Source organism: Neofelis nebulosa, chromosome 10 (assembly GCF_028018385.1).
Source record: "Neofelis nebulosa isolate mNeoNeb1 chromosome 10, mNeoNeb1.pri, whole genome shotgun sequence".
NCBI lineage: Eukaryota > Metazoa > Chordata > Mammalia > Carnivora > Felidae > Neofelis > Neofelis nebulosa.
Genome location: NC_080791.1, coordinates 37,875,482 through 38,163,839, shown reverse-complemented (window position 1 = coordinate 38,163,839; position 288,358 = coordinate 37,875,482). Strand labels below are relative to the sequence as shown.

General features: G+C 38.3%; 3 protein-coding genes across 7 annotated transcripts; 1 reads left to right on the top strand and 2 right to left on the bottom strand.

Moving 5' to 3' along the window:
- Positions 1–106,902: 106,902 nt before the first annotated feature.
- FAM76B (family with sequence similarity 76 member B) lies at positions 106,903–125,445 on the bottom strand. Of its 2 annotated transcripts, none has more exons than XM_058687407.1 (10): positions 124,967–125,445; positions 124,082–124,146; positions 123,160–123,214; positions 121,970–122,125; positions 120,000–120,199; positions 116,443–116,490; positions 116,172–116,252; positions 115,374–115,506; positions 112,580–112,681; positions 106,903–108,071 (listed from the first exon to the last, which is right to left on the bottom strand). In XM_058687407.1, the coding sequence occupies exons 1-10, from the start codon at positions 125,051–125,053 to the stop codon at positions 107,982–107,984; spliced, it is 1,017 nt and encodes a 338-aa protein (XP_058543390.1). In that variant the 5' UTR covers positions 125,054–125,445; the 3' UTR covers positions 106,903–107,981. The 2 variants fall into 2 exon arrangements, with proteins under 2 accessions (XP_058543390.1, XP_058543389.1); XM_058687406.1 differs by having other exon boundaries at positions 115,374–115,509; positions 124,967–125,441.
- A 552-nt stretch (positions 125,446–125,997) lies between these two features.
- CEP57 (centrosomal protein 57) lies at positions 125,998–164,089 on the top strand. The gene is made up of 11 exons (XM_058687405.1): positions 125,998–126,334; positions 141,400–141,556; positions 150,560–150,739; positions 151,120–151,241; positions 152,580–152,696; positions 153,279–153,356; positions 156,624–156,731; positions 157,295–157,372; positions 159,653–159,894; positions 160,476–160,620; positions 162,265–164,089. The coding sequence occupies exons 1-11, from the start codon at positions 126,290–126,292 to the stop codon at positions 162,496–162,498; spliced, it is 1,506 nt and encodes a 501-aa protein (XP_058543388.1). The 5' UTR covers positions 125,998–126,289; the 3' UTR covers positions 162,499–164,089.
- Positions 164,090–171,295: 7,206 nt separating this feature from the next.
- On the bottom strand, positions 171,296–287,366 carry MTMR2 (myotubularin related protein 2). 4 transcript variants are annotated; one of them, XM_058687402.1, is made up of 16 exons: positions 287,146–287,366; positions 276,965–277,035; positions 246,208–246,313; positions 223,095–223,170; positions 218,084–218,178; positions 217,822–217,932; positions 214,576–214,677; positions 213,146–213,229; positions 201,347–201,496; positions 200,409–200,597; positions 184,618–184,803; positions 183,024–183,230; positions 176,613–176,705; positions 175,298–175,411; positions 173,380–173,556; positions 171,296–172,659 (listed from the first exon to the last, which is right to left on the bottom strand). In XM_058687402.1, exons 4-16 carry the CDS (start codon positions 223,138–223,140, stop codon positions 172,498–172,500), a joined length of 1,716 nt encoding a protein of 571 aa, XP_058543385.1. In that variant the 5' UTR covers positions 223,141–223,170; positions 246,208–246,313; positions 276,965–277,035; positions 287,146–287,366; the 3' UTR covers positions 171,296–172,497. The 4 variants fall into 4 exon arrangements, with proteins under 4 accessions (XP_058543385.1, XP_058543384.1, XP_058543386.1 ...); XM_058687401.1 differs by lacking the exon at positions 276,965–277,035 and having other exon boundaries at positions 287,146–287,361; XM_058687403.1 differs by lacking the exons at positions 276,965–277,035; positions 287,146–287,366 and adding an exon at positions 271,085–271,345.
- Between the last annotated feature and the right edge of the window lie 992 nt (positions 287,367–288,358).

Here is a 288,358-nt window from a genome sequence, read left to right as displayed (position 1 = left end):
CATGAGATCATGACCCGAGCTGAAGTTGGACGCTTAACCAACTGAGCCACCCAGGTGCCCCTAAATGTATATATTCTTTTTTTTTTTTTTTAATTTTTTTTTCAACGTTTTTTATTTATTTTTGGACAGAGAGAGACAGAGCATGAATGGGGGAGGGGCAGAGAGAGAGGGAGACACAGAATCGGAAACAGGCTCCAGGCTCCGAGCCATCAGCCCAGAGCCTGACGCGGGGCTCGAACTCACGGACCACGAGATCGTGACCTGGCTGAAGTCGGACGCTTAACCGACTGCGCCACCCAGGCGCCCCAATGTATATATTCTTAGGAAGGCATATAAGCTTTTGACATTAGACAACAGTGATTCCCCAAGACACAGTAAATAAATGAGGATAAACCTATAGCTGCCCAGGCTTACTTCCTGGAGATCATTTCCAGGTGGAGGACCAGGTAAACCTAGGCAGAGTCCATTGGTCTCCCTGAGATAAGTGATGAAGCTGAGAGTCTGAGGAAGACAAGATAGGTACAGTTCTCAGAACTCAGGAAAGTCAAGGACAGAGTTGCACAGGAAGGAGCTCCAGAGATCTACAGAGCCTCCTCTAGTACTCAGCACAGTGCTTTCTTTAAGTGCATGTGAAGAATCCATCCAAAGCTGAAGAAAGAACCATTAAGAAGGTTTAGAGGAAATTGCCTGGGAATTGTACCTGTTCTTACCAGCAAGGCTGGAAAAACTCATAATTCATGGGGTACTGAGTAAAGTACTCAGGAAGGTGTTTCCTCAGTAGTGGGGAATAATTAGCTTTTGACCAATCTCTGCTCCTGACCCACCTACCAAATCATACAAGCAAGATTCCAAAAGATCAGATTCTTTACAAGTAACTTAACTACATCTCAAAGTAAAACTTCGGCTCAGGTCATGATTTCATGGTTTTCAGTTCGAGCCCCATATCGGGATCTGTGCTAACAGCTCAGAGCCTGGAGCCTGCTTCGGATTCTGTGTCTCCCTCTCTCTCTGCCCCTCCCCTGCTCATGCTCTGTCTCTCTCTGTATCTCAATAGTAAATAAACATTAAACAAATTTTTTTGAGGGGGAGCCTGGGTGGCTCAGTCTGTAAGCGCCTGACTTTGGCTCAGGTCAATGATCTCGCAGTTCGGGAGTTCGAGCCCCACATCAGGCTCTGGGCTGACAGCTCAGAGCCCGGAGCCTGCTTCAGACTGTGTCTCCCTCTCTCTCTGGCCCTTCCTCTCTCTCTCTCTCTCTCTCTCTCTCTCTCTCTCAAAAATAAACATTAAAAAATAATAATAAAAATTTTTTTTTTTAAATAATGAGACTCCAACAAGACAACATTCATAATATCTGGCATCTAATCAGAGATCACCAGCCATACAAAGGAGGAAAATATGATCCATGATTTGAAGAAAATGCAATCAAAACCGATCTAAAATGATTCAGATATTAGAATTATCAGAGAAAGACATTAAAGAGATTATTATAACTCTATTCCATATGTTTAAAACTTAATATGTTAAAAAGATCCCAATTAAACTTTTTTTAAAATCAAGACGTTTTTTAGAGCAAGTCACTTATGGACTGATTGACATGGCGTAAGTTATTTGCTTTCACTGAGCCTATGTATAATGTTTTTTATCTAAAAAAAGTAGCGGTTTTATTTATAATTGCCCAAAAAACTAGTAACAATTCAAATATCTACACACAGGTGAATGAATAAACAAATGAAGGTATTTCCATACAATGGAATACTACTTCAAAGTGAAAAGAAATAAACTATTCATAATTGGAACATTATGGATGAATTTCAAAATGATTATGCGAAGTGAGTGAAACCCATACAAAAAGAGCACTTACTACATAATTCTACTAATATAAAATTCTAGCAAATGTAAACTAATCTACAGTAACTAAAAGCAGACTGGTGGTTGGTGATGGGAGGTAGGTAGGAAGGGGGAGGAAAAGAGGTGACCAAGGGTCACAGGAAAGTTTTGGGGGTGATAAATGTCTTCATGGTCTTGATTGTGATGATGTTTTTGTGGGTTTAACATGTCAAAACATGTCAAATAATACATGAGCATACTTAAAACATGAGCAATTTATGCTACGTATATCTCAATAAAGCTATTTTAAAAAGGAAGATTAATCTCAACAAAGTGCGTTTAGAAAGAACATACCCCAACATAATAAAAACCATATATGACAAACCCACAGCTAACATCATACTCAGTGGTAAAAAAACTGAGAGCTTTTTCTCTAAGATCAGGAACAAGACAAGGATGTTTACTCTTGCCACTTTTATTCAACAGTACTGGAAATCTTACAGCAATCAGACAAGTAAAAGAAACAAAAAACATGGAAATTGGTAAGGAACAAGTAAAACTGTCATTATATACAATTTACATAATACTACCCATAGAAAATCCTAAACATTCCACACAAAAAAACCCAAAAAACTATTAGAAGTAATAAGTCAGTAAAGTTGCAGGATACAAAATTAATATACAAAATCTGTTGTATTTCTTTTAAAAAATATTTTTAAATGTTTACTTATATTTGATAGAGACAAAGCATGAGTGGGGGAGGGGCAGAGAAAGAGGGAGACAGAATCCAAAGCAGACTCCAGGCTCCTATCCATCAGCGCAGAGCCCGATGGAGGGCTTGAACCTACGAACTGTGAGATCATGACCTGAGCCAAAGTCGGATGCTTAACCAACTGAGCCACCCAGGCATCCCTGTTATATTTATATACACTAATGACAAAGTGGCAGAAAGAGAAATTAAGAAAACAATTCCATTTTAAACTGCACCAAAAAGAATGAAATACCTAGGAATAAACTTAACTAAGAAGGCGAAAAACCTGTACTCTGAAAACTATTAAACATTGATGGAAGAAATCGAAGATGATGCAATCAAATGGAAAAGTCATACCTGCTCATGGATTGGAAGAATTAATATTGTTAAAATGTCCATACTACCCAAAGCAATCTACAGAATCAGTGCAATCCCTATCAAAATGCCAATAGTATTTTTCACAGAACTAGAACAAATAATCCTAAAATTTGTATGGAATCACAGAAGACCCTTCATAGCCAAAGCAATCTTGAGAAAGAGAAACAAAGCTGGAGGTATCACAATCCCAGATTTCAAGATATACTGCAAAGCTGTCGTAATCAAAACAGTATGGTACTCACATAAAAATATACATCTGTCAATGCAGCAGAATAGAGAGCCCAGAAGAAAACTGGCACATATATGGTCAATTAATCTATGATAAAGGAAGCAAGAATGTACAATGGAGAAGAGAGTCTCTACAATAAATGGTACTGGGAAAACCAAGCAGCTAGCTACACGCAAAAGAATGAAACCAGATCAGTTTCTTACACCTTACACAAAATAAACACAAAATGGATGAATGATCTAAATGGGAGACCTGAAACCATTAAACTGCTAGAAGAAAACATAGGCAGTAATCTCTTGGAAGCTGGCCTTAGCAACATTTTCCTATAAATGTCTCCTCAGGCAAGGGAAACAAAAGCAAAAAAAAAAAAAAAAATTATCAGGACTATACCAAATAAAAAGCTTTTGCATAGTGAAGGAAACCATCAACAAAATGAAAAGGCAACCTACTAAATGGGATAAAATATTTGCAAATGATATATCTGATAAGGGATTAACAGCCAAAATATATAAAGAACTTAAGCAAGTCAACACCAAAAAACCCCAAACAATTTGATTAAAAAATGGGCAGAGAACTCAGATAGACATTTTCTCAAATAAGACATACAGATGGCCAATAGATACATGAAAAGACGCTCAACATTACTCAACATTAGGGAAATGCAAATCAAAATCACAATGAAATATTACTTTACTCCTGTCAGAATGGCTCAAGTCAAGAAGACAAGAAATAACAAGTGTTGATGAGGACATGGAGAAAAAGGAACATTTGTGCACTGTTGATAGGAATGTAAATTGGAGCAGCCACTGTAGAAAACAGTATGAAGGGTCCTCAGAAAATTAAAAACAGAAATACCATACTATCCAGTAATTCCACTTCTGGATATTTGCCCAAGGAAAATGAAAACACTAATTTGAAAAGATACATGCACCCCTATGTTTATTGCAGCATTATTTATAATAGCCATGATATGGAAGCAACCTAATGTCCATTGGTAGATAAAATGGATAAAGATGTGGAATATATATATATATATATATATATATATATATATATATATAAAATGGAATATTATTCAGCCATAAAAAGAATGAGCTCTTGCCATTTGCGACAACATGGACGGGCCTAGAGGGTAGTATGCTAAGTGAAATAAGTCAAAGAAAGACAAGTATCATAGGATTTCACTGATATGTGGAATCTAAAAACCAAAACAAATGAACAAACGAACAGAAAGCAGAAACAGACCCATAGATACAGAGAACAAACTGATGGTTTGCCAGAGGGGAGGGGGATGGGAGATGGGCAAAACAGATGAAGGAAAGTAGGAGGTACAAGCTCCAGTTACTAAATAAATAAGTCACAGAGATGAAAGGTGCAGCATAGGGATTATAGCAAATGGTATTGTAATAGCTTGTATGGTAGTCCTAGCATATGTATAGCATTGTCCAATCACTATGTTATACACCTGAAACTAATGTAACATTTTGTGTGGACCCTACTTCAATAAAAGAAAAGAGGCTTGGGGCACCTGGGTGGCTCAGTTGGTTAGGTGCCCTACTTCAGCTCAGGTCATGTTCTCACGGTTGGTGGTTCAAACCCCACATCGGGCTCTGTGCTGACAGCTCAGAGCCTGGAGCTTGCTTCCGATTCTGTGTCTCCCTCTCTCTGGCCCTCCCCCGCTCATGCTCTGTCTATCTCTCTCAAAAATAAATAAACATTAAAAAAAAATTTTTTTAATAAAAAAAGGAAAAGAGGCTTATATCAAAAGTAAGATTATAGGTATCATGCACATACACAAAATTAAACTGAATATCTTTGGATTTTGCATCTTTAATCAGAGAAAATATGTGTGCAGTGAATATATCTAATTTACAAAAAAAGCAGCCATTGTCTTTGGCTCCTTAATATTTGGAAGGTTGAAGTTTTAATATATTTCTTCTTAAATGGTTTTAAGCAGCATGCAATGTTTGGTATTTTTTAAATCACCACTGCTTTTAGACTTTCTAAAACTGATTCATGATATTTTCTTATTTCATTCTTAAAATTTAGCAGTGGCTTGCATTTATTATTATTGTCCTTTAACATTTGTTAATGATTAATTGCTTGTGTAGATTTCTGCAAAAGATATTTCAATGAGTTAATATTTAAAAATATTTAATATTGTCACTGTGTTAGGAGACAACGTCAAACAAGACAATATTCTCATTTGAAAACAAAATAAGTGTAGAAGTATATGTTAAATACATTATAAGATATTTGTCTTAACTGAAAACTAGAAAAGTAGAATTATAATAAATTGTGATTTTGACACCCTTAAAATATTGAAACTTAAATGTGTCTTCATTAACATCCTTTTCATGTATCCAATATTTTTTCAGATACTTTCACTTTATAAGAAAGATTAACCATTAAAAATTAATGAAACTCTGTATATAAATTTAAAGTTTTTCTCTTATACCTTGGGGTTCTGTATGTCCTGGCCAGGCATGTCCTATGTCCCCCAACTCATCGGACTGGATGGTCCCCATATCCTGTCTAATCCCTTTCACTATTGTTCACATGTTTCTCTCTCTGCGAATCTGTGCAGGAATTTCTTGCACAAAACAACAGTTCGTAACAAACAAGACAGCACAATTTCCATCCACCAAGCACCTTAAAGATCAGATCCTGTTGTAAAATAATCCTTGTTAAAATATTACCTGGGGAGGTAGAGAAGAAACCAAAAGGGAATGGTCCAGAAAATGAAGATTCTGTGCTGATTATTTATGGATAAGTTCCCTGAGGCCCTGCAACACAGGCCCCTCCTCAGCCATTGGGGCAAGGACAGAGACCCTTCTCCTGTGGACTGGGGCCTCCCAAAGCCAAAGCCAAGGGGCGCCTCCTAGGTCAAGTCCTGAGGGAGTGAAGCCCCTAAGCTCTTTTCCTCACTAAGGGTGAGCTGACAGCTGCAGAAGGAACAGGTCTGAGCAGCCTTAAAAAAAAAAAAAAAAAAAAAAAAAAAAAGAAGAAGAAGGTTAAAATAAGACACGTAGAAGAATAGTTCATAGAAATAGACTGGAGGAAGGTTCCTAATTGATTCAGTCCTTGTGGTCTAGTTAGAATGTTTTCCCTGGGTGAGTTGAACATTTTTGCTTTCCTGAAACATACTATTTTTAGCTTGAGAGGATTAATAGGTAACCTGGTTTAAAGGGGCAAATAATTATAAATGGTTAACGCATGTCATTCTTACCCAAGTAAGAACCATTTTAATATGATCAATTTTCCTGATTCTTGGGAAATAGGAAATGCGCACTACAGCAAATGCTACTATTCCTGAGTCCTTATCATCACAGGAGCACTAACAATAAATTGCATTTATTGAGAATTTACCAGAGATCAAACGCTGTGCTAAGCACTTCATGCAGAGTATCATATTTGATTCTGGAAACCCTCTGAACCAGGCACATTTACCAACCCCATCTGAAAGGGGGTTAGAAAGTAAAGCCTGGAAGAAATACCAAGTAACATACACAAAGTCAAATGGCTGGTAAGTTACAGGGCAAGTACTTCAATCGTATGTCCGTTTCATTCTTTCCACCACTCTGTCACAAACCCTGCGGTGATTCCAATCTCCCTCAACGTAAAAGTCAAGATCTTAAGGTCAAGACATACATGCCTCTCTGCCCGCATCACCTCTCTTCCCATTTCCTCTTGACCACACTCCCTCTCGTTCACTCTGCTCCAACTCACAGAGCTTGGCTGTTTTTCAGACAGGCTAGTGAAATTCCTCAGGGCCTTTACAGAGGCTATCCCCTTGGGTGCCGGCATCACAGACACTCGTGCAGTGTGGGCTCTGCAAGGCTCTCAGGGTTGCTGTTCTGAGCCCTGACTCTATCTTCCTGCAGTGCTTCTCTCTCAGATATACAGATCACTTGCTCCTTCACCTCCTGGGGGTCTTAGCTCAATGTCTCACTGAAGCTCACATCCTAATCTCAGCCCCTCTTTGCTCTTTTTCTCCCTAGCAATTAATGCCATTCTAAATAAAGATTTTAGATTTTAAATTTTAAATTAATAGCATATGTGTGTGTGTGTGTGTGTGTGTGTGTGTGTGTATGGCAAAGCAGGTTTAAAGTACAGAATAAAAGCATTTAACTTGTATGCAAAATCACCAAAATTAAACAGTTCATAGTTCATAGTTTATACGTATGTATTTCATTCTTATCAGGATAGTGGAAACATTGCACAAAGCTAACTCAGCTGTTTTTATTTCATTTCTTGATACGTGCACATTCTGCCAGTGCTCTCTACCTTTCGTTTACTGATGAGTAAGGAGGAATGGAAAAGAGAAGGAACCGTGGACTGCCGCATCTTCTCTGTTTCTTTGTCATCATTTTCAGTGTAAGTGTTTGGCTAATACCAGGAAGTAACACAATTAAGAGAGGATATAATAGAGTTCCTTGATAGTTCATGTTTCTTAGAACACCGCTGCCTTCTCTCTTCCTTTGAAGTAACTTCTGGCTCAAATGGAAAGCTTGGTTCAAACAGAAAGCTTTGTAGTCAGCGCCCCAGCTTACTCAGTCTTAGATGTGACATACTTACCCTGTATTTGCTCTGAGTCTTGCTGAACTCCCATGTATTGTGAGCCCACCAGAATTTTGTGCTCATGGACTACGGCAAATTCGGTAGGCAAATGCAACAGCAAACAGTGATGGACACACATAGGGCATGTATCTCCTCTGCTCATGTGCGTGGTCCATTGTCCCATTAAACTTTCACTTATAAAAGTCAAGTTCAAAGATAAAGTACGAAGAATTTCAAGATGTCAGTATCAGAACTTCTACCTTGGTCCAGGTTACCATCAGTCTCTTCCTGGAAAACTGCAAGAGCCTCTAAACGGGTCTGTTTCCACTCTTCCCAGCCCAAACCTTCATTCAAGTCTTCACATAGCTATTGGATTGGTTGGAAATGAAATAAATAAACATATCATGCCATTCTTTCCCTCAGTATCTTCTGTCCTCTGTTATGTTCTCCTTACCCAGGACTCACACTAGCTCTCTTCTGGTCCCCTGAAAGAGTTCATTCCCATATTACAGCATCAAAAATTGCTATTCTTTCTGCTTTTAGCTTCATGTGACAGCCTCTTTTTCACCATGTAGGAATCGGCTCAAAACTATACCCTCACTGTTAGTTAAATAAATTATGAAACATCCATAAAAGTGAATATTATACAGAAATTTCAAACGAATACTCACAGCATATTAATAAGCGTAAGGAACAGTTTGTAAAACATTATATGTACTATATCCTATATGCATATTGTACCCTATATATAAATATACAGTGTCCTATTTTTTAAATAAATAACAATCAACAAGTACACAGATACACACAAAATCTGAAAGCATGTAGAGCAAAACATTAATAGGAATTATTTTTTAGAAGTGATGTTTCACATGACTTTTCTTCCTTCCTTGTTTTATATTTTATGATTTTTCTACAATGAATGTGCATATTTCATGTAATTTTGAAGACATAAATGAGTGGAAATTTAATATGATGAGAAGTAACCCTTTGAAGAGCCTTTCTTGAACCACTTCAGTTAAACTGATTAATCTCCTCTCCCATAGCTCTTCTTTCCAGAGGGAGTAATCATATATTGATTGCAATAACAACAATAGTTGTTAATATTAATGAGCATCTACTTGGTCCCGGGCATCTTGTTAGGTACTTTAAACTGATTATTTAATCCTCACAACTAATCTATAAGTTAGTTACTGTCATCATCATCATTTTTGTCATTATTGTTTTCCTTTTACAGTGAAATATTCAGGATATCCAAGGCCTAGATTATTTAGATAATTGGCCCAAAGTTGCACAGGCCATAAATTGCAGAATGGGAATCAAACTTCTATCTGTGTCAAAAATCTATCCTACATCATCTGTCCCCATTTCAAGACAGTGTTCTTGATTTGGGTTAGCACATATTCTCTTAATAAATTGATATGAAATGGAGCAGTTATAAAACTTTAACCCATGAAATTCAGTCCCCAAATTTTGTTGTAGTCCAAGGAATAAAGTCAAGCAAAATTATATCAGACCTTTATTAGAATTTCTTGAATAGCATAAATAAGATTTAAGTCTGAAGCTGTACTTCTTAAACATTTTTTAGTCCTTGCATCCACTACTCTTATCCTTCCAAATACACACTTTCCTCCTCCAAGACCTAGGCTAAGTGCCCTTATTTCTTACCCTCTCCTCTCTTCCTCTGGATTTGAAAAAGCCCAGAAGAACTTATCTGGCAACTTGGAGAGTTGGGGAGAGAAAGTGTTCAAACAAAGTCACAATTCTTCTGGATAGATACAAGAATGTAAAAGACTAGGAACATTCATTCTATGAATTTTTTCCATCACATAATTTACAATCATTATACTGTGAGAGTTTCTGACTTTTTATATTACCTAAAAGTATCATTTTACTCAGAAATGCAGGGGACCATGGAACATCCTTGAACACTGTGTTTGGACTGTAAAAGGAATATAGATACATAAAAGACAGGTACAGAATTGCCTTCACAGGGGAAGTACAATTGGAGTTAGATCTTGGCAGTTAAGTGGCATTTAGAAGGACCCCAGAGTGAAATGAGGACCCCTAAAAGAAGAACAAAGGTACCAACATAAAAACAGATGGGCACAAACAGGTGCTAGGTTACCTGCCTTAGAGGAGTTTCTACAAAAAGAAAAGACAGGAGATGGGGTTCATTCTTTTTTCTGGACATAGAACTGAGGGACCCATTAAGCATTATCTTGGAAAAAGACGAATGTGTCTTTCACATTTAACTTTCTTCTAAATTTGTTCTCATTTTAGAAAACTAAAACTGGCACTAAGCCCATTGATTTTCACTTAGGAAAATAATAATTAGATACTTACCCAGACTTCTGGTCACAGTTAGACAGCCAAATGGACAGTGGATAGAGAAAATATTTTTAAAATGGCCCTCAAAGCTCCTTTGGGAACAAATGAGTCTCCTTAAAATGAATGAGCAGTCCATGTGGCTTTATTTAACAGTAATTTTTTAACCATGGCTTTTCCCCTTCCTTTTTCAGAGTAATTTTCAAGTTGACACTAACATAGTGAATAAACCACTCTTTGAGATTGTTCAAAAGAACTACAATCAATAGAAATACTCCTGTCTGCCTGCTGTTGAACGGCTCCCTTTCGAAATATTTTTAATCTCTGTAATGCTCATAGGTTACCACTAAGTAAGGTTACCTCTCAGTCTTCCTTGGCTAATATATTTATAATTATTTTTCCAACGAACCCAAAATTGTTTTCACAAACTATAAGTACAACGGCCCCAATGTCATTGCTTTCTTTCTTGTTCTTTGACTTTCCCCTTTCTTGACCAGTAATTCTCCCAACCCATTTCATGCCTGAGGCTTCAGTACTTTTGTTATGCCTTAGAGTCTTTATCTTTTTATTATTTAGGACTCTGTTATCTTTCTTTTTTTTTTTTTTTCAACGTTTTTTTTTTATTTTTGGGACAGAGAGAGACAGAGCATGAACGGGGGAGGGGCAGAGAGAGAGGGAGACACAGAATCGGAAACAGGCTCCAGGCTCTGAGCCATCAGCCCAGAGCCTGACGCGGGGCTCGAACTCACGGACCGCGAGATCGTGACCTGGCTGAAGTCGGACGCTTAACCGACTGCGCCAGCCAGGCGCCCCGGACTCTGTTATTTTTCTTGATTGACACAGCTTACTCACTGTTTTCCCAAGATTTCCTGTTTCCCTTCTTCAGAAATGTCACCCCATATTTGCATTTGTGTCATTAATGGGTGGTTTCTTCTCCTATCAGCTTGCATTGAGCCCTTCGCTTTTAGCTATAGGCCAAGAGTAGGACTTGGAGGAGAAATAGCAAAGAAGGATAACCTTAGAGTTTTGGAGGAGGGAATGAGAACAAGCACTTGTAGCCACCAATGCTGCAAGGAAAAGACTCATAAATGTGGTCTTTCCAGGATGAGCTGACCTTAGCCCCATGAGCAGCACTTATCAAACCTTAGTGGAAGCTTGATTCAGGATTTCCAGGACTATTTTAATTCAGAGGGGGACAATTCTATGAAAGTAGACAGTAGGTGACCCAAGATGCAGCAGAATGTGAATACGTTACTTAGGACTGAATAAAATCAATGAGGAAATCCTGTGTGTGGTTATTTGTTTTAAAATGTTTTTGGTATGTCTTCTCTAAGGGGCACCTGGGCTGCTCAGTTGGTTGAGCACTTGACTCCTAATTTTGCCTCTGGTCATGATCTCATGGTTCGTGGGATAGAGCCCCACATTGGGCTCTGTGCTGACAATGCAGACCCTGCTTGGGATTCTCTGTTTCCCTCTTTCTCTGCCCCTCCCTCTCAATCTCTCTTTCTCTCTCTCTCAACATAAATAAATGAACTTAAAAGTGTTATTGGTAGTATTTTTAAGGTTGTGTTTTGTGATGGACTTACAAGATTTCCCTTTTCCTTGCTTCTTTTTCTGTCACAAATGCTCAGTTTAATAGGCTATACTTGCAAAAACTAAAAGGAAACACTTTCTGAATGTACTTATTCCCAATTATCCTTCAAAATTAAGCAAAAGTATTCTCTGGGAAATTCCAATATAGGTTGTAAACTAATGAGTCATCAAGGGAACTGAAGGATGATGATGCATCTGATTATCAGAATCCAAAAGAATGTTTTTATGTTTAGTTATGCTTATAAAGATCGCAAGTGACCTTTGAAAAGAAAAAAATAAGACCCTACTAAGTTCAGATTGTACTATTTCTAATTATAATTCACATATAAATATGTAAACTATACTTACAGATGTTATCTCTGGCATAATCTATGATGATTCTATGGAAAATATATAAGATAGTGATTGCCTTGTTTACAAAATACTTAGGATAGTGAACAGCTATTATTACAATTACTGGAACTGAGACTCTTCACCTTTAATGGCGTTGTAATTATTTATGCACAATTTTTAAGAATCAGTCCTTATGCAAGGATATAGTGGACAGATCTATTGTGCAACCAAAGCCATGCTGGTGATGTCATGTTGAAGAATAAATTCCACTTAATCATGCATGAAAGGGCCCACCATTAAGGAGCAAGAGTTGTACTTCCTATGTGGAATCAATATCTCTGAAGCCCTCTTAGGACATCTAAGGCTTGCAGCTGGTAGTAAAGACGACCTCTTCCTGGTAGACCAGGAGTCTCGTTGAACTGGGGAAAGCCTGAAGCAGGAGGAACTCATTTGCAATTATAGGTACTGCAGGTGAAACCTGATGAAGATTAATTTCTTAGTTTCAGTTTCTTAGCCTTTGAATAGATAGGCTAATAAAAGTGGTAGAAAAAAAAATCTCTGAAATAATAATGGCTGCGGAAACTAACTCTATGCTCTAGATAACTTCCAGACAAAAATTAATTAGGTGAGCTTCTCTCTAGTTTTCCTGACAAGTCAACAAAAAGACTATGATACAACACTTCTTGCTTCACTTATTTAAGTGAATCAGGCCAAGTAGAACAGAATTTACACAGTGTGAAGACATAGTTTCTGAGACTATATGTAATAAGTCCCACTGAGTTGGTATAGTATTATAAATTATTGTGCCATTAAGGTATGAGTCATGGCTCTACATGTATGCTATATATTAAGTCTATGTCTAATTTCAATTACCTTAAAAAACTACAGAAGGCAGTTAACTATGCAACAAGTACAATTAATCTTAGCACAAAAATATGAAATCAGCTTTTTTGTGTGTGTGAGGACATGTGTGTGCATGCATTAGAAGAATAACTTTCAGTCTATTCCTGATGGCAGAGGCAATGTTGAGGAAAATGTATCCAGAACTTGAAAATAAGGCAAAAAGATGATTGTGTGATTTTTTAATGTCATATGAAGACCCATCTGAGACTCATGTGAGCCTCTTGACAAATGTCACTTTGGCTAACAATTGATTAGCCAAACAGATGTTTTTCACTTAACTTTAGTAACCTTATCTCACTATTCTTTTTTTCCACTGACTATGTAAGTTTGAGTTTCTCATACCCTCATTGAACTAGCTTTGTCATTCTGATGATCCCTCCATTAATTACTTAAATGAAACTTTGACACGTGCCAAAGTTTCTTTGTTTGTTTTTGTTTTATTGTACTAAGAGGGTCCAACATGAAATCTACCCTCAACAATATTTAAATGTACAATATAGTGTGTTGTTAACTATAGACATAATGTTTCACAACAGATCTCTAGAATTTATTCATCTTGGACAACTGAAACTATATGCCAGTTGAATAGCCACTACACATTGTCCCCTCCACTCAGTCCCTGGCAACCACCATTCTACTCTCTGCTTCTTTAAGTCTGACTATTTTAGAGATCTCACATCACATAAGTGGAATTATGCAATACTCACACTTCTGTGACTGGCTTGTTTCACTTAGCATAACTTTCTCCAGGTACATTCATGTTGTCACATATAGCAGGATTTCCTTCTCTTTCAAGGCTGACTAATATTCCAGTGTATATATGTACCACATTTTTAAGTCCACTGATGGACACTTAGGTTATTTCCACATATTGGCTATTATGAATGATGCTTCAGTGAACATGGGAGGGCAAATATTCCTTCAAGATTCTAATTTCAACTCTTCTGGATAAATGCCCAGAAGAGAGAGAGAGAGAGAGAGAGAGAGAGAGAGAGAGAGAGAAGGGCAGAGGAAAAGGGAGAGAGAATCCCAAGCAGTCTCCACCCCCAGTGTAGAGCCCGATGCAGGACTTATTCTCAGCACTGTGAGATCATGACCTGAGCCAAAACCAAGAGTCAGATGCTTAACCCACTGAGTCACCTAGTTTTAATTTCTCAAGGAACCTCCATACTATTTTCCACAGTGGCTGCACCATTTTACCTTCCAACAACAGTGCACAGGATCTGGTTTCTCCACATCCTCAGCAACCCTTATGTTTTTATCTAGGCATTTCATAGTTTCAGGTCTTAAGTTTAGGTGTTCAATCCATTTTGAGTCAATTTTTGCATATGGTATAACATGAGGGTCCAATTTCATTCTTTTGCAGTTTTCTCAACACCATTTGTTGAAGAGACTGTCCTTCCTCTATTGTATATTCATAGCACCCTGTTGAATTTCAGTTAATCATATATGCATGGGTTTATTTATGGGTTCTCTATTTCATTCTATTGGTCTATATGTCTATCTTTATGCTAGTACCATATGGTTTTAATTATTGTTGTTATGTAATATATTTTGAAGTCAAAAAGTGTGATGCCTCTAGTCCTGTTCTTTCTTAAGGTTGTTTTGGCTATTCAGGGTCCTTTCTGGTTCCATACAAATTGTAAGTTTTTTTTTTTTTCCTATCTCCATAAAACATGTCCTTGGGATTTGATAGGAATTGCATTGAATCTGTGAATTGTTTTGGGTCGTTTGGACATTTTAACAACATTAAATCATAAAACCATAAACACAGGATGTTTTCTCATTTGCATATTTTAAAATCTCATTCATCATTGTTTTATAGTTTTCAGCGTACAAGTCTTTAATCTTCTTGGTTAAATTTTTTCCTAAGTAGTTTTATGCTATTAGAAATGGGATTTTTTATTAAATTCCTTTTCAGAACTCCCATAAGACTACCAGCACATTCCTCAGCAGAAGCCTTACAGGCCAGAAGGAAGTTGTATAATATATTTAAAGTTCTGACAGAAAAAAAACAAAAACAAAACAAATAAAAACCTTACACCAATAGTACTATACCCAGCAAAACTCTCCTTCAAAAATTAAAGATATATAAAGACTTTCCCAGGCAAACAAAAGCTGAGGGAGTTCCTCACCACTAGAACTGTCTCAGAAGAAATGTTAAGAGTTCTCCAACTTGAAATAAAAGGATGCTGAACAGAATCATGAAGCATATGAAAGCATTAAACTCACTGGTAAATGTAAATATATATACAATTATACAATACTGTTAATACTGTTATGGTGGTGTGAAAATCACTTTTAATTCTATAAAAGCTAGTAGAAAATTATTTAAAATAACTGTAAGTATTAAAATATGCTAAATGCATACACAGTATGAAAAGATGTCAATTGTGACATTAATAACACAGAGAGTGGGGAGAAGTAAAAGTGGAGCATTATTATTGTGCAATTGAAGTTATCAGCTTAAAATAGACTGTTGCAAATGTTTTATGTAAATCCCATGGTAACTACAAAGAAAATATCTGTTTTTAAGAGAAGTTTGTATTTAATAATCTAAAAATTATGATTTGCCACCTTTGAATTCATATACCATTTGCTAGCTGTACTTATAACTTGGTATTTAGAATGTAGCACATGTCATTGCCAGTTTGCTTACTTGATTTATTTCTGATGGCCCATTTGCAATTTATACCCTAAGCTTCTTAAAAGCAGGACCATGTCTTCTATGTCCCCATACACCTCAGCTTCATGTGAGCTTTAAGTCTTGTAGCCATTTGCTTTAGTTACACCCTATAGGTCAAGAGGAACGAAGTTTTGCTCAAAGCAAAGATTAAGGGAATGCAGTTAATTAGAGAAATACGTGTGTCTTCATCCTAGAAAACTGCTGACATCTCACTACCAAGTCTTTTCGTATATTTTCTCAGTAGTTTGAAATATTCTTTCACTATCTCTGTTTTCTCATCAGAATTACCCCTACTTGTCCATAGGCCACACTTGATTTTAAATTGCAAGTTTCCATTTTTGCTTTGTTTTGTTTTTGAGAGACAGAGAGAGAGGGAGAGAGAGGGAGTGCATGTGCATGCCCATGCAAGGGAGGGGTAGAGGAAGAGAGAGAGGATTTTAAGCAGGCTCTACACTCAGTGTGGAGCCCAACTCAGGACTTGACCCCAAGACCCTGGGATCATGACCTGAGCTGAAATCAAGAGTCAGACGCTTAACTGACTGAGCTACCCAGGAACCCCTAGGAAATCTTTCTTGAACTGCCCAGACAAACTTAGTGCTCCTACTGTACCCCCATTTATTCTCTGTCAGAGTACTTAGGGCATCTTTTTTTAAAAATAATTGTTCAGGGGGCGCCTGGGTGGCGCAGTCGGTTAAGCGTCCGACTTCAGCCAGGTCACGATCTCGCGGTCCGTGAGTTCGAGCCCCGCATCAGGCTCTGGGCCGATGGCTCGGAGCCTGGAGCCTGTTTCCGATTCTGTGTCTCCCTCTCTCTCTGCCCCTCCCCCGTTCATGCTCTGTCTCTCTCTGTCCCAAAAATAAATAAAAAAACGTTGGAAAAAAAAAAATTAAAAAAAAAATAATAATAAAAAAATAAAAAAAAATAATTGTTCAGTTGTTGGCTCCATGAAGACAGAACTGTGTCTGGGTTGCTAGTGGATTCCAATGCCCAGCATTGCACAATAGGCACCCAGCTAAGTTTTGCTGGGTAAGTGGTATCTCCTGGTTTCCATTTCCCTCTGCAACATACACTATTTTCCTCTTGCTACCAAGTTAACCTTTTCATCCTTTCCCTGTAGTTTTTACTGAACTCAGTATGTACTGCCTTATAAAATTGACTTTACCATTATCCTGATTCTTCCTCTGCTGCTTGCAACCCCCACAGTCTCCTTTGGCTCTGATCCCACCTCATGACTATTCTCTACCTATACTCTCAGTTTTGGATCCTAACTCTAACAATTTTCCAAGGAAAATTCCAGATAAAGAGAATCTGATTTGTCTATCTCCTCTTCTGATCAGGCTGGATCATAGAATTTTTACATGTAGCTGCTAATGGCAGGGGCAGGGTGACAGAGCATTAAATATGGCTACCTATGTTCCCTCTTTAGCAGGAGGCATATTTTCTTAGAAGCGTTGTGAGTCTAGCAACCATCATAATTGAAATATATTGCACAACTGATTATGAGACATAACTATATTATATGTTTTGCTAGTTGGTTTCTAAAAATGCATGGTCTGAGATACTAAGAAATCATATATTTTATCCTCACAATGTACACTCTGCCTTGCACTTCCTTCCTTTCAGCACTTTAGGAAACTGGCACAGAGAATGTGACTGACTAGCTACAGATGACACAGTCAAGAACCAGTTTACCATGATGGGGCAGGGATCCTAATCCAGGGCTCTTGCCATCTGGGGCCTCTTTCATGTTCTCAGTCAGGTTCTTTTTCACTTCTTGGTACCCAGAATACCTATCCAAGTGAGCCCCAGAAGAGTTCCATTATCATGCACTTTAAGGAGAGGATAAGGAACAAATGGGGAAGAATGGAGATTGCTGATTGGGAGTCTTAAATATTTGGCTTCAGATGTCTGTGGTTAGCCTCAAGTAATACAATACAATTCTTCCTACTCCCTTTGCTCTCAATAATGAATAACCAGGGCTATTAAAATTGAACAGAAATTTCTTTGCATTTATTTTTCTTTTGACCATGAAAAGTCTCATTGGGGTGTTGCCATGGAGACGATGATGTCATAAGCAACACAATGTACTGCACTGAAACCCCAGAGAATCAAACACAGAGCTTGATGGAAGCAATTTCTGGGCTGGTTTATTGCACTTAACAAGAAAATGGAAACTTGACTTGAGAGAGAAAAACATTTCTAAACACTGCACACTGCTGGAGATCAGTTGATGTGGTCACTGAAAACTCCACAAAAGAAAGTGTCTCTACAGTCCAGACACACTAAGAGGTCAGAGTGAGGGGGTGAACAGAGTGTGTGAGCAAGCTGGCTACACTTTGGACAGACTGTGCCCAAGCCGAGAATGGTCCAGTTCCGGCTTGTGTACCAAGATCTCTGTACTGGATTTTTCAGTCACGTTGAAAATTCACTGTGGGATTTAATAGAAATAAAGAGCTCTTAGACTAAGTAAATCAGAATAGGTGGTGCTTAGCAGAGTTTTATAGGCATAGGACCACCTGAGCTATGGCCTTCTTCAATGTCAAGTGTTGGACACTGTTCCACGTGCTTTCCAACTCCAATTCCCTTCCTTTTACTCAGGCCTCTCCACCCAAGCTATTTTCTGGCTCACCATCAGAGGTGTTTTTGTTTGGTTGGTTGATTTGGTGGGTTTTGTTTTGTTTTGTTTTGTTTTGTTTTTTGCTCCAGTCATCATACAAACCACAACTTTCCACAGAAGGAAAATACAAACCAACCCAAACAAAAAATGTAACCCTGAAGGAAAAAGAAGGATGAAGAAATGAAAGGGAACTGAAGACACACCACAGGGAGTGATAGAATTGAAGAGCTGCGGGCTTGGTTACAAAAATAGTGTTGAAAATGATAGATGTATATGATGGGTGGGTATGTACCTGTCAAGGAATCAGCACGTCCCTGATATATTCTGAGATTATCTCAGATATATGGAGTGGTGCTTTCAGTTTAAGAGTTTCAACATCTTTTGAGTTCCTGAAATTCTACCATCGAAGGGATTTTAAAGCATGTGAGATGATATCAAAGCAGGCTTGCTATACTAAAGAACTCCCTGTTTGAAGACATGTTCATTTCTTACCTGTTTTTTGGGGGGAGGGGAGAGGTGAAATTCATATAACATAAAATTTATCATTTTTAAGTGAACAGTTCAGCAGCATTTAGTACATTCACAATGTTGTATAGACACCACCCCTACTTATTTCCAAAACGTTTTTATTGTCCCCAAATAAAGCCTTGTATCTTTTAAGCCGTTACTCCCCAATCCTCCCTCCCTCCAGCCCCTGGAAACTACCAATCTGTTTTCTGTTTCTATGTATTTACTTTTTCTGGATATTTCACATAAATGGAAGCATACAGTATGTAACCTTTTCTTTGCAACTTCTACTTTGCATAATGTTTTTGAGGTTCTTCCTCATTGTAGCATAATATCAACACTTCATTCTTTCTGTGGCTGAATAATATTTCATTGTAGGTATAAACCACAATTTGTCCAGCCATTCACTCATTTATGAACATTTGGTTTGTTTCTACTTTTTAGCTATTATGAATAGTGGTGTTATGAACATTCATGTACAAGTATTTGTTTGAGTATCTGTTTTTTGTTCTATGGATATATACCTAGAAGTGGAATTGCAGGGTCATATGATAATTCTTTCTGAAAAATTGCCAAACTGTTTTTCACAGTGATTCCCAACAGCAATGTATGAAGGAAGATGCCAGTGTATCCTTCTCTCCACCAACATTTGCTATTTTCCACTTTTTATACCCATCCAAGTGGGTGTGGAATAGGAATTCATTGTAGTTTTGATTTGCATATCCCTAATGAGTAATGATGTTGACCATTTTTCATGGGTTTGTTAGCCATTTATATATCTTTTTTGGAGAAATGTCTATTCATATTCTCTTATCTTATTGAAGTTCTACCTTAATTGCTTGTTTTGTTTTTTTTTTTAATCTCTATTAAACATCCAGAGTAAGAGATTTCCTTGTCATCTCCTCTTCCCACATCCTTTTAGCTTTATTCCTTAATAACTTAGTAACTGGTCTCAAACTGTGCAAAAGGTAGGGAGCAATCAGCAAAATAATTCTTGGGTGTGCCCTTGGCAAGGAAAGAAATGACTTTACCACTGTCTCCTGTTTTGTTTCCTGTGCAAACCATTCAGCCATGTTCAAATCCCTTCTATCTGGGCATCTTTCTTATTGGATGAGGTCACCTAAACTCCGTTTCAGTTTCTACACCATTGAATATTGGTGCTGGTTCTAATAGAAAAATTCTCCCATTGGACAATGAGGTAATGGAGGTCAGAGAATCAATAGTTATTTTCCTAAAATTATATAACTGTTGCAAGCAAGCTAGGACTAGAATCCAGGCCTCCTAATTGCTTTATCTGTGTTTATTTTACTGCACATCTCTGCCTCCACCCTGCATCAGGAAGGGCAGGAAAAGTCTTCACTGGGGAGTGTTGGTAAAAAGTGAGAAAAACTCTAAACAAGAAATATCTTTCATGTCATTATTTCTCATGAGTTACTGGCAGGGGCAAAGAGGTGACAGTGAGGATTAAACAGAATTTTTGCAGTTTTGTGGGTTTTGTCTTGGAATGCCTTGATGAACTCCAGCTGTTTCATCATCTGAACATGTTGAGATTATTTTTTTTTCTTTTCTGCTCACTGTTCATTGCATGCATACAATATAGAAAGGGATGTTGTATTCTGTTGCCTCACTGCCTTCACTGGAGTTAAACTAATAATTTCTCATTGCAAATACAGTACACATGGGTTATACTTTCTGCCAGCAGAAACTTGTAGCTAAAAAACACAGGACAGGCCACAGGGAAGCATTCAGAAACATGTTTCCCTTCTCTTTTCTGCACTGCAGAAGGCAAGATGGCTACCTGCTGAGGGGGCGGGGCCTATGCAATTGCTGCCTGGGAGGCCCTTGTCCCCTCAGCATCCACTCTGAGGAAGGCCTAAGAAGAGCACAGGCTTAGGAGTAAGATAAGTGACGTCAGTGTTTGAATCTCAACTGTGCTAGTGACTAGGCATTTGACCTGGGACAAGTCACTCAAACTCCATGATCTTCACTTTTCTGACCTATAAAAAGAGAATGGCATTATGTGTCATCTCTTGTAAAAGTAAGATGAGATATTGTAAGTAAAATATTAACCATACATTGTACTGTGTCTAGAACATAGTATATCCACCATAAGTGGTAATTTTGCTTTCACTTCCTTTCATTTCAGCCCCTGACTGCCTGACCAACTTGAGTGGAGAGCACACCTGAGCTCTAAGTATGCAACATGAAGGGCTCACAAGGCATGGCCTGCGTTGTTTGAGCCACAGGAGAGCAGCCTCTCCCCAGGATGGCCTGGGTCCTGGGCAACTACTTCCTAGTTCTCAGCTGCCATCACCCATCAGGAAAATTGACTAAACCAACCCTTCCCCTGCCCAGACTCACTTTATTCAGAGTCCCATTGGACTAGTGAACTGTCTTTCATGCCACTGGTCATGGAAAACATTTGCTTTTGCCAGAAAAGTGAAAACCTACCTCCCAATAATAAGGTCAGGAGAGTTCCCCCAATTGCATTCCATGGTTTAGTATTTTAGTCTAGACTTTATACTATTCTGTATCTTAACTTCAGGGTTCCCATCTCATCACCTTCAATTAGACTGTAAACCCCCCAGAAGGAAGAGGTGCCTTATGTTACAATATGCTCACTTTGTGCCTAGCACAGTGTATTCAAGAATTGATCTTTTACTTCACTGAGAGCCAGCTTGGCTCAAACTAAAACCCAAACTAAAGAATTCATTGGATAGTAGCAAAAACTTGAAGGTGAAGCTGTAAGGATAGGCTTGATCCAAATAGGTAAGATTGGATAGGTTTTTAACTTATAGGTGATGGAAATAACTTTAAGGAGTTAAATGAGAAGAAACAGTAGCTTATCTTTACTGAAATCTTGGCAACCCACAAGTTTCCTCCACAGAACTTCAGTGCTTCCTGTCTATGGCCCTGATTTGGCATAAGCTCATTAGACCAGTTATCATTTTAGGCATATGCACCTTAGCTTTAAGTTGTTGGAAACCAAGAACCATATCCTTTTGATCTTTGCACCTTGTATGTCTAGCCCAGTACTGGCTACATTCAAAGTGCTCAATAAATGTGGTAGTTGATGGTGATTGGCATGTTCTATCCTCAAGGTTGAGGTGACATTGAGATGTCCACTAGAGCTTGGAAATAAGGCTTCTCTCTGAAGGTTACAGCAATAAATTAATTTTTAATGGGTATGATCTGTTATCTCTAAAAAACACTTTGTAAAACATTATGTTCTGCAGGCAAAAGATCAGGAACAAGAAAGTGAATGACTACATTCACAGAAGAAAAGAAAAAACCTGAAGTCTAATCAATGCTATTATTTTTATTTGTTTTAAAGAGAGAGAATGTATAGACACAAGATGGTGCATGGGGAGCCTAGAAAGAGGAAGGCCACAGTGAGACCTTGTCAGTGTTAGTCCCACATTGTTCTGAGTGGAGAAACTGACAGGGCCACTAGAATATTCTTTGACACGGTGGTGTCACTGTTCTTTGAGCTGCCCCAGGGCCTGGAATAGAGTATCTCAGTTTTTACCACTTGGCTGTCAGTTCCATGCAGGAAGAGGCTGTCTAGTTTATCATGGTGTCCTCAGTATCTATCATGATGCCTGGCATGTGACAGGTACTCAAATATTTATTGAATTAATAAATATTTCTTATTTTTTAAATATTAAAACTTCACTCTCTTTTAGGGTAATTTGCAATTAAAACTAAATTTTATATGACTAGAATTGAATCTAAATAATTATAAATTGAATATGTTCTTTCAATAGTAGGCATCCTACCTCTTCCTGGAAAGTCTTACCTGCTGTCTCAGGAGGGCCGGCCTCTCCTTCCCCTTTCCAAATGCCACTACAGCTCCTTTGATTTGGGAACCACCTTTGAGTTTATATGTCTGCCTGCTTTCCTCTGAACCTCTATTCGTAAGGAAGCTCTGGATCGTTACAGTATTTCGTCATTTCTAACAGGTGATGTATGTATTTCCACACTTTTATGACATTTGTAAGTGTCTTCTTATGTGCATATTTAATGTGCTACTGGTTGTTCAAAATACGGCTGTTTTCCCCCAAAATGGTAATCAATCCGTGGCTTAATTTAATTATCAGTAACATTAAAAAATTACAGCAATATAATAATTCAGCTTCTTTTGTACTACCAGGAACAGGGGGCATAGATGATAGTTCTATAAAATCCAGAAATTGGAAAGAAATCGTTACTTTATAAATGAATAATTAAAATTCCGATTTACATATCCACCTCTGAGAATTCTGTTATCTTTAATGTTTATTTATTTTTGAGAGAGAGAGAGACAGAGCGTGAGCAGGGGAGGGTCAGAGAGAGAGGGAGACACAGAATCCAAGCAAGCTCTAGGCTCTGAGCTGTCAGCACGGAGCTGACATGGGGCTCGAACACACAAGCCACAAGATCTGAGGCGAAGTCTGAGGCGAAGTCTGAGGTGAGGCCTGATGCTTAACCAACTGAGCCACCCAGGTGCCCCTTGAGAGTTCTGTTATCTTGATTAGGCCCCTGAGAGCTGGTCCAATCTGACTGAGACACTGAGCAAACTGAATTCCTAGTGACACAGTCTGTCCCCCCACTGACCCTCTCCAGGCACTCAGGCTTCTTCCTTCCTCCCTTGTACCTGCCTTCTCTAACCAAAGCATGGTAATTTGATTTGGGCCTAAAACTCTTCTATCATAAGTAGACAAAGTAATAGGTATTCCCAGGGCCATCATTCTGGAGTACAAGTGGTGTCATAAAATCAACAATATCGTATTTTTTCCCCAAAATATGTTCAATGAATATCCAAACCACACCCTCCTACTCAAAATAAACCATCTCCAAATATGCCGCCATCTGCCACCTGCTTCTTCTACATTTCCACCTGGTTCCTGATGCCAGCTCACCAAGGTTATACCTCCAACTGCTCCTATGTTATCTAGATGCCAATACTGTCCCATGGAGAATGCACATGCCACTTTCACTAGGAAATGCTTCCTCCGCATCCAGAGACCACAGAGCAATACATAGTAACTTGCATCCTTTTAGGTTCATACTGTGACTCTCAGTGTCACAGATTTTATTTCACTCACTCCTTGTTCTTGAATCCCTCTTCTAAAAACTGTCAAACTCACCTGAAAAGTACAGTCCTGGGATTCTGTCTCCTCATCCCCTGAAGCTCCCTGTCTTAGTTTGGATGCAGCCTGCACTCATCGAGAAACAAATGGTGGCTTAAATAGGATAAAAGTTTATTCCTGTCATTGCACAGTGAAATAGGCAGTTCTGCCATCTTGAAATCCCGGGTTCATATCAGGGTCCCAGGCATTTGTTCCAGTTGTTACCATCAACTAACCATTGGGGAGAAGTGCCAGTAGAGTGATGGTGGCCAGTCCCTTTCCTCCTTCTCAGTACAAAGCTTATGCATCCTGACTTTGTATCCAATCAGGCAAGTTCCCTCCCCATCCAGTATATCACCAAAATAGTTAAATGTCAGCTATTGTTCTCTAAGGAGTGGAGATATTTTTCTAGTTTTGTCCCTGATGTCACTGCCCTCTACCCCTTCCAGTTCTCATTCCTTAAGCAAAGAGATTCCTGGAAGGCCCAGATACTTAAAGGTGCTCAGACTAACCTGAATTAGGCAAATCTCCATAGCATCCACTTAAAAGTAGTGAGAATTGGAGAGACAAAGTGGAATAAGACACATACTAGGAAACAAATCCACTTTATTTATTATTCATTTATTTGTATGACAGAGGTTCTGCCCTTGGCACTGGGCATACTGGTGAATTAGGCAGGCATGGGTTCTGTGTTGGACATCCCTATTCACTCTCCACTTTTCTCCACACTTCCCTTGCCAGATGACATCATGAGTATCCTCATCCTTGGATTCCCAGCAGAAATTTGGAGGGAGAAAGGAGAGAGAAGTAGGGGACGTCTATGACCCTGGTTCTCTTCCTGTTGAGTTGGTGTATCCTTCAATCAAAGTGGACTTCTGCTCAGGGGGTTCCCCTGCACATGATTCTTTCCTCCAGCTGCAGTGACTTCTCCCTTCTCTGAAGGGGTGAGAGAAGGGAACCCCAGGCTCTAATGTATAAATAAGGTGATTGCATCATCTAAGATCTCTAAGATTCCTTCCAGCTCAAATACTTCCCAGCTCTAATGTTCTGATTCTACACAAGAAAAATATCATGAATATATTGTATTTCCTGAGAAGCAACAGAGCACATTTTGGTAAAACAAAATAGTCACTATTTGTACAGCCCTGTGTGGTCTTCGAAGGCATTTCTTCCTATTGTTACTCAACTCACATGACCCTGAGACACAGCAATATTTATTGTGTTTCTTTTACAGGTGAGGAAAGCTTCTAACAAGCTTCCCAAGACAGTGCTCCTTTCAGAGTGTTTTCTACATGTCATCAGAGTGACCTTTCTAAAAATAAAGTCAGCCCCAATCTATCTCTTACTCAAAACTTTCAATGGCTCCCCATTGCTTACATAATAAGGTACAAGGACCTTACCAAGTCATGCAAGGCCCTACTGCCTCCCCAGCCTCATTACCCACTGCTCCCTCCTTATACTCTCTGGTTCAGCAACCCTGACCCATTTGTAACTGCCCCCAACACATTCTGTTGTAGGAGGAGAGAGAGAAAAGAGAGTTGTTACTGCAAACAGAAGTAAAAAACATTTGCGATTGAGGAAGACTTCAGCAGGGTCAAGAAAGATCTGAAAATGCTTTCATAGTTAGGGGGCACCAAGGGCTTTAGAGAGAGCAACTCTGGGAGGAATGGGACAGAAGTGAGGAGTGGGGACAGCTGGACAGACGGCTCTGTCAAGGAACTTGATCTTTAGAGGAAAAGAGGCAATACAAACACAGTCAAAGAGAAAGCCAGGGTAGACAGCAGACCTTTTTAAGTTACAGATTTAGGATCGATCATATTGACAGGTTGATAGGGAAAAACAACAGAGAAAGGTACACTGACAATACAGGCAAGAGAAAAGGCACCTTTATGAGCAAGCTCACTGCCCCCATAAAGCCATCTTTGAACAGCCCTGCCACGTAACCCCAGACTAGGCGAGGGGCATTGCTTCTTCCCCAGGACACTGTGTACACCCTGTTGTAGCTCTATCATACCAAATTAAAATTCTCTGTGGATTTCCTCATCTCATACCCTGTAAGCCACTTCAATGAGTTGACTGTTGCTGCCCCGTAAACTTGGGGCGCTGGGTGGCTCAGTGGTTTGAGTGTCTGACTTCAGCTCAGGTCATGATCTCTTGGTTTTTGAGCTCAAACCTGTGTTGGGCTCTGTGCTGACAGTTCAGAGACTGGAGCCTGCTTGGATTCTGTGTCTCCCTCTCTGTCTCTCCCCCACTTGTACTCTCTGTCTCAAAAATAAATAAACATTTAAAAAAATTTAATAAATGCCCACAAACTTCGTGGCTTAAAACAAAAATGTATTATCTCAGAGTGCTGGATATCAGAAGTTTAATATGGGTCTTATGGGTCTAAAATCAAGGTGTTGGTAAAACTGTGTCCCTTCTGGAGGCTCTAGGGGTGAATCCATTTCCTTCCCTTTTCCGGCTTCTAGAGGCTGCCCGCTTTTCTTGAGTTAAGGCTCCTTCTTCAAATCACTCAGACCTCTGCTTCCATTATCACATCACCTTCTCTCTGACTCGGATTTTACTGCCTCCCTCTTTCTCTTATAAGGACCCTTGTAATTACAGTAGACATACCAGATAATTCATGATAACCTTCTTATCTTAAGATCCTTAACTTAACCACACCTACAAAATCTCTTGCCAGGCAAGGTAACATATTCACAGATTGGAAGGATTAGGATGTAGACTTTGGGGGGACCTTCAATCTGTTTATCACACCCTTCAAGGGCAGGTCCTCTATTAGTCATTCCTATATCCCAAATGCCTGGATAGTGGTATATTCTCAATAAATGTCAGTCATCTTTTCTGTCTACACTTTATACAGTGTTTTCATGTATTCTTTTATTCAGTTTGTACAGCTACCCTATTGGAGAGAAAATATTGTTATTTAGGAAAAAGTACACCGGATTAGAAATAAGGGATCTAGGTTATTAGTCCCAGGTCCCCATTTCCAAATGGGCAAACTGAGGCTCAGACCGTTAAATTACTATGTCATACCCAAGTGGTAAAGCTAGAATTGAAGCCCACTTTTTGTCATCTTAGTGCACTATTTTATAAGCCTAGAAGCAGGCTGTTTTACTATGCTGTGAAGGCAGGTCAAGATCCTGATCAGCATCTTATGCCAATTAAGGGGGTTAGATGGAGTGGGTATTCGTAACAGTCTTAACTTCTCCAGAGGTTAGGTATGCATTTACTTAATCAGTAACCCTAAAGAAGTTATGCTTTGTTCTTACTGAGTAATTTTCCTTTTACCTCATTTGATTTCCAACTGTTTATTTCCAAAGGAAAGAATAATCCATGAACTTTTGGACCTTATGGTGCCAAACATAGGCCACACTTCCCTGTATTGTACTGTTTGTGTGATTCCTGACATTGGCACAAGCCTCCATCCAGATGAAGCTGTTTTATATCCTCTCTGGAAATTTCCTCTGGTGCTCAGGCTGCCTGGGGTTGGCTGTGTTGGTTTGCAGACAGGAATTCTGGCTGAGGTCACCATTGCACTTTCCAGCTCTTTAAAGCTTTGAAGGCATATCTGCATACCTTCTCATATCCACATATCTTCCCAGACAAAACTCCCACCTTTGCTCCTTCTTTCTTTCTCACTGCAAATCCACTTTGAGGTTTGAGTCTTCCAGGAAATCCACTCAATGCAATCCTAAACCAACAAGTAGATGACATTTAAACCGGTGAGACCACTTATTTATGTCAATATCCATTACTCTAGTCCTCAAACATTTCCAAACTTCAGTTTATCCTACTTTTAATAGCACACTCTACTATTAACTATTCTTCAATACCTAAAACTTTCAAATGTTTAGGATGATCTTCAAATATTTTTGTCATTGTGATCATTGTTTTTAATTTCATTTCCTCTCTACCAATTTGTCCTTTTCCTCCTGCATTTCTTGCCTTATTATTCTACTTTGCATCTACTCCCTCTCCAAAGTTGGGAAAGGATTTCATTCTTTTTTTCATCTCTATAGTGAATGTTAGTTGTTTTGCCTGCTAAATATCTCTTGTCTTTTTTTTTCCTTTTACAGGTAACTGTTTCTTTGGACGTAACTGCTTTTACCTCCCTCAAAAAACAGTGTGATCTGGGGAGCTGCCAATATAGTTCCCCACACACGCAAACACACACATATGTATACACACACCACCTGCCACAGGAGTGGACAAGTGACAAGGGCTGGTCCAGGTATAGTCCAGTAACAGCAATGTGATAGGCTTGTGACCTTAGCTGAGCAAATCTGATTCTTTCACTGTGATTTATATGCATTGAAGCAGGGTGGAAAAGGTCCATCTGTTCCTCCATGGTCACTGAGCTGGGAAGATTTTCCTTAAGCCTGGAACAATGAATAAATCATGTGAGCTACCTTGGCCATTTGCATGGAGAAAATATATCTACCATAGGACAAAAGAGTACCACCAGGCAAAGGAGAGCAGAGACAGTAGAGATGCAAAGAGAGACTCCTGGTATCCAGCTGACCTGAAAGCCAGTTGTACTTCATTCTTTCTAGCTTCATGAACCAATGAATCCCATTTCTTTAAGTTAATTTTGTTACTTACAATCAAAAAGTTCCCAATTAATACAGTGGTTTTTCCCCACTGCTTCTTTTTTTCTTTTATTATATTTAGAATCTTTTATACAAACTTTATTTCTTCTTTACAGCTAATCTTATATCCTAAATCATTGTTAACCAACTCACAGTCCCCTAAAACCAATAATGGATAGAATAAAACTTCATCTTGCTGGAGCATCAATAACCCAAAGATATACCCTTTCCCAAGATTGAGATGTGCCTTCCTGGAATACTCAACCTCTGATTCAGTTCTGAACATTATGGTATGCAGCATACATTGAATACTAAAGAATGTTACAATAATTTATGTACATAAAAACCCTGGCTCTCCTAACTGGAGTCCTCTGGAGCCATTAGACTTTTGGAATAGCTCCAAGTGCAAAAAGCCCCGGGAAACTTCAACAGAGCAAAGCAAAAAGTTCTCAGTGGTAGAGAAGCAATTTCTAAAACCCAAAATCAAATGAAGGAAACACAGAATTCTGAGGAGTTAAAGTCCTCCCATGGCTGTGGGAAATGGAGGAAAAGACTCTCATTAGATGGCAATATCTATATATTTCATTATCCAAGAAATGTGAATAAAAAGAGAGAAAATGTAAGAGGCTAGAAAGAAGGAAAGTAGAAAAAAAGGAAAGAGGGTGACAAATGTGAATTAATATGGAGGTCATGGAAGAGATGGACTTTAGGGACAGTGACACCACAGGTGAGAAGTTGCTTTTCTGGCACCATGAGAATGCCCACTGGGGGAAGATAGTTAAGAACTTGGCCAAGGGGAAAGAAGTCAAAGGAGAGTGCCAGCAGAACATAGGAGATCATAGGAGATGGGATTGGAAAAGAGGAGAAGCCACAGCCACCTGCCCTGTACCCCATACTCATTGAGACATCCAGGGACCTCATCAAAGGCACAACACCTGGCATATGGCTTAGTAGTCAGGGGAGTTATTTTCTGTTCACTGCATCAAGGCAGAACTAAGTCTTAACAGTTACTTTGCTGGCACCATATTGTAAGCAAAAGTTTGGCATCTCAGTGAAACTATTCCTCGATTCAAATTTCATTTTTTTTTTTTTTTTTTTTTTTTTTTTTTTTTCAACATTTTTTATTTTATTTTTGGGACAGAGAGAGACAGAGCATGAACGGGGGAGGGGCAGAGAGAGAGGGAGACACAGAATCGGAAACAGGCTCCAGGCTCCGAGCCATCAGCCCAGAGCCTGACGCGGGGCTCAAACTCACGGACCGCGAGATCGTGACCTGGCTGAAGTCGGACGCTTAACCGACTGCGCCACCCAGGCGCCCCCTTTTTTTTTTTTTTTTTTTTCAACATTTTTTCAAATTTCATTATTTTTTAATGAAAGGCAAAGTGCACAAATTTACAACATATTTGATGATCTTAAAAAAGAAAATAGACTATGTTCCCAGCTGCCCTAACGAGTACTGGATCATAGTGTTTGCTTGTTTGGTTGTCTGCACAGCTTCTGGGAGTAGGGAGTAGGGGAAGGAGGATAGGAATGGGGATCAGGGGCATGGGCAAAGGCACTGTTATGAGCAAAAGGTAACTCCTAAAGTCCTGTTGAGAAAATTACCCAAGACAGGATTTCCCTTCTGACAGGCAATGAACGGTGGATGGGGGGGGGGGGGGGGTGGGGGTGGGGGGGGAGGGGGAGGAGGGGTCCAGGAAGAGCAATATATGGTGAAAAAGTTTAAGCTTTCCCTTTCTCCCTTCTGTTTGTATTTCCCAAGCCATCAGTCACTTTTGTTAACCTCATCAATGCTTTGGGAAATTAAGGACAGGGCCTGGGTCCATACAGGGACATATCAGTTCAAGGAAAACAGCACCAACCTCGAGACTGTTATGGCAAGAGATGCTCAGAGCACAGAGAAATCACCGGGAACAGAATGACCAGCTGAAGGGAAAGCCACACAAGGATAGATTTGTGGGGCATGTAGACATTCTTTGGGGATTCTCAGGAATATGTGGGGATGAGTGATGATGAAATACAGCATTTTCTGGTCCTATGGAGAGGATGCTTACATCATCATCATCATCATCATCATCATTAATTATTCAGAGTCAGGGACCCTTAAAAACTAGAGAATTTGAGGACACAGTTTTCACTGAAAAGCAAGAAGAATGCTATAAAACATATATGTTGTTGAGGCATCTGGGTGGCTCAGTCGGTTAAGCATCCAACTTTGGCTTAGGTCATGATCTTGCGGTGCATGGTTCGAGCCCCACATTAGGCTCTGCTGACAGCTCAGAGCCTGGGGCCTGCTTTGGATTCTGTGTCTCCCTCTCTCTCTGTTCCTCCCCTACTCACTTTCTCTCTCTCTCTCTCTCTCTCAAAAATAAATAAAAACATTTAAAAATTTTTTTTAAAAAATACAAGTTGGGGGCACCTGAGTGGCTCAGTCGGTTGAGCATCTGACTTTGGCTCGGGTCATGATCTCGCAGTTGAAGAGTTCGAGCCCTGCGTCGGGCTCTGTGCTGACAGTTCAGAGCCTGGAGCCTGCTTCAGATTCTGTGTCTCCCTCTCTCTCTGCCCCTTCCCTGCTCATGCTCTGTCTCTCTTTGTCTCAAAAATAAATAAACATTAAAAAAATTTTTTTAAAACATGCAAGTTGGTCAGAACAACATTGTTTATTTACCTGCTGTGATGTTGGTAATATGAAGAGGCAACTTTAGCCATTCATCCAAGCTTGCAGAGATATAGTAAAGATGCACTTTTCATAAACCAAAGAGTTCACACACTTTCTCTAGTTTCCAGCCATACAACTCCCTAATTATCCTATTTCTGGTTTAATGTTCAATAAAAAATCATAATGTTTTATGAATAATTGAAGCTGATGTAATCGTGTACATTTATACAAGGCTAATTTTCATGTCTCCAACCAAGGTATGGCAAACCAAAGTTAAATATAGTTGGAGAAAAAGATTCATTAAATCGCATCTCACCAGAGAAGCTGCAAGTGGAAAAAAAATATTTTGAAGATGTTTTCACTATCAGTGATGAAGAAACCAGAGAAAAAAATTAATTGCACTCACACAAGAAAACATCTCACCATACCCCACTAAAGTATATGATGATTTTTTACCATATGGAGGTTATTGTGATAATATAAGGCATTGCATGACTAATTAGACTTGTATGAGTGGCTGGTCACACCTGAAGTGTATGATGTCATTCCTAAACTCAGTCACATAGGAAAGAGGCAAGTCTGGAAATATGGAATCCAGAACAAATCTGAAGATTCTTGTACAACAAGAGGATATCAGACTTTTTCCCTTTTAAAAAAACTATTAAAGAACCCATTTATTTTTGGTAGAGCTTGTGGGTTCCAGGAATGAAGATTACATTTCTTAGTCACCTTTGTGACTAGGTATAACCAACCATACGACCAAGTTTTGGCCAATGGGATGCAAATAAATCTGGAAAGTGTCCCACAAGGGAGAAGGGATGATTTTCTCTTCTCTTTTCCCCTTTTTGTTGACTGGTATATTCTGTTTATGTTGTGTGGGTATAATTGGGGCTCCAGCAGACATCTTGGAATACACACAGTGCCCCTAAGGGACAGCACAGAGGTTAACCAGAGGAAGCCAGAGGGTCTAATGTACTTGGAGGATGTAGATTTCTAAGAAAGTGTTTATTGGGTGGCACATTTAAAAACTGATAATCAACTCACGGAGTCGAGCCGGAACCTAGAAAGTTACAGACCGAGGTCAATCGTTTTTACATCTCTGGGGTACAGATGGAATGGGACAGATCCTACAAGACCCAGAAGCAATTATACCTTGGAGGCCAGATTGTTCAGATTCATTCTACATAGGATCCTTCCAAGTCTCCATGATTATTTCCCTACTTTTTTCCTTTACCAGGTAACAGAGTTTGGTTTGATTTGTTTTCCTTTTCCTCAAGCCTGAGCCTGGCCTGAGAGGACTTGAGGAAAGGAGCTTTATCCACGCTTAGGACAAAATGTAAAGAAGGAGGACATCCTGATGCTTTCAGACCCGTGTGGAGGTGGTAGCCGAAATAAGTAAGAAACACCTAAATGAGTGGTTCTACTCACCCCTCCCAAACCAGCAACATCTTTTTGGAACAAATATGTTGTAACCCTCTCTCCATTACCCTAAGACAAAATTCAGAGGGAATACAACTGATCTACATGTATGAATAAAGAAGTTAACATAATTCCCAAACTATAGTATGATAGAAAAATGAAATATAAAGCATGTGCGTTTTTTTCTATGTAAATGTACAAGTACGATCACAATAGAAAAGCGTCCCCACCTTTTTTAGTGTTCCCCGGGGAAATGCTCCCTTGGAAGGTGATAAAACTCTGGGGTCAGAATAATGTCTCATTCATCCCTACAGGAGTTTCTCCTTCCAGGAACAACACTGAAGGTGTTGATGGTTTTATTTTATTCAGAAACGTAGCATTTTCTTATAGCAATATTACTTCAAATGTGTTCCTTAGCAAAAAAATTTTCTATTAATAGGTGTTATGTTTAAAAACATAAAATCTAATAGTTTTACAAACATTAGTTTAAGCAAATTGGAATGTGTTTTTCTGGCTCTAGGACATTTCTAGTGACATTTCCTGAAGATGTCACTGTGCGCTGTGAGTCTAATTCCCAAACGTATTTCATCACAGAATCCTTTTTCACTGAAACATCTCATAAGTCCAGTTTTTCATGGAAAAGACTTATGGAAACATTGCCTTACAGCCTGTCAAAGAGCACATCACCAGAGAGAAAGGAGGCCCTTCTGGAGGATCCAAACTCCACACATGAACAGCCTTTACTGAACTAATTCATTTTGCAGGAAGTGGCCAGAGCAGACTGTCTTGGAAGCCACAAATTTGCCATGTTCACCTGAATTTCATGAGAGGCAAATAAATGAGTAAAACTAATCTGACATCAGAGTCAATTTCAGGAAAGCACAATGTTAATGCTGTAGTGGTATTGACAGGTATCTACACCCAGATTTCCTACTGCATGCACCTATCAATTTTAACAAGACATCACAGAAATTATCTATTTGTAACGTTGGCAATGAGGCATTCCTATGTGGCTTTATATCTTTAAAGAGTGTGTTTCACAAGTAATATAATATTTATCATTTCGGAAATTCCTATTTTGTGTGGGAATGTTTTTATAATCATTGTTTCATTTCACACACAGAACACACTTACGAGCTACCATTGGTCCTATCTTACACATAAAGAATCTGCAGCTCAGGCTTGCTAAGTCCCAACGTCACAGAATTTTTTAAGGTTTATTTATTTTTGAGAGAGAGAGAGAGAGCAGGGGAGGGGCAGAGAGAGACAGAGACATAGAATCCAAAGCAGGCTCCAGGCTCTGAGCTGTCAGCACAGAGCCCGACACGGGGCTTGAACCCACGAACTGTGAGCTCATGCCCTGAGTCAAAGTCAGACGCTTAACTGACAGAGCCACCCAGGAATCCCGGCAGAGCTTTTTAGTTGCAAAACTTGGACTCAGCCTGGGTCTAGCCTGCTCTAAAGCCCTTGTTTTTTTCCATCACCTCCCTTAATTAAGGGAAAATTTCAGAACGTTTTCCATTTTGAAAACAATCAGTTACAGCAATTACAAGTCAGCCATTAACTACCAGGAAAAAAAGCCGTCATGATTACCAGGATCACTCATTCCTTGAGGATGCCGTAGCCTGTGTTTTAGTGCACATATTTTAACTGATGAACCTCCACAGAACTGCTAAAAGTTTATAAGGGCTAAAAGATGATCATGTTTTTCTTCCTCCCTTGGTGTCACCTGTTTTAACTTCAAGGTGTGTTCTTTGAAAACCACTTGTTTCCAGTGACTCATTTTGAAATCACTGATTTCATCTTCCTGGTTCTGTGCAAAGCCAGGAAGAGAGATCAACACCACATTGTTTTCACCTTCAAACACATTTACCCTGTAACCGGAAGAATCCAGAACTGTTATTGTTAATTCGTTGAATAATATGCTTTTCTTTCATCTTTTCAGAAGAGCAGAAATTCATCCTGAAAACAGCGTGTCTTGCTTGCCATCTGTTTCACCCAATGGCAACATAAAGGATTCACCTACTTAGTCAACACATATTTACTGAACACCTGCTTTGTTCCAGACATTGTTCTGCATTGTGAGAGCGCCATAGCAAGACAGACTAGATCTTTTCTCTTTGGGGTTTATACTCTAACGACAAACATACAGACAAAAATTGGCCTTTCCAGATGGTGAAAGGACCTATGAAGGAAATAAAAGGGGGTGGTGTACCACAGTGGGCCTGAGGTGAAAGCTTTCCTTAGATTTAGGCAGCCTTCCTGAGGAGGTAACATTTGAGCTGAGATCAGAATAATAATAAGACAGAAATGAGGTGATTTGGAGGAAGAGAGTTGGAGGTGGAAAGAAGAGCCTTAAAACAAGAACAAAACTTGGAAGCTTGAGGAATAGAAAGGAGTCAGGTGCACCTAGAAAGTGGTAAGAGAAAAGAAAAATGGTAGGTGAGATCAGAAACGTTAACGGCATCCAGAGCCCATGATAGAGAACGTGGGTTTTATGCCAAGTGCAGCAAAAAGACATTAAAGGATTTTGAGGCTGAATTATTGACTCTAGTTTGGCAAAAATGGAGCAGCAAGGCCAGATAGGCCACAGACACATGAAAAGTGATTTATATCACTAATCATCAGGGAAATGCAAATCAAAACTACAATGAAATATCACCTCCCAGCTGTCAGAATGGCTAAAGTCAACAACACTGGAAACAACAAGTGTTGGAGAGGATACAGAGAAAGAACCTTCTTGCACTGCTGGTGGGAATGCAAACTGGGGCAGCCAGTCTGGAAAACAGTATGGAGATTCCTCAAAAAGTTAAAAATAGAACTACCCTATGATTCAGCAATCTCACTAGTAGGTGTTAATTATCCAAAGAATACAAAAAATAAAAATTCAAAGGGAGACATGCACCCCAATGTTTATAGCAACATTTTCTAGAATAGCCAAATTAGGGAAACATCTCAAATGTCTATGGACTGATGAAAGGATAAAGGAGAAGTGGTGTATATATACATAATGGAATGGAATGTTACTCAGCCATAAAAAAGAATGAAATCTTAACATTTGCAATGACATGGATGGATCCAGAGAGTATTAGGCTAAGCAAAATAAGTCTGTCAGAGGAAGACAAATACCATATGATTTCACTTATATGTGGAGTTTAAGAAACAAAACAAACAAGGAAAGACAAAAAAAAAAAAAAAAAGGAGACACCAATGAAGAAACAGAGTCTTTTCTTTCTTTCTTTTAGTGAGACGGAGGGAGGGACAGAGGGAGAGAGAGAGAGAGAGAGAATCTTAAGCAGGCTCCACACTGAGGGGGCTTGACCCCACAAGCCATTGGTCATGACCTGAGCCAAAATCAAGAGTTGGACTCTCAGTCGACTAAGCCACCCAGGCGCCCCAGCCAGCTCTTAACTATAGAGAACAAACTAATGGTGACTAGAGGGACAGTGGGTGGGGGAGATGGGAGAAATACAGGACGGGAATTAAAGAGGGCATTGTCATGTTGAGCACCGGGTGTTGTATGGAAGTGTTGAATCACTATATTGTACCCCTGAAACTAATATTACACTTTATGTTAACTAACTGGAGTTTAAATAAAAACTTTAAGAAAAAAAAAGAAAAAGACCAGTCAGGCCAGTTGCAGATTTCAGGTGAGAAATAATAATGCTTGAACTGGATAGTTCAGTGAAGATGGGAAGAGGGAAATGACTCTCAGGGCGGAACTACCAGAATTGGCTGATAGATTGAGGAAAGTGAGAAGGGTTTCTAGAACCTTGCCTAGACAACTGGATTGATAATTGGTGATGCTTTCTGAACTGGCAAAGAGTAGAAGAGGCATGGATTTAGGGAAGGGATAGAAAATGCCACATGCATTTGCACATGTTAACTCTGAGATCCCTTTTAGTCATCTAATAGAGATGTCAAGGAGGCAACTGAGTATACAAGAGGTCAGAGGAGGGGTCATAGCTAGAGATAGAGTCTCTTAAGGCCCTGATGGCTGAACTCTTTGCAAAGTGCTACCCCAGCTTTCCAACACAGTTTCCAACCCAATTCTCCAGGTGTAACTGACAGGCCTGGAGAAAAATTTCTCCACAGAAGTATCAGTTTCAGTCTGATTTCCCACTCCCCCGGGGCTCTTTCTGGGCTCTCTCCCCTTATCGTGAGTGTCTTCTCTAAACGCAAACAGTATTGGTAGCCAACTAAACTAAAATTAAAAAAAAAAAAAAAAGAAACTGAAAATCTTCTTCAGTAAGGTTGTAACTTGCATTCTAAGACAATCTATATGACTTTTGTAGGTTTCTTAAGAAGGATGGCTTCTGACCACCAGTCTGACCCTTGTCCTTTTCACCAGCCTTCACCTCTTCTTCATTCACTCCTGCACTCTTTACTTCCCCTTTCCAGGTACCTACCTGCCTTCCCCATTCATATAGGTCCTAGAGTTTGGCCAATCAAAACTAATCAACCCTTGGATGTTTAAAAAACATTTTTTTTTACATTTGTTTATTTTTGAGAGACAGAGAGACAGAGAACAAATGGGGAGGGGCAGAGAGAGAAGGAGACACAGAATCCGAAGCAGGCTCCAGGCTCTGAGCTGTCAGCACAAAGCCCAACGCGGGGCTCCGGCTCACAAACCGCGAGATCATGACCTGAGCCGAAGTTGGAGGCTCAACCAACTGAGCCACCCAGGAGCCCCAATCTTTGGATGTTTAAAGTCCTACTTATCTCCAGGTATATTTGCTTTTTACCTGAGAGATGGAAAGAACAAAAGATCTTGGGGATCAAATAAATGGCCCTCAGATGGTTGGAATTTAAGCAGAATTTTCCAATCTTAACTGTGGCCTGCTCTGTCCATTGTTTTCTCGTATTTTCCATCTTGAAAATTCCCTTCCCCATGAAATTCTGACATATGCTATAACATGGATGAACCTTAAGGACATTATACTAAGTGAAATAAGCCATCACAAAAAGACAAATACTGTATGATTCCACTTATATGAGGTATCTAGAGTAGTCAAATTCATAGAAACAGAAAGTAGAATGGTGGTTTCCAGGGACTGAGGAGAGAGAAATGGAGAGTTGTTACTTAATAAGGTAGAGAGTTTCAGTTTTGCAAGATGAAGAAGTTCTGAATATTGGTTGCACAACAATGTGAATATACCTAACACTACTGAATTGTATACTTAAAATGGTTAAGATGGCAAATTTTATGTTATGTGTGTTTTACGACAATTAAAAAATTCTTTTTAATTTTTTAAGTTTATTTGTTTTTGAGAAAGAGCACAAATGGAGAGGAACGGGGAGTGGGGGGCGGGGGGAGACACAAAATCTGAAGCAGGCTTCAGGCTCCGAGATGTAAGCACAGGGCCCAATGCGGGACTTGAACCCATGAACTATGAGATCATGACCTGAGCCAGAATTGGATGCTTAACTGACTGAGCCACCCAGGTTCCCCTAAATTTTTTTTAAATACAAGCTAGTAGCTAAAAAAAAAGAAAAGAAAAGAAAGGAAAGGAAAGGAAAGAAAAGAAAAAAAGAAAGGAAAGGAAAGAAAAGAAAAGAAAAGAAAAGAAAAGAAAAGAAAAGAAAAGAAAAGAAAGGAAAGGAAAGGAAAGGAAAGGAAAAGAAAAGAAAAGAAAAGAAAAGAAAAGAAAAGAAAAGAAAAGAAAAGAAAAGAAAAGAAAAGAAAAGAAAAGAAAAGAAAAAGAAAGATTTGCAGCATGAAAGGATTCATTTCACTGTGGCTTTGAAGATGGAGGGGACCACATGGTGAGGAATTCGGGTGCTACAACCATAAGAAACTTAATTCTGCTAACAACCTAAAAGAACTTGGAAGTAGATTCTTCCTTAGATTCTCCCCATAAGAGCCAACCTGACACCTTGATTTTAGCCTTGGGAGACCCTGAGGAGGAAACCCAGTTAAGTCATGACAGACTTCTCATATACATATCTGTATGATAAATATGAGATAATAAGTGGGTGTTTAAGCCACTAAAAAAAATCTGTTCCTTAACCTCAAGCCCTTTTTTCCATAAGCTCCCATTCCACCTCTTCTTTCCTTTACAGCCACATTATTTGTCATTCAATTTCTCCTTCAGCTCTTCCAATGACTCTACCTTCCCCCTAAAATGTCAGTAACTTCCTTTAGTTTCCAGTTCCAGTGGACATTCCAAAAGTTTTCTCTTACTTGACCTCCGTGACATTTGATGCTCTGGGCTACTTTATTTTTTATGTAATGACTTTACTTTCTCCTTTGGATTCTGTAACCCAGTTCTCATCTGGTTTCCCTCTTACCATTCTTGCTGCTTCTTCCCAATCTCCTTGTAGATTCTGCAATCACTAATTAATTCTTAAATGTTTTGTCCTCCAGAGCTGTGTTATTACCCTAGCTTTCCCACGCCATGTATTCTCCTTGAAGAATGCACCTACATACACAGTTTCAATTCTTAATTATGTGTGTATTATTGACTCCAAACATATTTCTTTGGCTTGTATCTCTTGGCCAAGCTTGAGATCTACATACGTAATTTCTTATGAGACAGTTACTCCTGGAAACCCCAAAGGGCTTCCAAGTCACTACATCCAATCAATCTTTCCTTACCAGATCTGCACATTTTCTTACAGTTGCAACCTTGATAAATATCGGTCTTTCTAACTCAGTCACCCAAAGTAGAAGAAAATAAGTGTTGGCCATATTCCCCTTCACCCATCACCACCTTCGCCACAATCCAACTGCTTAGCCAAGTTTAGTAGATTCTACCTCCTAAATATCTCTTAAATCTGCCCCTATCTATATGTACTGTCAGTCCTTAGTTTGTGCTCTTTCACTTTATGCTTGATTATAATAATAGTTTCCTAACTCTTTTCCTAACAATTTCCTAATTAGTCATCTGATTTTCATTTTATTCCATTACAATTCATTCTCCATACCAGAGTGACCTTTCTAAAATGCAAAGCTGATAATATCACTTCTCTTGATTAAACTTCCATAATAATTCTTCGTTTTTTTTTTTTTTTTCAAATCTTGTTCTTAGCATGCAACACCCTACAAAGTCTGGCACTAGCCAAACTCCCTAACTCATCCTCTCTCTATGGACCATTTGCTTGGGACGTAAGAAATTACTACGAATTTAATAATACGTCAAGCTATTTCTTATCTTTATTCCTTTGGACATGTTGTTCCTTCTGTCCATAATTCACCAATGCATTCTTCAAATCTTAGCCTCTTTGCAACTAATGACAGTTGCATGCAAATGCAACTAATGACAGTTGCATTTACGTGTCCTCGTTATATCCTTTAACATTGTACCCTGTGTAAATTGATAGCACTATGTCCTTCACAGCTCCATTAATAGTGGTCTTCTCTGGCTCTGCCATTAGAACGTACACTCTTTGAGGATAGAGGATGGGCCTTATTGACCTTGTACACCTAATATCTAACAGGGCCTGGCACCAATCAGTGAAACAAGTATATTTTAATACATGCATGCATGGATTGTTCTTTACTCATTGCTTATTGAGAGCTGGCCATAGTTGAAAAGTGACACCAAGACAAAGATATTATTTTTGCCAGCCTAGTAATAATAATAATAATAATAGCTAATACTTACTATGGGCTGGGTACTATGCCACTTTACCTTTGTGATTTCATTTTACTTAGAACATTTTTAAAAGACGTAAGTACTATAGTTATCCCATATTTTATTTTTTTCATATGAAATTTATTGTCAAATTGGTTTCCATACAACACCCAGTGCTCATCCCAACAGGTGCCCTCCTCAATGCCCATCACCCACCCTCCCCTCCCTCCCGCGCCCCATCAACCCTCAGTTTGTTCTCAGTTTTTAAGGGTCTCTTATGGTTTGGCTCCCTCCCTCTCTAACTTTTTTTTTTCCCTTATTTTAGATGAGAAAACTGAGGCATAGGGAAATCAAGTAATTTGCCCTAAATCCTCAAATATGAAATCAAGATTCAAAACTCGATCTTTCTGCCTCCATATATAAACTGCCAACCATATATAATAAGCTATATAGACAGTCTAGGCTTTGAAATACTCTTTTCCATTATCAGACAATGTACCAGACCAAAATTTTAGTTCAGAAAATTGAACGTATCAGTATGTGGTGAATATATGAAAATGAGATAATAAAAACAATGTTTTTTTCTTTTTTTCCCAAAACTATTGATCCACATGTAAGCAAACAGCTGTCCTCATAGTTGTTCATCTGATATGTGTTGTGTGTGTGTTCAAATAACTCACCACAAAGCAAGTTTCACACTGGCTACATTTTGAAAAGTAGTCCTTTCTTTTATTTATTTATTTTTAATGTTTTTTTAATGTTTATTATTTTTGAGAGACAGAGAGAGACAGAGCACAAGTGGGGGAGGGTCAGAGGGAGACACAGAATCTGAAGCAGGCTCCAGGCTCTGAGTCGGCACAGAGCCCGACGTGGGGCTGGAACTCATGGACCTGTGAGATCATGGCCTGAGCTGATGTCGGACACTCAACTGACTGAGCCATCCAGGCATCCCTATTTATTTGTTTTTTAATTTTTAATGTTTACTTATTTTTGAAAGAGAGAGAGACAGACATACAAAGCACGAGTAGGGGGAGGGGCAGAGAGAGACACACAGAATCCGAAGCAGGCTCCAGGCTGTGAGTTGCCAGCACAGAGCCTGACGTGGGGCCTGAACTCATGAGCCTTGAGGTCATAACCTGAGCCGAAGTCGAATGCTTCATCAACTGAGCCACCCAGAAGCCCCAGGAGCCCTCTTTTTTAAATAACATTTGAACTTTGGAAGTGCCTGAGTGGCTTAGTCAGTTGCGTGTCCAACTCTTGATTTCAGCCAAGGTCATGATCCCAGGGCTGTGAAATCGAGCCCCATGATGGGCTTCACACTGGGCATGGAGCCTACTTGAGATTTTCTCTCTCTCCGACTTGCACACACATGCACTCTCTCTAAAATAATAACAACAGTAATAATAATGATGCTTGGACTGTTTACATTTTGTAGTAGAATGTAACCAAGTTCCTGCTGCACAGAAAAGGTATGATGAAATTGCCCAAAGCTCCATAGGGCCCATCTGTTCCTCAGTGATGTGGGTGCAGTTGAAAAGAGGACTGGGCAACACGTAGACTGATGAGCATTTCAGACTCTGAGTCCTCGTAGTGGTTTCCACCTCTGTGGCTTCACTTTGACCTGTCTTACTTTACTAGACTGCTTTGCAAGATTTTATTTGAGAAAAAAGAAGTTTTATTTTAAATAAAGCTGGATAACCATTCAGATTATGAAAGCAAATTTTCTATGACTGTGTAGTAGTGGATTTTCCCAGGAAAGAATTTTTTGGCTGGGGGTGTGCGGCGGCTTTCCTTTAGGATGCTCCTTGCGTATCTGCCACTTAAAACACGTTTTTCTCCTTTTGGTCAATGGGTTCTCCTCTAGATATGCTGAAGACTATAGGCCTGAAGCATAAAATAGACTTATCCCACTCGATTATAATACAACAGTTTGAATTTAGAGTTGTGTTTGAATTGCATATGTAAGATCATCGAGTGTAAATTTCAGGTGCACCTGAAATTCACATCCTACCTCTGCTACTTGCCAGTTGTGTGACCTTAGACAAGTCACTTAACCTCTCTGCACCTCCGTGTCTTCACCTGTAAAACAAAGTTAATAATACAAGCTACTTTACAGTGCCGTGGTTAGGATCAAACAAGTTAAAATATGTAAAGCTCTTCAAAGAGCCTGGCATACAGTATGAGCTCAATAATTGATCATTCTACTGCTCTTATTACTTGTGCATGAGCATCCAATCCCTGAGGGCCACAGGGGCCAGCACTACTCCTGGCCAGCTCCATAAGAACGACACTGTGGTTTTCATTTAAAGGCAACCTAAACCAACATAGCATTCATCTAGTCCTCACCCCTATGAAGACCCATTGATAAGTCTGCAAATTCTACCTCTCAGGGGAGGACCCGGTTGCTTAGGAACCCAGAAGCTTCCAAACTGATGCTCATCCATGTTCTTCACGGTGGGTGTGCTATTCCCTGCCTGAGAATGTGGAACCAGATACGTTGTTACCTCTGGGAGGAATTTGTTGTTATAAGTAGAATGCAGAGAAGGAGCCACTGTTCAGCTTTTGTAAGAGAGGATATTGAAGCCCATGGCAAAACAGGAGGGATGAAAATCAGAGTTTGCTCAGAAATAAAGGTGTTCCTAAAGTTCAATAGCTTGGTTTTTTACCCTAGGAGCAAAACTTGAAAATTTGAAACAAAATTTTATTATAAACTCTAGATAGAGAGAAATAGTAGGGATTACAATTTAAAGGAAGGTGCCACCCACCTAAGCAATGAGAAGGAGGCGGAAGGAACTTCTGACTTGAGGGACAGTGGTCAGATAGGGAGATCTAAAAAAGACCAGAGAGTGGAGAGAATGACAGGAGGTTCCTGAGTGTATCCCCAGTACAGCAGCCAGGTGTGTGTGGAGAGAGGAAGATGTTGCCAGAATAGAGATTGCCACGATAACCCGCGACTTGATGTGGAAATCAAGAACATTGGTGCCAGCGCCCTGTTCCCCAAGCTGTCCAGGCTGGCCTTGCAGCAGTAAAGCAGGGAAGAGTGGAGGAAGCATCTGCAGAGGGGATCCAAGGACGGCATGCCTGACTCTGGTATGGCACATTTGGTGTGGTGCTTATATTGTTTGGAAGGAACCCAGAAACTTCTGGATGCCTCACGGAATGTGGACCATAAGTGCTGGCTGTGAACTTGCCAGAGGCAAAGATAGGCCGAGCAGGGGATGGAACAGAGTCACCGGGGAGCTGAAGCAGTAACAAGAGTCAAGATGGGCCTCATTGACAGGAGGCAACGGCCAGGCTCTTTGGCAGCAAGCACTCTGTGCCGTCCATCCTGGAAGAACCAAACTGAGTCATAACTGCTGATGCTCCACAGCAGTTTTAATGTGAATAGAGGCTGACTCCCAAAGACCAGGTGCGAGATGCTAAAGCAGAGGCCCAGAAGGAAGTAAAGGAGGACAACATTTAAATGATTCTTCACCTCTAGTTCATGCAAATATTCCCCCACTCAGACTCCATCAAGTCTCTTGAGAGAGAGAACCTTTGCAGCTTCTGGTTATCCAAAAGAGATAGAGTTACCTTGAAAGGGGCAAGTTTAAGGTTTTCCAGCATTGCCAGAGACGAAGACACCAGAGCAAGATGAAGTCAGTCACCAAAAAAAATTGAAAAGTACATACTTTGGCCCATCTAAGTGGTAAGTTATCAAATCCGACCCGTTGATACTATTACCGAGTATTCATAGTGTGATGGGAACTAAGAAAGTCAGTTTTTTCAACTATGGAGTTAGAAAAAGCTTTCTAGAGCAGTAACATGGAAAGCAATTTTTGAAGGGCAAGCAGGCGTTATCCAGCTATGAGGAAGAAGTACATTTCAAGAAATGCAAAAAAGATGACTCAAGGTACACTGGTAAAATTAAGAACAGCATGTTCAAGGAAAGCAAAGTTGTCTGAGAGGTGGCCTGAGCTTAGGAGCAAAGAGAAAGGAGGTTGAACAGGTAGGCTGCAGGACCCTGCCAATGGCTGTAGAGGTTGTGACCTACAAGGGCCTCCGAGTGGTTGGAGGCTGGAAAACAGCCTGTGCTCTGCCCCACAAGGACACTGTGTACCCCACAGGGGAGAGGATGCACCCTGAGGATGCAACCACCCTTTACAGTTCACGCAGACTTGCTTCGCCCTCCAAGTAGCCCACAGGGGGCGCCGTCTCAATTTTGCACATTAGCAGGGATCCTTTACATAGGGTCAGAATATGGAAGACCTTGCAAGTTACTTTAAAGAATTTGGACTATAAAGAAGAGAGCAGCCACTGAAGGTTTTCGGACAGCACTGTGACATGACAAAAGAAATTATTCCATAGCAGCTGTATGCAGGGTAGATTGGAGTCGAGAGATTGAGGAAGTTACTGCAGTGGTCCAGGCATGAAGCAAAAAAAGAGATTCACTGGTATCCATGGTAACAGAAAGGGAAAGATATGGAAATTATTTTGAAGGCAGAAACAACAGGACTTGATTACTGATTGGATATGAGTGTATGGAAGAGGCGGTGGTAATAAATGACTCAGGGGTTTTGAGCTTAGAAAGCTATTAGAGTAAATCTGAAATAGGGATGCTGATCAGGAGGGCTGCTTTGAGAGGGAAAATAGAGAGTCTGGTTTCAAGCATGTTGAATTTCACATAATGATGCAATGTATAAGTGGAAATGCTCTCCATACACTAAAAAGGGCAAGTCTGGCATTCTTCCTTTTCTTTCTTTCTTTCCTTCTTTCTTTCTTTTTCTTTCTCCTTCCTTCCTTTTCTTTCTTCCTTCTCTTTCTTTCTTCCTTTCTTTCTTTTCTTTCTTTCTTCTTCCTTTCTCTTTCTACTATTTTTGCTTTCTCTCTATAATTCTGACTGTGTCTGAAGCTTTTTCTGAGGGCTTTTGGGAACAAATTTACTGCTCTCCTTACTATTCGTAAACTCTGAAGGACGTTGTCATCATTATCCTCACCAACCTTGCTTTCAGGGTATCACAAAGTATTTTCCAACACCTATTTGTGTTTGTCACTTTTGTAGACACAGCTCACAGTTACAGATTCCATGCCCTTGAGAGATTTCCGCTCTATGACAGCCGATATTTACAGGATCATTGCTTAGAAAACACACAGAGTGGAATAATCATTGAAACGAAATCTACACAAGATTAGAAGTAGTATTTTTGCTCTACAAACGGAAATAGGAAAGAAGAGGAGCAAAAAGACAAGAGGAATGGCATCGTGCTAGATAAGACCAGTGGTGGGATGTTGGTGGTTGGAGATAAAAAGAAAATTAGCTAGAATTTCTTTTCTGGACAGGGCTCATATAAGTCATCATCTCCTTAGGAAAGAAAGATGGATTTGGGATGCTGCTTAGATAATAACAATGATTATTTTCATTCATCTAGGACTTGACACTCTCTTTCCATTATCTCATCCTCTCCATGGATTCCAGGATTTGTACAAGAGCATGTAACTATTTTTCAGGGAATCTGGGTCTCAAGCTCAACAAATTTCCAGTACAGCAGGCTGAATCACTTGAATGATGATAAGAGAGACCACTGTACTTTGTAAGGACTTTCAGCTACTTGAAAAAATTTAGAATGTAAGAACCCAAAAATATTGTTAAGGGCAGCTACTGTGGAAAGCTTTTTCTCTACCTTTTACAAACCGAGGTCCTTCTGGAAGAAAGATCCCAAGGGTGGGCTGCTCATCTCTGCCCATTTGAAGAGCACATCCCTTTCACTCATTTGCCCGTTTGCCTTTGCTGCCATTCCATGTATGGAGCATTCTGTGGGTTTGTGGGAAATCGGCTACCTGTTATGTGCTCTCCCACTACCTTAGAGAGGAGGGTCAACTCTGAGCAAAGAGAGAGGAAGAAATAACATGTTTTCTTCCTTTTCTACTTTATTAGTTTCCATTGAAGTTTAACATTGTGGGTCAAAATCTGGGCTCAGAGTCCAGTGACTCAGTTCATGTTTTTGGTCCACTGATGAGCAAATTGTTTAACTTCTGTGCCAGTGTTTCCTCTGCTGCTAAAGAGGTTCACTAAAGCCTTGGATGGACGTTGAGAAAATTAAGAAGTTCAATCAAGACGATGCCTTCTGGATACAGGTACCATTCACAATCAAAGTCAGCTGGTGCTGATAGAGTCCCATTTCCACCTATACAAAACTCTGGGATTAATTTAAGTTTCCTTGTAAGTTGTAACTATCAAACATTCACCTTTTACTTACACAATGTGTTTTCTTCAAGTTTCCCTTGAATTGTTCGCTATACTAAATAGAGGGACTTTTTCTCAAGTATCTTTATCTTTTGCAGCTAGTTCAATATATGAAAGCTTGATTTCTCTGCTACCCACACAGTTTCCTCTGGGGCCTTAGCCTTACCAGTATTCTATGACTCATTGCTTTACTTTTCATAAATAGATGCTAAATAACTGTCCCTGGGTCTGTTGGAAATGTCAAATAGAAATACTCAAGGAAAAATCTTAATTAACAAAGTTAGATATTCCCCTTCTCCTTTTTTTTTGTCTCCTTCTCTCTCTTTTTTTCCCCCTGCTCTCAGGTTGCTTGTCATAAACAGTGGTTGCCAAGCTCTGTCAGATAACTGTTCACTGTATTTCTCCTTCCCCACAATACCCAGCCTTTTATTAGAAGGGGAAGTGGGAGTCTTTGGTCTTCCTCTCTCTTTCCTCTTATCGTTCATTTGTCCAGCCCCCCTCCCCCCCCCACACACACACTATGTCCTTTCCTCTCCTTTTTATTCACTCCTCCTTGTACCTAGGTCAATCATATGTCACTATTTACCCCAGAAAAAATTACTTCCTCCTACCAGTGACCTACTTGATTAGTCACCTTTCTTGGTTGCAAAGATCCCTAGGAATCCTTACTGGTTCCAACTCAAGGAAAATAAAGATACCCAGCGTAATTCCAAACCCAGCTTGAGAGCAGAAACTGGAGGTAGTGAGAACAATTGTATTCCAATTAAGAAGGTGGTCTAGAAATAGCAGTGGAAGAGAGAGAACACGTGTTGGGCATGGATACCACATTCTTTCAAGACAGTGTCTCCATGGGACTCTCATGTTTCTGAACATCTCATGAGTAGAGGCAATGACTTCCTTTGTTTTGGACTATCTTATCAAGGATATTTTTATAGAAAGTACCTTGGGAGATAGAGTGTTCCTTCCAGAGCAAAGGACTGAGCTACTTACTGTCCATTGTAGTGGATTTGGGATCCCCAAGCTCAGGGTTCCTCTCCTGCCATGCAACCTACTGCAAGTGCAGGTGTCACCTGGTCCTTTTTGTGGCACTTTGTAGGAACTGGGGCTCAGTGAACTGCCACAGAAAAATTTTGATACTCTGCTCCTTCTCTGAGTAATAAAGTTATCTGTCTCTGACCCAGGAGTCTTGTGTCTTCTGCCAGGATCCATGCAGCTGTAGCAGGCTAATGTATTAGCTTACAAGTAGGGTAGAATCTCAACCCTTCACAGTTCTTGACAGTTTTCAGACATTATGAGGTTTTAGGCTGTCGGTAAGAATATTAGACAGATCATAACATAGAGGCAAACTTTTTTTTTTGCTATCAATATCTTGAAATAGTTAAATACTTCTCCCCCTCCCCTTCGTCTCCCGCCTCCATCTCTAATGTACTTTCTTAACCTTGATAATGATGGGCTTTAATGGCCATTTATTCAGTGGAGTGGATTTCTAAAACCCATTTCCAGATTACAGTTTGTGTGCCAGGATTACATTTGTTTTCATTAATAGAGAAAGGAGTCGGGCAGCAGATTAGGGCTGACTTTTCAATCACTTAGTCAGCAAATGCATCCTGAGCAACTTTGTGCTGTTGTGTTAAGTGCTGCACAAAGCAGCCTCAGTTCTCAGGGCATTTTAACTTCCTTCACTCCAATGAAGAAAAACTTCCCTATAAAAAGAACCCAAATGTCCAAGCAATTCATACAGGCAGTAACCTGGAGAAACGTTTCTAGAAGAGGGCTTTTAATAGTATTCTCCCTCATCTATCCTTCTCCTAAGCAGGAAAGCAATCTCAGGACCCAGAGTCAATACGCCTTTTTTTTTCCTTTTTTTTTTTTTTAAGAGAGCCAGCACTCACACAAGGGGGAGAGAGGGGCAGAGGGAGGGAGAGGGAGAGGGAGAGGGAGAGGGAGAGGGAGAGGGAGATATGCACCCTTAAAAAAAAAAAAAAAAAACACCTCTGACTTTTAGGGAACTCAAAGACTAAAATGCCCAGACCTACCAAGGCAACATATTCTGGTACTACTGATTTATAGTAATAATAAAATAAAACCTTGCCATCCATCATTTCCAGTGAATTCAATACAGCATGATAATTGTTGGGGGAAAGAAGGCAGTGAATCATGGTAAGGCTCTGATAGCTGATAAAAGAGCCACGTGAACACAGATACACATAGACATACACGGACAGTCACAGACTAACAGACATACACGTACACACACACATCTTCACATCAGCTTGAATCATGGCATTTCTTTAACAATTGTACTCAAAGGATAAACACATTCAGCCAAAACTATAACCTGTCCTCAGTCCTTCTAAGTCTCTGTGATCCCTAATTCAGTCCAGAAATTAGCCTCCAACCCAAAACAGTCCTGACCACTTTAGTTTCAACCACTGTCTTCAGAAAGACAAAGCTAGCTAACTGGTGCAGCTTGGTTATATGTGAAGATGAGGTAAGTCTGAAACCTCACTGAGTTCTATTACCAGGATACCTAGCAACCAGCCACTAAGCTAGTGAAGGGTTTATAAAGGATGGAATATTCTCAGGCCTTGCGTTCTTTCTATGGGAAAAAGCTGTTCTCCTCTCTCTGACCTACCCAACTATTCACAGCTGATTGCTTTTAGCAACACTGCCTGTTTTCTTTGTACTGGTTTCCCTTTAGAAAAAGGACTACAGCATTCATCAGAGTGTGCCACAGACACTGCTTCTGTTGTGGCCCCAAGACAAGAATGAGAACAAGTACCCAAGGGTGAAGAAAGATCCTTTCTAGGGTTGCATAACTGAATGGACAAAAAATGGTTAAAGACCTCCACCTACACCAAGAAGTTCGAGGAATTAGCCTAAAGTTAATGACACTTTCATGACAACAAAGACTGCTGGGTCGTTCTACTTGGATGTTGTTTTCTCCTCAATTAAAAGCCAGAGTTATATATATATAACTATACACATGCCTCCACTAAGTGAGAGGGCTGAAAAAAATTAAAACGTGAGGCATAGGAGTTAAGTCATTCTTAGGTGACCAATGCTGTGAGCTGACTGAAAAAAAAAATTAACCACAAGTTCCAGCCTTACACAGAGCCAACAGTAGTACTTAGGGAGAGGGGTAATTAGAGCTAAAGAAACACAGCTGACAGAAACTCATCTTAAAGTGTGAACTCCATGGGGCGCCTGGGTGGCGCAGTCAGTTGAGCGTCCGACTTCAGCCAGGTCACGATCTCGCGGTCCGTGAGTTCGAGCCCCGCGTCGGGCTCTGGGCTGATGGCTCGGAGCCTGGAGCCTGTTTCCGATTCTGTGTCTCCCTCTCTCTCTGCCCCTCCCCCGTTCATGCTCTGTCTCTCTCTGTCCCAAAAATAAATAAAAAACATTGAAAAAAAAAAATTTTTTTTTTAAATAAAAAGTGTGAACTCCAACCAGCTGCAAACAGAGAGCCTAAGAAATCTCCATAGTCTAAGAACTCTGATTCGAGAAGTCACTGTTCCAAGACAGACCTATTAGAAACATGGAACAGCATGTCACATAGATGATAATAAAATCATGTCCTAGAATTTGACAAAAAGTGGGAGGAAAGATGGAGACCTATATGTGGATTGAGCATAGACATTTCTCTTAGGCATTCCTGGCTAAATCTTTTACCAGTTCCCTGATGAGTTAAGATCCTGTGATTGCTTGAGTATACACTATTTGTAGTTTCATGTGCGCATGCGCACGTGTGCATTTACTTGTTAACTATTCAGAATTGGATGTAGTACATTCTTTGATATGTGTTTAATTATCCTCATTTAATCCTTTCTGTGTTCATTATACCAACCGATGTGAAACTCTCCCACAAATACTGTGAGGGATAAATGAGCTGGACTGGATGTGCCCAATGGACAATCATAACCAAGATTCTGGTGATTAGAGTAAACATTAGCAATAGCCCTTCCAGAATATTGCTTCAGCAGGATTATTTCTATCTGGGTAAGCCACACTACATACTGGCAGATCACAGGGCTGCAGAAGAAGGGTCCCAAGGGATTTGGTTGCTATATATAACTCTTCTCAAAGACGGTGTGATTTGACAGAGCTAAACGACCTACCTACCCCCAAATCATCTCCTTCACTAGCCTGACATGTGCCTAAAATTCTTCACTCCCTTTGTTAAAGCAAGCATAATGTTAAAATGTAATTGGGAGAAAGGAATGATTAACACTTTTAGCTCTTAACGTTACAAACACTGAAAAGGCCATTTCTTCATATTAACAAGCAAGGGGTCTTGAATACAGTGAACATAGTTTAAACTTGACCCAAATCTAGAATTGGTTGCACAAGTAAAAATGTAATTATGAACTTTAAAAAATGTTGAAGTGACAACAGTACTAGGAGAACAAATTTTAGGTTATCATAGGCATGAAATGAGGTTGTTTTCATGGAGAAAGAGGATGATGAGGCAACAGATCCGGGTGGAATGGAAGAGTGTGGGGCCATCGTCACCAGGGAGCCTCACAGCATTTGCAAGAAGAATAGGAAAACGGGAAGGGAAAGGGAATCAGCTGGTTCTAAAAAACAAAATGTCACAAGACTGCCCTAGGTGGGACTTTATGCTTCCACTTAGCCCTCAATATTTTTGCTGCAGGCTTCAAGGGAATAAAAAGTAAAGGAAAAGTGAGCAAATATAAAATATCTTACTTTCTTCAACACAAAATATGGAGAAAGTGGATGCTCAACTCACTATTTTCTGAGTCCCTATTCTGAGTCAAGTCCTGAGCCCAGCACTCTTCTTCCATCGGGCCAAGGACCAAGCCATAGAACACATGTTACCATAGCAACCAGTGAAACCACCTCACGTCCCACCAACACTGAACTTTCTAAACATTCCTAATATTCATCTCCAATAGAAATAGACTTTTCCTCACACTTCTGAGAAAGAGCTGCAATTATTTATTGTTTATTAATTAATTTATTTATTGCCATAAAGTTTGGCAACATCACGCAGAACCTAAGCCCTGGAAAAGAAATAAAATAGACCTTCAATGGGCATGCAAGTTGTTTTTCTTTGAAACACTACCATCTACTTGACATCTGGGCAGGATATTAAGAGCTCTTAGCGCAACTCTCAATTCCATCTGCCAAAATGAGCTTTAATAATATCTTTACGAAATAAATTTCCCAGCCCCTACCCCTCAAAATGTCACAAAAGAGTTAAAGAGTTAAAATTAAAGTTGTAAGAAATACTCGAACAAAGGCATGATGATACTTTTATCCAGTTGGGAGGCTCCTTACTTCAGATTTAAGGAAGGGTGGAGCGGGAGTCTGACCTTGCCTGGTCACCTAGTGCTGGCTCTTCCTGTCTTGGTTGGAGGGCGCCACCTACTGCATCTGCCCCACTACTTTCCTCACAACCATCCCTTCCTCAAGGCCAAGCATCCCAAATGCCCATGGCTTTGCAAGCCCAGAGCCATCTCTACTATTTATAAGCATCAGTTGGACAAGTGTGTCTTGAACTGTAGGATAAAGAAAGGGGTAAGAACGGCCAGCTTTGAAGCTTGGAAAGAGTCGTATATTGGAAATTTGGAAGGAGGGTTTTAGATTTCTTCTTACCACCTAGCAGCCTGGTCTGACACACTCTGCTCCAGTCCACTTTTTCAGCCTCATCTGCCACCAGGTCTCTGCACCAGACTGGATTGCTCATGTCCTATATTTTTTTCTCATGTCTTTGCCCATTTCATTCCCATTGCCTTGGCCTCACCACTTAGCCCAAACCTGTCTATCTTTCAAGGACTAGTTAAGAGTATTTTCCTCCCTTCATGAAAGCTGTCTTGTCAGTCTTTACAGTTCTTCATACTACACGTGGTCGGTAACAGTTACTTATCAGTGAAACTGTCTAGTGGCACCTCTTATAAGTTTTATTATGTAACTCTTTCCTGGTCCTATAAGTAGGACCATGTTTTGGGGTGCCATTGCCAACAGGTTTTTAAGTTCCTGGAGGGCAGCAGTGACATGAGATATTTATCCATCTCACACAGCACCAAAAATAGGGCCTTGGACCAGTAACTTTTTCTTTATCTCATCATTTCTTTTTCAAAACTTCTTTCATTGTGTTCTGTGTAATTCTTCAAAGGAGCTTATCTTTGTAAGAGGTTTCTGAATTCAGTTGTTAACCACATACCCTACATTCCCTTATCCACACAGCACAGCGGACAGAAGGATGGAGTGAGTATAGGCAAAGCCAAAGAATGAGTAATTTTTTCTTTGCTTCTAGGGATTCCTCACTATCCAATAAGCCAATGTACTTAATTTTAATTACCCAGTGATGCTATGGAAATTCTTGAAGTCCTTGTTTTCATTAATATTTAGCAACAGGTTAAGGATATAGCCAGCTCTAAAGTATAATAGCTAAGACTATAAATTTTAGAGAAAGAGAAAAAATTGAGTTTTTTCCATTCCCATCTCTACCATTTAAATCCCATATAACCTTGGGCATGTTTCCTGACAACATTAAACTTGTTTCTTCATATATAAAATAAAGATAACATTCACTTAATGGGATATTTGTGAGGAAAAAATGACTAATGTGTGCAAAGTGCTTATCACGGTGCTTAATAGTAAGCATTATTGGTGGTAGTATTTATATTCACAAGGACTAGCATGGAGCCTACCCCATAGGAAGTACTCAAAACACACACACACACACACACACACACACACACACACACGGAAAATAGAAAATAGACAATAGACAAGAATAGACTCATCCCAACCCAGGCCCAATGAACAGATCTAGCCAACCAAGCAATGGGCAGCAGGAATATGTAAAGTTCCAACTCCAGGCCCCAACCCTCAATTCCTATCATTTGTCCCCAAAACTCATTGATGACAATCTGCTCCTCTCACTCTCATCTTCTCTGTCTGAACTTTTCTCCCAACTTCTACTTCTGGCCACTTCTTATTTGTGGACACAGTAGGACATTCTCCTGTAGCCTGGCTGGTGTGTTCTTAGGCCAAGTTGAGCAGCCATAGTCTGGGGCCACATACTCTCCTCTGAGAAGAGGTTTTCTTTCCTTCTCATCCTGTCCAGGGAAGACTTCTGATCTCTCCAAAAAGGGGGAGGGGCCACAAATATCCAAATGGGCAATTAGCTAACAAAAACAAAAATATCCATCATCTACTTGAGAGATGACTGCACATCCAACTGCGTGATCATATTTGCACTTGTTGCTGAAAAATAAAGTATTCCACATTCTAACATGTATACTAGTCTATTATTAGAGACTAATATTCACTACTGTTAATTTTTAACACAGCCTATAGTGTGTGTCCTACGATTGGATGTGCCAAAGCCTCTTGCAATGGGATGCTGAATATCTACATATAGAGGACCCAAAAGGTGTGAGCTTGTCAAAGGCTGCCCTGCTTTGTTTGCTGTGTTTTGTTTTGTTTTGTTTTGTTTTGTTTTGTTTTCTTTTAGCACCATTCCCTGGCAAACTGATTCTGAGAATCACTGCTTTTCCTATTATTTTGCTTTTAGCCAGTTGTCAACGAATTATCCCTCAGTTATGGACTGACATTGACTCAAGGTGTTTTAAGTGCAAAAAAGTATAAGGCTTAAAATACCATACCTTCCAATGGTGTTTACACTTCTGTATGGGAGTCTTGAAGAGAGTCCCAAAAGAATGAATCTCTCAGGGTAAGATCTCAGATATCTTGACAGGGGTTGAAAATTACATCTGTTCCTGAAATTATATCATTTTGGGTCCCACTTACTCCACCATCCGCCAATGTTAGAACTCTGCACAGACTGAAAGTAATAGAAAGATGGAGATTAACATGTAAAATATGAAGCTCTTTCCTTTCACTTAATTTCTGAGTTTAGAAGAGTCATCTGTTCCAACAAGAGTTTTAGAATAAGTAAGGCCAGTTGTGAAAAGTCTTCCCATGGTTTGGCTTCTGCGGCTGCCTTTGTATGAAAAGTAACAGCTCCTTTCCCTCAGGTAAAAAACCTGCAAAGCCTGTTCCAATAATTTTTAAAGAATATAATTTTGATACTGAAACTACCAGCACAGAAAGAAAGCAGAAACGTCCCTTTTAAGTGGGATAGAGACAGAGAGGAGTGGGAGAGGGAGAGCGAGATCGGCAAAATGAGTCCTAAAGACTGGACATAAAGCTATATAATTCAGCCTACTTGATATTATTTTCAGGGGGCTCAGGGCACCATTTAGTCCGCTCCATGGCCCTAACGCTAGCATGTTGTGTTGTCCCTATGCCAAGTTCAATATCACAAAAGTCACCAATTCATTTTGCTAACAAGAAAAACAAGTATACCTTGGAGGAGATGGTGAAGAAAGACTAAAGCAACCAGTACAACACACAATAGGATATTAAGAATGCATATAGTTTGGCTGAGATGTCAGAGGACCAAAGAGGAGGGGTGAAAATGGTAGTCAATGCTGAGCATGGCTCAGGTGGAGAGCCTCAAGGACAACTAGACACAACTCTGGCCAGAAAATAAAGGACCTGCAGGTAAGGTATGGTGAAAGGAATTAAATCCCCATTCTGGAAGCATATATGAGCTTTGTGTATCAGAGTGAGCTTAAGTGGAATAATTCCTAGTCATTAAGTCATGACCTTGAACTTGGGCAAGGTCAAAGAATTTTACTACATGAGAATGTAGTAAATGCAAAGATGTGACAGAGGAGAGATTTCTAGCTTCATATAGTAACCTCTGAATTGATATTTTATCCTAATTAAACTTCAGTCTAACTCTATGGCAGGAGATCCTTGCCTCATATAATCCAAGATTTATTTCTGGGAGAAGGAAATATGCTAACCCAGAAATATTCCATGAAACTAATTGCCTGGTAAATTTGCGGCGCGGGGTGGGGGGGCGCTTTCTACAAAGTTATTAAATGGAAAAGCTGAAAGAAATTCTACTCTAAGGTCAATAGACTAAAATCAACCCATCAATGTACAGTGTAGGATAATGCAGAGAATGTCTATTGGGGTGGATGGTAGGGAAGTAGAATTATCTCTGGCATCTTTTCCAAACTACACATATCGCCCCACACATAGATTGTGTTGGAGGAGAAAACTCCCACCTTCTCCCCCCACAGATGGGTGAGAAGGACAGAAATCATCAGATTCACTGAGTGAGAAAAGGATGAGAAAAGAGCAAAATGAGAAAAACCATGGCCTACAGTCAGATGAAACCAGAATTAAATTTAGGTTCCTATACATATGAAGTATGTATTGTCGGGGGCTATTATTTAATTTCTCTCTGCATCTATTTCCTTATCTTCAGGAAAAGGAGAGAATCGTAAGAGTTACCTTACAAGTGTAATGTAAACATTAAATGAGATATATGATAATGATATTAAATAAATGTTAGTGGAATCCAAATTATATTGTGCCATTTATAACTATGATATTTTATTAAATAAATATGTCAGACTCTGCCCACTGTTTTCACTTTGCCTTATTTTTATTCATATCAATTTGCCCTGGTTTGTACTAAGAGGATTTCCTGTATTGTATAATTTTAATCAGTTTGTGGGAAAGGAAGTTCTCAAAGGAAAGACTCTTTGCTCTACATCCGATGGAATCACTGCTGTAGAATTTAGAAAGTTAAGAAATAACTCATTTGTAATTATTTGATTTCACATGGAAATTTCCTTTGCGTTTGGATTTCTTTTTGTTGATGTCACCGGCACAAAGCGAACTGCTGAATGTGAAGGTATGAAGCCAGTATTAATAGAACAAAGTCGTGAAACTGTACCAACAAGCCCGAATTTTATTCTCATTGATGTTATCAATTAACTAGAAGTTGAACAATTTTCTCATATTATAAGGGGGTCTGCCCAAAAGTCTAAGGAATGCCACTTATCCATCGAAATAAATAAATATGGCATAATTCTAACATAGAATACCACCACATAACTAGGCTTCTGTAAGTCAATGCTCTTATGAATATAGTCTTATTTACCCTTTTCTATTTATATATCACTAATATTTATGTGTTATTAATATTTACCACAGTCAACACTGTGTATATACTAGGAGCACCATAAAATTTGCAGTTTAGTGGATCAAATGAGAAGATTATGCTGAGATTGACATACTCCTTTCTTTACCTCATGGTTTATTTGCCTAACTGAAGGTTACTGTGCTCTTTGGGAATTCATAAGGGCCCTTGGTGAAACTGACAAAATAATTCATTTTCCTAGAGTTAATATTCATGTTGGAACCTTCAGAACCCCAGAAAAGATCCAGGAGTAAAAGGAAACTCCAAAGTATTTTTAAGACCCCCCCCCACCACCAAAGAATTTTCCTCTTTTCCCCATCACATACCTCTGTCCTTGATCTACCTAAAATTCTGAGAAAACAAATCAAGAGAGTTAAATTAATAGAAGTGTGAGTTTATCATTATCTCTCTAAGTAAAATTATGCCCAGGCTTTACAAGCTGCATTCCTTCAGCTTCTTTGCTGTCATAAACTGCAGTTTCATTTAGCTGAGGTTGAGAATATTGGGGAGAGTCAAGGTGAACATCTAGCAAAGAGCTTTGGAAACACTCCAGGGAGAAAGCTGAAGCCATTAGTCACCGGAACAACAAACGAAATGAAATCGTTCTAGAGTTTGCTCCTTCACCTCTCCCCCACCTCTACTTTCACTTGGTAACCAGTGAAAAAACCATTAAGTACTGGTCCTATGGCTGTCCATGAACTAATATGCCTTTTCATCTTGAACCAAGAAAATGGGATGTTTCTAATACTTCCTCTCAAAGATGATTTTAAATGTAGCTATAGAAAACATCTGAGAGGGGCGCCTGGGTGGCGCAGTCGGTTGAGCGTCCGACTTCAGCCAGGTCACGATCTCGCGGTCCGTGAGTTCGAGCCCCGCGACGGGCTCTGGGCTGATGGCTCGGAGCCTGGAGCCTGTTTCCGATTCTGTGTCTCCCTCTTTCTCTGCCCCTCTCCCGTTCATGCTCTGTCTCTCTCTGTCCCAAAAATAAATAAAAAACGTTGAAAAAAAAAATTAAAAAAAAAAAAAAAAGAAAACATCTGAGAGTTTTTTTAAATCATGTTATTAATAAGAAATAATTCTTAGATACAGAAATCTTGCCTAAAGAACCTCATTCTCTGGAGTTCTGATAGTACAGAACAGATACTCACAAATGTTTAATTACAAAGTTTCACTCATAAAACAGGTATCTTACAAATGAAGAAACTAAGATTCAGGAACCGCAAATGGTTATGCCATGCAGCTAGTTAATGAAAAGCAAGTTGTTTCCTACGCTAATTATCTTACTTTTTTATTACTCATTTATACAGAAATTCTATGATATCCACAGTATTATTGAAGGGCTGTGAATGATACAAACCCAAATGAGTCATAGTTCCTGATCCCAAAGTTACTCTTATTAGATACTTTACACAGAGCAATAATAATAATTGCTGTTTATCAAAATTCATCATGTGAGGAAAACTAGATCAATGGCAGGGTCACGGACATATCCTTTAGATAGGAGAGTTATGTTCCTCAGTTTACAGATGGGGAAGCTACGATACAAAATAGTCATGTAAATGGTCTCAAATTATACAATTCATCTAAAGCAGAGGTCAAACTTGAACCCAGACCTTAGTTCTTAACTATATCAAATCCTACAATGGAAACTTAACCCATATCCCCAGAGGCAATGGGAGCTACTTCAGCTAAATGTAAAAGGAATTTTTGAAAACAGGTTTATTAACTCTGGAAGAACTTATCATAGGAACCTACAAAATTTCATCTCCCCTCACCCCCAGGTGATGTAGAAATGAGAAGATACTATATTAGAGGTTTCATGTAAGAGTGGGCTCCCTGATTGCTTAGTAGGAAGTGATACCAAAGGACATTTCAAGCTTTCTTCCATCCTAGGGCTCTAAGGGAAAACAATAATAATCAAAACAACAGAACAAAACAAAACACTCTTCTGTGTTTTCCCTTAACATTCAAGAGGGCTTAAAAGTGATATATTACAAATAAAGTAGCGACACAATACTCTTGAGAAATACTCTTGAAAAAATATGCTTGGTGTATGAAGTTTTAAGGTGGTCCCAAGGAGATTTTTCAGTCTTTCATAGTAAAGCCTGATACCGGAATTTGGGCAAAGGTGTGTGTTTGTGTGCAGTGACTAAGCCTGTGTGTGTGGGAGGCAAACATTGCAGATGGCTGAAAAATATGCTAAAGCTCGAAGACCCATGTGATGGCTGGCATCCTGAAAGAGAGACAGATGTTTCCTCAAAAGAAGAATTTTAGAACAAGTTGTTTGCTGTACTGTTTGGGCTTGGTTCTTTTGCTGCATCTCAAGGTCATATCCACATGAGAAAAATTCCAGCAGCAACTACGCTTCTCCCTCTGTATCCTGAGAAAGAGACAGAGCACCAGGAAAGATCCAGCTAATTAATCAAGGTCTTTATCGATACTGCCTTTCATTTGAAATACTTTTTTTTTCAAGTTTTCAAGATGTTTTCATGTTCTGTAACACTTGCTTTGGGAATATTGCCTTTGTTCTCACGCTGTGGCCCCCTGCAGTGCACCGTGATGTTCTGTACTTTCTTTTTCATTAAAACCAATCCTCTACTATTTATAATACAATATCTCTCTTCTCTGCTACAGTATGTGCTCATTTCATGGCAGGCAGCATGACAATCTTGTTAACCCTAAAATTCCAAGGGCCCAACACAATGCCAGATGCATAATAACCTCTCAAAAACATTTTTGAGTTTCTCTACTCCTGAAAATAGAGATTCTCAGATATTCTAGAGTGGCAGAGCCTAGATCGGCTCTTTCACTAGACTGCTGGAACCAGATCATTGATTTATTTGTTCATTCATTTCTTCAACAAATATTTTTGAGTCTACACAATGTGCCAGGCACCGCTGTGAGTGATTGGGATTTTGCAGTGAAGAGAACAGACAAAAACTTTTGCCCTCATGGAGCTTGTGTGTCAGCCCAACTACTTTTGAAAAAGAAATGTAAAAATCTAACTGTTTTACTACAAAATAATTTAGTCTTCAGAGTAGATAACATCGCTAGGTATTGTACAAATTTTCAATCTCAATCAGGGGGGATATATCTCTAGAAAACCAATAGAGTTTGAACCTGAGAAATATAACTTAAAGTTGGAGGACTCTATCATAATGAATATCACGCTAGCTGCATACTACTCCATGCCCCCCTTTCCATGTGTGACTTCAGAAGCTCCCAAAAGCTTTAAACATGAATACATGTGTCTTATTTTTTATTGTCACCTACCAGGATTCTGGATGGTAGGCACTAGGTTCTGATAGAAATAGAAATGTGTGGAATGTGGGAGTATTCATATGGGAGTATCCAGAGAAGGAAAGTATAACTAACATATACAGAGCTGTTTGCATGTGCTAAGTTATGACTGAAATTTTCACACGCATTTCCTCAGTTGATCTTGATGTTCAACAAAAAAATACACTAAATCGTACGACCTCCCTTTTATTTTCTATCAACTGAGGAAATAGGAATAGAGCTAGAGATGTGCCTTCACATACCAATGGAAATTACAGTTTTTGCAATGGCCGGAGTTCCTAAACCACAAATTAACTTCCTCACTAAGGGATTTCTGGACTTGCTTAAAGGGGGAATAAATGAATGATCTCAGCAGACACTAAGAAAGTTTGTTGTTCGTGACCCTGTGCCAAAAAAGAAATAGAAAATCATCAGACCAGAGAGAATGGCTATCTACCTTCTATTCAGCCAGGCAAGATTTTATAGGAAAGATAACAACTGGCTAGAGTTGACCCCATTTAAAGAAATCCTGACTTTTTAATTTCTCCACTCCCTTTCTTAATGGCATCCTTTTTTCCCCTGTCCTTAAGGTCACAAACTTTTCTCCAGCCGAAAACACAGCTGCCTCACAGAAAATCTGCATAAGAAAATTAATAACAATAAAACCCAGAGGAATCAGGAATGTAGTGATAAGGCTGCTTTATACTTTTCCCTTATCCAACTGGGAACTTCCTGAGGGCCTCATTGCTGAGTGCTAGAAGGCCAAAGGAGAATGCTGGAACACATACATAGAAGAGTGCAAAGGAGGGGGGACAGGAGGGGCCAGGGGGAGGAGCATACAGAAGAGGGAGCAAAGGGAATCTTAAAAAAAAAAAAAAAAGAAAGGTCTGCAGCTGGGGCTGGCCCAAGAACAAATGGAAGGTCAGTAGAAGGGGCTTAACCCAATCCTCTCCATCTCTCTTTCTTCTCTACAACGTTCTCATCTCTTCCAGTCCCCACCCCTTCCCAGCTGTGCTGCTTCCCACCCTCTCAACCACCTGAAACAACAAATGCTCCAAATCAGGAGTTAGTTTTGTGCGTACAGTGGAGCCCCACTTTGAACAAATTTATTTTATATTCTGACCCTAGAACCTAGGCTTGCCACTATTTTGTTTTAATCTTCAACCACAAACAAATTCATTGTTATGTATTAAGATTGCAGTGGCTTAAAGGTAAAAACCAGAATGGAATATGCCTTGCAGGCAAGCTTTAGAATTTACACCTGTCCCCCATTCTCCTCTAGAGATTTAACAGATTCTTCAAAGGCGGAATGTTGTGAAGGGCCAGACAGCAGAATATATGTACTCTTTCTATTCCAACTTTGATCGACATCAATGGTAATCAAATTTCAATATGCTTAACAATTATCGAACAGCAAAATATTTTAAAACCACGTATAGGATATCTCCTAGGCTATCTAAGGGCTTTTCAGGCAAAATTGTTTCTCTATCAAGTTTTTATATAGTTCTGACTTTTGAATATGCCTGGCTACAAAAGGCACTTCTACAGTATGTACACTTTTTCGGGGGGGAAGGTCTATAGCTTTTGAAATATTCTCTAAGGAGTCCACAACCACCAAGGGTGAGAAGCACTGCTCTTCCCACATCAGCTCCCCCATCTCCACATTCTGCTCCTTGAGGAATATCCTATTTTCTTGCTAAACTATTGTGGCTTAACTGATAAATGAATCTGAGTTAAATTTGCTTACGGCTCCTGCCCCTAAATGGCACAAACGGCTATAGTGCCTGAACCCAAGGGATTAGATACACTGGGGGAACTCCAAGAACGTTGACAGAATCAGGAAGGGAAATGCTTGGGTAAAGGAGTCAAAAGGGTTTATAGAGCCTCTTAAAAACTTATCTTGTATGTAAGCTCTTCCTCCTCCTCCCAGAACTTTCTTCCCGCACCTACATCATGGCTGCTCCGTGGTGATATGAGGGGAACTCTAAATAACCTGATTCTGAGGGTCTTCAGAGGAGTAACATAGAAAGGGAAGCTGAAGAGAATAAAATCAGAAAATCCTGTAGCTAGGCTTTTGAGATCCATCACATGTCTTCAGGTCACACAAGTACACAGGAATTACAGATCCCAAAGCAGTTCAGCAGAGTGAGCATACTTTTCCTTTAGAAAGTATTGCCCTTACGTGGAGGCTGACACCAGGGTTACCAGCCACCAATTCTAGATGGAGAGAAATAACACAGGCAACACCAATTCCAACTGGCACACCGGGAAATTGATCAATCTAAAGAATCCACAAGTTCTGTGCCTTTGGGGAACATTTTCAGGGCATACCTACTTGGGCCAAGTTCTCTTCCCTTCACAAAGCAAAACCCCATACCCTGGCCATCACGACAACTTAGATCAGATCATGCATGGCGTAGAGAAATACAGAGAGATGAATCCAGGATCTTTCTGAGCTTTGATTGTAGCTGAGCAACTACATGAAAAAGATGGCTAGAGATAACAAACATCTTTGCACTCCAAACATTGCATCTGAACCTTGGGCAATCACAAATAGAAATACACACACACACACACACACACACACACACACACACAAATGCAATTCAGTGTAAAACCCATGAAGAAAGTAATCTATCTTCAAAGAGAGTCTGGGGTGTAAGTATTATGAGGCACAGCAGACTAGCAAGTGAGGCCCTGGATAAAGGATAAAGTAATATATATAATATATATAATATTATATATATATAATATATATAGTATTACTATTATATATTATATATAATATATATAACTATATATAATAGTAATAATATATATTATTAATTATATAATAATTAATAAATAATTATTAATTATTATTAATTATTATAATAATAATAGTAATTATTGTTATTATTACTCAACTAACTAGTAAAGTTCATATCATTTAATTTCATAATATAGATTTGTTAACTATCAATTAATTCTTTTATTATCTTAATAAAATACAAGACAAAGAATTCCCCCAGATACTGGTAAAAAAAGGATTTCTGGACTGGGATGAAACTTCACTGGATTTTGCGGTCAACATTCTCATCCAGACAAAAAGGTTAGGTAAAGAGCAAATGTTCTTATTCCGTCTCTTTGTTTTACACACAGTAAATGTAGTAGATAGGCCAGTATACTTCTCCCTCCAGTGTCCCGTACAATTGATTTAATCTGTGTAGGTTTTTAAAAAGATACAAGTTCAGGGTCAGGAAGTAGCATTGCTCTTACTACAAAGCTAACAGGACTGGACATAAAGTGACTTTTTGCCTCAGCTGCATAAACGTGGCCCCATATTACCTCATCTGTCTTAGTGCCTGGCTTCAAAGATTTGCTCATTCCCATAGTTCCTGCCTGTATTTCTGTCGTCTCATAATTTTCTTAAAAATATCCCTTGCCAGGGGCGCCTGGGTGGCGCAGTCGGTTAAGCGTCCGACTTCAGCCAGGTCACGATCTCGCGGTCCGTGAGTTCGAGCCCCGCGTCGGGCTCTGGGCTGATGGCTCGGAGCCTGGAGCCTGTTTCCGATTCTGTGTCTCCCTCTCTCTCTGTCCCTCCCCCGTTCATGCTCTGTCTCTCTCTGTCCCAAAAATAAATAAAAAACATTAAAAAAAAAATTTTTTTTTTAAAAAAATATCCCTTGCCAGTGGGAGTTCTTCCAATTCTACCCACAAAAGCTAGCATCATTATCGTAAAAAAGAAAAAAAAAATGATCACGCTGATGGCCTTGGTATGATCTCCCTTCTGCCAAACTTCATTGGGAATTTACCAAGTCACTGGTCCTCAACTCACTGACTTAAAACAAGGGTTTGGTCCAGAAGATGATCTGTAAGTTACACATTCACAGGAAATGTGAGTGCATGACTTTTCTATAAAAAATACATCCACTTAACAACAAAGAAATACTACTACACAACTACTGAAGTTGAACTAAGAAAAAAATTCATTTGCTGTTGGTGAAAATGCAAATGGTATCACTACTTTGAAAGGCAGTTTGGCAGTTTCTTATAAAACTAATATAGTTTTAGCAGCAATGGTGCTCATGGCTATTTACCCAACTGACTTGGAAACATACATCCACAGAAAAATCTTCACATGAATATTTATAGCCGCTTTATTCATAATTGCCAAAAACCGGAAGCACCCAAGATGCTCTTCTATAGGTGAATGGATAAACAGAACTTGGTACGTCCAGACAATGCAATACTATTCAGCGATAGAAACAAATGTGCTACCAAGCCACAAAAGGACATGAATGAATATTTTTTTAAATCTTTTATTTATTTATTTATTTGTTTATTTATTTATTTACTTATTTACTTATTTACTTATTTACTTACTTACTTACTTACTTACTTTACATCCAAGTTGGTATATAGTGCTATAATGATTTCAGGAGTAGATGCCAGTGATTCATCCTTTGTGTATAATACCCAGTGCTCATCCCAACAAGTATCCTCCCTAATACTCCTTACCCATTTAGCCCATTCCCCCACCCACAAACCCTCCAGCAACCCTCAGTTTATTCTCTGTATTTAAGAGTCTTTTATGTTTTGTCCCCCTCCTTGTTTTTATATTGTTTTGGCTTCTCTTCCCTTACGTTCATCTGTTTTGTATCTTCAATTCTTCATATGAGTGAAGTTGTTTGATATTTGTTTTTCTCTGACTAATTTTGCTTAGCGTTATACCCTCTAGTTCCATCCACGTACCTGCAAATGGCAAGATTTCATTCTTTTTGATTGCTGAGTAATACTCCACTGTGTATATACCACTTCTTCTTTATCCACTCCTCTGTCAATGGACATTTGGGCTCCTTCCATACTTTGGCTATTGTCGATAGTGCTGCTATAAAAATTAGAGTGCACGTGCCCCTTTAAAACAGCACACCTGTATCCCTTGGATATATACCTAGTAGTGCAATTGCTGGGTTGCAGGGTATTTTTGTTTTGCTTTCCAGAGTGGCTGCACCAGCTGGCATTGCCACCAATAATGCAAAAGAGATTCTCTTTCTCCATGTCTTCGCCAATATCTGTTGTTACCTGAGTTGTTAATGTTAGCCATTCTGACAGGTGTGAGGTGGTATCTCATTGTAGTTTTGATTTGTATTTCCCTGATGATAAGTGATGTTGAGCATTTTTTCGTGTGTCAATTGGCCATCTGGATGTCTTCTTTGGTGAAGTGTCTATTCATGTCTTTTGCCCATTTCTTCACTGGATTATTTGTTTTTTGGGTGTTGAGTTTGAGAAGTTCTTTATAGATTTTGGATACTAACCCTTTATCCGATATGTCATTTGCAAATATCTTTTCCTATCCTGTCGGTTGTCTTTTAGTTTTGTTGATTGTTTCCTTTGCAGTGCATAAGTTTTTTTTATCTTGATGAGGTCCCATTTTTGCTTTTAATTCCCTTGCCTTTGGAGATGTGTCGAGCAAGAAATTGCTGCGGCTGAGGTCAAAGAGGATGTTGCCTGTTTTCTCCTCTAGGGTTTTGATGGTTTCCTGTCTCACATTTATGTCTTTCATCCATTTTGAGCCGGTCTGAAAAAGCTACATACCATATGATTCCAATTATATAACATTCTGGGAAGACAAAACAATAGAAACGGTAAACAGATCAGTGGCTGCCAGATGTTCAGGTAGGGGGTATGGTGGGTAGTAAGTAGTTTGAACAGGTGAACTGCAGGGCTTTTTTAGGGTGGCAAAACTCTTCTGTATGATACTGTAATGGTGGATACATGACAGTATACCTTTGTCAAAGCGTACAGAATATTACCATACAAAGTGCTACCTTAATACATGTAAATGTTTAAAAATCATTTTGGAAGTCAGGGGTTCCCAGTAGTGAAAGCAGAATGTGACAAAAGAATCAAACTGTATTATAAATGTATGGACAACCTCACTGAGCGGGTTGGAGGGCTAAGGTGCTGACCTAAATAACTTTAGAGATCAGTGGAATCTGTAAGTCTAAAGGCAAAGGGACTGTATATGTACTCCAGTTGATAAAGTTGCTTCCCACAAAGTCTAGGTTAACAATTCTGAAACCACTTTACATGGATACTGGAATTCAACAATTAAGTAAATGGATAGCAGATGGTGGGAACCAGGTTTCTCACGATTAGTATGGGAGATTACATATAAGCAGTGGGAGGAGCCTACAATATCTAGGAGTTAGAGTAGGAGGCATCAGAATAAACTACATACATAGCTTCATACATATACAGATGACTACCTATGGAAATGTTTATGGATATGTGTATAAATTCCAGTAAGAATATACATGTATATCTCCTTGCTCTGTCATCTGAGAGGATTTTGAAGCAATGATACCCCCCGTAGCAATGTGCATATCTGCTGCCCAGAGCTTAGTTTCTAATACCATTCTTCAATAAAAGAAACTATGTCCCCTCAGAGAAATAGCTGATTCTAGGACTCGGGCAGAAAAGATACAAGATGACACTAAAGCATCCTATAATGCCAGAAAGTAAGAAACTGTTTAAAACAAAATCTAGCAAAAACCCTGCTCGGGTGGGGCTATGTCAAAGGCATATAGGAGCCAGCTGAAAGAGTTGAATGGCAAAGGTTGGAATAACTTGAGTAAACAAAATAATGGAGCATTGGATTCTAACTGAAGACATAAAGTAAATATCCGTGCGTTGACACTGATATGATTGAATACAGAAATGGGGGACAAGAAACAAACGCGTACAGAAGAATTCCAAATAATTTATGTTAGTCCTCCACTCTAAAGCAGATGGAGCACAGTGCTCCACAAGTGACTTTCTTCCAAAGAGTACAATGGCAAGGAGAAAAACAGAGTAACTTTACAGTGGAGAAAGCTGACAAATACCACCTCACAGCAGGTGACCAAGGTGAATATCAACAGCCAGAGGTCATACTGATAGTATGTACCCTTGATATAATGTAATGGCAATGGCATTTTACCTCTGTGGTTATTCTCCCAGACACGTTACCCAGTCTAACCATGAGAAAAAAATCAGACACATGCCAATTAGGGGACATTCTATAAAATATCTGACTAGTGCTCCACAAAACCATCAGGGTCCTCAAAACAGGGGAAATTTGAGAAATTGTCACAGGTAAAAGGAGGCATTACTACTAAATGCAACATATCTTTGCTAGGATTCTGAACAGAAAAAGGACATTTGGTAAAAAAAAAAAAAAAAAAAAAAAAACAGCAAAAGGAACAAACAAATGGATAAACAAAAAACATCAAGCTAAAGATATCACAGGAAATCTGCATAAAGAATGGAGTTAGTTAACAATAACATATCAATACTGGTTCATAATCGGACAAATGTTCCATACTAATGTAAATATTAATAATAGAGGAAGCTGGATGTGGAGTATATGGGAAGACTGCTATCTTTACAAGTCTGTAAATCTAAAACTGCTCTAAAAAGAAAGTTTATTTTAAAAATTATGCATTCAAGGGGCACCTGGGTGGATCAGTCGGTTAAGCATCCGACTCTTGGTTTCAGGTCAGGTCATGATCTCAAGGTTTCATGAGTTTGAGCCCCTCGTTGAACTCTGTGCTGACAGCACAGAGCCTGTTTGGGATTCTCTCTGTCTCTCCCTCTCTCTGTACCTCCCCCGTTCATGCTGTCTCTGTCTCTCTCAAATAAATAAATAGACTTAAAAAAATAAAATAAAAATTATCCATGCTATCTTGAGCAAATGTTGCCATACTTTTGCATTGGACTGTGCTGCACTGCATATAAAGCAGTGAGCAAAACAAAACTGGCCCATGCCTTTGGGGAGCTTATAGTCTAATTTGAAGCAGTGACATTCAGCACACACACAAAGAGAGAGAGCACCTATATTGTGAGGATTTCATTAAGTCTAATGGCCACAGGGTGTGTAAAGATGTCGTGAGACTGCTCCCAAAGGGAGAAGTGACATATCCTTTATTCTGGGCCCCACAGCCGCGGACTGCCTTTTAATCCAGCCAACGAGCGCTTTGTTGATGACAAAGGGGACTCTGGAGAGGGTGGGGGTGAGCGGGACATGAATGGACCTATTGGAATCAGAAGACCTGGGATCACATTCCACATTTCAATTCCTTGAGCTACAGATTCTTAACCAGTAAAACTTTAGATAATAATACTTACTCTTCAGAGTTGGTATGAAGATTAGATGTAATTGCATAAATTGCCGAGCACATTTACTGTCTACTTCCAGCAGCTTTGCTGGAACCTCACACAAGTCTCCTCCCTTAGTCCAGACCACGTTCTACTCCAACACGTTGTCTTCCCTTTTGTTGGAGAGATCCCAACTACAGGTTTGCTGAGTATGGTTTCCCCTTTCTCCCCTAATTTGCCTCTCTCTTCTTGAGAACTCTTGTCTCTCCACACCTGCCTTTTTTTTTTTTCTGTAAAAGCCTGCTGTGCAATGACGCCATAGCTCAACAGAGCTGCCCAAAATGGAAAAAGTATATATATTTTTCTAGTTGCTTTGCTTTCACATAAGGAAATGCAATTTATCTTGCAGAGGGTGAAAGGAAGCTTTATCCAGTTTATTTCTGGAAGCAGGGAATATGCAATAGAGAAAGGAAACACTAGACAGTCCATTTGAACTTAACATCTAAGCAACTTTATCTCATTAATTTGTACATCACTAATTGAGAATTTTTGACAATTCATAAAGAATTCATGTGCTTCTGTTGAATGAAAATGAAAGCAGCTACAGTGTTAGGTATCTTGTGGTATATTCTATTTACATTAACTGACTTGATAGAAACACAACCATGTTAAGTTATATTAAACATCCAGGAGCACACCCTTTTAGATTTTTTTATGTACTGGATAATTTAGTCACAATCATTCAGGATATGTGATGTAATATTAGTGTCACCATGGCTACTTGTAACTGAACCCAAGGGCTCAACAAACATACAAATTTGTAAAATAATGCTGTAAAATAATTGTAAAATTTGTAAAATAATGCTGGAAATGATGTTAGGATGGAAATGAAAGGAGAAAGCAATGTGAAACTTCAAATTAGAGGATGTCCTGGGGTGAACTGTCACCAGAAGTCATACAAATCTATTTAAGCCCGAATTCATTGTCTGGTTAATTTTAACTTTAACCTAGTTCGATTTTAATTTTAACCTAGTTCAGGTGACGATATCTAGCACCTATTGAAGAATTGGCTCTCTCACCATCGTTACCAGCCCTGAAGCAAACACAGAATTAAACACTGTCCTTGCCTCCATTCCCCCATCCTAAAATCTGGAAGTGTTAATGACTATTTAACTAGGTTGATGGTAGTATATCTAGAGAAGAAGATATGACCTGTATCAAACACTAAAAATACTACAAAGAAGATTCTGATGCAAATACGTATTTCATATCCACCTATGATTTCATAAATATATACTTTATCCTACCAAAAATCTTTACTCATTCAAATATATTATTATTTCTCTACCAGTTTTAGCTTGAATACTATTTGAAATATTTTTCTTACAGTACTTCCAAAAGTATTATGAGACAAGTTCATATATGAAAAGTTTGCATGCCTGACTTCTATACAGAAACCGAGATAAAAGTCTCAATGTCCTTTTGTTTACAATTTTCATTATTCATACTCCACATTTTCTAGGCTTCATATTTTTCAATGCCTTGTTTGTAAAACGTATGTCATTCATAAATGACATATGTCATAGATGACGTATGTCTGTTTCATAGATGATGACATACTTTCAGAGGTACTAAGGGCCTGGATTAAAGTCATACAGCAAATAAGAGAAGGACCCAGGACCAAACTGCAGGTTTCCTGGACTTTACGAGTCCATACTATTTGCAGGACAGCTACAGTGAGAGTTGTTTATCAAAAGAACTTATTATGGCGATCACTTTGTAGTGTATACAAATTCCAAATTATTATGTAGTACATATGAAACTAATATAATGTTGTATACCATTTTTACTTCAGTAAAAAAGAACAATTTTCAGTTTAGTGGTTTATAGACAGAAATACACAAGACCGAGAATGTTAAACAGTGCAGTATCAGAAGAAAATGAAATCACCTAACAATCTGTTCAATTAATCAATGAAGACAACAAATCACATCAGAAAAAGAGTGGAGTCCAGAACATTAATTAATTGAAGAGAGCCTCCTTCATTCACTGAGATATAATTAGTGATGGGGTATTTTGGATAATCTTGAGAATTCTGAAAAACCGGAATGATTTACAACAGGAAACGTAGCACACAATGTTCAGAGACAAACATACCGCCCTTCCTTCCACACTTGTATCATTCGAGATTCTGTCAGAAGTGACAGACACTAACTTCAACCTGCTTAAAGCAAAACATAGGAATTTATTACAAGGACACTGTGCTGCTTCAGAATCTAAGATCATGTGTCTAGGGCTCATGATCCCAAAGACTCTTTTCAAACATTCTTTGCAAGAAGGCTTTCTTTATCGTCTGAAGGAAAGGAAAAGAGACTGGAGTAGGAAGAGACATCTCCACAGAGGATGCAGCCGGTAGAAAAATCTGAACAGACCTGTTTCTGCATGCTCAAGATGGTCACTAAGGATTCCGCCACTTAAGTGGAGAGACTTGGGCAAGGATAGGATTGGTAAATTCCTACAGTTTTATAAACGAGGGCTAAGAAGCCAGTGAATTCTGGACATTATGCTAATGTGATTGCATTTCTGCCCACAGACTGGAGAAGCCAGAGGACATGAGTCACACATATACCAGAGATGTGATACAAAGAGGGAGAGAGGGTTTCTCCACAGACCAGTGGAGAGCACAGCATGAGATTTCTGCACTAAAGCTTCCCCCATCAGTGGCTCTGGCACAATCAAAGAGCTTTAGTACTGAGGAAAGCAGGAGGTGGGAGGTAGAGGGGAACCAAGGCAAGCGCCCTGGGCAGTAACATCTGCTCTTTGGCGTTGGGAAATCTGGCAGCAGACCTTACCCTAGGCAGCAGAGTTGGGGCTGGAAAGAAGTAAAAGGATGGTGTTTGGATGGATGCATTATGGTGAAACACTCTAAGGATAACTCAGAAGTAATCTGTAAAGGTTTTAAAGGAGTCTGGGGGGAATTAGGCAGAGCCAGAGAAATAATACATTCACATTGCTATTCTGACCTTCTCCTTTTATCTCTTACTTAGTGTGGGTTGGGAAACATGGTGTATACATCACTAGAAATATGTGAAAATCCCTCTATCTCTGTATCTGTAGAATTCTCAGTGTTGCCTCTGAACCATACTATTTCATGGTACTTCGTGGTATAGAAGTTTTGTGCATGTGTTTGCCCTTGCCTGAATGCCTTCTGACACACTGTAGGAACTCAATAAACCTTTGTCATTTGTGTCCTGATGCAAAAAATTCTCCCTATGGTATTAGTCAGGATGTTAGGAAGTGATACATATGGACTATAGCAACAAAGATCTTTTGAAGCCCAGACAAACCTACAATTTTCATTTTAAAAGACATGTCTATATCATGTAATACTTACATTTCTGAAAAGTCTATATGTTATAATGAATTACATAAAAGGCAAATGACATTTTAAATACTGATCAATGAAAAATTCTAGAGTGAATTCATTTGGAAAGGAAATAATCAATCATCTTTCTTTCATTTCTTTGTAGATTGGTAGTTCCTCCTCTCTAGTAGGTTTGCAGAAAGGGGATAGCACAGCAGAGTGAAAAAAGTAGGACTTAAAATCAAAAAGACTAAGAATCAATCTCTATCTGCCATTAACTAGCTCTATGTCTTGAAACTGCTTTCTTAGATTTATTGAGCATTAGTTTCCTCATCTGTAAAGTAGGACTGTTATTGATCTCACAACTTACTCCGAGAAACCATGTAAACAACTTATACATAGCAGTTGATCATATGCAATATGGCATGCTTTATATTATGTCTCTCTCTCTCTCTCTCTCTCTCTCTCTCTCTATATATATATATATATATATATATACATATATATATGTGTGTGTGTGTGTGTGTGTGTACACATACATACATTACTATATTACTAAACTTATATACTATCCATATATGTATCATACCCACATTTTTTATTTCCAAAGAAAATAGTATTTCTAGAATTTTTAGTGTGTATATAGGAAGTAAAAATTAGAAAAAATATGTAACACAGGTAAACAATTACAACTTCTCAATATTCTGGGTAAGAACGATTAAATTTACATTTTTTACCAATTTTTTAATTTTACTGAAATTAACATATTAGCATACTATTTTATTACTGCCTAGATAAAGTCGACAGTTTCACCTCAGTTCCTACTAAATGAAAAAATAAGTGAATTAGATGCATCTTTTCTACATTTGATGCCTCCATCTGTATGAAAACCCCAATCAACTGATAGTCAGTAACTGCCTTGGGCACAGGACTGTTTGGAGTATATCTGATAAGATCTTACTAAGTTTTTTTTTCCATTAGAATGATGTACCCAGCTTCCCGCAAATCTTATTTTTGGTAATTTTATTGATCCTTTAAATTTTGGGAAAATAGCAATGCATTCCAAAAGTCAACTTCAGATGGTTTTTCTTGTTTTGTAACAGACATAGTCACAGAGATACCATGACCATTAGCTGCTGTTTAAGCTTCAATATTTGCAGATTACAGTCGCAAAACGAGCCTCAAATATGTTCAAAACCAATGTGTTTCAATTGCAAAGTTTTTCCCAAGAGAGAAATTAGAATAAATTTTGTATGGTAAAATCACTGCTTTGCATTCTGTGGCCTTAGCTGATTTCTATACTAATGTGGAAGAATTATAGGAATCATTTCTGCAACACATCCGTCATTAAGTTTGCTGGAAGATGGCTGTTTGAAGGCTTAAAGAGGCCAAAACATGAGTTGGAATGATGTGTGCCTCAATGTTGGGAACTCTTTGTGTCAAACAAATCTGTCAGTGTGTTTATTTTCCACAAAGGACATTAGTTCTTATTTTTAGACTCTCATTAAACCCAGTAAAGCAGGTGTCTGCATAAACTGAAATTTTGTTGATACGCTTGCTCTGCATACAGATAGAAATTACATTGCCCCTTATTATTGGTAGTGCTTGCCTTAAAAGCAGAATCCTAAAAGTATTTTAATAACTGAATTTTAAAAAAGCTCTTTCGTTTCTCTGTCACTCACTTGGTCAAACCCTGTTGTCACAAATGTAGTTTCAAAGAAAAAGAAATCACTATTTAGCAAACTGTTGGCTTAGTACCAGCCAGTGTGCTATGACTAATCTTAAGCGTTTCAAATCAAGTGATACAATTTGATATTTGGCAATGACCCTGTAGATTATCATATTGCCCAACTTACTTATTTTATGGGTGAGCAATTAATGCCCAGAGCTCTCTCTCACACAGATCTCATAGTGTCAAATGCTGATGTACCCAATTTTGTGAGCCATCTTGACTCACAGGATATAAACATGAAAAACCTGAAAGGTTTTTTAACCCCAATAACCAATAATAGTTATGCTCTGGTGAACACCCCACACCGTTTCCAGCCCATATCATTTTCCAGGCTGTGTAGCAGGCTCCCTGAAGGTAATTTATTCTGGTTCCACAGCTTTGTAGACTCTTTCAGTTATTTAAAAAAAATCACATTTTGGATCCTAAAACCGTGCTATTCACTTAGCTTAAATCTCAAATTTGATTCAAAGTCCTTTTCTTCTTCTCCCCAGCACAAGCTAAACACCTGACTCTTGAAGTTTGAGAGGAAGGTGAAGACAACAGGGTTATTGACCCCTCCCCTCTTCACCCTTCCTCATCCTGTCATCTAATCCTCCTGTGATGTGGAGCCAGGGAGGAGGGAAAGGGAGAAGAAACTGTGTCTTCTGTACCCTGCTTTGATGAGGTTTCCATCCCTTTCCTGTGGTCGTATATCCTTTCCAGCCTAACATGGGCCAGCAATCCCTTGACTGTTGTTGACATCCAAATAATTTCAGATCTCTTTTTTCTCTTCACACTTGATTCCTTGCTGATCTCACCCAGTCTGGTGGCTTTTAGTAACTTCTGTATGTGAAGATCCCAATATCCAACTGCCTAATCATCGTTTCTACTTGGGTGGTCAGTTGGCAGCCCACACTTAACCTGGCCACAAAACGTGCTCCAGGCTTCCCCATCTCAGCCAATAGCAACTTCATCTTTCTAGTTGCTCAAGCCAAAACTTGGAACAAAATCATTCCTTTCTTCCTCTTGAATCCCACATCCAATCTTTCCACAAATTCCATCATCTCTATCTCCAGAATTATATCCGACATCCACATTTGTCTGTTTCCATTGCTGCCCCCCGTCCAAGCCATCATTGGCTCTAGCCCAGATTATTGCAATGCTCTTCGAATGGATCTGCCTGGCTTTCCATAGTCTTTCTTAACACAGCAACCAGAGTGATCCTGTTAAAACCTATATCAGATCGTTTTATGCCTCTGCTCCAAATCTGACAGAAGGTCCCTATTTCATCTAGAACGAAAGCCAGGGGCGTTACAATGGCCTAGCTGGCCTTATATGATTAGCTTCATCCCCTATTCTACTTTGGCCTCCTCTCCTGCTACATTCCTCCTCACTCACTCCACACCAAACACCCTCATTCCCTGCTTATCCTTAACAAACACTCTAGGCACTTTTTAAAAATTGAAGTATAATTTGCATACTATAGAACGTGTAAATCTTAAGTGTACAGTTCATAGGGTTTTGATAGTTATAAATATCCATGTAAATTCCACCCAAATCAAGATCTAGAACATTTTTGTCTCCTCAGAAAGTTTCCTCAGGACCTTTTCCAGTCAATTCCTTCCCATGCCCTTAAGCAACAACTTAAATTTCTGTCATCGCAGATTTCGTTTCACCTGTTCTTAGCCTTAATGTAAACAGAATCAAATAGTATATATTCTTCTGTGTCTGGATTCTTTGATTCAACACAATGGTTTTGAGATTCATTACTGTTGTAGCAGTATTCATAGCTCTTTATTTTTAATTTATGAGTAGTATTCCGTTGTATCCATTGTATGGCTATACCCCAATTTATTTACCCATTCTCCTCTTAGATACAAGGGATGTTTTCCATTTGGGGCTAATATGAATAAAGCCCATATAAATATTAGTACACAGTCTTTGTGTGGACATTTGTTTTTGCTTCTTTTGACTGGAGACCTAAGAGTGGGATTACTGGGTCCTAGGGTAAATGTATGTTTAACTTTATAAGGCAACTCTTGCCTCTTGGCCTTTGCTTTTGCTGTTCCCTTTATCTAGAATGCTCTTCCTTCACTTCCTCAGCTCTTTGCCAAAAGTCACCTTCTCCACAAACTCTACACTAACCGTTCCAACCCTCTCCTCTACCCCACCCTAACACTCTCGCTAGCTCTTGTTTTTCCATAGCACTTTTCCCTTGTAGCATACCATGCAATTATAACTTATTATATTGATCGACTGTTTTCCTTGTTTTCTTTGAAGACAAGGGATTTTTTTGGTCTGTTTTTATTTATTAATGTGTCACCATTGCCTAGCACAGAGATTGATACTTAAGGAGACACTCATATGTGGCACCTGGGTGGTTCAGTTGGTTAAGCGTCTGACTCTTGATTTCGGCTCAGGTTGTGATCTCACGGTTCATGAGTTCGGGCCCGGCATCAGGCCCTGCACTGTCAGTGCAGAGCCTTGCCTGCCTGGGGTTCTCTCTGTCCCTCTCTCTCCGTCCCTCCTCTGCTCGCTCTCTCTCTCTCTCTCTCTCTCCCTCTCTCTCTCTCTCAGAATAAATAAATAAGCGTAAATTTTTTTTTTTAATAATTGTTAAATGGAAGGAAGGGAGGGAGGGAGGAAGGGAGAGAGGAGGGAAGGAAAGAAGGAGTCAGAAACAAGGGGACAATGTCTGAGATGTCTCTCAAAATGCCAGGACATCTCTACTCTATGTGACTTCTAAGGTCTCCGAAGCTGCTGAGACATTGTCAAATTCTTCCCAGTGAATTGCAGCACTCACTCCCGTTCTATCTGAGCTATTCGTGGAAATCCCAACTTTTCTCTTCAACACGTGCAACCTGTTCTCTTGTGCAAAAAGCCTCAATGGCTTCAGGTGGAGTTACTAAAATGTTTCACCCGTCAGGAGATAGTCGACTTCACTTCTGCTTTCTGTGTCTCAATGTATCCATATAGGCTCCCTCCTTATCCCTTCCTGCCCCCCGCCCCCAGCATATACCACCTGTTTGTGAGAGAGGTCTCAGACTTCCTTGCCCTCTCTTATGAGCAGCACCTAACCTCATCTCCACTCTGTCCCCATTTTCTCTGACCCAGTAGGCACTCCTATACTCCACTTCCAGAATTCCTTCAGCTGAATAGATTCATGGCTTGTGTTTCCTTTCGGGGCATTCACTACATGGAAGTAGCTGTTATTTACCATATTACCTGGCAGAAAATTCTAAGAAGCTACATTTCTTTTGCCTTCTCAATATAAGCCCTCACGACAGTACTAGGATTTATTTATTTAGGCTTCTTCTTTTGAGAAAATAAAACAGTGATGGTCATGTGTGGGGAAAGGAGATACATGGGAACTCTGAACCTTAGACTCAATTTTGCCATGAACCTAAAACTTTTCTAAAAAATAAAGTTTATTAATTAAAAAAACGAAGTGATAGCTTTGCCTTGTATATAACAGTGAATTTATGTAAGAATCACTGCCCATTCATTTTCTACTGGTCCAGTAAAGGAAACGTGAACTCATTCAGAATGTAAGCAAATTCTGTCATCATGTAAGTCAATATCTGTTACTATTACAGTTTAACAAAGCGGTTTGTCTCAGAAATCTTAAAATGATTATCAGTGCCCATTTCGGCCAGGGTATAGCCCGGAAAACACAACTCACTTAAAGGATTTAAAACAGAGATACTTAATGCAGGAAGTTGTTTGCACAGGTGGCAAAGGAGCGGAGAAGCCAAATGGAATAGTGGGAGGGAATCCAGAAATTACTAATATCATGGAACCATTGCTATCCTTAGGCTGGAAAGATAAAGAGAAGAAACAAAGTTACTACCAGAGCCCTGATGTCAGGGTCACCAAGCAGAAGCCAGTTTCATGGCAGGCCTGTCAGACAGGAATTAGTTCCATGGAAAATACATAGTTCATCCAGAGATACCCACAAGAAAGAGAGGGACAGAGAGAAATGCCCTGGCATCTTCAATTCTCTCACCCTCCAATCTCCTGCATGGCTTCCTGTTGGCCACCCTGACCCAGAAGCCAGCTGACGCATGAACCTGGGAAACAGCCCACAGGAATCAGCCCAGTCAGGCAGGGGAAGGACAAGGAATAGAGCTGAGGGCAGCAATCAACTCTGGGCCAAAGCTAGAATAAACACATATTGCAGAATTTGGAAAATGTTCAAAAATTTCTGTCAGAGTGGATGATTCCCTATATAGTGCTATTCTGGAACATTTCAAATTGCATGTATCAACATGAAGGAGCTTATGCTTCTTCAAAATGCCAAAAGTCCTGGCATTCTGAGAGAGAGAGAGAGAGAGAGAGAGAGAGAGAGAGAGAAAGAGAGAGAGAGAGAGAAAGAAAGAAAGGGAGGAAGGAAGAAAGACAACCTAGTGATGAAACATTATTAGAATAAATCAATATCCCAGGAGAACTTCCCAGTGGGGGTCTTGTTGGAGTCCATCACACAACAACCCTATTCTTTTGGCCTCTCGTGGCATAGAGATTGGTGGTAATGAGGCAAAAAAAAGGGGGGGGAGGGGAGGTTGGAAGTTTTCGTGTTATTTCTGGCTCTTCCAGTTGCAGCATAGGAAGAAAAAAAAAGAAGGAGTAATGGTTCAAATCTTATCTTGACATTAATCTCAAAGGTTGGTATATTTTTAGACAAATGAAACTAGTCAATAAAATTGGAAGATATGGTTTCCTTTTCATCTTTTTGACACTGTGAAGTTATTTCGAAAATTAAAACAAATTATGTCTGAAAAAAGATTATGACCCTAAAGTCCAAGGAATTCATGTACTTCTTAAGTCTGTAATTTTCTAGGCAGACTGCTATGACAAGACGAACAATTAAGCCATTGTTGTAGAAGGACTTTGATAACTCGGGAGCAGTAAAGAGTGCCCAGGATTTTGAGTTCCAAGACATGGTAGCTGCACATCTTTGGACAAACAACTTGACAACTCTGAGCCTCAGGTTATTTGAAATAAAACCATCACAGGCGTGGTATCACGCCACAGGGTCATTGTAACAACCTAACAAAGCCGAGTCTGTGATCGTTACTGCACAAATGTTAGCTATTGTTGTTTTCCTTTTTATTTCAGGGACCCAGGAATGAGCCTTCCTTTTCGCAGATGAAAATACATGGGCACAAACATTATGTAGTCAGAAGCAACCTAAAATAGCCACTGTATAATTAACCCAGTCTTCAGAAGAGAAAACAAGTACAGGATGAGGCAAGGAAACACACAGACGATTTTCGATCCCTCTCCAGTTGCAGCAGCTGAAGGAAGACCCTCAAAGCCACTTAGGCACCCAGCTGTGCTACTGAATCTTTACAGCCCTCAATATTCCAGATGCGTACTGCTCACCCATGGTTGGTAAGCCACTGAGCAAGCAAACTGATGATTTTCCATAAAAACAGTGGGCCAAATCACCATCAGAAGAAACAAAGGCTACCTGGACATTTTTTTATCTGAAAATGATTGCCAGAAGGGATGGGGAAAAATTAGTTTTGTAAGTCCAAGTTTCTTGTAGTAGTTCTCTTATCTAAGTACCTGCTGGGAAGCAGCTTGTTGTAACCAAATCACCAAGCTCTGGTTTCCCCTTCAGGGCTGTGTCTTCCTCTCTAAGTCAGAACCTGAGTATGATCTATTATAGCCCACTCACTCTCCTTCTCAAATGACACTTTTCCTTCATGAACCACTTTCCCTTGTTTTCATAGAGTGACTACCTCCATTTTGGTTCCTTGGAGGAAGTTGGCAAAGAGTTCATCGTGCGAGGAGTATTTAAAGACCTAGAGTTGCATGTACTCTGCTAGGCACTTGGGTATACATTAAGGAATAAATGAAGTGCTCTGTCCTTGTAAGGGAGATGAACAACAAATAAAAAATGTAATAAAGAGGCAAATTATATCATGTGTTAAGGACAACTGTTATAGATTTTAAAATGAACTGTGGGGGCACCTGGATTGCACTGCTGGTTACACACCTGACTTCAGCTCAGGTCATGATTTCACAGTCTGTGGCTTCGAGCTCTGCATCCGGCTTGCTGCTGTCAGTGCAGAGCTTGCTACAGATCCTCTGTCTCCCTCTCTGTGTCGCTCTCCTGCTTGTGCACTCTCTCTCTCTCAAAAAAAAAAAAAAACAAAAAACAACCCAACAACAACAACAAAAAACCGTGGAACAGAGTCAGCAGGATTACAACTGCTGAGTCGGGGTTGGGGAGAGGAGTAGAAAGCTCTCTTCTGTCTGTTCAACAGTCGTTATTCAGAACAGTGAAGGCTCTGTGAAGACATTCATCCTTTCCTCTGGAACAGGGTTTCGTACTGGCAAGGAATAGCTTTGTTCCCTTCCCATTTAAGCAAGCAAGTCATGGAATTTTGCAAAGTCCTTTTGACTTTTTTAATTTCCAGATCTGATTTTGTGGAAGGACATATTAGGATACCCTGGTATCCTAATTATCTATGTCCGTTATATTTCATTAGAACTAATTTGGCTTCTCTATCTCTAAGTACTCAATCTTTCCATCTTCCCTTCACGAACAGAATAATTACTGGTTCGTGTCCTTTGACGTCAGAACAGTACAACCACTGTCAGACTTCTAGAAGTTCAACCCTAGAGCTTTCATTTGACTCCCTGGACCTCATGTGAACTTCCACAGGCACAAGACTATCCTAATAAAAGACATACTCACTCTGGGCGAAGTAGTGAAGCAAATGAAGGCTGGGAGGGAGCCCTGCACAGCTCATTTCCGAGACTCTCAACTCATTTATTACCACACTTCCCTTCCTCTCTTCCCTTCCAATGTACAGTGTTCTGATGATGGCCCTGACTTGTGCATATCTCCACTACTCAAAGCTTACCCCCTGTGTGGCATTACCTTGAAGACTTTCCACATAAAAGATAAACCAGTTGGTTGGGAATGAATTAGTTGACACACAGTTACTTAATCCAAGTAAAGTGATTTTTTAAGTTTATTTATTTATTTTAGAGACAGAAAGAGAGAGCAGAGAAGGGGCAGAGAGAGAGAATCCTAAGCAGGCTCAGCACTGTCAGTGCAGAGCCCAATATGAGGCTCACACTCATGAACCATGAGATCATGACCTGAGCTGAAATCAGGGGTCAGACACTTAACCGATTGAGTCACCCAGCACCCAGTAAAGTGATTTTTTTAAAGGGGGAGGACAGCTTCTGGCTTCATCTTAGTCAGTGTTGTATCTACAGAGCTCAATACATGTTAGTACTCACCATATGTTTGATGAATCAATGAATGAACAACATTAATACAGGACAATGTAATCTGACAGAAAAAAAAACCAACAACGTGAATTTTGTTCAAGTGGTTGAAATTGAAACCGTATTTCTTCTATAACCTTCTGCTTTATACCCTCTTCATGAATACTTTCATCTCACAGTGTTTCATGTGTGTCTGCCTGTCTCTCCCACTGGACTCTGAGCTCTCTGAGAGACTCTGTGTGTTTAGCTGTGTTATCTCCTGTCACTAACGTCCAGGGTGGGAGAACACTTGTTTCCCCACTTATTTTCCCCACTTGCCAGAGAGGAATGTCTACTCCCCTCCTCTGAAGAGAAAAACATGGAGGAACTGATGCTGGATGGGCTGAGGCTTGAGAGGGAGGGCCTCAGGTTCATCACCAAGACAGTTCTTGGCTTTGTGCTAGGAAGAATTCAAGAGCAAGCCATTTAGAAAATGGGACAAAGATTTATTGAGTATAGAAGTAAGGAAGGAGCTACTCCATAGACAAAGTAGCAGTCTCTCCTCCCAGATAAAGGGTTTTATAAATTCTTGTAAAAATTGGCCAACCATACAGGGAGGGGCTTACTGTATCTTTGGGTTTATCACTTACATTGGGCGGTTAGTTTTTCCATTGTCTTAGGGTTGTGCAATTACCCACAGGGAGCAATTTTAAGCATGTCCAGGCTTTACGACTTTTACTGTGGGAGGAAGTAGGGTCTTGTGGTCTTCCATGAGTCAGATCTTGTGCCTCTTTTTATGACCTGATGACTTTTAGGTTAAGGGTCACCCTAAGACCAAAATGACTTTCCTTTGGTCACCTTGTCTCCCCAGCCTTCCTTCCCTCCTGCTTCAGAACTTCTAGTATCTCTCTAAGCCTTCTTTCCCTCCTCTCTGGATGCTTACTTCATTGTGAAATGTAGGAGAGGAAATCAGACAGACCCATCCACGTCCCCTTTCGAGCCAGCCTGCTCTTCCAGGAACTGGGTGGGTAAGTCAGCCTCGCTCAGGAATAAAGTCTTAGATGGCTTACTGCAGATGCCATTTCTAAACCACAGTGTATAGTCAGCCTCACCAGAAAACCAGTTTTGCATCTATCTTCGATTCCCACATATATGGCTAAATCAGCTCTGAATGCCACTGTTAAGCAAGGGCCTGATACACGCTCAAAAATGAGTAAGCTTAATGAAAGGATATTGGCAGGGATTTTGTGATGCTTGAATAGAAATGTGAAGAATGACCCAGATAAGCAGAAGGCAATTCTAACGCTCAGGAAAATGGGGAGTCAGCTCTCACTCAAAAGTCCAGGAGTCATTAATTTATTTAGAACTCTGAGGAATAGGGATCAGGCTAGGCGGAGTGGAAAAATGTCTAAACTTGACTCTGTGTTTCCTTGTCTCCACTCTGGTCTGGGGCAGTTCCCAGCAATACCTGATATCTGTAGCCCTAGAAATGTCCTTCTTGAAGGGTGATATGTGGGATTCTGCCTGAACAAGATAGTCTTTAGAAAAAATAAAAAGTGAAAAAGGAAGAAAATAGAGCATTATGGTCAAGAGTATGGGCTCTGCAGAAAACTGCTTGGGTTCAAATCCCAGTAAAGCTGCTGCTCATTATGACCTTAGCAAGTTTTTTGAGCACTCCAGGCCTCAGTGCCATCATTCCAGAAAATAAAGACACGTCATAGAATAGTTATGTGGATTAATCGAAATAATCTATATAAAATATTTAGTACACATTACATTTAATGTAATAAATACATAGGTGCCTAATGAATGCTGGCTTCCTTGTAAACTTTTGACAATTTTATTACCTCCTTGCTCTTAAGAGATTTGCAATGAATATATATATGCTTGTGGGTCTGAAATACCCTGCACTGAAGAAACACATGAACTCTGTTCAGCACAGGACTTCCTAAATCTATTTCACCATGAACTCTTTTTTGGTAGGTTTTAAAGCTATTCTAAACATCCATGCAAAACTTTAGGCAATATTGCCATTAGACTGTGAATATAACTGATGGACACACACACCCCTACTGACCATCAAACCCTAACAAAAAGGAGATGTAATTCATAAATACCCACCCATTTGGCCAGTGACTCATTTCTGAAGCTGAACAGTTTAGCTTCCCTTCACCATCTGCCTTTTCATGACCAGTGCTGTGCACGGACCTTAGTTAATTGAACATGCAAAGTACCACCCGCAGGCAGTGATCTCAGTATATATTTTGACTCATCATCCAACGAAATCAGAGATGAAAGCAACATCTAATGGCTTAGAATACATAAATAGCCATTTCCATTCACTTTTGATTACCCTGCAGAGGAATCCGGTCACAGATGAGCTCAGTAAATTCACAATATGTTATCCTCAATAGCCAAGCTGAGCGAAATCACCTAATTTGTTAGCACATTAATCCTCTAAAAGTGTGCCAACCCTAATCCTTTTATGGCTTCAGATTGCTTAATGGTAAAGCTAAGAGGACCCCCAGGGATGCCCAGGTGTGACCTTCAGTTAGTCAAGTGCAGACAGTCTCCTGGTAACATGGATACAAGTTGTGCTGCCTCAATCCCTGGATTATGCTGGTGTGGCAGGTGCTCCAAACTCCTGTTGGCATGATGGGTCTTTCTCCAAGTCATCTTGGAAAAACGTCCTGTCTTTTGACAGCTACTATGACATCGTGCTTACTTCTGAATCCCCAGTGATAGGCATAATACCAGGCACATAGAGGTCGCTTGACGTGTATCTATTAAACAAAAGATAAGATAATTGATTGGCAGTTACCCTCAGCAAAGAAGAAAGAGAAAAAGAGAGAGAGAGAGAAATGGAAAAAGGATTTTTTAAACTTCTCAATCTGAAGGTCGAGGTGAAGACTCTCTTTGCTTGATTCTATCTGTGAGGAATAGTTCTGAAATGCTGATAACTTCAGAGTACAACTGGTAGAATAATGTAACAATCGAAAAGCACAGACTCCACGCCATGCTATATGGGGTTTAATCTTGGATCTGTCTCTTAGTAGAGGCGAGTTAGTTAGCCTCTCTGTGCCTTAGTTACTAAACTATGAGACAGGGATAATAATAAGGATTGTCATGAATACATAGATTTTATATATCTATATCTATCTATCTATCTCTGTATTTATATCTATCTATCTATCTATCTATCTATCCATCCATCCATCTGTATATCTGGTACAGAGCGAACACTATGTAAACTTGGGCCATTACTATGTGAAGGACAAGGAACAGAGAAGTAACAAGTTTATGAACACTTGTTCCCATGTAAATTGCCCTCTCTTCATGCTCTGTTCCCTTTTCTGCATCTCTTAGTACCCACTTCTCACAAGGCTGATACAACATGTGGGTCCAAAAGCCCGGCAGGGAATAGTATATATTTGTTTGGCCTTGCCCTCTACTTAGATCTCTCTAGAACCTAGTTGAAGTGATGTGTGGTCAAGGACACCATTAACCACGTGGCAGACTTGTGCACTTCGGGCTTCCCTTTTCTTTACCTTTGGCATTTCTCACTCATACCTTCCACCATCCAGATCTCATGATAAATTCTAGCCATGCAAAACCCCCACAACTGTACCAACGAAGCTATATTCACATCCTAGCTTGGATATCAAGTTAGTATAACACAAATTCTATAATTAAAGGATGATTATTACTGGCTGACCAGTGGTCATCTCAGGGAATCAATCATGCTTCATAGCAGCCTTCCTTTCTCCTGATGCAAATGTGTCTTAAAAAAAATTTTTTTTGGGGCGCCTGGGTGGCGCAGTCGGTTAAGCGTCCGACTTCAGCCAGGTCACGATCTCGCGGTCTGTGAGTTCGAGCCCCGCGTCAGGCTCTGGGCTGATGGCTCGGAGCCTGGAGCCTGTTTCCGATTCTGTGTCTCCCTCTCTCTCTGCCCCTCCCCCGTTCATGCTCTGTCTCTCTCTGTCCCAAAAGTAAATTAAAAAAAAAAAAAGTTGAAAAAAAAAATTAAAAAAAAAAAAATTTTTTTTAATGATGATTTTTTCTTGAGGGAGAGAGAGACGAAGTGTGAGTGGGGGGAGGGGCAGAGAGCGAGGGAGACACAGAATCCGAAGCAGGCTCCAGGCTCTGAGCTGTCAGCACAGAGCCCAACACAGGGCTTGAACACATGAGCTGTGAAATCACGACCTGAGTCAAAGTCAGATGCTTAACAGACTGAGCCACCCAGGCACCCCGAAAATGTCTTTTTAAAAATCAACCTAATTGAGAAATAAATGATATATAATAAAATGCTCCCATTTTAAAATATTTAATTTAACGAGATTGGACAAATATATTCACCTGCACAACTGTCTTTAATACATTTCCATCACCCCTAAAAGTTCCCTTTCGCCCCTTCGTAGTAATTGATCTCCACCCCAGTCCCAGGCAACAACTCATCTGCCACTACAGATGAGTTTTGCCATTGCAAGAATTTTCTATAAATTCACTCTGTGTATTTTCTCATCTGCAACGTGTTTATTTTTATTTATTTTTATTTTTTTAACATGAAATTTATTGTCAAATTGGTTTCTATACAACACCCAGTGCTCATCCCAATAGGCACCCTCCTCAATGTCCATCACCCACCCTCCTCTTCCTCCCACCCCCCCCCCCCCCATCAACCCCCAGTTTATTCTGTTTTTAAGAGTCTCTTATGGTTTGGCTCCCTCTCTCTCTTTTTTTTTTCTCCTTTCCCTCCCCCATGGTCTTCTGTTAAGTTCTCAGGATCCACATAAGATGAAAACATATGGTATCTTTCTCTGTATGACTTATTTCACTTAGCATAACACTCTTCAGTTCCATCCACGTTGCTACAAAAGGCCATATTTCATTCTTTCTCATTGCCAAGTAGTATTCCATTGTGTATATAAACCACAATTTCTTTGTCCATTTATCAGTTGGATATTTAGGCTCTCTTGCACTGTTGCTGGGAATGCAAACTGGTGCAGCCACTCTGGAAAACAGCGTGGAGTTTCCTCAAAAAATTACAAATAGATCTCCCCTATGACCCAGCAATAACACTGCTAGGAATTTACCCAAGGGATACATGAGTGCTGATGCATAGGGGCACTTGTATGCCAATGTTTATAGCAGCACTTTCAACAACAGCCAAATTATGGAAAGAGCCTAAATGTCCATCAACTGATGAATGCAACATGTTTTAAGGGTTACCCATGTTGTTACATGTTTCAATGGTTTTTTGTTTTGTTTTTTGCTAAGTAATATTCTGTGTGTGGTTAGACTATAATTTTTTTATTCATTTATTTGTTGATGGACATTTAAATTGTTTTCAGTTTTTGACTATTATGCATAAAGCTTCTATGAACATTCATGGACAGCTTGTCATGTGGACATATGCTTTTATTTCTCTAAGTAGATTCCTAGGCATGATTGCTAGTCCTATAGGAATTTTGTGTTGATCTTTGTAAGAATCTGCCAGACTTTTTTCCAAAATGTTTTACCATTTTATAGTCCCATAAGTAATTTATAAGAGTTCCAGTTATTCTACATTCTTGCCAATATTTGCCCTTGCCAATCTTTCTAATGTTAGTAATTTTAGTGGGTGTGTGATTGTATCTCATTGTATTTTCAGTCCCTGATGATTAGTGATGTTGAGCATCTTCTCATGTGCTTATTGGCAATTCGTATGTCTTATTTGCTGGAATATCTGTTCAAATCTTTTGCCTATATTAAGCTTGGCTTTATCTTATTAAATTCTGAGAGTTCTTTATATGTTCAGGATACAAGTTCTTTGTCAGATACATGTTTTAAAAATATTTTCTCCTAAGTTTGACTTTTCATTTCCTTAATGGTATCTCAGGAAGAGCTGAACATCTTAATTAAGATAAAGTTCAATTTTTCAAATTTTTCTTCATATTTCTTCATATTTCATATTTTGTGTTTCTAAGAAATCTGTGCCAGCACGAGGTCAAAAAGATTATCTCATGTTTTCCTGAAAAAAAATGTCATAGTTTGGCCTCTACATTTAGGTCTATGAGCCATTTCAAATTACTGCAGGAGAATGAGGTGAAGTCATGGATGTTTGAATTACTTTTTTTCTAAATGAATACCCAGTTTCTTGTAATGTCTTAGTCTGGCTTTGTCATCAGAATAAGGCTGGCCTCATAAAATGAATTAAGAAGCATTTCTTTCTCTACTGCTTTCAAAAAAGTTTGTGTAGACTTTGTATTATTTCTTCCCTAAGTGTTTAATGGAATTCACCAATGAAGTAATCAAGAAATCTATAGTTTTCTTTGTAGGACATCTTTTAACATTAAATGCAATGTCTTCTATTGATACAAGCTATTTAAGTGTTCTGCTTTTACGTATGTTAGTCTTGGTAAATTGTGCTATTCAAGAAATGCTTGTTTCATCCAAGTTGTCAATTTTTTAGAACAAATTATACATAATACTTCCTTATGTTCCTTTTAATTTATAGTGATAAATACTGTTTTATTCTTGATATTTGTATGTTATGTCTTTTTTTTTAAATCAGCCTGGCTACAAGCTTATCAATTTTATTCATCTTTTCAAAGAATCAGCTTTTGGTTTTATTGATTTTCTGTTAGTCTACTTTCTTTTTAATTACTTTCTGTTTTTACCTTTATTATTTTCATTTGTTTATGTTAGGAGTTTATTTCCTCTGTGGTCTTCAATACCATCTTCTTTTTTTTTTTTTAATATTTATTTTTGAGATAGAGTGAGTGAGTGAGCAGAGACAGAGGGAGACACAGCATCCGAAGCAGGTTCCAGGCCCTGAGCTGTCAGCACATAGCCCGACGGGAGGCTCAAACTCACGAGCCCCTGAGATCATGACTTGAGCCGAAGTTAGAAGCTTAACCCACGGAGACACCCAGGAGCCCCATCAATAGCATCTTCTTAAAGTGGGAACCTTGATAATGTTCTTGTTTATCCTGATAGTAATTCCGTGTTCTGAGTCTAGTGGAGTCACTCTTTCTTTTAATTTGTTTTTTCTTGGTAATTTCTCATTCTTTTACTTCTAATCTGGGTTTTGATATTTAAGGTGGGTTTCTCATAGGTATCATAGAATTGAGTATTGCTTTTTTTAATCCAATTTGACTGGCCTGGTCTTTTATTTAGTGCCTTTAGTCAATCTACATTTCATGAATTCTTTATATGGTTGGGTTTAAATCCACAATATTACAATGTGCTGTTTATGTATGTCTGAATAAACCTTTTTCTTACCTCAGTTTCTGAAAGATATTTTTGCTTAATATAGAATTCTATTTTTGTTTCTTTTTTTCAGTAGCTCATATCTGTTTTTCCAGTATGTATTGGCTTGTATTGTTTCTCAAAAGAAATTTGACATCTTTATCTGTGTTCTTTTTTTGCATTATAGGATAATTCTCTTTTCCTTTAGCTGTTTTAGGATCTTCTCTGTATCACTGATTTTCAGCAATTTGATTAAGTGATGCCTTGGTGGGGTTTTTTAATGTTTATCTGACTACTAATTTTGATTAGGATTTGCTGAGTTTCTTGGATTTATGAGTTTGTGGGTTTTATCAAATTTAGAAATGTTTTCCCTTTATTTCATCAAATACTTATTCTAGCACCTTCCTTCCTTCATGGATTCCAGTTATATGTATGTAGAGTACTTGACATCATTGCAAAGATTGCTGAGGCTGTATTCAATTATTTCAGTCCTTTTTCTTTCTGTTTCCATTTGGATAGTTTCTATTCCTACATCTTTAGCTTCACTAATCTTTTCTTCTACAACATCCAGTCTTTTGTTATCTTTATCCTGTAACATGTTTATTGTAGACATTGATTTCTCATTCGTGGAGTCCCATTTGTTTCCTTTTAGACATTTTTTTATTTCTCTCCTCACTAATTTCATGGTTTTCTTTAATTCCTTTAGCACATTTATTTAGAGCAATTTTAAAGCGATTATATGTTAATTCCATCATCATTTCTAGGTTTTTACCACTGACTTATTTTTTTTCCTGGTTATGCCTCATGTTTTCTTGTTTGTTTACATGTCTAATAATTTTTTAAGTCTATTTCTTTATTTTGAGAGAGAGAAAGTATATGAGCAGGGGAAGGGCAGACAGAGAGGAAGAGAGGGAGAATCCCAAGCAGGCCCTGTGGTGTCAGGGCAAGCCCAATGCGCAGGGATAGATCTCACCAACTGTGAGATCATGACATGAGCAGAAATGAAGAGTCAAATGCTTAACCAACCGAGCCACCCAGGCGTCCCCATGTCTAGTAATATTTATTGTATGCTGGGAACCTTGACTTGTTACAATCTGCATGCCTGGATTTTGTCATCTTCCATGAAAGTGTGTTTGTTTTGGCAAGCGATCAAAGGTGAGCATGATCATTTTGAAGTTTGTTTTTAAGGTTTTAGGGATGTCTAGAGTAGCCTTTACTCTAGAGTTAGTCTAGCCCCACTACTGATGTGTGAACCTTCTGGGGTCCTTATTTAATATTAAATGAAGCCTCACTACTTTGACTACTTGCAATAGTTTTTAGTCAAGTATGATCTCTGAAAATTATTGATTTTACAGCTCCCTAGTGGTTCGTTGCTTGGCTGGGAGGAGTTTTCATGCTCTGCATAGATTAGTATTTAATAATAGACTCCAGTGGACCTCTATGCAAGTTTCTGGTCTTTGTTCTCTGCTTTCTACTCTCCAATTCACTGACCTACAAATGCCAACCACTTTAGCCTCCTCAGCTTCTGGTTTCTGGGTCCTCCACGCAACGAGACCACTGAGCTCTACTCGGCTGTCCCTCTACAATTCTCCATCCAGAAAGTACAGAAAACTGGAATAATTGAAAGAGTGACTTCACAATGCCTTTTTACCTTCTCTCAAGGATTACAGGCTGGCATTGTCTGTTGTCCAAAGTCTGAAGACAGTTTATTGTATTTCTGTCCAATTTTCTAGTGTTTTTGGTGGAAGATAAAATCCAATCTCAGTTACTCCATCATATTTAGAGGTGGAAGTCAAACATTTTGTTTTAATTGCTGTTACACTGCAGACAAAATGCTTTTCTGATTTAAGTAAAAATCACATTAATCTACAAAAGACTTAACCTTCCCCCTCCAAAGACTACAGTAATCCCTTTCCATCATTAAACAGATTTAAGGAAAAGCCAAGCATAAATGGTCAAAGAAATCCTGCTTTGGTCGAGTTGGCAGCATTTCCATTTAAAAGGCTATGTGTCCTTTTCCCTCAGCAACACTCCCTGACTCACCGCTGTTCCTCAGCCACGTTCTTGGTTCTGGATTCCCCATGAAGTACCTCATGCTCCTCATTCATTCCAAAATGTCTCTCAACAGAATTTCCTGCCCAATTAGCCATCTGTTCAGAGTCCAACTCCCCATTCAGGGACCATATTTGTGGGCCACACTTCGGTGGTGGTGGGAGACTAGCTCAAGGTTTATTGCTTTTGACCAAGGTAACATCTGTTCTTTTTAGCAGATACCTTCTGGAGACAACAGTTCTGCCTTTGTTGTTTAACCCAAAAGAGTACATCTAATCAATCCAGGTAAGAACAAAGGCCTCTTGGCCAGTCATTGGGAGTGAACATCTTAATTAGATCAAGTCTTTAAGTAATCTCCAGGTTGATAGTTAATAAAACTGAGACCTTTTAATAATATTAAATCAAATTTTATCTCTTGACTTCCAGTCTCCAGAAGAGCAATAGAAGGAAGCATTCAAAACAATTCCTACTTAATTGACTTCCATGGGATAATATACCTGACAAGTTTTTATAGGTTAGTTTGTTGTTGTTCTTGTTATTTTATTTTGTTTAATTTTTAATTAATGCATTTCACTATTTTAAGTAATTTGTTAAATAGGGTATCTGCAGTAATTTGCTTATTAATTCAGAAACATTTCGTGCTTATCATGTGTCATGCCCTGTGTTAGCCATTCCCTAGGTATGAGTGATATGGTTACCAGTCTCAAGGAGCTCACAGTCTCCTGGAGGAGCAGGAGACTAGATCATTATAATATAGATACAATATAGATCATTATAATATAATATTGTCGGAGACTTGCTCAGAGTACTATAGGAACACAGAAGAGGGAATAATCTTCATGCCATAGGAAAAACTACCCAGAGAAGGTACCATTTCAGTAGTAGATTATGGTCAATATAACTGAGTGTCTCAGGATTGAGAGTTTTGAACTAGAGACATCGTAGAAATACAGGGAGCACAAAGTTAAACACTACAAAGCAAAATAGCTTTTTCCGGGACTGCTGATTTAAGGCTGAGCAAAGATACCCGCATGGTCAGTGCAAAGATGGAAGGAGAGAAAGCAAGAGAACAGGTCTGATGCAGCTAATTGCATGAAGACAGAAGCTAGAACTCTGTTCAAAGGCTGGGTAATGACAGCAAATAAAGGAGAAATGTACTTGACTAACAAGCATGTTCTTCTTAGGAGCCATGAACCTCTCCATCTCTGAAAATTCTTACCACATTTTTGGATGTGTGCGCATATACATTTTTCTGGGAAGAAGTTTTTTAGATTTGATCAGGTTATCAATTTGGATCAAGATCACATAACCACTACATGCTATGAACCACTGCTGTACAAGTAAATCATCATGTTGTGGCAATAAGTTACAAAGCCAAAACCTCAAGTTACCTGTGTGACCTTAACTACATCCCTTTATCTCTCTACACCTAAGTTCACCTTGTGGAATTGTTGTGAAAGTCCAAGAGGCTAATAAAACATGAAGTGCTACGCTATTGCCATCTATAAAGATAAAAACTAACTTCAATAAATACAAATTTACCAATAAATTAATGTTAGAAGTTCCTCATTGCTCTTTTAAATATGGCATATGCAGGGGCACCTTGCTGGCTCAGTTAATGGAGCATCGAACTCTTGATGTCAGGGTTGTACGTTTGAGCCCCATGCTGGGTGTGGAGATTGCTTAAAGGTAAAACATTTAAATAAAAAAACATAAATAAACAAGTTAATAAATAAATGAAATGAGGCAAATCCGATTTAGAGGTTAATTCCTATTTATATGTGAATGTGTGTCAATTTTTAAAAATTTTTCAACGTGGGGGCACCTGGGTGACTCAGTTGGTTAAGCCTCTAACTCTTGATTTCGGTTCAGGTCATGATCTCATGGTTCGTGGGTTTGAGCCCCATGTCAGCCTCATGCTGACAGTGAGGAGCCTGCTTGGGATTCTCTCTCTCTCTCTGTCTCTCTCTCTCAAAATAAATAAAAAACTTAAAACATTTTTTTTCTAGTGTGAAAGTTTTCAAACATATGAAAAGAAGAGAAAAAAGTATAAAACCTCCCATGTACCCATTTCTGTAATTATATAGCCAATGTTGTTTCATCTATACTCCCATCTCTTCCTCCTTCCCTCACTGGATTATTTGGAAGTAAATCTAATACTTCATAATATTTTATCTGTATTTACTTTAGCACATTGTTAAAGAATAAGGACTGTCTTTTTTAAAAAACAAAATGATATCATTTTTAACCTAGCAATAATGTCATTATCATACCCCAAAATTACAGTTAATCTTCCGTATCATCAAAGGTTCAAATTTCCCCGGTTATCTTCCTGAGTCGGGGTCCAAACAAGGTCCCCCTGAGCCTTTGGTTGATAGGACTCCAGAGGTTCACCCCATACTGACCTTCCCTGATCTTCCCAGCACCCCCAGAGCCCTGGATGCCCTTCCCCTGAACTCCAGAGCTAGAGCTGATCAGGCCAGCTTCAGGTGGATCGGAAAGTTATTTTTGTTGCCATAATCCTTATCAACCAGGGGCTAGTCAGATTTTTCTTTGGGCTTCTGCTTTGATTTCCCTGATAAGCCAGTGACCGTTTGTCGACTGCTTTCATGAGTAACTGTGGTGGCTTTAAAACGTGGCTACTAATTCTTTGACACGGCTTCTGTTGAGAAATGATGCCCATGCCCACTGGAATCTGGGTGAGTTTTGACTTCTTTGACTAATAAAGTACAGCAGAAGTGACACAATATGACTTGCACACTGGATCATAAATGGCCAGGGAGCTCCCATTGGTTTTGCTGGACTGGTCCACCATGCTGTTAGGAAACTCATACTACATGGGGACTGCGTGTGGGCATTCTAGTTGACAGTCCTGGTTGAACCCAGTCTGTACCACCCCACCAAGCACCAAACCCACAGTTGAAGAAGTTTCTAGGTGATTCCAGTCCCTATTCATTTGAGTCACTCCAGGTGGTTGAGTGTTCCCAGTTGAGACGCTGAGGTAAGGGACAAACATCCCCACTTAAGTTTTATTAGAGAATAGCCTGTCTGAAATCCTGATCCACAGAACCATTAGCGTAACAAATGGTTTATGTTGTATGCCACTAAATTTTGTGCTGGTTTCTTACTAATAACCACAGTAATAACCACCCTAGTTCTTGTCATGCCTGTTTCCTTTAGAGAGCTAAATCCTCTCAAACTCTTGTCTCTGTGCAATACACTGAGTGCCCGTGATTTGAAAGGCCAGCTAGAGAAACAGAGAGATCTTATGATTCCCTATAAAGAATTCAATGGAATTGCTATTGTTAATAAAGTGACTCATTCTGACCCCAGGCTATGCCCATCATCACTAAGTCCCGAGTGACTTGCTCCAATTTTTCTGGAAAATAAACCTTTATTTTTTTAAGTTTTTTTTTTAATGTTTATTTATTTTTTTTGAGACAGAGAGAGACAGAGCATGAACGGGGGAGGGTCAGAGAGAGAGGGACACACAGAATCTGAAACAGGCTCCAGGCTCTGAGCTGTCAGCACAGAGCCTGACGCGGGGCTCGAACTCACGGACCGCAAGATCATGACCTGAGCCGAAGTCGGACGCTTAACCGACTGAGCCACCCAGGTGCCCCTGGAAGATAAACCTTTAGATGCCTGGGTTTATGATGGTGGGAGAAGGGTTCGAATAGTCTAAATTTCAATCAATCTTCATTAAGCTGTCCTCGCCCTGCCTCCAATTCCCCAGTCTTTGCTGGGTCCTGCGGAGTGAAGCCTCATTGTGGCATCCTTTCTGCAGACACTTATGTTTCAGCTGTTTTCACTTGGCTAAGTTGGCGTCCACCAGGTTTCTCCCTTCAACGGTATCTGTTGGCATATCATACCTGCTGTGGTTTCCTATCCCCTTTACTCCATCCTTGCATATTTGTATCCTATTTTATTCATTCTCGGGCTTCTGATATCCTGGCCAGGGAGAGTGGCTGGAGAGCTAGCTGGTCTTATTTTCTGAATGTGGACTTGCACCCATTCCCTGCTTTCTCGTCTGCCTCTCACCTTAGCCACACATGATGCCTGATACTGCTGATTTCTGAACTCAAGCTTTCTTTTGTTGGCTACACCCTTCAAACAATCTTATTTTCAGCTCCGTGCCTCATTCCCAACTTCCACAGGACCTGACACCTCCAAGTTCTGAGCCTCGTAAGCTCTCTGTGGGGTGGGCTGTCTCACTGCAGGGAAGTCTCTTCTTTTGCAGACTCCACTTTTGTGAAGTTCTATCCGGCTTTCATAAAGATCTTAATTTTAACAGGTGAAAAATTAGGAACATTTGAACACTGATAATACTACTAAGAGATTATAACTGAAAAAATTTTTTAATGTTTTTATTTATTTTTGAGACAGAGAGAGAGACAGAGCATGAGCAGGGGAGGGGCAGAGAGAGGGAGACACAGACTCCGAAGCAGGCTCCAGGCTCTGAGCGGTCAGCACAGAGCCCCACGCGGGGCTTGAACTCACAGACTGAGATCATGACCTGAGCGGAAGTCGTACGCTTAAGGGACTGAGCCACCCAGGCGCCCCAAGAAATTACAACTTTTAAGTGATAATGGGATTAAGAGGTATGTTTTCAGACCCTTTTTCATTTAGATATACATACTATTCACGAGTGAAATTATATGATGATTAGGATTTGCTTCAAGATAAATGGCGGAAATTGGGTATATAGATATAGATGAAATAAGATTCACCTTAAACTTGAGTGAAACAGCTGGTCTCCTTTCCTTCTCCATGTAGTCTCAGACTTTCCTTTCCAGGTGGTCTCTTTAGCAGTGTAACTGGCCTTCTTGCATGAAAGATTCCCCAAGAACCCAACACTGGAAATGGCCAGACCTTCTTTTTTCTTTTTTTTTTTTTTTTTTTTTTTTTTTTTTTTTTTTATTTACTTTTGGGACAGAGAGAGACAGAGCATGAACGGGGGAGGGACAGAGAGAGAGGGAGACACAGAATCGGAAACAGGCTCCAGGCTCTGAGCCATCAGCCCAGAGCCTGACGCGGGGCTCGAACTCACGGACCGCGAGATCGTGACCTGGCTGAAGTCGGACGCTTAACCGACTGCGCCACCCAGGCGCCCCCAGACCTTCTTATAGCTTAGGCCCAGAACTGGCACAGAATCACTTCCTTTGCATTATATTGGTTAAAAGAAGACACAGGGCCATCCCAGATTCAGTGTAGGAGGGAACTACACGAGGGTGTGATTACTGGAAGGTGTGATTGGCGGGCTACGTTTTGGAGACAGCTATCACACCCACATATTAATGGAAACTTTACAATTTTAAAGTTAACATGTCTTCTCTTCTTCAAAGGAGGATGCAGTGGACCAGCTACTTGCAGTCAGTAGAGAGATCATGATCCTTCTTTCCTCCTACTGAGGATTTGTCCTCTTCTGTGGCTTGCCTGTGTTTCTGACCCAACTAGCATCAAAGCAGGGACATGCGAGGGGAGTTAGCAGAGTGGGAGTTCTTAATGATACTATTATAAGATGGCCTCACTCTCTGGTTTTGGCAAATGTTTAGAGCTGATGCCTTGTGATGGGACAGGTGGCACTGGTACCTTCTTTTGAGATCTTCCTCCATGCCACTGGGAACTTTTTATTGGACTTCCCATGACTTGGACGAGATACTTTCCTATGGCTCACTGTGTGGCCTTAAAGCCCAGGTTTTCCTCTTGACTATTCAATGAAGATTTTTTTTTCCAGTTTATTTATTTATTTTCAGAGAGAGAGAGAGAAAGAGAGAGATGGAGGAAAAGAGAGAGGGAGAGACAGAATACCAAGCAGGCTCCTCCCTGTCAGTGCAGAGCCTGACATGGGGCTCCAACTCATGAACTGTGAGATCATGACCTGAGCTGAACCCAAGAGTCAGATGCTTAACCGACTTAGTCACCCCAGTGCCCTATTCAGTGAAGATTCCTTGCTGGACTCTCCTCACTGCTCATCTCCTACCCACCCAAAGCAGCAATCTTGGGCGAAATTTGGAATAACTCCAAGCCGGCTGAATCACATTTCCCACATTTGGAAAAACTACTCAGACGTCCTTGACCCAATAATCTCTAGGAATGGAAATTAATCTTGATATGGCAACATTTCCTTTGTTAGGGCCATCAGAGAAGCTAGTCAAGCCAGCCATATCTAGTAGATGTGCGATATTCCAGGGAGAAGTCAGACACCAGTCCATTCTGTCCACACAGTGGCAGGAAACATATCAAGTTCTTCAAGTGAACTCATTGAAGATCCCCTTTTTGAAGGGCTACACCCCACAAATACTTCCTTCTGAGAAGATGAAGGGCTTGTAGCTCAGCTGTTTAAAAAAAAAAAAATCTTCTCCTAGGTAACACTCTCAACCTTCTTAGACCCTTAGTGTTGGGGAAGGGTTGAAGAATTATGTCCTGTGTTTTCAGTGACCTCCTTTCTACAGGTCTTCAAGGATGGCCCATCTCACTTTGGAATCTGCTGTCTGTTGAGTCTTAGTGTCTCAGTCATGACTTTTCATCGCATGTCCTGTCACAAATGATCTGGATGCACAAGGCTGAATTCATCACCCAATTCCTAATTCAAATGTTTGTTTTGCACTCTTCATATGCTCCCAAAAGGTACTCTGAGACAGGTGGATTGAGAACAGTTACTTAAAAACCACAGACAACATATATTGCTTTATGTTTTAAAAATAATTTGTATCACAACATCCTCATATTTATTTACCCAAAGGAGAGAATAAATACTGACAAATGCCCTTTTGTCCCTCTACTCTGTACAGCCACACAGATATTTATAGTCTAGGAATCAGGCCACTTTACTGACATAGATGATCAGGCATTGTGGGCCCATCTTGGTAACCATAGGAGCAGGCAGCCAATGACAACAGAAGCCTGCGTGTGGCTTCTGTTTGCTCAGTGCTGTTATGTTGAAGGAATCACAAGGTGATGTAAAGAAAACATTCTATAAAATGCCTTTCATTCCTTGGAAATGATTTCTAAAAGATTCATCTGAATTCCTGCAGCCATTTTTAAACTGTCAACTTGTATTAATAAAATTTATATTAGAAAAGACTGTAAGATAATTTGAAAATGATGGAAAGTGATAAGAATGCAGACTCTATTAGCAGTTTGGTTGTCCCATAGGCAAGGGAGAAATGATTTTTCTAGTTGCATTGACAATTAAGAAATAAAAAGAGGAGCTTCGAATAGAAGCTGAATGCCCCAGCCCATGTGAGTTCCTGATACTTGGCAGATCTGAGCCATTACTAATGAATTAGGGAGGTCTTAACCCTCTCAAAGAAAAATCCACGTCACATGAAATGTGCAAAAATTGAGCAAAACCTACAGGGAAATGATCATTTAGGAGCCATCCAATACATTCAATAGCTTGACTCAGAGCATACTATTCAGCCCAGTGGGCCCTCCAAATCCCAGGCCACCATCATTCACGGCGACACAGGCTGTGCATTATATAACCCCAGGACTCCACCGTGCTGTTGAAATAGACAAATACGTCTCTGTTGTGTCCCTGTCAAATCTTTCTGAGAAACATTTCTTAGTCGGCCATGGTAGGCTTCTGACTTAGATCCGTTGATGCCTTGACCTATTATGTTGTCCTTGTACTGGGTGCAGGAACTCCCTCACAGGTAAAAGGAGGGAGGACCTAAAAAAGGTTGCATTTAGTGCAAAAGTGGTACTGGCTTTAGGGAGAAAGAGAAATGTGCCCAAAAATTCAAGACAGAAATTTTTAAAGCAACTCTTTTAAAAATAATACTTCTGAATTCAAAAAGAATCTGTTTGAAGACAAACTCTTTGTGAGCTAATCCGTTGACTGAATTGAAAAATTGTACGGTGGTAATGTGAAAAAAACAATTGCTTCTTACCATATATAACAAAATCTGTTTTAAAAAGGAGCTTTATGGGAATGCTTGCTCTTATCCCAGAAATGCTGTGGCCTTTCCGCCAATGCAACTGGCAGTGGTATTATTTAGCAGTGAAGCGCTCCACCTTGTGGGCATAAGTAGGAATTTAGGCAAAAACAGTACAATCTTAAATACATTTCATTTCCTCTTTAATATTTAAATCATGGAATTAAGAAGAAGTAATAGCTGCTTCCCTGATGGGCCTTAAAAGCTATGGTGTAGTAGAAGACTTGTGTTAAGTTCAAAGCTTTTTAAGCCATTGTAAGAGTTGAGATGTAAAAACCACTTTAGGGTTTTGAGTGGCACAAGGTTTCTCAAGCTCAGCACTATTGGCATTTGGGGCTGGATAATTCTTTGTTTGGGAGGCGGGTTGTTATGTGAATTGTACGATGTTTAGCAGTATCTCTGACCTATACTTAGTTGACGTCAGTAGCACCCCACCCCCACCAACCACCAGTCTTAACGGAGAAAAATGTCTGCAGACATTGCCAAATGTCCCCAAGAAAGCAAAATAGCACACAGTTGAGAACCATTGGAATAGAGTGATGACATGGTAAAACATCATTTAACAGGCTCACTGTCTGCTTCTCTGTTGAGAATGGCCTGCGGGCAAGAGAGATACCAGCTAGGAATGGAGATAGTGAAAAGCGGTCAAATTCTGGATATATTTCGAAGTGAAAAGCTGACCGAAAATTTGAAGGAACAAATACGGAGAGAGAGAAGAGTCAAGAATGACATCAGGGATGTTAACCTGAACAATTAGAATCGAGTTGCCATCAACTGAGGTAGGAAGACAGTAAGAGGAGCTGGCTAGGGATTTGTTTGGACTTGGGGGTATAGATCAGGAACACACAGTTGCAGGCATGTTACATTTGAGAGGCTTTTTAGACACCCAAATGGAGATGTCAAGCTACATTGGATATATAGTCTGGAAATTAGGAGAAAGGGTCAGGCTGTTGATATAAATTTGGGACTCTTAAGACTCTTAAGACTCTCTATCTTATAGAGAATATTTAATGAGCTTATCTAGAAAGTGAAGAGTGGAAGCAGGAATCAAAATTATACTGTAATATGATCATAGCCATAAATGTACAAAACAGATTTTGGTAGAATTAAAGGTGGCCTTTTTTTCACCTTTATTTCTACTCAATTTTTTTTAATATGAAATTTATTGCCAAATTTGTTTCCATACAATACCCAGTGCTCATCCCAACAGGTGCCCTCCTCAGTGCCCATCACCCACCCTCCCCTCCCTCCCAGCCCCCATCAACCCTCAGTTTATCTTCAATTTTTAAGAGTCTCTTATGGTTTGCCTCCTTCCCTCTCTGTAACTTTTTTTTTCTCCTTCCCTTCCCCCATGGTCTTCTGCTAAGTTTCTTAGGATCCATATAAGAGTGAAAATATATGGTATCTGTCTTTCTCTGTGTGACTTATTTTACTTAGCATAACGCTTTCCAGTTCCATCCACATTGCTACAAAAGGCCATATTTCATTCTTTCTCATTGCCAAGTAGTATTCCATTATATATATAAACCACAACTTCTTTATCCATTCATCAATTGATGGGCATTTAGGCTCTTTCCATAATTTGGCTATTGTTGAAAGTGCTGCTATAAACATTGGGGTACAAGTGCCCCTATGCATCAGCACTCCTGTATCCGTTGGGTAAATTTCCTAGCGGTGCTATTGCTGGGTCATAGCGTACATCTAGTTCTAATTTTCTGAGGAACCTCCACACTGTTTTCCAGAGCGGCTGCACCAGTTTGCATTCCCACTGACAGTGCAAGAGGGTTCCCGTTTCTCCACCTCCTCTCCAGCATCTATAGTCTTCTGATTTGTTCATTTTAGACACTCTGACTGGCGTAAGGTGATACCTCAGTGTGGTTTTGATTTGTATTTCCCTGTTGAGGAGTGAGGTTGAACATCTTTTCATGTGCCTGTTGGCCATCTGGATGTCTTCTTTAGAGAAGTGTCTATTCATGTCTTCTTCCCATTTGTTCACTGGATTATTTGTTTTTCGGGTGTGGACTTAGTTTGGTGAGTTCTTTATAGATTTTGGATACCAGCCCTTTGTCCGATATGTCATTTGCATATATCTTTTCCTATTCCTGTGGTTGCCTTTTAGTTTTGTTGATTGTTTCCTTTGCAGTGCAGACGATTTTTATCTTCACAAGGTCCCAATAGTTCATTTTTGCTTTTAATTCCCTTGCCTTTGGAGATGTGTTGCATAAGAAATTGCTATGGCTGAGGTCAGAGAGGTTTTTTCCTGCTTTCTCCTCTCGCGTTTTGATGGTTTCCTGTCTCACATTCAGGTCCTTCATCCATTTTGAGTTTATTTTTGTGAATGGTGTAAGAAAGTGGTCTAGATTCATTCTTCTGCATGTTGCTGTCCAGTTCTCCCAGCACCATTTGTTAAAGAGACTTTTTTCCATTGGATATGCTTTCCTGCTTTGTCAAAGATTAGTTGGCCATACTTTTGTGGGTCCAATTCTGGAGTCTATTCTATCCCATTGGTCTCTGTGTCTGTTTTTGTGCCAATACCATGCTGTCTTGATAATGACAGCTTTGTAGTAGAGGCTAATGTCTGGGATTGTGATGCCTCCTGCTTTGGTTTTCTTTTTCAAAATTACTTTGGCTATTCGGGGTCTTTTGGAGTTCCATACAAATTTTAGGATTGCTTGTTCTAGCTTCTCTACTCATTTTTTGTATTGTTATCCCCCCCCCCTTTTTTTTTTCTGTGAGTATGTGTTTATAAAGTGAGCTATAATTTGGCAGGAGTGATGGTGGTGGTGATTGCGTTACTTTTTATTATGAAAAAAAACCTTAAACTTACATAAAGTGAATAGTTTAATGAATTGCCAGAACCCAATTACTCATTTCCCATAATTAACAACTCACAGACAATCCTGTTTCATTTATATTCCCATCCACCTCGCTCCCTGTATTATTTTGAAGAGTACTAAACATCATGATATTTCACTGTAAGTAGTTTAGTAGGTGTCTCTAGAAAGACTATTTAAAAAATTAAACGTATTTGGGGCACCTGGATGGTTCACTCAGTTAAGCGCCGAACTTCGGCTCAGGTCATGATCTCACAGTCCATGGGTTCAAGCCCCTCTTTGGGCTCTGTGCTGACAGCTTAGAGCCTGGAGCCTGCTTCAGAGTCTGTGTCTCCCTCTCTTTCTGTCCCTCCCCCGCTTGCACTCTCTCTCTTTCAAAAATAAATAAACATTTACAAAACTTTTAAAAATTAAACATATTTGCAAATTATACAAATATCAAATTATTATGTTGTATGCCTGAAACTGTTACGTGTTAATTATATCTCAATAAAAAATTAAACTAGCTACAAAAATACCATTATCACACTTAAGGAGTTAATAAAGTTAATAATTCCTTAATGTCATTAAACATCATTTAAATTTCCAGTTGCATAAGTGATTAATTTTTTTTTTCAATTTTTAAGTTTTCTTTGATTCAAGGTCCACACATTGTGATTGGTTGGGATCACCTAAGTACCTCTCACTCTACAGGCTCCTCTCCATCACTTTCTTGAAACAATATCCCAATTGCATCCCTTTGCTGTCATTCACCACAATCTCTGCCCTATTTCCTGAAAATTGGCACATGTCTGATCATATGTACATTTGATTCTTTTCTGGAAAAAGTATGGGTAGAGTATGTTCCTCAATAAGAAAACACGTGATGTTAGAAATGGGTCTCTGTGTATTTTGAGCAGCGGACCTAAATATAAACAATGTTTATTTTCTCCATCAATTCATTAGAAGTTGCAAAGTGTTAATATTGCAATTTTAACCATTCCTTTTTCACTTATTAACTGGAATGCCTCTTCAAAAGAGATTGTACCCCTGTTTATTACTTACCTACCCAGATGTACAGTTTGTATGAGAACTGTAGGAAATATTGTTTCTTTTCTATTTATTTACCAATTTTTGAAATAATGAGTTAGCTCTCTAGCATCCCCTAGTGGTGAGCAATTAGTGCTTTGTTTTTTGTATGGTGTATTTATCTAGTATCATTCTGAATCATGTATTTAAAACTTATGCAGTGTTTGGGGTGCCTGGGTGGCTCAGTTGGTTAAGCGTCCGATTTCAGCTCAGGTCATGATCTTGCGGTCCGTGAGTTCGAGCCCCGCGTCGGGCTCTGTGCTGACAGCTCAGAGCCCGGAGCCTGTTTCAGGTTCTGTGTCTCCCTCTCTCTCTGACCCTCCCTCGTTCAAGCTCTCTCTTTGTCTCAAAAACAAGTAAACGTTAAAAAAAAATGTTTAAAAAAAACTTATTCAGTGTTTCAACGCATTGTGGCTATAATTTTCTATATTGATGTGCAAATTGTACAATCTTCCAATTGGCTTCTGAGTCTTTTTGAGAGCATACTAAATAGTCCTTGATAGTTTTTTATCTATCTGGCATGACAAGATGATGCATACTTTTCCTACCAAATATCTCTGTTTTTTCTTAGATAAAATATCTTGAGTTTATACTGGTAATTCTAATTAAAAACATGACCACACAGATTTTGCTGAATTTGTATCTCTTACCTCTTTAGTCAAGAACACCAGTCCTGAGCCAACAAGTGGAATAATAGAATATCCCATAATTATTGCTTTATTCCACAAAATCTTATCCCACGCAATAATTTCAGAATAACAATACTGACACTGTCATCAACAATAGGATTTTGGTCAACAGTGTAAAACTATTTTTGCAGTTCCTCTTTTACCTTAGAACATATTCCCACTAAGAAGGCACAAGTTATTGCATTTTATAGCAATTAGAATAATCTTCTGTGTGGTTATGGTACCAACTGGCTATATATTTAGGTACAATTGTTTTGTTTTTTTTTTTAAGATAGTTTTACTTTTTTTTAACGTTTTTTTTTTTTTATTTTTTTTTTTATTTTTGGGACAGAGAGAGACAGAGCATGAACGGGGGAGGGGCAGAGAGAGAGGGAGACACAGAATCGGAAACAGGCTCCAGGCTCTGAGCCATCAGCCCAGAGCCTGACGCGGGGCTCGAACTCACGGACCGCGAGATCGTGACCTGGCTGAAGTCGGACGCTTAACCGACTGCGCCACCCAGGCGCCCCAGATAGTTTTACTTTATGGGTGAAGGGGAGTCGGAGATACAGGCTTCCAGTTATGGAATGAATTAGTCATGGGAATAAAAGGTCCAGCACCAGGAGTGTAGTCAATGATACTGTAATAGTGTTGTATGGTGACAGATGGAAGCTACACTTGTGAGCATAGATACCGTAATGCATCAACTTGTCTAATCGCCAGGCTATATACCTGAAACTAATGTGTCCAATATACTCAAATAAAAAAACTTAAAAACTTTAAAGATGGTTTTACTTTATAACCTTGCAAAAGTATTCAAGTGACTCCAAAGTCAAATCAACGAAACATGGTACGTTCAAAGAACTCCAGACTCTAACCGTGTCTCCTCCAACATTTCTGCCCCATGCCTAATTGGTAACCATTTTAAACAATTATGGTTAAGGTTTCAATTTTTGAAAAATATAAGCAGATACTTTTGTGTATGTGTGTACAGCCCTCCCCTTCTCAGCATGCTACAACACCCTTTCCTCTAGTTTGCCTTTCTCACTTAACAACCTACTGAGTAGTAGCTGAGTAAATTTTACAGTTACATAGATTCCGTTATATGGATATACAGTTTTTTTTTTCTTTTTAAGCAATCCCTTAATTTCTTTTTTTTTTTTTTAAATTGTTCTTTAACGTTTATTTATTTTTGAGACAGAGAGAGACAGAGCATGAACGGGGGAGGGGCAGAGAGAGAGGGAGACACGGAATCGGAAGCAGGCTCCAGGCTCTGAGCCGTCAGCCCAGAGCCCGACGCGGGGCTCGAACTCGCGGACCGCGAGATCGTGACCTGAGCTGAAGTCGGACACTTAACCGACTGAGCCACCCAGGCGCCCCAGCAATCCCTTAATTTCAATTGTTTTCTGTTACTGCTACTGCAAATAACTGAGTTGCACATATGCCTCTTCATTTTTGTAAGACTGTGTTTGGGATAGATGCCTAGAAATTGGATTGCTAGGTCAAAGCATAACTATATATGTAATGCTGCCAGCTCTTAAAACTCCATAGGACTATTTTGCAATGACCATCAGGAATGTCGGAGAGTGTGTTTCCCTACAATTTTGTTAACAAAGTATGTTGTCGGGTTTGGAATATTGCAAACCTATAGGTGAGAAATGGTTAACTCACAAACTTTTATTTTTGATTTTTTTTTTCTTATTATGAATAAGGTCATCTTTTCACATGGTTAAAAAGCATTTGCAGTTTCCCTTTGAATAGTCTACTCATTTCTCTGGCTCAGTTTCTATAGGGCTGTTGGTCTTTATTTTAGAAACAAGTCAATTATTATAGTCAAAATACAGTTCTCAACCCTCTAATCATGTAACTTCTCAGCGTGTATTTTTTTCTTGAAAAGTAGTGACTAGCACAAAAATTCCAACACAGTTATACCAGAATCAAACAGGAGAGAAAAAAACACTGGGCTTGTCATCTACTATCCTCTTGTCAATTAAAAAACAAATTCTGCACCTTACATGCTGAGACATTGCTTAGAATTGAGACTTTTCTCTGCCCATAAGCTTGTCTTCTCCATCTGACATCCAATGGATGATGTTCATCCAATGGATAACCTCTTAGCTCTGTCTCACAGGACAACTATACACGTATCTCTGTAATACTGGTTTTCAGTTGTGTGGCAAACTGTCTAGGTACAAGTCACTTAAGCCAAGCTACCTCAAATTCTTTTTGGAAAATGGCAAGGCATTCATAAAAGTCAGTACTCAAGTCATTTACCACTTCCTGCTCCACTTCCCTGGCTATAAAATAAAGCAGTTGGAGAAAATGATACCTACAGTCTTTTTAAAGCATTAAATTATCTGGTCTTACATCACTTCCTTTCCAACTCTAGTAGAGACTACCCAAACTGCCTTGAAAATGTAGTTCCAAGTAATTTTTCCAAGTTCATTCCCCAATTCTTTTCAAAATTTCCTCTACTCGTTATCCCTGAAAACTTTTCGTGCTTTGTTTTATATACCACTTGTTTTCAGAGTGTGGGCATTAAGCCGGAAACATCAGCATTACCTGGGAGCTTAGAAGTGTAAATTCTCGGGACCGATCCCAGATTTATGGACTCAAGAAATTGGGGCAGAGGCCCAGCAACACATGCCTCACAACTCCCCCCCCCCCCCCACCACCAATCCCTCCCTGTGACTGATACATGCTCAAGTTTGAGAAAGCAGTGACTTAGACTAACCTTAACCACAATTCTTACATTGCCCTTGCTAAAGCTATTAGCTTCTTATTACACTTTATAATACCAAGGTTAAGTTCCAGATATTTTTTCATGTTTATGGTCTCCCCAACTGGACTATAAAGAATCAGATCCTTAACTCAGTTCTATCAAATAACATTGCCTGGTTTTAGTCATGTTCCAAAGTTTGCAAAACCGTAACTACCTATGGCTTTATTTGCTTTATTGTTACCTTGAAAATATCTCAGTATCTCAGTAAGAGTTCCCTGAAAGCAGTCTTACTGAACATGCAGCAAAACTAAATGTTTGCCTCAGCCAGTTCTCTCAAATCTGCTGTTGTAAAGCCTCATTCTGGGAAAATGTAGATGGAAGCTTACAGGTAGGCTCAGTAATGGTCCTCTAAGATGTCCATGTTCTAACCTCTGTGAATATGTTACCTTATGTGACAATAAGGAGTGCAGAAATGACTAAGGATTTGAGATAGGAAGACTCCTGATCATCCAGATGGACTCAATGATGTCCTTGAGAGGGATAATAAGAGACAGCAAAGGGAGAGAGCATGACTGAAGAGAAAAGACATAATGACAGAGGTAGAGGGACTTGAAGATGCTACACTTTTTGGCTTTGCAGATGGAGGAAGGGGCAAAGAGCCAAGGAATGCAAAGAACACAGTTCCCAGAAGCTGGAAAAGGCATGCAAACAGGTTATCCCCTTGAGCCTCCAGAAGGAACCGTCCTGCCAACTGTGAAAGAGAATCCATCTTTCCTATTTTAAGCCACTAAGTTTATGGTATTTTATTACAGAAGCAATAGGAAACTAATACAAAACTTTTTTGACACGTTTTTATTGTGAAATATTGGATTTAGAAAAAAGTACAAAATGTCAACAGTCAGATGTGTACAAGTACAGTATTTCAATAGTCTATACATGTGAACAGCTTACCAGGTTCACCGCAGAATGCATCTTGAGACCAATACAATCTAAAAAGGACTGCAATATTCACAGGCTATTAATACATAAATAACTTGGGCCAAAACGACCCTCACTGGTAAATGCTAATTAATTGCGGAAAACGGGCTAAAAAGCACAATACGGCACACCATAGTATCTCCTTACAGGTCCACATTTAAAGATTATCAGCTCATTATGTCAATACACTACAGATCCAGGACTGGGACTCAATTACTAGTTTATACAATTTGCAAAAAAAATTAAGTTATAAAATACGGTCATGGAATAGAGAGATGGTATTTAATTAGGACTAAATACTGTGAAGCCCCTAAGAGGCTTTAGCCTTGGAATTTACAAAGCTTAATCATTTAGACTGATTTTCAATTTTTAATCTGTTTTGTAAAAAAAGGGGAAAGGGGCACCTTGTTTTTTAGTAGCAGCTCCAACAAGTTATAAGAACTATTACATAATTTATTTTTAAAATCATAATGACCTCTGTGGACTGATAAATGGCTATGAAACCAGAATATAAAACGTTATAAATTTTAAAGAAAGGTAATGAGTATCTTACGAATTTAGCAAATCCTGCAAACATTAAAATCTGTGTTAAGAAGGCATTACCTACCATTGTTGAGAGTACTAAATTTAGGAAGATTATTGCATGAAGAGCTCATAAAAATAAACTGATTTAATTTTTCCAAGTCCGACTGATTCAATCTTTTTGCTATTACTTCAAAATTACCCTAGATTACATGTTTTCAAATTGGACAAAGAATTAATCTGGTATCAATGTATAATGACAAGCTATAGGAATAATCTCCTAAAACACCAGTTATCTTAAAAACAATTATAATCATCCTGTGTTCTGAGGAAAGATGATCTTTGATGTGACATTCATAATCATTGTTTGTTTAAAAACAACTTAAAACTAATAAATTTAATAACAGTTTAACTAAAACAAATTTAGCCTTGCCCATAAATTCCTAAGAGAAGGCACTCTCTTCCACTCTATACAGTATATCTAGCAATGCCTGTTGCTTTAAAATTGAACTAAACGTCTGAACTGGCATTTATTAAGGAGGAGATCAATTCCATTAAAGACTGGAAACCACCGGATCAGAAAATAATTAGTCAATAACTTTACATAACCTATCCCAACCTACCTTAACCTTTAATAGACAATTTTAAAGACTCTGATATAATTTTTTTATAAATAGTGCCTGTATCTTACAGTAGATTCCAATTTATTCAAAGATAATCATGGATTGATTTAAGTTATTTAAATTTTTCCAGATTTGCTTTAAACTTACAAATCAAGTACGGTGTACATAAATATTAACTTAGATAACCACATATTATAGGGAAAGCAGATATATGGACCACTGCAGAAAAATTATAAATTTTTAAAAAACTTTTATAAAACAAAAAGAAAGCAAAATATGTAACTCACAAAATATGAACATGAAGCCATAGGACATAAAAAATAAAATTACTCTATCAGAAACAATTTAAAATTAAATCTTTGGGGAAGTATTTTTACATAATTCAATGAATTCAGTGACCAACAGCTTCTCATATCACACACAAACCACAAAATCATCTAGAGTCTATATGCATTATTAGTTCTTAATGCAAACTCAAACATTTTACTAACAACTTTGATTTCCTTTTGAAATAGGCTTCTGTACATATGCATTTATATACAAACATTTATTAAACATGATTTTAAAACAAACTGTATGTACAAAAGATCGGCATTCCTATAAATAAAAACATTAGGTGGCAAAAAGGCACTTGTAAGTAAAAATCTACAGTAGTTTGTACAAAACAGAACACATTTTACCTTGGATACTGTACAATAAACATTAATTCCTATACGAATAATGAAAATACCAGTTTACTAACTAATGTTAATGATGTAACTTTTAAAAACATATTTACATATATTCTGAAGTTCATTTAATAAAAGCACCATGATTTTCTCCTAAGTTCATGTTGATGCAAAGTAAAAACACAATTACCAAAAAACCAGTGTTCACCATTTTCCTTGTTTAAAAGTTTTTGTATTTCTAAATTGCAAACTTTTATCTGAAATTAGCATAGTGTAAAACACAAAACAAAACCAACCCAAACCCTGCTGCTCTGACTTCTGAAAACCGTAATCTATTATTGCCTGTTGCATTTTATAAAGAGCACTACTCATGCACTCCTTTACAAGTGTTTAATACTATTGCTGGCAAAAAAGTTCCTGGATATCAAATAATTAAAAAGTAACTTCAAACCAGTTGAAGTTTTATTTGAACGTTTTACAACTTAAAAAATGCTGTGTATCAGTTACAAAAGTGAATAGGAAACACGCCAATTCATTTGGTGTGCAAAAATATTTCTCCACTACACAGAATTTAAGGGCTTCACAGAATTTTTTTTCAAATGTACATTTTCAGCAGAAACACTACATGAAAAACTACTTTCTCAAGGGGATGTTAGTACGCTTCCACTTTTGTCAAACTTTTTACCCTTTGACAATGCTGCGACCTGTTTGAGTAGTTCTCTGTTTTTGGCCTGTGGGAGACAAAAACATTTAAGATGAAAAATGCTTGAAATATTAAGTCACACTGAAGATTACTACTTATTTAATGCTGTTCTTTTCACTTATAGAACAAGATTTCATTGAAGCACTTAAAATAAATGAAAGAATTAGTATATTTAGGTTCATCTCTTTAATGTTGGATATGGAGAAGGAAAATTTTAGATTGGTTTATCACCCCCCTTTGTAAAATGTCAATGTAAATGTCAAAGATACAATCAGTTAGAAAAAAGGCAACTCAGAGTGAATCCATTTAAAAGAGGACCAAATTTTAAATAAGGAAAACATATTCAGTTCTTTATCTTAAAGATGTAAAATGCAAATACATTTTATAATGACTCAAGTGATGATTTGGGAGGAATACTGCCCAAAAACTGTACAAAATCTTTCATATATTTACCTATTTATAGAATAAGCATAAGAGGTCCTTTTTGCAAAAATATTCACTCTTTATCACTTTGCCAATTTTCTCAACCTAATGCTCTTCAAACAATTTTTTTGAAGCACCCTGTCTGATCTTATTTGTGTTCCTTTAATTGCCGTAACAGTCATTTGGTACTGGTTTTGACGTAATTTGAACATTTACACACCATCACTGTTTTCAGATTTGTGAAAGGTTGAAGCTTTTTTTTCAAAGATTCAAAATTTCACTTTGCCCTCAATCTGAACTGTTTGTGCACATCATGCAAACGTTCCACGGACCACTGACAAAGACACTGTCCTTGAAACAACGCACTATGACAATCACCAGTGTTTAGTGAGGAGGAATGTGTAAGGAGGGACGACCTTCAAGTGAATATTTTCACATTGACTGCCTTTGCCTCTCTTAACTGTGGAAGCACAGGTAATAAGGGCCCTCCATATCTACAAATACATTCATAATCAAATACCTTTGGAGTTTTTCAGCCCAAGTGTGGAGAGTGTTGACAGTGGACTAGAGTCTGAGCACTGCCCTAAGAACAAATTTTTTTCTCTGGTTTAGGGAAGAATACCATTTATTTTCCTTCACAGATCTCAAGATTTTTTATTACCTAGATATACTTTTTAACCCCGGTGCTTCATCTTCTCTAATTTGGCCTCTGTAGGGCAAGAGAACACCCTGCCCCCTTCTCTGTGTCCCATCTTAAACCAGTTTCATGAAAACATACACCTTTTCCAAGCTTTGTACCTCCACTCCCCGACTTTTCTTCAACCAAACTCTCCCCAATTAATACCTATTACCTCTTAAATGCAAATATTCATAGAACTATCTCGTATTTGTGCATCTAATCATTTTTATGTTCAACTGCATATATAGCATTTCTCTAACAGTTGTTAAATAAGATGGTAATTAAGAGTTTCAATTTCAAATTCAATTTCAATATGAAATCTAGAAAATCATAAAGAATTTAAAAGGATTTTTGTTTTTCCTTTAAAATTAAACAGTGTGAGAAACTCAGAAGACAAATAATGAGAATGTCTGGTAGTTAGTGGTAAGTCAAGTGAGTATACCAATGATCAACTGGTTTATTACTCGGCTGACCAGCCTTAGCCACTGTTATTAGTTTCAAATTGTTTTCTTTTTATTGTTAGCTACATGTTATGTAACTTATAATTATAATAGACTCTTGCTAAGAACAGAAATCTTAACAGAAAATTTAAAATACAGATTAGTGAAGGACATAAAGAAAATTATGTTTGCAGATGTGCCTCAAAGAGATTGCCATCAGATCTAAGTTTTCTTTATGCAAAGCCTTTTATATTGACATACCAAATCATTAAAAAGTTAATATTTGAATTATCTTTCCTCAGTCATCAATTAGAAGCAAACACAAAAATTAAAGAGTTCATAATTTTCATATTCTAAGTATGAAACACAAGAACATTAAGTGTTGAAAGCAGTTCTTCCTTTTAATTTTTTAGCAGCTAATTTTCACTTTGCCTTTATTCAGTCTCCTAATCACATCACTAATAAACTTAGTTGCTGATAAGTTATGCAAGAAAAAAGCCTTTAAGAAAAATAAATAGTGCATCAGTTGTTAAATGGAGACAAGCCCAAATGTGTATTATTCTAATTTAGGTACATTAAAACATTTTATAATGCAACACTTAAATATGTATGCATTTAAAATTTTTATCCTAATGTTATTTCTTTATTATGCACCCTGAAAAAAATCATTTAAGACTCAACAAGTTAAGCTAAAAATGTTTAGAAACACTAGCCTAAAGGAAAGACTATCTGAAATCATACAGATTTTGTTACAAAAACTCGCAGTCTATTTTCTCATATGTAAAACAGAAATGTCACCACCCTGAGAGGAGTTGAAATAACTAACCAAATATATAAAACACTGAGCCTAACACAGAGTCTGATACATAGTAGGCACTCAAAGCTTGTTCCCTTTCTCCCTTTATTAGCTCCTCAACAAAAGGTAGAATTTTTTATTTGGTAGTCTTTTTAGACAACTTAGGTTGTTTATTTTGGTATTTTGCATAATTTTGCCTTGTGATGCTCACTGATTTATTTCCCAGGTTTGATAATTAAAAATGTTTTGAGAATTATTAAAACAAAGTAAGTCTTCTGCTACAGGTTCAGTATTTTATCACAAAAAGATAAGAAAAATAGTTAACTATATTTACACACCTAGGCAGAAAACCCTACTCGTACATGGTTGAAGGGAGTACAGTTAAAAAAGGGCATACAACTGTAACAGAATGTCTCCAGCAGTAACACAAAAGATATAGGGAAGTGGTCTGATAACAAGGATTAAACAGAAACCTGAGTGACCTGAGTTGGTGGGAACACAGGAGAAAGTACAGTTTAATCTGAATCAGAAGATGTACGTTTCTACGTCAGTTCTGATTAATTATATGACTACCATTTCATCTGTAAAATGGGAACTCAAAGTTACTGTAAAGAGCAAACAAGACAGCCTATGTAAAATCATGTTAGAAACTTCATGCTTCTATATAAACATCAGTTGCTCTTCTATTATATAAACCTCAGCAACCGACCAAGAAAAGTTAGGCTTAAGATACCAATCAGACTAAGATGTCAAAAAGAAGGTCCTCTGTGCTTACAGCAGGAAAATAAAACAACAAATTGCTATTTTGAACACTGAGAAGTACTAAGTTTTATCATTTTATCATTTATCAACAGCTTCTGTTGCCAGGTAATCATTCAGTATTAATAAATGAATGAGAAAAATAAGAATACCATAAAGCAAATATTTGCTGGTGGATGATAATGTACGAGAACCCTAATCATATGGGTAATTTCTCAGGACAGAGGGCAGATGGACATTTCCATAAATCAACACTCATTCAACAAATTATTTGAGTGCCTACTATGTGCTAGGTTCCACACAAGGTTTCCCTTTAAAACTCTTTGTAAGATCATTAATGTAAGCATTAAGACTAGGGCTATCACTCAAATTTCAGCAGGTTCCTAGATGCACTTTACAATTTTATTCAATTTAAGCTACCTTCAAAGAAGTATGAAGAATTACAAACCAAAAGGTAGGAACAGCACATTTACCCTGATGCTACAATGACTGAAAACCCAGGGCAGTATTAATCCTTTCCTTCTGAAGCTGCACTTTTCCATCTGCAGTCTATGAACTGGCACGCATCCTCTATGCTTTTATGACTTAAAACTACTGAACTTTAAAAACCCTGTTACCCAAAGATTAATTCTAGAAACATCAGAATCTATAAATCAACAGAACATGTAATTAATTTAGTGTGGTCTGATTTCTAAATTTACAAAACCTAGGTGCAAAAAGGCTTAAAAAAGGCTTAATAATCCGTGTCCCTGCTGGATGCTCTCCATCTCTGCATGCCGGATATCAGATACTGCCGTCTTTGTCACTATGGGGACCCTTGGCTTCACCATTCAGTTGTACATACACTGAAATCCTCCTGAGTATGCTTATCTTGAGGCTGGCCTTGGCCTAGATCACTAGAAGCTGCCCACTGCGGCACACAGCAGAATCCTACTGAACACCTTGAACATCAGTATGAAGGTTAAAGTGCACTCTTTTGCCTTTCATCACTGCATGTGGCATAAATTTCCTCCACTTGAGGTCCCTAAGAATTGGTTTTGTATGCCCACCTCCCATTATCTGGGAGAAAACGGGAAGAATGCTTATAAAACGTACTAAAGACCTTATTTTCACCTTAGTTTCATGAATCCAATTTTTAATTTTTTGCTTTCACCCAATGATCAATTGAACATACTCCATCGGTATCCTCCTCTGAAAACCCTGTATCAAGTTTAGACAGAAGTTTTCAGAATTAACAGACTGAATCCCCTATCAAGTGATTTCAAGCAATAACACTTAAGGGGAGCAGGATTAAGAAGTATTATAAAACCAAGATTAAAGTTGAAAAAGCACCAAATACACCTAAAATAGGGACACCAATACCAGTCCAAGATAATACACTATTAATTATAAGCAAGGTTAGCCCTCCTTGCCTAACAGTTTACATAAATGTTATTTACCTGAAGTTGTTCCACAGTTTCTTTGTGAGCTTTTTCCATACTGTTCATCTTTGTTCTCAAATTTGACTCTTGATACTGAAAGTCCGCCTTTAGTTCGGTTAGCTGAGAGATAAACAAGCATATATACATAAATATGTGTGTATGAAAGTGTAATATATATACATGCACAAACACATTTTCAACATACTTCATTATAAAATCACAATTCATTACAGAAGTGGAAAATGTTAGCAGTTTCCTGAGTCTTATAACCTATTTAGAATTTGTTTTGTGAAATGAAAGCTAGTACAGTGTATTTTAATGGTAAGATAATACCAAACTGTCAGTAAAACTTTTGAGAAGATGCCTCTTTTGTTTCAATTTAAAGATGGTTTCACTGGACATACAGTTTGGCACCTACTATGCCAACAAAAAAGTTTAATGGCCAATACCGGGGAAAAATGCTTCAATGACAACATACTTCATATTATACATAAGCAAACTAAATGTTAAAAGTGGTTTCAGGTTAAAATATTCTTTCATGAACAAAAAGGAAGGTTTCACACTGGGTGAAGTACAAAGAGGAATGGTTCTATCAACCATAAGCTATACTGCTTTTACTTTAAAATTTATGTCCAGAATTATGTATCTAATACCACCTAAGACTTGAAGTAAAATTAAGAACAAAGCACAGAAATACAACTAACACGGAATGAGAAAGAAAAGGGAGTTACTTTAAAATTTTGGCTAAATTAGACAAATTCAAGAAAAAAGTCAGTGGTTTGAGAAAGCTACATTCTTTTCTTAAGTATCAGTGGCATACATAAAAATACAAGATATTTATGAGCTCAAACTAAAAAAATAAGTCCATATTTTATCATTTTGTTATCAGAACCATGGAGAAGAAAACTTCTGGTTATTTTCAAATGGTTTTCATTACATGAGCTTTAAAGATTTGCACTTCTGTTTTGTAATTAGCCAGTAACCTCAAAGATGTATAACAGCAAAAAGAGAAAGGAATCATGGTGTATTATATTCTTATTGTCTGAATAAAAGCCCTTGCTTTTGCCAAATTCAAAGAATAACTGAATTCTCTCCCTGTTTTCTACATTAACAAAGGAATTCCTGTTCTGAAATGTCAATTCACATCAGATCAGCTAAGATAATTATTCTTGTCACTCCACTGTGTGTTGCCTTCAGATTATGAATTTCTGGAAGAATCAGGTCTTATTTATTTATTCATCTTTGAATCCTCATGATCTAGTACATGGGTAGCTCTAGAAGTCACTGAATAAAGTGAAATAAATTCAAGAAAACACCTTGGTTATCTTACATTTACATCATAAGAAAAAATAGCAAATATGTAGTTATTTTAGGCTAAGAATTATTATGTTTCTTAGGACACTATTATTTCCTTTCCTGTTAGTGTTTTTGTAAAAAAAGGAATGCTAACAAAAGCAGAAAACTTCCAACAAACTGCACTTACATACAAGAGTCATGCTACGGAAAAAAAATTTCAAACAGTCAAAATTCCACAATTCATTTGGAATGTTTTATAGTCAACTTACTGTTTCATTCAACTTTTACCTAGATTAATACAGATAAATCTTTATGCAATAGCAATGTCTCTAAGATTTTGTGCATAAAATAAATTTCCATAAAAGCTCAGTAATTCATAAAATTTTGCTAATTAAAAGAACCATAAAAAATATGACAATCATTACTGTCCTATTTTTAATCTTACATCAATTCTAAATTTCATATACTGAATTTGCTTGAAGTAAGGTCCAAATGTATTAAGATAAACTTAAAACTACTAACCATCACAGCATAGGAAAACTGTTACACAAAAGTTGTGAAATGCCAAAGGAAAAAGTTCAGATTCAAGCAACACTATGGATACTCAGAGACCGATAATTCATACACATATTTATAATCGTGTCTTGTTCACAATTTTAAAAGGAATACGTTTAATGTTTTCCTATTGCATAAGATGTTTGAAGTAAGTCAAACTAGATAGTCTAAGAGTATAAACAAGTACAAAAATAGGTTCTGCCCTCAAAGATGACCCAGCATCAATAACAGCAGCTATGAACACTCAACATGTGGCAGGAGCTGTTAGTACTTCATACTTTCATGTAATTGTAACAACTATCTCATGAGATGGTATCAATATTCCCATTTTTAAAATGAAGAAAAAAAAAAAAAACTGAGCACCAAAGATGTGAAACCATTCTGTTCAAGTTCACACAAAAAAAGTGTTATAACTTTTCACTAACCTGACAATATATTTGATATTCTTAATCTAACTGATAAACAAAGTCCTAATAAATACATTTACTTCTTATAAAATGATCTTAGACACCTAACTCTAATCACTGACCACCACACAGGAAATTCCCTTTGGACTACTTTTCACCAGTTATTTGATCTGGAGTGAAATACATATATGATTAGTATGTCAAAGACTCAACTACCCTCTTAAATCGTAAGAATTCACATAATATTTCATTTACATGTCATTTCCAAATGAAGACATCAGGCCTGTTTCTACACTACAGGTTTAATAAAAACTAATGTTCAAATATTACAATTCTAATTAGCCCTCAGTTAATTCTTACAACTAAAATTCTGAAAGACCATTTTTACCTATCTTCACTAGATGGCTTATGTTCCAATTTGGCTTCTGTAATGTGTCTCGTAAGAATCATACACAATAAACATTACCAAGTTATTGAAGTCTAATAAAATTTGCAATTACCCAGCAAAAGTCAAGATGTAAATCTTACCAGGCTTCAATGAACCATGTCCTTACCTTTTTATCTTTTTCTAAAATGGTCTGGTCTCTCTGCTGTAAGAGACGTTTAAGTGACATCACTTCTTCTTTCAGTTGACTTATAAGGACAAAATTGTCTGTTCCCCCACTATCTGCTGACTGATTTATAGAGCTACTAAAAAGAAAAAAGTAAAACACAGTTAAATGAAGTAGAAGGAAAATTAGCAGGTGTTCAAATTGCATAAATTAGACAATTCCACAAACATCCTTAAGGCTAATGCAAAAAAATATGTACCTGACAGAAATGGATGCAACTGGCAAATTACCTTACTAATGGCACACATTACATACACCTGCAGAAATATAATTCAGTATTAGCTTTTAGGGGGTCAATACTTCTAGTGTAAAGCAATAGGCAGCCAATTTGTACAGTAACATCAGCAAACTTTTGGCTAATGAACTAAAACAAACTCACGCTCATAATACTTCAAATTTAAATACATTTTCCAAGCAGGTCAATTTAAAATATCACATTAGATTTGTGTTTCACTGAAGAATAATTAAAAGAAATAGAATGTTCTATTCAGATGTTTTCCTTTTTTTTCTTTTTTCAAAACCCAAATTTATTCCCCAAATAGAACAACAGTTCAGTGCCACTTGCTTATTGCCAAAATTAAGTTAAAATTTTTAACGGATTATGGTTACTCTTCTAGGTGACTCAAAAAAGTCAATGTAGAAAATACATGTTTCTATTCTTTTACCTAGTAATAGCTGGCAATCAACCATAACTGTTCAACTAACTTGAATTTTCACAGCGCTAAAGGAATTCATTTTTACCTATCTCCGTTAGATGGCTTAGATTCCAATTTGGGCTTTTTCTTTGGAGTTTCATTCTGAATTGCTGCAGAGGATTTATGGCTGAAATCAAACATTAATAACAATAATTAGAGTAAAAAGGGCAGAGGCACCACCTGATAATTCTTCTTCCTCTAAAATATTACCGATCATCATTGATTTTTTAAAAGCATAAGTAACAAAGTTAAAGGGAAGTCACGTTAAAAAGAAAATACGTCTCAAAATACTTCAGAAAATATGTTAACATATTTACCTCTGTTTCCACAGTCCCTGCTCTTGTTCTGGACTCAGATTGCTGATTCTGAAAAATACATAAATGACATCTAACAACAACATTTATTTAATACATCTATGCTTAACAGCATTCTTCCCAATGGACTCAAATTACACAGGTTTAGAATTTTTTTTATTCAGAGAAGACATACTTAAATTTTCAAACTAAGATAATATATGTTGAATAAACCACATTCTAGTGAGATAACTTCTAATCAAGCAAGTACTACCCATCTTAAATTCTTTAACAAAGGTACAGTTATAGGGATTAAATTCTCTTCACCAGGATAAGGTTCTACAATTATAAAGTAGGACAGTTATCATACTTAGGCTGCCCTTACTACTTCAGACAGAAAATATTTGATCTTTAAAGTTAAGGCCTTCTTAATAATTCTGTATGAAGATTTCTCCTTTGGAGTAACTCCTGTTGCTCAGAACAGTGTGTCAACTTGAACCAAGAAATGTCTTAATTTGTTTCTTTCCTAGTTTTCCTTAGAACCCTTTCCAAAGTCTCTAGATCTTTCTCTGGTCAGTACTCTGGAACAGTCATGCTGAAAAAAACTGCGAAGTTTCACAATAAAAACGAATTTTACTTTTACTTACAATTAAATGCTGTATTATGAATTTTCCCAATATGCCGTAACACTAATAACCACTTTATAATTCACTATGAATCCTACGTGCTTTTCTCCTGTACTTGTGTATCAGCCAATCCTGCACTAACCCTTCGTTTATTGATTTGTGAATAGAGCATCTCCTATGTACCAGATGCCACATATTTATACAATGTAAGGTGTCAGAGAAGACGTGGGCTGTGTGACATTTTGCCAGTTACTTAAAATTCCTGAGCCTTAGTTCCCTCATCTGCAAAATGGTATGATATATACCTTATAAGTGTATGAGACTTAAATGAGTTTACGTACATAAAAGCACTTCATACACTACTTGTGTATATACAATAAATACAAATACGTATATACATTTGTGTGTATAAAATCCACTATTGTAGCTGTAGACGTTTTTAAAGCAAAAGTAAAAAAAGAAAAAGTCAGACTATGTTCTTTAGAATCAGTCATAAGATAAATACCAAGTTGGAGAAATAATGCCGTAATTCTATAAACCTGAGTTACTCTTTATTTGTGGCAATAAATGGCAACCCTACTGAGGAATTCAGTTGCCATTTCTTTTACAAATTTAATTATAAGCATTAGCAAACCATATAGCCACACATGAATAGCACTATCCAGATCTCCAAGTGATCTGGAACAGTTGGTGTGTTCCAATCACAATAATGTGAGAATAATCACATTAATAATGATTTAAGGAAAACACTTAGAATTCTCATCTTTGCTTTCTGAGATGGCCATTCCTGGATCCAGACTGATCTGTTTTTGTTGTCCTCTAACCCCACCCATTACTATATATTACAACATGTATGCTCCTCATAATTGTTCCAATCTAGTGAACTTAAAATAGGATCTCACAAACGGACTGCCTACTCATCAAATGGTCTATGTCCATCAAATACAAAACAGTATTTTTATTTCTTAAGCAATAAAAAGGAAAAAAAAAATTAAAGGTCAATACAATCCTTATTACCTTTACTTTTGAAACCTGTTATTCTTTCAAAAGATGAAGTTACTGTCACAGAATGATCTTTATAAACATACTCTCAGTGTGTCCTATCACATGCTAAGAAAAATTTATAAAGGACAAAGGAAAGGGATGCTTCAGTTGAGTTTCAGGAATATATCATTATGACAGTTATTTTGTCATATGTTTTCTTAAAAGAGCAGAAAAAAGATGTTCATTTTGTTCCCTGGGATATTCTGACAGAAACACCGTTAAGATTTCTTCAGAATAGCCAGATTAGAAGTCACTACGGACTCCACTATTGTGACATCCAGAAAGCACGATGACAGGGTAAGGCAAATGGAAAAAATGCGACTGAACATCACTACCTCAATAAAACCTCGTAATAAATGCTTGCCTACAATTTAAAATCAAATCTATTAGAACTGTATTATATTCTAAAAATATCACGTATTCTTAAATGTTGTAGGCATCAAATTGCTATAAATGAATTTATGTTTTACCTGTCTAGACCTTTAAAGACTCACAGAGAATTCTGGTGAAAAATAAATTCTTCCGAAAATTGGTTATCATGTCACTGTTTTTTCCATTTTGATTTGTATTTATGTTGTAATATTCTTGATTTTTCCATGAAGACTAAAACCACAGTTCAAACAACTTTATACTACACACATATTACTACAATATAACTTTTTCCTCCCAAGGCATTTTAAAAATCAGTTTAGGGGCGCATGGGTGGCTCAGTCGGTTGAGCGTCCGACTTCAGCTCAGGTCATGATCTCACACTCTGTGAGTTCAAGCTTCGTGTAGGGCTCTGTGCTGACAGCTCAGAGCCTGCAGCCCACTTCAGATTCTATGTCTCCCCCTCTCTCTGCCCCTCCCCTGCTCATGCTCTGTCTCTCTCTCAAAAATAAATAAAAACATTAAAAATTTAAAAAAAAATCAGTTTATATTCAAACAGAATTCCTGCCTATGTGTTTTAAAAAAGAACAAAGTACTACTAGTTTAAGAGATTATTTTTCATACACTTTTGGAACCTTCACGATTTAGAATGCTTCTATCATGATCACAAATGAGTCTTATAATTTGTTCTGCAAAAACACTGAACGTATGTATCCTAGTCACTGGTTTAATTAAAACAAGTTACAAATTAATGATAACTGATAAACATAACTCCATATGACTGTGATTTGTATTTATATCTGTAAACATTTTTACAAGTAAAATCCTAACATTTAAACAAAAAAAGAATATTGAGGCCTTTGATAACATAAACCAATGAAGCATTAACTAACTCTGGTTTACTTGTATTTTGACTTCAAATGATCATAATTTTATATAATAATTCTTTAATGCCCTACCTATATTTTTATGGTAAACAGCTAAACACACTCCTGTGTATAATTTTATACAGGCTTACCTCAAAGATACTGTGGGTTCAGTTCTAGACCATGCAATAAAAAGAATATTGCAATAAAGCAAGTCAAATAAAATGTTTTTGTTTCCCAGTTGCACATAAGTAATGTTTATACCATACTATATAGTCTATTAAGTGTGCAATAGCATTACATCTGAAACAATATACATACTTTAACTAAAATATTATTGCTAAAGAAATGGTAATGCCATCTGAGTCTTCAGCAAGTTATGAATCACTGATCACAGATCATGAGATAAAGCTGTTGGAAAATGGCTGCCCATAGACTTGCTCAACAGGAGTTACCACAACCTCTCAATTAGTAAAAAACAGTATCTATGAAACACAATAAAGGAAAATATAATAAAACAAGGTATGCCTGTACACTGAATAAAGTAGGGAAAAAGCCCTAAACTCAAGATGCTTACTATGTACAACGGAAACTAGCGTCTGCAAAAAGTTAAACGCTTATATACGCCATTAAAATGCCAAGAGAATTTTAGAAAACATGACTTCAAAGTACTTACTTGTGATGGCTACTGCTGTGACGATGGTGATGGTGATGATGGTGGTGATGATGTTTTGAATGATGCTGGTCTTTCTCAGTAAGAGATGAAGAAGATGAGTTTGAATGTGAAGATCCCAGGCTCTTCCTCTGTTCTTTTGTCTTCTGTAAAACTCTCTTGTATGATAAAGTACAGAGCCAGCATAATAACTTTCCATCAACCTTTTTAAAGAAAATACTTGTATTAAAGGTACCTCTAAACTGAGTATAAGTGAAAGCAGGTAAGATAAACTATTCAATTCCTGTGTGCACACTCGTGTTCTCTCTTACACACACACTGAGATTGTTGCAAAATGGAAATAAAATTAGACTTCACTGAAACTTCAGAAAACGCTTGTTTGGTATATCATAAAATTGGTGAGGATGATATATGGACCTCCATTAGTTTTGAAGTGTTTTTTAATTTGGAGAAACTTTTCTTATTACAAGGAAAAAAGCATAAATTGATAATGTGCTTCAAAGATCTTACCGAAGCACTGGCCAGAATTCTTAATTCACTGTGTATTTACTAAATGACACAGTAGTTCCCACCACAGTGAAAACTGTTAGTTTGGGAAACAAGGAGAGCTTAAATGACATATACAGTTGATTCTCATTATTCGCAGGTTCCTATCTGCAAATTCACAACCTACTTGCTAAAATTTATCTGTAATCCCCAAATCAACTTACAGTGCTTTGGGGATCATTCATGAACATGCACACAGCAGCAAGAAATTTCTGTAGCTGGAGAGCAAATGTTCCCTGCTGAAGTTTAACAAGGTGACACTCTGCTGCCTTCTTTCAGCTCTTATACCATAAACAAGTGTCCTTTGCATGGTCTATCTAGTGCCATGTTTTCTGCATTTGTGCTTTCTACTGATGATTCCACTGCTTACAATGAACCCCAAGTGTAGTGTTGAAGTGATGTATAGTGCTCTTTAGCACGAGAAGGCTGTGATGTACCTTATGTAGAAAATACACATGTTGGATAAACTCCATTCAGGCATATAGTGCGTTTGCCATGACTTCATTTAATCAAACAATTTATATCAAGTAAGGTATCTTTGAAGAGAAGTATTCACAAAACAAGATTAAGTATTGATCAACTAATCACAACGTTGTGACCACAGGCAAGAACCTAATCCTGTACTGCCCCCTTAGGAGCAATAGTTCAATATTCGTTAATTCAGTGTTTGCAGCAACTTTATAGAACCTAACTACCACAAATAATGAGGATCAAATGCACATGTGTCAAGCGGGAAGGGAAGAGACTTTTTTCCAAAATTAAGACTAAACCTGTAGAAAAAAAATTTTCTTTCTTCTACTTGTTCACACAGTAAGTGGTGGAGGGACATGTCTTACAACTAGGGTACAAATACTGCTGTGGAGGAACCTGGGGAGGAACCTGCTTCTCAAAGAGACAGTCATCCTCCAAATCAACTGAAATTGACAGACAACAGGAGGCCTGTGTGAATGCTGATCAGCAGAGGAATGGCACAGGCATACACATACTTTTTAAGTCACTGTAGGTAGAAAAAAACAAACAATGGTTGAAAACTAAGCCCCGAATCAAAAGGCACAAGACTAACTTTGAATTACACATGTTAATGTGCCATCAGGTATTTTTTCACACCAGCAATTTCATGCAACCAGCAAAAGGGTAAGTAGCTGAAAGGATTTAAAAGCAATTAGTAATTCTGAACACGACGTTGGATGACCAAATGGTACAGAACAGCCATCAGAGAATATTGTTTCAACATACAGTAATCTCAACTAATCAACACACATTGTACGTGATGCAACAAGAAGAAAATGCACTGTCCCTACTCTTCCATCTAACTATTTGTTTTCAGGGACCCAAAGGACACATCAGGTATTAGTGCATTCATCACAATAACTTCCCACCTGTGTGGTGTTTTAGTTAATTCTCAGAAGATATCATACTATAAATACCTTTCTTCTTCCTTCCTCCTTTCGATCAAAAGCACACTGTTGTTTGCACTGTTCACAGGTCTGAGGTGGTCCGTATTTTTTTTCTGAATTTGTACAACGCTGACACTTTGTACCAATAAATGCTGCAATTATGTTACAGTATTGACAAGGCTTAGGCTGAAAAACAGATACACACTTTTACTACATTTGCTCAGTAAAACATACACCAGTATACAATATATTTCTGGGACTAATCAAGGCAACAAGTAAAAAAATTTTGTCAGGTATGTCGCCCTCTCATATTTAACAACATTTATCATGTTTCCTATTTATGTATGAACATTTATTTTTAGAGTCATGCAACTTTTTCTTAACTCTATTAAATAGTTACATAAGATCATGGAAATGTATTTATGACTGAAGAGTATATCATATAATATAAAAGCTACATGTGACAAAGATCCCGAAGACTGAAAATAAAGGTACATACTGATACAAAAGTTTCCTATATTCAGCATTTAGGAGAATGAACTAATTTCATATCCTGGTTAGCTTAATTACTCTTTCATTTATTAAAAAAAAACACTTAACAACTTCTTCATCTACAGGTAAAGATGATGAAAAGAATATATATTATATGTGAGCTTTCAACTTAAGAACTGGCACAACCATATTCAATCTAAATTATGATAAACATACCTTGATTTTCTTTGATACTCAAAAGACAATACAGGATTTTACAGAAACTTAAGGCCAGCACTTTGGGTAACCATGACTTTACTATACTAATGTCTGTGATATACACATAACACAAAATTTCTTCTAGAATAATGTCAAGATTTTGTGAATAAATGCCTAATTGTGCTGTTATGTAAAAACTGTCAGAGGTTCTGAAGAGAGGATAAAAGTGTGATTATGCAAACTTTAGATAAGTGGGTTCTCCATAACGAAAAGTTTGTTTGCTATGTTTGAGTCTTTATGGAATAAAACCATAAAGTTCACGATCAAATTCAATATACACGTGTCCATAAAATGACTGTTAAATGTTGTCATCTTCCAATGAGACTATCTACAGAAAACTTCTTTCCTGAAATATTTCAATGTGTTGAATGTTTAAGGACATAGCAATACATATTTTTTACAAGGTCCGTCTTTGTGAAAAATGTTGAGTAGTAACAATAACAAAATATAAAAATGTAAGACATACTTACTGTGCCAAATTGCTTCACATTTTGAGCACACTTCTTACATATTGTATTAGTTTTGCTGAAAAGGAATTGAATATAGATGAGCAAATTTACATAGCTGAGGTAATTAATACACCACTGGACTAAAGCAAATATAGTTTGGATCTGTTTGCTTTAGTAGTTCTTAAAACTTACTCTAAAATAGACCAAAGATCTTTTTAGGGATGTGTATTATTCAAATTCAGTCTTTATTCATTAACTTTAGATAAATGTCTTTATACATTTTTATCATATATTTCTTGGTATAGAAAACAAAACCCCCCAAAATCCTCGTGTTTTCTATCCAGTTCCAAAATCTTCACGTCTGCCACCATTTATGGACAGCATCACATCTCCGTGCCTACCTAACCTTCCTCAGGGTCTTGTCCACTAGGATGATGCCAGGATCCACACATGAAGAAATTATTTGTCCTTCTCTTTAGGCTACTCTCTTGTATGTGCCCCGATCCTTAACAGGAATCACCCTCTTAAAAAGTATGTACTGTTCTTCTACTGGTAACAAGTTACTAGATTTCACCCTTGGAAGGTAGTTGGTAATATTATAGACCTTTCCTCATGTCCATGTCATCACTGATGTTTTGTCTTTTTTTTTTTTAAGCTTCATAGTAACTGTTTGTATTTCCATTTTTTGACAGCAAAGCTGTACATTTTCCATGCAATCATTTATTCTCCCTTTCTTCATGTCTAAACTGAAGTCTAGGTGACAAAAAGACCATTTTTTGGCAACACGGTCTCTCTCACCACACATAAACGGTTTACAACTTAAAATTTAAGAAGCTAAACCATCATTTAAGAACACTTTAATACAAATACGGGACGACAACCCCCAAGTGTTCCTTACAGACAGTGCTGTCTTTAACAATCAAAAACTGTTCAGTATACAAACCTCTCTTGTTGAAATTCTGATCTGCAGTAAGTACATTTTACAATAGGATGCGCAATCCGACATTCCTGTAATAAGACAATATATTAGTATCTATCTCAAAGTCCCAAATTTCACTCTTCTGGTAGAAGATTATTACACAACCTAAACATCTCTAAAACATCAACAATACCTGTCCCCCAACGGACCCAATTGAGTGATTTATCATGTAAGTGGTCAATTACAGCATACTTCCTTAGGGAAGGCATAGGTGTCTTTGTCTTTATTTGATATGGGGGTAATGCTACAAATAAATTAAGAAAGCTGTCAGGGCCGATTTTAAGGGTTGGTTAAATGTGAAACTACTTAATATTTTGCACCGTTGCTCACAGACAGCATCCCGGCTTTAATGGGATGGGAGGAGCTCCAAATCATAGAGCATTCTGTCCCCAAACCAGTCGCTTCGCTTTCCTGGACAGGGAAGAAGGATGCCATCAGCTTTGCGGCTTCAGGTTCCTAGCAAGAAAGTGCAAAAACCGTCCCCTGCCTCCCGGTGGAAGGAGAGGACAGACCAAGCAGAAAACCGAGATGAAAACATCTCCACCCCAGGGTCTCTGCGGCATAGACAGGTGGCTGCCTCCTCACTCAGCCCCACCCCTGAGACCCCTGAATGTTGTTGGGGCCCGGCCCCCTCCTGGGACGCCTTGGAAGAGGGCAAAATTTGGTCTTCCTCTCAGGGGCCTTTCCCATCTGATGCCCACGTCCTCGGATAAAGGGGTCCCGGCTGAGGAGAGCTCCAAGCTCCGAAGGCGCCGGCGAAAAGAGCCGGGCTGCAGTGCAGCGGACACCCAGCTCCCTCGGGCTCCGACCAAGGAAACCCCGCCCGCCCGCCGCCCAGCGCCCACGGACCTTGCAGAGCTGCTGGCCCTGGGAGAGCTCCTCGAACGGATAGCGCTGGGTACACTTGGTGCAGGCATACAGGGCCGAGGCCGCCATCCTGCTCCTCAGTCTCCTCCTCTCTTCCACCGCAGCCCGCTCCGAGGCGGGGCCCTACGGGGAAGTCGGGCGCCGCCGCTGCCGCCGCCGCCCCGGCCGCGGGCTCCTCCTCCTCCCCCTCCCCTGCCTCGCGCCCACCAGAGCCTCGGCGCGAGAGCCCAAGGCCCTGCGGTCGACACTGTCTCCCTCCGCCTCCACTTCCGCCCCCAGCCCTCTCAGTGACGCCGTCCCAGCCGCTCCCGCTTAGGCCCCTATAGCGGCGGAGGGAGACGAAGAGGATACTTCGATGCGGTTTAGCTGCGCGGCAGCGGATCCGCTTCCTTCTCGGCCTCCCTTCCCCATCTCGGATTGGCTGGGAAGGCTACTGCGTCACTCGGTCGCTCCTCCCAACCCCTAACCCCGGGTACGCAGGGAGCTCCCACAAAGGGAGGAAGTTGCTGGCCAATGACAGCCCGACGCTATCAGCGCGCGAAATCCGCTTCAAACTCGCCCCGCCCAAAGCCCTCAGTAGCTGTATCTAGCAGCCAGTCGCAGGTTTGAGTGAGAACTCCCCAATCCAATTGGGCAACTGTTGACGGAGGTTTACTCTCTGCCTCCAGTCTTTTTTTCTCCTTGACTTCCATTGGACCAAATCACTAAAGCCCCTCCTGATTCTATTTGTTATTGGCCAAAAGCTAAGTACTTCACCTGGAGAGGCGTCTCTGAGTGGGGCTCACGCTCTCTCCGGCGTTTAGTTCAAGGGAACTGATGGAGTGTTTGAACTTCGCATTCTCTTTCATTCAACTTCAGTCATTCGATTCAATTGCCACTGGAGACACCACTGCACCAGGCCCATGTTTCCTCCTACAGAAGGCCCGCCCCTTTTGTAGAGTGCCGACAGAGCGGTCCGGTGGCCGGCAGGATTAGCGGACCCCACAGCTTCTGCTATGCGCTACCTTGTGACGTCAGCGAGGGAAGAGGCGGATTCTCTCCTACTACCGGAAGACGTCCGCTTTTTTGATTGGCTGTGCAAGACGTCCGTTAGGACGTTGTTGCCTTTCCCGTGGGCACCGTGAGCGTGGGCGTCCCCGTGGGGGGTGTGCGCAGGGGTTCCCAGACCCGGCACCAACGCCCCAGCCCCTTCCATCAGGGGTTGGGCTTAGGGTCGCCCCTGGTGGGCGGCTCTCGAATCTTGGGGAAGAGCTTGAGAACCCGGATCCCCCCAGGGCTGCGGAGGTCCTTTGGGGAGGCAGGAAGATGGCGGCAGCGTCGGTCTCTGCGACTTCTGGTTCTCAGTTCTCGGTAAGAAGCGGTAGGCGTTCGAATAGGCTCGGGCCTGGCGCCTCTTTGCTTTTCCTCACCCTTCAGAGTGCTCTCGGCCCAGAGTCTCACCCCATCCTGGGGAACGGCCGGGAGTGCCTGGTCGTCCGTGCTCCCCTGACGTCCAGTGCTCCTCTGTGAAGGCTGCACCCTTAGTATCGAAATAGGCTTGGCCCGCCTCCATCCCTTGTGCTCCCCTCACCTTCCGGCCTAGCAGTCCAGGTTGCCGAACATTGCCAGCATTCGCTGGGATGGCTGCCCACGCCCTGGCCTTGCGAAAACGGTGCTGCTTTGGTCACGTGGGTGTAACGGCCCTTTTTGGAGAGTCTCCGAGACCAGGTAGGCGCACGGGTTGGCTTCATTGGCGGCGGCTGCATAGTCCGCAGCCTCAAGTGCTTACTCGTTGCTGCTTGTGCTGATTCCTTGCCTGCAGTGCTTCCCCTCGTACGTTCCCAGTAACTTTGTTCTCGCTGGTCTTAACCCAGAGCGCGCGCGTCCGACCGCCAGTATTACTTTGACTGCAACGTGTACGCGCCGTTTTAGGGCGATGGGGGAAGCTGAGCCTTAATACTGTTTTCGCCTCCACAAGGGCCACCAGCCGGTTCAGTCACTTATTATTTGTCGAATTGGGGTGTCGAACGCTAACTAAGCGTTTGGGGATCCGCCGCATTGGGAATAGGCAGGAAATGTGAGGTGGCCAAGGGAGCCTTTATGTCTTCAGTTAGCTAATGCTGAGTGCCCGGCATACTTTTAGGCTCTGAGATTGATTACACAGGTGAACAGGATGGAATCCGTGCTGTGAAGAAGCAGCCACTGAAGAGAAACTACCTGTAATTAGGTTGTTCCCCAGTTCTGTTTGAGAACTGCTGCTCTACTAGAAGGACCTAGGCAGGAGTGGTTAGCAGCGCTTGGATAGGCTAGAAGCTGTTTTCCTAGTAGGGGAGATGGAGCTAGCTAGCTGGGTGGGGAAGGAATTGTAAATGCTGGTCACCAGAACTGAAAAGAAGAAAAAGGCACCTGGGGCGTTTCTGGGTAGGTGCCAAGGCAATAGGAGCTTTGGGGAAACTCATTTGGAATGAGCAGAGGTCGTGTGGCGGTAGAGTTGGGTTGAATTGTGGCAGTAGGTGAAAACATGAGAAAAGAGGGATGGGGAAGGAAACAGGAGATTATTAGGGTAAAGTTATGTCATAGACGCTAAGGGGGAAAGTTTAGGGAGCACCAACAGCAGAGTTACCTTGGGGAAGACAGTTTTCCTCAGTTTCACCTTTTGGTGACTTAAGATTTGCCCTAACGAGTCCAGAAGTAACTCAAGAGTTGTAGCAGAATGGGAGTAACAAGTGTGCAGAAGGGAAGGGAAGATTAAGGAGAAGGATTGAATGAAGCACTTAGAGTTTATTCAGGAATTAGGTCAGTGAAAGAGAATAGAAAAAGAGGAACTATTAGACTATTAGGAGGAAGTGTCTGTAAGTAGTTGGATGAGATTATATAGGAGTTGTGGTTAATTGGGAGAAGAAGGCTTTTCACTGCTTTCAAAACTTAGACTGAGCAAGAAATACTCCTGTAAATGTTAATTGAGCTGTACTTTGCCAAGTCCATCTAGCTGTGCCCGGGTACTAGGATGTGATGTCAACCCTTGACCCCTCAGGTAGCCTGGACATAAATTTCAGAGAGTGTTCAATAGGAAAGCACATATGTTTTTTTTTGTTTTTTGTTTTTTGTTTTTTTTTTAATTTTTTTTTTTTCAACATTTTTAAATTTATTTTTGGGACAGAGAGAGACAGAGCATGAACGGGGGAGGGGCAGAGAGAGAGGGAGACACAGAATCGGAAACAGGCTCCAGGCTCCGAGCCATCAGCCCAGAGCCTGACGCGGGGCTCGAACTCACGGACCGCGAGATCGTGACCTGGCTGAAGTCGGACGCTTAACCGACTGCGCCACCCAGGCGCCCCAGCACATATGTTTTTTACATGCTTAGCTCAGCTTTAAAGTGGATTCTAAATATCAATAATATACTTTTCAAATATCTAGGACCTTTTGGAAATCAAAGTGTAACAACCGTCTCAATTTGACTTGCTACATCAGAATGTCTAATTTGAAAGTCACTGTCTCAGAGAAAGACAGATACCATATGGTTTCACTCTTATGTGGATCCTGAGAAACGTAACTGAGAACAAACTGAGGGCTGATGGGGGGTGGGAGGGAGGGCAGGGTGGGTGATGGGTATTGAGGAGGGCACCTTTTGGGATGAGCACTGGGTGTTGTATGGAAACCAGTTTGACAGTAGATTTCATATACTAAAAAATAAAAAAATAAATAAAAATAAAAAAAGAAAATGAAAGTCACTGTCTCAAAACAAAAATGACTAAGTTTAGTTTGTCAGTGTGTAAGAAGTGGCCCTGCTTTTAGACACTTTAATTGTCTTGTCAGAAATAAGGCTGGCATTTCCAACAAAATTTAAAAAACATTTTAGCTTAATAAACAGATGATCATAAAATAAGGCAACACAAAAACACCTTTTAAAACTACAGCATAAACTCAGAGGCTACTCATATTCAGATTTTAGGATTGTGAGCATCAACAATTCATTTGTATTCAACGCTGATAAACCCAGCTTGGAGCTAGCAAATAGTGCTAAATAGAGGTGCTTTTACCAGGCAAGGATTTTGACTGATGCGTTCAGGAGGAAGCCGCTACCATGTAAATCTCAAATGTGAACAGGATGGAAACAGGTGATACATTCACATCGTTTTGTTGTTTTTTTAAGTATATTTTGCAACAGCAGCAAGACAAGTAACAACAGCAGGTAACTTTGAGTGATTGCTATCATTTTCCTAGTGGCTGGCTCAGGAAAGCAACTGTGGTTGGCGCAGTGATTTTCAGTGGAAGTATAGGCAGCATAGTGTTGAAGACTGTCTTTCCTGTCCGTCCCTTTTTATTTTCCCAGTAACCGTCGTCAGAACTCTTAAGTGTCACTTTGGATTTAATAAGCTAATCTTCCTAACTGGTCTCCGTGGCATTTTAGCCAGGCCCTTTAACTCTTTCTTTCTCTTAAAAGTTTTATGAATATAACACAGATTCTTATAACATTGAATATATAAAACATTTATTTTGGAGAATAATAAAATGAATACCTTTATGCCCCTTTTTGCATCTTCCTGCTTTTCTCTCACATACACACCACCACTATACGTTTTGAAATTATAATAAAATAAACTTCTATAGCAGTAACTGGCAGTCATGATTTTAAATGCTTTTCATATATTAAGTCTTTAGTATTTCCATTTTTGAATGAGGAACAGAGAGGTTAAGTCAGGATTACACAACTAGTACATCATAGAGCCAGTTTGTTCACTAGTTTGCCAGCCATTCCAAAAGAGTCCTTTTGTGATCATTCCTATATGTTCCACAAGTGCAACAATTTCTCTAGAGCAGCAGTTTTTTTTAAAATTTTTTTTTTTTCAACATTTTTAATTTATTTTTGGGACAGAGAGAGACAGAGCATGAACGGGGGAGGGGCAGAGAGAGAGGGAGACACAGAATCAGAAACAGGCTCCAGGCTCCGAGCCATCAGCCCAGAGCCTGACGCGGGGCTCAAACTCACAGACCGCGAGATCGTGACCTGGCTGAAGTCGGACGCTTAACCGACTGCGCCACCCAGGCGCCCCTAGAGCAGCAGTTTTGAAAGCATGTTCAGAAGACCTTTGGGAGTCCCTAAGTCCCTACAACGGGATCTACAATTACCTTCCTTACCCAGCCACTTTGTGGGAGACCAGATTTTCTTAAACGTCAGCCAAAATAACATCTAGCAGAGTGAATGCAAAAGCTAATCTAAGAATCCAGCAGGCTTCTTTTACATCAAGAATTAAAGAGATTTGTAAAAATGTAAAAAAAAAAAAAAAAAACCACAAAAAAACCACTTTTCATTAAAGTTTTTGGATGATAGTTATTTTTCATTCAAAAGATACCGTATGTTATCATATGTGGATCTTGAGAAACTTAAGACCATGGGGGAAGGGTAGAGGGGAAAAACCATAAGAGACTCTTAAAGACAGAGAACAAACTGAGGGTTGATGGGGGATGGGAGAGAGGAGAAAGTGGGTGGAAGGCACTTGTTGGGATGAACACTGGGTGTTGTATGGAAGCCAATTTGACAAATTATATTAAAGATTATATTTATGGTAACATCATGGGTATATTGTTTTTAAATTAGTAAGTATCTTAATGTTTAGGTATAACCCACATGAACAAAAAAGCTGCTTGGGGTCTTTAGTAATTTTTAAGAGTGTGAAGGGGTCCCTAAACCCAAAATGTTTGAGAGGGACAGCAGTGGTTTTCAAACTGCAAGTTGGGCTGTGGCTTATAACTAGGTGGTGGGTGGTGGGATGTGTTTAGTGACTTGAGGGACATAATCTTTTTTAAAAAAAAAAAAAAGAGAAAAAGCTCAGCAGATTTTCTGTGATTGAAATTGCGGGGTCATAGAAGGTGCACCTTTGGCTTTATTTGGTGATGCTGAATTGTTTTCTAAAGCAGTTGTACTAGTGTGTTCCCACCAACAGTCACCTTTAATCCATATCTTTTTGAACAGGTGGTATTGTCTCACTTTTGAATTTTTGCCAAGAGAAGTGTGAAATGTTATCCTGTTCTTCTCACTGTGCTCCCCTGATCAATGTTGAAGATAAGATGCACCTTTTAGTTTTTCATAAATTTACTAGTTTTCATGTTTTTTTTTCCCTTCTGTGAAATGCCTGCTTGAGAGTTTTGCCTGTTTTTAATTGGTTTGTCTTTTTCTATTGATTTATAGTCATTCCTTATGTATTCTGGATGTTAATCCTCGTCTGTTAGCTGAATTTTAATTGCTCTTTGGCTTGTCTTTTTAAGATATCTTTTGATGGGAGTTTTTAATGTTCATGGGATAAAATTTATTAGTCTTTTTATGTTTAGTACTTTTTGGTCATGAAAGTCTTATATCCTATGCTATTAATGACGTTCTCACACATTTTTCTCTCCAAGTTTTAAAGTTGGAGCCTTTTAAATCCTTAATTTGCTTGAAATTAATTTGTGAGGTAGGAACCCAGTTTAATGTTTCTACTTAAGATCCACATTTAGTACATAATTACTTGTTAAACTTACCTTTTACCCGGTGGTTTACATTTCTAGCTATCAATATATTGATTTCCATATGGGTGTGTATGTTTCAGTGGGCTCTTCGTTCCAGTGTTATATTTGTCTCTCCTTGTGTCTATACTCACTGTCTTAATCATTCTCCTTTTTGTCTGAGAGAGTACCTGTCTTCCTTGTTCTTTAAAGAAAAATGTTAGCAATTCTTGGCCTTTTGCAGTTCTGTAATAGAAATTATAAAATCTTCTGTTGGAAATTCAGTTGAAGTTGTATTGAATTTCAGGTTCAATTTGGCAATAACTGAGGCCTTTAAGATATTGAGTCTTCTGTCTGAACATATTGTTACTCCAGTTTTTTTTTTATCTTTAACATTTTTCAGTAAAGTTTTATAATTTCAAATCTTGTGAATCATTTATTAAATTTGTTTTTAGTTTGTTTTTTATGTGTTTTCATAAATTGCATTTTATAGCTCGTATATAGAATTAGTATTCATTCCTTTCATATTAACTTTACTCGGCAAGTTTTCTTAAACTCAAACTCTTTTTTTTAATTTTTTTAAGTTTATTTATTTTTGAGAGAGACAGAGGCAGCGTGAATAGGGGAGGGGCAGAGAGAGAGGGAGAGAGAGAGAGAATCCCAAGGAGGCTCCACGGTGTCCATGCACAGCCTGATGTGGCGCTTGAACCCGAGAAACCGTGAGATCATGACCTGAGCCGAAACTGAGAGTTGTATGCTTAACCGACTGAGCCTCCCAGGCACCCCTAAACTCTTAATTAATTCTAATAATTGAAGACTCTTTGGTATTTTCTATTTAGATTATAACTGAAATTTTGATTCCTCATTTTAATCTTAACATATGTTACTTTTCATGATCTTAATATGCAGGCTACAAAATGGAGCACAACATTGATTAGAAGTTGTCTTGCAGATATCTTTGCCTTGTTCCTGAATTTAAAAGGAATGACTTAAGTTTTGTACCTTAAATACATTGCCATGATTTTTTTGTAAATTTCTTTACTGCTATAAGAAAATAATTCTTTAATAATGGCTGGAGAGTGAATTTTAATGATTGTTTTTTTGCATTTGTTGATGATCATATGGATTTTGACTTTAACATGATGAATGTTCTAATGTTCACCCAGTCTTACATTCCTGCAATAACCCCACTTTGATTATACTGTCTTATCTTTTCTATATAGGTGAGTATGGTTTGCTAAATTGTATTTAAATTTTTATGTACCTGATGTCTTCCAGCCATGTTGCATATTCCATTTGAAAAGAAGGCAAATAATACACATTTTTCACCATCCTTCATACTTAAGGCAGTGACAGAGATGTTCAGTAAATATTTGAATCTTAAGTGTTCCTAAGTAGAAACTAAAGTTGCCAAGGAAGAAAGTGGTCAGGTTAAACATTTTGCCTTTAATCCTGAAAGTTTCTCTTAGGATCATATCATTTTGGTTGGAAAATATTTATTGAATGCTTGGGGTCTTGAGGAGTGTTGATTAGGAGTTAGACTTGGGTTCCTTAGTAGCTATGAGACCTTAAGCAAATGGTTTAAGTTTTCTTAGCCTCGGCTTTTTTCACTACAAAATGGGGACAATAATATTTGCTGTGCTTCCTTCATGGGGTCCTTGTAATAACTAAAAGATAATATGAATGTGCTTAGAAAAAACACTCTGCTGACAAATCTAAGACACTATGTTCAGGGTTCTGAAAATGAATCGCAAATACAGTTTTCAGAATTCTAAAGTGGAAATGCTTTCTTACTTGTCAGGATGGTTGTGAGGGTCAACTCATAATGGAAATGTAAACTATAAAGTGCCATGCAAGTTTGAGGTTTGTGGGTTGTTTTTATTTTGCATATGTATATATTACATGTATAATTGGTGGGGGGAGCATAAATATTCTGCTTCAAAGATCCTTTGCCCTTCAGTAGTTCTCAGGTGTTCATGATTGGATGGCCTGTGGCACTGAAAACAAGAATTCCCTTGAAATCTTCCATCATCTCAGATGACTGTTGTCTTTAGAAAGGCCCTGTTTGCAAGGTTAGCTCTTTGGTAGGCAACTGTGAACCGTTTCCTACACTGATATAAAACTTTAACCTCAATGACAAGAGTGCCTCACTGTGCCTAAACTGTACAATGTGGTTTATGTTGAACACCAGCTTTCTTTTCGAGAGTTGGGAATGCGACCAGCCCCCAGTGAAAACTTTGGCCACTGAGTCTAAGGAGCTTCCTTGGTAGATAACACTTCACAAAAGTTGTTACTGTTGTGGCGCTGTTGTGCTGGAGGAATTAAGCACATCCTGTAGGACTCCACCCAGAGAGGAATTTTGAAAGCTTGTACCTGATATCTTACAAATTTCACCCCCATGCATCTTTTCCCTTTACTGATTTGCTTTGTATTCTTTTGCTGTAATTTATCCTAATCACTAGAATAACTATATTCTGAGTCCTGTCAGTCCTTAGCAAATCATCGAAACTGGGCTAGTCCTGTGAACTGCTGACAATCACAGTGACAATAGTTGGAACCTTCCCTAAATTTAAGTTCCCAGATACCAGCCAGGAACCAACCTTGCAAGTAGACATTTCTAAGTATAGCAGTCTCATGTCTGCTGTGTTCTCTTTTTACAGTCTTTCTATGACGTTTGTGCTCTTTGTTGTTATTTGTCATAAAGGAAATTATAATTTGTAATTTATATTTTATAAATATATTTGCAGTTATACTTTTAAATTTATATACTTTATTGAGTAGGATAATTCAGTCTATGGACAATGCAATTTTCCTGTTTTGCAGAGGAATTGTGTAATTCATTCATTCAACAGATATATTAAACTTCTATATCGAGTGTTTTTATTGGAATTTAAACTGTAGTGGGAATGACTGTGTTTTTCCAACATGAATTCTCCTGTGTCATTTGGGTATCCGTCATTCAATTCAATTCTGCCACTAACTAGCTGGAGGTAATGCAGGCCACACACACCATAAAGGAGCTAGGTCCCACATGACTGCCCCTATTTCATTAGCCACCTGCAAGTCCCAGGTGCCCTAAAGGTTTTTGCACTTCTGGCCACTCAACTACAAATTAAGGAGTTCACATGACCCTTACTCCTCACGTTTCTTAATTTGCTGGAATGACTCACACAACTCTGGGAATAATTATTATCCCCCCCCCCTTTTTTTTAAACTTTTAGAGAAAGTGAGCGAGCAGGAAAAAGGTAGAAGGAAAGAGAGAGAAAATCCCAAGCAGGCTCTGCACAGAGCCCGACTTGACTCGGGGCTCTATCCTACGACTGTGAGATCATGACCTGAGCCAAAATCAAGGGTCAGACATTCAACCCATTGAGCCACCCAGATGCCCCAGTTATAGCTTTTTTTTTTTTTTTTTCTCCTTTTCTTTTTATAAAGGATGCAACTCAGGAACAGCTAAATGGAAGAGATATATAGGGCAAGATGAAAAAGGGCTTCTGTGACAACTCTGGAACTCCTAGAGCCTTACTGTCCAAGAGTTTTTATGGACATTTCATCATGTACTTATGATTTATTAAATTATTGGCCATTAATAATTGAACTCAGTCTCCAGCCCCTCCCTTCTCCCTTCTCCTAGGATTAGGGTGTGGGGCCAAAATTTCTGACTCTAATCACTTGGTTGTTTTTTCTGGCTACCAGCCCTCATCCTCAAGTTACTAGGGGGTCCCACTATTAACATAACAAAGACTCCTGTCACTTAAGAAATTCCGAGAGTTTGTGAATCTGTATCAAGAACCAAGGACAAAACTATGTTTTTTATTCCACAGGGCATACAAATAATAAATATATAAAATGGCGTAAGTTTTTAAAAAAGAATAAAGGAGATAGGCTGACAGAAGGATGCTACTTTTGATAGGGTAGTCAGGGAAAGCCTTACTGACAGACTTTTGAGCAGATGACTGAATGGCCTGAGACAGGGAGCAGATAAACATAGTAAAAGAGCATGAAGTGTACTGTGGATTTTAGAAATCTAAAAGTTGGTCAGTATAGCTGGGAAATGATGAGGGGGCAAAGGTGGTGTGGAGAAAGAGTGGGAGGGAATCAAGTCAGGGTTAGCTTGGGGTCAGACACGTGGGGCCTTAAAAGCCATTGTAAGAATTTTGGATTTTATTCTGTGATGGAAATCTGTTGGAGGGTTATAATTAGGGGTATTACTCAAATTAATTTACTGTTTTAAGTGATAATGATTACTACTTGGAGACAGACTAAGGAGATGTGGACAAGAGTGATTAGGAGACTGTTAATGGCAGTCCAGACAAAAGATCACAGTGGTGTCAACCAGGGTATTACTAGTGGAATTGATGAGAAATTGGTGAGTTTCTGGGCATACTCTGAAGACAGAGGCCCAACAAGATATACTGAAAGATTAGATATGGGATGTATGAGAAATGATTCCATCCAGGGGTTTTGACCTGAGCAGGTGGGTAAATGGTGGTACTGATGGTTGGGTGTGCTGGGAGAGGAGCAGGTTTTGGCAGTTGGGTTCAAGAATTTGTTATAGACATGATCTGAGGTACCCTTATTGACATCCAAGTGGAGATAATGAATAGGAAGTTTAATTTTGAATATAGAGTTCAAGAGAGGGACTTCTGGATTCCATATTTAAACTTGAAAATTTCGCAAATAGAGGCTTTTCAAAGCCCTCAATGTTGCTAGGATCAGAGGAACCCATGTAGATGAAAATGGAATGAGATCATCAAAGGAATTAATGTAGAAGAAAACCAGAAGAGGTGGAAGGACTAAGCTCTGGGGCACTGCAGCATTTAGAAAGAGGAAAGAGAGAGAGCCAGGGAGATTCTTAGGAAGAGACCTGTGTATCAGGAAAACCAGAGTGTGGTCTATCTTCTAAGGAAAGTGTTGAGATGAAGTGATCTGTATCACATGCTTCTGAAAGGTCGCCGAATTCAGCAATATAAGTCATTGGTGAGGTTGAGCTTTTTCTCTGACTTGGTGAAGACTCAAGTGTGATTGGAAAGGGTTCAGAGAGTGAGGTGATTAAAAGGCGGCAGCAATTACAAATAATTATTTTGAGGACTTTGTTGTAAAAGCTAAGAAATGAGGCAAGAACTGGAGGGGAATCCTCAAATTTAGGAAAGCTTTTGTTTTGTCCTTAATGACAATGTGAAAGATCTAGTAGGGAGAAAAAGCATCAGGAGGGGAAAAGGTTTTATAGGAACCAAGACTGAATGGTAGATGGAGATAGGTCCATTAAACAAACTTCATTCCTTGTTTCGAGGGAGGGAAGGCAGGTTATATGAGAACAGGTGTAGTTAGGCTGGTGGTTCTCTTTGGAGAACTGGTTAATTGTTCAGTGAATCACCTAGAATATGGTTCCCCTGATTCTATAAGGGGAGGTGAGATAGGCAAGTCAACTGTTTTGAACTTCCTTTTCTCTTGTCAAACAAGGAAGTATACTAGATTGTTTCTATGGTTCTTTCCAACTCTTGAAAATACTACTTTTCTAATCCCTGAAGTTTATAACATCCCCAATTGTTTTTCTCACTTGGAAAAACTGGCTACTAAGAACACATACTGTTTTTTTCTAATTATATTGCTATTCTTAGGTGTTTACCTAACACTTTGTCATCTTTTTTTTTATTTTTTTTTAATTTTTTTTTTATTTTTTTATTTAAAAAAAATTTTTTTTAATGTTTATTTATTTTTGAGACAGAGAGAGACAGAGCATGAATGGGGGAGGGGCAGAGAGAGAGGGAGACATAGAATCAGAAGCAGGCTCCAGGCTCTGAGCCATCAGCCCAGAGCCTGACGCGGGGCTCGAACTCACGAACCGTGAGATCGTGACCTGAGCCACCCAGGTGCCCCTGTCATCTTAATTTTTAATTGTACAGTTCAGTAGCGTTAAGGGTATTCATATTGTTGTGAAACATCTCCAGACTTTTTCGTCTTACAGAACTCTCTCTCCATTAAATAGCTCTCCTTTGCAACCTCCCTGGTAACCACCATTCTACTTCCAGTTTCTATGAATTTGACTACTTTAGGTACCTTATGTAAGTAGGTGGGGCACCTGGGTGGCTCAGTTGGTTAAGTGTCCAACTTCAGCTTTGGTCATGATCTCATGGTTTGTGAATTCGAGTCCCCCATTGGGCTCTGTACTGACAGAGCAGAGCTTGGAGCCTCCTTCGGATTCTGTCTCTGTCTCTCTCTCTCTCTCTCTCCCTCCCTCCCTCCCTCCCTCTCTCTCCTGCTTGCTTTCTCTCTCTCAAAAATAAATGTTAAAAAAATTTTTTTTTAAGTAGAATCATGAAGTATTTGTCTTTCTCTGGACTGGCTTATTTCACTAAGCATAGTGTCCTCAAGGTTCATCAATTATGTAGCATATAATGGGATTTCCCTCCTTTTTAAAGCTGAATAATATTGTATATATATATATATATATATATATATATATATATACGACATATTATCCTTTACTATTTTTATTAGACACATTTGTGTGTATATGTAATGAGTTGCCAGTTTTGTGTTTCTTGGTTTAATTTTATTTCAAAATAGTTCTTATAAATAATTTTTGCAAGGCCATTTTATTTTCTGTCTTCTTTTTGCTTTTGCCTGATCTGTTACTCTTTCTATGCTTTAAACTGCTGGTAGCAAATGAGGACATTGACCCAACCCATTTGTAGTAACTGTGACTTTGCTTAAACCCAAACATTCAAAATGAGATGGCTGACTTAGAAAATGGAATACATTTTTAATAGCTTTTCAAAAGAATTTCATTATAACTTGAATCTTTATGTAGAAAGTACTTTCATAATTTGCTGACCCAACCTGAGCAGTATTTTTATGATACATATGTGACAAATTTTGTTGAAAGACAAGTCTTTTCTCTACCCGGTTTTATTGAGAAATAATTGACATGCGTCACTTGCCCAAGTTTAAGGCATACAACATGATGGTTTTACATATATTGTGAAGTAATTACCACAGTAGGTACAGCTAACATCCCTTTTCTGATATAGATACAAAGAGAAGAAAAATAATTTCTTTTCCTTGTGATGAGAACTTTTAGGATATACTGTCTTGACAACTCTCCTATATATCATACAGCCATGTCAGCTGTGGTCATCATGTTGTACATTACATCCTTAATACTTACAACTGGTAGTCTGTACCTTTTGACCACCTTCCTCTAATTCCCCTCTTTCCCAGTTTTTCAACTCTGGTAACCACAGGTCTGATTTCCTTTTCCGTAGAGTTTGGTTTTTTGTTTGTTGTAGATTCTACATAGAAGTGAGTTCACACAGTATTTGTCTTCCTGTGTCTGACTTCACTTAGCATAATGCCTTCAGGGTTCATCCATGCTTTTGCAAATGGTAGGATTTTCTTGTTTTGTTATGGCTGAATAATATTCCATTGTATATGCCACAACTTATTTATCCATTCATCCATCCAGGGACACACATTGCTTCCATGTCTTGGCTATTGTAAATAATGCTGCTATGATATGAACATGGAGGTGCAGAATGCTGGATTGTATCATAGTTCTATTTTTAATTTTTGAGGATCCTCCATATTGTTTTCCATAATGGCTCTGCCAATTTACAATCCCAGGAACAGTGCACAATGGTTCCCTTTTCTCCACATCCATGCCAGCTTTTGTAATCTTTTTTCTTTTTGATGATGACCATTCTTAACAGGTGAGATGGTAATCATTGTGGTTTTAATTTACATTTCCCTAATGACTAATGGATGTTGAGCATCTTTCATGTACCTGTTGGCCTTGCGAGTATTTGGAGAAATGTTTCAGGAGGGATAAATTTTGAACTTTTAGTTTTATAAGAGCTAGTAGGCAGTGAATTTAATGAAGATGGTTTATTTTCATTTGTTTTGGTTTGGGTGTTTTGGGTAAATCCTCTATGCATAGTTCTGTTAGTATCTGTGCAGTGTTCAATAATTCTAATAAAAATTGTTTTGAACATCTTAAGTGAATATACAGGTGATTTATACTCATAAATATATATTGTTAAGGAATACTTACTAACCAGTGACTTTGAATGGTAGTTGTTAAATAATAGGATTCTAGTAGGTTGTATGAAGACCTAAGGTTCTCTGTGAAAAATCATATTTAAAATTAAGCTAAGTGACAATTTGTGGTGCTTTGTAAGAACTTTAGCAGTTTTATATATTTTAAGAATTGAAATCTTATCCTGTTTTCCAGTCATCTCCAAAACCTGTCAGTTTTCCAAAAAGTTTGAAAAATGCCAACTCTTTTTTTTTTTTTTTTTAATGTTTATTTTTGTTTTTGAGAGTGAGAGAGACAGAGCACAAGCAGGGGAGGGCAGAGAGATAGGGAGACACAAAATCTGAAGCAGGGTCCAGGCTCTGAGCTGTCAGCTTGGAGCCTGATGTGGGTCTTGAACTCACAAACTGAGATCGTGGCCTGAGCCAAAGTCAGACGCTTAACCCGCTGAGCCACCCAGGCGCCCCGAAAAATGCCAACTCTTAATCCTGTCCGTGTGAAAACACTTTTTATATAGACTTAACGTTGATTTCCTTGAGTACCACTTTGAGACTTCACTCCTATACCCCTTCCATGCTCTTTGCCCTCTTCTTTAGTTTTCATAGCCATAGTATGTTCTGTATTTGTTTTTTTTTAAATCAGTGGGAAAATTGCATGATTTTATGTAGAAATAGTCTTTGGTTTTTAATAGAATGCAGATACAGTGTGGTTATTGTGATTGTCTTTGTTTATTCCAGGAGGTTGTTTACCGTTACTGTAAATATTCATTGTCCCTTTGTACTTTTCTGGATGTAGATTGTTCTGGAGCTGTATAGTATAATTCTGCAAAGATAAGAGTTGAGAACTTACTTTGCTGTGGTTATTTGAATAAAAAAAATGAATGAGAATTTTGAACAACTAGCAGTTCTGTCTTCCACCGTAGCTTTCAGCTTCTCCAATACTTCCCCCACTCCTGGTCTGCCTACCAATAGGAAGTCACCTACAACTAACAACATGCCACAGTTAGCATCCCTGCACTGAAATTATGTGGAACGTAATCCCAAATTGAACAGAATCCCATTCATGACAGAATGAATGGAAATAAAATTTTCATTTGTGTGGAAACAAAATTTTATATTTTTGGGTATTTGATAAGCTTTAATGTGTTCTAATTAAACCCCCTCTTCCACCTTTTTTCTTAAGTAAATGTAAATATTTTGAGGCAAGGAGTATGCCTTTCTGTTTACTGCAGAGTCTTGGACATTTGATAAATATTCAGGGAGTATTTAGTTGAGTAGGGATAGATTAATTCAGTCATTTTGTAACAGTTTCAGATACTATAAAAATATTTACTTTTCTGAGTATATTTTACATTACATTTTTTTAATTTTTTTTTTTTTTTTTAACATTTATTCATTTTTGAGAGACAGAGAGAGACAGAACATGAGCGGGGAAGGGGCAGAGAGAGAGGGAGACATAGAATCTGAAGCAGGCTCCAGGCTCTGGGCTGTCAGCACAGAGCCTGACACAGGGCTCAAACCCACAAACTGTGAGATCATGACCTGAGCCGAAGTCAGACGCTTAACTGACTGAGCCACCCAGGTGCCCCTTACATTACATATTTTTAAGTAAAATATATTAAACTTAATTGTGAGTATATTTAAGTATTTCTGTGCAGTATTCGTATTCAAGTTGTGTGAACATTATTTCTTTTTTATAGTGTCTGGCAAATGGCTATATGTAGTCAAATGTGAAACACTTTGGAAGTTTTATTATTTTAAAGTAATGTTTGAATTCTGTTATATAGTAAGTGGGCTCTGTTTTTTCTGTTATCTCCATCAGTGGAATATGGGCAATACATGAACAAATGTGTCTATGTATTTATATCCTATTGGCATTTTTAAATTTGAAAAGTAATTTCTGTATTTTTATTTTTCAGAAGAGCTTAGCCGAACCTTCAAGGTCTAATGGAAGTGTGGCTCGCCATTCCTCATCTCCATATGTAGTATATCCAACTGATAAGCCTTTCCTTAATAGTGATCTACGACGCTCTCCAAATAAGCCTACGTTTGCCTATCCGGAAAGTAACAGCAGAGGTAACAGAGCCTAACAAAATAGATTGGTTTTTTTTTGTTTGTTTGTTTGAATAGAGCCTAACAAAACAGATGGGGTTTTTGTTTGTTTGTTTGTTTACCCACTGCTTAAAAACCGTTATGTCTTCCATGTATTTTTAAAATTAGAGGAAAGTCTATTTTCCCCTTCCTGTTTCTTCCCTTCTCAAAATATAGTACCTTTCTTCTGTTTATTGATCGTTGAACACTATCTTCCACCAAATCATCAAGGCTAAATACTTTGGAACTCTGGACTGCTCTGTCATCTGTAATATCAGTCAGGAACCAAAAATCGGTGTTTTGCCTCTGAAGTATCCCAAAGACTTATTTGTTCTGTCTCTCCATTCGCATTGCTTTAGTTCAGGCTCTCATCATCTATTGCATAGGTAATTGTAATGCACTCCTACATGATTGCTTAGCCTGTGGTTTGCCTTTCAGCCCCATTCCTGCCATTTGCTGTTTTCCATCATCTCTCCCACTTAAACAAATTTCAGCACCTCCTCATGGCTTACATAACAAATTCGTAGATTTTTCATAAATCTACGGTATATTGACTCAATATGCCTTACCAGTTTCATCCCTTGCTTCTCTTCTGTTCTTCCTTACTCACACATCCTTCGCTCTGGCTTCTTTGAAATACCTGTATATTTGTTCGTGGAGCTTGCCATCTGTATTAGCTTTCTTGCTGTCTTAACAAATTACCATAATTCAGCAGCTTTAACACAAATGTATTATCACAGTTTCTATAGGTCAGAAATGTGGATGGGCTCAACAGGGTTCTCTGTTTAGGGCCCTACGTGGCCGAAAGCAAGGTTTTGACTGGGCTGTGTTCCAGTCTGAAGAGTCTAGGGAAGAATCTGCTCTCAGCTCATTCAGATTTTTGTTCAAATTAAGTTACTTGTGGTCATAGAGCTGAGGTTCGGTTGTCTTGCAGACTTGCAGTCAGTGCTGGATTTTGCTCCTAGAGGCTGTCTGCATTCCTTGCCATGCTTTCTTTATGTCCCCCTTCAGCAGTGGTGGGTCAGGTCTCTCTTCATGCGTCATATCGCTCTGACTTCTGCTGCTGCATCTTTCTAGCCACAGCTGGGGAAAATTGTCTGCTTTCAAGCGTTCGTGTGATTGGTTAGATTGGGCCGACAATGAGGAATAATCTCCCTATTTTAAGGCTTGCAACTTTAGTAACCTTTCCCAAAGTCCTTTTTGCCATATAGCAGGTATTTAGAATTTCAAGGAGTAGGACATAGCTATCTTTGGATGTCCATTCTGCCTTCCACACCAGCCATGTGTCAGGCTTACAAGTCTTTCTCATGCTGTGCCCTCTTTTTGAAATCTTTCTGTTGTAAAATTATAGATGTTATTGGATTGATACAAAAAAAAATTATAAAAGCTTAATGAATCCTAATTAAACAGTTCACAACACCATGATCTGAAGGGATAAAAGAAGCCTTTTTACTATCTTACACATTATATTTTCTTGTGTTTACTTTCCTCTTCCATCACCGTTTTTGCTCTTCTCTCTCATATTCCTTAAAACCACTAGTGATGCACAAGCAGAATTTAATATTATTGTTAACACACTGGTCTAAATACTAAATAAACATTTCCTGACTCTCTGCTCTATGAATAAATCTGCCCCGTTTAACTTTTCTTACTCTTTCATTCTTTAGTAATTACTTTTCTCTGAACTTATCTTAGAAGTTTCTTTATATAGAAGTAAATATCAGAACTGGATGTAATGTTGTAGTGGGAGGATTGATACCTAATTCCTAGACCACGTATTCGTGGCAGACCTCTGTTGGCATGATTATTGTGTGTGTGTGCTAAATTATTACTAAATCTTACCTGATTCTTCTCCACTGTGGGCTTTGTATATTTTTTTGTGCTTTTTTACCGTATGTTGTTTGAATGTTTTGCAAGTTTTATTTTTTGAAATTGCCAAAGTCTTTAACTGCTGTGTTCTGATGAGTAGCACTTTATCAATTGCTCTAATTAGCATTTTCTTTATTATCATCATCTTTGAGACACCGTATCCTATAAATAAGAGGTTTCTAGTTAGTAAGTTGAGTATCGAATATATTAAAAAACTCCAGACTTTGGGGCACTTGGGTGGCTCAGTTGGTTAAGCATCCGACTTCACCTCAGTTCATGATCTCGTGGTTGGTGGGTTTGAGCCACGCGTCGGGCTCTGTGCTGACAGCTCAGAGCCTGAAGCCTGCTTCAGATATTCTCTCTCTCTCTCTCTCTCTCTCTCTCTCTCTCTCTCTCTCTCTGCCCCTCCCCCACTCATGCTCTGTCTCTCAAGTCCCTGTCTCTCAAAAATGAATAAATGTTAAAAAAAACAAAAACAAAAAAACCCACCAGACTTCTGGTTAAATTTATTTTAGTAAGCACTTTTGAAACCTCATTATGGCCTAGGTTTTTACATTGGTGACTATACTTAAATATTATTATCTACCTTGTACTGTACTACACAATCAGTTCACAGTTTACAAATGTCAGTTTAACCTATATGTGGTTGAAACATAACATTTCTTTTATATAGAGAATCATTAGTAAATACAATTGGCCTAGTACTAGTGATTAAACACAAATTTTAAAACAGCAAAATGTGGTTGTGTGGTAAAGTGAATATATTTCATTTAATTTTCACAGAACAATTATATAATTATATTCAAAATTTACACATAGAGTAACATCTCAAATATGATTAGTTTAATATGTAATATTATAACTCTTTACTCATTCCACATTTTCCCCAACTGTTTAGTGGACCCTCAAATATTTATTGAATGAGTTAAGTCTTATTTTGAATAGATACTCCCTATTAAAAAATTTTTCTTCTTTACATGTAATAAATACTTTTCTTTTTCTTTCTTTTTTTTTTTTTTTTTGCACTAATACTTTAGGGGAAAAAAGACTTGTGATTCTTAAGTTCTAGTTTAATTTTTTCATTTGATAAATTACCATTTCACTTTGCACTCTGCTAATAACTTTGAAAATATAATTTGACTAATGCCATAGAAAGGGATAATTAAACTATGTTTCTTGTAATTCTCATTTTCATACTCATTTTGCGTTTTAGTTAGAAAAGAGGTGAACAAGAAATTGGAAGTTATTGGTGCCTTCAGAAAATGTATTGTCCTTGGAGCCCTTTAAAAAAATGGTAACTAATGTATGTCATTCCAAAAAAGTTTAACTTGTTGTTTATGTTATTAGTTTAATGCATTTCAGATGATGGTAGTATGCAGCATGGCTTGGACATTTGAAGCAAGGTAACCAAGTACGAGGCAATACTACTAGCCAGTGCTTCCAAACCTTTCATTTCATCATAGTACATGTGGAAAATGAAATGATAATACATGTACAGCTCATGGAGGTAAACTGATGGGGCTGATGGCGCCTAGTCTGGTATCTTTCACGGTGCCAGGCCACTCATGGCTGAGAGCTTAGAGAGAAACAGTCTTGAACTGTTACAAATTTGTGTCACACTTATTGGAAAAAGTTCAGTATTCTTGTGATCAGTGAGAGGAGTCAAGTTATGGCTATGGTGTTAGGTATTAATAACAATTTACTGCCCATCTGTTCTCCTGAAGCCTTTGTTCTCAAATTTTTTACTCCAAGAAACCCTAATAAACCCATTACTTGTTTGCATAAACATTTTAATGAAGAATAACTATTTTCCAAATTTAAAAAATATACTGTTAAGAGTGACATTGTTTTATTTTATACTTTATAAATCTACTTCTGGCTTCATAAAAGACAGCTTGATTCTCCTCTATTTTTGCATTCCATTTGTGTTGATAAGTTGTTTTGATTGAAGTATGAAAAAAAATCTGGCCTTACACAGATGTGTAGGTAGAAAATAAATAGTATTCTAATAATTTTTCCAACAATTTGTGGATATTTTTATTTGATACTACTCTAAAACGTGGCTATTGGTAGTTTCTTAAAATTTAGTTGCATTGTGGAAACTGAAAACATTGGTGAATTTTTCATATTCTGGGATCTCAGGGCCACGTACCCGATTAACTAGGAGGACTGACCTCACAAGTTTCAGAAGTGGTTCTAATTATGGCCGTGGCTTATTACAGTAGAATCTGAAGGAACCCAGATGCAGGCTTCTAAATTTCTCTCTTATGGAAGTCACACAGAAAGACACTTCTTCCTACAGCTGTAAACTGTATGATGTGTGCAGTGTTTCTGCTCAGGAAAGCCCACTTAAGGCTCAGACACTATGGCTTTTATTTGGAGCTGGTCACACAAATATTTGGCGCCTGCACAGTCATGCTGTTCACCATAAAACACATTGTTTTCACAATCGAGACAGGCTTGCCCAGAAGGATTTAGTGTTAGGCATACAAAACAACCTTATTAATTAGTAACATAGGGAGCATTCCAAGAGCCTAGTTTCCAGAGGCTAGCCAAGGTTCAGGCCTTCTGTATAAACTCTTTCGTGTGAGAATTTATTTTTTAATTGAAATATAGTTGACATACAATATTACATTAGTTTCAGGTGTGAAGCATAATGATTGGACTCTTCTGTGTATTCTGTTCTCCCCATAGTAAGTGTAGTTTGCTATCTGTCACCATACAGTGTCATTACAGTATTATTGGCTATGTTGCCTATGCTGTATTTTTCATCCCCGTGACTTATTTCATAACTGGAGTTTGTATCTCTTAATCACCTTCACCTATTTTGCCCATCTCCCACTCTTCTCCCTTCCGGCAGCTCCCGGTCCTCTGTATTTATGAGTGTGTTTCTGTTTTTGTTCGTGTGTCAGGTGTGGGATTTTTGTTGTTTTTGTTTGTTTTGGGTTCCACATACAAGTGAAATCATTTGGTATTTGTCTTTCTCTGCCTTATTTCATTTAGCATAATACTCTCTAGATCCCTTCTTGTTATGTATCAGCAAGATTTTGTTCTTTTTTTATGGCTGAGTAATATTCCATTGTATATGTATATTGATCCATTATGTATATATGTGTGGAATATGTAATATTTTATTTTATATACCACATCTTTATTCATCTATGATTTGCTTTTGTATCTTGGCTGTTGTAAGTAATGCTGCAATAAACATAGGAGTGCATATATCTTTTCAGATTAGCATTTTTGTTCTCTTTGGTTAAATGTTCACTAGGGGAATCACCAGATCATATGATATATCTGTTTTTAGTTTTTTGAGGAGACCTCCATAATGTTTCCATAGTGGCTTCCCCAGTTTATATTCTTATCAACAGTGTGTGAGGGATCGCTTTTCACATCCTTGTCAACACTTGTCACTTCTTGTCTCTTGATACTAGCTGTTCTGACTAGTGTGAAGTGATATCTCACTGTGGTTTTGACTTGTATTTCCCTGATGGCTAGTGATGTTGGACATCTGTTCATGTGTCTGTTTGCCATCTGTATGTCTTCTTTGGAAATGTCTGTTCAGATCTTCTTCCCATTTTTAATTGGATCATTTGTGGGGGTTTTGGTGTTGAGTTTTAGGAGTTCTCTGTATATTTTGGATGTTAACAGCTGATCAGATACATGATTTGTAAATATCTTTTCCCATTCAGTAGGTTGCCTTTTCATTTTGTTGATGGCTTCCTTTGCTGTGTAAAAGCTTTTTAGCTTGATACAGCCCCAGTAATTTATTTTTTTGCTTTTGTTTCTTTAGCCTAAGGAGACATATCCATAAAAATGTTAATAAGGCTGGTGTCCAAGAGATTACTGCCTGTATTTTCTTTTAGATGTTCTATAGCTTCAGGCCTCACATTTAGGTCCTTAATCCATTTTGAGTTTATTTTGGGGCATGGTGTAAGAAAGTGGTCCAGTTTCATTCTTTTGCATGGAGCTGTCCACTTTTCCCAATGTCACTTATTGAAGAGACCATCTTTTGCCCAGTGTGTGTTCTTGCCTCCTTTGTCATAGATTAATTGATCATATAAATGTACTTTTATTTCTGGGCTTTCTGTCCTGCTCCATTGATCTGTGTGTTTATTTTTGTGCCAGTACCGTAGTGTTTTGATGATTACAGTTTTGGAGTATGTCTTGAAATCTGGGATTGTGATACCTCGAGCTTTGTTTCTCTTTCTCAAGATGGCTTTGGCTATTTAGGGTCTTTTGTGGTTCCATACAAATTTTAGGATTATTTGTTTTAGTTCTTTGAATAATAGAGTTAGAGTTTTGATAAAGATTGCATTGAATCTGTAGATTGCTTTGGGTAATATGGACATTTTAACAATGTTTCAATCCATGAGCATGGTATATCTTTCCATTTTTTTGTGTTGTTGAGGAGTGTTTAAACAAATAATTTTGCTGATACATAAGCCATTCCAGAATGTAGAAAAGGAAAGCATATACCCCACCTTGGGTCTTTTTTTAATCCAGTACATCCCTGTGATACTACATTTGCTGACATACAGAACAGAAAATCGTGTGTTCCAGCCAATTGCATTAATGACCATAAATGCGAAAGTAAAATACTAGCAAAATCATACACAATTATGTATAATCTAATGAAGGAATGCAAGAAATGTTCGGTACTACAAAGTTTTATTTAAAAAAATTCTTTTTAATATTTATTTTAGAGAGAGAGAGACAGAGTGTGAGTGGGGGAGGGGCAGAGAGAGAGGGGCTAGTCCAGGCTCTGAGCTGTCAGCACAGAGCCCAACACAGGGCTCGAACCTACAAACCACCGGATCATGACCTAAGCCGAGGTCAGACACCCAACTGAACCACCCAGGCATCCCTACAAAGTTTTATTTTAATAAATACTTCTTAGTGGTTTAGAAGAAGAAGTTTTAAAAAACCTCAAATTGATATTAAAAAACATTTATTAATTTTCTCTTTTCATCTTACATGTGTTATATAATTCCAGGTATTTTAGAGAATTATTTAATTCCTTTAAATACTAATCTTAAATCTGGACTCTTCTATTCTCATAGTCTTTTCAGTTGATTTTTTAGTTTTCTAAGTTGTATGTGTTTCATGTTCATGTTTAATTACACTGTAGTGTCACCGTATACTAGGAGTAAACTGGCTCTATTATAAAATGTATCAATCTCATGTTTGGGGCCTGTAACATTCTAGGCACTAAAATTTGGTGAATGAATGAATTACATTAATAAATGGAAAGTTGTGCCTTGTTTTGAGTGAGAACCCTCGATTTTTAAGATGGCAGTTCTTCCAACCTATTATGCGGTTTCCATGAAGTTTCACGGAAATCGTTGTTTAGGCAAAATGGTTCTGAATATTTAATTGGTAAGAATAAATAACTTTGAAATGTTTTAAAAGTTTATATAGTGTGGGAGGGATGTTTATAAGGTTTTAATAGTTAAAATACTAGAATAATGAATCAGAATAAAAATACTGAAACTATAATTTCAGGTATGTGTGTATGAGACTATGGTAGAAGGTATATGTGTGTTAGTAATAATAATACCTATATATCTTAGTACTTGTGTGAATTTGGTATATGAGGCAATCGCCCTTTAAAGTTCTTCCTTCAAAACAAAAGTATCTTATTTCACATAAAGAATTAAATGTAAGAATATGTGAAACTCTAAGTGTAACAAAAGGAACATGTAAAGTTTATGTATTCTTGACATTGAAGAGCATTCTATCTTTGTAAAGAACTTGATGCAAAAGATTTCTCATTATAATGATAAAAAAATCAGAACAGCTTTATACTAAAACTGACAGCATCTAAACTAGAATTAATAAACTAATAAAATCAAAGGGGCAACTTTTTCTTAAGGAATTCAATAGAAAATTGGCCAATAATATATATTTAAAAATCTTCAAACTTTTAATAGAAATGCAAATTAAAATAACCAGTAGTAGCTTTTGTTTCTTAATCAGACTAACCGAAACAGAAATAGTGTAATAGTGGGGTGTGTTGGCAAAGACACATACTTTTAATGAAAGTATAAATTGATACAACCCTTTATGAAGGTACTTTACTTTCAAGAGCCTTTCAAATACGGATGTTTCAAATATGGATATTCTTGGACCCAGTAACTTCATTTTTAATTTTTAATTATTATTATAAGGAGATAATCTTTTAAGATGATCTGATTATATGAGGGAATGCTCAGTTTATTATAGTGCTAAAGTGAAAAAGAAATCATAAATTTTAATCTCAATTTAGTTTGCATATATCAAAAAAGATTGAAAGAAATAACCAAAAATGGTAGTCCTTATCTCTTGGTAGTAGGATTATAAGTTATACACACACACACACACGTATGCTGCTTTTTTATATATATTCTTCTTTTATATATTACTTTTATAATCAGAAATTTTTGGAGGTCAGTTTAAAGAGTGATTAGAATTTTTCCTATATAATGAAAAAACTGAGACTTAAAAAAATAATCCTTTTTGTGCTTGATATCTTTAACTTTACAATGGGATTCTGCATAGGATTCTGTTAATAAAACAGAAAAAGATTGACAGTTAATATACTTGAGGTTATGTATGAATTTTGTATGATTAATTTTGTATGATTAAATATTTTTACCATTTTATAAAATCTTTGTAATCTTTTGCCATAATAATTTGTTTACTTGAGTACCTAGCACATTTCAGAGACTCAGAAGATACCCTTTAAATAGGTTTAAAAAAAAAAACAATTATGTGGCAATAATTAACATTCCATTGTTCCCAAAGAGTGATTCTCTCCTGGGCCCACCTGTCAATTTTATTTTTTATTTAGATTTGCATATTTAAAAATAATTTTTTTAGTGTTTACTTTTGAGAGAGGGAGAGAAAGAACACAAGCCGGGGAGGGGTAGAGAGAGAGGGGACTGAGGATCCAAAGCAGGCTCTGCTGTCAGCACGGAGCCTGATGTGGGGCTTGAACTCACCAACCATGAGATCATGACCTGAGCCAAAGTCAGACGCTTAACTGACTGAGCCACCTAGGATGCCCCAAGATAAGTATGTTTTTTATTGAACTTTCTCCATATATATTGTTACATTATTCATGTTTGGATTTGGCAGCCATATTTTCTGCTCTGAAGAATCTTCAAGATAAGATTCGACGCTTAGAACTTGAAAGGATTCAGGCGGAAGAAAGTGTGAAAACCTTATCTAGAGAAACAATTGAATATAAGAAAGTATTGGATGAACAGATTCAAGAAAGAGAGAATTCAAAGAATGAAGAGTCAAAGCATAATCAAGGTTTGTTTAATTATGAAGGAAGTGAAACTTACAAATACACAAAATACAAAATGAAATACACAAAATAAGACTTGTAAAATTATTCTAAAAGCAAATTCACGATAGTGTTTTCTAGTGGTCAGTATCTTTGGGCACTCCAGAACTGCATTATACTTGAGTACATTCTGAGGAACACGTGGTGATGCCTTGCATTATATTTACTGATCCAATTCAAGACAGATTGGACTAGCATATAGAAAGAGAATGACTTAGGTCATCTGAATAGGCTTCTAGAGCTATTGGAGAGGGTTTATTGTATACACAGTAGATTTAATTCCCATTAACAGCTTGTTACAACTGTTGTATGAGTGAGCTAATTTCTGTTTATGTATTCTGTTTAGAATTGACATCTCAGTTATTAGCTGCAGAAAATAAATGTAATCTTTTAGAAAAACAGTTGGAATACATGCGCAATATGATAAAGCATGCAGAAATGGAAAGGACATCTGTCTTAGAAAAACAGGTATGGTGCCTCACAGATTCATTCACAGCAGTAGCTATGGGGGAAATTAGACTGACATAAAGATCTTTTTTTCTCAGTGAAGACTAATGGTTCTGTTATAAAAATCATTTCTCCTTTAATCCAAATCACTGATAGTAGTACCAGTAGTTCATTTTGAGAAACAACTAAGTGTAAGCTTTGAGAAAAATGTGATTTGTTGTTTTAACATAGCTATAAAGAGGCTTCCTTTTCGGATGACCCTCACACACACTGCATATCTTCTGCACACAGCTTTGATAGCTTCTGCTTTTGAACAGTATAACAGCCCACGACTGAAATTACTTGGGATCGTTTATAGGGTGGGGAAGAGGGTAGTCCGTTCAATCTGCCATATGATTGGAAATGGCAAAACATATATAGTAACATAGTCATTCTCTACTTTGGAATATTCCAGTTCTTAGCTTAGAAAGCATCTATAAGTGAGATGTTTTGACTAATCTCTATTAAGCATATATATTAAATAACCTTGTTTATTTATCAGTGAATTTTATCATCAGTGAATTTTAAATAGCCCATTTTCATAAGAATGGTTCTGATACTGGAAATAAAATATGATTTCGCCAATTTTTAACTTAATGTATTTTTTAAGGGCAGCAAATATCCATTAAGGCAGATTGGAAGGATCCACTAAGGTGGATTGGAAGGAATTAGTAATTGACACAAACTCCTGGGGAAATTACTGCTTTATTTAGTCATATTCATATTTCTGTTAGTATGATATCTATTGCTATAGTCTTATCTATGAAGATCTACTATTTATAAATTCAGGTACTTAGTGTTTTGGCTTTTTACCAATAGACCTCAATTTAGCGTATTTCTACTACTTATCCTAGTTTAATGGTTTACCCTGTGACTGTCAGGGGGCATTCTTTTCAAAGCCTTAATACTAGACCTAAAAATAATAATAATCGATGTTTTGTATAGAATTCAGAGGAAGCATAAATTATTGATACAAAAAAGATAATTATTGCCTTTAGAGATTAGCTGTGTAAGAGAACCAGACTCATTGAAAGTATTAGCCCATATATCTAGAAACTCTCAGCTGAGTATAACGAAAGTCTCAGGGTATAGAACCTACTGTTATAATGGTATATAGTAGGAGCAGGATTCCACTTGTATTTATTGATTTCTTTATCCTGTGGTTTCATCTTAATATTGTTTTCCTAGAATTTCTCTGTAGTATAGAAGTTCTGTGAAAGGCCAGATATTACTTATAGTATATTCTAAGTTATGCCCAGTATTAGTTGTGTTTTGTTTTTTTGTCAAATTCTCATGTTTGTGTTTACTACTATTTTCCAGGTTTCCCTCGAAAGAGAACGACAACATGATCAAACACATGTGCAGAGCCAGCTTGAAAAGTTAGATCTTCTTGAACAGGAGTATAACAAACTTACCACAATGCAGGCCCTGGCAGAAGTCAGTGCATGATATTGGTTCTTTTGTAAAATTGATCATTTTATAATACCGGCTATTCATAAGAAGAAAAGTGATCTTGTAGCAAAGAAACAGGAATTTTTAAGAGGAAGAAATGTAAATTTGGAAAGGGTGTTCACATTTTCTAATCTTGATTTACATAAGAAGTTCTTTTTGAAAATGTTGGAAGCTTAAATGTTTTAAGCATCAATAAGACCTGTATCACTTGGTTTAAGTTGTTGCCTTTAGTTTTAATTGATTCACTTGGGAGGTGTTTAATACCACTGAGATTAACATTCCAAATTTAGCTTCCATGCAGCCTATATGCCTTCATACGGAACTGTATTCTTGGGCCATAGATTTTACCCACAATTCTGTTTACCTCACAGCTACTTCACAAATGACTAATAATGAATCACAGAGGAGAGCGTCATGGTTACTGGCAAGCACAGAGTCATTACTAGAGTGAACAAGCTTGTGTTTACTGTGCTAAAATTTTATAGCACATTCCTGTGTTGCTGTATTAAAATTTTACAAACAGACACTAAGTCTTTCACTAACCATTTTTAATATTTATATCACTAGAAAAAAATGCAAGAGTTGGAAGCAAAACTCCGCGAAGAAGAACAGGAACGGAAACGTATGCAAGCTAAGGCAGCCCAGGTAAGCTGCAGTGTCAGCAGGCAGGCTTCCCAGATTTCATACACCTCTTTGTGTCAAAACAAAAGATTCATTGTGGACTTCTTAGATCATTTATATTTTGGAGGAGTCTACTATATAAATTCTCAGACGTAGCTTGATATAGAAAATTATTAACATTGGGGCGCCTGGGTGGCTCAGTCGGTTGAGCGTCCGACTTCGGCTCAGGTCACGATCTCGCGGTCCGTAAGTTCGAGCCCCCGCGTTGGGCTCTGGGCTGACGGCTCAGAGCCTGGAGCCTGCTTCCGATTCTGTGTCTCCCTCTCTCTCTGCCCCTCCCTCGTTCATGCTTTGTCTCTCTCTGTCTCAAAAATAAATAAACGTTTAAAAAAAATTTTTTTTTAAAGAAAATTATTAACATATTTTTGTAGGCAAAGAGTAAAAGTTGAGCAGTTTTTTAGAGTTGTTCAAATTGTGGGTTTTAATCAGCATTTTAAAAAAATCAATGGACTAAAAACCATCAGAGTAATAATACATAAGGATGTAAGACTTCTCACTTGGGTCACTGTTGGAAATGTTGGAAAACCATCATTTAGTTTCCTGCTTACACATTTTCCTTTCCCTTGGTGGCCTCAAAACACCAGGACAGAAATTGAGGTAGTGGGCTGCCTCACTATTGATTGCCATCAATAGTGACCATACCAATTCACAAAAGCTACTGGATAAGGAAAGTGAGCTCTGTTTGCTCCTAGTCTTTGATTTTAGTCCATGCATTGACCACCAGGTAGAATAGGTGAGGCAGTGTGAATCCACACAAACATTGAATTTTTATGTATACCAACCAGAACCACATTTCTAAACGATACAGCAATACTTTTGTTCCCAGTGAGTCTTACTGACAGGCTCAGTAAAATACCTTGATCGTAATTGAAGACTCTTTTAAGAGCTTATTTATTCAGATACCTCCTATTTTCCCTCCCACTTCCAGAGTCTTAAGACATTCATATGTATCTTTTCTCATATTAACACAAGAAGCAGGTCTTGATTCCAGAACAGTTAGGAGCAGAGGGTCTGCAGCTTAGGCTGTGGTCAGAGGCCAGCAGTGTCCTGAGTTCTGTTCATATGTGGGCTTGCAGGGCTGTAAACATGTTGTTATCCTTGTCACCTTGTCTGTTGCTTCCAGAACCCCCCAGAACTCTCTGATTTAACATAGTCTCTTTCTATTAAACCTGATATATTTTCTTTCTCAAATATTTACCTTGTGTTGTATTTTTTCCTCACTGTGCTGAGTTCTGTGGTCATGTGGCTTTATTTTTGATCACAACAAGTTTTGAAATGACTTGGTTTCTCTGCCCATTCCACTATAAGGTCAGCCACTTTACTGTATGTCCATTTCCACACTTGTAACATGCAAACTCATAAATTGTGCTCTATATACGTTGTGGTGGTGAGTTTTATTGTACATGAAATAAAATTAAACAAGTTCGTTATTTTATTAATTTAAAAAGTTATTTTACAGTATTTTCACTTTGTCATTTAGCAGGCATAATATAGGGACCAAATCAGTTATTATATCAGTAAAGCTTTTTTGAGTTCTGAGAGTGAATGCTATTCTAGTAGAATACCAGTGACCAGGGATCGTACATCGTTCCAAGTCAAGCCAACCTTAACTTGTATGGTCTTGGGCAAGATATTTAACCATTCAGAGCTTGGATTTTACCGTTGATGAAGTGGTCTTCATTTTATATCTTCCTAGTGTTGGAGATATCAAATGAGAGAAAAGACAATGAAAGTACTTAAAAATGTTAAAACTCTGCCACACAAATATATGACCATTACTGGGAAGAATTAAATAAACTGGAAGTTAAAACATTTTTAAAAAGTTGTTACTTTTATACTATTCAAACCCATTGGCTTCATAAGTCTCACACAGTAATAATTTTATCAGAGTAGTAATTTTATGTTCAATGAATTCTGTCTATTCAGTTGACTATGTATAAAGCATTGTTAGATGCGTGAGAATGTAGATGCTCCCGAGGGTAGGCATCCCTGTATTCCTTTGTCTCTGAATAGATTCTGTCCCTAAAGAATGCAGTCATTGTGGGAGTTAGTATTCTCGGTATTTCTTTTTAACTCATCCATTGGTTCTGAGTGTTCCAACTCCATCGTAATTTCCTGGGGAACTTTAAAATACTTTTAAAAACAATGAGGTCCAGAGAGGATCCTGACAATCTGAATGTTTCTCCTAAACCCCAGACGATTTTGATACATAAGCTCGTTTGAAAACCATTATTCTAGACAAAGACAAAAGGTGTGATAGTATTTGCTGACGTACCTTCCAGTTCTTTTGGACATAAAATTTCCAGTTTTCATTTTCTTATGATGTAAGGGTGTTAGTTTTTAAAGAGGGAGAAATGGGGGCACCTGGGTGGCGCAGTCGGTTAAGCGTCCGACTTCAACCAGGTCACGATCTCGCGGTCCGTGAGTTCGAGCCCCGCGTCAGGCTCTGGGCTGATGGCTCGGAGCCTGGAGCCTGTTTCCGCTTCTGTGTCTCCCTCTCTCTCTGCCCCTCCCCCGTTCATGCTCTGTCTCTCTCTGTCCCAAAAATAAATTAAAAAAATAAAATAAAATAAATAAAAAAAAAAAATAAATAAAGAGGGAGAAATGTATTTTGCTCTCCAGCCACTTTGTGTCTGGCACTGATGTAGTTGCCATGTGTAAAAAAGAAGAAAATATTGAAGTATTGGTTTGGATTCAGATATGTTGTATTTAGCTCATTAGGTATAATTTATGGAGCAACTACAAATAATGGAGCTAAACGGTTCCAAACTGGGGGGAAAAAAAAAAGGATAAGTTGTAGCACAGTACTTCAGGATAAAATGAGGGACTTGTATTGATTTAAAATATTTGGGGTGCCTGGGTGGCTTGGTCGGTTGGGCGTCCAGCTTCAGCTCAGGTCATGATCTCATGGCCCATGGGTTCGAGCCCCGCGTCGGGCTCTGTGCTGACCGCTCGGAGCCTGCAGCCTGTTTCGGATTCTGTGTCTCCCTCTCTCTCTGCCCCTCCCCTGTTCATGCTCTGTCTCTCTCTGTCTCAAAAATAAATAAACGTAAATAAATAATAAATAAATAAAATATTTGGAAAATGTTCACAGATTGATTCAAGACATAGTTACGCAGCTATGATATGTTTTTCTGTTTCTCTATTATAGGTTTCTACAGATCTTTACATGGCAAATCTAATAGCTTTTATTTCTGTAGCATTAACTTTAGGCTGTCCTGTTTTTCTTAGTTGCAGACTGGTCTAGAAACAAATAGAATTATCTTTGAAAATAAGGCAGCTCCATGTGTTCCCAGTGCAAGAAGAGTTAAAAAAAAGAAGTCAAAACCACCAGAAAAGGTATGAAAACAGGACCAATAAGTCAAAGTGCTGATTATTACTGAGTGTAATTTGTGTGAAAATACTCCTACAACTGTGTGGTACCCAGGCTTGGAATAAATCTTCACTCTCCGTTTCTTCATTGGGAAAATGGGGATAAGTAGTATCTACTTTTAAATTTTACCCTGGTAGTGAGATGGTATATATGAAAGCATTTTAGAACTGCAAAACATTGCCCAGATCTGTATTATTCAGTATTGCTCAGTGTTTTTATGTATATGTGAATATACATACATACATACATATATATTTATATATATATATACCGGTTCGTAGACTGTACTTGCTGTTTTGGCGGGTACGATTTTTTTCCTTCCTAGCCTTTCCGAGGCTAAGAGGCATGTTGTCAGGTATTACTAGGAGCTCAAGAATATACCAATATCAATAAAGCAAGTAGTAGCCCAATAGTACACTGAAATTTTAGATTAGTCATGTGAGTAAACTTGCAAGTAAACTTATCATCATGTGAGTAAACTTGTTGTTTTTTGTTTGTTTGTTTTGTTTTGTTTTTCCTTTCCATTCAGAAAGGTTCTAGGAACTATTTTACTGCACAACCACATTATAGATTATGCTTGGGGGATATGCCTTTTGTAGCTGGAAAGGTGAGTTGCTCCAACTCTGGATTTTTTTTTCCTTTACAATTTAGCTCTTTGAATTAAATCCACTCATCTGCCTGTATGCCTGTAAATGGTGAAAACATTTTTCTGCCCTTTTACTCGTATGGATCATAGTGATATAAGAAAGAGATGGAAGAAGGTTTTATGGGATTGGGGGAGCAGGGAAAAGGCTAGGAGGACTTTAAAGCAGATAAAGTATTTGTGGAAATAAAGATATGAACAATATCACAGACTCTGGTTTAGAGAAGGTATGGTTGTAGATAAGAGTAAATGAAATGGCAAATGGTATTACTTGTAGCGTTGGAATTTTAGTATCAGTCCTGCTCATTTATATTTAAATATAGTAGATATTTAAATAAATAGAAATCACATCCTATTTGTCCTCACGTGCATCATTCTCCAAGAAGCAGTCATAAATAGACCTGAATTTTATGTTCCTTTAGTGTTTAAATGTAGAGATGATAATTTTGTCAAATATCAGGAAGTACTAAGTGATTTCTAATAAGTGCTTAGCACTGTGTTAGTTTATAGCACTTTTTCATTAGCTCTATGTTGCTGGTTGTTTCTTGCGTAGATGCCTTGAATACCCAACTAAGTAGTGAGTTTGAGAGGCTTAGGAAATAGATTTTAATCTTATTTATTTATTTCTTTTAACCCCACAATAAATCCTTGGTGAAAGCTTGGGGAGTGAACTAATTTCTAACTTTTCCATTTGCCCTTTGTGGATGTGTGAGGCAGAAATCACTTAAAAAAAAAAAAAAAAATATATATATATATATATATATATATATATATATATATATATATATATAAATTTTTTTCCTGATCTTAGTGGCGGAGAACATTCAGTCTCACCAGTAAATGCAATGTTAGCTGTAGGTTCTTTGTCAATGCTCTTCACCAACTGGTGGAAATTTCCCTCTGTTTCTGCTTTTTTGAGTACCTGATTGGGTGTTGGATTATTTTATATGCTTTTCTTTATCAGATGGTATGGTTATGTGATTTTTCTTTTTTACTGTCAATATGCTAGACTACACTCTTTTTTTTCTTTTTAATAATTGAATTAAATAATTGACTAGTACAGTTCAGTTATTCCTGGAATAAACTCACTTGGATAGGGTATACATACTTCTTTGTATACAATGCTGGATTCAATTTGCTACCTGGCAGTAGAGACTAAGATAAAGAGTATCTGTTAGCTTTAGCACAGTGGCTTCCAAACCTGACTGGTGAGACTCACCTGGCAAAATTAAAAATACACATTTCCAAGCCCTGACCCACACTGATTGAGTTTGGAGTGCTGCCTGGGGATCTGCATTGTAAACAAGCTGTCTAGATGATGCTTATGGAGCCAAGTTAGTCCAGCCATCTTTTTGTAAATTAAAATAGCATATTGAGATTATTGTTTCATATTAAAAACGAAACCAGAAATTTTGAGAGGGCTACCAGCTTTTCGCTATTGTTGTTTATGTTATGTTTTCCTGTTACGTTTATGTAAACTTAGATCCCCCTACTATTTGAGGATAGAGAAATGAATACAGTGACAGTCCTTACCACCTGGAAGCACATATGCTATTTAACAGGTGAAATAGACATGGAAACATGATTATAGTGTATTGTGATAAATTCACTGAGTGAAATGCTCTGGGTGATCTGAGAATGGACTACTTAATTAGACCAATTCATTACCTAGAGGTTTTAGGGAAGTCTTTAAAAGTTACATATTTGAACTGTGTTTTAAAGAATGGTAAAATGGTGCCACACAGAAGAAATGGCATGTGCAAATACAGTTTATGGAAATAATACAGAGAAATTAGGGGATGATAGGACAAAAGGCCAGGGAGTATAAGTTTTAGCTCAATGATAGTAGACCCTTTGTCTATGCTAAGGAGTTTGGACATTAGCGTTAGTGGGCTTAACATCAAAGGATTTCAAATAGGAGAACAAACTGATTACTATTAGCATATTATTTTAGGAAGATAGCTGATAGCCTTATTGAATTAGAAACTGAGGAGAGCGATGCCAATTGCGATCTTCTTCCTATAGCTAGTGGAGATGGTTGCATAAACTGAGGAATGACAGTAGGGTGGAGAGTAAGAGGTGGATTGGAGGTATTTCAGAAGTTAAGTCCACGGGACTTGGTAATTGGATTCACCCTAGGAAGTTTATATCATAGGCTTTTTATGGGTAGAGATGTTTTTATTCAGGGAGTAAACAAAACAGATTTAGACGATGTGGCTTCAATTAATTCTCATTTTTCTTCAGTCCACCAGTCCTAGCCATGCTGTGGTAGCCAATGTTCAGCATGTCTTGCATCTGATGAAGCAGCATACTAAAGCCTTGTGCAATGATCGAGTGGTCAACAGTGTTCCTTTGGCAAAGCAAGTTTCTTCACGAAATGGTAAAAGTAAGAAGGTGTCAGTAACGCCTCCCTCCTCCAGCAGCATTAATGAAGAGTTGTCAGAAGTCTTACAGACTTTACAAGATGAATTTGGGCAAATGAGCTTGTGAGTTTTAGTTTTTGTTTTTTAAATTATGTTTAGTTGTAAAACTTTGTTTTAAGTTCTTGGTGACTTCACTAATCGTATTGTTAATTTATTCTATTCAGCAAGTATCAGAGCACAGTTCTTGAAGCAACCACTGAGCGATTTACTAGGACCTTAACAAATGCAACTGTTCTGGGGGAAATCTCTCCCTTTTTGAATAGTGTTAAATGTTTTGAAGACCAAGGTTCACACTTCAGTTTTATTTCCTTGTTCGGGAGCTTGATATACATTGAGTTTAGTTAAACTTGAATAGGTTAGGATGTATTTGAGGAACAAGATCCTTGCTTTCTTTCTGGGCTTTCCTTTCTACGTGTGTAATACTGTAGGAGGTGGAATAAAAATAATTAAGCCTTTGAAATTAAGAACTGCTTTTACATTTACCTCCAGTGCCTTTCTTGAACCTTTAAACCATCTTGTTGCTCTGTTTAAAAACTGGAGTCATTTTTAATGCACAGAGCAGTGGTCCCATGGTGAGTGGGACATGGTGGCCCTAACCATGAAACAGGAAGCTTTATCAAGCCCTACTTTTGTTTTTTATGTAGTGATCACCAGCAGCTTGCGAAACTTATCCAAGAATCCCCAACTGTGGAACTGAAAGACAACTTAGAGTGTGAGCTGGAGGCGTTAGTGGGAAGGATGGAGGCCAAAGCTAACCAAATAACTAAAGTTCGAAAATACCAAGCCCAGGTAACTTAATTTCCCCTTCCTTGTTTCTAATGATTATAAAACAAGAACAAGGCAGAACCAAAAAACCCTTTTCCCCAAATACATTGATTGATGACATTCAAGTGTATCACAGATGGGGAGCTACAGGAAGTATTTCTTTAGGAATCGGAGTTAAGTGGGCTAAGAAGGAAGACACCATCTTGTAATCTGTGAGAGTAGATTTTATCATCTAAGACACTTTTGAATATTGAATATATTTAATATTTTTACCTTTATAAGAACAACCTTTAACTTCTGTGATGAATTTAAATGATTCCACATTTTCCGAAGTCTTTTAGAAAACACCTGGAAATTCTTGATTTCGAAAGGAGTAAGTAGATACAAATATGTGAAAAAAAAATCTTTATGTTGCTAATTAAATTAGTAGAGCAGCCATTTATTTAATATCTACTAAGTGCAATGGGGAGGCATACTCCCGAATTTTCATCTGGAGAGATACGTAATGATTCGTGTCAGAGATTATTGGGACCACTGGGAGTGGGTTGACACAGGGCAGAGGGGCCGAGAACAGCTCGGCCGCCTGAAGCTCTTCTCGATCAGAGGTTGTGAATGAGTGTAGGTGGGGAAAAGCGGACAGATCTGAGGTAGGTCTTGGAAGTAGAATGATCAGGGCAACTTGCTGGTGAGTGTCATTTGGAGGGAGAGGGGATGGTGGTACCCCTGATGGAAATGGAGAAGGCTGGGAACAGAACAGGTATGGCTGCCGTTTACTAATGGATTGCTCTATAATAGGCACAGTGTTAAGTGCTTGTGAATATGTCATCTTACTTAATTTTCGTAGAAGACTTGTGAACTGGGCGTACTGTTTTACAGATAAGGAAAGCTGGGTTGAGTGTCCTGGGAGGTAGGCGTATCCTCAAGTGAAATTAAGTAACTTCTGTGTGAGGACATACCAGCTCACTGGTGAATGGCAGAGCTGGAATGCAAACGTGGTTCCTCTGAACTCCAAAACCTGGGCTTTTAAGCATTTTTGGTAAAGTTCACATTAAAAAAAAGAATAAATAGGAGCAAATGATCGCCGCAGGAGTAATGGTCTAATTTGTTTCTTATACATCAGGCTCAACCTTATTCTCTCTAACGGAATACCAACCTAGCAGCAGCTTAAAGTAAAAGTAAAGCTCTGTAAAAATAAGTAAATATAAGCTATTTTAAGTTTTTCTAAAGTAGTGAAATAACAAAAACCTTTTGTTAGTATTAATACATTACCATTACATCTCTTCATCCATCTGGAACATGTTTCGTTACCTCCTCAGACTAGTTTCTAGAACACCTTTCTTTTGTTTTCTGTAAGACCTTCCCCAGACCCTCTTGTTTCTTACTTGCTCTGTTCTGCACTTTGGCCACACACTGCCTTACCTTCTGAAACAGCATCAGTATTGATGTGTTTACTTGCATTCACTCGTTTGTATGTTGCTTTCTGTTTTTAAGCACTTAGCGTCAAATCACTCGTACCAGAGATTTTTGAAGACTTTATAAAAAAAAAAAAAATACACTTAGAATGTATTATTGGCATTTTAGCTTGTATGAGAATTAAAAATACCAGTTGCCAGAAGAGGACATTTTCATTGAATCCTCCTTTTTCCCTGCCTTGGTTACTTGTTGTAGCTGGAGAAACACAAGATAGAGAAGCAGAAGAGGGACTTGAGGACCCCCAGAAAGACTCTTGATGAAGAAGGAAACAGCAGCAGTCGTTCTTCTGGAATCACAGGGACCACAAATAAGAAGGACGTTGCCAAACCGAGACCTGGCGAAAAAAGCAGGAAAAATCTTCAGTTGTTGAAGGACATGCAAACCATACAGAGTTCATTACAAAGCAATAGTTTGTGTTGGGATTACTGACTGGTACCAGGTCATAAATTCTATTCAGATAATCTGTACCTCAGAAATCAGATTTTGGCAATTTACCCTCCAGGTCTCATACTCTTATGTTGGAATTAATGAATAGCAGGTGTTAAGGGGCCCAAGCTTCATTACACAGGCGTCCTGTGTTACGTATCATGACTAAATGTTAAACCACCTAAATGGAAACCAGGGGAGTTTTAAAGGCTAGGAAGCCACACACTCTGCATCTTTGTTTGAGATGAATTTGCTGTACTGAAATACTGCACTTTGTAAACAGATTACCAATTTTTTACTTGTGGGTGTGATTTTTAAAATAATTCCTTAGATAAGTAAAATTAGGTTTAAATTATCAAAATAGGAGGCTGTCCCATAGGCAATGTTTGCTTAAAAAGTCTCATTTTTAATCTTCCCCTGGCATGAATCGCCCTTTTCTCCTTTCCAATACATCCATTAAATACACTTTGTTTCGACTATGGATAGAGGTTTTCTATGTGTAAGTATTTATACAAATTTAAGAGGATTGGTTTGTTTCACTTTTTGACATTTCGAACACTGATCAATATTAAATACACTTCTATTGATATAATCTATCATTAAAAATTTTTGAAAGACCCAAGCATTCATTGTCAATTAACTGCAAAAATTATAAAGCATTTTTTAAAGTATAAACGAATTATTAATGAAGGAAATGAGGTTTCTGAGTGAAGAGAAGAGGAAGTGTTGTATAGCATATGCATATGTTGTTTTTAAATAATACCTGTTTGTAATCATGGTATTCAGTTCAAGGCATTGTGGTTTTTAATCTTAAAAACTCAGAAGAGCTCCTGGGACCTGTTATCGGTGTATAGTATGAGTGCAGTATTAACTGTACATGTGCCATTGTCATTGTGTTAATAATGTAAATCATAATTTTGAATAGATCAAGACATGTTAACTTTTTATAAATTTGCCACTGAAGTCAATAAAGCAGCTTTATTAAGGAAACACTGAAATTTTCCTTAACAGCCTGTTTGCGAAGGCTATATTTGTTGTAATCTCCAAAAAATGCATTTCTAAATAGGACATTAACATATTACGAGAAACAATAAGAATATATGCTATTATATAATTTATTTGCCTATCTCATGCTCACATAGAAACTAAACCCGACAAGATTGAACCGTCTCAAGGCCTAAAGAGTCCTAATGAACACATTAACCAGGTGTTAAAGAGATTTCGTTTTTATGCCTCCCCTGGGATCGAAATGGAGTTCTGGGCTTTTATCTGGGTAACCAGCATGAAATGCAGTGCCTCTCTGGGCACTAAGCTTATTAGGCCTCTTAATTGAATTAATTTTTTACAGAGTTCTTGATTTAGGGTCCTTCCATTTGGAGCTATTTGTGAGTGTTCTGAAATTGTATGTAAACCTTTGCTTGAGTGTGCGGTTTTGTATCTTCATTGAATTCACGACAGTGAGTCCACAGACCCAAGGCAATCACTGCTCTGGTGATATGGAAAACATTTGTTGTGTCTCAACCACCATTTCAAACTATTAAACTTTTGTTATCTCTGTGTTTGAATTTCAGGTCATTAAATTGTAGGAGACTCATTTTGCATTGTAGTGGCTCTATGTCCTAATTAGAAGCTTAATGGTGTTAAAACCCAGCCCATCCCTTGGGTAAGAGTCAAACTAAAATATCCACTCCAGCCTTTAATACGCTCAGGTGAGAAGTGAAAATAAGAAAATGCCAATGCCGCTTCAGTTTCCTTATCTGAGAGTTTATAGCAGAGGAGTACGTGGTCACACATCTACTTTTGTTGTAAGGGCACTGTTGAAATGCATTTCAAATACAGGTGTCCTCTATGTGTAAGATGCCAATCTGGATACCAGGCTAAGTAAGAAAGGTATGCTTACAGGTGGGTGGTAGACATCTGAATTACGTCAACACCGTGTGGTTAACGCAGTGTTGATAACATGGACACAGCGCTGTTGGGGACACAGAGGAAGGGGGCAGGCATGGCAGAGAGGAGTGATGAACAGGGGGTAACAGCCTGGAGGGAGCAGTGATCGCTCAACTCTGGAAAACTGGAATTAGCCAGAAGGAAGAACAGTTCCAAGTCAACAGGAGAAAAGAAAAGTATAGAGGCCGGAATCTGCAGTTGACACGGGAGAGTTGTGACCAGCTGAGTGGTACTTGTACATAGAAGTTGAGGTGTGCAGGTGAGAGTAGAAGGGGAAGCCAACAAGTTACAGGAGGCTAAAGAGCTCAGACATAAGCACATAGGTCTCTTTTTTATAGCCCCAATGATAAAGGAACCAAGGGCACCTGCACCTCCAGTAAGTAGTCTGTCAGCTCCAAGTTCTGTTGGTGTGGATAAATATATAAAAAATGCTAACACTCTCCTCCCCTGCTTCCACACCCCCCACCCCCCCCCCATGAATTGTGCTTTTTTCCAAGGTTTGTTAGAAACTTTTTTTTATGATTTAAATAATTTCTACACCCAATGGGCTCAAACTCGCAACTCTGAAATCAAGAGTCCTAGGCTCTGCTGACTTACTCAGCCAGGTGCCTCAGAAATCTTTTTAATGTGTAAGGGGGTGTGTGTGTGTGTGTGTTTGAATAAATTTGACATAGAACTGTGTGAATTTAAGATCTACAGTGTGTGACTTGGATACATTTACATATTGTGATATGACTGCCATTGTTGTGGTATTTCACATTACATACTTAACAGTTCAATATTGTCTCTATTCCTTATACTGTGCATTAGATCTCTCTGGCTTTTTAATACTACTTGTTGCAGCTTTATGTCCTTAAACAGCATCAGTCTTATCCTCTTCTGCCATCCCTGGTAACTACCTCCTCTCCTGGTGATTGCTATTTTACTCTTTTTTACAAGTTTGACTCTTCCACATATAAGTGATATCATAGAGTATTCATCTTTGACTTCTCTCAGCGTAATGTGCTCAAGTTCCATCCACTTTGTTGCAAATGGCAGGGTGTCCTCCTTTCTAATGGCTGAATAATACTCCATCGTGTACCTATAGCATAGCTTTTTTTATCCATTCATCCACTGATGGGCATTTAGGCTGTTTCTGAATCTTGGTTATTGTTAATAATACTGTTGTAAACATGGGAACACATACATCTCTTTGAAAGTCTGTTTTAATTTCCTTTGGATATATACCCAGGAGTGGAATTGCTGGATCATAAGTACATCTACTTTTAATTTTCTGAGGATATTCCATATTGTTTTTCATAGTGGTTGGACCAATTTGCATGCCTGCCCACAGTGTATAAGGATTCCCTTTTCACCACATCCTTGCCAGCACCTGTTGTCTCTTCTTGATATTAGCCCTTCTAAGAGGTGTGAGATGAGAACTTAGGGTTTTGCCCTGCATTTCCCTGATTAGTCATGTTGAGCATCTTCATGTGCCAGTTTGCCATTTTGATATCCTCTTTGGAAAAAAATGTCTATTTCGTTTTTCCTGCTTAACTTTTAATCAGATTGTTTGAATGTCGTATGAATTCTTTATATATTTTGGATATTAACCCTTCATCTGATAAATGGTGTGGAAATATTTCTCCCATTCTGTAGGTTCTTTTTATTGCTTGTGTGTAAGCTTCTGAGTTTGATGTAGTCCCATTTGTTAATTTTTCTTTTTGTTTGTGCTTTTGGCATCGTGTCAAAAATCATTGAGACCAACCAACATCGAGGAGCTTCCTCCTGTGTCTCCTAGGAATTCTGTGGTATCTGGTCTTACGTTTAAGTGTTTGGTACATTGTGAGTTAATTTTGTGAGTGCTATGAGATAGGGGTCCAATTTCATTGTCCTCTGCATGTATTTCTCCAGTTTTCCCAGCACCACTTGTGAGAGAGACTGTCCTTTCCCCATTCGGTGTTCTTGGCTCCCTTGTCAAGTATTAGTTGATTATATATGCCAGGGTTTAATTCTGGCCTCTATTCTGTTCTATTTATTGGTCTGTGTCTACTTTTGTGCCAGTACCATACTGTTTTATTACTCTGGCTTTGCAGTATACAATTGACCCTTGAACAACATGAATTTGAATTGTGTGGGTCCACTTATACATGAAATTCATACAATATTGTAAATGTATTTCCCTTATGATGTTCTTAACATTTTTTTCTCTCCGGCTTAAGAATACATGCTATATAATACATATACAAAATATGTGTTTTTCAGCTCTTTGTTATTGGTAAACCTTCTAGTCAACAGTAGGCTATTAGTAGTTAAGTACTGGGGGAGTCAGAAGTTATACTAGGATTTTAAACTATATGAGGGGTCTGTACCCCTAACTGCTCGATCGTTCAAGGATGCCTCTGGCACTGGTCTTTTTCTTGGGATTACTCTGGGCATTTGGGGTTGTTAGTGATTCCACAAAAATTTTTGGATTGTTCTATTTCTGTGAGGAATGCCTTTCATATTTTGACGGGTATTGTGTTGAATCTGTAGATGGCTTTTGGTAGCATGAACATTGTAACAACATTCTTCTAGTCCATGAACACAGGGTGTCTTTCCATTTGTCTTTGATTTCTTTCAGCAAAGTCATACAGTTTTCATCGTACAGATCTTTCACTTCCTTGTTTAAATTTATTCCTTAGTATTTTATAGTTTTTTATGCTATTGTGAATGGTGAGAGTTTATTTTTCGAATGTTTCATTAGTGTAAAGGAATGCAACTGATTTTGTGTCCTGCAACTCTCCTGAAATTGTTGATTAGTTCCAACAGTTTTTTGTTTGACTCAGAGTTTTCTACATATAAAAGCATTTCACCAGCAGATTGAGAGGATTTTACTTCTTTTCCTATCTGGATACCTTTTATTCCTTTGTGTAGCTAGTAATCCTAATAGTGTTTTGAAAAGAAGTAAGAGTGGACATCCTTGTCTTATTCCAATCTTAGAAGAAAAAGTTTCAATTTTTCTCCAGTGAGTATAACATTAGCTCTGGATTTGTTTATGGTTTTTTATTATGAATGGCTGTTGTATTTTGTCATGTTTTTTGTGTCTATTGAAATGATTGTGTGGTTTTTTATCTTTCATTTTATTGGTAAGTATTACATTTATTGATTTGTATATGTTAAACCATCCTTGCATCTTTTGCATTTTTTTTAGATCTTATTTATTTATTTATTTATTTATTGAGAGAGAAGACAGACAGACCAAGCAGGGGAGAGGGAGAGAGAGAGAGATTCCCAAACGGGCTCTGCACTGCCAATGCATAGCCGGACGTGGGGTCTGAACCCATGAATTATGAGATCAAGACCTGAGCCAAAAATGAAGAGTCGGATGCTTAACCAACTGAGCCACCCAGGCACCCCTATTATTTCCTTCCTTCTGCTTTGTTCTTTGTCGAATTTCTTGAGGTATAAAGTTCGATTATTTGAGATCTAATTTCTTAACATCTGTGTTTATTACTATAAACTCGCCTTCTTTCCCATTTCTTCTTTGACCTATTTGTTGTTCAGAAGTATGTTATTTAATTTCCACATATTTATAGATCTTTTCATTTCTTCCTTGTTGATTTCCAGTTTCATACCATTGTGTGGTCAGAAAAGATAATCGGTATGATTTCAATTTAAATGTGCTTTGTGTCCTGTCATACGATCTGTCCTGGAAAATGTTCATGTGCACTTGAGAACAATTTCTCAAGTATTCTGCTTGTTTGGTGAATTGTTCTGTGTATGTCTAATAAGTTTATTTGCTCTAAAGTATCGTTCAATTCCAGTGTTTGCCTTGTTGATTTTCTGTCTGGATGATCTTCACTTTGGTGCTAGTGGGGTATTGAAGTCCCCTATTCTTATTTTATTATCTCTTTCTCCCTTAAGACTTGTATTTGCTCAGTATGTGTTGGTGGTCAGGTAATTTATGATTGCTATATTTTTGTGATGTATGGACCTGTTTATCATTATCTAATGAGCTTTGTCAGTTTTACCATTTTTAGCTTGATGTCTGTCTTGATGTAAGACGATGTCCACTTTCCTTGGTATCACTTGCTTTGAATATCATCTTCCATCCTTTCACCTTGAGCCTGTGTATTTGTTTAAAGCTGAAATGAGTGTACTGTAGTGAGCATACAGTTGGGTCTTTTTTTTTTTTTTTTTTTTTTTAACCCATCCGGCCACTCTGCCTTTTAATGGGTGAATTCAATCCATTTTACATGTAGGGTGATTATTGATATGTGAGGACTTGCTACTGCCATTTTATCTTTTGCCTTCTAGTTATTTTCTCTCTCTCCGTTGTTTCTTTTTCCTTTTTTTTTTCTGTCTTCCTTTGTAAGCTGGTGTTTGTCCTTGGTTTTTTTGCTCAGTCTTTTTGTTTTGTTTTGTTTTGGGTCTCTGCTCTAGATTTTTGCTTTGTGGTTACCAGGAGATTTATGCAAAATATCTCATAGATAAAAGAGTCATTGTATGCTAATAAAAATTTATCTTCATTTACTTAATTTCATCTTTTTATTCCTTCCCTTTTATACTTTTCACAAATTATCTATTCTGTGGATTGGTAAATGTTAATAGCTGTTGTTACTTTTAATGCTCTTTCCTTTAAGCTTTATACTGTAATTATTTTATAGTCTAAAATAGTTATTTCTGTCTGTTGATGCCCTTTTCATTGTTTCAGCTTGAAGAGCTACTTCCAGCTTTTCAGGCGGTGTTAGTGGTGAATTCTCACATTTTTGTGGTTTGGGAAATCTTCCTGTAGCTTTTATATCTGGATAACTTTGCCACTTAGAGTATTCTTGCCTGGCAGTTTTTAAGTTGTTTGAATGTCATTCCATTCTCTCCTGGCCTGTAGAATTTGTGCTGAGAAATCTGATAGCCTCCTGGTGTGGGTTCCTTTGTTACTTTTCTCCCCCTGGCTTTTTCTCATTAACTTTTGACAGTTTCATTATAATGTGCCTTGGAGAAGGTCAGTTAGCTTTGTATTCGTGTGTATCCAGTTCCTTCCCCAGGTTTAGGAAGTTCTCAACCATTCTTTCTATAAACTCTCTGCCTCCTCCTCTCTCCTCTTTCTGGTCTACCCTTTAAGCTTATGTTGGCTTTTCTAATGGAGTCTGATAGTTGTTTCAGGGTATGTTCATGTTTTAAATATACTAGTTCTCTCCTCTTCCACCTGAATCATTTCTAAATTCCTGTCTTGTGGCTTGCTTATTCTCTCTTCCATCCGATCTTGCTCCATTTTCAATGCTTTCTAATGCATTCTTCATCTCATTTTGTCGTTTTGGTTCTTTAGAATTTTCAGTCTCTTTGGTCAAGTACTCCTTATGTTCATTAATTTTATTCCTAAGCTCAGTGGATTGCCTTTCCACATTTTCTTGTAGGCTGGAATTTTGGATTCGTTATTAGATTGCAGTATTCCATGTCTTTGGGTGCACCTGCTGGGGAATTGTCACCGTCTTTTTGTGATACTGTATTATGATTTTTCATAGTATTTGATGAAATGTGCCTGTGCTGCCACATTTTAAGTAGCAACACCTTTCTTATTTAGGTAAGGCTTTGTTCACTTTGATTTTAATAGTAAAACAGGTTGACAATTAGAAAACTTTCATTTGTTTTCCAGAAGGTGGTGCTATAGCACAAGTTTTGGGGTTTCCATAGTGGAAGTGACTAAGTTGGAAGTGTGTGTTAAAAAGATGGCATTTAAAAACGACTAGAGACAGAGTGGGGGGAGGTGTGTGCTTAGTTAGCACTTGGGGCTTTAGGCATGTTCACAGCCTTCTAGGGCAACCCCAGACTGAGGGATTCCCAGAGGTTCGTGGATGGACCTCTTGATGGAGTCCCAGGACATATGGGAGAAAACACGTCCCTTCAGCAATCTTTGCCTTTTTAATTTCCCTCTACCTAGTCACGGAGGTCTCTCTTCAGAAATCTGGGTGTTCCTGAAAGGCAAGCGAACCCCTCCAGCTGCAGCCCATGCAGCTGAGCAGACTTTCACGCACCCCCTTTTCCACCGCCTTTGCTAGAGAGGTGGCTACTCTCACTGCCACTGCAACACCCCTGGCTCCATAGCCTCCTTGGACTTCAGGTGCATAGATGGATGTCCTGGTGTCATAGGCAGAGGCAGTCATATTCGGTCATGGATGTCCAATTAGTTGTAAGTTAAGGGGGAGAGAAAGGAATGTCTCATGCCATTGTGATGCTGACATCACCACCAATGGATTATCTAAAATGTGCTCCACTTTGGAGGCTCCTGCAGAAGAGGAAAGGAAGCCCCTGGAAGGTTTAAAAATGATAAGTGATTTGCATTTAGATTGCTCTGGCCTTTGAATGGAATTTAAAGTGGATGTGAGGGTACTGAGACTGCAAGTTTGAAATTCTTGATCTCTGCAGTCATCTGTATTCTTTTATGTAGTATCAGACCAAGATGACAAAGGCTAAGTAAGCAAATAGGTAGAATGGGCAGGAAAGAATAAATCTGTAAAATATCTGGAATAGAAAACTTAGCTTTGATAGGCTGGCCACTTAAATACCATTACTAATTTTCTTATAGCCAATATCACATAAAGACTAAATCATTTTGGTACTGATTTTGCTAATATTGGATGTACTGAGAGAAATTCTAGTTCCTCCCTGCAAGACGCAAGAACAGGGGCTAAGGTTCAGACTATGGTGAATCAGAAAGTGAAAGAATACTGCATTTTTGAGTACTGTTTGATTTGGGTATTAGAAGCAAAATGGGTTCAAACTGAATATTTCAATTTGGAACGGGTGCTGAGAGACCCCTTTCTTCGAAAACTAGCCAAATAACGTTTCTGCAAAAGAAACTTCAGGCAAACAGAATAAGGACAAAGTTTAAAAGTCAGTTGAAGTTTTCTTTTAATGAAAGACCCAAGAAGCAGCTCCTTTGTTACAGTACATAACATATGGCTCTTAGGATATCAGGGAGTCAAATGTTTACACCAGTGCTGAACTGTTACTGGCAGGTGAACAGTGAAGCAGTATTTCCTTTACTGGCATTGAGACTGTAATACATTTTGACATGCAGTAAGCTCTTTGGTAGACTTAATCTTTCAGTGGAATTACAGAATTTGCGAAGTAAAGTAGTAGTAAAATAATTTCATGTAAAATTTGAGCGTAGTACTTCTCACCCATAAGCTATTTATACAGACTTCAGGGGAAAAAAGTCAATCCTAGTAAACTTTTAAAATATTGCCTCACAAGTTCCCAATTAACTTCTATATTCAGACACACACACACAAAAATGTAAATGAAATAAAGTGATAATGAACTTGTCAAATATGTTCCATTATTTTTCTAGTAATTGGGCAATGGAAAGTAATCCGAAGGGCATATGATTCTTTGAAATCCTGGACGGCTACTGCCTTCTCTTCTCCATCGCGCCCCCCCACCCCAAGCACCTCTCTAAGGCATCATTTTAGAACGGCTACCTAACACATCTTAAGTACGTGAATAACAACAGCAATAGTTTTCAACTACTACTAACATCATAATGTCCTCAAGACTTTGCCATACCGTATGTGAAGCGTGTGGGTGCAGAAAGGTGACCAAAGTAAATCACTCTACTACAAAAAAAAAACGCATGATGGGGAAAGGTGTATCCAATGATTTTGAACTTTCATGACATCGAGGCTCAATATATATAATGCCACAGAATTTCAGTGTTGGTTTGGTGTGAAAACTGATGCTCCTTCCCTCTGTCCAGTGGGTTCTCTTCCATCAAGAGGTATATTTCTGGAGTGGTTTGTAGTTTGATTTTTAAATCAGAGACTTGTTCCCACTGTGGATCCGATATGGAAGCATCTTAATATTCTTTGGGTGACTTAGAAGATTAGTGTCAAATCACGTAATTACATATGGGGTTATTTCACTTGTGCCACCTGCACTGCTACAGTTCCAAACCCACCCTGGGGAGATTTACAATAAATAAAGCAACTGAATTTCTCTCACAGGTGGGTTCTAACTTCAGAAGACTTTATGCTCCTAAAACTGCCACTGGGATCCAGAGTTCATGGCAACGACGGCCCCTCTTGAACGGTCCTTTCACACGACAGTTTGGACGGGAGTGACGCACTGTGCAGGAGAACTGGCTCTCTCAGAGGATGAGGTTGATCGGTTGGAAATCTCTCTCTGTAGTTCCTCTACTTTCTTCTGGAGCTCCGCTCGTTTAGCAAGAAGCTCTTTATATCTGTTGTGAATGGGCTCCTACAAGAGAAAAACATTGTCAAATCGTTCAGCCAGGCAATCGTAAGCGAACCCGAGTCAAATCATTCCAGCATACAGGTCTTTCCCTGAATGCTGCAGGCTGCACGTTCTCAGCTGTGGGGCCACGCCCACCTTTCCAGCATATGGGCGAGAATTAGCTGGACCCTGACGACACCGGTGCCCCCCCCCCAACTGTTTCTGGTGCCCCCCCAACTGTTTCCACAGAATACCCTGAAACTGGCACTTACTAATACAACAGAGAAGTAATAAGAAAACCTACAGGCCAAAATTCAAGATCTCCTATCATTTAGTTGTAGAGTTTCAGTCTTTTAAGCAGTTCTAAGTAGTATGTATATATTCCGTAACCTGCTTCAAAATGGACCAGAATTGTGTCAGGCTTTTTTCCTAAAGCCATTTCCTCAAACCTATTAAAATGGCCTAGAAGATATCCAGTCCAGCACACTCACTTTACAGAGGAGGGAAGAAAAGACAAGTGTCTCCTCCAGGACCATATGAGCAAACTCGGTAAGAGTCCAGTATACTGATGACCCACCCACACTCCCCCATGTAGTGCTTTTTCTACTACCCAATTATAACTATTAACAGGAAAAAGGCAGGTTTTAAATATACCCAATTTTTCTAGTTGCTTTGAAGTTGACAAAGCTAACGGATACAGCTGAATGGATGAAAACCCCCACTGACTATATTAAGAGCATATACCTGCGGCTTCATCCGTGGATTCCACCTGACATAATATCCCACCCAGAGCTCTAGGTGGCGCATGCTGGCTACTGGATAAAGGACATGATTGGAATAGCTCCCATAGAGAGGATTAGTGAAGTCTTCCAGCTGGCTGTTTATATAAGACCACAGTGACACCGTCCTTTTAGGAAGATTCTGTAAGAAGGAAATATAGGTAGTTTTGATTATTAAAATCTCTCTAGAGGGAGGGAACAGGGACACTTTAGTGAGAAGCCCTGCTTACATTAAAATCAGAGGGTACTGGGAAACCCTGCAATTCATGAGAAAGTTAGACAAGCCCCATACCAGCAATTCCACTCTTAGTGGTATATACAGAGAGAACAGAATCACAGGCACACAAAACCCTGGACACAGACGTCCAAATCCACATTATTCACTATAACAGCCAATGGGAAGAAACAATCCAAAGTCCATCAACTGATGAATGGATAAAAATGTGGCACATTTATATGATGGAATAATATTTGGCCATGACAAGGAATAAAGTATTGCTACCCACTACACACTGAACCTTGAAAACACACTAAGTGAAAGATGCCAGACACAGAGGCCTCATTGGGAATGAGCCCATTTATATGATGTATCCAGAAGAGGCAAGTCCAGAGATCAGGGTGTGCCAGGGACTAGGAGAAGAGACTGGGGAGTACCTACAAATGGGTACAGGGTTCCTTTTCAATGTTCTCAAGTCAGTGATGCTGATACTTGTACGACTCTGTAGATGTTCTGAAAAGTACTTAAATTTTAATTTTAATTTTATGGACTACAAATTATCTCCCCCCAAAAAGTTTCTTTTTCAAAAATCAAGATAGAGTTAAATTCTATTCAAGGCTCCCAAGAGAGGAGAAGGATCTCTGGAACCTAGGTATTTTTAATTAGCTAACATTTGGTAAGTTCTTGAGTGGTCCCCATGCACGGGAATACTGACTGCATGCTGGACACTGAAGATACGGTGTAACAAAATTTTTAATATCCGTCTTCAAGGAGCTTACGGTCTACTACATGGCAGTCACTGTAGTGCTTTGTAGTTTATTTTAGTTAACTCTCACACAATAGTATTTTCCCTAATTCACCGAAGCAGAAATTAACCTGCCCAGGGTTGCACAGTAAGGGAGAGATCCAAGATCTCAACCCAGGCAGCCCGGCTCCAGAGCAAGCACTCTGCCACAGTGCTTTAGAGAAGAGCATGAATAAACTCATTTACAACCACATTTTTAGAGTGAAGTGATGCAGAAGGAGACACCAAGATGATTTGGAATTTCATACACAGGACAGATGTATTTTGAGGAAGTCAGAAGTAAAATTTGAAATGTAATCCTCACACAGTTTCCTCTAAGAATCCCGACCACTTAACAGCGAAAATCTCTGGTGAAGTGGGGCAACATACACTTTCTACATAGTATCTCTTCAGTGTTTGGATGTTTTACAGTATTGTTTTACAATTAAAAAAAAAAAAAAAAAAACACCCGGGATGGCTCATATGTATGCAGAAGGCATCTGGGGATTTGAGCTGTCCGTTCATTCATATGTATATTTTTTGCTACCAGCATTTTTCTGTACCTGCTTGGAAGGATTTCCATCCTGTAGGGACTAACGAGTAGCACTGGTGCTCCGAAGATTACACATAACTTCAGTTCAGGCACTACTTTTACCCATAAACTCACCTGACAGCTAGCTGGTGCCTTCCGCCTTGTAACAGAGGTACTTGAAAACTGAATCAGGGTCAGATATATGGACCTTACAACATGTGAAAGAAAATATGGCCAAAGACATCATCCCAAAGAACTGTTAAGTTGAAATCTATCAGAGAATCCACCCTAGTCTAGGAAACATCACACATACTGGGAGTAAAGGGGGAGGGTCATGGCTCATATTTTACCTCTTTTCCTCTCTGCTGTTCGCTGTTACAGAGGAATGTTCCAAATAAACAGCTATATAGATGGTCCAAAATGGTGATGAGAAAATATTCATTGAATTCAAATGCTGTAGGAAACTGCGAATTGAATATCATAAACAAAAATAAAATTAGCACATCTTTTTCAAGCATATTCATCCCCACATATGGGTAGATAATTTGTAACACTTCCTAAAATTAGGTAAAACAATATTCAGAACTAGATATTTCTAATCCATTATGGCATTATCTGCTTTACCACTTTACCACTTTTCTGAGATTTCTCCCCAAATCTCCTTTTCTTGTGTGTGAATGGTCTGATCTTGGTGTTTCTGTATCCCCTGGGTCTGTTATTCCTAAACTTGTGGAGTAATGAATTTTGCCTTTGGCAATTTTGGCAGCTCTAAACATCTAAACATATTTTTCCATTACAATTACTTGGGCTGGGGGGTGGGGGCGCCTGGGTGGCTCAGTCAGTTGGGAACCCGACTTCGGCTCAGGTCATGATCTTGCAGTTCACGAGTTCAAGTCCCGCATCTGGCTCTATGCTGACAGCTCAGAGCCTGGAGTCTGCTTTGGATTCTGTGTCTCCCTCTCTCTCTGCTCCTTCCCTGCTTATGCTCTGTCTGTCTCTCAGAAATAAACATTAAAAAGAAAAATTTTTTAATAAAATTTTTTTAAAAATAAAAACGAAATTACTAAAGGGAGCTGGGTGGCTCGGTCGGTTAAGCATCCAACTTCGGCTCAGATCATGATCTCGCAGTTTGTGAATTCGAGCCCCACGTCAGGCTCTGTGCTAACAGCTTGGAGCCTGGAGCCTGCTTTGGATTCTGTGTCTCCCTCTCCTTCTCCCTCTGCCCCTGCCCCGCTCATGCCTCTGTCTCTCTCAAAAGTAAATAAACATTAAAGTTTTTTTTTTTTAAATAAGCATATTTTTCCGTTAAAATTACTTAAAATAGGATTTTATTTTGCTAGAGCTACCTAGCCTATTCATTTCTTTACCTCTACCGTTCTTAGCAATGTATAGATGAGCTTCTGGGTAAATATATTGCCATGACTTAACTACTTGTGCAAAATGAGGGAGGAAACCTCTTGGGTTATTATTGATTCTTCTGGCTGAAGCGCTAATGGATCAAACTGTCAAGTTTTATTGCTATCTGCAAATGATATTCTTTCACTTACCGAGAAATCTTACAAGAATTTCCATTTTACATGAAATGTAGGATAATCATTGACCAAATCTCCCAATTCTGGATGGCTTAAAAGAAAGATGGAAGAATGACTTTCCTAGATAAGTTACCTGTCTTGTCATTTGCCAGACACAGTCAATAAACTGAAGAAAAACAGGCGATCGGTCTGCGTCTGCGTGGTTCTTATCTCCATGGCCAAGTCTCTGAAGGAGAAAGAGCAAAATGAAATACTGAATGAGCTTGTGGGACTTTTCTTTTTCATGGAAATAATTTTATTTTCCAATAAAAGTAATACTGGCTCAATATTCTTTAAGGTTCAAACTCTTTTAAAAAGAGTCACAGCAAGGAAAATAGAAATCACTCATAATTTTACCAGATAGAAGTCTCTATTACCATTATGATGTACAAACTGTCAGATTATTTTCTGACATGCTTGTCACAGGAATACAACATTGTTTAATAAATGAGACCCAAATCTAAACAGTTAGTAATAGAGACAGCGGCAGTCAGATCTCAGAACCTGATGTTTCGTCCCAGAGATTTAATATTCCCTAAATATTAACAGTCACTTGTACAAAAGCCTCAGGAAGCAACCTCCTCCTTTAACACTTCTGGCCAGTGTGTGATACTCTGCTGTATCTTAGGTCTCATCCGTCTTTATCAAGAAGAATCACGTTAACACAAACTTTCGAAAACCTTTAAAGAATGCTTGACATCTACCTTCCAAGCATGTACTCACCTGCTTTCTGTTTTTGTTTTTGTTTTTTTTTTCTCTCTTCTAAGGACCTTTGCCCTAGATGACTGAAACAGACCCTCTACACTCCAAAGCAGGGATTCTAAAAATATGGTCCATAGATTTCTAGGGCTCACGTGGGGAGCTGGGGAACTCTGTGAAGTCCAAACTAATTTCATAATGATACTAAGACATTATTTGCCTCTTTCAGTGCATTGACGTTTGTAGTAATGGTACAAAAGCGATGAAGGATAAAACTTCGGGGACTTTAGGGGAAATGAAGCAAGGCACTGCGGTCAAGCTGCACTAGCAGTGTTATATTCCACCTTGCCACACACTTGCCGTTAAGTGAAAGGGGAAAAAGCCAGTTTCCCTGATGAAGCAGTAAAAATTAAGCTTATTGAATCTCTCCCCTTGGGGTGCCTGGGTGGCTCAATTGGTTGAGCGTCCGACTTCAGCTCAGGTCACGATCTCACAGTTCACGAGTTCAGGCCCCGCATCAGGCTCTGTGCTGACAGCTCGGGACCTGGAGCCTGCTTCGGATTCTGTGTCTCCCTCTCTCTCTGCCCTCCCCTGCTTGTGCTCTGTCTCTCTCTCTGTCAAAAATAAATAAACATTAAAAATTTTTTTTAAAAAATCTCTCCCCTTAAGGACAGTTGTTTTGTTTTGTTTTTAACGTCCTGTGTAACAAAGTGGAAAATACGCATGATGTTCTTCTAGTGTAAATTGAAGTTGATGATACAAACACTACTTTTTCATGCAACGTCATTTTAACTTGAAGGAACAACTAATATATGAACTATGGTTATTAAGACTTGAATATCCCACAGACATTTATTTTAAATGTACAAAATGAATGCATCATTTCAAGAAAAACGATGACAGGGGCGCCTGGGTGGCTCAGTCGGTTAAGCATCCGACTTCAGCTCAGGTCACGATCTTGCAGTCCGTGAGTGAGTTCGAGCCCCGCGTCTGGCTCTATGCTGACAACTCGGAGCCTGGAGCCTGCTTCAGATTCTGTGTCTCCCTCTCTCTGACCCTCCCCCGTTCATGCTCTGTCTCTCTCTGTCTCAAAAATAAATAAACATTAAAAAAAATTAAAAAAAAAAAAGAAAAACGATGACAAAATTCAAGCTTTGAGTGCAAATTAGATTTGTGGAAAACTACCTGCCACAATAAGTTTCATGCTATACAAACTTTGCTGATAAAATCATTGGTGATATTAACAAATGGGATATTATGATATTATGTAATGAAATTCATTAACATTGGAAGAGCTGGATAAGTCAGTAAGCCAGTACTTTCCAAAGAACCAATACATGATGTTACAGAATCACGCATGGGTAAAAGAAAAAATGTATTCCAAGTACAAGACAGACCAATGGAATTTAATGGAACAAACAGTGAAAACCTCATGGATTTAGTTTTGGACTCCACATTACAAGGATCATAGAAGAAATTAGCAGTTGTTAAATTTTGGCATAGTATTAGAGAATATCCAGGGGCGCCTGGGTGGCTCTGTAGGTTAAGCACTGACAGCGCAGAGCCTGCTTGGTATGCTTTCTCTACCTGTCTCTCTGCCCCTCCCCTGCTCTCGTGCACGCATGTGCTCTCACTCGAAATAAACATTAAAAAAAAAAAAAAAAAAAAAGAATATCCACAATTCCCTATAAAAATCTATGAGGACACTCTCTGATTCTCAACCTACATATCTCTGTGTGGTTTTCCTCAAAAGTCTGATTTTCCTCACTGCCTTCAAGCAACAGCAATATTGCAGAAAACTGAATGCTGAAGTAGTTGTGAAATTCAGCCATCTTCTAATAAGCCAGACCTGAAGGAAATTTGCAAAAGATGTAAAACAATGCCACTCTTTGCAATAAATTCTTTTGTTGTTGTTTCGGAAAATATAGTTAGTTTTCTTTAAAATGTTATTTAGGTTGGGAGCACCTGGCTGGCTCAGTCCATGGAGTCTGTATCTTGGTCTCAGGGTTGTGAGTCGAGCCCCATATGGGGTGTAGAGAGTGAAAATAAATAAATAAATAAATAAATAAATAAATAAATAAATAAATAAAATCATCTAGGATAACATACAGTAGTACCATGGTTTGATGTCTGTGTACCCCAAAATTCATGCTGAAATCATAATGCCCAATGTAATGGCAAGAGTCATTTGTCTGGGAACTCCTAGTCACAAGGGTAGAACTCCAGTAAGTGGGATTAGCATTCTTATCAAAAGCCCCCAGGAATGCCTGGGTGGCTCAGTTGGTTGAACGTCTGACTTGATTTTGGCTCCAGTCGTGACCTCATAGTTGGTTCGTGGGATCAAGCCCATGTTGAGCTCTGCTTGAACATCAAACTAGAGCCTGCTTGGGATTCTCTGTCTCTGTCTCTGTCTCTCTCTGTCTCTCTGTCTCTCTGTCTCTCTCTCTCAAAATAAGTAAATTTTAAATGGTTAAGCATCTGCCTTTGGCTCAGCTCATGATCTCACAGTTCACGAGTTCGAGCCCTGCATCAGGCTCTCTGCCGTCAGTGCAGGGCCTGCTCCGGATCCTCTGTCCCCCTCTCTCTCTGCCCTTCCCCACCTCGTGCATGCATGTACACATGTACACATACACTCTCTCTCAAAAACAATTAAAAAAAAAAAACTTAAAAAAAAAAAAGACCCCACAGAGGTTCCTAGCTCTCTTTACCATGTGAGGTCACCATGAGAGGCTGACAATCTACAACCTAGAATAGAACCTTCAGTGGACCCAAACTATGCTGGCACCCTGGTCTTGGATTTCTAGCCTTCATGAATGTGAGAAATAAATTTCTGTTGAAATTTGCAACGCACCCAGTTTGTGGTATTATGTTACAGAAGCCCAAGCAGACTAAGACAATTTATCATTTCTTTAATTAATATTTAAACATTTTTTAAAAATTTAATTTCTATAATGGCAGCAAATATTGGTAGTTATAAACCATATATGCAAAGTTCTTAGGAGTCATCAATAACTGTTAACAATGGAAAGAGGTCCTGAAATTGAAAAGTTTGAGAAGCATCACCCTACATTAACAAGGTGTGTGTATACTCTTTACCAGCTGTCCCTTAATTGTCAAATTCTGCTTTCAGAAAAACTATGGGCAAAAAATGGAGTAGGAATCCAGAGTTAGCAATTTAGGAATCCACAGAAAATTCCAACAGTCTGAAATGTTTACTATTTTGGTCACATTTATATGAACATGGGCAGCTTTGGCTGATTAAAACTTCATTCTTTAGGGGCGCCTGGGTGGCTCAGTCGGTTGAGCGTCTGACTTCAGCTCAGGTCATGATCTCACAGTCCATGAGTTCGAGCCCCGCGTCGGGCTCTGTGCTGACAGCTCAGAGCCTGGAGCCTGCTTCCAATTCTGTGTCTCCCTCTCTCTCTCTGCCCCTAACCCACTCATGATCTGTCTCTCTCTGTCTCAAAAATAAATAAAAACATTAAAAAAAAAAAAAAAACAACTTCATTCTTTGAAGTAAGAGGGGATTTTTTTTCCCATGTTTTTTTTCATGGTAAGTATATTTTAGAGAGAACTGAAAAATGTAAGCCATCTGAAAAGATACTCCAGATGCCCAATTTTATTTAACAGTTCAAGTTCAAAAGAGCTGACTACCCTTAAATGTCTGTTTCTTTCAAGTTACAGGTCAATCTTGAACAACACAGGCTGAACAGCACAGGTTCACTGACGTGGATTTTTTTTATAGTACTGTAAGTGTATTTTCTCTTCCTTACAATTTTCTTCATAACATTTTCTTTTCTCTAGCTTACTTTCAGAATACAGTATATAATACCTACAACATACAAAAAAATGTGTTGATTGATTACATTATCAGTAAGGCTCCCTTCCGGTCAACCATAGGCTATATAAGGAGTTAAGTTTTGGGGAAGAATCAACAGTTATGTGGATTTTTGACTGCACCCCAACCCCTGCACTGTGCATTGTGCAAGGGTCATCTGTATTTATAAACACTGCTGGGACACCCTGGTAACCACAGAATAGTAAAGGTTAACATTAGAGACAGTGTCTGGGCAAACATCTTTCAGAAAGTCTTTCATCTAATCTAGAAAATGCTGCCAGGAACTAAGCTCTCAGTGGCTTCAACACCTCTGACAATCTAACTCTCCTCTCCGTGACTCTCTTAACTCCTCCCACCCCCTTAAACTCCACTCTTGCCAAACTCAATCCCACCTAGACTTTTCCCCACCTTGTTTCTCTTTTTTGGGAAAATATTCCTACTGCTCACTCTCTAAGTTCTATGATTACAACTAACACAGATAAGCAATACAAGAGAACCAAGGCCTACCCAACTTTTCGGATTGCAAATTTAGTCTTTAACAGAAACACAGCTAAAAACCACTTGAATGTTTATTTAATTAACAGGTACAGGAATTGAATCCAAAGTATAATGTAACAGAAAAGCAAATCTGAAAGCTTAGTATCCTTTGAAAGGGCTATAATAACCCCATTCCTCTGCTTCGGGAACTGTGATTAGTTCTGGGTACCACACTTGAAGTAAGGCATGATCAAAGTCCAGAGGACAACTTGAGTGAAGAGGGGATTAAGATGGGAAAAGATTGAGGAAAAAAAAATAAAAAAGAATGTTTAGCCAGAAGAATTGAAATTTATGCATGAAGTGGGCAGAGAGCTATTTCCAAATACTTGAAGGGCTATCTTATTTGGATAAACAGTTATATTTGTTCTTGTCTTCAAAGGGGAATGTAAGAGAATGGGAAGGAAATTTTAGTTCACTATGAGGAAGAACTTTCTAGTGGGTATACTTTCTAGAGTGAGACCAGATAGCCTGAGGAAGAGACTGCTGATTTCTGGAGGTGTTAATGAAGAAACTAAATAATCATTTCATGGGGATACCACAGAAGACATTCAACAATGAATGTCTGGGCTCTGAGGTCTTGCCAACTCAGATCTGAAACCAACAAAAACATCAAAATAAATGTGGAGGCAAATAGAGGGCACAAAAATTTGTCATTTCTATAAAACTAACTATAATACTCTCCATATATATGGTCATTACAGTGTCAGTACTTGAAGAAGGATAATCAAAAAGCTGTTTTATTCCCAACTCTGAGTGAAAGTTTTATTTTTTTCTCTGATACTTCTTTTGGTCCCAGCCTGATTTTTTTTTTTTTTTTTAAGACCCTGTTCCTGTGTGAGCACTGCTACTTTGAAGTATTCTTAAATTAAGAATAATAATTAGGGGCACCTGGGTGGCTCAGTTAAGTGTCTGACTTCGGCTCAGGTCATGATCTCGCCGTTCCCAAGTTCAAGCCCCACTTGCTTCAGATTCTGTGTCTCCCTCTCTCTCTGTCCTCCCTGCTCACACTGTCTCTGTCTCTCTCTCAAAAATAAGCATTAAAAAAAAAAATTTTAAAGAACAATAATTAAACAATTCTTGGCTTCTTTTACATCTACAGGAAAGATTAGAAGTGCCTTGTAATTCCATAACCATTCATGCCAAACCGAACTGCATTTAATGGTAGAGACACCTTGTGGAAGTCAACGCATGGCATCTAATGTTTCCCCTGGTAGTGATCACAGAAGGGACCGAACCAGACACCAGACCTACACAGCCAAGAGAGGACATCCTAATGCTTTCCAAAATTAACAAAGTTCCCTCTAGAAGTTTATCCGTTTAGTATAAAGGGGTAAGTTTTAGATGAGTATCTAATGAATAAAAGGCATTGTTTTCACACGCCATATGAGAAATGCCTGTGATAGATAGATCAAGTCAAGGTTCTCTACTCACAAGCTGAAATCGATGTCCAAAGCTTAGCCATTCTTTTTCCACAAGGACTTCAAAGCCTCGGATGCTTCGATAGTAGCCATCTAACATGAGCATGGCAAGGGAAGTTAGCTGAGCTGTTCGGTCCCATCCGTCGCTGCAGTGCACAACCACAGACGTCTTTCCTGACTCTACTTTGTCAGCGATCCTAAGAGCCCCTGCAAGAATAAGCTGCAAGACAGATTTTTTTTTAAGGAAAATTTTAACAAAGTACTTCCTTCTTTAAAATTAACTAACACAGTTTTACTACGGATGATTATCTCAATAATATGTGGAGAAAAAACACCAGTCCCTTCCTAAAAAGAATTCTTGTAAGTGGAAGAATATCTATAACATTTTGCCTTTCTTTCTTTCTTTCTTTCTTTATTTTTAATTTTTGGGACAGAGAGAGACAGAGCATGAACGGGGGAGGGGCAGAGAGAGAGGGAGACACAGAATCGGAAACAGGCTCCAGGCTCCGAGCCATCAGCCCAGAGCCCGACGCGGGGCTCGAACTCACGGACCGCGAGACTGTGACCTGGCTGAAGTCGGACGCTTAACCGACTGCGCCACCCAGGCGCCCCACATTTTGCCTTTAGAACTAGAGAAACGTCATATATGCAGGCTATTAATCTACACAATGAAAGAGCCAAGTGAAGGGTGCCTTTGGGTTCTATACAAATCAACAGTATGAGTGAGAGAAAAGAAGGATTAAATTGTAAGAGGTCTGTTTCTAAGAATCTTCAAATATTCCAACATCATCTATTTAAATAAAAATAATTCGCCAAATGAAGTCCTATACATTACTTAAACAATGCTTGCTTCACCAAATTAGAATAGCTATGAAAGCAATAATATTGGATCTCTCTTAATGTATTCTATAGCTCCTATAGCTTTGACTTTACCGGTTTGATGTACGTCACAGCGCTTACAGCAAGCACAGTATAAAACTTTAGAGTAAGCTACCTTTCTGTATCAGGCAATAAAAATAGTCTCTAATTTTCGTGAGGTCAAATTGGCCTTCAATTTTGTCCGAATTTTAGAGATTCTAATGTGAGTACAAGTCTGCTCCTTAACACGAAAAATCTCCTTTCCCTTTATTTCATCATATTAATATGTACGCGCCTATAGAAGTCTGCATTTTCTGAAAACTGCTCAGCAGATCAATCTATTACTATGTCAATTTAAATGGTATTTAAAATAATTTCAGTTATTTTTAAAAATATGCAGACACTGCAAAAGAATTACCTCTTCTGAAGTTGATCTTGAGTTAAAACCAAAAAGAAAGACAACAGTATAATGTCCTTTAAAATGGTGGGTAGAATTCCGGGAGGCGGTGGTAAGAGGGAAAGAATAGATTACAACAGAACCAGATGCACAGTATAGGAAACTAATTCACTCAAGCAACACACCTTAGAAGTAGTTCTAATCATCAAAGCAGCTAGCAATTTTTCAGTGTATAGAAAGAGACTTTCACCTTAATTTCAATTGTATGAAAAGTGACAAACAGACAAAAGGACAGAGAAAGTCTTTGCTGGATTTTCCACAATAATACAAGAAATAACAACATACACCTAACCTTAATATGTTCAAGCCAGTGAGTAGATTCCAAGTTAGACAACCAGTGAGTCTCCTCAATGTTAGGGTACACAATCTCCTTAAGTTTTCGTAATGATTCTCTCATAACATGAATATTGTGGATATCCAGAAAAACGAGTTCTGCATTTTGATACGCATCTTCACTTTCATAACCTCCACCCTTTGCCTGGGAAAAAAAGCACACACCACAGGAATTCATAAATTAGTGTACACCCATTGTATGTAAACATACATCGAAAAGTGCCGCAGAATATCCAATAGCATGAAAGAGGACACACGTTATTAATGAATAGGAAAACTCCATGGGAAAATTTCAATGGCTCGGGACATCTTAACACAACTACTCTTTGCTACATGTTCTTTATAAAACAGAAAGATACACTCTTACCGTGACTTCCTAATACAGCTGTTATAAAAATTAAATGTGATTACATATATGAAGATCAACATTTTAAGTTTTATTTTTTGAGAGAGTGAGTGTGCAAGCAGGGGAGGGGGAGAGGGAGATGGATAGGGAGAGAGGGAGAGAGGGAGGGAGGGAGGGAGGGAGAGTGGGAGGGAGAGAGAGAGAGAGAGAGAGAGAGAGAGAGAGAGAGGATCCTAAGCAGGCTTGATGCTCAGTGTGGAGCCCGGCATGGAGCTCAATGTCACAAACTGTGAGATCATGACCTGAAATCAAGTCAGATGCTTAACCAACTGAGCCACCCAGGCACCCTGATACTTAAGCATTTTAAAGCACTAATTTTTTCCTACCTACATTTCAAGTTCTACTCAAACATAATTTATTACATTAGACTGAAATCACCAGCTCCATGTGCAGGGACAACATCTATCTAGTTTCTTACTGGACCATGCTTCTCCACCTCCCTTCCTCTTCACCTCATTTAATCTGAATATTTGTAAAATGCTTTGCAATCGTAATGACTTGCTTCTATTTTAGCCACATAATTATTTTTAAGAAAAAAGATGGAACAAGTATAAAAGCACAGAATACCAGAATAAATTACTATCTCTACCCTCAAATACTTAAATCTACATCTGCAGAACAGACTGAGAAATATTTGGTCTTAAAAATAAGCTGTGGCTGGAAAGAACTTAATTCTTCTGGACTGAATCTTTCTCTGTTTTTTAAATAAAGTATACTATCTCCTACCTCTCATGTATAAAAATCAACTTCTTAGAGAACTAATGGAAAAACATGAGAAAAATATTAGAATGGCCACTGTAGTTATATAAAATTAAGTGATCATATGACTCACACCATTGAAAACAACAAAACTCACGAACTCATAACCAACAACAAATTAGGGAAAAAAACACAGAAGGTCAAGCTTCCTTTCTGACATTAGATAGTCTGGGAAATAGTTTGGATTCAAGACTGGCACAAGTACAAAGTTAACAGTGTTTCGGCAGGGACCTATTAACAAGGATTACTCCTGGAGAGTGGAAACACAACAGGTCAGGGGTAAGAGAGACAGACTTTCAATTCAAATTGGTTACAACATATTCTGGAAAGATGGTAGTGGAAACTACACAGAACCAGTCACAAAAACAAACAGAATGAAAATGCTCTGGAATCAGATAGTTGTAGAACTTTGTGAATATACTAAAAATATTTGAATACACACTTAAAAAGAGTGCATTTTATGGCAGGTGCATTACATTTCAATAAAATCAACAATTAAAAAAAAAAAAAAACACAGCAACCAGATAGTAAAATTAAAACCACACAAATCATTTAAAACAGAAATGGGGGGGCGCCTGGGTGGCGCAGTCGGTTAAGCGTCCGGCTTCAGCCAGGTCACGATCTCACGGTCCGTGAGTTCGAGCCCCGCGTCAGGCTCTGGGCTGATGGCTCAGAGCCTGGAGCCTGTTTCCGATTCTGTGTCTCCCTCTCTCTCTGTCCCTCCCCCGTTCATGCTCTGTCTCTCTCTGTCCCAAAAATAAATAAACGTTGAAAAAAAAAATTTAAAAAAAAAAAAAAAAAAAAAAAAAAAAACAGAAATGGATACAAGGCATTCGGTGAAACTTCAATACCACCAAGAGCCACAAGAGCTGAATGCTGTCAATGAACCTGTGGGAAGCAGCAGAGGGAGTAATGGATATAAGATGGACTGGAGAACAGGAGAACTTTATACCTTATACACAAAAGAGCCTTATACTTTTTAGTGTTTGTTCTGCTTCTGGTTTTGGCCTTCGTCTTCTGGCACTACAGGAGAGCCCAACAGGTCAATCTCGGAAGTGTAAACCAGGAAGGGTTCTGTCCATACTAACAGCTGGGGAGTCTAACGGATCTATAGCAGATCTGAAGGGGCCAAACCAATGTAACGCTTATGCATTCCCCTAACAGTCCAGCCAGGGACCACTTCTGCTAAGTACATAATCAAAGGTGAGCAGGACAGAGACAAAGGAAGAGAAGGTCCAGACAAAACAAGACCAAGGAAGAGAATATCTTTCTGATAAAAAGAATGGGGGGAGGGTGCTGGGTGGGAGAGACAGGACAGAGCCAAGAAATCTCAGAAAGTAAGACTTCATATTTTTTAACGCTACATGCAAAAAACACAAGAGGCAGCTCAGTGAAATGAACTCTTCTAACCTCTGAGTACACCTACCTTGAGCCATGCCCTCTAACTGAGCAACCATCCCGATAGTTCAGGAAAACTAATTTCACCTAAGAATGAGAGCTAGAAAAGGATCAAGGTCAAGTCGCACAGACACTTTCCTAAAAAGAGAATGAGCAGCACTCATAACACATCCAACGAAAATGTCCCACAAAACTGAAATTTTCTCTTCTCAAGCAACCTAAATACATTAAAAAATAACACCAGGCATGAAAAACAAAATAAGTTGGAATTAGAAAACTCAAAAATGAAAAAATAAATAACCTAAATAAAAGTTAAATGAAATTAAATTAAAAAAAAAAAAAGAAAACTCAAAAAATGGAGTGAAAAAACTTGGGAACATATTAGAAATAAGAGTAAAACATCAGGAAGACTAAAGAAGAAGAAACAAACAGCAGACATCAAGTTAAAAGAAATAGAGAAAAGGAAAATATTTACAACCAAAATGAAATTAGAAAGACATAAGAAAGAATCAAGAGTAAGTGACAAATGATGAAGAAAGGCAAGGAGGAGCTAACACAGAAGTCCTGAAGAAAAAAGTCAAAACAAGGAAACAGAATACTAAGAACTAAGATTTTAAAAAATTGCAAGAATATAGACCCAGAACACACAACATAAAACAATAGTCTGGCAATAACTGCACTTCAAAGAAAAGGAAAAAAAGTCCTTTGAATGTCCAAGTAAAAAAGAGGGACTTAGAAGGTAAAGAAACTTAATTTATCATTAGCCTTTGAAACTTTATGCCAAAAGAAAATAAGCAACATATTTAAGAAACTCAAGAAAATCACGTGTGAGCCAGGGGTTTTATGTCCAGCCAAACTGACTTTCCAACATAAAGGACACAAGCTCTGATTAGCATGCAAATACTCAGAATATGGTTCCCATGAACCCCTGCTGAAATATTTGGAGGGGAACTTCAGACAGTAATAATTAATAATAATAGTAATAGTAATAATGATAATGTCTAGAAAGACATCCATATACGAAATGGTTGTGAGCACAAAACTTAGAGCTGCTTGTCGAAGTCAGAGGTAAAAGGGAGAGTATGTGTTCAAAAGGGAGAATGTGTCAAGGCTATATGTGCTGACAATGTAAAGAAATATAATGTATTCGTAAAGTGGGGTGAATGGGGAGAGCAAATGAGAAAAAATAAACTTTCCAGTAAGTACTGGTGATGGTGGGATTAGTATTGTTATTCTGGGACTGGGAGGATAAAGGAAACAAGTAGTTACGGAACATAGATATCATTCCCTGTGTCTCTGAGAACCAGGATTCCCGGCATGGAAGAAACGAGACACACTTGTAATTGAGAAGAAGCTATGTAAACAATGTTTGGCACTGAATTGAAATTGAAAGCACCAGTATGAATTTAGGAGGTACTTTATCTTTAAAATTATGTAAATATTCCCTAACTCTATTCACTGAAAAGACCTCGAAACAGGACACACCTAGTAAGCAAATATCCTCAGCATCCTGGTTTGTGATACCATTTCGTACTAACAGAAACGAGAACTTCTTGGAGAAATACTTGTTCTAAGTCTGGGGCAGGTGATGTACAAGACTTCCTGATGAGTCTGGCATATCACCTCACACCAGATAGTGAAGATTTTTAGGGTTATGTCAAAAGAACTCAGGAGGTAACTTGAAAAGCCTCCCCCTGACCAAAGATGAGAAATTTAAACTTCAAAAAAATATTTTCTGGGGCACCTGGGTGACTCAGTCGGTTAAGCGTCCGACTTCAGCTCAGGTCATGATCTTGTGGTTTGTGAGTTCAAGCCCCACGTCAGGCTCTGTGCTGACAGCTCAAAGCCTGGAGCCTGCTTCAGATGCTGTGTTTCCTTCTCTCTCTGCCCCTCCCCTGCTCATGCTCTGTCTCTGTCTCAAAAATAAATAAAACATTTAAAAATATATATATATATTTTCTGCAATGGATTAGAAAATGTTGAATGTGTTTAAATACATACATTCATAATGATACTTTAAAAAATTAGTCACCTTCATGGGATGATAGCAAGTTCATTACTGGGAAAACTGGCTAATAAGAAAGAACCAAGTATTTATCCTGGCTTTCTTACATAAACTAGATTGCTGGTTAACCAAAATATAGACAATAGGAAGTGTTTCTTTATAGGGAGAGTTCAACTAACAGCTGAAAAAGAAATCATGAAATTAAAATACCACCATTTTGCAAATCCAGTGAGTTAATTTGTCTAGGCGCTGAGCAGAAAACAGTTGCTAACACCCCCAAAGGAGAATCAGCCACAAATGATGTGCCTCCCTCCTGATATACCCCCTATAGCCTTGCCAAAGGTGTTGAACCTGGATCTGAATAAACCTCTAAATTCATGTGAAAGAAATTCAAAGGACAGAAAAAAAGTTGAACCATACCATAATGCAACAGCAAAATCTGGACTATGGGAAACTACAGATAAAATGTCAAGAAAAGAAAGAGATGGGCAAGGGGTAGACTACAGATTAAGAGAGACTTAAAAGACACATCAAATACAGGGTGCCTGTGTGGCTCAGACGGTTAAATGTCTGACTTCTGATTTTGGCTCAGCTCATGATACCATGGTTTGTGAGTTTGAGCCCCCATATCAGGCTCCACACCATCAGCATGGGATTCTCATTCTCTCCCTCTCTCTCTGCCCCCACCCCCTGCTCACAATCCCTACCCCCACCCCCACCGCCTCTCTCTAAAATAAATAAAATTAGGAAGAAAAAAAAAAGATCAAATGCAGTATTAAAACAACAAGGCTGGGGGCGCCTGGGTGGCTCAGTTGGTTAAGCATCCAACTTCTACTCAGGTCATGATTTCACGGTTCATGGGTTCGAGCTCCACATTGGGCTCTGTGCTAACAGCTCTGAGCCTGGAGCCTGCTTCAGATTCTGTTTCTCCCTCTCTCTCTGCCTCTCCCCTGCTTACTCCGTCTCTCTCTCTCTCTCTCAAAAATAAATAAACATAAAAAAAAAAATAAAAATTTTAAATTTAAAAACAAGGCTAAACCATATTCTAGGGATATACACTTTGATAATAACATAAAGAAATGCAACAAGATGATTATTATAGAAGTTAGGATAATGGTTACTTTTAGTAGGATTAGAAGGTGAACTGGATTAGAGCAGGGCACTCATGGAAGACTTCGTGGCTGGCAAAGGTTTAATTCTTGACCTGCGTCATGACTGCAAGAGACTTGTCATATTCACAGTGATTAAGCTACAGAGAATATTCTTACAGCTCAGGTAAAAAATATTTGTTGCAACAAGGATGTACACTTTTGCAAATTAAAAAGGAGGTAGTAGGTGGGGAAACTGGGGAAGGGAGTCAAAAGGTACAAACTTCTACTTAAAAGATAAGTTCTGGGGATGTGACGTAAAACATGATGGCTATGGTTAACAATCTCATATTGTATATTTGAAAGTTGCTAAGAAAATACACTTCACAAGTTCTCATCACAAGGAAAAAGATACTTGTAACTATATGAGATGATGGATGTTAACTAAACTTATTGTGGTGATCATTTCATAATATATGTAACATAGCAAATCATTATAGTGCGTACTTTAAACTTGTGCAAAGTTCTATATCAATTATATCTCAGTAAAACTGGCGAGGGCAGTGGGGAGAAGACATTAGGCTGGTAAACTGAATCAACTTTCCCAAAGAATGTTGATAATATGTAACAAAACTCTTTAAAAATGCACAGTTTAAACTTTGATATGGTAATTATATACCTAGGATACTCTTTTAAGGAAATAAAGATGCAAACAAAAGATATTTATGTCAGCTATATTTAAAATACTAAATCAGGGGCTCCTGGGTGGCTCAGTGGGTTGAGCGTCCGACTTCGGCTCAGGTCATGATCTCACAGTCCGTGAGTTCAAGCCCCGTGTCGGGCTCTGTGCTGACAGCTCAGAACCTGTAGCCTGTTTCAGATTCTGTGTCTCCCTCTCTCTCTGACCCTCCCCCGTTCATGCTCTGTCTCTCTCTGTCTCAAAAAAAACGTTAAAAAAAAAATTTAAAAAAAAAAACAAAAAAAAAATAAACTACTAAATCAGTACTTGAACACCTAATATTAGAAACACGATCAAATGGGGGCGCCTGGGTGGCGCAGTCGGTTAAGCGTCCGACTTCAGCCAGGTCACGATCTCGCGGTCCGTGAGTTCGAGCCCCGCATCAGGCTCTGGGCTGATGGCTCGGAGCCTGGAGCCTGTTTCCGATTCTGTGTCTCCCTCTCTCTCTGCCCCTCCCCCGTTCATGCTCTGTCTCTCTCTGTCCCAAAAATAAATAAAAAATGTTGAAAAAAAAATTTAAAAAATAAAAAAATAAAAAAAAATAAAAAAAAATAAAAAGAAACACGATCAAATGAATGGCACAGCTATAATGAGTATGACATTATTTTTCACGAATATTTAACTAGAGAAAATAGTTCCTATAATATTAAGAGGAAAAACAAAGAAACAAAACAATCAACATATAAATGCACAAAAAAAAATTAGGGAATAAAATATATTAAAGTATTAGTGGATATAGTGATTTTTATTTCTTTTTTCTAGGCCTGCCTAGTTTTTCCATACTATCTATTATATATTTTATAACCAGCAAAATGTACCAATAAATAAAATATATCAGTCTTTAAAAAAAGAGGGGATTTTCCATATGAAATCTGTATCAGAATAATTAAAAAAAATAAGATATGGAATATAACAGTCTGCTTTACCACCTTTTCTGCATTATATTTCTCTCTCCTTTCTCCTCTCATGCTAGAAAACATACTAAGTCTCCCTCCTGCTAATTCAGAGTAAAGTTTTGGAAGGGGAACGAACAAGTAATTACTAGAACAATATATGCTAGTGCCTGTCCTGCAGCCTTCATGTACACATTATCTCATTTCTCCTTTGAGGGGAAATATTTAAAGTTTAATAGAGAATTCCTGGAATTCACAATGCCCTCGAAATACTAAACAGGATGGAAATAATTAGGCACATGCACCATAACTTAATTAAAGGACAATCATCCCAGCGTTGCTTATAAAGGCAAAAAAAAACCCAAAAAAACAAAAAACAAAAAAAAACCCAGAAATGACCTAAATATCCAACAACAGTTGATACTGTTAGTTACTGTACCATTAAAATCATGTTATAGATAAATGTTTATTGGCATAGAAAGATACAGTGTCAATGTTTTTAAAAGGAAGGTATAATTATCCCACTATTTCAAGTGTACGTGTGCATGCGTATACTCATAAGTCTGGAGGTACAACCAATGTTTAATGGTGTTTCTCTCTTAGTTACAGGATTTGGAGAATTTTAAAATATGTTCTTTTTGGTTATCTGCATTAGCTAATTCTATGACACAGATACATTACTTACTGGGGGTAAAAAAAGAAAAAAAGGTAACTTACTAAAGCTAAATTGTATCTCTTCTCTCTCCTTCTCCTATGGTAGATTTTGTCAACTGAACCAAAATTTCTATTTCCACAATGAAAATCTTTATAGCAGAAACCAGGACTACTGCCCCAGCTAACTGCAAGTCTCCAGTCTGAATAACTTGTAGAGGTGGAGGGCAGTCAGAAGAGGGCAGCACCGGTCACGGAGAACACTGATTCCTACAGCCCTGCTGTGCACACTCTAGCCAGTCATAAACTCAGTTAGTTGTCAAGTTTGGAGAAGGGGAAGGAAACAAATAATTGCTGAATACTTATTTATTATGTAAGTGAGCACAGGGTTATGCACCACTTTTTATTAGATGAGTTTTGCCCCCACACCAACCCTGTTAGCTATTATTATTCTCATTTTACAAGTGAGCAAATTAAAGTCTAAAAAGATTAAATAACCCACCCCCACATGCCACCTCACTGGAACCATCAAAGGCAGCTGGTGCATGTAGCTCACTAGGGGACACCCACTGTGTGCCTGGCTCTGGTGGCCAAGGGGGATTGTGTTTCTGGGCCTTGTGGGTCTGAAACACTTGGAGAGGCAGTTCTTGGTAGGCAACCACCCTCAGGGCATTGTATAGTTGGCAGGTTTAAATATATCCTCAACCTTTTTTCTGAGAATGGCCTAACTACGTGATCTATAGCTTCAGGTTTGTAACACATCCTGAGTCTATGGAAATGCTCTCAGAAAACAAGAGCTGAGGGATACTACCTATGAGCTCTCACTATGTCCCACTATAGTTTGCCAGTACCTCCAGAAAAAAAAAAAAAAAAAAAAAAAGCCATATACTTGTCTGAAGCCCTAAATTTTACAACTGTCACTAAGGGGACACCTCCAGATCACTTGGTCTGGAGGCCAGCAAGGTCTACAATTGCAGTCCCATAGGACTGTGTATATCTGCATACTTTAAAAGCTGCTACCTGAGGGTCTATCTTCCAATTGGCCCCCAACTGGGGGATGACTAAGATCCCCCCCCCACCCCCCAGTAACACTCAAGATCTTGGTACAACCTCAACAACTGGGACCTACCAAAAAAACATCAGGCTGCTTACACAATCCCAAAGATTTGAAAGACAACCAAAAACTAGGGCAAGGTTAAATGATAAGGCTCATCTCCTAAACAATGCCACTCCTGCAAGATAAGGAGACATAGCTGTTTTATCACCTAATACATAGAAACACAGGGACTTGAGCAAAATTGGGAGAAAGAAAAATATGTTCCAAATGGAAAACACAAGCTAAAACCCCAGGGGGGAAAAAAAAAAACCTCATTGAAATGGAGATAACTAATTTACCTGAAAAAAAGTTCAAAAAAATAGTCATAAAGATGCTCACGAAACTCAGAAGTATGAATGAACACAGCAAAACTTCAATAAATATATAGAAACTATAAGAAAGAAATGGACATCATAGAACTAAAGAATACAATAATTAAACAGAAAAGTGCAAGAGGGGTTCAACATCAGACCATATGATAACAAGATAAAATCAGTGAGCTGGAAGAGAGGGCAGGATGCTGCTCATCCTCAAAGAGCAGCAAAAACAAAAAAGAATTTTTAAAAAGTAAACATAGCTTAAGGGACCTATGGGTCAACATTAAGTGGAATGAAATTTGCATTATAGGGATGCCAGAAGGTCAAGAGGAAGAGAAAGGGGCAGAAAACTTATTTGAAGAAATAATGGCTGAAATGTTCCCTAAACCAGAGAAAGAGACATTTTGCTCCAGGAAGTCGAGAGTTGCAAATAAAATAAACCCAAAAAGAGTTATACTAAGTCATATTATAATTAAAATGTCAAAAGTTAAAAATAAGGAGAGAATCTTAAAAGCAGCAAGAGAAAAACAACATGTTATGTATAAAGAAAACTCTAGGAGACAATCAGCAGTATTTTCAGCAGTAACTGTTCAGGACAGAAGGGAGTGGCATGATATATTCAAGCTGCTGAAGGAAACCATTCCTATCAAGAATTCTCTTTCTGTCAACGTTATCATTCAGAATTGAAGAAGAGATAAAGAGCTTTCCAGAAAACAAAAGCTAAAGGAGTTCATCAGCCTTACAAAAAAATTTTAAAGGGACTTCTTTAAGCTGAAAAGAAAGGGCACTAATTAATAACAAAAAAATGAAAGTAAAAATCTCACTTGTAAAGAGAAATATTTAGTAAGCATAGCACATTAATCACTTATAAAGTTAGGATAAAGATTTTAAAAAGTGAAAATAACTATAAACACAATAAAAAGTTAAAAGATACTCAAAATAAAAAGTTGTAAAATGTGAATTCAAAAACACAAAATGTATCAGGGGGAATAAAAGTGTAGAGTTTCAGAATGCATTCTTTTTTTTTTCTTTTAATTTTTTTTTCAACGTTTTTTATTTATTTTTGGGACAGAGAGAGACAGAGCATGAACGGGGGAGGGGCAGAGAGAGAGGGAGACACAGAATCGGAAACAGGCTCCAGGCTCCGAGCCATCAGCCCAGAGCCTGACGCAGGGCTCGAACTCACAGACCGCGAGATCGTGACCTAGCTGAAGTCGGACGCTTAACCGACAGCGCCACCCAGGCGCCCCTCAGAATGCATTCAAACTTAACCTGCTATCATCTTAACATGGACTGTTACATATAAAGGCAGTAATATATGAGCCCCATGGTAACCACAAAGCAAAAATCCATGGTAGATACACAAAAAATGATGAGAAAGGAATCTAAGCACAAGAACATAGAAAGTCATCAAACCAAAAGGGAAGAAACCAAATGAAGAAGAAAGAAATGGAGAGGAACTACAAATTGACCAAAAAAAAAAAAAAAAAAAAAAAAAAAAAAAAAAAAAATGCCAATAAGTATTTACCTATCAATAATCACTTTAGCTGTAACTGGACTAAATTCTCTGATCAAAAGAGTGCTGAATGGATTAAAAAAAAAAAAAAAAAAAAAGAACAAGACCCATCAATATGTTGCCTCCAGTAGACATATTTCAGATGTAAGGACATGTGGAGACTGAAAGTAAAGACATGAAAAAATATGTTTCCTGCAAATCGAAACCAAAAGAAACCAGGTATCACTTTCTTATATGTATACTGACCATACAAGATAGACCTTTAGAAAGACTGTCATAAAAGACTGTAATAAAAGACAAGGATGGGCCATACATAATGATAGAGGGGTCAATCTGGCAAGATGCAACATTTGTAAATATTTATGCACCCAATATAAGAGTACCTAAATACATAAAGCAAATACCAACAGACCTAATAGGAGAAACTGACAGCAATACAATAATAGTAGGGGATTAACAGGCTACTTACATCAGTGGATAGATCATCCAGACAGAAAATTAATAAACATCAACCTTAAATGACACATTGCACCAGATGGACTTATTAGATATAAACAGAACATTCCATTGAAAAACAGGAAAATACACATTCTTCTCAGTGCACACAGAATATTCCCCAGGATGGATCATATGTTAGGCCACAAAACAAGTCTCAATAAATTGAAGAAGACTGAAACCATATCAAGCATCTTTTCTGCACACAATGGTACAAAACTATAAATCAACTGTAAGGCGAAAACTGGGGGGGGGGGGGGGGGGGGGTGGATCACAAATATATGGAAATTAAACAATATGGTACTGAACAATCAATGGGTTAACAAAGAAATCAAAGAAGGTATTAAAAATAGCTTGAGACAAATGAAAATGGAAATATAACACACCATAATCTATGGGATACAGCAAAAGCAATTCTAAGAGGCAAATTCATAGCAATACAGGCCTACCTAAAGAAACAAGAAACTTTTAAAGAACAAAGTAAGCCCAAAATTCATACAAAGAGGAAACTAATAGAGATCAGAATGGAAAAAAATGAAACAGAGACTGAAACCATATTAGAAAAGATCAATGAAACTAAGCCAGATTAATAACATCAACACACCTTTAGCCACACTAAGAAAAAAGAGAGGGTTCAAATAAATAAAATCAGAAGGGTTAAGTCCCAACTGATATTAAAGAAATACAAAGGATATAAGAGATGACTATGACCAATAATATGCCAATAAACTTGACAACCAAGAAAAAAAATGAATAAATTCCTAGAAACATAATTTTCCAAGACCAAATCATGAAGAAAACAGAAAATCTGAATAGAAGGATTACTAGTAAGGAAACTGAGTCAGTAATCAAAAACCTCCCAACAAACAAATGTCGAGGACCAGACAGCTTCACTGGGGATTTCTACCAAATGTTCAAATAAGATTTAGTACCTATCCTTTCATCCTTTCATACTCCTCCAAAACTGAAGAGGTAGGAACACTACCAAACTCATTTTATGAGACCAGCATTGCCCTGACACCAAAAGCAGACCAAAAAAAAAAGAAAAAAAAAAGAAAAATTACAGGTCAATATCCCTAATGAACATAGATGCAAAAATACTCAACAGACCAAATCAACAATGCATTAAAAGGATCATATGCCATGATCAAGTAGGAGTTATTTGGGGGATGTAAGAATGGCTCAACATCTACAGAACAATCAATGTGATAAAACACATTGACAAAATTAAGAATAAAAATCATATCATCTTAAAAGATGCAGAAAAAGCATGTGACAAAATTCAACATCCATTTATGACAACAACTCTTACCAAAGTGAGTACAGAAAACACTCAACACAATAAAGGCCATGTGAGACAAGTCCCCAACTATCATACGCAATGGTGAAAAGCTGAAAGCTTTTCCTTTAAGATCACCAACAAGACAAGGATACCCACTCTCACCACTTTTATGCAACAAAATATTGGAAATCTAGCCAGAGCAATTATGCAGAAAAAGAAATAAAAGGCATCCAAATTGAAAGGAGAAGTAAAATTGTCACTATTTGTAGACATGATTTTATATAGAGAAAACCCTAAAAATTCAACCAAAAAAAATGATTAGAACTAATATATGAATGGAGTGAAGTAACAATCACTTCAAATCACATAAAATCAATATAAAAATCTATTACTTTTTTTTATACATTAACAATGAACTATCAGAGAATTAAGAAAACAATCTTCTTTACACATGCATCAAAAAGAATAAAATTTGCAGGAGTAAATTTAACTATGAAGGTGAGAAAACTTTACACTGCAAACTGTAAGACTGATGAAAGAAACTGAAGAAGACATAAATAAATGGAAAGATATATGTTAGACTGGAAAAATTAATTTGAAAAATGTTGTATTGCCCAAAGCAATCTGCAGACTCAATGCCATCCCTATCAAAATTCCAATGGCATCTTTCACAGAAATAAAACCATCCCAAAATTTGTTTGGAACCACAAAATATCCCATTATACTGACAAAAACAAAGCTGGAGGCATCATGCTGATTTTAAAATATACTACAAAGCTATGGGGCACCTGGGTGGCTCAGTCGGTTGAGCACCCGACTTGGGCTCAGGTCATGAGTTTGAGCCCCGCGTCGGGCTCTGTGCTAACAGCTTAGAGCCTGGAGCCTGCTTCATATTCTGGGTCTCGCTCGCTCTCTCTCTGCCCTCTCCCACTCATGCTGTCTCTCTCTGTCTCTCAAAAATAAATAAACATTAAAAATTTTTTTAAACTATACTACAAAGCTACAGTAATCAAAACAGTATGGTGTTGGCATGAAAACACATACATAGAGCAATACAACAGAACAGAGAGCCCAGAAATAAACCCATGTATATATGGTCAATTAATATACAAGGGAGACAAGAATATACATGGGGAAAGGACAGTCTCTTCAATAACTGTTATGGAGAGTCACATGCAGAAGAATACAACTGGACTACTACCTTACACCATATACAAAACTGTACTTGAAATGGATTAAAGACTTGAATGTAAGACAAGAAACCCTCAACTTCCTAGAAGAAAACTAAGGTGATAAGCTCCATGACATTGGTCTTAGTAGTATCTTTTTGGCTCCTACTCCAGAAGTAATGGCAACAAAAGCAAAAATAAACAAATGGGACTACATCAAACAAAAAGCTTCTGCATACTGAAGGGACCTCCTCACTAGCAAATGGGAGAGGATATCTGAAAATCATACATCAGATAAGGAATTAATATCCAAAATATATAATGAACTTATACAGCTCAATAACAACAACCAATCCTATTGAAAAATAGGCAGAGTATCTGAATAGACATTTTTCCAAAGAAGACAACAGATGGCCAACAGGCACATGAAAAGATGCTCAACATCACTCATTATCAGGGAAATGCAAATTATATCCACAATGAGATATAACTGCACATCAGTCAGAATGGCCATTATCAAAAAGATAAGCATGACGGCAATGGTAGGGAGGTTCCTCAAAAAATTAAAAATAGGGGCACCTGGGTAGCTCTGTCAGTTAAGTGTCCTACTCTTGATTTACGTTCAGGTCATGATCTCATGGTTTGTAAGATTGAGCCCTAATTCAGACTTTTGCTGACAGCATGATGGAGCCTGCTTGGATTCATTCTCTCTCTCTCTCTCTCTCTCTCTCTCTCTCTCTCTCTCTCTCTCTCTCTCCCCCTCTCTGCCCCTCCCCCGCTTACTCACACATGTGCACTTGCTCTCTCTCAAAATAAATTAAAAAAATTTTTAATTAAAAACAGAATCATTATGCAATTCAGCAGTTCCACTTCTTGCTATTTATTGTAAGAAAAACAACTAATATGAAAAGAGCTATGCACTCTTATGTTCATTGCAGCATTATTTACAATAGCCAAGATATGGAAAGAATCTATCTTGTCCATCAGTGCATGAATGTATAAAGAAAATGTGGTATAGGGGCACCTGGATAGCTTACTCGGTTAAATGCCTAACTTCAGCTCAGGTCACGATCTCACGGTTCATAAGTTCAAGCCCCGCATCAGGATCTGCACTGACAGTGCTGAGCCTGCTTGGAATTCTCTCTCTCTCCTCTCTCCTCTCTCCCTCTCCCTCTCTCTCTCTGCTACTCCCCTACTTGTGCTCTCTCTTTCAGTATAAATTAACTTTAAAAAGAAAATGTGGAATACTACTCAGCCATAAAAAGAAATGAAATCTTGCCATTTGTGCAACACAAATGGACCTCAAGAGTATCATGCTAAGTGAACTAAGTCAGACAAAGACAAATACTGTATCATTGCACTCAGACCTCGAATCTAAAAAACAAAACAAATGAACAAACAAAACTCACAGATACAGAGAACAGATTGGTGGTTGCAGGGTGGGGGGTTTGGCAGGGAACAAAATGCATGGAGATAAGAAGGTACAAATTACCAGTTACAAAATAAGTAAGTCATGAGAATGTAACATACAACATGGGGACTATAGTCCCCATGGAGTCAATAATATGATTCTTAAAGTTGCTACGAAGGTAAATCCTAAAAGTTTTCATTCTAAGAAAATTCGTATCGTAGTAGATGGTAAACAGATGTGATGTGGTCATCATTTTACAGTGTGTACAAATACAGAATCATTATATTGTAAACTCGTAACTAACATAAGGTTGTATTTCAATTGTACTTCAATAAAAAAGTAAACATATAAAAAGTTACAAGATTAAGTAACTAACTCAAAGTCACACCATCAAGCAGGAGAGCCAGCATTAGAATCTATATCTTTGTCACTGGAGAGCCCAAAATCTTTCTACTACATTGTGGCTCCCACCAAACTCAGCTGATTCATGGAACTGAAATCTTAATTACTGAAAGACAATCTCACCTTATTGGCAACAGCATTGACACTTGGCCGGGCATCAAATATAAAGATTTTATGAGACTGAGCATTGGAATCCATGATAGCTTGAAGGTATTTTTCGTCTTCTTTGCTTCGCTTTCCACTCACTCCTACCATGGGCTGGCTACATCGAGTGATTGTGGCTTGACTCTCAGGATGAATCCATGATAAAACCTTAAGGGGGGAAAAACAGTGACACACCCTTTATATATGTTTCTGTTTATAATTCTTCTCAAAAACATTACTCTATAAAATTCTGCTTTCTGATTAGTTCCAAAGCCTAACCATGAAAGGATATATAAGGCTGCTATAAAAAATCATTGTCTTTCTTTCAAGCCAACTCTGGCATATGGGCAATTTGGTCTAATTCTTTAATCAGGTATTGAGTTATGAAAGTCATGATTATTCGGAAGTGCTGTCTCTAGGAAAAAATATATTAAAAGAGTGTTAAGTAAACCTCTTAAAGTTTTATTACTAAATCAGCAAACTCTCTAACTGTAACATCTTCAGAATCTATGAGCTTTGTAACAAAAATTATTTAAGCCAATCTTTCTAAAACACAATACTTCATCATAAATTTATAAAGTTTTCTTCTTTCCAGGGTTTGAAGGAAAAGAGCAGTTATCACCATGATTAAAGAATATATAATAAAATAAAGAAATAGTGAATACAGAGCCAACTTTGTTTTCAAGTTAAGAATTGCAATTCTGTGCAGTTCTCTAATACCCATATCGGAGTCTCAGAAACTTCTTTAAGTCTTTCCTCCACTTTTCATTTTACTAAATAACTCATTCTCTAATACCCCCATAAAAGGCCTGTTGCTACAGCTATTTTTATCCTGCATCCATGTTCCCATTCATTAACTTCAGCATCACGCAGAGTACAAAAGCATTTGCAAAGTCTCATCAAAGCTTCATACTTACTGGGATACGGCCCCTTGATCTGAAGGATGCCACCCTCTTTAATTCTTCATCAGGAATATTTGCTGGCACAACCAATAGGGCAGGATATGTATCACAAAGCTCATACCGCTCATTTATCTTTGTTATTCTCCAGCTTTCATTCGGAATTCCCTACATGTGAAATAAAACACAGGACAGATTACTACCTAAAATATTACAATATAATGAAATAAAAGCTATCCTATTTAACCTCTCTTGTCTGCACTATCTCTTAAGTTGTTGGAATAGTCACTGTCTACTGGTATAGTGGCCAGGCTATTCCAATGCAGGGATCTGTGTTCAGTTTGGTACTCAATTACATATTGAAAGATTTCTTAAATCATTAAATACTGATCGATTGCTGGGTCTGTGCTAAACATATCCAGTAGGAAGGAAGGACACAGTAACACTGAAAATGTTCCCTGTCTTTAAAAAAAAAGTCTCATTCAGGTTGATTGGATAATTGATTTTGTTGCCATTCAAATATCTTAAATAAAGAAATGTCAGGGAGCAGCTATCAAATATCCAAGTATCCACCAGAACGCTATACATATGCTTATCACTTACATACCTGAAGTGAATTTTTCCCTCCTAAATTATAGTAGTAATGGAATGTTGCTAATCTAACACACAGTAGAAAAGCAAGGGAGTGGGGCACCTCAGTGGCTCAGTTGGTTGAGCATCTGACTCTTGGTTTCAGCTCAGGTCATGATCCCGGGGCTGTAGGACTGAGCCCCAGTGGGGCTCTGTGTGAGCATGGAGCTGCTTAAGATATTGTCTCTCTCTCTCTTTCCCTCCCTCTCTCTCTCTCTCTCTCCCTCCCTCCCTCCCTCTGCCCTTCTCTCCCTCTCCCCTGCTCATTCATGCTCTCTTTCTCTCTCTCTAAAATTAAAAAAAACAAAAAAGGAAGGGAGTATCAGAAGGCAAAACCAACAGGCAAGAGAAATATTTTTGAAAACAAATCAATTATTAAGCCCTCATTTGGTCCTTCAGGATTTGCTATTAACTAGTCTACTACTTCACATAAAGGGTTACTTAAATAAGACACTTAAAATTTTCCATCTTCCATTCCACAGAAAAGGAGGTCATTAAATTAATTGGAATTAAGAAAATATATCTATTTAAACTTTATGGCCCCTGACAACTCACATAATTAATCAGAACAAGAAAGAATAGAAAGAAACCAAATTATAGTAAACTCCCCCACCACACACACATTTACTGAGTACCCGTTATGCACAGGTGCATGTCAGCAGACTTTCTACACACACACATATACATATTATTGTACTCAGGTTCTGTTAACTTCAGTTTATAGGTGAAGAAATTGTGGTACACTGCAACTTGACCAAAGGAGGTAATAAAGAATTCCATGTACATTCCAAACCTATCCTTTTTATTTAGAAGTACATTGTTCCTAAAAAAAATTAATATCCTAGTTCATGAAATTGTTAACAAAAATCTGAAATCAAAGGGCAGACTGTACTCCCCTTTAAAGAGGTATTTCTCAAGCGACTGCCAAATACCCAAGACAATATTAAAAATAAGAAAGGAAAGAAAATTTCTTACCAGTAATCATATGGTAAATGCTATCAATAGAGTATCCATGAATTCCTAGCCATGGTGTTTCTTCATCAGTGCCTTATATTCTATTTACATTAGCCTAGTCTCAACCTAGCTTCTTATGATACACATCACTCTTTCCCTCTTGCTTTCCTTAACTTTTTAAATACTAAAAAATGGTTCAGGTAAAATCCTTACTTATTGTTAGAAATAAAAGAAAGAATTAAAGGCTTAAAAATGTATTCCCATGCTATAACAAAAAAGTATGGTGAACTGGCAAGTTTACAGAGGTGGTACTCAAGCAAAAACCATCTTTAACTCATCCCTTTCCTTACATCCTTACCCCTGACATCCAATCAATGACCGGTTTCTATGACTTTTTTCTTCTAAAAGTATCAAAAGAAAACTTTGCTATTTTCCATCCTCACTGGAACTTCCCTAATTCAGGCCATTACCACTTCTCTCCTGTCCCTCTGCAAGCCATTCCCGATGCTGCCTCCACATAATCATCTAAGATGCAAGTTAGCACGCCATTCCCCTGTCTCTGGTTACCTATTCCTTTTCAGATAAAGTATAAATCCTTCATGGGGAGGAGTGAGGTCACCAAGGTGGCAACACAGGTGTTCCTGACTTTGCTCCTCCACACAAGAAGAACAACTAACAACCATTCAGGAGCAAGACAGCATCGAGAGAATCCTACAACACGGGACTGGAGCACTTCCTGCACCTCAGAGACCCAGAAAGCCTGCAATGGAAGGGGAAGAGAAGTGGCTGCATGTTGACCACACTGTCCCTCCCCCAAGGCCATCCCAGCACCACCACACAGACAGGTCTCCTCTGAACCCCTGGCTCCTCCAGTAGGAAGCACAAGCCAGGGGCAGAACACCAGCAGCATCCCTCCCTCACCCCAGCACTGTGGATCCGCTTTGTAGGAGTCCCTACTCTGATCTCACACTACAGGGAAACAGAGTTCATACCTGCTGTGTCCAAGTAGTAATTCAAACCAATGGTTTTGCTCACCTGCACAGCCAAGCCCTGGGCACATATACTCGGACCAGGGAACTCAGCAGGGTACAAAACTCCCTAATTTAGACCCTCAAATGAGGAGTTCTGCCAGCCCTAGAATTCAGCTGCCTATAAGAGACTCACTTTAGTCTCAAAGACTCACACAGCCTGGGAATGAAAAGATGGGAAAAGACATTGCAAGCAAATGATTAAAAAAAAAAAAAAAAAAAAAAAAAAAAAAAAAAAAGCAGGGGTGGGGCCCCTGGTTGGCTCAGTCAGTTAAGCATCGGGACTCTTGATCTCAGCATTGTGAGTTCAAGCCCCACACTGGGCTCCACACTGGGTGTGAAGCCTAGTTAAAAAAAAAAAAAAAAAAAAAGTAAAAAGCAGGATGACCACACAGGCAAAATAGACTTTAAACTAACAACAGTAAAAAGAAAAAAAAAAGTCTTGGTATACTGAGAAAAGGGACAATACATCAAGAAGATAAACAACTGTAAATATTTAGGCATTCAACTTTGGAGCTCCTAAATGTATAAAGTAAATCCTGAATGTATAAAGCAAAAACTAACAGAGCAAAGGAGAAATAAACAGTAATATGGTAATAGTTGGGGATGTCAATACCCCATTGTCAACAATGGATAGATCACCTAGACAGAAAAATCAATAAGGAATCAGTGGATATAAACAACACTACGGTCAAAATGGACCTAACAGGTATACACAGAACACTCTATCCAACAACAGCAGAATATACATCCTCTGAAGTGCACACAGAACACTTTCTACTATAGACCACATGTTAGGTCACAAAACATGTCTTAGCAAAATCAATTATACTAATAAAATCATACCAGGTACCTTCTCTGACCACAGTGTCATAAAACCAGAAATCAGTAACAAAAGGAAAACTGAAAAATTCACAAACATGAAAAAATTAAGCAACATTCTCCTGGACAACCAATGGGTCAGGGAACAAATTAAAGGGGAAGTAAAGTTTATTGAGACAAACAAAAACAAACACAATACACCAGAACTTGCTGGATGTAGCGAAAACACTTCTATTATTTTTTTTTTTTTTTTTTTTTTTTTTTTGGGACAGAGAGAGACAGAGCATGAACGGGGGAGGGGCAGAGAGAGAGGGAGACACAGAATCGGAAACAGGCTCCAGGCTCCGAGCCATCAGCCCAGAGCCTGATGCGGGGCTCGAACTCATGGACCGCGAGATCGTGACCTGGCTGAAGTTGGACGCTTAACCGACTGCGCCACCCAGGCGCCCCGCGAAAACACTTCTAAAAGAGAAGTTCATAGCAATAAATGCCTACCTTAAAAAGTAAGAAAGATCCCAAATTAACAACCTAAGTCTATATCTTAGTTATACTCTTAGTTAGACTAACTAAGGGAAAAAGAGAAAGGGTCTAAATTAACAAAATTATAAATGAAAAAGGAGATATTACAACTGATAGCACAGAAATTCAAATTATGGTAAGAGGTTATTATGAAACTAATTGCCAACAAACTGGACCACTAGAAGAAATGGAAACATTCTTAGACAACTTACCAAAACTAAATCAAGAAGAAACAGATGCTCTGAATAGACCAATTACTAGTAAGGAGATTGAATCAGTAGTTAAAAATCTCTCAATGCAAGGGCGCCTGGGTGGCTCTGTCGGTTGAGCATCCGACTCTTGATTTCAGCTCAGGTTATGATCTCACAGTTTATGAGTTTGAGCCCTACATGGGGGCTCTGTGCTAACAGTGCAGAGCCTCCTTGGGATTTCTCTCTCTCTCTCTCTCTCTCTCTCTCTCTATCTCTCTGCTCCTACCCCTGCTCATATACTTTCTCTCAAAATAAATAGACAATTTTAAAAAGATCCCTCAAAGGAGAAAAGCCCAAGACCAGAAATGTTAGATCTAATCAATAAATTCAGTGAAGTTGCAAGATACAAAATTAACATACAAAAATCAATAGTGTTTCTATACGATGAGAACGAATTTCCAAAAAAACAATAAACAAATCAATGTCATTGTTATTGTTATTGTAATAACATCAAAAACAATAAAATATTTAGAAATAAATTTAACTTAAGGAGGTAAAAGATCTCTACTCTGAAAACTACAAGACACTGACAAAAAAAAAAAAAAAATTTGAACAAAGATGCAAATAAGTGAGAAGGTAGCTTGTGTCTCCAAAAAAGACACCGAATAGCCAAAGAAATCCTGAGAAAGAAGGACAAAGCCAGAGTTGTTACACTTCCTGATTTTGAGCTATACTATAAAGCCACAGTTATCGAAACAGATTCACATTAAAACAGACAAATACAACTAATGGAACAGAATCAAGAGCCTAGAAATAAACTCACACATAGATAGTCAACTAATATTTGACAAGGGAGCAAAGAACTCAATGGAGCAGGGGCAATCTCTTCAATCAATGGTGCCAGGATAATTTGATATTCACATGTAAAAGAATGAAACTGGACCCATGTATAACATCACTCACCAAAATTAACTCAAAATGGATTAGACTTAAATGTAATACCTGAAACCATGAAAATATAGGAATAGAGAGTTCCTTGACATGGATCTCAGCAACAATTTTTTGGATAGGACACCAAAAGCACAAGAAACAAATAAAAAACAAAAGGGACTACATCAAATTAAAAATTTTCTGCACAGCAGAAGAAATCATCAACAAACTGAGAAGACAACCTACAGTTTGGGAAAAAATATTTGTAAACTGTGTACCTGATAAGGGGTTAATATCCAAAATATATAAAGAACTCATGCAATATACCAAATCGCTACATTGTACACCTAAAACTAATGTAACACTGTATGTCAACTATACTCAAAAAAAAAAAAAAAAAAGTATATATACAAGGCCAACAGATACGTGAAGAAAAAAAAAAAAAAAAAAAAAGAGGTTAGAGTGGGAGAGAGCCAAAGCATAAGAGACTCTTAAAAACTGAGAACAAACTGAGGGTGATGTGGGGTGGGAGGGAGGGGAGGGTGGGTGATGGGTACTGAGGAGGGCACCTTTTGGGATGAGCACTGGGTGTTGTATGGAAACCAATTTGACAGTAAATTTCATATATTAAAAAAATAAAAGCAATTATGATATAAAAAAAAAGATTCTCAATATAGTCATTAGGTAAATGCAAATTAAAGCTACAATGAGATATCTCCTCACATCTGTCAGAGTGGCTGTTATCCAGAAAAACAAAAACAAAAACAAAAACATGAGACAGCAAATGCTGGTGTCGTGAAGAAAGAAAACCCTATTGGTGGGATTGTAAAGTGCCTCAGCCACTATGGAAAACAGTATGGATGATGCTCAAAAAAATCAAAAACAGAACTATGATAGGATCCAGCAATTCCACTTCTGGGAATATATCCAAAGGAAACAAAAACAGCAACTTGAAAAGATACCTGCACCCCCATGTTCATAGCAGCATTATTTAAAATAGCCAAGACATGGAAACAACCTAATGTCTACTGGTGGATAAATGGGTAAAGAAGCTGTGGTATACTTATACAATGGAATATTATCCAGCCATAAAAAGCAAGGAAATCTTACCATTTGTAACAACATGGAAGGACCTTGAGGGTATCATGCCAAGTGAAAGAAGTCAAACAGAAAAAAATAAATACTATATGATCTCCCTTACACTTGGAATATTTTAAAAAAGAAAAAAAAAACTCATAGCAAAGGATAGAAAAAGAGAACAGACTTGTGGTTCCCAGAGCCACAGGGTGGGGGAAGGGAAACTGAAGGAAAGCGGTCAGGTGGTAAAAAAGGTATAACTTCCATTACAAGGGAGATAAATACTAGGGATGTAATGTACAACATGACGACTACAGCTAACACTGCTGTATGATAAACAAGGAAAGTTGCTGAGAGTAAATCCAGTGCGTTCTCCTCATAAGAAAAAAAAAATTTTTTTCCCCTTTTTTCTTTCTCCTTTTTTTTTTATTCTGTCTATTGTGACAAGATGGATGTTAGCTGAACCTATTCTGGTAATCATGTCACAATATGTGTAGATCAAACCATCATGCTGTGCACTTTAAACTTGTATGGTGATGTATGTCAATTATTTCTCAATAAAACTGTAAAAGAAATTCCTTTATGGGACTTAGCAAAGGCCTTCATCCTCCCACTTTCTCCACACTGATGTCTTGCCCCTCCAAACTCTAGTCTAGCCTGTACCAAATACTTTTAGTTCCCAAACGGCCTCATATTCTCTCACTGGAGTACCTGCTTTATCAGTCACTGTATTCATCACTGTGTACTTTAATTGTTAGTTTACTTCTTTGAATCCTCCATTAAATATATGCTCTTTGCAAGTCAGGATTGTATCTTCCTGTTTCAAAGACTTAGCCACTAGTATATAGTAGTGCTGTATAAATTTGATAAGTGGATGGATGAATGAGTGAAGGAAGGAAGGAATGTATTAACGGGTAAATCAATGAACCAAAAGGAAGCCTTCATAAGAAGCAAAATTGGCTTTTGAAGTTTTCTTAGAAAATATGGACTGAGAGCTAAGAGGGTTGGATCACCTAAAAGCATACATCACCTGAGATCCTAATGTACCACTCCCAACCCAGGTAGGTACTCCCATCTGTCAATCCCTTCACACATCCTTAAAGAAAACCACTCCCACGGAGAACGATTGTTACCAGTAAGTAACATGCTTCAGGAAATTGTCAGAGTGGGGGTGGAACCACTGACTTACATTACTTATGTTACATTAATTACATTTATGACTATAGTCTTCCTCATTCTTAGATAAGTTGACACACCTATCTCTGCTACAGGAATTCGCTTCCAAACCAAAAAGTGGCGTTGGCTAGTCAGCATACACTCTTTGTAGACAGTACTAAAGACATACCGACAAGTATTGATTTTGGCATACATGTTTATACTCTCCTTGCAAATCACTGCCCTTCAGTTAATGTTACCATTTATCAGAGTCAAGTTACAACTAAATTAACTGGATTATAGCTTTCCTTAGTTATATATATTTCAGTTCTGAGGATAAATTCTGTTTTCCTTGACTGGATTTGAATGTCTTCCAAATTTGTTAAGCAATACATCTACCCTATGATTGATATTTCTGCAGAAGACCCATGTTCATTTATTTAATACTGATTTCTACTGTTTTAGCAACTGATGATTTTTCTTGACCTTATCCACAAATTTCAAGGTTCCTCTGTATAATCACTACGAGCACCAAGAGTAGATTAGGGGGGCCTCGGTGGCTCAGTCAGTTAAGTGTCTGACTCTTGGTTTCAGCTCAGGTCATAATCTTGCAGTTTAAGAGTGTGAGCACTGCATTGGGCTCTGCACTGGCAGTGTAGAGTCTGCTTAGGATCCTCTCTCTCCTTCTCTCTCTCCTGTCCCCAATTCGCACTGTCTCTCTCAAAATAAATAAATACAACTTTCTAAAAAAAGAGTAAATTTGGGGCTCCTGGGTGGCTTAGTTGGTTAAGCATCCGACTTTAGCTCAGGTCATGATGTCTTGGTTTGTTAATTCGAGTCACGTCGGGCTGTCTGCTGTCAGTGCAAAGCCTGTTTCAGATCCTGTTTCCCTCTCTCTGCCCCTCCCCTGTTCATGCGTTCTCTCTCTTAAAAATAAATAAATTTTTTTAAATTTTTTTATTTTTTAATATGAAATTTATTGTCAAATTGGTTTCCATACAACACTCAGTGCTCATCCCAACAGGTGCCCTCCTTAATACCCATCACCCATGCTCCCACCCCCCATCAACCCTCAGTTTGTTCTCAGTTTTTAAGAGTCTCTTATGGTTTTGGCTCCCTCCCTCTCCAACCTTTTCTTTTTTTTTCCTTCCCCTCCCCCATGGTCTTCTGTTAAGTTTCCCAGGATCAACATAAGAGTGAAAACATATGGTATCTGTCTTTCTCTGTATGACATTTCACTTAGCATAACAACTATTTTTTTTTAAAAAGAGTAAATTAAAGAGGGGTGCCTGGCTGGGTCAGGTGGTTAAGTGTCCAACTCTTGATTTTGGCTCAGGTCATGATCTCTTGATTCATGAGATTGAGCCCCACATCAGGCTCTGCACTGACAGCATAGAGCTTCCTTGGGATTCTCTCTCTCCTGTTTTCTCTGCTCCTGCCCTGCTCATGCTCACTCTCTCTCTCAAAATAAATAAACTTAAAAAAAAAAAGAGTAAACTAAAGAAACATCCTATTACATAACAAGTTTAAACAGTTGTTAATAGGTTTGTCCATTAAAAATAATGTATGATTAGCACTATAACGTATAGGTCTACAGAATTAATGTGGCTTTTCTTTCATGTTTTAGCAGCTGCACACAATGAATCTAAGCAGTCATGATTTCTTTTTTTAAAGCTTTACAATGTAATAAATACAATAATCATTTGAGTAGATTTCTTTGATTCATAAAATATCTTCCTGTAAATTAACAATCCTTCAAACATTCCTATAAATGAGTTCCTATGACCAAGTAAAAAATAAAAGCACTCTGACATGAATGACTCATTCAAGAGCACATACCTAAGAGTGAGGGCAAAGTAAGAGCTAGAGATAGGATTCAAACTCAGTCTTCTAAATGCTCTGGAATTCGTGGTAATAGTTGTACACCTCTGGGCATATGCTAAAAACCAGCGGAGGGACGCCTGGGTGGCTCAGTCGGTTAAGCGTCTGACTCTCTCTTGATTTCGGCTCAGTCATGGTTTCGTGGTTTGTGAGTTCAAGCCCCGCATCAGGCTCTGTGCTGACAGCTCAGAGCCTGGAGCCTGCTTTCGGATTTTGTGTCTCCCTCTCTCTCTGTCCCTCCCCTGCTCACATTCTTTCTCTAAAATAAATAAATAAATAATATAAATAAATATTTATATAAATTAAATATAATATATATTTATATATAAATATATATTATAATATATATATTATATAAACATATATAAATATATATTATAAATATATATTGTATAAACATATATAATATATTATATATTATAAATATATATAAATATATATAAATATATATAAATATATAATATTTATATATATTTATATAATATAAATATATATTTGTATATATATTTATATACAAATATTAAATTTATTAAGTTTTATTTAATAAATAAATATTAAAAAACAAGTTTAAAAAACAGTGGACTGTACACTTTAAAGTGGTAAATTTTATGGAATATGAATTATACCTCGACTTGAAAGAAAAAAGGAAGAAGGAGGTCTGTGTGTTCTGAGATGGTAGGATCTCCAAAACACATTAAGTGAAAAAGAAAGGTACAGAACAGTGTGCACAGTAAGCTGTTATCTGCTTAAAAAAATAAGGCACACATATACTCAGGCTTTGCAGGCATAAGATCTCTGAGAGAATACACAGGCAACCAGTAACTTTACTTCCTAACAGGAGAGGAGCTGCGGTGGCTGAGGGACAAGACTGTCCTGGAAGGGAAACCTACCTTTCAATAGACCCTTTTGTACTTTTGAATTCTATGCAGGGTGCAAGGGTTACCACTTTAAATCTTTTTTAATTGAAAAGGAATACTCTGATGTTTCATCTTTAGTCTTAAGGTTTATATGAAAGTATTATTTTCATTTTCTCCTATAATAAACTTAATATATACCAAAATAAACCCCAAAACCTGAATCTTCTAACTACAAAAAATGCAGTGTTATTTATAGTATGATTTGGCTTAGTTGACTCAGAGACAAAGTATCTAACTCTTTAAGAAAAAAAAAAAAAGTCAAAAATTCACCCAGTAAGTCAAAGATCATAAAGCATCTATATCATTTAATGTAGAGACTCTATTCTGACTGCCACACTTCCTCATCTTATAATTAGGGTATAACTGTTCATTTACTCTTTAACTTATTTTTTTCTGTTAATAACATTTCTTTTCTGTAGCCACAGGTCTCCCACCTGCTTTCCAAAGTTCTACGTTGAATGCTACTAGAACAGATGGCAATTTCTGCCCAGATCTCCACAGAATATTCCTCATTTTGACCATTCCAAGGACATTGGTTGGATTTTCTGGTTGCTTTCCCACCCAGTTCTGACACTGACTTTTTGAGGTGGCAAATATCTTGCAATGTTACTTGTAGACTCTTGATTTTTAATTGATCCATTTATTGTGTATTCTGCTTCATACTTTGCCAAGCTGCTGGCTTTATAACTGAATAAGAAATTTCCGATTTTACTGGCCACATGCTACTGAGCAACAAACTGCGCTTCAAACCACTGGGTATCTTTAGTTCTCTAAGTGGTGTGACGGGTTTTTACTCTCCTTGCTTTGTGAAACACACTTCAGTCAATTGGAAGCGCTATAATTCAAACGAAATGTTTGAAATCTAAAGACAAAATCAGTTTATTTTCATATCTGAATTCTAGAAAAACTGGGTATCAGATCTAATGATTACCAAAGAAACAATCAGTGTCTCTGAACTTAAATTCTCAAGAAAGCACAGTGAACACGGGCAAAGTTAAAAATAAAGACTGTTGTAGGGAGAGTTTAAACAGTCAGTTTAAGGGCTCTGGGAAGTGGTGGGTCGAGAAAGAAGAGGGAGAATGATAGACTGTGCTGCAGATTTCCAGACATTTCCAGACTGAATTCTGCTTTCATCTCTTGCTGTGGTGAATCCCACCAACAGGTTTTCTAATATTAAACCAACTCATCTTAGTCACGATGTATTATCTCTTTGGTATACTATCACATTTGATTGGTTAACATTTTATGTAGACGTGTGTCCTCTATGAAGATCTAAAACTTCTAAAATTTCATGGGGAGCTAAGCTGTAAGGAGGACTACTATAAAAGTTTTTAGAATTATGTTATAGGATATCCAAAAGAGAAGAATATGTGTGAATAATGTTGAATGGCATATAAGAATATCAAAATGTAAACACATTTACCATTTAATTTTTACCATTATTAACCATTTTTTAAACAAGCTGATTTACTTGTAAGCTCTTAGGTAGACAAGAAAAGATTTCTAAAAGATCTCTGTCTCAAACAGAGTTTGGCACTGTCTCAACCCAGTTTAAAGAAACTGAAAGCAGACAAGAAATCAGGATTAGGCTTCATTGAAAGAACAACAGTAAAACCCATACGACTTATATAAAGCTGTTTATGTCTACCTTTAAGCTTTGTGTTGTAATGAAAATAATCTATAACATTAAAATTGAAAGAAAAAAGTACATACCTGCCTTCTATACTCTAAAAGAGAGTCATATAGCTTCCACCCATTTTCAGGGAATACTTCTTTGTATTCAAAAGCAAAAAGAGGCTACAAAACAGTAAACAGAGTTAATAGCTAAAAAAAAAAAAAACAAAAAAAAAAACCAGACATTTAAGGAGATAATCAGAAATATATCCTTATCATACCCAAAGTTTTCATTTACTCATCTGTAAGGATGTTTTGTATTGGTGTCCTATTTCATATTGCTGTTTTAGCTCTTGTTTTATAATTTTGAAAATGTATTGGTTTTTTTTTCATATTTTTCAAACATATAGAAAAGCACAGAGGCCCACCACCAAGATTTATCAAATGCTAACATATCACCGTATTTCCTTCAGATATCAGCTGCTTAGGGTTTCTTCTAAATAATGAAAGACTTTACATAACAAAAGACATCTCCTGATATGATTAATCGGTTTGACATCCCAGATGTCAGCAGTTAGGCAGCCGAAGTTGATGCTACATTTTCTAAAACATACTGACATATTATTTCTTGGCATACAATCGGTATACCAAAAAAGAAAACTTATCATTTAAATAGACAGAATGACAGAAACAACTATGATGAAAAACATTCAAAGGAGAGCCAAAAGACCAGTACTGATTCCAATTTTACTCCCTACTAGCTGTGCCCTTGAGGTAACTGCCTACCTGTTCCTGGCTTCAACTCCAAAATAGGGGTAAATAATATTTGCCACCCACCCTGGGGCTACACCCACCATGGAAGCTGGATTATGTAACATAAATGAGGAAGCCTAACATCATGACTAGCAGATAGCAGGAGCTCAGCTAAGTATTTGTCCACCCTTTCCTCCTAAAATTGGTAGACTTAACTCTCAGCTCCTAATTAAAAAAGATTTCGGGGACGCCTAGGTGGCTCAGTCGGTCAAGCGTCCGACTACTTGATTTTGGCTGAGATTATGATCTCACAGTTTGTGAGATCGAGCCCCGTATTGAGCTCTGTGTTGACAGTGCAGAGCCTGCTTGGGACTCTCTCTCTCTGCCCTTCTCCATCCCTCAAAATAAATAAACAAACCAAAAACAAAAACAAATACAAAAGACAAAAACAAACAAACAAAAAGATTTCAAATCCTAATGAAGACCACAGACAGCTTTTCATCATGGGAATGCCCTGGATAGAAACATCATATAATTATAGAATGTCAGTGGGCAGACATGGACCTCAGAAATCAACTAGTCCAGCTTCCTCATCTCATACCAAAAAAGAACTATTCCAAGAGATTAGGTTAAACCTAAATTATGCATTTGGTTTAATGGCAAAGTAGGATCATAAATGTAGTTTCTAGGTAGCTTAGACAAGTTTCTTTATAGTACTCCAAAAATTATAATACACACTTTTCTAAGATAAAGAAAAAAAAAAAAAAACACCTTACCAGGTTATTAGAGACAGGAAATGCATATTTCATTAGATTCTCAAATATGGATCTTCTTGTCCGCCCTTCAGGTTTATGAGCGAACCGTAAGTTCCGAATATCCTAGAAAAGATTTAGGATCCAAGTCATCTGTAATTGTTCACTTTTTATTGAACAAACACATAAGGTAACTGGGAACTATCTTGTAAAATGTTAAGACCTATGAATGTGGGATACAAAAATAGGACAAGAGCTCCTGGAGACAGGGAAATCACAATGCCTTATTGAAAGAAATATTCAAAACCACAAGGTACTCTAATTTCCAGGCTACTGTGCCTACTCATCTATTTATTTAAAGTTCTTTAATAATGTTTATAACTTTCCATAATGTTCTTATATATCTTTCATTTTATTCAGAGGACAGAAATTTTATTTCTGTGTATTTACTCAAGATAAGCCAGTAAAGGAGACAGCATCTGACGCAGGCACTAGAGATAAAAGATATTATATCTGAAATTTACTATGACTGATACACAGCTCACGTATGTCCTTCCCCTGTGAAAACCCACTTTGTCATCAATTTCCCTATTAAAAACCTGATTAGCTCTTGTTATATTTCATAAGTATCTTCATTCCCATTATGCCTAGTGATGACTTTCCTATTTATGACCCCTTCCCAGGACTCATTTTCATTGGATCTTTGTAAGCTTCCTGCTACTAGTCTGATAGAACCAAACTCTGCCTAAATCTCCTTGTCTACTCCATGTCCAAGTTCTTTAACCATCTCCTAACAGGTGAATTCTCAATTGTTTGGTTGATATCATGTGGGCTCTAGAGTCAGATCTAAAGACCAAGGAGGCTCCCGTTTCTGTTATTTGTCCTCAAGCAATTTTCTGTGCTCGGGCTGAGCACAGATATTATGTTCTGGTTTACTGGCATCTTAACTGCACTGAGAAAAACTTGGGGACTAAGAATACTTTCAAATGACCCATTTTATCTAGGTGTTTTATAATCTAGGCAGAATTCAAACTATACCCAATCCTGTAAAACTGAATACAGAGACTACACTACAATGCACTTGCAGTACATGAATGAGTAGAACATTTTATTAGAAATCTGACCCACAACTAGGATACTAGTTCTACCATATTATAAAACAAACATGTATGGAAATCTAAGCTGATACCTTGTTTTTCTTCAGTAAAAATCTTTACCACTAGTAGAGATATTCAGAATCGCTCTGTCAACCACACAGCTATCTAAAAGTACCACAGCAGGGAGCCTACAAATTTACTCTATTTACTGTTAGATTACAGAAAAGTGACCAGGAGACAACGTGCCTGACACATGGATGAAAGCTAAACATGCCTGACACATGGTTGAAAGCTACTGCACTCTTAGATCCCTTCTGACTACAGTGGAAAAGCATAGGAGTGCCTGGGTGGCTCAGTCGGTTAAGTGGCTGACTTCGGCTCAGGTCATGATCTCACAGTTGGTGAGTTCAAGCCCCGCGTGGGGCTCTGTGCTGGCAGCTCAGAGCCTGGAGCCTGCTTCAGATTCTGTGTCTCTCCCTCTCTCTACCCCTCCCCTGCTCACGCTCTGTGTCTGTCTCTCAATAATAAATAAACGTTAAATTAAAAAAAAAAAAAAAACAGTGGAAAAGCATAAAAATAATTCTTAAGTCATTACTTTTATTACTAGATACACAAAACTTCTAAGAGTAGCATAAGAAAGGAACTTGCTTTTACTCTTGGCACTGGCAGAAGAACCAAAAAAAATTTAAGGTGATCTAGAATTGACATGCGCACAGGTATTAATTAGACCACATTGAGAACAGCAACCAAAGAAGTGGCACCTGATATGAAAGATCTATGACTGAACGGAGTGGTGAAAATCTAAAAGTCTAAGTTTCATTCAAATATCAATGCATTTAAAAAATACAAGTTAGACATCATCAGGGAAATGCAAGTCAAAACCCAAATGAGATATCACCTCACACCTGTCAGAATGACTAAAATCAAAAACTCAACAAATAAGTGTTGACGAGGATGCAGAGAAAAAGGAACCCTCATGCACTGTTGGTGGGAATGCAAACTGGTGCAGCCACAGTGAAGACAGTGTGAAGGCTCCTCAAAAAATTAAAACTAGAACTACCCTCAGATCATAATCGTATTACTGAGAGTTTACCCGAAGAATACAAAAACACTAGTTCAAATGGACATGCACCCCTATGTTTACTGCAGCATTTTTTTACAATAGCTAAACCACAGAAGCAGCCCAAGTGTCCACTGGTACATGAATGGATAAAGAAGATGAGTTGTGTGTGTGTGTGTGTATGTTGTGTGTGTATGTGTGCATGTATATATTATTCAGTGTTAAAAATGAATGCAATCTTGCCATTTGCAACAACCTGGATGGATCCAGAGAGTATAATGCTAAAAGAAACACCATATGATTTCACTCATATATGGAATTTAAGAAACAAAATAAATGAACAAAAAAAAAAAAGATAGAAAGAAACCAAAAAACAGGCTCCTAATTATGGAGAACAAACTCCTGGTTACCAGAGAGGGGGTGGGGGGGGGGGTGTTAAACAGGTGAAGGGGATTAAGAGTACACTTATGATGAGCACTGAGTAAAATATGGAACTGCTACATCACTGTATTGTCTACCTGAAACAAATACAACACTGTATGTTAACAACACTGGAATTAATTTTTTTTTTAAAGATAAATATGATAGGTAAATGCTCTGAGTTAGAGAACATTCATGGCAAAGGAAAATACGGGGACGAAAATAAAACAGAGCCAACCATGAGGAGAAAAAAAGGATAGGAGTTAGATAAGAAAATAGAGAAGGTCTATAATGTCAAGTTTTTCACACCATTTTTTCAGAAGCAGAAAAACTGTGAGACTGGAACGACAGGTGATGACGAATACATCAGAGCTGGCTCTTCCAGTACGAAGGCTCACCCCTAGGCTTCTGTAAATTAAAGGTAATCATTTCTACCATCCCTACTTCAGGATTTTTTGAGGCTCAACATGAAATAATCAATGTCAAAGTCACTTGTATTGGGTCCAAAAGAATTCAAGCCTAATTCATGAGAGACTACCTTTTATTACTCCTAATTGTTGTTTTTGTCTTCTAGAATGATGTTTCAGTATGAAATCTATTTGACAGTTTGGAAACCAGTTTCTACACACAGGTTCTATTTAATAGAAAGCTTTTCAAACCAAATCAAAATTGCACAAATATTATAACATTTACCTTACACACAGTCTCTAGTCCGTAAGAATTTTCACCTCGACTAGAAGCACCACCAATTTTTTCCACTCTACTTATCACACCAAGAGAGGCATCTAAAACAAATGGGGGATCCTAAAGGAAGGAAAGAAAACAGCAATTAAAATGGAACAATTGATATAATGATCGTAATTAGAAATGCTTTAATCAAAAATGATCAAAAATGGACAAAACTACAAACCACACACAGAAGTACATGTAAAAAATCTAGTCCAACCAGTCTTACCCGTTCCATGCTTTTAAAATATAACCTGTAATTCGTGACAGTCAGAGTTCCTCGTACAGCACCAGTGAATGGACATATATAAGTCACATCTTTGGCTGCAAAAGCAAAGAGTCCACAGTTTACCATACATTGTGCAGTTTTAAAAACTGCGCTCTCATCTTTTCACAAGTAAAATAATTCTGATTGCTATTCTAACCTGGGCTCAAAAATCACACAATCAGTGACTCAAACAGAACTCAGAGGTCAAATCCAAGCTTCCGACCGCATAGCAATCTGGGGAAGGGATGCAGAGTAAGTGGGAAGGACTGAAGAGGCAGAGAAAACACTTGCCCTTAGACAGAAGAGCAGGCTAGCTCCCCGCTGGATAAAGTTCTGTGTGGGAGTTGGAGTCGTGGCTGAAGGGTGATAGTGATGGTGGTTAACAAATGGAAATGTCTCAGGCCACAGACACCAGTCATCTTATAGTTTCTAGATCACCTCCCCAATCTGCTGGGCTTCTGGTCAGTCTAATTTATCAACATCCCTCCGAAAATACATCTGGAAGATCGAATACCAGAAACTCCTGACCTGATTATGTTTACAGGGAAAATACTGTAGGAGAAATGCAATGTATTCGAAATATAATTTCTTAGAAAAATAATAGAATAAGAGGACGTTGTATTTCTGACCAAGCTACTGATGTCAAACTTTGTAGAGAAATAATCATAAGCATTGTTCTATTACATGATTAACGATGAATCTACACAGCATTATGCTTTTTTTAAACATCCATTAATGAAGCAGGATAACTCAGCTACCACTAGCTCAAAATACTATTTAATATGGTAGAGTTCATAATGCCCACTGTGAGCTTTTTTACATCTTAAAATATTCATAAATCCCTGTGATGTCATTATAGCAGCAAATGAGCAAACAGAGGAATATCTTCATCACTCCAAGAAAGTAAGGCACAAGCAACAGCAACAAATTGCTAAGAATTGTCCAAGGGGCTTCTGGGAGAACTTAGGGACATAAAATACGTATTAATATGGTATTGCAACTTCCTGACTTGGCTTTTTACTCACCACTTTGGAGGACTGAATGCTTTGTATGGAATCTGAAATGAGACTGACCTTACAACAAACATTTCTAACCTTCAAAATAGTTCCCTTGGGAATGTTCAAGTATGAGCTACATTTTTTAAATCACTGTTTCCAATGCATGCTTCACTTAGAGGGAAGCTTTTAAAATTAAATAAACCCATCATTAAGGAAAGATACATAAACTTGCCTTCCATACATTTTCTTGCCCTTATAAATTTTTACCTCAATGAGAAAAGCTTTACTCAATGCTACTAAAACATTTCTGGATTCTTTCCAGACCCAGTTTCTTTACTCACACAAGAAAATCAATCTCATTATTCTATATGCTACTGCAAGATATGTCCAGTGTTTTTGTTACACCTGACCCTTTATTCTAAAATCATGCATAAATTCATGAAAGTACTTCCAAAATTGTAAGCAGTACACATACACAAAGCGTTTCTATCTATGTTACTATTATCATCAGTCATTAGGTTCTGCTCCGTTCTGCCCACTTTATTGTTCCTCCTCAGGCTGGTGGCAGCTAAGTCACAATGAAGAGAGAATTTATGCCTATCAGGGTCTGTACCAAGTAGATGAGAGATGATGACCAGGAACCATTCCAGAGAAAATGGCAATGGTTAACAACCAGCATGGATGGCTTAGCACTGCATAGTTTATAAAGTATTTTTCACCTGTGTACTTCCTTTAACCTTCCTAATAAACCTTGCATATAAGACCTATAATTACACTTACAAAGTTTAGATGAGAGTACCAGGGCTCAGAGAATAGCCTAACGTTTCAGAACGAGTAACTAAGATTAAGACTTGAATGCGGTTCCTCTGACTACAAATTCGAATCTCTTTCCACCACGTCATGCAAAGCTAAACCACTAATATAGCGTAATCTGACTCCCATGTTAAAGGTTGAAAGGTTGTAGTCTGGAGTTATCTCTACTCCTGATACACCCAGGCCACAATATTCTGATATTGTTACCTCCTTAAAGCATTCAGGTGATGTTCCTAACACTACTCTAACTTTTAAAAAATTAAACTGCAGATTTATATTAGACCAACTAAAAAATCAAATGCCTTATCTACACGGATTAACATATTCTACATTACTCTAGCCTTACACTTTATATTAAACATAAATTTTTCACATAAGTCTACATAGATTATTTTGAATCAGAATATTTAATAGATTAGGTATTCCTCTGAATTTTGCAATACTAATACCACCTAGTCGTACTGAGAGATTAGATTTACCAACCCTCTCAAATTTTCACCAAGTTCACAGAGGAAAGACCCATAATAGTTTCTGTGAGGTGAGCTAAAGTGACCTTGAGAATACATATTATAAGGATATAAAATATACACAAACATAATATATGAGAGCATGCAATCTGTACAGAAAGAGAGGCACACAAACATACTCTAAGTAATACATCGAAGGGGAAATCCATCCAGCTGGAGGATCAGAAAACATCGAAACATCGAACATGGAAAACATGTTCCAGGAACATCGGCATGTGAGTTGTGGTATCCTTTAGGTGGGCAGAGAGATAGAGATGGCGCTCAGTGCAGCGGAAGAACCGAACCCAAGATACAGAAGTGGAGAAGGAAAGTACTTTTGGGGACAAAGGTAGATATACAGTCTGGCTCTCTCTACAGTGATACACTGTATCACACACGCTTCAACTCTGCAAGTTCCCTCCTGGGTTCCTCTTCTACCACGTATTGTAAACTGTTTACTAAAGCCATGTTCTTGGCTCCCTCCTCACTATATGCTCCAAAGGTTAATTTCCTCCTCTCATTTTGAATGGATATCTATGTTCTGATGATTCAAATCTGGACTTCTAGTCCTGAACTCTCTCTTAAGCTCCTAAGATATTTCCACTTAATACCTTCACTTGAAGTTTCTCAAAGGTACCTGAAATTCAATATACACATATATGACATCAATGACTCAGGACAGTTGAGAGAAAAAGAGAAATTCAAGAAATTCTTAGAGATTGAGTCCTCTGGATCTCACTGGATGTCAGAGTTCAGAAAAAAAGTAGTAGTCCAGGATGATATATTGAGATTTCTGCTTTGAGTGAATGGACAACTGGTGTTAGTACTAACAGAGGGAGGGAAGAAAAGAAAAGGAGTAAATTTAGGGATAAAGGTGATGATTTCAGTTTGGGAGATGCTGGGTATAAGGGACATCTATAGGATATCCAAGGGCATGTATATAGGACACAGGCATTTGTTTATATGCATTAGGAGAGAAGTTCACACTAAAAATAACACATTTTAGAGTCATCAGTAAATATATGGTAGGTAGACCTACTAATTTAGATATGGTCAACCAAAAAGAGCAGGTAAGAGGAAAAAGGAAAAACAGATCAAGGACAAAGTCCTAAAGGAGTATCGCTATTTAAAGGAACAGAAGCCAACGAGAGTTGGAGTGGTAACTTCAGAGTCTTTGATAAGGTTATTTATCACAGTGGAAATAGTATGTACTTCAGGCTCAGAAGAGCAAAACACTGTCAGTCATAAGACTAGCTGTAACATTACTAGCTATGTAATCTCCCTATGTCTTAGTTTCCTCATCTACAAAATGGGATTAATGTCTTTCTCAGAAGATGTGAGGACGCTTACATGAGACAGTGGGCATTCAATAATGATAACCATTCTTATTATGTAATGTCCAATGCTGATAACATAGAATACTAACCTAGTAGCTCAGCAGAACAAGAACTTAGGGCATATACGAGGCTGAGCAGGGAGCAAAAAAGAAACTGGGGAGGTATTCAATCAAGAGTTAAAAGCAAAAAGAAACATGTATCTTGCAAGAGCAAAGGAACTAAATGCACAGTAGGCAAGCCTTTTGACCTTCTTATTTTTACACGAGGGAATGACACCTCGCCAGGATAAATTAAGCATTTATTAAGTCCTTTTAAAAATCATAACTGATAATAAATGAAAGGTGGTGTTTCATTGGCTAGGAAACCATTTACTTTATTCCCTTAATTAATTACTTCTTATTTCAAGAGCGATGGTATTTTGTATATTACCACACACATGTAATAAAGTAAAAGCCTGAGTACCAAAAAACAAAACAAAACAAAATTAAATGCTTGTTTCCAGTCCATACAATAAGTTAAGGCTTAGTTCTTTAGGATGCAAAAGAAAAGCAGCCATAGGCAAAAGGTTTGCTTTGCAATGGAGATGAGATATTTTCATCCAAAACTCAGCCTAAGTTTATTCAGAGTAGAAAAAATAAAGGAAGCAGAAAGAATGTGTTTTGAGAAAAATTACTTGTACAAAGTGACAAGTCAATGTTTTATCTAGGCAAGCCAATATCTTACTGCAGTCATTTAAAATAATGAAGCTTTCTTTAAAGAATTCCGTGACAGGGAGCGCCTGGGTGGCTCAGACAGTTGGGTGGCCAACTACAGCTCAGGTCATGATCTCTTGGTCTGTGAGTTCAAGCCCCGTTGGGCTCTGTGCTGACAGCTCAGAGCCTGGAGCCTGCTTCGGATTCTGTGTCTCCCTCTCTCTCTGCCCCTTCCCTGCTCTCTGTCTGTCTGTCTGTCTCTCTCTCTCAAAAACAATAAACATTAAAAAAAATTTTTTTTAATTAAAAAAATAAAAAATTTAGTGACAGTTGACAAGAAAAAGCCACCTACTTTCAACGAATGTAAAGCAAATGAATGTAAAGAGAAGCAGCAGGGTGTAATTCAATATGTATGTTTCCCAGTAGTCCAAGTACACACATGACCAGTAAGCGTAGTAGATCCAGGCTTACAGGACACACCAAATGCTAGGAAGACTGGCAGTAATGAGTGCAGTCAGACATAAGGTGTCTTGGACAGTGAGGCTGCTCTCTGTACACGGAGAGTATTGAACAGTCTGTATCCTCAGAAAGGAGAAGGAAATTCAACAAAAAATACCATTACAGACCCATGTCTTTAATATTTTCTCCTGGAAGCAAGGGTGGTTCTTCCATTTCTGCTAATTTGTTAGATTCCCTCAGGACCTGGAACGGAAAGGGGAGGAGGGAGCAAGAAAAGAAACATGTTTTATTCAAAGGCCAATTTTTCACACTGTATCACACACACTACCTGAAATCAAATTACAAAAACTATGGTGCTGGCACGTGCCACACGTGAAGCTGCTGTTTTTCTACAGGGCATTTACTGAGTGCCTACTTCATATGAGGTACCATACAAAACAGTTTACGTGTTTTCTCAATGAATCAATCCCACAACAGCCCTATAAGTGTAGGTCTTATTATCCTCATTTCGCAGATGAGGGAAAACAGGCCCAAAGTGACCATTAACTTCTTCAAGGCCACGTGGCTAACAAGTCAGAATCTAGATGTGAATCATAGTTTAGTGGACTGCAAAGCCCATGTGCTTTCCATTAAACCACAACCAGGGGCCTTAGTGCATTTAAACTCAGATAATATCAAGGTCTTATGCGGATCTAATGTTTAGAGAATTTGGAAATGATGGCGACAAAGTATCTTGTTGAAAAAGAGGTATTAATACATTACAATCATGACCAACAACTGTTATTGAATAGTTAGCTTACAAAGGATGCTACACTGGATTCCAAGGATGTAAAGATAGAGATACACGGTTGCATAATGGATTTATGAAACAAGCAAGACACATACACACACATACACACACAATTGTCATATGCTAAATATAAATACATCCCCCTAGCTACCACAAGCCTCCCCACCTCCACCTCTTACACTTCTAGACAATAATCTTTATTGTCTCCAATTTTTTAGCTCATGTTAATTCCTCAACATCCCGCAATGTGGTTTTGCCACCTAACCCAATCCTTCCGGGGAACCCACTTTCTTCCCAATAACTTTCTCATTATTATAGATAATGAACATTTCTCAGTCTTTATTTTTATCTCTCAACTACATCTGACCTCATCTAGAACTTGCCTCTTTTTTTTAATGTTTATTTATTTATTTTTGAGGTGGGGGGGGGGGGCAGAAAGAAAGGGAGAGAGAGAATCCCAAGCAGGTTCAGTGCTTTCAGCACAGAGCCCAACTCAGGGTTCGAACCCATGAACCATGAGATCATGACCTAAGCCAAGATCAAGAGTCAGATGCTTAACCGACTGAGCCACCCAGGCACCCTAACTTGCCTGCTTCTTGAAAGCACAGCATCCTGTTAAACTCTTCCTTCTCTGACCATTCTTTTTCAATAAGCTTTATTTCCCTTTCCCCAACCTTCCCTGTTCTTCAGAGACTTGTCCACACCTCACTTTACTGACTTCCTGATATCTCATACATTACCTATGGCTTCACCTAACTTCGGTCTATGCTGCCAGCTCAGATTTTTCTTGCACTCTAGGTTCCATTCAACCAACTGCTACTGTTCCTCCCCATCCAGATGTCCCCCAAACACCTTGAACTCCACAGATCTCAAGCTGACCTGTGTTCATACTTCACAAACGACACCAGCATCCATTTCGTTGCCTAAGTCACATCTGGGGGAGGGCTGAGCAGTGGTCTCTGTGCAGACTCAGGCCTTCTGCTTCAACCTTGACTTGTTTCATCAGACTGAGAACCAACACCACTAGAAAAAAGATTCCCAAACACTTTCTAAGTAGCTTTTGACTTTTATTTCCTTTGATCCAAAAAGCAGATGTAGAGTCTTCAAAAGCAGGTAAAAAGGAAGAGAAAACAATGTACTGCAGCCACTTTAAAGGTCACCTTCTGCAGGCCCTCAAACTCACTCAGGGCTCTCCTATGCATAAGCTCCTATCTGGCACTTACCACACCATCTACTTTCTTGCTACCAGACTCTGAGAGAAGAGGTGTCATATCTTAATACACTCTGAATACCGAATAGAAATATAACATGGGCCATATACGTGATTTTTAATTTTCTAGTAGTCACATTAAAAAAGTAAAAAGAGGGGTGCCTGAGTGGCTCAGTCGGTTAAGTACATGACTTCAGCTCAGGTCATTATCTCACAGTTCGTGGGTTCGAGCCCCACATTGGGCTTTGTACTGACAGCCCAAAGCCTGAAGCCTGCATCAGATTCTGTGTCTTTGTCTCTCTCTCTCCCCACTTGCATTCTCTCTCTCAAAAATAAGTAAACATTTGAAAATTTTTAAAGTAAAAAGAAACAGGCAAAACTGATTTTAATAATATCTTTAATCCAGTAAATAAAAAAATAAAATGACAATAAAAGTATTGTCATTTTGGCATGTAATATTTTTAAAAGTAGTAGGGGCACCTGGGAGGCTTAGTCAGTTAAGCAACTGACTTCAGCTCAGGTCATGATCTCGCGGTTTGTGAGTTCAAGCCCCGCATCGGGATCTATACTGACAGCTCAGAGCCTGGAACCTGCTTCAGATTCTGTGTTTCCCGCTCTCTCTGTTCCTCACCTGCTCATTCTCTGTCTCTCTCTGTTTCTCAAAAATAAGTAAATGTTAAAAAGAATTTAAAAATATTTTTTTAAAAGTAGTAATGGGACATTTTATATCCTTTTATTAATATATTTTTTTATTTTTTTACACTCTAGAGTGTATTTTATATTATAGCATATCTCAATCCAGGCCAGCTACATTTCAATCAGCTATATTTCTAGTGGTGCTCATACTGATCAGTACTAACCTAATGAATCTAATCTTCCTGATGATCAAGCGTTCTTTAGTTCAAGTCAGGTGCTTAGGGAAGATTAGACAAAAGGGTTAGACATTATTGTCATAGCCCAATGCTCATCTAAGGCCAATAAAGTAGGAACTACAAAGAACAAATTAATTCTGTTTAATAAACTTATAATCTAACCAAATTAATATACTTTTGAAAGTTTAACAATTTGTTTCATAAAGTAACCTTAATGTAATACCCAAAGAACTAAAATATATACACACACATATAATTTTTTATATGCCACATTCTATAACTCCTAAAAGGTCATATTTTTGAATGGCATCTAGTTGCCAGTTCCTGATATAGCATTTTATGAAACCATAAAAAAAAAAAAAGGAAAGAATGAAGACAGAAGGAAGGAGAGACGAAGGATGGATGAGGCAATGAAGAAGCAGAAAAACAGGATAAAAACTTGCAATAAGAAAATATATAGACTTCCTGGGTTCAAATCCTGACCATGCCACATACTAAGAACTCTTGGGCAGAGCGTTCGACTCCTCTCTATGCTTCACTTTTCCCACCTATGAAATGATAATAGTCATGGTACCTCACAAAAATGTTAAATGAGTTAATACATTTAAAACATTTATACCAGTGCTGACATATAATATATACTTAAGTGTTTCTATTAATCGTCATAATAAAAATTCAGACCAACAACTGATAAGTGGAATCTGTAAGAATTTCTAATTATGAAAACAACAGAACTGGATTGAAAGATACAAGTAATAACTAGCACACAGTATACAAAAGAACAAAAATCAAGCATGCTACACACGTGAAAGATCATATGAAATGCTTTATCTTTTGCCCATCATCTAACCACCTGACTTGGAAATACAAATATCGTGTCACTTACAAAGCTGGGCAATAGTTGCTATACTGCACAGGTATACATCCTCGTAGCTGCCACAGTGTTGTTCCCATGACTTACTCTCTTCCTGTATATCTACACGCAGAAGAACACTGCACACCCCAGAAAACGTGTGTTGTAAACAGAAGTAGAGAGGAAGGCAGTTGTGGCACAGACACACAGTAGTACAGAAGGTGTAAGGTTTGTAAGTAAAGCTTTATCAAGTGAGAGGTGAGACCAGGAACTCATGCAGGCAGTCACGTTGAGAGCCATAGACTCTCTCACTCTTGTTCTGGTGAGAATGTCAGAGAACAAGGCAACGAAGGGAAGCAAGTCAAGATCCCATTATCTGCCCAGAAAAGCTGCCCCCAGATGACAGATTTTTAACAGAAGGCATGCCCTAGAGGATATACAAAACAACTCACTTTAGAGCTGAAGATATAAAAAGGAACCCAAGTAAACAGAGCAGGGCCAAGGGCAATCTGGACCCTTTGTTGGCAAACACTGACTATGAACAAATCTACCCTTAAATAGAAGAGAAACAACAGGGCCTAGGGAAAAAAAAAAAATTATTTGACAAGGACAAGGAGTACCAGCTTGAAGCTCAACAAAAAAGTAGTCTTCTGAAAAGAATTCTTTTAGGCATTAGTAGAAACATTTACAAGCTATCTGGCATACACCCAAAAGGAAATCAACCATATTCCCTAAGAAATAAAACAAAGATATAAGGACAGACACACGGAGACTAAGAGAAATGGTAAGATAAGGAATGATTGCAAAAATTAAAAACGTAGTAACAAAATTTGTGTTGGAAATCATAAAGAACTGAGTTGATTATTCAGAAAACAGCATTTATGTTGAGGACAAACATGAAAACTGCTCTAAGAATCTGTAGGAAAAACAGATAAAAGAGGTTAAAGTATCAATAAAGGAATTCTATTTCCTGAAGGAAAAAAATCAAGAGCAATATTCCAATACATAAGTGAAGAACATGCTTTTGAAATGAACACAGGTTTTCTAAGTTTGTTGATCAAAATAGTTTACCATGTTCCACATAAAAGTCAATGACAGATAGGTCTAAGTGAATCACAGCAAATTTTTTGAACTGTTAAGAATTAAGACAACCTCTGAGAATACAGGCCAAAACAGAGAGGTGGGGGAGGGGGGGATGTCATGTACAAAAACAAGATCAGGCGAGCTTCAATTTATCTGGTAAAACTATATTCTAGAAAACAGTAACAAAATGTTATCGGATCTTTGTGAGAAAAATGCTGTGACCCCTCTGACATCTTTGACGGCAACAGGAAGTTATTCTCAGATATGCCAGGCTACCAAAAATATAACCCACATGTCCTGCTTCTAAAAAAGAAAAAAAAATTACCTGAGGTGGTAATTAAGCTGAAAAGGGGAAATCAAAATTAAAACTTATATATAAGAAATGCATGGTATATAGTGAAGACTTCAGTTTTCCATGTTAACTACCTTCCTGCCCCCGACCAAAATCCACTTACCGCCACCATAGTAACCTCTCTGAATCTTAGTTTCATCATTTATATTATCGAGATAATATCAACATCTACCTTACAGGTTTGTGAATATGAAATGAGACAGCTGCATCATAAAGGGATTTGCAAGGTGCTATTAAAATGTAAAAAACACTTATTCACTTAAGAGAAGCATCATTGTAAGTTTTTACATCTCTTTCTACAATGGCCTAATCACATGGTGCTTTGTTCCTCTGCTCTAAAATAGACAGGGATTAATATTTGAGACAGCATGTCATAAATGTCCCTAACCCTTGAACTACTAACTTCTAAATTCAGCTGCAAAACAGCAACCATCTTACGATTCTAGAGAAAACAGCAAGAAGAGCGATATCATCATGGCACCATAAGATGGACCTCATTTTTTTTGCCCATTCACATCTAAAATTTGGCATCTATCCATGAGCAACAACAAAAAATGCCTCCATGGGAGCAATGGAATCCAGCACCATATGTCAAGGGACCCTGGAGGAGTCTCACCCACTTGTGCATCAGGTAATAGGCAGACAGAACCTGGTACAGGCTGTGGAAACCGCAGGAGCCTGTGAACTGACTCCAAACCTCCAACCTAGCTATAGCACCTGGAAAACAGTAACTTGGGCAGACACCCATGGATGAGAAAGCCTTTACAGAAGTCCAGGACTCTGGAAGAGAAGTTCCAACACTCCACTGGAAGGAAAAGGAAAAAATAAAGTTTTGGATATATAAAAGTTGGTAAGAGGAACTTTGCCAGCATCACCCCTCCCCACAAGGTTCCACAGATCAAAGAAAAGGCAGGTGAGGGATCCTTCCCATAGGGGAAAAGGGGGAGCAGTGAGTGCCCAGCTTCTCCAGCAGGGGACACTGCTAAAGAAACCCATCTCTCTTCTGCGGCACCCAAAGATTTAAAACAAGAGCTCCATGATGTGGGGGAATGGAGGAGTTCAGGAAAGAGCCAGATAAGAATTTCAGAAGGCATTAAAGGGATGCAGTTCTCCATTCTGGACTCCAAAAGGAAGCCCACCCATGAGTCACTGGGAAAACCTCCTCCAAAGATGCCCTCATCTAAGCCACAGGAATGCTCAACATCCCAAGTACCAAGTCAATGACCTCCTCCCTCTGCAGCCTACAAAAGGAACCCCCATCAGGCTATCAGCAGACTTCTCAGTGGTAATCTAGCCAGCAGAGAATGAAATGATATATTCAAAGTATTGAAAGGAAAAAATTGCCAGCCAAGAATACTTTATCCAGCAAAGGTGTCCTTCAGAAATAAAGAAGCAATAAAGACTTTCCCAGAAGAACAAATGCTGAGGGAGTTCATCACCACTGGATCTGCCTTAAAAAAAAATGCTGAAAGGAGTTCTTGAAGCTGAAATGAAAAAATACTAATAGTAACATGAAAACAAAGCAAAATATACAACTCACTGGTAATGGTAAATATAATAGATTCAGAAAACTCTGATTCTATAATAGGATGGTATGTAAACACTTAACTATATTATACAGGTTAAAGGAAAAGAACATTAAGAATAACTGTAGACAGTATAATTTCTTCATAAATACACAACAAAAAAAGAGGTGGGGTGCCTGGGTGGTTCAGCTGGTTGAGCATTGGACTCTTGATCCTGGCTCAGGTCATGAACAGGTTCATGAACTCAATTCCCCCATAGGGCTCTGCACTTGTCCCTCTCCCTCTCTCTATGCTCCTCCATCCCCTTGCAAAGAAATTTTTAAAACTTAAAAAAAAGAGTTAAATTGTGATATTAAAAACAGAAAAGTATGGGGCTCATGGGTCGTTCAGTTGGTTAAGCATCCAACTTGGGCTCAGGTGATGATCTCACAGTTGATGAGTTCAAGCCCTGTGTTGTCAGGTTCTGTGCTGGCAGTGTGGAGCCTGCTTGAGATTCTCTACTCTCTCCCTCTTTCTCTGCCCCTCCCCCACCCACGGTTTCTCAAAATAAATGTTAAAAAAAAAAACTTTAAAAAAAAAACATAAAAGGTTTCATGCAATCTCTATCAAATTCCCAGTGGCATTTTTCACAGAAATAGAACAAAAAAATCTTAAAATTTACACTGAACCACAAAAGACCCCAAATAGCCAAAGCAATCTTGAAAAAGAACAGAGCTAGAGGTATCACACTTCTTGATTTCAAACTATATTACAAAGCTGTAATAACTAAAACCATATGGTACTGGCATAAAAACAGACCCAAAGATCAGCGGAACAGAATACAGAGCACAGAAATAAACTCACACATATACGGCTAATTAATTACAATAAAGTTGCCAAGAATATACAATGGGGAATGGACATTCTCTTCAATAAACGGAGCTGAGGAAACTGGGCAGCTATGTGCAAAAGAGTGAAACTGGACCCTCTCTTATACCATACACAAAAATCAACTCAAAATGGATTAAAGATGTGAACGTAACTTCTAAAACCATAAAACTCCTAGATGAAAACACAGAGGGTTTTAGCTCCTTGACATTGGGATTGGCAATGATTTTTTAGATCTGATACCAAAGGCAAAGGCAACGAAAGCAAAAATAAACAAGTGGAACTATACCAAACAAAAAAAGTTCTGCACAGCAAAGGAAACCAGGAACAAAATGTAAAGGCAACTGACTGAATGGGAGAAAATATCTGCATATCTGATAAGGGGTTAATATTTAAAATATATGAAGAACTCATGCAACTCAATAGTGTATTTAGAAATTTTTATGATAAAATATTAGGTGGGGGTGGAGTAAGGATTTTAAACTTGACCAGTCATGTAAAGGAAAATTACTGCAGGTCTCTGATAAAGGTAAATGGCACAGTCAAGAACATGTACAAAACTAAATATGATAAAGATGAAATTATTAATAATCTAACAGAAAAATATCAAAATCCTGGATTACTCTGTGGTGGTAGAAATAAAGGGGAATATTTGACACTTGTTGGAAGAAGTGATCAAATTTGACCCTAGGTTTATGAAACAAATACAAGCAATTATTTGAGTAATACTGGATGGTTTTTACTTGAGAAGAACTGTATTCCAGATATGTCGGTAATGGAAGAAGAAATACAGATTCAACAAAGAGAGGAGTCAAGGTCAAAACAAGAGGACCACGCAAAAACAACAGAGGTCTATCTTCCTAAAATGGGGGCCGGGGCACGAAAACAGCCAAGCCAGACTGATTCATTAGGTTTTTCTGCATTAACATGGACATATCTTTGGTGTAGAAAAAGTCATAGAACTCTCAGATGAGAGGAGGAAAGAAATCCCTTGGAATACATAAAACCTGGTACAGATGAGATCCCAGCCTGCCTCAGGAGCTCTGGACGCCTATCAATAAGACAAGATGATGTAAGGTCTGCTCTTTGGTACCATTTAATATAATGTTTAACCATTTTCTTATTACCAAGAAAAGTCTATTCATCATATTAAAATCTTACTGGTGAAAAAAAAAAAACCCTACCAAACAGACTAAAATTTGTAATTCTTTTATTCCCAAAACATAATCAGTTCAGTTCTGCTCTCTCTCCAATGATGTTATTGTTCCCCATTTTCTTCTATGCCCACTTAATCAAACTATTTTCAAACTGCTCAGTAACTTTCCATGTGACTTTAAACTACCTCCCTTTCTCTCCCTCTCTTCCCCTTTCACTCCAATCAGGAAATTACTATAAAGGAAATTCAGAAACCTTGTCTATAATGATGATCTGGAAGGGAGCAGATTTATGGGTCAGTTTTCACATGGAATGTCAGATGACAGAAAAACAGGAAAGAATATTTTGGAAATCTGCAAAACACTACATTATAATCACCTAAAAGGGAACAATGAGTCTGTAGAAATTACAAACTATCCTCTCTAGTTTCTTTATACACTCAAACTGTGAAGGAAAAAATTAAGTATCCATTCTTCATTGGATAATTCTTGTAAAAAACTTTTTTAACATCAATTTTGCTTTATTTTTTACACAACTTGACTGATGAACCACAAAGTAGGCAAACAAACCATACAAACAAAATACTGAACGGGTAGAGCCACAAACTGGCATCTGGGATAAATCTTATTGGTTACATATTTAAAAGCACAAATTTGAGCACAGGATAGCCCTTTCTTATTATAACACTGCCAAGGACAATCTGGTTTTCTGTTGAAACCACAACTACCAAGTGCCGGATAACATATCACCATCAACGATTCAACAACAAAAAAGGGTAAGTATCTAAAGACGAACAGTCTGGCAAGCACCATTTCATGCTATGAGTTGAACTGTTGTGCCCTCCTCTCCCCAATAAGGATAGGCTGAAGTCCTGACTGACAGTCTATGGGGATGTGACCTTATTTGGAAATAGGGTCACTGTAGATATAATTAGTTAGGATGAGGATATACCGGAGTAGAGTGGCCCCTAAATTGATATAACTGCTGTCCTTATAAGACACAGAGATACAGGGTGAATGCCATGTGTAGATGGAGGCAGAGATTGGAGTGATGGACCTACAAGCCAAAAAACACCAAGGAAAATTGGCCTTCACCAGCAGCTAGGGGAGACGTACAGAACGGATTCTCCCCTAGAACCCTCGGAAGAAACCAATTTTGTCCCCTTGATTTCAGATTCTAACCTCCTAAAAAAAATTGTTTCCCATACTCTCAATACTTCTGACACTGTGGGTTTTTCCATAGGAAACAATTCTCCAATTCTCAGTGGACACCAGCTGGGTGTCCTACACTCCAATTATTACATTAACACCCGCAAGTAGCACAGAACCCACATGCTAAGGGCTCAGTCCACAAGACTGCCCCCACTTAAAGAACCAATCTCAAGCCCTAGACTGTCACCTGTACTTCTGACCAGTCATCCATGAATCAGGTTCCCATGACTCCCTTCCCAGGTTCAATAATTTGCTAGAATAGCTAATAAAACTCAGGGAAACACTTTACAAACTACATTTGCCAGTTTATTATAAAGGATACAAGTGAGAAACAGCCAGGTGGAAGAGGCCCAAAGGCAAAGTACAAGGTAAGAGGATGGATGTAATTTCCATGCCCTCTCTGGACAGGCACATCATCGCCCTCCCAGCACCTCTAGATATTCACCAGTCCAGAAGCTCTCCAAACCTCTTCAGTTGGGATGTTTTTACGCAGGCTTCATTACTTAGACATGGCTGATCCAATCACCGGGCCATTAATTATTAAATCAACCTCCAGCCCCTCTCCCACTCCCAGAGAAGGGAGTGGGGCTAAAAGTTCCAAACCTCTAGTTGCTTTGGTGAGGTTTGCTTCCCCCTGACAATGAGGCCCCCATCCTTAGAGGCTTTCCAAAAGTCACCTGGCTAACATTAACTCAGTATGGTTGAAAGGGGTGTGTTGTAACAAAAGATGTTCCTTTCACTTTTATCACTCTGGGACTGTTTCAGGAGCCAGAAACAGAAACCAAGTATTAGAATAAAAGATCTTCCTATGGCTTTTATCACTTAGTAAATTACAAAGGTTTTAGAAGCTCTGGCAAGGAGCTGAGAATGAAAACCAAAATATATATTTCCTATTATATACAGCACACTATCACACTCCAGAACTGTGAAAAAAATAAATTCCTGTGTTCTAAGCCACTCAGTTTGCAGTGCTCTGTTATAGAAGCCCTAAGAATGAATACACCTAATATCAGGAAAATTTTTCAACTTTGAATCTTGAATCAAATTTTAAAAAATTTTTCTTAATGTTTATTTATTTTTGAGAGAGAGACAGAGCGGGAGCGGGAGAGGAGCAGAAAGAGACCCAGAATCTGAAGCAGGCTCCAGGCTCCTCGCTGTCAGCACAGAGCCCAACATGGGGCCCAAACCCATGAACTGCGAGATCATGACCTGAGCTGAAGTCAGATGCTTAACAGACTGAGCCACTGGTGCCCTTTGAATCAAATTTTGAATGCAAGCTGTTCATAACTGTGAAAACTTGGAAGCAACCAAAAAGTCTTTCATACAGTGAACGGATAAGCAAACAATGGTACATCTATGCAAAGAAACATTATTCAGTAATAAAAAAAAAAAATGAGGGCCACCTGGGTGGCTCAGTTGGTTGAGCCTCTGACTCTTGATTTTGGCTCAGGTTATGATCCCAGGGTCATGGGATCAAGCCCCACATCAGGCTCCATGCTGAACATGGAACCTGCTTAAGATTCTTTCTGTCTGTCTCTCTCTCTTCCCCTCCTCCCCCTCTCCCCCTCTCACCTGCTCGTGCTCTCTCTCACTTAAAAACAAGGTGGCGGGGGCACCGGGGGGGCTCAGTCAATTGAGCAACTGACTCTTGATAATGGCTTAGGTCGTGATCTCTCAGGGTCGTGAGATCAAGTCCTACACTGGACTCCACACTGAGCAGAGTCTGCTTGGGATTCTCTCTTTCTCCCTCTCTCTCTGTCCCTCTCCCACTCGTGCTCTCTCTCCTTCTCTCTCTCTCTCTCTCTCTCTCTCTCTCTCTCTCTCTCTCTCTAAGTAAACTTTAAAAAAATGGGTTATCAAGACAAAAGAAGAAACAGAGGAACCTTAAAGGCATACCATTAAGAGAAAGAAGTCAATCTGGCTATGTGTTAGAGGATTTCAACTATATGACATTCTGGAAAAGGCAAATGTATGCAGACAGTAAGCAGATGAAGGGTTGCCAGGGGTTCAGTGAAAGGGAGGGAGAGACAAATCGGTGGGGCACAGACATTTTAGGACAGCGAAACTAAACTGCATGATACAGTAATGGTGGAAACGTGTCATTATACATTTGTCAAAACCCACAAGCTGTGCCACACAAAGAGTGAACCCTTATGTAAACTAGGGATTTTAACTAAGAATAAAGTATCAGTATTGGTTTATCAGTTGTAACAAATGTGCCAAACTAATACACCATGTAAATAACAGGAGACGGGGGAGGGGTATTATACGGCTGCAGACTATTTTCTTATAACTGAGAACACTAAAAGAACCACAATAATGACTACTATCCATTAGCAACATCATTTTATAACAGAATACAGATATTTAAAACCAAAAAGTTAGGAGGATATACTCTTGTAATACAGAACAGTCTTTCCTCGATAAAAGATGGCTCGTAACAGAATATCTGTCAAAAATGAAACAGAAGTAGATAAGTAGACCGATAAAATATTATCTCAATTACTTTCATTTCGCCTCACACCAAGGAAAATATCATGAACTGGCCTAGTTAATGTACTGCTTTTAGAAGATCATTATTCAGTTAGTGTTTCTAATACCCCAGAAGAGAAGTAGTAGTGCTATTCCCATTTATAAATGGAGTAACTGCCCCCTGTAGAAGTTAAGCAACTTTTCCAAGGTGGCATACACCTTGCAACAGCAGCTGAACTTGAACAGAGGTAGGACTGTCCTAAGATTATGATCACAACATAACAGCATCCTAGAGCAACCGCACAGCAAGCAACTGACATGACGTTATCGCAGGCTGAGAAAGAGACCGGGACCAGAGACAAGGGGTGGAAGTCATCCATAAAGAAACAACAGCTGGAGCTATGAAAATAAAAGAGAGCACAAGGAAGAAAGAAGAAGGGAGCTGGGAGGTGAACAAGGGCTGAAGGGAACACTGTGGTCACCTCTTTGGCTGAGGAGAAAGGAATAGGAAAGTGTACAAGGGGCGGGCATCAGAAAAGAAGGAAACCAAAATCTGTCACCAGGTTTGACATCTGGGGCCATCATCTTTGACTTCTACCTCCCCCTGATCTGCAACATTCAGGCAGCTTTAACACATTACAGCCACATCCTAGTACCTGTCCTTTATCAATTTTCACTTGGAATCATTCAAAGAGCCTCCAAACATGTTTCCTCGTTTCCATTCTACTTGCCTCTAATTAATACTACCTCCTTGTGTATCCACAGCTTCTTTACTCCTCCCCGCAACAATTCCCAACAGATGGGAACTTATACACACTGTTTGACTCTTGATTTTTTAATTGCCTTGAATATACTTTCACATTAACACATGGAGATCCACCTCTGTTTTCCGAAGACTGCATAGTATTCAATTAAAAACATACAAATTAGTCATCACCCCACCAAAAGACATTTCTATTGTTTCCAGACTTTTGTTATTACAAATTTTAGAATCAGCTTGTCAAGTTTTAACCATATTACTTACAGAATAAACGAAAATTAAAATCTGAACAATACTGAGCATTTCTTTTTTTTTATTTTTATTTATTTTTGAGAGAGAGAGAGAGAGAGAGAGAGAGCGTGACCTGTGGAGGGGCAGAGACAGAGAGGGAGACACAGAATCAGAAGCTAGCCCCAGGCTCCAAGCTATCAGCACAGAGCCCGATGCGGGGCTTGAACTCACAAACTGTGAGATCATGACCTGAGCTGAAGTCAGACATTTAACCGACTGAGCCACCCAGGCACCCCTACTGAGCATTTCTGTCAAACAACAAGGTATGTGTTTCCATTTAAGTATTCTTTTATATTATTCAGCAGAGTTTTAAAATTTCTACATATACCTTAAGTTTACTCTTGGATATTTTATATTTTTTAATTGTTCTTATAAATAGGATCTTTCCCTCCCTGATATTTTATAAGTATTTTCATAAGAGAAAGCTGTTGATTCTTACATAACAAACTCGGCTTTTAGTATGTCCATTATTTTTTTGTTGAAAGATGGACATGATGACTAGGTAAAAAGTACTTAATACGCAGGCCTTCAGTGATGTGGTGGTATGGTGTGGAGGTGGGAGGGGAAGTGTTCTGTAGTCCTAGGACTAAGTCCTATAGTTGTCAGTCTTTCAGTGAGCTTGTGCCCCTGGGTTGTGACACTCACAAGTTCTTAAGTCCCCACACCCACATCTCCCCAACCCTGAAGGTGGCTGACTAGGGGGTACTAGAATTTGTATTTCTCTTCCCCCAGGCAGAAGCCTAGAGGAGGCTGGAGTTGGGGATTTCCCTTCTCCCAGGTCAGGTAGGCTCTGACAAAATCAGGCAGGATAGGCTAGTAAAACAGTTTCTCTCAAGGGCAGGCCTTATCCAAAAAGGCCTTCCAATTCTGTGTCTCCCTCTCTCTCTGCCCCTCCCCCGTTCATGCTCTGTCTCTCTGTCTCAAAAATAAATAAACATTAAAAAAAAATTTTTTTAAAAAAAGAATGGAAAGTAAAGAGGAAAATGAGTAAATAACTTTGTATTTCTCATTCTCTTCTACTGATTCAGTCAACAAATTTTTCTTGAGTACCCTCCACATTCTAGATAGTGAGTTCTAAAAGAATACAACAGGAAATATGACAAACATGTCTGCCCTCAAGGGGCTTATAGTATATTCTTTTTTCTTACCCAATAAATTTATTTTTCTTTAAATTCTTCTTTTTGTAAATGCCATCCAAATACTTTCTCATAAGTATTTTTAAATGCAGCAGCACCTTATTTACCTATAATATAAACTTTAGAATGTTCTGCTTTAGAATATTTTAGAATGTTCTGCCCTCTTTGCTCCCAAGGGATTTTCATAGTATCTATCATGTAATAATCACTGATTTGCTTACCTCCTTTCCCACTACATGACTCTAAGCTTCATGCTGGCAGAAACCACATCTTACTAGACACTGTTTCCCCATAACACTCCAGAAATTTCAAGAGAGTGCAGGGAGTTAGTGAACAAATGCACAGATTTTATTTGCAACTCTGAATAAAATAGAGGATTTCCTTCTTTCATTTCCCAGATGTAGCTAACAAGTGGTTCCAAGAGACATTCAATTAGGGGTGCTCCTCATACTTTTCCACCAATGAAACAAAGCAAATGAGAGGGCAAAGGTTTCCAGTGCCCCAGGGAGCTCCAGGCTGCAAGGGGCCGCAAGTATAAAATAGCTGTTTTAAGTCACCTTTATTCAGGCACTATTCTGTGCAGTAGGGATGTAACCAGGGTTCCTGCCTTTGTAGAGCTTAATATAAGACAGAGGTCAGAAAAACATAATCAATAAACAAGAAAAGGTCCCTACTTACTACTTTAGCACAATAAAACTTTTTATTTTTTCTATAAATAAAACTTTTAAAATCTATTTTTTATTGAATAATAATCTTTTATGGCTAATATTCTTAGGTCTTATTTACAAATTCATTCCTGATACAAGCTATTCAGATATTATCACATATTTTTTTTTTAAATTTTAGAATTTTAATTTTCAATTTTAGGTTTTTAATCTAATAAACTCATTGTTTGTGTATGTGTGAACTTTTTGTTATTTCAACACTGATTACCAAATTCAGCACTGATTACCGAACAGTTCATTCTTTCCCCATTGATGTGTTATACCATCTCTGTCATATATACAGAACTGCTAAAATATCACTTTTTTTTATTATTATTATTTTTTAAATTTTTTTTTAATGTTTATTTATTTTTGAGACAGAGAGAGACAGAGCATGAACGGGGGAGGGTCAGAGAGAGGGAGACACAGAATCCAAAACAGGCTCCAGGCTCTGAGCCATCAGCACAGAGCCCAATGCGGGGCTCGAACTCCCGGACCACGAGATCATGACCTGAGCCGAAGTCGGCCGCCTAACCGACTGAGCCACCCAGGCGCCCCTAAAATATCATTCTTGAACTTTGTCATGTGTCTCCTTCATCTATTCCTGTCCTAATTACATTAGCTTTACAATGGATTAAGTGAATCCCCGCTCTTCATTTTTCCTCTTATGTAATCTTGACCTTTTACCTTTCCATATAAATTTTAGGATCAAGCTGCCAACTTCTGCAAGACAAACTTTTAAATTTGGTTTGAAATTATATTGCAGTAACAGACATATAGTAAAAATATTTGACATCTCCAGGCTATTGTGTCTACTCATCTATTAATTTAGATTTAAGTTCTTTAACAAAGTTTATAACTTTCTCCATAAAGTTCTTGTACATCTTTTAGTAGTTGTATCCCTGAGTAATGTAATTTTGTTGCTCCTGTGACTGGAAATCTTTTTATTTTTATTTATTTTTAATATTTTAATGTTTATCTATTTTTGAGAGAGAGAGAGACAGAGTACGAGTGGGGGAGGGGCAGAGAGAGAGGGAGACACAGAATCCGAAGCAGGCTCCAGGCTCTGAGCTGTCAGCACAGAGCCCTATGCAGGGCTTGAACCCACAAACTGTGAGATCATGACCTGAACTGTAGTCAGACGCTTAACCAACTGAGCCACCCAGGGGCTCCCTGGAAATCTTTTTAAAATCACACTGTCTAAACATTTTTGCTAAGGTTCAGAAGCATGATTTATCTTTTTGAAGTTATCTTGTATCCAGCAACAGAGCTGGCAGTTTACATATAGATTTTTTCCTAAATTTTCCATATGGACAATCATGTGTAAATAAAAAAGGCTTTCTTTCTTCTTTTCATTTCTTATATAACTTATTCTTTTCTTACTTCACTGGCTAGGAATTCTAGCATCAGGTTTCTTATATCCATATAAAGGATACGCTTCTAACATTTCCCCACTAAGTATAAGGCTTACTGTAGAGTTTTGCTGGGTATCCTTCATCTGGCTAAAGTTGTTCTTTTCAATTCCTAGGTTCTCAAGAGTTGATGCTGGTGTGATGGGTAGTGGTGTTAATCATGAATAAGTGCTAACTCCAATCATTTTTTTCTCTGGCTACTGAAATGATTATATGTAATAGACAACTATTCACTGTCTATCTAACATCTGTTCTATGAGTTGTAACTCACTCTGGCCGCATGTGCATACTTTCAGAACATATCAATACTACATTCATGAACACGTTCTAGATAAGAAATAATCCAATTATCTCTGACCTTTGTTTCATAAAGAAAATATGAATAACAAATTTTAAAAAGATAATCAAATTTACTTGATTTAAGCCTATTAAATATTGTAAGATAAGGGCAGATGGCTAAAAACAAAACCTAGAATTTTACAACTTTTACCTCATATATATATACATGTTTGTAATATAGAACATATGACATATATTCTAAGATCAAACAGGCCTTCTAAAATAAAGGGATAACAGACATAAAATACAATTCCATTTCAATATTTGATTTTGGATCACAGATAAACATTTTTATAAGTGCCCTTTCACATCCATCACAAAGGAAAAAAAAATGCTGCATAGCCCGACTTTCAAGTTATCTTTTAATTACCACCATTTAAGGAACTTACTTTAAATAAAACCCAATGCTATACGAATTGCACTTTATAAATAAATAGAGCTGTGGGTTTGAATCTTAAAATCCTACATTTCATGGAAATTATTTTAGTCAGCAAATAAACCAAACAGATGCCAAGCTTCCCAGGTTCTTAATTCCACCACGTGTCAAACTTTAAAAGTATGTTCTTATTAAAGAAAGCCTAATTGTAAACACTGCAGATTTATTTAAAAACAAAAAAGTGATTTGCTTTAAAATTTTTGTATGAAAGAGGGGCAGAGAAAAAAAATGGGGGTGGGTGGGAAAAAATGTAGGAAAAAAATTATTTTTTTTGTTTTTTTAATTAAATAAGTTTCACTGCAAAGTGAAAAGCAAATGAGGCAAAGAGAACACACTCTACAATTATTCACGAGGTAGCATGATTCAATTTACAAAGGCTGAATTTGTGCTCAATTTTTTGGAAACACATGTACTGGATTTTATCTGTATCTGACTTTTTCCACAACAAGCAGGGCTAAAAATGAAAAATACAAAGAGAAATGCACGTGGATAAATACAAGTTTGAGATGTCTAGTACAGTTCCACACCTCCTCTTATTTCCCCTTCTTTACTGGCGCAGAAGCAACAAATCTTGTTTCAGTAAGAAATCCTTAACAGAAGCTCTCACATTCACCTCTGGACCAAGTAACACACTATCCTTTCAGGCAAGTGTCACCTGTAGTAGAAAACTTATGCAATGTGATTTTAGATTTTTAACGAAATTGGATTAGCTTTTCAATGCACGGTGTTGCTTATACTTATTTAGAAGCTATTACAAAGGAGTTTTAAAAAGATTAAGGCAGGGGTAAATGGTTGAGGTTCTGTGGAGAACTCAGAGCCTAGAGGTTAATCAACTTCAGATCATCTGTGAATGATGATTTCCATCACTTCCACACCAAGCCCTTCACCTGGTGAGTAGAGCCGCACCGCGATCAGGCAGAGAACAACACGCAGCTGTCTCCAGTTAGCGTCCACCTATAATTAACTAGCTCACTCCTACCTTATGGCCAGTAAAGGTATACACACTGAAAGTAAAATATCAATCCGCTAAGAAAATTGGGGAGAGGGGAGATCAGATTTTTATTACAAAAAGCCTCGTTTTCTGATTATTCAGAAAGGCAATGTTCATGTATTAAAGAAGTAATATTGAAAGCTGTTATTGCTACCTCAAAAAATGTATTAAAGACATTCCTTGTTACTTAAGAAAATCTCACTGCACATTCGAAAAGAGCAGCCAGGGGCGCCTGGGTGGCGCAGTCGGTTAAGCGTCCGACTTCAGCCAGGTCACGATCTCGCGGTCCGTGAGTTCGAGCCCCGCGTCAGGCTCTGGGCTGATGGCTCGGAGCCTGGAGCCTGTTTCCGATTCTGTGTCTCCCTCTCTCTCTGCCCCTCCCCCGTTCATGCTGTGTCTCTCTCTGTCCAAAAATAAATAAAAAACGTTGAAAAAAAAAAATTTAAAAAAAGAAAAGAGCAGCCAAGTCTTGGAAGGATAGTCTCTCTGGGTAATGTGCTGTACAGGAATATGACCAACCTGAGACCGCGTAAGGACAACACTGAGCTGTGTGCCTTTAAGCACAGGACTTAATTCATCTCTTCTGAATTAGCAGATTTCTCACTGGCCAAACAGAGTAATAATATCTGTCTCACAGGATTGTTGTGAAAGTTAAATGAGATGAGGCATGTATACATATTTATCAATAGCAAGCTGGATGTTTCTCAAGTATTAGAAGCACCTCCTTTTTCCCATCCCACCTCTGAAAAGAGCACACACCCGAAATTGGGCTGCATTTTTTAAAGGATACTAACATTTGATGTAATGTTAATCATTCTTCTCCCTCCCCACCTGAAAAGAAGACTAACAACTAAACATATCTTTAAAACTGAGGGAACAGGGGGACACCTGCATGGCTCAGTCAGTTGAGCATCCAACTTTGGCTCAGGTCACGATCTCATGGTTCATGACTTCAAGCCCCACATCAAGCTTGCTGCTGTCAATGCAGAACCGGCTTCAGATCCTCTGTCCCCGCCTGCCCCTCCCCTGTTTGCACTCTCTCAAAAATAAATAAAAACATTACAACAACAACAACAAAACTGAGGGAACAGGGTAACAGGCAGCCTACAAACTACTATGGAAAGTACAGTTCATTCATCTCATAAAAATTCTGAGGGACCCTCTAACTGTGAAAGATGCTAAATTCATAAGGCACTAATGGAGATAATTCCTACTGTCATGAAGGTGATGTATAAATTCAAAAGATACCCTTGGTACCCTTGGTACTGAGAAAGTCAATAATTCAGGACATTTTTGTGTCTAAGGTTAAATCTGAAGGGAAAACAGGCATAAAATAAGCCTACTCCAGACAGATGTGCATATGTGATCACCCTATCCACAATATTACCTCCAAATAAAATGCATGCAAATGATCTTTTGCTTCAGAAAGAAAATAAAAGAGCTTTGTTCCTTTTTGGCAAATTATAAAATGAAATAAGAAAGTAAGCACACCTAGTGCCCAGATTTTGGTTTCCAATACCATTCTCCAACAAAAGAAACCTGGGCTCCTTGAGAAATGGATAATTTTAGGAAATATCAAGATGAGCCTGGAGCATCCTGTAGTGCTTCCTTAGTAAACTAAAACAGCTCAGAACAAAAGAAGAAAAAAACACGATGGGAATATGTCAAAGGGACACAAGATCTGACTGAAATAACTCCTAATTTGGAGCTGGAACAATTTGAGCAGCAAAGTAGTACTGAACTGCAATTCAAAATACACAATAGAAGGGCGCTTGGGTGGCTCAGTCAGCTAAGCGTCCAACTTCAGTTCAGGTCATGATCTCATGGTTTGTGGGTTTGAGCCCTGTATCGGACTCTGTGCTGACAGCTCAGAGCCTGGAGCCTGCTTCAGATGCTGGGTCTCCTATCTCTGCCCCTCCCCGACTCGTGCTCTCTCTCTCTCTCTCTCTCTCAGAAATAAACATTAAAAAAAAATCAAAAGATTTAAAAATATATATATACAATAGATATCCACGAGTCTATACTGATATAAATGATTGCATAAAGCAATAAATGAGAGAAAAGAGACAAATCTCCATGTAGAAGAATTATGAAAAATATGTAGATGTTCCACTGACAACAAGGTGGGCTTAAATGTGGGCTGTGCATAGCACTTCGATCCAAAGAGTATAGTATGAAAAGAAGAGAAAAGAAAAAGTATTTTGCAAAGAAAATCCTAACACTACCTCCAACAAGTGATTAAGGTTAACATCAACAGTGATAAATCATGTTGATAGCATGTACCCTTGATATGATGTGATGAAAATGGCTCTTTACCTCTGTGGTCTTCTTTCCCAAAAGACATAACCCCAGTCTAATAGTGGATAAAATATCAAACATTCCACAGAACACCTGAGTGCTCTTTAAAACTGTCAGGATCGGGGCGCCTGGGTGGCGCAGTCGGTTAAGTGTCCGACTTCAGCCAGGTCACGATCTCGCGGTCCGTGAGTTCGAGCCCCGCGTCGGGCTCTGGGCTGATGGCTCGGAGCCTGGAGCCTGTTTCCGATTCTGTGTCTCCCTCTCTCTCTGCCCCTCCCCTGTTCATGCTCTGTCTCTCTCTGTCCCAAAAATAAATAAAAAGCGTTGAAAAAAAAAAAATTTAAAAAAAAAAAAAAAAAAAAAAAAACTGTCAGGATCATCAAAAACAAAGTCTAAAAACCTGTCTCACCCAGGAGATACCTAAGGAGACATGAGTAAACTAAATGTAATGTGATATCCTAGATGGGATCCTAAAACAAAAATAAGAAAACTAGGTACAAACTAAGGGTATTTGAAAAATGTATGGACGTTAGTTAATAACAATGGTTCAACATTGGTTCATTATTTTTGACAGATGTACCATACAAGTGTAAGACATTACTCATAGGGGACACGAAGTGTCAAGTACATAGGAACTCCACACTATCTTTGAAATTTTTCTGTAAATCCAAAACTGCTCTAAATTTTAAGAAGTATCTAAAAAGAATAAGAAATAAATTATGTTTAACATACAGATTAACATTATGACCCTCATTTTGTTCCAATGTAAGTCAGTCACTCTTATTTATAATACATATGATGTGTGAGGAAATGACAGGGGACCTGTCTGCAAAGAAGCTGACAGCAGAGGCCATCTGTCAGCATCCTGTGAAGCGATGCAATTCACATATGTACCCACTCAAGTAGTTTAACTAAATCCTCACAAGAACACACAAATGGTTTATTCTGAACCATGTATTTGTATTTTATTTCAGGCAAGAAACAGCAGGTAGAATGTAATATTAATAATGTAAGTATATCAAGAAGCATAAGTGACATTTCTCCCGTTTCTGAGTTCTTTATCAGTCACAATACAAAGTTAAAAACAAAGGGTGTTTTTAACTAATACAATCTGCCCAGAAGTTGGCCAAAAAAATTCAAAATTATCAAGAGGCCTATAGGCCCACAGTGGATTTGCATTAACATAATGAATAAACAAAAGTTAGATATATATACGTATATATATATATATATATATATATATGTATACATATACATATATATATACGTATATATATATATTATATGTTATTATATACATTATATACATATATATATATATATATATATATATAAACATGTATTTTTAAGCAGCAAATAAGGACAGGGAATGATGGATTTATATCCCGTATTATTAATGATGAACCCTGCCTTAAATGTACGTTACGTGTCAAAATAATAGAATATTATGAAGCCTTCATAATTAGCACAATACATATCCAGATTATAAAGATAAATCTCTATTATTTTTAGTGATATTTAAAGTCATGTCATACTCAAGCTATTATTTTCTGACATTTCACAAAAGATAGATAAGGACAAATAAGCAGTAGTCTTTACAGAGGTTTATAACCTACATTCTTACATTTGTTGGATTCTGTTCTGAAAGTGAAATATAAGGAAAAGATACAGTATCAGTATACGCTCACCAACAAATGACTTCATTAATGTAAACAATGTTCTCATTAAAATTGGGAAGTATAACCACTGGGAAAGCAGCCACTTGATCGGAATAAAAAGATTCTAAGAATTAAGGGTCGGCACTGCACATGAAATTCATTTGCTCTATCATTCATAGATAAACAGTTGTAGAAAAGCAGATGAATCCAAAAACGCACAAAATGCTACAGGATATCACTGATGTGATTAATTTCATAGCAACAAGACCTTGAACAAATAGAAGAGTATTTAAACTATAGCGAGATGTGTAGCAACTATCGCATAATATTTAAGTGACTTAGCTCCAGAACTGGACTACATGAGCTAGAATATCAGCCACAGAATTTATTAGCGATGAGACTCTGGACATGTTATTTATCTCTCTGAGCTATTATTACCTGCAGAATGATAATGAAAATAGTCTCTACCTCACAGAATTGAAAGAAGTATTACAAGAGATATTTCATTACAGCATTTAGAAGGACACTTGGCATATGGTAAGTACTCAATAAAATGTTAGCTATTATTGGCCAATCAGCAAGGGAGTAATCGTGACAATCTTTTATACCACAACAAAATCCACTAAGTATCTTTTGGCAAAGAACTAAAAAGTTATCAAATGTAGAAATAAATTATACATTTTTGTTTTGCAAATAAATAAGACTTCCAAATCTGCTGGGCTGTTCTGGGATATTTTATAAAGACTGACGTCTTGGGAGGCTGCTCCACCAAGACCTCCTGTGTACTTAGTGCAAGGCTATACTCATAGTGTTGGCAACAAACAGCTAACAAGATACATCAAAACATAAAAGCAGCATACATACCCTCAGATCAGGAGAAAAGTTGTCTGCAGAAGTTGAAATGGAATCCGATGATACAACAGAAGCTGATTTTGTATGCACTGAATTCTCTGAATGAGAAGTGGAAGCACTACAAAATACAAAAGCACAGTGTTTGAAAAACATACTTGAAAAAGGGGGGCTTTAAAACACGATTTCAGAAATTGTACTAATTATTACTCCATTATGTATTAAAACTTTCATTGCCAACCTGTCCTACATTGCCTATTCAATCTTATCTCCGAATACTGATAAATTACAAACTCTCCATACCTGCAGGGTTAAGTATTCATACCACATTTCCTCTGAACAGACTTCCCTGGTACTCCTAAATAAACTCTGGGCTAATTCTTTCTTTTCATTCAACCATCCATTCACTCATCCAATAAACACTCACTGAATGATCCAATGTGCAAAACCATTACACCAGGCACTAGGATCTGAAGATAAATATATAATCCTCATGTTCACGAAGTTCACAAGCTGTGGCAAAGACAAATAAGTAAATGGTGCATGGTGATAACACCGGCCACTGTGAAACTGAATAAAGGAAGCCTCATTTAAAATGGAGTCGGGAGGCCAGAAGGTGGAACTCTCGTGCCCTGTCACTCCTTGCAGCCCTCTGAATTCCCAACAGAAGAAGCCTATCCTTTACTACCCCAGTAGGAGGAAGATTATCTCCTTGCCTGGCAACAGCCCAGCCAAAGAGTGATTATCACAAGTAGGCCAATCAAAGACACTACACTTCAAAACCCAGTTTACTCCAGTGGACTCTCTGTTTATAACAGCCCCTCCTGTTTGGAACAGCCCCTCCTAAAGCCCCCTTTTCCATATAAAAGAGCATTCATTCCTCTCCTTTGTTCTCTGGACTTGCCTATGGTTTTCCCATAACTTGCATGTCTCAAACTGCAATTCTCTGTCATTTCTGAATAAACCCATTTTGCTGGAAATATAACTGATAGTTTTACCTTCGAGGTTAACACATTACAAACACAAAGAGAGAGACAGAAACGGGGAAAATGGGACAAAGGAGAAGGAGGAACCTAACTTTACTCAGGAAGATCAGGGAAGATGTGACAGAGGAGATGTTATTGAAAGATAGGAAATTGCCAAGCTGAAAAACAAGTAAGGGAATTCCAAAAACATACAAAAGCAAAAAGCACTGCAAAGGTGTAGAATAATCAAAGAACACAGAACACTCTGAGAAACTACAAAGGGTTCAACAGGGCTGGATAAGCAGAACAGAAGCTGAAGACAAAAAGAGGAGCTTGTCTTTGCACCTTTTACCTTACCACTAAATCAAATTCTATACTTTGAACAAGCCTATCTACTTCTTCCATTACCTTAAGTAATCACGCTCTACTTTTATTCTCCAATTGTATACTGACCTAAGGCATATACATTTTCCTACATTTTAATCACCCCAAAAGGGAGAGCTGGGTCTTCCTTTTCCACAAAATCTACTTCAGTGCCTATGTATACTGTTAACATGTATCATGTTTGTTAAATTCCAAAACACAGTGAAAATATACCTATGCCAAAAACTGAATGATTTACATCATTTCCTCTTATCACTAAAAGAAAGTCAAAATTATTCAAAGTAAGAAAAACCAATGGTGGAGAAATTTCAGGCACTTTGAACTGAAGTTTAAAGTTCTGATTAAAAAATATATTTTTCTCAAGCTTCACTCCCAACATACTAAAAGTCTTTCTCACACAAAAGTAAAAATTTTTTCATTAGATTTTGATAAAAGAATCCATCTCGAGATTGTGATACTTAAAAAACACATTTGGGGTGCCTGAGTGGCTCAGTCAGTTAAGCATTCGACTTGAATTCAGCTCAGGTCATGATCTCATAGTTCCTGAGTTCGAGCCCCACATCAGGCTCCGTGCTGACAGTGGGGAGCCACTTAAGATTCTCTCTTCCTCTCTCTCTGCCCCTCCCCTGCTTGCACGTGCACACACACTCTGTGTCTCAAAATAAACTTTAAAAAATTGTTTTTGTTTTAAAATGTGTCCACCATAAACCTGCCTTTAAGTACATTATTTATACAATGGGAAAATCATGTCCTCCAAAAGAAACTGTCACTTCATTTTTTACTGTTATTTTTTTAAGCCTTACTGAGGCATGATTGTGAAATAGTGTAGGTACAATGCCTTAATATGTACAACATGATGTGACGTATGTATACACTGTGAGATGAGTACCACAATCAAGCTAATTTCAACATTCATCACCTCACACAGTTACCTTTTTTGTGTGTATAGAGAATTTGAGATCTATCCTTTTGGCAATTTCAAGTAAACAATACAATATTCCTCACAATGGTCACCAGGCTATACATGAGGTCCCTGAACTATTCACTGTATATCTAAAACTTTGTCCCTTTGCTCAGAATCTCCCCATTTTCCCCTTAACAGATAGATACATGGTTTGAAAATATTTTCTTACATCCTTTACGTCACTTTTTCATTTTGTTGTTTCCTTTGATGTAGAGAAACTGTTTAATTGGATATAATCCTGCTAGTTTACTTTTGCTTTTGTTGCCTGTGCTAGTGGTGTCAAATCCAAGAAACCATTCTCCAGACCAGTGCCAAGGAGCCTTTCCCCTGTTTTCCTCTTGGAGTTTTACAGATTCAGGCCTTATAATTAAACATCTGGTCCATTTGGGGTTGATTTTTATGTATCGTGCAATATCAGGGTCCAATTTCATTCTTTTGCATGTGGATACCCATTTTTAACAAAATGACTATACATTTTTGGCACCCTTTTCAAAGATAAGTTGACTGTATGTGTGTGGTTTTATTTCTGGGCTCTCTATCCAGCTCTACTGGTCAATGTTATCTATTTTTTTAATGCCAGTACCATACTGTTTTGATAACCATAGCTTTGTAGTACAGTTTGAAGATAGGAAGTATGATGGCTCCAGCTTTACTCTTCATGCTGAAGACTGCTTTAGCTTTTTGGGGCTTTGTGGTTACACACTGATTTCAGGCTATCAAAAATGCTGCTGGAATTTTTATAGAGAAAATAGAAAATAGAAATTTTTTATAGAAAATATCTACTGAATCTGTAGATCACTTTGGTTAGCATGAACATTTTAAGATTAATTCTTCTAATCCATTAACACAGGATAACTTTCCATTGATTTGTGTCTCCAATTTCTTCCATCACAGTTTTATAGTGTTCTTTGTACAAGTCTTTAACCTCTTGGTTGAATTTTTTCCTAAATATTTTACTCTTTTTGATGCTATTGCAATGGAATTGTTTTCTTAATTTCTCTTTTGGAGAGTTTATTGTTAGTAAATAGAAACCCAACTGACTTCTGCATGTTGATTTTCTATCCTATAACTTTCCTGAATCTGCTTATTAGTTTTAACGGTTTTTTCGTAGAGCTTTTACAGTTCTCCACGTATAAGATCATGCCATCTGCAAAACACTTTTGTATATTTATACAATGTGAAAATCATCTCTCCCAAAAGAAATCCATTTAAATGTATTAAAAACGGTATTCCAGTGGAAGCACTTCATAATATTTTTTTTCAAATGCAAACATATATTTATTTTATTAACTATTTCAAGGTATGATTTGTGGTTGTTATTTATTTACACCCAAGAACCTATAATATTACACAAAGGAGCAGCCATAAGAAATTCTATTATCTAGTTTTTTATAATGTAAGGAAAGAGAAATTGACAGACTGAGAATGTTTTCTTCCTTTCCTCCTCTTTTATTTTTTTGTTGTTGTAGCCAACTTCTGATTAATTAAATACCATCTGTATTAAAGTAACAGGTAAAATAATCAAACTCTGGCACAGTATTTTGAGAGATACAATTTGTTGCCTACTCCACGTACATACGAACCTCTGTTTTTCCTGACTTTGATGAGGGTAGTATGTGCCCAGCCCAACATAACAAGCTTCCTTTGGGCTCCCTCCTGGCTAGGAGAACCATGGGACACAATTTTGGTCAGTGAATTTAAGAGGAGCCATGCTAATGGTTATGGAAACCTTTTATTTTCTTAATAAAGGAGAGCAGAAACAGCAGGGTAGTCCTTAACCTTTCCCATTTTGTCTTGCCCGGAGCAAGAATGTAAAGCCTGGAAATACTGCAGCCATCTTGTAAACATGACCAACATGCTGGCCTGCTGAGAACAAGGAGCCAAACAACGGGAAGAACAGAAAGTCCTCATAGTATCACTGAGCAGCGGAATCCACACCAACTCCCTACTTGTGTCATTTTGTTATGTAAAAAAAAATGAAGCTCAATTTCTTAAATCACTGCAATGGAGTTTTATATTCTATACAGCCAAATACAATTCTAAATGATATAGCAACACCTCATAAAGTCTATTTTGGCCAAGTTCAAATGTGTACTACTTCTTATGCATAGTTGACCTTCTGAGAGAACAGATAAAATTAAAGGCAATAAACCAATCTGGAACTACGGGTAGTGTATTACTCAGAAAAAATAATTCTGACAGAGAAGATATAATAGCATGTCCCACTAAGAAAGCAAATGGTTCTTTAAAGCCAAAGCATGAAGCAAATAAATCTAAGGGAAATAAAATAACAAAAAAAATTAAGTTCTGCAACTACTAACTTGTAGTCTCGGATTCATAGAATCAGTCTTTCAAGCAAACGTGTGGGAAACAGCTTTTAATTATTAACTTCTTTCAGAGAAGATACTATGATGCACAATGTTATATGTAAAGCAGCACTGATGTGTATACTTCAATATAACCAGTTTACAAAAGGTTTCAATCCCCAGGCAAGTAATGAGAGGCTGGGGGAGACCACAGTAGGATATATATCCTAGTGCTGTTCTTGTGATTATGGCACACACGTGCGTGCACACACACACACACGCCCCAGAACCATTAAAAGTTCTCTTGGTATAAACAGGAAGTGCTGCCCTTTACAGCTACTCAGACTGAAGGCAGCCACAAATGCCCTAGAATGCAGAGCTCTATTTTCAGTTAGCTTTTCTTCTGTCAGATGGGTTCTACGAGTGCTTCTGATCGTCAAGGGCCACTGGTATAATACAATCTAATGACCACTACTCTTTTCCACTGCTCCTTTGCTCCATATTGAAGTCAAACTTTCTTTGTGTATCTTTTATGAGCCGTTCCACAAACAAGCTCTTTATTTCCCTGAATTCATGTCTTTGCTCACACTATTCCAAAACAGAACATCTCTTTCTCCCCATCTCTTTATTAACATCCTACCTGCTCTTTAAGACCCAGTTGAAAAGCAAGCTTTCCAAGAAGTCTTCCCCTGGTGTTCCAGCTGGAACTAAAGTCCCATTCCTCTACACTTTCACAGACTTCTGCCTCTACTCTATAATCACACCTAACACTTTCCACATTAGACTAGAGTTCTTTGGTTATGTGGCCATCTCTTTCTTAAATTATAAGCTGCTAGAGGATAAGAATCTTGTAACTGGCAAGGCATCTGAACTCGGAGCAAAGACTGCAGTCTGTTAACCTCATCAAGTAACCACCACCACCACTTTAGTCCTCGGTTTTCCTAGGCCCGCAAACTTCACTGCAGTCTGCCCGAACATTCCTGCCGCCCCTGTCAGCCTGAGCCTCTCTTCAAAAATGCCAGGTCTTCTGGACTATGTGCTTCCTCTGTCCATTCTCCCGGCTCAGGTCTTCTTTCAGCTACTAACGCTTCCTAACCTTTGTACTAGAATCTGTACCCCAGAGTGACTTGATTGCCTCACATCCTCAATAGAATTCTCCCTCCTTCTCTGTGCCCCAGCTGACACCTCCTCCCGGGAAGCCACTGCCCTGCAGCCTTTTCTAGACACTCTTCCCCCACATCTAACAAAACCCGAAGGTGAAACCAGCACTTTCCCAGCTCCACTCCCATGTTTCTCCACTAGTATTACCTCTCCACCTTCCTGTGTAAAAGGCTTCTTCTGAGGTTCCTGGCATTTGGCTATACAGCTTCCTTGTTACTGTCATCCACCTACCTTTTCATTACTCCTCGTCACTCACTAAGAACTTTTTTTCAGTTGCCTTACTTCCTCTTCTTCAGAGCTTCTCTCTGCTGCAAAGCCATCATCGTGGGAATTTCAAGGTCCACAAGGATAAACGAGCGACAACCTGTCTCGAAACTCCTCAGTTCCTACATCCCTCACCCACATTCCCACTTTAGCAATGCACTTCTCTCGTCACACCCTGGACTTCATCATTTCTGGGAACTACAGTCTCGGTAATCTTAAACACAAGGAAACCAATCTCTCTCCACAGACAGATGGTATCCTTTCCAGAAATCTCACTTTCTTAACTTTCCCTTCATCTAATCTTCAACACAATGGGGACAACTCATCTCTCAACCCCTCCATTTGTCACTATCATTCATGCTTTTTTGCTCTCCTTTTGCCTCTCACTTGCCTCCCTATCCAACCTAAAATGTATAGCAATATTTTAAAATCTCTTTGGCAAACATTCAGCACCTTATATCCTATCTGTTGGCCATCACTGCTCTGTTAATCCCTAAATTTGAATCAATATAATGATCTGTCTTCGCCTGTGCTAAAGCTTGGCTACTAATAGAAGAAATCTTCAAACTGGGGCCCCTTAGGACATGAGTGCTCAGCAGTGCTCAGCAACCCATCACATCCAATCAATCCGAAGTTGTATACAGTCTACCTCCCTATCATCTCAAATGCATCTGTTTTTCCATCCTAATTTTTACTCTTTTAATTCAACATCTCTTACCTGGACTATAGCAAATCACCTGTCTCATTTCTCCTACACACCCAATATATCATCCCAAACGAATACCAAAGTGACCTTTCAAAACTGGAGATTTGATCGTATCATTCCCCAACTTAAATTTTCAGTGATTCTTCAATCCCTCCCAAATCGAGCCCAAACTCCTTAACATAACACTTGAAGTCTTCCATGATCTGGCCCTTGTTCTAAATAACCAGCTATAGCTTTTACTCATCTGAAGTCATTGGGAATGGCTTGCAGATTCCCTGTATTTTCTAGCAATTTCATACCTCTGTCTTTTGCTAATCCTGCTGACATTACCTGCAATGGCCTCCAAGCACTTCCATGCCCACTTTGCCCCATTCATCTCCCTTTACCGTACACTGTATGTATTTTGATCATAAGACCTGTATACTTTATTGCATTTACTCACTTACAAGCTCCTCTCAGATACTTTTGTTATTGTATACTATTCCAAGATTCTTTCTTTAGCACAGATCGTTTCTCCTCTTCCTTGCTCTCAATAAAACATGTAAAGTGTCTGAAAAAGAGTATCTGGCACATGTAAGTGTTGGTTATTATTATTTATGACAAAGGAATATCACTGTACATGTAACATGTATTATCCCCGAAGTCAGATTAGTTGAATAAATACATTCGTAATGGCAAAGCTGCTGGGTCACCTCTCATTAATACTATTCCAGCTGTGACATATTACAAGTGAGAATATAAATTCCCCCAGTGACTGTAACCAAAGATTTGCTAAGGGAGTAAAATAGCAGGAACTAACATTAAAGATCTGGTATTGACAAAATAAGAAATTATTTCTCTTGGACACTGTTATGCTAAAGTATTTTAAAAAATGAATATTACCATCGCTATAGAAGCACACGCGTTGACACTGTGAATGCCATTTAAAAATGAAGCCTGTCATCACTCAGGACTGAATTGTGCCCCCATCCCAAATTCTTATGTTGAAGTTCTAACCCCTGGTGTGACTGTAATTGGAGATAGGGCTTTCAGGAGGTAATTAAGTTTAAATGAGATCATAATGGTGGGGTCCTATTCCCTTAAGATTGGTGGCCTTATAAGAAGAGAAAGAGAGAAGGCTTGCATCCCTCACCTGCCTCAGTCTTTCCCCTCCCCCACCCCATCCCCAAACAATAAATGCACTGAGGAAAGGAGGAAAGGCCACGCAAGGACATAGCAAGAAGACAGCCACCTGTAAGCCAGTCAAAGAAGGCCCTCATCAGGAACTGAATCATCTAGCAACTTGATCTTGGACTTCCCAGCCACCAGAACTGAGAGAAATAAATTACTGTGATTTAAGCTGCCCCGGCTTATATTGTATTTTGGAAGCAACCCTGAACTGATGGTCACAGAAGATGAAAGTCACCAAAGGAGTTTCTCTTGGATTTTGAAGTGGAAGATTTCTGATTTAACAGTACTTTTTTTTCTGGGGCACCCAGGGTGGCTCAGTCAGTTAAGCGTCCAACTCGAATTCAGCTGAGGTCATGATGTCATGGTCGGTCATGAGATTGAGCAAAGGTCGAGCTCCACACTGGGCGAGGAGCCTGCTTAAGATTCTCACTCTCTCGCCCTCCCCCATTCACACATGTGCTTGTGTGCATTCTCTCTCTCTAAAACAAAACAAAAATAGTATTTTCCTTCTATACAAAATAAGATATGAAGTTCTAAAAAGTATTAAAACGGACAGAAGAGTCCCACTGGAAGAGACCTAATGATGTCATCAATGATAATCTTTACCATTTCAACATAAAAAGGTATTAATGAGATACTTTACATTCTTTATTTCATAACTATTGGATGTGGATTTTATACTCACAACACATCTTAATTCAGACTAGCCATATTTCAAGTGCTCAACGGCCACAGGTAGCTAATGGCGAATGCACTGGATAGCACAGGTACAGACGAACGTGTAAATAAACCACAGAGAGATGGTCTATAGAAAAAGTCTGCAAATGGACAAGGACAGCAAAATTAAATCGAGGGAAACTGCTCTAAATTAAGAGGCTTCACGGTTATAATCATTTGTAATGTCTGGCTTTTGTATCTATATGACAAATTGATAGTTTTTAGACAACTGGGGGAACGTGGTATGGAGGAGCCTTACGTGAGAAAAAGAACCGTTCCTAATACTCTCAGGTGTCATTATGAGATTATGTGGAAAAATGTTTATACCTTTTAAATACGCACACTGAAGACATGATTTGCTTCAAAATAGTTTAGGAGAAAACAAGAAAAAGATACAGCAAATATGACAAATTCTTGGTCAGCTCTTCAATGTGGGTGATGGGTAATCAGAGGCTTATTGTACAACTCTCTCTTTTGTGTATACTTGAAAACTTCTTTAAAAAATTCAAAGCATCATAGCTTTAGAATATTAAAGAAAGAAAGAAAGAAAGAAAGAAAGAAAGAAAGAAAGAAAGAAAGAAAGAAAGAAAGAAAGAAAGAAAGAAAGAAAGAAAAAACTACTAGTAAGCTTAGGAACCCAGTATTTATCTGAACTCAGCTACCACGCTGTTGAGAAGCAGCAGTCTTAAAAGCAGTGGTGTAAGATGGAAATATCACTACATGGAAATACAGTTGGCCTAGGTTATCATTCTGACAGCATCAAATAAGAAATACGTGACCCTGGGCTTTTCTCTCAGTTTCTTAAAAACGCTTTAAGTGCTCTAGAAAGATATGCTGAGTAATTTGCCCAAAGTCACACAGCTAATAAGTGACAGAGCCAGCGTTGTCCAGATCCAGAGTATGTAAATAGTAACAGGAAGAAGAACGCTTCTCTGAGAAAACCCAGAGTAGAAGCTGAATATTGATTCATTTGGCCTATTTTTGTTTTCCAGAGAACTAACTACATTTCCCAAAACTGTTTACCTCAACTTAACAGCTATTCCAATTGCACAAACTAATTTCCAAGAAGAAACAGTTTGTATTTTCCATTCTTCTTCCTTTCCTTTCTTTCACACTGAATATAATTTTTAGTTCCCATTTTCTTTTTTTTAATTTTTTAAGGTTTATTTATTTTGAGAGAAACAGGCACAGCATGAGCAGGGGAGGGACAGAGAGAGAGAGAGAGACAGGGAGAGACAGAATCTCAAGCAGGCTCCACACTGCCAGTGTGGAGCCCAACACGGGTCTTGAACTCAGGAACTGTGAAGTCATGACCTGAGCTGAAACCAAGAATCAGATGCTTAACTGACTGAGCCACCCAGGTGCCCCTTTTTCCCATTTTCATGTCTAATTCTAGCCAATAAAACTTGGTGAAAAAGCCGGAACCAGCTCATGCCTACAATCACTCAGGGATGTTAGTCTCATCTCTCTCTATTATATTCAAACCTCCAAGAAGAATTTTCCTCAAGCATCTCTCCAACACTTCCTTAGTACTTGCATTTATTATGACAAAGGTGCTTATACTGGCCCCCAGCTGCCTCCTCATCAAATCAGATCTCGGCATCACAGCTTTCAGAGTGTCAGAGCTCTCTGCCATATCTAATTCTAGCTCATGCTTCCATTGACTCTGGCTTACCCAAACCCGATTCTCATGCAGCTAGACTCTTCCCACTTTCCGCTTTGAGTATTTTTTAATCTCCTCTCCAAATGTCTTCTCTTCTGACCAACTGTGGCTTTTAACTACCTAAAACTTCTGTTAAGGGTTCATTTCCCCTAAGAAGCCAGTCCCGAAGTGATTCTTACTGGTTCCTTCCAATAAGTCCAGGCATTCCAACATGTTTGCATGTTGCACATTCAGTTATAGCTAACGTTTATACTGACGTACTATGTTTATACTGATTCATTATATAGTGCACATATTCCTCGTAAAGACAGTTAACAATTACCAAACCTTTACTCTGTACAAAATACTGGGCTATAGAATAGCCTCTGCCCTTGAGATCTCAGCCCTGTAAGAGAAGCTATACCACATCAGCACATCAATACCATGAGAGGCAGAAACAAAGGCTAGGAGAAAAAAAAAAAAAAAAAAAAACCTCAGGGGAAATGGTAGTAATCTGAGGATTAGAGGAAAGCAAGAAATACATTAAAATGAACCATTTGAAATTGCTACTTCTATAGATAAAATGGTCAAATATCAACAATTCCATATGGCTCAATGATAAAATGAAGAAGACAGAAAACTGGGCCTTTAAAGATTGCAAGGCACAGATCAGGGCTTTGCAAATCACAAGAATATGCACATATGACAAGAAAATTCTGAAAAGAGTCTGGGAAAGTACAGGGCAGATTTTGAATAGTTACTCAAACTAAATGGATAAAAGGGCAAATAGGTAGCCTGGTGCCAGATCACTGAGAACCCTAAATGCCAGACTTAAAAGCCTTGCTAAGAAAAAGCAAGGGGCTCACAATAAGATGCCACTCCACACCATCTAGGGTGGCTATAGTCAAACAGGCAATAACAAATGTTAGCAAAGATAAGGAGAAACTGGAACCCTCCTACACTGCTGGGAGAACTGTAAAGTGATAAAGAGCCACTTTGGAAAACAGTCTGGCAGTCCTTTAAAAGGTGACACAGAATTTCCAAATGACCCAGCAATTCCACTCCTAAATATATTCCCAAGAAAAATAAAAACGTATGTCCACCAAGAACACATGAATACATATAAATGTACACAAATGGTCATAACAGCATTATTCATAAGAGCCAGAAAGTCAAAACCAGAATGGCCATTCCCCTGCTTGAAATCCTCCAATGGCCTCCCCCTTCCTCTTACCTCAAACAGCCTTCAAGTCATTACATGATCTGCTCCCCACCTCCTCCTCCAGCTTCCTCTTGTGCATCTCTCTTTCCCCTTGCTCTCCTCAGCCCAATCACACTGGCCTTCTTGGAGATCCTTAAATATGCTGGCCCCTCTGCAGGGAGCATGGTTATGCCAAACTCCTTCCTGACTTAAGTTCTCAACTGAAACATCACCTCCTCAGGGAAATCTGAACAGATGCCTCAGACACCTTACTTACTAGTTGTTCTCTCAGTACTTCGTGTTTTTAGTTCTTCCTAACTACAAAATCCTGTTCTTACGTATCTTTACAAATGTTTGATTAACACCTATGTCCCCCAAGAACACATACTTCAAGGAAGGAAGGTGCCATGTCAATTTTGCTCACCATTCTATTCCTAGGACCTAGTATGGTGCCTGGCATAGAGCAGGCATTCAGGAAATATTTCTTGAATCAACTAGTGAGTGAAAAAATGAATGAGAATGATCAAAGACTGGATGATTCATCAGAGGCCATGACTAGCATATCCAAGACAAAATGAAAAAGAAACTTGGTAAAGGGAGTGGGGGGAGAGGGAGGGACAGAACAAGGACAGAGGAAGGTAAATGATCTCATTTTCCATTCTGGAGTTAATGTGTGTATATTGTCTTATACACCATATATAGTGTTCCATTTACATTTAAAAACTTCTTAGCACACTAGAACAAACATTTCTTTAAAGAGATTATGTCTTAAGTGAGTAACAAATAATCCTTAACAGCTGGGAATTGGTTTTGGACTATGTGTTATTTCCACTGGGATGGTTTAAAAAGTAGTAGGGAACCAAAAAACCAAGCAATATCCTTGGACAAATGACTTTTTCCCCATTTCCCCATTCTGGTTTATTATCTGTGAAAAGTAACAATTAGACCATTTTAGTGGTGCCTTTTGGTGATCCTAGATGTCTTTGAGAGTCTCATGAAAGCTGTTCTCTGATTTACTTACAATGTCAGGGACTTGAAGATTAAGAACCCTGGCCTAATGATCCCTTTTAGTTCTAACATAGTCTATGGCTTCTGAAAGGAGTATTCTACCTCGTGTTATATCGATATAGTATCTAAATAAGTGCTGAAAAATTAAATTGCCCAAAAAGTGTTATGTGTTTGTATCTACTTATGTTTTCTAATTCTATAATCACAGCCTTAGTCTTAAATATGAAGTTAAGACTCGGACTAAATAGAAATATTCCAATATTGTATTTCTGACAACATAGTTTTTAAGGGGATATTTGCAAATATCCTTTAGGGAAACTAAAACTAAATATAACAGCTACACTTATTTCAGGAGCTCTGAGTTATCACTGTATAAATTCAACACCCCCGCCTACAGGTACACAGAATGACAGCCTATCAAGATATTTAAGCCACAATTTCTTTAAATACTTTCACTGTTTTCATAGGAACTATGAAACTGTAGGAACTATATCTATCTTTTAAAATGCATTTGAAAAATATTCTAATTTTGCTAAGTAATGATTCTTTTTTAAGTATCTTACATTTCAAAACATATATGTATAATAATTAAGGGAAGAGATTCCCTAAAATAAATATATATGACTGGCTCAGTAACTCTTCTAAATAAGTTCGTCACATTAAACTGGAACACAGGAATATAAACTCCACTGACTCAGAACATCACCCTTCCCAATGCCCAGCATGGTTATGTTTCCAAGGCTTCTTATGCTACGTGTGCTCATTTACTCTAACCTTGTGCCCTCCATACACTGCAACTTGGTATTAGCTTCAGAGGCCTGACTCACTTGGAGCACTCCTCTGCCAGGGTGAAAAATGAAAACGTATGATTTGGAGTAATTTTGGCACTCATGTTTCTGACAGCACACTCATTTTTCCTTCAGACACCCCATGTGGTTTTCCTTCACAACTCTCTTTCCAAATCTGCAGATCACATTCCATTTCTTAAGAGGTTAGCCACCTTCCACATTACAACAAAGTGTCTACCCTCACTGGCTCCATTTTCTCAGTACGCACTCACTCCTTAATCCCTAGCAATCTGGCTTCTGCCTCTAATGAATCCCATAAAATGGCTCTTTCTGTAATTACTAATGACCCAATTGTAAAAAATAAAAAAAGGGGCGGGGATCTTTTCTCAGTCCTGATACTATACATTGTCATCTCCCTTCACTAGCATATGGTTTCAGTTATTCCATATCTCAGTTTAATGTAATCAATAGTCTTGAGTACCCACTATACGCCAGGCAGTACCGTTCTAGGAACTCCTTGAGATACAGAGATAAATAACACAGGATTTCTGCCTCTGCTGAGTTTTCACTCTAATATCCTTAATTCAAGTACACACACACACACACACACACACACACACACACGTAAAACACAGCACAATGTAGAATACGAAAAATGAATAAGAGAAAAATAACCACTTAGAGGTCTGGAAATTGAAAAGCTCATGTACAGCTCTTATGTACGGGCTTGAGAAAGGCTTTACGAAAGAGTGTTGGAGGTTAGCCAAAATATGGAAGAGGTTCAACACCTTCTCAACAATTTCACTAAGCAAAGACACAGCATGAAAAAAAAAAAAAAAGGAGTGAGGGGATGTTACAGCTACTGTAAGACACAGACCACTTTGGAGTATAGGATACTTGTAACACATAATCAGAGAAAAGCCTGAAATGGTAGAAGGTCATGACAAATAAGTAGATATTTAGATACTTAGCTCTGAAAGCAGTGAGAAGCTACTGAAAGTTTCTGTGTTTTAGGAAGATTATTTTAAGAACAGGTCAAAGAACAGATGACAAGGGCAGGAATATGTATTTGGAGACCTCCCCAAGTCAGAAGAACTAAGAGCCTAACTTAGCAGTAAAAATGAAACGGGAGTGGATACAAGGGACACCATGGAGACAGAATCAATAGAACTTGGCAAATAACGCGACATGATGAGAAAGGGATCAAAATCCGATCCCAAGTCTTGCTGACTGAGCAACCAGTGTGCCGAAGCAGCAAAAAAGAAAAGTAGGTAGTCTGGGGAACTGACAAGTTTCGTCTTGAAATTTTTAAGACTGAGGTGGCATCAAGGGCATCCACAGGGAAAACATGCAGCACCTCATACACTAGTAGGCCAAAAGATTTCACATTTGACTTGGTCATGCATTTCTTCATTCATCCATTCATTCAATTCATTCAGGCAGGCAAGCAGGCAGGCAGTGTCAGTTTACTACTTACTCTGTTACATGAGTGCACTGTGACAACTGTGACAGTATGTACGATACAACAATATTAGGTGTGCTCCCAAATGACAGCCTCATGGGAAGGGCAAACCCCTTTTTAACTATCTGGGGATCTGATTGTGATGAATGCTATAAGGGTAGCTTAAAAATACCACAGGAGAATAAAGGAAGAAAAGATTGAATGTGATGGGACAGGCTAGGCAGACTTGAAAGATGTGTCATTTCTGAGGGACACTGGCCTGTTAGTAGGATTTAATGGTAGAATGGAAGAGTGAAAACAACTGAGAGAGGGAGAACAGCATAGATTATTTGGGGAAGCAAATGTGACTGGCTTTGTGGGTCATGGCAGGGGTGGAGGCGAGAAAGACTGAACTATGTTCTGTGAAGAAACCTGGATACCAAGAATTCAGATTCCATTCTAGAGGCAGGGGAAGCCATTAAACATTTCTGAGTAGAAGTGTTATATATTTTGCTGGCTTATGGAATATCGACGGAGGGGAAATTCTACAGGAACTGAGTTAATAGCCTACTGAATTAGGTCTCTTAATAGACAACTGAAATGGGCCACAGAATAACAAAAATAGGAAATACAGGAGAAAAAGTTTGAATGAGATATGTGGAAACATGCAATAGATTTTGATGTTGTTGAATCTGAGGTTCTCACAAAATATCCACATGAATGTGTTCATCAAGTAAGTGGAAATGCAAAACTTTTCTAGTTTTGACATTCCCTGGAGAGGTTACAGTTACGTGATAGCTAAAGCCATGAAACTGAATCATGTAGCTTTGGAACAGCATACACAGCAAAAAAGAGATGTGAGATTTAGTGAATGGAACTACATTTATTTTCACAGAATAGAGACCGGAGGTAGAACTATAGAAAAAAGTAGATGGAAAAAACAAAGAGTTTAGTGAAAACCAAAAGAATGTTTTAAAATCAATAGTTAACAGTATATAATACTACAGAGCAGTAAAGGAAAATAAGAGTAAAATCCAATGGATTTATTAATATGTTAAATCAATTACTATGTCAACGTGGTCTATACAATGTTCTAACGACAATAATGTAGTAGAAATGAAAACACTAAAATAATGAGGCCTGAACTGTCTTAACTTCTTGTCCCTCTCTCAGTAAATTTATGTATATCCACACTGACTCTTTCTTCCTATCTTAGATGATGACATTTCTCAAGGCGCCTGAGTGGCTCAGTTGGTTGAGCGTCCTACTTTGGCTCGGGTCATGGTCTTACAGCTTGTGAGTTCGAGCCCCACATCGAGATGGCTGCTGTCCACGCAGAGTCCATTTCAGATCCTCTGCTCTCCTCTCTCTCTCTCTCTCTTTCTCAAAAATAAACATTCAAAAAAAGAAGAATGATGACATATCTCTTCTCAGGTTTAAGGGCAGTCTTTCCTCCTTTGGAAGGTGTGTGTCTGTGTGTGTACAGGCATGCATAGGCTTTACACAACACTGGACAGGTAGCAGGAACTCAATAGTGAGTTGCTGAATCTATGTCAGAATCATTAATAACACACTGAAGTCTACCTTCAACTATTCAATTGTTATTGCTCTCTGGATGTCATTAATGCCCTGAGGAACAAATGCAGGGGCACCTCATTCCTCTCAGTTCTTACCCTCCTTAACCTCTCCAAAGAGGTAGATAGTATTATCACTGCCTCCCTGTTGAGTTGCTTTTCTCCCTACACTTCCATTGCCATTAAAATTTACTGCCTTTCTTCTTTTTTTTTTTAATGTTTATTATTTTTTTTAATTTTTTTTTTTTAACGTTTATTTATTTTTGAGACAGAGAGAGACAGAGCATGAACGGGGAGGGGCAGAGAGAGAGGGAGACACAGAATCGGAAGCAGGCTCCAGGCTCTGAGCCATCAGCCCAGAGCCCGACGCGGGGCTCGAACTCGCGGACCGCGAGATCGTGACCTGAGCTGAAGTCGGACGCTTAACCGACTGAGCCACCCAGGCGCCCCAATGTTTATTATTTTTGAGAGAGAGAGACAGAGACAGAGACAGAGACCAAGCAGGGAAGGGGCAGAGAGAGAGGGAGGCACACAATCCAAAGCAAGCTCCAGGCTCTGAGCTGTCAGCAGAGAGCCCGACGTGGGGCTCGAACTCACGGACCACGAGATCATGACCTGAGCCGTAGTCAGCCGCCCAACTGACTGCGCCACCTAGGTGCCCCTACTGCCCTTCTTTATACTGTTTTTTTCTGCTCTTTTCTTCCAGTTGCCCTCTCAATATAGATTCTCTTGAAAGTTCTAACCTTGGCTCTGCGCTCTGTGCTCAATCTCTCAGAAATACAGACTCCCACAGCTCCAGTTATCACCTCTGTGCAAAAGATTTTCAAACATATCTTTAGTCTTCTCAGCCCCGCATCCACAAATACTTGCTACTGGTACCATCTGGCCTACCCTCTCTTCAGCCCTATTTCTCACTCTGATCCTGCTTGGTGACTGCCCACACCTTACAATGACATTAAGCTGTGTAGTAGGTAACTAGAGTTACACTGTATTTTTCATATTCTTTTTTTCAAATGCTTATACGCATCAGTTAACCAACTATTCTGATGGTCGGCCAGTGAATTATAGGATATCATAACTTTCAAAGACCCTGAGATCTTTCTAGTGAAACTCCTCTCATTTATACAGATAAAGTAGAGCCCAGAAAAGTGAAGGGAATAGTCTGAAATATCATATCAAATTAGTGGCAGAGCCAACTACAGAATCAGATTCCCCTGACTAAATCACATTGCTTCTGACAAGAGTGTGGAACCAAAAGAAGAAATACCTTCACGGTGCTTATTATCTGACAGGGGAGATAGAGCACACACACATGCATACACACACATGCGTGCAGCACACACACAGGCACCAACGTTTCTTCTACATAAGCTCACTGTATAAGGATGAAGGTCAGTTAAGAACAATCAAAGAACTGGGGTGCCTGGGTGGCTCAGCTGGTTGAGCATCCGATTTCAGCTCAGGTCATGATCTCACGGTCTGTGGGTTCAAGCCCACATGGGGGCTCTCTGCTGACAGGTCGGAGCCTAGAGCCTGCCTCAGATTCTGTGTCTCCCTCTCTCTCTCTGCCCCTCCCCAACTCGCTCGCACACACTCTCTCTCTCTCTCTCTCAAAAATAAATAAACATTAAAAAAAAATAATAGGCAAGACAAGATGAGATCTTGAATTAAAAAAAAAAAAAAAAGAATACTTCCTGGGGAAGATAGAGCTGAACTGGATTTAGAAGTAGGTTAAGAATAAGACTACCCCAAAACAGTACCTTTTGGCCTGTTTCCCATAATTGTTTTAAGTTTTTGGACAACAAACACAGGGAACACATTCTATATGAGAAGACTAGACTGTTAATTAGATCCCTCATTTAGAATCCAGTATAAAGCCAAGTGATACTGCAGGATCTGAAAGTAAATGAAGATAACGCTCCAATGACAATGTGGTGTTATCGCACAGAATGTTACCGCTCCTTGACCCGTCATCTATTTTACTGTGTAAGAGTGCGTCATTTCCTTTCACTCCACTACCCAGTGGCCATGTGGCCTTGGGCAGGATGCTCTCTAAGTCTTAGTTTCTTTATATGCAAAACAGAGATGACAAATTGGTCATTAATTCAGCTCCTTGGGTTCCAAGTGACACCACCCACTCTCCCCCAGCAACTAGCCTCCATCTGCAGGAGTTAAGAAAGGGCATCAGAAATCCAAATGCTCTAGAGGAGTAAGACTGTCCTTCCATCTCTCCCTTGGCCTTACCCCCACTATCAGCAAAGTGAAGAGGAAACAACCAGAACTGTGGGTGGTCCATGCAGGACCTTAACTTTCCCACCCCCTTCAATACTCAGTCTCACCACATCCCCATCTTAAAAACCGTAAGGACTAACTTCATCATATCCTTCATCTCCGTTTTCGACAGTTCCCACAAGAAGTCAGAATGGCCAGACCCCAAACCTCTTTTCTGATCTCATCTTCCATTCACCCCTAACTCCTGTACTTTGGATTTTCAAGGTCAAACATCAGCAATTTTTCTTCTATTTTTCTCTCTCTCTTAAATGGTCTCTTCACCTTTTACTCTTAACTGAAGTCTGGTTTTCCCAAGAACACTGCTCTCCCCATAGCTCTTTCAAATGGAAAATTAAGTCTTCATTTTCTCTCCTATACCCCTCTCCCACCACTGGCCCTGCAAATCGGGCCCTGTTCCTCACTGCCACTTTCAGACTATTCTTCCTGTCTGTGTTTAAAAACCCCAAGCATTCAGGGCACCTGGGTTTCAATGGGTTAAGCATCCAACCCTTGATTTTGACTCAGGTCATGATCTCACTGTTTGTGAGTTCGAGCCCCACGTCGGGCTCTGCACTGTGACCACAGAGGTTCTGTCAACCTCTCCAGATACCACTTCATTCCTCTAAGCCTCTTTCTAGCCAAACTCCTTGAAGAAGATGTCTATACTCACTGCCTCCAATCCCTCACCTCTCATTCTCTCAGAACCCACTTCCATCAGGCCAGCCAAAATGCTTTTGTCAAGGTCATCAACAACATCCACTCCATTAAACTCAGTTGTCAATACTTAGTACTCATCTATCAGCAGCAGTTGAGATAACTGGTCTTTCCTCTTTGAAATACTTTCAACACTCAGCTTCCAAAACTCATGGCTACCCTACTACCTACTAGCTACTCTTTCTCACAGATCTCCTATAATGTTTCCTTCTCACCTTAACCTCTTAACATTGGAGTACCCCTGAACTCTTAGTCCTTGACAACACCTCCCCTCCTTAATAATCTCACCCAGTCTCACAGCTTTAACAGCAATGAGTTGATGAACCCAAATTTTTAGTGCTATCCCAGATTTCTCTCTTGAATTCCAGATCCCAATAACCTAGTTATTTAACACCTTCAGGTGGATACCTAAGATGCCCCAAACCTAGCTCCTACCCTTCTTCCTGAAACCAGCTCTAACATCTTAGTAAATGGTAATCCAGCCTTCTATACTTTCTTGGGCCAAAAACTCTGGAGTCATCTTTGAGACTTCCATTAAACTACATGTTCAAACACTCAGGAAATTCTGTTGGCTGCACCTTCAAAACATGTCCAGTACCCGTATCCAATCACTTCTACCTCTTCTACATCTCTCTCCTCTGGATGATTCTAACTGCCGATAAACCAGTGTCCTTGCTTCTGCATCCCAGTCTGTTTTTTGTTTTTGTTTTTAAGAAAGGCAAACTGTCTCACGCAGCACCTCATCTGGGGGTATCTGGAGTCCTGGAAATTTGACTACCCTAAGCTCTCTTACAAATGGACGCTGAGAGTTGTTTAGAGGTTCTAGTGGGGGAGCGCAGCTACTCGGATACCCTTGACCTAAGAAGAATGCTCCTCCTCTATCAGGGAAGGGCGTCCTCTTCAACTAAGAAAACAGCTTTGGGACGGATGCACATGGACCAGTGAGGGAGGAGGAGGACACCTGACTAGGCAGCCAGATCGGCCAAGTCAACCCCGGAAATCAATGGGGTGACAGATGTTGCAGCCAGATCACTCCCGCATCTCCCCCCCAAGTCTGTTCTTAAAACAGTAGCTAGAGTGAGACTTTTTGAAACATCAGATATTGTCATTCCTCTGCAAAAAAACCTTCCACTACCTTCCCATCTCACTCAGAATAAAAGCCCAAGTCTCCAAAATGGCCTATGAGGCCTTTGGCAATCCATTCCCATCCTAACCTCCCTGATCTTCTACCATTCTTCCTTTTGCTCCCTTGGCCTATAACTGACTCCTTTCTGTTCCTCAAACACACTAGGCAACTTCCTACTTGAAGACCTTTATTCCTTCAGTTATCTCTAACTTTATTCTCCCATATTTCCCATTTTTTCCTTCAGCTTCTTTGCTCAAATATTGCCTTCTTAGTAAGATCTTCCCCGACCACTGTATTTAAAATTGCAAACTACTCTAAACCCACCCACTCATTCTCTACTCCCTTCCCTGCTTCATTTTTCCTAGAGTGCTTATTATCATCTGACATAGTTTGTTTTACTTATTTATTTTATATCTCCTTCACTTAGTTAATAATTACTGACTGCCAGGAAGACTTCACCTAGTTATAAGGATTAAATAAAATCACGTGTGCAAAGAGTTTAGCACATTACTTGACAAACAGAAACACCAAAACAATTTAAACTATTTATACCTAATGGAGCCTGGAATAGGACACCTCCCACTGCCATCAGAGAACTCTAATTTATCAGAATAAGGTTAAACACAGGACTGATGGAGCCAAACAAATAAGACTCTAATAATTTGGTCAATAAAGAACCAAGGAACTGGGGTGCCTGGGTGGCTCAGTTGGTTAAGCGTCTGACTTCGGCTCAGGTCATGATCTCGTAGTTCATGAGTTCGAGCCCCACGTTGGGCTCTGTGTTGACAGCTCAGAGCCTGGAGCCTGCCTCAGATTCTGTGTCTCCCTCTCTGTCTCTCCCCTGCTTGCTCTCTCTCCCTTTCTCTCTCTCAAAAATAAACATTAAAAAAAAATTTTTTTTTAAAAGAACCAAGGAACTAAACTGTCAACAATCAAATAGTCTCTCCTGAGGAAACTTAATACAATTCATTTAAAACAAGATGAGCAAACAAAAATAACCTCTACAGAAGAAAATTTTATATTTCCCTTGTAGCAACCTGTTCCAATTATTAAATCATTGTTGGAAACACAGATCCTTTCTGTTTTCACCACAACTGCCACGTACAATTTCACAACCAAAAAAGGAGATCTATAGTTAAGTGTTTTATAGTCGATTACGTTACCATACTAAAAAGCATCTTCACAATATAAAGCAAGGGATGCTTTGGCAAATGCTAACACATAGATAAGCTACTCTCCCACTCCAACCAGACATGTGAGTTTAAACTACAAGAAGAGAAATAGGTCTCATAAATTATGGAAAGTCGGTTAGGCTTTAGAGCCTCAACTTCATATTATGAGTAGAAATAAAAAATACTTACTCGTTATCTCACTGAATAGTTATTTAAAAAATAACTGAAAATGCTATCTGAATTTTAAGATTCTTTTTGAAAAAAAAAAAATTTTTTTTTTAAGTAGGCTTCACACCCTGCATGGCCCAGCACAGGGCTTGAATTCATGACCCCAAGATCAACACCTGAACCAAGATCAAGAGTAGGACAGCTAACCAACTGAGCCAGCCAGGCACCCCTGAATTGTAAGATTCTTTTATAGGTAAATCCTACTGGTTAAAAAAAAAAAAAAAAAAAAAGGCAGAGGGCAGGAATGTCCTGCAACTGATAACATGCTAAAATGTAGAAAATGAAGTCACTGTTAAAATGTTTAAGATTTAAGTTTAAAGCAAAAAACAAATATATATGGGGCTGTCTAAGAAACAAGGCATCTTTCCAGGACGACTTTCCAGATTAACAGCATTCCTCCTGGATATATGTCCCCTTCAGCACATTCACCTTTAATTCACGGCTATTTCTTACTGGTTCTTTGCTAATGTTTTCAAGCCAGTGTATGTGTTCTACTTTGGTAAAATGCACAAACTCAGTAAATGCTTAATCCAAGAAAATTTCCCAAATAAAAATCAGAACTCTTTAGGGGTACGTGGGTGGCTCAGTCAGTTGAGTGTCCGACTCTTGATTTCGGCTCAGGTCATGATCTCATGGTTCGTGAGCTGGAGCCCCACATTGGGCTCTGTGCTGACTGTGGAGCCACTTAGGATTCTCTCTCCCTCTCTCTCTCTGTCCCTCCCCCACTCACACAAGTACAAGCACTTGTGTGCGCACACATGCATTCTCTCTCTCTCTCTCACTCAAAATAAACTTAAAAAAAAATCTATAATTATAGTCTAATGTATTAAATTCTGATTCATTCTCAACTCTTAGGAAGAGTAAAGATTATATGAACGTGCAAGCAATTTACATTCACAAATGCATTTATCCAAATTTGCAGGGCCATGGGCTCTATAAATGGGAAGTCCCTCTCCTCCAAATTCCCTGCTCTTTAACCCACTCCTCATCCCACCCGAAGCTACATTATTCTCTTTATTCCTAATTAAAAAGAAGCAAGTTGATCTTACTTAAATGTTAACTTCTAGTTCCACAAAATAATACACATACCCATGGAAGAACAGAACTTAGGTCTACAGTAAGGGAGGCACAATAGAGAACAGCTGTAGTCATACTCTGTTTTTTAATAGCTCTGCCACTATCTTAGCCAGAGTGACACAGTTTTCCTTCCACCACAAGATCAAAACAGAAATCCCATCATCTGACTTTTAGTCATTCCCACACATTTACTGGTCTGCTGTTGTTATAACAGAATGTCTTTTTCCTTTGCTACACTACTCCTAAGAACAATGCTCCACCCTTTTGGTATCAAAAGTTCTGCCATTTCAAAGTATAGCATTTAGGCGAGCAGTTATACAAACTAATTATTGGTAGGGGGACAGGAATTACTCTCTGTGTGCTTTTCAAAAGCGTACCATTAAATAAGATAAAGTCCTCTCCATTTTTCTATTTTTTTGTTTCAGTTAGGAGATTTTTTTAAATTATAATCATTCCTGAGAATTAATCAAGCTAAAAAGTTGCAAATTAAGAAAATTATGTTCAAACAAATAAATTGGGGTACCAACTACAGAAGTACTTCTTGCCTCAATACTACTAGGCTTACAAGCATCACTGTTAATGCTGCAAAGGCAGAGAAATCTGCCTCCAGAGAGCAGGGTTCACCTATCACCTCCGAATATTCCCATGCCTCAGAGTACCGTTCAGCTCCTTGGAAGGATAGAAACTAAGAAAGCCTACCTCTAGCTAAAGGCCTCTTAGCTATCTGCCCCCCTGCTCTTACCAAGCTTCCCCTCCATTTGGGGAGAAGGAACTTCCTGAATCTCCCTTATCATGCCCTCTCATCTATCTCTTCCACAGACATTTACTAACATCAGCAATGGATTACATACTAGGGATAAAGTTGAAAATAGATTCATTTTCTTCAAGGGACTTACAACCTAATGAAGGTGCCAGATATGAAAGTGTCTCATAATAGTACTGTATAGCAATGAAGGAATATACAGGACACAACTGAAACAGAAGAGAACACAAAGCACAGAACAAGATGTAGAAGTGCTTAGTGGCTGAAAACATAAGCTTTAGGGTCACAGAGACTTGATCTCACCACTTAGCAAATAACAATTCAGGCAAGTTACTTACATCTGTCTCTGTTTGTTCTTTATAAGTTAACAATACCGCGTAAGACTATAATAAGGATCAAAAACATGGCCTATTGAAAGTTATTAGTGCTAAATAACGGGCAGTGATAGAAAATATTCAACAAATAGCCCTGTAGAAATATAAGAGTATCTTCTTCAGAAGGGAAAACAGAATGAGATCAGAAATAAGGGTCTCCTTTTAAGAAGGAATCGATTAATTAAATTAAAATAAAGCAAAGCATTTGGCCGCAAAAGTACTTTACACTTAGGTCTATACTGTAAAATGTCCTCATTTGATTAAGATAACTGCACGTACTAACTTTTAAACTTAAAAAGAGTTTGATGAATCACTTAAAACAAAGAACAAATACCAGGATGAAGTTGTTTTTTATATATGTATAAACATATTATATTCATGTTTTTTGTTTTTTATTTATCTATAAATAATATATTTATATTTTTCTATGTTATATATTTATACATATATTACACACCCATACACATACACACACATCTTACGTAACTTCTGACACAGTCAAACAGAAGACTGCCCAAAGCTTCACTCACAAAACCAATTCCGTCACCTGAATCTTTCAGTGTAACCATTAGCAAAGTATTGAACCTCTCTGGCTTTACTGGTTTGCTGGACTATTAATGGAATTATCATTACTTTATTGTCATTCATAGTATACTTGGAGGTATTTCGCAATAGTGAACAGAAATATAAAACCCAAGCACTAACAGACGCCATAAGTATATTTATAGTACTCTTATTTCTCCTGATCTAATATTTCAAAATCCAATAAAATCATTTCTACCGAAAGTAAAAAAGTATGTATGAAAATTAAAGGTACAGATAAACATAGCAGCATGATATATACCCTTCATTCAAACCAGCCTGAAAACAACTCACCTATCTTTTCGTATATCCTAGTAAACAAACGCCTCCAGAGGATCTGGGAGAGGTTGCATGTCTTTTGCTTCCAGGTACTACTGACCATAGTCATTACAATAAAATCTAAACCACTTGCCTTATTTAAATCGCTTCACTCCCTCCTACTGCCAATTTAACTTTTCTTCAGTAGTCCATGGAAAGAAAAGGTCCTTTTTAAAAAGTATTCTCTTGAAACTAATGTCCTGAGCACACGCATAGCATGTTTGTCCAAGAACATTAAAGAATGTGTTCTATATTCTGCCTGTGAACAAGCTTTTCGAGGAATGCAAATTTGTTTTCAGCGCTTACACAATGGACCATAGTGTCATAAGCACTATTCATGTTCTATCAGTCATTCTGTTCAAAATTTTATTAAAAAAAAATAATAAAAAGCCTGCAGTGTGTATAAAACATTGGCACACAAAAGACTTATTGTCAGAATATTTGCAGGATCCCCAAAATAGAAAAACAACTACCAAAACCAAATTAATTTATAGCTTATAATTATTTTTTGAAATGCTACACCAGAACCCTAAATTTCTTAACCGATCTATAGTATAAAAAGATACAGCATAAATGATCTTCTCATCACGGCATCTGATGGATACAGATGAGAGAATACATTTTGTATTCTTCCGAGAAACAAAGGGGATTTGAGCTCTGGGACAGCTGGCGCATGTTGGCACTCTGTCTGGAAAATCCCAAGGTTCTAAGGTACACGTGACCTTGGGGACATTTTAATTTCATTATTTTGTTTTCAGGTCTGTCAACTATATTTCCCAAAAGTCAGGGCATATTATGTGGTAATGCACCAGCAAGTGTGAAAAACCTGGCTATAAAGGAAATGCCTTACATACTTTTTTTTCTGCAGAGTAGTGTTTCTTCAAAGCACTTATCTGGAAATATAAATAAATGGACAAGTAAAAACCAAAATATTCTAGCCAATACTAGCGTGTGTCCAGAGAATGGGGTAAAAATGGAGTAAGAGGCACCTTGAGTCCCAGTGCCAATCCCAAAACCCTCAGCAGCCCCTTAAAAGAATTTCTCAGACCTTCTAAATCTGACTCAAACTCTGAAGACGAGAGCTAAAATTAAAACTTATACGGATTCATAAGTAGCCTAAAGGGGAAGTTATTTACAGTGAAGTGTAGCTGAGAAAATGTCATACTAAACTGAAAATTGGTCACATCATTAGAACTCAAAGTGCACGACTCTGAAACTGCATTTCCTTTTAGAAACAAATACGTCCATCCCAAATTGAAATACAAGGTCAGAAACACTAAAAAAGGGCAGTTGACCTATTATGCAATAAATGCTTTCTCAAAAACGCTTTGAGGTGGACAAACAGAAAAACATATAGGGAATTCATTCCTTCACAAATGACCTCACATATGATTTTCTCATCCCATCATGCAAATCTGAATTCAGCATTAAAACCATAAAGTCACATATTCATTCTTCAGACTATATAAAGGTTTGCTTTTTTTTTTTTTTGTAATCCTAGACAAAGCAAAACTAATTATTACTGTTAACTAGTCACTCCCTGGCAGTGTAATGAGATAAAACTTTTCTGCACAAACGTCAAAATCCCAGAAAATAACACAGGTATTTCACTTTGTTTTCCAGTCATTAAGTTAAAACATTCAGTAGGAAAAGAAAAGCACTCAATGTCTCTTTCACATTTTAGCCTGGAAAGGTTAAATTAAAAATCAAATGTATTAGCCTCATTCAGTAATTTCTCTCTCCATAATTTCTAATATTCTTCCAAATTTGTGAGGTCAGTTAATTGTTAAAAATCATAAATCATAAAGACTTTTTTCTTGCTTGTTTTTGTCTTTTTTCTCTATCTGTATAACAAGGATGAGGAACACATCTCTCTTTTTAAACAATTTTTTAAAGTATTAATGGTTAACATTAGCATAGCCCTTTACAAGGGTCAAAGCACACTATCTTCCACACATACTACCAACTCTAGGGCTACACTGCCTGGTACTAAATTCTGGTTCAGTCACCCTGTATGACCCTGAGGAAGTTACTTCACCTCTCTGTGCCTCAGATTTTGCATCTACAAAGTGGCAATAGTAACAATTCGTATACCTTGCAGGACTGTTATGAGAACTAAATGAACATATATAAAATATTTTTTTTTTAAAGTAGGCTCCATGCCCAGTGTGGAGCCCAACACGGGGCTTGAACTCAAGACCCTGAGATCAAGACCTGAGCTGAGATCAAGAGTCAGATGCTTAACCAACTATACTTAAAACTGTGCCTACCACATGATATGCATTACACAGCAGTTAGCTGATTTTTTCTTATTGTCAGCATCATCAATCCTCATATTTAGTCCTCAAAGCAGCCCTATAAAAGGTAGGACAGCAGATATCATTTTACCCTTTCTCCAGATAAGGGAATCAGGCTCACAGAAATCAAGTGACCCATCCAGAGTCACAGTCAAGAAGTAGAATCAGAACTAAAGAGCCAAGGACTAAGAAGGAATCAAGACATTTCAGCACACTGTGTTGTATTATATCACAGTTTATTTTTTGAGCTTGTATAGTTCAACATACTACTGTTTCAAACATTTAAACACTCAAATAATTTTAGGGGCGCCTGGGTGGCTCAGTTGGTTAGGCGACCAACTTCGGCTCAGGTCATGATCTCGTGGTTTGTGAATTTGAGCCCAGGTCATGATCTCGTGGTTTGTGAATTTGAGCCCCGTGTCGGGCTCTGTGCTGACAGCTCAAAGCCTGGAGCCTGCTTCAGATTCTGTGTCTCCCCCTCTCTCTACCCCTCCCCTGCTCATGCTCTGTGTCTCTCTGTCTCTCAATAGTAAATAAACGTTAAAAAAAAGTATTAAAAAAAAACATTTAAACACTCAAATAATTTTAAGCAGCACACACTAGTAGCCATGCTGAGAATGAGTCTTTGATCCAAAAGATACCTTCAACTCTTATTAAGTATTTTAAAAGTAGCAACATGAGTCGGACTTTTAAAGAGAAGTATGCACTGAATAATCAGGTTGGCTGGACAAGATGAAACTGTCATCGATTTTCCAATACTCAGAATTTCTCTTAAATAGAAAGATGTATACCCCATGAAACTCCAGGGGTTCCATGTTAAGATTTATGCTGGGAAGTGGAAACAGAATGGCATTTGGAGTCAGAGTTTAAGTTCTAACTCCATCTCTTATGCACAGGAGACTGTGACAATCACATCACTTCTCTGAGCTTCAGTAACTCATCTATCAAAGATCTACCTCACGAGGCTGTTATGAGAAACAATGGAGATGATGTAGGTCAAAGAGATTTGTAACCACAAAAACTACACCAAAATGTGTTATTATTACTATTAGCTACTTTGATTATACTGAGGGATAAAACCGGGCATTCATCATTTTCCCATGGAAAATGGCCAACAGAACTCTTCCAGTAAATATCATCGTGAGTATTTTGTGTAATTTTATAAGGTGACAATCTGGATTAGATTACACACAGTGAAAGAGAAATTTAGGGAACCTGCAAAGTAAAAGGAAATTCAGTAAAATCTGACCAGTTTCTTTTTCTGACTTTAAATTAAACAATAGTGAAAATTTTCAATCAAGTCATGAGGGAACTTAGCAGACATATTATCATCATAGCAGTAATCATAATACATTCTACTCGTGTGACACTTTTTTAAAAGCTTTTCACACATGTCATCATAGAAATACCATAAATATTATTCTGTTTGTTCACAAATATATGGCAACATTCATAAAATTTCCACTCTTAGGCAAATCCCTTAGCTTTAGTGTCCTAGCATAAAAAAATGAAAAAGTTAGATTACATAGTGGATAAAGTTCTCTTTTACAGCTATATAATATTTACTGGGGTCTGTGGTTAAAACAGAGGAAAAAAATTCAATGGAAAGAAAATTTACATTACTTAAACTTATTAGAAATGAAAAAGTTATTTTTAAATATTGCTTTTCTTATATCTTACAATTAAAACATGTTCCAAAATATTCAGAAAATTGGAAAATGGCATTTTATAGTTAAACTTACTAACAAATTTGAGAATTACAAAATGTTTCCCAAAAATTGGAAAACTACATTTCCTAATGTAAGATTATAATTCAGTAACTATCAGTATACCATATGCAATACAAAATATACACAATACTAAAACTAAGTCAAACTTCTATAATTCAGAAAATAATTTAGACTATTTCAATCCCTCAGAGATACTGTGACTATCAGCTATAATAATTCAATACTAAAAATATAAAATAACCAATTGTTTAAGGTCTCTGGCTTGGTATATAAAATATCAGATTCATGGGGCGCATGGGTGGCTCAGTCAGTGACTCTTGATTTTGGCTCAGGTCATGACCCCAGGGTTGAGGGATCGAGCCTCACACTGGGCTCCACGCTGAGCAAGAAGTCCACTTAAGATCTTCTCTCTCTCTCTCTCTCTTCCCCCGTTTTTCTCCCCCCACCCCGCCAAAATAAAAAATAACAGAATAAAATATCAAGAAAATAAAACCACTCCTAGTACTATATAACAGAATCCAAAGGGGGGGGGGGGGACAAAGTTTTAACAGTAAACTGTTCATACTATAGTTTAGCAAGCACCTACTATCTGCAAAGCACTATGCTAGTTACCATGATGCAAAAATTAAATCAAATCCTTCCTTAGAAGCATAAAACTTAAAGGCCAAGTAGGAATAGTACCATGGCCGGAGTGGGGGTGGGGGGGTCTACTTGGACTACTAAGGTCTTTTTCCATCTAATGATTTCAAAATCAGAACCAGTCACATATCTGATGAAAAAACAGTCCATGTTTTTCATACACAAAACCCATATGTGCATTTAATTTTTCAATACCAGTGATAATTAGTTATGATTTTATATATACACAGTGAAGTTGCCTGGCCCAACAAAAGTCACTACATGATTTAATGAAGTCTAGAACTGGGAGCCAGAACACTTCTAACACTAATTAGCTCTGTGACTTTAAAGGACTTGAAACGACACCAATCTTTTCTGGCCTTCTAGCACATATTGTACCTTTGGGTAAATTATTAAACTTCTCTAGGTCTGTTCCTGCATCTACAAACTTATAGGTTCTAGAAAGTATCTGGATTGAAGGTTCTCACTTTAAGTGCAGATTCTTGGGCCCACTCCCCATGATTCAGAATGTCTGCACTGGAAGCTAGGAAGTTAAATGTCCACCAAGCAACACAGGTGACTGAAATATGCAGGTGGTCCTCAGCCACACTTGAGGTCATCACAAGTCCTAGTCACATCACTGTGACTCACAAATGATCTCTAAAGTCCCTAACTGTATAAAAAAAATGACACAACTCATGTAAGCACCAAGGTCTTAGGAATTCTGGATATAGCATAATGTGCAGGCCACAGTAGATGATAAATAAATATTTATAAAGAGGAAGAAAGGAAGGGAAGAGACTAGCTGTCATATTTTTGGCTAAGAAACATACAAAATGGTAGTAAAATTAAAATTGGGTAGAACATACATCACCAGCTGAAGAGCAAAAACCTCAGTCTGTACACACATATAATTTTAAATATAGCAGGAGCCACTGTCAACCTGCAAACTACTAAAGAGAAAAAGGGAAAAAACATTATGCGGAAGCCCAAAGAATTTTAATGGAAAATTACTGGTGACTAAAACGTAGCAACTGTTTACTCCAACACAGAATTTTAAGGACTGGGACTTGGAATTGGGACTCAAGTTTGAAGTTAATGGTTACTCAAATGCATAAATTTCATTTGGGGCAAAAGTATATGGATTCCAGAAATATTGTTGGCAATATTAACTTTTGTCCATTTTTAATTCCATTTTCCCATTCACTTACATTATAATTTTTGAGATGTTTTATCTTCACTTCTGATGATCTTCAAATGTCAATGGCTCTTAACACATTAACTGTAAACAAACACACAAAGGAACTTAGGGGAATTCAGATATTTAAGGAACCCTACAGTAAAGTATTCTAAATTATTCTATAAAGCCTGCGAGGTAGGGAATGGCAAGAGGAGGTTCCCCGTCTAGCTGCTTCATAATTTATCTGACGTTCAAAATGTAGTGTTGTTCTAATGACACTATCCTCTTAATCATCAAGCAAAGAAAAAAAAAATCATCCAATTTTCTGTCAGAAGAAAACAACATTCAAAGCTAGAGAAAATTCTCTCCAAATATGGACACTCTGAACGCACTAATTACTGTGTACACGTTATCCTTTTCCTTCTCGGTAGTGCAGCCAATCACTCTACCACCCATCAACTTGCCTCGGGACTGTCCTCTAACCACCAGGTTTTGGCCTGGACCTTGAACACTAGATCTTCGGGTATGATCAGTTCTTTACGAAGACCCTAACATTAAAAAGACTAGGGTCCAAATGTCAAACTGCTCTCCCTAATCTTCAGTTTTCTCAACTGTAAAATGGAAACAGTTAACACTGTTTATTTTATCCAATTATGATGATGATATGAGAAAATGCATATTAAAGGATTTAGCACTCAGAAATGTTATTATTTATACTTATTATTTATATTAGTATTAATAATCACAACAACAATATTAATTTACTAGTAGAATAACTGTCCACCACTTGAAAAGCAAAGCTTATCCCAGGGGCTTATATTTTTAGGTACTGCCTTTGGTGGTAATGGAAGAATATTATTCAATACCAGTAGCAGAGGACATCTGTATTGTATAAAATTTTATTTTTGACCTTGCTGAGCATCCTGGCTCAGCTCAAGAAAATTAAGCTCCTGGTAACCAGGAGCCTATCATCAGCCAAAGTTATTATTCCTTTTGCTAACACACGACCTGCTAACAGAGTCCTATCTGAAAAACTGCTCACTTGCAGTCATCTGTGAATGCAATTCTGTTAAGAAAGGAGATGCATATATTGGTTACTCATGCCTATTAAACCCTCTGAATCCAAGGAATAATACAATCCAGAGGAGACTTCTCTACCCTCTCCTACTCACTCCTGAATGATTAAACACCTATGTTTGACATTCCATGCTTAAAATAGTAATATTTAAATTAGGACACACAAAAATGAATAAACAGATTTCTGTGGATTTTCAAATTTGTAGGTCAAAGATATAAAGACACACAAAATATTGGCAAAAGCACTCAGAAACTAACATGGCCCCAAACGGCAAGCTTTATTTCCCTTACAGATACCAAACCGTTAGAATTGAAATGAGAGGAAATACCTAAATAGAACCTGATGCAGTATTTTGGGGGTGGGAAATAAAACACATGGACACGTGGCTTGGAAATGAGCTGAGAACTGCAGAAGAGTAAGCAGTGTAGGCCACCATCCTCACCACCACGGCCACTTTACCACACAATTCCTTGAGCTCCTCAAAGGAAATAAACAATGAAAGAGTACAGCTGATCATTCTTCATTTGACTTCCATTTGCCTTTCACTTCACAAGCTGACGATTATTAAACATATCCTTTTGACATTATAATCCCAGATTAGGATTATAAAAATCTGGCCCAAAATAATACACAAAAAACCAGAAAGTTAAAAAACTCAAGAGTTTAGAGTGCTCCAAGATACAGTTTTCTTTTCTAGTCTGCTACCATATATCATGTCTCTCAGTGCATTTTCTACGTTGGTCACTGCTTTTGCAAGTCTCAGAAGTGAAGTATTGTAGACTTTCACCGGAAAATGTCTTCTTTGCTAAAATGATTCATTTAAATAATAGGAAGAAGCTGCTAATTACCTCCAATACCAATTCTCTCCTATTTCTTATAGACAGAACCTCCCATTTTTAGCTTAACACGGGCCTCCCAGAAGAGACTATATATCCTAGCCTTCCTTTTGGCTACGTATGGCCATGGGAACATGTTCTGACCAACTGGATAGAAGCTTAAAAGACTACATTAACTTCAAAAAAGTATCCTTTAAAGAGAGAGAACATACCTTTCTTCTTCCCTTCCTCCTTTCTCGTGACTACAATGAATGCAAAGGTTAGCGCTTCAACAAATGTTTTGGTTCACGAGATAACACTGGAATAACGAGTCTGTGCCCTTGACACTTCAGGTCCACTATATCGGATCTGTACTGACTACCCCTGGGTTTTTATGTGGGTGAAAAACTTAAATTATCTCTGTTAAGCCAGTTAGTTTGGATTTTCTCTTATACTCTGTGAAATCAAAACCCTAACTTTAAAAAAATAAGAAGAGTTTTCCAAGTATCACACTATTTAGGGTTTTTGAAGTATATAGTTTAAAACACATTTTTTAATGTTTATTTATTTATTTTGAGAGAGAGAGAGTGTGTGTGTGTGTATGTGTGTGTGTGCCCGCACACATGCAAGCAAGGAAGGGGCAGAGAGAGAGGGAGAGAATCCTAAGCAGGCCCCATGCCCAGTGTGGAGCCTGACCTGAACCAAGATCAAGAGTCAGACGCGAGGCACCTAGGTGGCTCAGTCGGTTGAGCATCCGACTTTGGCTCAGGTCATGATCTCGCGGTCTGTGAGTTCGAGCCCCACGTCAGGCTCTGTGCTGACAGCTCGGAGCCTGGAGCCTGCTTCAGATTCTGCATCTCCCTCTCTCTCTGCCCCTCCCCTGCTCATGCTCTTTCTCTGTCAAAAATAAATAAACATTAAAAAAAAATAAAAATAAAAGAGTCAGACACTTAACAGACTGAGCCACCCAGGCACCCCTGAAACATATTTTTTTTTTTTTAATTTTTTTTTTCAACGTTTTTTATTTATTTTTGGGACAGAGAGAGACAGAGCATGAACGGGGGAGGGGCAGAGAGAGAGGGAGACACAGAATCGGAAACAGGCTCCAGGCTCTGAGCCATCAGCCCAGAGCCTGACGCGGGGCTCGAACTCACAGACCACGAGATCGTGACCTGGCTGAAGTCGGACGCTTAACCGACTGCGCCACCCAGGCGCCCCCTGAAACATATTTTAAAAGTTAATTCTTATTATATTGAAAACATAGCATCTGCCCTTATTTAATATAGACTAAAAAGTATTTAAAGAGCCCAAGAGATAATCACATCCAATAAGAGTCTCTGAAAGAAATGAAAAGTCATCAGCGAGTATTGCCACAGTAAGTACTAAGTACTTGGGCAGGGGAAGAACTACAAAGTTGATGCATTAGCAGTCTATAGTGATGACAGCATTGGTACATATACAGAAACACATTAAGAAGGACAGCACAATCAGTTCTGTGTAATAGAATTACAGGAAAGTGAACTGAGGTTATTATTTTCATTAAGAGGGCATCTTCACCAGTGTCTTTCATTTTAATAACCTTGTACCAACTTTTTTTTCCCCAAAATTTCCATTTTTAACCTGATTTCCTGTGGAAAGCAGGCTTTTAAAATCACTCCCTGTCCTTAATTATAACCTCTCAATAGTTTTCAATCCTATCCACAGATTTAACTAAATCAAACAATAGGACAAAGATGGCAAGTGCTTTACCTATTCAAAAATAATTTTCTTAAAAAGAGAAAATACTCTCTACTAAAATCTAGAGAATTTCCACTGGTCAAGTCCTGAATCACATACAACCTTTGGCCCTGGTGATTTTGAATACAATAGCATGAACTTGGCAGCTTTACAAAATAAACTTACTGCTCTCTGGACATCTGTATCAGGGTTATTTCCTTCCCTTGGGCGTAATCCAGACTTCACTGGTTCAGGTGATGGTTTCCTGGAATTACTTCTTTATAATATATTTTTTTTTATTTTTTATTTCTTTTAACGTTTATTTATTTTTGAGACAGAGAGAGACAGAGCATGAACAGGGGAGGAGCAGAGAGAGAGGGAGACACAGAATCTGAAACAGGCTCCAGGCTCTGAGCTGTCAGCACAGAGCCTGACGCGGGGCTCGAACTCCCGGACCGTGAGATCATGACCTGAGCTGAAGTCGGACGCTTAACCGACCGAGCCACCCAGGCGCCCCTATAATATATTTTTTAATGTTACCCCTAATGTATCTTACCAAAGACCTATTTTTTTTTTAATTTTTTTTTTTAACATTTATTTATTTTTGAGACAGGGAGAGACAGAGCATGAACGGAGGAGGGTCAGAGAGAGAGGGAGACACAGAATCTGAAACAGGCTCCAGGCTCTGAGCTGTCAGCACAGAGCCCGATGTGGGGCTCGAACTCATGGACCATGAGATCATGACCTGAGCCGAAGTCGGACGCTTAACCAACTGAGCCACCCAGGCGCCCCACCAAATACCCATTTTTAAGAAAAGGCCTAAAACACGTATTTCTGATGTGTTACTCATGGCTGAGAAAAAAAAAAAAAAAAAAAAAAAAACCCTCAAGAAATTTCCCAAAATTAGATATCATAAATCCACAAAAGATGACTTTTACCTTCCACTACTTCAATCAATATTTGTACAAAAATGCTGTCAAGTAATAGGCTTATGGTAGCTGTAACACAGACCTTAACCTAGTCTATTTCAGCAAATTTGATGGAGTTACTAGAAAACAATTAGTAAAAGACCTGAGGCAGTGGCTCTCAAACTCTTGGTTTTAGTTTAGGATCACCTGGAGGACATATTAAAACAAACCGCAGGCTCTACCCCTAGAGTCTTTTATCCAATTAAATCTGAGGTAAGACCAAGGAATCTGTATTTTCAACAAATCCCCAAGGGATGCTGATGCTACTGATCTGGGAACTAATGGTCTACGTTAATAGAAGACTACTGATGATAGCATAAAGAGGAAAGAAGAAAACATATAGGGGACCCAATCTCAGCTTTAGTATACTTGTATACTTTTGACTAGTAATGAATCTTTTTAAATGCTCTTTCAGAAAAATCTACACAGTAATTATTGATTAGCTCACAATAATATTGGATCTCGTCTGACAAAACTTTAAAGTTCTTTTAGGGTCCTGGAAAAATAAAATCCAAAATAAGTAATTTTTAAGTGACCAATACATTCGATGTCTGACACAAAGTGCTAATTATATGGCCAAGGCTGGAAGTTCAACCTGTGAGTTTCACTAAGTTCCACAGTGAGTTTCTACCACTAACCCTGGTCAGCTGCCTCCGAAGACATGCCAAGAGTCACAAGGAAGTGGGTAAGAATGTGTGATTGGACACAAATCCATCACCACTACTGGAAAACAACCCAAAAGCATATTTCCTACCAACATATTACCTCTAAGTGGCCTTGAGGCTGAAACTAAAGGTGAGACCTTACAACAAAATGTGTCTCAGAAATCTCAAAAACTTTTCTCCCTTTTCAGATTATAAGTACCGTCAAAATTCATGGAAACAAAAATCCAGGATTTGCTATTTTCAGATGATGGTAATTTTAAAGGAAGACATGTAACTTAAAAATGTAATTAGTTGAAGGCTATTTTTTTGAGTATATTCTGGGTGCCACCCTTTGATTTTTATCTAAGCTAAATGTAAATATGTGCATATAAATATGTAAATATAAATGCTAATGAATTTATAGACTAGAAATCAACTTATACACCAAAATAATCTGAGACGAACAAGTGGTGCCCAGCATGAGGGTATATAAAGGATGAAAGAAATAGGCATTAAATAAAATGACTGACAAGATAAATTAGACAGAAAGAAACCAAAATAATAAAGAGTAGCAGATGGAAAAGCAGGTAGGCTACAGGAACACAATGTTGTGAAGATATACAGGACTGGGCACAAGAAAAGATAATGTAGTCAATTAAATCAGCTCAGTGTGTCAAGAGACTTCATTTAAGAATAACTTTAGCTTGAACCTGAAATTGTGTCTTTACAGGCCAAATTCAACATAAGAAAACCCTTTTTAATCCTTTGAGTGGACACAACATATAAAAGAGCAATGAACATTCAACCATTCTTTATTTAAATGTTCACTGGGCACCTATTTGGCATCACATGTGTCAGCATTTGATTATGCATAGTAAAAAATAATCAAAGAAACCCACTCCAGCAGTACATTTTATAACAGCGTACAAACTGAAAAAAATGGAAAACCAGACTAAGAAGGCAGAATACTACCAGGATAGTGTCAAATCCTGCTGCATTAACTTATACAATTCTAAGGCACAGGCCCACCCTCGCTATCATAGCTAGCCCACAGGATTGTTTTAACTCTATCCTGTATAAGTCATACTTATGTCAAGAATCAGAGAAAGAGCAGCAAGAATTAAATTATGGAATACAGCCAGGTTGTCAGTGTGCTGAAGTGAATTTGCTCCCAGCTCTCTCTCTATCAGCTGGACGCATTGAAGAATGGACAACAGCAGAATATACAAGAGCTACTGAACAGCCTACTGAAGTTGAGCAACTCCAAGCAAGACTCACCAAAGAACATTACTTTTTTTAAGGATGCAAGACAACATGAACATAGCTGATTAGGAAACTGCTATCTGGATATCATATGAAAAATAAAATCACTCTTTTCTGGCCAAAAAGTATCAAGTCAATGATGACCCAGAAGGCAATGCCTAGAGCTGCAATAGCAACTACTCTGAGATGACTAAAGATATAGACAGACAGACAGGTAGATATCAAGATTCAACATGCATTTAGTGTGAACTACAGATCCCACAAGAGCCAGTCACCCCACTGCAATGGTTTGTCATTTTCACAAAAACAATGGGCAACCAGAAAGACTAGTGTATTATTTTTCAGATTTGTATTACCCCGATATCCCAGAAAAGCATTAAAAAACTTACAAATTAACACATTTGAATATCACATGATACTTAAACTGAATTCATCTAATAGTAAAAGTACTTGAAGAAATTAGAGAGGGGTGTATTACCAACTTCAGTTACAAATCTGACTGAAATCTTTTTGCTAAATTGAAGAGAAAGATGCAGTTACATAGTTTCTATTTTCAAACAAATGGGAAGCATACATTTTTTACATAAACAATTTTTCTCGGAGCCAAACTCAGCAGAAATCTGTGTCAGTCTAGTCTGGAAAAGACATAGGAAACACATTGAACATATAAACTATTATTGTATGGGAGGTATCAAAAAAATTCACATGGCAATTCCCTAATTGAAAATATGAAATCAAAAATGTCCTAACTGTAAAAAAAAGAAGGCATAAAAATAAACTACACTTTAAGGGCAATGTTTCTGCAAAAGGCTGAGACAATACAGTCCAAACATTGATGGTTTGCTTTACCATAAGCTATCAAAGTAAAAATTTAAGCTACTGGATAGCCACTTAGCATAGCTATTCTAATCATGGTTGTCTACCTTGCCTCTGTATTAGAATCACCTACAATTGATTGTTAGCCTAGATTAAGTTTAAATTTAAGCTTTCTAACAAGTATCTCCAATGCAGCTATTCTACACTGATCAAACAAGTGTAATGATTCATAAAATAAAAGATATGAAAAAATTTAGCGGGGTGAATTCTACCTAGCACACACTCAATAAATGTTAGTTTTTTCTACTTTCCAGAGGAGAGGAATGAAAGCTGGCATTCTCCTATGGAAAGTAGATCATACTAATATTTTTTCCAGAGAGGATGAGGATAACATATTCCAGTCAAAACTCTTTCAAGGAGTTACTTTTCTCATATTCATCTGTCAGTAACAATTCTTTAATTAAGGGGCGCCTGGGTGGCTCAGTCGGTTAAGTGTCCGACTTCGGCTCAGGTCATGATCTCAGTTTGTGAGTTCGAGCCCTGCATCAGGCTCTGTGCTAGAAGCTCGAAGCTCAGAGCCTGGAGCCTGCTTCAGATTCTGTGTCTCCCTCTCTGTCTGCCCCTCCCTGCTCACACGCTGTCTCTCTCTCTCTCTCAAAAATAAATGAACATTAAAAAAAAAATTAAAAAAAAAACAATTCTTTAATTAAGACTTAAAATGTATGTATAAACGTTCAAGTTACTGGGCTTTCTTTTGGGGGGGGCAATAAATGTGCTTAAGTGGCATAATTAGGTACATTAATTTGTAATAATAACAGACATTTACTTAGTATAATTTCAAAAATCCGTTAACAAAGAGTATTTGTAAAGGGAATTAGTAGTTGATAAGAATGCATCTTAATAATCATTGTCATTAAGATAAAGAATGATAGAATTTGGGGCGCCTGGGTGGCGCAGTCGGTTAAGCGTCCGACTTCAGCCAGGTCACGATCTCGCGGTCTGTGAGTTCGAGCCCCGCGTCAGGCTCTGGGCTGATGGCTCGGAGCCTGGAGCCTGTTTCCGATTCTGTGTCTCCCTCTCTCTCTGCCCCTCCCCCGTTCGTGCTCTGTCTCTCTCTGTCCCAAAAATAAATAAAAAACGTTGAAAAAAAAAAATTTAAAAAAAAAAAAAAAAAAAAAAAGAATGATAGAATTTTAGAGCACCCAGAGACCTTACAGTTTTTCTAGACCAACTTTTTTTATTTTGAAAGATGAGAAAACGTAGACTAGAAAGATTATGATACAAGCCAAAGAGCTAGCTGGGCCAGGGACTTTTAAGAGTTCCTAACTTCCAGTATATTGTTCATTCTAACAGACTATGCTGCCTCCTGTGGTTCTAAATCCTCTTACTTGGGTGAGATTACTAGTTGCCTCATTTGTTTTCTTTACATTCTATTCTGAACCATAGCTGTCATTTATAACTTTCCTATAAAATATAATTTTCCAACCTGTTTTTTCTTTAATTTTAAATCCTCAGCTTTCTAAATTTCAGAAAAATAAACATAAAATTTTAAAAATACTTGAAACAAATGTACAATATATGTAATTGAATGCAAAGAAAATTCTTCTCTCCTGGAAAATTATTAAATCTACAAATTCAAAAAAATGTTTGTTGAGCACCTCTGACACACAGCATCTCTGTTAAATGCTGGAGATAAGAAAATGAGTAAGGTCCTTGTCCTCCAGTAGCTTATAGCCTAATAAAAAAGACAATTAAACAAGCAATTACACTGTGTTTGTTAAGAACTCTGGAAAAGGTGTGGGTAGGCTGCTATGAATGCTTTAGGAAGAGAATCTTAATTTATAATGATGATATCAGCTAATCATTTCCCAATGAGATCTGAACAGTAATAGGAAAACACAGCAGTATCACCCGTACTTAATGAAACCCCAAAATGAATTAAAAGAGAGAAACTTCAGTTTATTCAGAAGATAATGAAAATTATGTTTTCACATAGCAGATCAGTATCTAATAACTCTCTAATAACAGACTATTTTTCGATGGAAAAGAACCTTATTTTGTTATGGATATATAATATACACAGGTCTTCTATTATTTCTTCCCGAAATTTTAAATCACTGTTTTAAAACCAAAGGGAAAAAATTCATCGAAAACATGTCTAGTTAATATTCGCAACAGCTGTCTGCAAAACTGCATACTAAAGTCCTCCTCAAAATTCCAGGGAGGAAAAAAATCCCATCTGGTACAAGAGAAATAACCAGGAGAACCGGTAGTCCAAGAAAGAAAACTACCACTCATTATTTACTCGGGGTTAAGGACTAGTCAGATTCCTAGATAATGACTTTCAGCTGGAAGATTTAGAAAAGAGACGTACAGTGGGCATTTTTATTTACATTTTTAAAACGAAAAGGGTGGCGGGTGGTCAGAGTATAGGGAAAATCATGAAAGCGATAAGGAAGTGAAGTGATGGAAAAAAAGAGGAAAGGGTGGGCAAGAATCCAAAAATCAAAGACATACGGACAGACGGAAGAAAGACTGGAGGATGGTTTTGAAAATAGTAAAGAAAGACAGGCAGAGAGGAAATGAGGGGTGGTGGCTGGGGGAAGGGCTGTCCAAAAAAAATAATTCGAGATGGAATGAGAAACTAATGAACTGGGGCTGCCTCAACCAGGGATGAAACGAGATCGTTGCACGAAAGGGAGAATCACCGATAAGGCGGCAGTGAGTTTTAACCTCCCTTTTCCCAGCTTCTAAATCCCAAAGAGGGAGGAAGAAGTGGCTCCCAAGTCCCAGGGAAGGAATTTCGGCGCAGCCTTCGGAAGCAGTCAGAGAGATGGGGCACCATCCAGCGGGTCCCCGGCCCCTCTCCATCCCTCTCGGACGCTGGGCGGGGCCGTGGGCATCCTGGTTACCTGGACAGGGAGTCCACGCTGGGCGGCCGTGCTGCGGCCGGCTGGGAGCCAAGACTCTCGCAGCTCGAGCTCTTCTCCATGGCGCGGCGGGGGCAGCGGGAGGGAAAGGCTGAAGCGACCTCCGCCGCTGCGGGGCGGGAGGAGCGGAGGGCGGAGTGCGCCGGGCAGGGGCCGCGGTCAGGCCAGCGCCGGCCCGGGAGGGAGACCGGAAGCGGCCATGTTCCCCCAGACTGCACCGCGCCCGGGGGCCGCCGAGGAGCCGGAGGACCCCGCGGCGCCCCTCTGACTGCAGCCCCGACGCGCTGCGCTCGCTGCGTGCGCTCGCTGCGTGCCCCGCGTGGCCTCTAGACCCTGGGAAAGGAGGTGGCCGTTCCGGGGGTGAGAGGGTCCCCTGAGGCTGGAGGGACGAGGACCCTGTGGGAGGAGGGGGAATTTTAGAAACGAGAGAGAGGAATAAGGGAATACTAGGGATGAACGTCTCCGGGGAAGAAAGGGACAGGGATGATAGGCATGGGGATGACTGAGGCCGGCACGGTGCTGGTCAAGGATAGTGAGAAGACGGAGTAATAAAGGAAGGCCGAACAACGGTAGGATGAAGGGGCAGAAAGGACGTGGGGGATCACGAAGAGAAAGAACATACGGGAACGTAAAGGATGAGGAAACTCGAAATGGCAAAAGTGTTCACCAGATTTGGGGCTGAAAATACTAATTAATTATTATTAAATAGCGATTAAAGCCTGGTTTAGTGAGTCGGACATGAATTCAAGTCCTGCCTCTGCCAGTTACATGCAGTGTAACCCAAGGCATTGAACATCGGCTTCCTTAGCTGTAAAATAGGAAGACTAATGACTTCACAGATTAGATGAGTTAATGCAGGTAAAATGCTTAAAACAATTTTTGGCACATAGTAAGCACTCAAATATTAGATGTTAGTATTACTGCCTACTTCGTAAAGGTTGTTAGGATGCATGTAATGTTTTAATGCATATAAACAGTTTCTAATACAACTGCAAGAAACGGACAGGAACATATAGGAAGGGTGGCAGAGAAGAAGTGATTGGTATGGGAAAGGGAGTAGAGAAAGTACAGGACAGGTAGGAAAAAATTAATGCTCCTCATTCTATCTCCATTCCCCCCACCGACCCAACATTGCAGAAGAGGCACTAGAAAAGCAGAAATTTTCAGTCCTGCTATAACTTGGGTTAAAGTCTGT

Bases quoted from the DNA above. Each gene is read 5' to 3' on its own strand.
- FAM76B (XM_058687406.1), bottom strand. From the start codon at position 125,053: ATGGCGGCCTCGGCCCTGTATGCCTGCACCAAGTGTACCCAGCGCTAT. The intron at 124,147-124,966 runs GTCCGTGGGCGC...GTCTTATTACAG, and splicing joins AGGGCCAGCAGCTCTGCAAG to GAATGTCGGATTGCGCATCC. The intron at 123,215-124,081 runs GTTTGTATACTG...ATTCCTTTTCAG, and splicing joins TCAGAATTTCAACAAGAGAG to CAAAACTAATACAATATGTA.
- CEP57 (XM_058687405.1), top strand. From the start codon at position 126,290: ATGGCGGCAGCGTCGGTCTCTGCGACTTCTGGTTCTCAGTTCTCG. The intron at 153,357-156,623 runs GTAAGCTGCAGT...TGTTTTTCTTAG, and splicing joins TGCAAGCTAAGGCAGCCCAG to TTGCAGACTGGTCTAGAAAC. The intron at 156,732-157,294 runs GTATGAAAACAG...CTTTCCATTCAG, and splicing joins AGTCAAAACCACCAGAAAAG to AAAGGTTCTAGGAACTATTT.
- MTMR2 (XM_058687401.1), bottom strand. From the start codon at position 287,225: ATGGAGAAGAGCTCGAGCTGCGAGAGTCTTGGCTCCCAGCCGGCCGCA. The intron at 223,171-246,207 runs GTATGTATGCTG...TTTCCGTTCCAG, and splicing joins ACTTTTCTCCTGATCTGAGG to GTCCTGAGGGAATCTAACAA. The intron at 183,231-184,617 runs GTTAGGTGTATG...TCTGTCTTGCAG, and splicing joins ACTGGCTTGAACATATTAAG to CTTATTCTTGCAGGGGCTCT.